Source organism: Tenrec ecaudatus, chromosome 1 (assembly GCF_050624435.1).
Source record: "Tenrec ecaudatus isolate mTenEca1 chromosome 1, mTenEca1.hap1, whole genome shotgun sequence".
Taxonomy (NCBI): domain Eukaryota; kingdom Metazoa; phylum Chordata; class Mammalia; order Afrosoricida; family Tenrecidae; genus Tenrec; species Tenrec ecaudatus.
In genome coordinates this window covers 152,159,885-152,441,198 of record NC_134530.1, presented here as the reverse complement: position 1 = coordinate 152,441,198, position 281,314 = coordinate 152,159,885, and the positions used below count along the sequence as shown (strand labels likewise).

The 281,314-nt window shown below is 50.1% G+C and overlaps 2 protein-coding genes, 1 long non-coding RNA gene and 1 pseudogene across 4 annotated transcripts; 2 read left to right on the top strand and 2 right to left on the bottom strand.

The window, feature by feature from the left end:
* Nucleotides 1–41,624: 41,624 nt before the first annotated feature.
* Nucleotides 41,625–161,433, top strand: IGSF3 (immunoglobulin superfamily member 3). Of its 2 annotated transcripts, XM_075559927.1 has the most exons (12): nucleotides 41,625–41,757; nucleotides 42,417–43,064; nucleotides 112,227–112,604; nucleotides 114,438–114,848; nucleotides 120,251–120,640; nucleotides 121,914–121,973; nucleotides 124,454–124,855; nucleotides 129,277–129,681; nucleotides 145,512–145,922; nucleotides 151,258–151,665; nucleotides 156,351–156,827; nucleotides 158,524–161,433. In XM_075559927.1, the coding sequence occupies exons 2-12, from the start codon at nucleotides 43,022–43,024 to the stop codon at nucleotides 158,772–158,774; spliced, it is 3,636 nt and encodes a 1,211-aa protein (XP_075416042.1). In that variant the 5' UTR covers nucleotides 41,625–41,757; nucleotides 42,417–43,021; the 3' UTR covers nucleotides 158,775–161,433. The 2 variants fall into 2 exon arrangements, with proteins under 2 accessions (XP_075416042.1, XP_075416051.1); XM_075559936.1 differs by lacking the exon at nucleotides 121,914–121,973.
* A 12,991-nt stretch (nucleotides 161,434–174,424) lies between these two features.
* On the top strand, nucleotides 174,425–245,263 carry CD58 (CD58 molecule). The gene is made up of 6 exons (XM_075559903.1): nucleotides 174,425–174,559; nucleotides 216,650–216,943; nucleotides 226,485–226,745; nucleotides 239,480–239,560; nucleotides 241,606–241,642; nucleotides 243,645–245,263. The coding sequence occupies exons 1-6, from the start codon at nucleotides 174,454–174,456 to the stop codon at nucleotides 243,652–243,654; spliced, it is 789 nt and encodes a 262-aa protein (XP_075416018.1). The 5' UTR covers nucleotides 174,425–174,453; the 3' UTR covers nucleotides 243,655–245,263.
* Nucleotides 195,545–196,067, bottom strand: LOC142437012 (dynein light chain 1, cytoplasmic pseudogene; annotated as a pseudogene).
* On the bottom strand, nucleotides 224,920–279,320 carry LOC142458917 (uncharacterized). Its single transcript, XR_012786426.1, has 5 exons — nucleotides 279,185–279,320; nucleotides 246,269–246,434; nucleotides 245,288–245,525; nucleotides 241,272–241,621; nucleotides 224,920–240,143 (listed from the first exon to the last, which is right to left on the bottom strand). It is a non-coding gene; the product is annotated as an uncharacterized LOC142458917 (long non-coding RNA).
* Between the last annotated feature and the right edge of the window lie 1,994 nt (nucleotides 279,321–281,314).

The window sequence follows — 281,314 nt, the reverse complement described above, 5'->3', positions numbered from 1 at the left end:
CGGCTGTGGTCATAGAGCTATTAGATGCCCCAAGTCTTCTAATAAATATGAGGGAACTTCAAAAAGTTGGTTTAAAAAGTTCCATTCGACTTTTCCATGAACTTTTGAAGCCCCCTTGAACAACCATCTAAGTGTGCTTAGACGCCTGTGGGGAGTGCAAACAGTAACATACTCAGGTGTTCCCCAAAAGGCTGGAGTTCAGAGTCCTCTGGAGGGAACTCAGAAGAAAGGCCTGGCAATCTACAGTCCCAAACACTGAGCTCCTTAAACGTCACTGGAGCACAGTTCTGTTCTGACACACATAGGGTAGCTATGAGTCAGAATCCGCACAGTGGCTTTACGTTTGTTTAAACCTAATTGAGATACATATAAATAGGGCTACTCCTAGAAATCAGGATAAACACACATGTGTCTATATATGTGTATATATTATCTTTTATTGTATAGTATGGGTTATATTTAAAATTTATTATATAATACCTATCAGATTTTATTTATACATATTTCTTTCGTTGCATATTATATAATGTTTTATATACTGTGTGCACATTAATTTAGTATATATAACAGACAAACATATGTATGTGTACTTATTTTCAGGGATGGCCCGATTAATATACCATGGAGTCGATCTAAAATGAGACACTAACACTAATCTAATTCTATGAATAGGTATTGATCTCCTATATGTGTGAGAAGAAATCGAGAAAGGTGACATTTGCTCCCGAGGCAAATCAAACCGGCCACTCAGGGTTTAGGCCCGCTCACAGACTAGGTGAGGGTGAGGGCGAGGAGGCTACAAGAGCAGGTGCTCCTGGCTAAGGGGACATCTCTGAGACACAGAGGACAGGCTGGAGACATGTGTGTCACTGGGCCAATGCCTCCACCTCTCCAGGCCCCTGTTTTCTCACCTGCAGAACGAAGCAATTGACCTTAAAGATCTCCCAGTGCCCTTCATACTAACACTTTAGAGCTATGTGGTGGCCTCTTCTCTTCCCACCTCCAGACACCAGCGGGACCACATGTTCACGGAGACTAGAAATCTCAGAAGCCCACTGTGCCTTCCGCAAACATGCCTGGTGCCAGCAGAACTTGAGACAGGGAGTGGAGGGAACCTTCAAGATGGAGGACCAAAGCCAAATGTGGAGCACCGAAGAGAAGAGCCATCCTGAAAGAGAAAGGATTCTCCCCAACTCAGCCACTCAGTTCCAAGTCAGAGGGAAGCTTCGACCCTGGATCTAGGGCAATGACCTCTACTGCAGCCAGACACCCTGGCGGCTAGCTTTCCAACCACTCCTGCCATGGGCCTACAGGGACCCTTGCACGCTGCCTACAGTCAAGGAAGGTCACGCCGTTTGCAGACGTGGGGCCAGGGAGACATTCCCAGGGGCCTTCAGAGGACTGCAGAAGGAGAAAAGCAAGGTTGGCGTCTTGGAGCAGTGAGGGAGATACGGAGAGGGTTCTGATGTGAATATCACCAAATCCGGGCATCCCATGGAGACAAGAAGGACCGAGTGGGGTGGCTGCATCCTGGAAGAGGAAGCCCCATGAGGGGAGGCTGAGGGGAGTGCTGACAGCACCAGGAGGGCCCCCATGCTTTGGCCTGGAAAACAGGGGTGGGCGGGAAGGGAGAAGGACTTTCACTGTGGGCAAGGGGAGGGAAGAAGGGGAACTACTAGTCCCTGAAATGGGAGGAAAAGCTGTGGGGATTGTTCGGAATTTCATTGTGTATCTCCGAGAAGGTATGTTGAAATCATAACCCCTGATGCCTATGCGTTTTTTTGTAAATAGGGTCTTTGTGTATGCTATCAGTTGAAACGAGATCATACTGGAGTAGGCTTGGTTCTAACCCCATCTAAGCATCTAATAATCCTTATTCAAAAGAGTACACATTGAGAGGCACACAGAGAAAGGACAGCCACCTGAAGATGCATCTACACGTTAGGGAATTCCTGGGGCTATCCAAAACTGGAAGGTGTTTTTTTAAAAAGCACCTTCTGCTAGAGTTTCTGCTGACAACTAGAATTCAGGCACCTGGCATCCAGAATTGTGAGACAATAAATGTCTTTTCTGATAAGCAGCTCACTCCATCAATCAATTCCCATGCCCACCCAGAAATGAGACTGCCAAAAGGTGGTAGAGATTACTGCCACAAGAATCCAGAGCATCAGTCCCTCCCTGTCTCCTCTGATCCTGATGCTACCTCACAGCTGTACCATTGTCCTGCTGCCTGATGATCTAGGAGCAGCTGAGACCACCCTACCACAACAGGAAAGCTGGGGGCCAAATAAAACATGGGAGCAAGACTTATCAACATACTTTAAAAAAGTAGTTCCCAGTGACACGATGATTCGTTCCATTCGCCTGGAGCAACACAGGAAGTAGGAGCATCAGGAACAGAAGGAGGATGTAGAACATGTTGATAATCTCCTCCACAAACAACTGCCTCTTTTACTACGAGACCAGAAAAACTAGGCAGTGCCCAGCCACCATTACTGGACATGTTGATCAAAGATTCCCTAGACAAATCCTGATCAAAAGGAGGGAAATGTAGAAAAGCATTTAAAATCGTCATGGACTCCAGATTCCCTGGTGCTATGAAGGCTGGATGAACCCCTGAAACGATTGCCCTGAGATCATCTTTAAAGTTTAAACTCAAAATATTCCCTGGCGACTTCTGAAAATCAAACTACAGTTTCATTGAATTGGTTAAAAAGAAAAATCTGCCCTGAGTATTAAACTCTTTTAAGAACTATGTCTATGGGCTCAAATTGACTGCATCCACTTGGAGCTTAGATAGGAAATTAGGGGGCAGTGAGATTATGTCAATGGGGAAGGAACAACTCAGGAAAGGGGGATGGGAACCGTTGCACTCAAAGAACGTCATCCAGGTCACTGACGGGCACATGTAGGAATCATTGATTCGGTTCATGTTTTGCTCTGTATATTCTCGACAACCACAAATAAGTAAAATGTAAGGAAGCTGTTCCTTCCTTACCTGGCACCTGTCTTTGGAGGGCTCCAGACAGACACGGCTGAGGAAGGCTCTACTACACAAATGGGGCCGTGTCCAAAGAAGTCGGTGACTGTTCAAAACCACGGTGTTTTTCCACGCCTCCCCGGGCTGAGCCCATTGCCCTGTGGCTTGTGGGGCCGTGCCTCTGACCCGGGAGGAGCTGCAAGTCTAGGCACGAGAGGCTCCAGGAAGCTAGAGTCTGTGCCGATGATGTTTCCAGCCCGAGGCACGAGCTGGGCTGGACGCCAGGAGCAACTTTTGATCAGTCATTAGGAACAGAGTCCTTCCAACCACAAAGCCACCTCATTCCTGCCTCGGGGCCTTTGCACTTGCCATTCCCTCCACCTGAAATACTCTTCCTCCTGATCTTCACCTCCCTCCCTTCCTCCACTGAAAGTCACCCTGTCCGCCTTCTGTGACCATCCCAGCGGATGTAACCCCTGCTCACTCTGTCACGCACCTTGTCTGTTTCTTTTTTGCAACATGCAATCATCTAGCGTTATCTAGTGACATGGTATACATATTCACGGTCTTTTTACCCATTAGAATTCTCTAAAAAGTGGGGTGGGGGTGAAGGTGGAGGCCTGTTTCTTGTCTACTTTGTTCATCGCTGTCCACAGATTCAGGATGGTAACCACTGAGACGTCTGTTGAACGAAGGGCGGAAGTCATGAATAAGTGCACATGGAAGCAAGCTACGGGCCTGCTTCTCCAAGATAACAGAATGCTTCTCTTCTGCTAACAGAACCCCATTGTCCTCGACGGCTGTGTGTGTTCATGGAGTCGCTCCTGGCCCTGGTGGCAGAAAGGACAAGCGACATAACTCTGGGTAGAGGTATTCACGCTGGGTGAAGTGGAAGGGTTTAGAGAGGTTTGCCCAGGCATGAACAGAGACACAGGCACTGCCACTGGTTCCGGATAGGCTGCTCAGAGCACACAGAGGAAGGATTGTCATGTGAAGGTGCGTCCCCAGACCACCTCTGTCACCCAGACCACCTCTGTCTGTCCAACTCCCAATACTTGGGAAAGTGCTCCTGGGGTGGGGGGGTAGGAGGGTGGGGGAGGAGGATCCCACAGGATGGAGATAGTGGAGATAGCTAGGCCGGAAATCTGAAGAAAACATTGTGAAAGGACTGAATTACCCATCCCTGGAGACTCCCTGCCTCTGAACATGCCTTGTCATGGCGCATGACATCGTTCCTTATTACGAAGGCCCTGTCTTTTTTCTGGAGCAGCCGAAGGCATGGGAACTACGGAGCATCTCCCTCAGTCCCAGGGGCTGCCCGTGGCCTTTGGCTGGGATGCTGACTTTGATCTGCTGGCCATCATGTCAGGTAAGCGTAAATAAGTGAACTCAATCTTTCCCTCCTCCATCTACTCATCCAGCAGACTCATTCAATAAACATCCATGTGCACTGAGCTCGGTGCTAGAGAAACGGAAGAAGGGAGGACCCTGCCCGGAAGGCGCCCAGACCGCTGTGGGAGCAAAGGACATGAGCTGAGATTCACAGTCCAGATGGACATGGTACAATAAAGGAGCCAGGGCTGGCGAGGAAATCATGGGTCCCTGGCCAAACTGGCCGCACAAAGGGCCAGTATCCGAGCTGAGCCTTCAAAGCAAAGCTGGAATTGCCCCGGAGGACAAGGCAGCTCTGCACCTCTTTGTCATAAAGACGAATAAGCAAGAGAGTAAGCAGAGGTGATGGGACAAATCTAATCTAGAAATAGATAATGATGGTGGCTTCACAGCCTAAAACCAAAACCCAGTGGCTGTCTGGTTGGGTTGATGCCAACTCCTGGCCACCCCACGTGCCTCAGAGTAGCACTGCACTCCAGAGTATTCCCAATGCCTGTGATTGTTCAGGTGTTTGTCAGGCCTTTCTTCTGAGGCACCTCTGAGTGGATTTGAACCTCCAACCCCTCCGTAAGTAGCTGAGAGCTTACCCCTATGTACCACCCAGACGAAGATACCAAACTCCCCGTCATTGAGTCAATGACAATCATAGCAACCCTGTGGGGCAGGGTGAAACTGCCCCTGAGAGTTTCCAAGGCTATAACTGCTCATGGGGCTAGGAAGCCCCGTCTTTCTCCTGCACAGGGGCTGGTTGGTTTCAAACTGCTGACCTTTCAGATCTCAGCCCAATGCGTAACCACTACACTACCAAGGCTCCTCTACGTACTGTCCAAGGACTCCAAATTTAATTAATGTCACTATGATTGAGTAGCAAATATAAATTGTGTTATTGATCTTTCACCATGCCAAAAACCAAACCCAAACCTGCTAGTGTTCCGTCAATTCCGATGACTTCTAGGACAGAGTAGCACGGCCCCATAGGGCTTCTGAGGATGTAAAGTTTTGATGGAAGCTGGCTCCATCTCATCTTTCTCCGTGAACATATTTCACCACAATTGTTTTCATTAAAGGGACATGGGGTTAAGCAGGGCCACTTTTAAGCATGTATGAAAAGTCAGTCACTATGTTAAGTGATTTGACAACCTTTTTTTTCTCCAATCCTTATAATACCTGCATAAGATCGATAGTGATATTCCCGTTATCTCAAACATGAGGATTGTGGGGATGGTACAGGGCAGGATAAGGCTTTGTCCCATGGTGCGTGGGGGGTCTCTCTGAGTTGGAGTCCATCTCCCGGCACCTGGCAACAACATTCCCATATGTAACCTAGAAACCGAAGCTCTACTTGGTTGGGTAACAACCATCCAAGGTTATGGGAACTCGCCACACCTGGCTCCAGAGTCCATTCCTTGTCCCGCAGGGGTCGCTGTTTGGGAACCCACACTTGTAGACAGACCAGCAGCTCCAGACCCCTGCCCTGTGAACAGGGGCCAGAAGATGGAAGTGAGCAGGCAGGTAGGAGAAGGCGCGCTCTGAGAAGAGGGTGTGGTGGAAGCGGTGGGTTACAGGGTCAGTGGGCAGAAAGGAGAGAATGGAAATGGCTTGAACACCCTGTCTTCCATCTACTGAGTTAATCTTAAAGTGAATTAGTAATCTCCTAACCCTTTCTGTTCACACCCCACTTACAGCTAAGTATAAGCAGCCCTGGTCACATAGTGGTTACACATCGAGCTGCAAACCGCAAAGTCAGCAGTTCAAAACTACCGGAGTGATGCGCTTTCTCTACTCCTGTAAAGAGTTCTTCTTGGAGTCCCCCAGGGGACAGACAGTTCTATCCTGACCTACAGAGTCATTGAGTCAGAATAGACCCAATGACAGTGAGAATTACAGTTAAGTATTCCACTAAACACCAGCCCACAAATTTGTGTTCACCAACCTACCATGAAAATACACAGATGCAAAAATAACCCATTCATTGTGGAGGCTGGCCTCCTTAAAATGGTGACTAGCCTAGAGCTATGGAGACCGGGCTTTGAGAAGCCAAGCGGCAGCTCTGAGCAGGCGCGGCTGCAAGTTGACCCCCGGATCCTGCGACACCCTCCGAGGGCCCGCTCTGTCTTTTCAGGAAACAAGGAGTGTGTCCGCCACTCGTCATCGTAACAACATAACAGCACCAGCTAATTTCTCCAGGCTTCAATCTCAGCGGGGAAGGGTAGAATATTGCAAGCTAGCAGAAGCCAACCAAGTGGTGATACAGTGGTTCTGATTTACATTACATTAAATGTTACTATTTCTGAAAGGAATATCTGTGGAGCGCTGGTGTAACCTATAGCAACCAGCTAATAAATTGTAACTTATACTGCCTCGGCTTATTGGAGGGGTGGGGAATGGCAGGGGGGTGGTACCCAAATAAGGCAAATACTGGACAAAAAAGAGCCCCATTTTCCCCCTCTTCCTAATTTCCTTCTGACAACACACACACACACACACACACAGGCTGCATCAGCATTCTGTAACAAAATTATTTATGGTGAAGTCGGGGACAATTAGCAGCCCAAGTTGTAGAATTCTTGGCCTGTGTGTTAGTCTGGACAGGTGAGGCCCCCTTCCAAAGCACAGAGGTTGAACTTTAAACGTTTCAGACTCGAGCCCTGCCCTCTACAAGGATGCCCACCCCGCATCATGTCACAGCCTCAATGGAGGGTGACAGTCCACAGCATCCAGCTGACGCATGGAACTGGGCCACTGAGCTCACCTTTCCTCTTCTATCTACAAATAGCTCAGGCCTAATTGCCCCATACTTCAAATTCACAGCAGGCTGGTGAGCTCTGCTCTTTGCTACGCTGAGCCTACTCTTTGGCCTCAGCTCCAATAAATTCCTCCCATCCATTAACTCCCGGTCCCTGAGTCCTGCAGCCTGATACACCTTTAACCAGGCCCTCTCACACTTGGCCACTGGATCGGTATTTATAGAGAATTATTATTCATGGGGCACGGTGGCCTTCGGACAGTATGTGCATCTGTCCTCGCTGGTTGGCGAGCCACGCCTGCCCTCTGCCCATGTACTCAGTATTGAACTTAATGAATGTGCCCCCCATCCCCGTGCTGAAGTGTGAATGCCCATCATCGGGTGCCTGCGGGAGTGACCATCAGGGACCCGCATCGGGGTGCTCTTGGAGCCAGAGCATGCCCCTGGGCTCAGACTAGAGCCTCCCTGCCTCCTCCTCTAGGCGCCCGCTACAGAGTGGGGAGACAAGCAACAGACGTACAGTCGGCCACCCAGGACAAGCACCACGCCGGCTGAGTGTCACCTGGAAACCTAATTTGACTTCCGGGGTCTTGGTGTGCAATGCGAGGACAGAGGGGGCGTGGCAGAATTCTGGCTTCCCCTCCTCGCCAGGGTCCCTCTGTGCGCAGCCCCTCAGCTGTCAGCGGAGGCCAGAGCTGGGACTGTGATGCCGGAGGTGAAGCCTCCACGGGGAGACTGACTAACAGGAAAGGCTAGGAATCAGCCCAGTGGGAACCCTGGGGGCGCCAGCAGCGTCCTGGAAAGCTCGGTTGGGTGTGGACTGAAGCTGTCGCCCCCAGCCTGCTCCGCAGGAGTTAACTGCACCCCCACAGCACAGAGGAACTCGGAGCATCTGTTAGGGAGTCATCCGGCAGCAGGTGACAGAAAACTCAACTTGCGGCGCTTTCAAAAAGGCAGGGCTGTAATTTGTCGTCCCCCTTTGGTCCCAGAAGCTAAGCGCACGGCTGCTAGGCACCGAAGTGCCTCGGAGGAAAGACTTGGTGATCCGCCTCCGAAACATCCGCCAGTGAAAAACCCCAGGAAACACAGTTCTGCGCGGACACCCACGGCCCCACCCTGAGTCAGAAGGAACTTCCCAGGGGTCATTTGTTGTGGTCCTTGTCGTTGTCTTCATTGTCCTTAGCACTGTACTTTCCCACTGGACAGCGGGCTGGACAGCCCGCAGGCTCGGCTTCCACTCCTCTGAGAGGTTCTTGTGGACGTACCTTTCACCCCATGGTCTCCACAGCTCCGCTGCGCTGTGTTGATTGTCAGCATTGGGGGTCTCACCTGGATTACATCCTCTCTGAAAGCCCCGCCCCCAGCTCGGGGCCTGGCGTGACAGGCGGAGGTGGGGGCGGGCGAGGGCGCATTGAGTAGTGTTTCCAAGCAAGCTCACTTCTTCTAGAATGAATCCCACACTTGAGGGAGAACCCCAAGCAGTGGAAGGTGTGAAAATGCCCTGTAAACTGTAAGATGCTATAAAAACAATAGGAAATGTTGGGACTGTTGACTGTGATGAATCTGAAGCTATACGCTACGGGATCTGCCCCTCCGGATGCTGTTGGGAGCATGCAGGGACACTGGCAGTAGGGGTTGGTCTGGGCCACTGGGGCCTTTTATGGGCCAATGGGAGCCAGTTGTGTTTCTCAGGAAAAGTAAATGACGTTGTCCTCCTGGAAAAAGATGGCAGCACTCCCAGTGTGTTTTCATAATGCAGAGATCTAACGGACACCACTGTAACCAAATCATGAAATTCATGTCCCCCAAATGAGGGAGATTGTCATCGTGAGGTGCTGTTGAGCTGAGACGAGATGCCAGGTGACGGAGTAGCGCTACCTCACTGAGTCTCCTTGCATCAGGCTGGGTTGATCAGTGGAACAAATCCAGTGACACTCATATATGTGCAATGAAGAGCTTTGTATCAAGAAGTAGCTGTATATTAGGAAAACATCCCAGCCCAGTCCCACTCAAGTCCATGAGTCTGGAACTAGTTCATTTATGATAAATCCCTCTTCAGACTCACAGCCACATTCAATGATGCAGAATCCTGGAAGATCACAGGCTGACGGGTGCAAAGTTCATGGATCCAATGGCAGTGGAGGCATCTCCAGGGCTTTGGCAGCAGCTAGCAGCAGCCAGCAGGAAGCTGAAGGCAGGGAGAGAGGAGGGGAGGTTCCCAGGCCCCTCCTTATGAGAAGGCCGCACCCACCAGGAGGCACCATCAGGCTGTGATCTGATTGACAGGCTAGACTCCACCCTTATTCTTTTAAGTGTCTTTAAGCTGACATGAAAATATGTAACTACTACACTTCTGATCTGTGGTGCTTACAGGAATAGATCACCTGGTTTTTCCCCCTGGGAGGCTCTGGATGGGTTCAAACTACCAAGCTTTGGATTAGCGTGGGTCTCCTGATACATGCAGAAGAGGGTAGCAGTTCCTCCTGTGTAATGCTCTCCCCTCAGACACGGCCTGGGTCTCATCATAAAAAAGCACTCAGCAAAACCCAGATTGTGGGCCATTCAGCAAGACAGCTAACTAAACTCTAAAGATGCCAGCATCGTATAAGACAAAAAGAGAGGGAGGAGTGGGTGTGGGCAAGGGGAAGCTCCTGGATTCAAAGAGACTAAACACACAGCCTCCAAATTGCAATTCATGAACTTGCTGAGATTCTGAGTTTAAAACAAAACAAATGCAGTACCATCAAATTGGTTCCAATGCATAATGACCCTATAGGACAGGGTAGAACTACCCCTGTGGGTCTCTGATATTGATAAGTAGAAAGCCTCAGCTTGTTCCCATGGAGCAGCTGGTGGTTTTGAACTGCTGACCTTGTGGGTAGCAGCCCAACATATAATCACTATGCCACTATAAAGGACATATTTTAATATTTGCACTATATATTGGATAGTACTATTATATCAATGTTATATCTCTTGAATACAGCAGTCATATTACGAGACAATATTCTTTTTCTTACAAGTTACACAATGTCATGATGTTGGTAAAGAACTTGAAAGGGTTCAAGGAAAAAGGGTGTGTGTGAGTTATGTAATATACACATTTGCACAGAGTAAAAGCATATGAAGCAAAATGTCAACTAGTGAGTTGGGGAAAAACGCAAACCTAACTGCCAACCGTGGAGACTGCAGCCCAACGGGTAACCAGCAGGGCTCCCTTTTGAGTTGCGGGGAGGAGTGCCTATCTAGCCCACGTATAGTCTTTCAAGTTTTCTGTAACTTAGAATTATTTTCAATATTAAAAGTGGGAGAGAAAAGACCTTAACAGAGAACATAATAGATAGATGTGTGCATTTAGAAGCTAGTCCATTCTGAGTTCATTCTGTCCATTCTGATTCTCCCCATTTTTATTGGCCTGCATTTAGCTTTCATTTCCAATTACCTAAGCTAATCTGAGGGGACCAGCACAACCTCTCAGAACACCACTGACCCTCATATGGTATTCTTTCAAAACCTAGCTGGACTCTCCCTTGAACTTTCTCTCCCACAGAGCAGCTGGTGGCTTTGAACTGCTGACCTCTCAGTTAGCAGCCCACCTTACCCTGAAGTCTTCTCACAGGCCAGGCTCAGGAAAGACCTTCTCTCTGCATCCTGTAGGACCCTGCCCTGGGTTTGCCCTCAATGATACTTCTCATTGTCTTCTTGTTCCCGTGTCCCCATCTCTCCCTCCTGCTAGCCAGCCAGGCCTTACTCTTTCCTATCTCCTCCATTTCCACGGCGCCTGGCACCTGGTGGCCACTCGATCAATCTTCTTAGAGTGAATGTAGAAATATAGTAATTCCCAGAAAAATTAAGTTAATGGATTGAATTTCTTCTGCTTTTCGCCCACCCCAACCCCCAACCCCACCCTCCTGTCTGTTTACACTTTTATTAAATCTTCAGCTTGTCTACTGGCCAGTACTAGCAGATGACGGAAAAGAATTAGCAAGTACCAGATGAATATTAATGGACCCACACACAGCCAACTGTGCTTGTTTGGACAGCTTGGTTTTGGGGGTGGGTTTTGTTGTTGTGGGGGGGCGGGTTACTAGACAGGTGTTGGCGTGGATGGTTGTGTTTTTTTATAATGTATTTTAGTGTCTGCAAATTTAATTAAATTTAACATTTCTAAGCAACTTAAGCACAGAGTAGCTAAATCTATCATTCTGTGCTACAGCATAGGCTGTATTTTGGACGGAAATGCACCCATATTTCATGGTGTTCTGCAAAGGGTAACAGCACTGGCAGGAGCTCCCATGTAGGTAGCTGTCTTAGATGGCAGGGTATGAAATCAGGGGCAGATTTGGGCTCTGGGGGACAGATTTTGAGTGGTGCGGCACTCTCGGGGCTCCACGAGGACATGAGACAGGGCGAAAAGGATAGGAGAGGATTGTGTCAGATCAAGGCAAATGCCTTTCTCTGCTGCTTCCTCCCATCGCTTGGGTCTGAGAAGGGCGTTCTTTCTTGTTTATTCTTGTTGAGGCTTTAGGTGTATCTATATTAAACGTCTGTGTACGTTCGGGGTGTGGTAGATGACTACAACAATGGGCTGTTATTGGATAAAAGAGAAATGCCTGGGGTTCCTTTGGGAAGATAAATCTTCCCACGTTCGGCTCTGCTCATGTTATTTGACCATATCCAATGTAAGCAAACCTCAATTTCTTCACCTGCTAGTGAAGGTCACGCCAGTGCTGCCTGATGTAACTTTCCAGGGATTCCAATCCCTCCTCTTCATACACTCTCTACTCCAGCTGCAAGACCTCCCCCCCCCCCCTCACATCAGCCCTCTTTGTTCCGCCTCTGCTGCCTTCTTTATTATCCCTACCTGTTTCCTGGCCTTGGGCCATCCTTCACTTCATCCCTAGCTCCAAAAATCTTACCTACTTTCCAAGACCCTGTTTACATTGTATTTCCTTCATGAAGACAATCAGTTTCCCAAATGTATGTTATTACCCTCTTCCTTGCTCTCACGTGTCTTTATCAAGGTGTATATACGATAAAGGGAATTGTACTGGTCGGAGCAGAGCTTTGGATGTTAGCATTTTCCCCCCACTAGATGAGCATCCAGCAACTTGCTCTGAGTTAGTGCACCCAGTGGTGTCGCCTAGGAAGGTTCTCTCGGGTCACGGTGAATTTTTTTGTAAAAGCAGTTTCACTCAAGCCTCCTTTTTTGTGATGGCCAATTTAAGAGAACAGTGTGCAAATGTGAAATTTGGTTTCCTGCTCAGGAAAAATGCCACAGAAACGGTTGTGATGTTGATCACAGCTGACAAGGACAGTGCTGTGGGAAAACTCAAGGGCACGAGTGATTTTCTCATTTCACAAAAGGTGAGATTGATGACAAGCCTTGCTCTCTTGCCCCCCGCACCTTACTCACCTGACCTCACGCTATGCGACTTCTTTCTGTTTCCTCAAATGAAGAGGACATGAAAGGACAGCAATTTGATTATGTGAAAGAGGTGAAGAGAAAAATGAGGGGGGTGGTGTCAGCCATCCAAACAGGTGAGTATGAAAAATGTTTCCAAGAAAGGAATCGAAGATGTTTCCAAGAATGGAATCACAAATGTATTAAGTGTAATGGAGAGCATTGAAAGTGTGTGTGTATAATACATATTATAGTTATGTATATATTCTGATTTCTGGAAGGGTAATTTCTGCATTTTATTTTATTATTGCCAGCCTGCAATGCAGGCACACCTATATTTATTATAAGCTATTCCTGGTAAGTGAGTTTTGTTCAGCTGTGTCTAATGCCACACCTGGCACCTTGTTGTCGCTTTATCTATGGTGCTCTGGACTGAATTTGTGTCCTCAATAAGGCCATGCTGAATTCCCCAACTAGTTTACTGATGTTCTGGGCAGCAGAACTCCTCTAATTGCAAGTCACGCATGAACCAACCCAAAGAGACATAGTCAATAAGGAAATAAATATACATCTCACATACTAAGAAGTCTGCAGGCAGAGACTTCTGGCATAGAATCCAGTGGTCCATGCTGTCTTTGAAAGCCTGCCCCCCTCAGCACCTTGGCTGCCCTTAGCGTTGGCCACAAGGCAGTTGCTGTAGCTACTACGAGCAGACCCCACCGTGGGGAGCAAAGAAACGAAATCACATCCTTCGAGGATTCCCTTTTTCTAAGAAAAGGAACATCTTTCCTTGAACACTCAGCAGACCTCATCTCACACCTGATTGGGCAGAATTACAAGGAAAGTACATGCCTAAAGGTATCATTGGAAGAGAGAACAGAATTACCTTAATTAACTCAAACTAATCAAGATTCACTGCCCTTGCTCGTCAGAGGAAAGAGCCAGACTGTCCTGAAGCACATGGCCACCACATGTCCCAACACTGGGCTCTGTCTGCAGAAGGAAGGATGGGTTTAGTCTAGGCTCAAGGCCGCTGGCCAGTGTCTGGCTGTATTACCAGCTGCCAGAGAACCAAGCAGACTCATGGCAACCCAGGTGTGGCACAGTAGAGCTGTTGTGCTCCATGGAGATCTCAGGGGCTGAATCATCAGAGTAGCCCCACATCTTTGGTCAGCAGCGAGCATATGAACTGCTCACACCATTCAGCCACTGCCTAGACTGTCTGTGTGAGAAAGCCTGGGCTCGTCAGGACAGCAGTCAAGAGTCCTTGGCTAGTAATGTATATGATGTGGACCCTCCCTTCCAATAAAACCCATCGTCATCAGGTCTATCCTCACTCATAGTGACCCCATAGGACAGGGTAGAACTGTCCCATAGGGTTTCCAAAATTGTCGATCTTTTCAGAAATAGACTGCCAGGCCTTTCCCTGCCAAGTGGCTGAGGAAGTGGAGCCATCAACCTTTCCCTTAGCAGTCAAGTGCTCACCAGCAGTGCCACCAAGCCTTCTTCACGTCCAATAGGGAGGCAGTAACGACGACTGCCATTCATTTCTAGACGCAAATTTCCTGTCCCTTTTCTCCACAAGCACAGCTTTTCCTTGCTGTAAAAAACATAAGCAAAGAAATTCCATATTGTTCTACCTGTTCCCAAGAGTGCCATGTCTTCCACCTTTCCTCTTGTGTTATGTGTGTGACCCCCTGGCATCCCGCTAAGGTCAATGTTCCTTCATGCCCCACGTCCCATTCCCACCCACCTACTCCAGGGCATCACCAGGTAAAACGTTCTCTCCTCTGCTTCATTCATAGTTCCTCTGTCTACTCGATCATGCCCACCCATAAATATGATCCCAACTTTATAAAGCACTTTCTCGGGACTCCACCTCACTGCTATCCCATTTCTCTATTTCCTTTTTAATCTTTACTCCTCAAAGGAGTTATCTACAGTGACGAGTCCAATTCCTTTCCACCTACTTCCTCTCCCGTTCCCTCCAGGTGGGTTTCCAGACTTCTAACGACATCCAAGGCCCCAGTGACGTCCACGGGCTAAATCCAGTGACGAAATTCTCAGTCCCCACCTCATTTGATCAGTTACTCAGAAACAAACTCTGTACCTGATTTCCGGGACATCACACATGCCTTGTTTCTCTCTTACTGTTGCACAGGCGGCTCCTCTGAAGAGTCTTCGTCCTCCCAGTCTTAGGACAACCCAGGTCTCACTACTCGGAATTCTTCTCTCTACCCACTCCCACCTCCTGCGTGCTTTTCTCCACTTAAAGGCTTGAACTGACATCTGTAAACTACTGATGCCCAATAGGAGTTTTCAGCCTGACCAGCTCTGGTTTCCAGACTCAGATATACAGCTGCCTACTTGATAAACTACTGATAGCTGACATTTCACATGGTTGTACCAGTTGTCTATTGCTGCATAACAAACTCTAAAAGTTAGTGGTTTAAAACACATATTAACACACTTGCAATTCTGCAAATTGGGCTTGGCTCAGCTAGGTGGTTCTTCTGTTCCGCTTGCCTAGGCTCACTTAGGCAACTGCAGTTTTCCAGAGACCTCACTGGAGCTGGATGGTCTGGCCTTGACTTATGTTATTGACCAGGACACCTTGGTTGTCCTTCACGGGCCTCTCCAGGAGAATAGTCTGAGTTTTATATGTTACCCCACAGCAGCATTCTAAGAGAGCACATCCTAATGTCCAAGTTCAGCTCATTAAAGTTATAATCGCATAAATAAACAAATAAATAAATGAAGTTATAATCTCCCACAATGTCCCAAACAGAATTTATAACACACACACACACACACACACACACACACACACACACACACACACACACACACTGGTTCCAACTCCAGTGTTTCCCATCTCGACATATAAGAGGGAGCGCCCCTCAAAAATGGAATTTTTTCCCAAGCTATGTATTTAAATTAAAAAAAAAACACAACCTTATCACCTTCAAAGTATTCTCCATTACACTTAATACATTTGTCAAATCTGCGATTCCATCCTTGGAAACATTTTTCAAACTCATTTGTTTGGATGGCTGACAGCACCTCTCTCATTTTTTAATCTTGGCCTCTTTTATGTCCCCAAATTGCTGTCCTTTCATGTCCCTCTTTATTCATGGAAACAAGAAGAAATTTCACAGAGCAAGGTTAGATGAGTTAGGTGCGTGGGGCAAGAGAGGCATGCTGGGTTTTTGCCAAAAACTGATGCACTGAGCTAGCTGCTTGAGCAGGTGCATTGTCATGGTGGCAAAAACAGTCTCCTGTCTGCCACAGATCAGGCCTTTTTTGGTGGTACACTGTTATGCTATCTTTTCAGAACCTCTAAATAGAAAGCTCAATTAACTGTCTGCCCTGGTGGAACAAATTCCAAATGCACTATGAGTCAACATTTTGGCCTGTTTGGGAAGTTGAAGGACATCGAGAAAGGGGTTTGTCATCAATCAACATTTTACTTTTTTTGAAATGAGAAAACCACTCATACACTTGAGTTTTTCCCATTGCGCTGCCCTTGTAAGCTGTGTTCAATACCACAACAGTTTCTGTGGCATTTTTCCTGAGCAGGAAACAAAATTTCACATTTGTACACCGTTCTCTTAAGTTGACCATCACAAAAAATGAGGTTCGAGTGAAATTGCTTTTACAAAAAAATTCACTGTGACCAGAGAGAACCTTCCCAGGCAACATCACTAACTTGGAGAAAGTTGCTGGATGCTCAGCTAGTGGGAAAATGGGTACTATGAAAGCTCTTCTCTGCCCAGTGCAATTCTGTTTATTTTGGGGGGTACCCCCTCATATGACCATTTAATTTCTGCCAGCCCCAAACCCCAGACTCATTAAACTCCTCTCTTGTTTTCACACTCACTTTCAATTCCTCATCAAATTCTAGCAGCTTCTCTTTCAAAACAGATGCTGAATGCAACCACTCCCTTCCTATTGCTGCGATTTGCACCAAGTCCTCCTTATCGCTCACCGGCATCAGAAGACCAGCCTTTGACCTGGTCTCCCTGCTGCCACTCTTGACCCCCACAATCTATTCTCAGCACAGCAGTCCGGGCAAGCCTGATAAAATGCTCATCAGATCAGATCGGATCACTCTTCTAGAAAACTCTGCAAAGATCTAACAATGGCCAACAAGTTCCCACTTGACAGTCCGCTCTGCTGCCTCCCTCTCCCTCCCTCGTGATACATCATTACCTCACTGACCTCATTTCCACTGCTCTCCCTCCCCCACTTAGATCAGACGATGCCCGCCTCCTAGATGTTTCCCAAGGCTACCTCGCAAGCTCCTGGCCCAGGTTCTTTGCACTGTCAATTCCCTCCGCTCAGAACGCTCTTCCCTCAAATGTCTGCGTGCTTGGCTCCTCCAGCTCCTTGCCATTGTCCTAGGGCTGCGGTAGAAACATACCGCAAGGTGGGTGGCTCGAAACCACAGAGATGAATAAATACCACCAGTGTAAAGGGTATTTGTTCAAGTTTAGGATGTTGGAAAGGCCAGGCTCTCTCCAAAGACTCTGGAGGAACATCCTGTCTTATCTCCCCCAGATGCTGGTAGTCGAGAGAGCCGTAGCTTTCCACAGCCGTCTTTCCTCCCTGAGTGTCTGTCTCGTTGTCTCCTCCTCCTCTATGAAGACACCGCTCAGACTGGACTGGGAGCCATTCCACTCCAGCAGGCCCTGGTGTAACTTAGCTGCTAACATCCTCAAGGACCAGCACATCCAGCATGTTCACAGGCTAGGGCTCCAGTAGATCTTCTAGCTGGGGGACATATTTCAAACCATGACAACCTTAGGACTTCAGGTCTTCATGCAAATGCCACTTTCTCAGTGAGTCTCTAGCAGCCTATGCAAAATTTTGATCCCCCGTTACCCTCCTCCATCCCCCAAAAACACACTGTCCGTTTGATAGCAGCACATAGCAATACTATAAGACAGAGCAGAACTGTCCCTGTGAGTTTCTGAGAATATAAGCCTTTACAGGTGTAGAGAGTCCTGTCTTCCTCCCACAGAGCAGCTGGTGGTTTTTACCTGCTGGCCTTTCAGCTGGCAGCCCAACTCACAACCATTACCCCATGAGGGCTCCCTCCCACCACCCAGTGCTCACTTAGCCCCCTTTCCAGGCTTTGTTTCTGTCATAGCTCTTTTCATATTTGGAAATGCTGTTTATTTTACTGACTTATTTGCTTGTTTCCCCCTATTAGAATGCTACATCCTACAGCCAGGAGTGTAGGGATTCTGTTGGTGCTGGGTTTTGTTTGTTTTTTCTGGTGGCATAGTGGGTTACACATTGGGCTGTTAACCTCAAGGTCAGCAGTTCAAATCCACCAGCTTCGCCATGATAGAAGAGGCTGCCTGCTTTTATAAGGAGGTCGCCTCAGAGACCCTAAGGAGCAGTTCTCTGCCCTGTAGGGTTGCTATGAGTCAGAACTGCCTGGAGAGCTGTGGGTGGAGTTGGGTTTGTTTACCGGGCTTCTGGCACAGAGCTTGACTTTGGTTAATGTTTCATAAATACTTGTCAGATACATGAAGTCTTTGAATCCTTACTATGTGCTAGGTACTTTAGACAGATGGACAAATACGGCCAGAAATGCTTCTTAGCATCACGGATGGCGAGTCTTTGTCTTGTGCACCTGGACATGTTATCGGGGAGACGCATCCCTGGAGAAGGGCATCATGCTGGGTAAAACAGAAGGTCAAGGAAAAGAGGAAGGTCCTCAGGGAGATGGATCGGCACCGTGGCGCCAACAGTGGGCTCCAACCAACCATTGTGAGGCTGGCCAAGGCCCGGTGCTTTGTTCAGAGCCCTCTGGAAGCCACCTAACAGCAGCAACAGATCGTTTGCCAGATGTCGTAGCTCTGCACGCTCAGGACATCCTCACAGAAAGGCGTTGGGTACCAGCGAGCTGGTTTTAACCGATCGTGACCTCACGTGCACGATGCCTCAAACCAGTGAGAGAAGCAGGGCAGGATTTGAGCTCTTAAGTAGCAAGCTAAGGAGCCCTGCTGGCACAGTGCTTTCCGTGGTGGGCCGCCACCCAGAAAAGGTGGCAGTTCTTAACTGCCAGAAAGAGGAGAATTTCTACTGCTGTAAAGACTTAGAGTCTCCGAAACCCACAGGGACAACTCGACCCTGTGCTACAGGGTCGCGATGAGTGGGCATCGAGTTGATGGCAGCGAGGTTTTTGGTGTTTTGGAAGCAGCAAGCTGAACTATCATTTGATCTCCTTGTGTTTTCCCCTGCCGAGAGGCCAGCAACTGTGTGCTGCGTGCCTTCTGAGTGGAGTGGCTTGGCTCCAGTCTGTTAGCTGTGAACAGGAGAGAAAAGGGGAAGGAAGAACGGGTGGAAGGGAAGACGGATTGATGACCTGAAAGAGGAGGTGGAGCAGTGTTAATTGTGGTGGAGGCCAAGCAATGCTTCAAACCCATCTAGCTGCCTCCTGCTCGCTTTCCAGAATCACACAAAGCACTCCAGGGCGGAGGACTCAGCAGTCCCTCCCCCCCCACCCCGCACCATGCTCCCTTCAGACCTCCTATTACGCCCGCTCTCCTCCCAGCTCTCAGGGGAAAGCTCGCCTTGTCACACGAGCAGTTGTGGAACTTGTGGAACAAATGGAACCCCACCACTCCCTCTGCCAGGCGTTTCTCAGCCCTCTCCCCACAGCTGGCCTAGGGCAAAACTAGGCCTCTCAGATCTGGGGTGGGGCTCCGAAACTGCTGGAAACCCCCAAATCTGCTGCCAAGGTGGCAGCGGGACTCTGCGGTGGGTGAAAATGAGGGGAACCAGGGTCACCCGACATCTGGCCGCCAGGAGCGAGCTGGGGGGTCACTGCCAGCAGTCACCCACTCTTGAAGTGGAGGCTGCTTTGGGTCTCTCTCTCTCTCTCTCTCTCTCTCACTCACACACACACACACACACACACACACACACGGCATTTTAAACACACACACAACAATTTAACAGCAACCAAGACAGATGTCTGCGGTTGCTGGTGTCTGGCAAAAAGAACAGCAACTCCTGTGTTTGCGTTATCATATGATAGCCGACAAAGAAAGGGGGCTTTGTCCTGTGGTTGGTTTCTCTTGTGAAGCAAATGCTTAATAGCTGCCAGCAAGTCCCTGCTGTTTAGACATACTTCAGATGTGTTTCATGGACGAGATGCACTCGTGTGTGTGCGTGCGCGCGCGCGCGCGCGTGTTCATCTGGTTTAGGGTTCTCTTTTTTGTTGCTCCTTCTCGCTCTTTCTTCCCCTTCCTCCCATAGTTCATCTTTCCTTTTGCTTTGGCTCCTCCCTCCTGTCCTTCCCCTTCCCAATTTTCCATTTGACTCATTGTCTTTTCCTAGCTCTTCCATATCTGCAACCCCCGGTCAATTCACTGTTCCATAAATGGGAAATTATAAGCGAGGAGACCAAAAGTGGAACATGAAGGAGACACAGAGTTGTCGATATTACGCACATGACAAGTCAATGTGCAAGAAGCTTGCCGGCATCCATAGAGGGTCACGTGTGGTGTGCGCTTACAGGAACTGGCGTGGCCCCGAAATGCCATCGGTCACCGTCTGCCCCAGTGGAGATGCTGTCCCTGGTGAAGTTGTCAAGGGCCTGAGGTCTGGGATAGGGTGTGCACCCCAGACCAGGCCCCTGGAAGAAGGTAGATAGCCCTAGCCACAGGCTTTTGTGGATGAAACTGCGGAGGGTGGTGAGAAGTTACACTCTGGGACCTAGGTGGTTGACGTTATTGTTGGGGCTGTGGGGTCTATTCCAATGTGACCCCATGAACAACAGGGCAGAGCCCTGCCCGCCCCTGCGCCATCCTCCCAATTGCTATGTCCGCGCTGCATGGTGCAGCCATGTCTCGGTGGAGGGCTTCCTCTACTTTCCCAAATAAGGTGTCTTTTTCCAGGGCCTGGTCTCTGCTGAAAACATGTCCAAATAACGTGACATCAAGTTTCGCCATCTACAATCTTAAGGTGCATGCTGAGGGTGCTTGTTGCAGACAGGTTTGTCTGTTCCTGTGGCCGTCCACGGTACTTCCCTGTGCTGCGCCAGCCCCATGGTTCACATGCATCGATTCTTCCGCCGTCTTCCTCATTCATTGTCCAACTTCTGCGTGCGTGCGATACGATTGAAGAGACCACGGCGTCGGGCGGGCGGGCGGGCCTCAGTGTGATGCCATGCTCTTCCACACCTCGTGGGGTCTGACGCGGTCGATTTTCCAGTGCAGGGTGTGTTTTTACCCCTTGACTGCCACTTCCCTGAATGTTGATCCAGGTGCAATGAAATCCTTGACAGCGGCCAGCTTGTCTCCATTTGCCACGCTGTTCCTTAGGGACCCAGTGATAGGGGATTTTTTTTTCCCTTTACATTGAGTCGCAATCCATAATGGTGGCTGCAGTCTTTGAGCTTAATCAGTCAGTGCTCCAAATCCTCCTCGCTCGCAGCAAATAAGACGGTGTCTCCTGCATATTGCAGGCTGCTCACGAGCCCTCTTCCGATGCTGCCACCACATTCTTCTTCCCACAGGCCAGCTTCTGGGATGACTTGCTCAGCATACAGACTGCATGCACCTGATGAGAGGACACAACCTGGGGCACACTTCTCCCCATTTCCAAACCTCCCAGCGTTCCCTCGTTCTGTTCTGAACCACTGCCTCCTGGTCCGTCTGCACAGGTTCCCCGGGAGCACATGCTCTAGGTAGAAGCAGCAACAACAAAACCGCGTTCTCCTCCAAGAATCGACTCTCCACCTTCTGTGCTAGAGACCCTGGTTCAAGTCTTGGCCAATGCGCTTCTTGCACAGGCACCGCCCATTGTGTCGAGGAGAGCTTGCGTGTTGTTGCGATGACGAAGAGGTGTCAGGTAAGATGAGCTGGGAAGAAGGCCTGGGGATTGACTGCTGCCAACCAGGCCAGGGAACCCTGTGGATCACCATGGTGGGATCCCTAACCGATCATGGGGATGGCTCAGGACTGGGCAGCCCTGGGCTCCTTTGTGCCTGGGGCCACCGTGAGTTGTGGGCAGACGTAGTAGCTCCTCACCACAGCCGCACTTGTGTGAACCATGCATCCAGAGCAGGCGGGGAGAGGCAGATGCTGGGGACAAAATGACCCAGTGAACTGCCTTCAATGCCGTGGGCAGCAGGAACATTCTATGCACTCTCTGGGGGTCCACTCGGTGGGCTTCACGGGATTACGCAGAGTAGTCATCCACCGAAGCATCCCTTCAGCCACTCCATGAGCCTTTCGTGGAGAGCCTGCGGAGTACCAGGCACAGTTCCGGGATGGAAGACATAGTTAGCAATCTGAAGTCGTGTTTGACCTCAAGGAGACCACTCCCGGAAATAAACCATCTACATCCGGGACAGCCAGCTCTGCCCTAGAGGTTGATAGTAACGATAAGGTATCACAGCTGGGTAATTCTATCCTTGAGGCAGAGGAGCAGAATAAAGGGGTATTTTCACCGAGGTGCAAGGCGAGTCTTCTCAAGATTGAGTGCCCACTATGCACCAGACACAGCCGAAGCACGAGGGTGAGTGTTTACCAAATCAGCCTGTCTACAGGCACATCTTGGAAGTCGCGGTCACTGGCTAAGACCAGATCACTGGAAATTAAAAACAACAACAACATGGGAACAATGGAGAGCTAGCAAAGCTGGAGAAAGAGCAGGGCCAACTGGGAGGTATTCGCAACCTATTCTAAAGTACTGGAACCTTCTGCAAGCAAGTGGCAGCCCCAGAAGGTTCACAGGTGCGCTTTAGAAGCATGGATGGGCAAGGAACGAGACCATCGCCCGGGAAACCAGGAGAGAGAGACCATGACGATAGTCTGGAAACACGATGAAGGCCAGAACCAGGGCAGAAGTCATCGAAACAGACCGAAACAGACCGCTTTGAAAGACGTTAAGGAGATGGCACTGGCAGTCCCTTCTTATCAAGGGGAAGCAGGGAGTGAACGGCTAAAATTCATCCAAAGGGACTGATAATGTGATTGAGCGAAAAGTAGTATTATTGGGTGAGATAGGGAATTAAGGAGAACGTTTAGAGGGAAAAAGTAATGAGCTGAAGTTTGGCTGTGCGCAGTTTAAGGGCTGGTGACCTCCAGGCAGCGTATCTCAGACGGCGGTTAGCTCTATAGACGGGCGCGAGAGGGCACAGGCCGGGCTGAGCATGTAGACGAAGGCGCTGTCTACCGAGAGAGGTAGAGACCATGCAGGGACGGTTCTCAACCTGTGGGTCGTGACCCCTTTGGGGGTCGAATGACCCTTTCACAGGGGTCACCTGATTCATAACAGTATCACAGTTACAGTGGTGAAGTAACAACAACAATAATTTTGTGACTGGGGGGTCACCACCACCTGAGGAACTGTATGAAAGGGTCGTGGCATGAGGAAGGTAGAGACCCACTGCTGTGGAGAGTACATTGTGGAGTAGGGCTTGTTCTGACCATTCTCCTCACACTCCGTGACGACTAATTTAGAAGCAAAAGAGGTCATCTCTCCCTTCAAATTATATCCAGACTACACTTCCCACGGCTCCATCACCCACCATCATCCCTCCCCCGGACCTTAGAGGAGTCCCCTAACTGGTCCCCTCGCTTCTGCTTTTACTTCCTTTCCTACCCCACCCCCACCGCTATCACGGCCTTTTTGATGGGTCAAGCACGTCATACCACTCCACTGCTCTGGACCATCGTGAGACCGAGAGCAACACGCTAACTCCACAAGACGCGCCTGGTCTTATCCTTGCCTTGTTCTCTGAACCCACCTTCCACGCCCCCTCGTCCCTCTGCTCCCGCCAAGCCGGGGCTCTCTGTCAAACGCACGCACGAAGCCTGCTCTGTCACGGGCTTGACCTTGTCCTCCCTCCACTCTTTCAACGTTCGGAGCTCTCTGAGGGCTCCTATTGGCCTTTTATGTCTCTGAGCATAGTGGGCACCACTGTTCCATGGCTCGTATGGATAAGTCCTATAGCTCAAGGTTCTGCGAGCCTCTTCCAGCTGTCTATTGGTCTTGCTGATTCTCCCGCATGCTGTCTTATTTTTCTGGTTACATCTGATGGTACCCTAGAAATTGCCTTTGAAAAGGTGCTTTGGAATCAATGGAGCCCCAGCATGACAACCCCTTCCTCCAGAGAGGAGTTTCGTTTGCTTCTGCAAGGCACGTGATGCTGCTCCTAGTCTGAAAACACTTATCCAAGGCTGACATCCCAGGTCTCCCGAATCACCCAGATAATGAAGTCCGGGTGCAGGTCCGAATAAAGGCTGGTTTTACTTCCAGGTCAAGGTTTCACGGAAGAGGTATTTCTTGGGGGGATCCCAGCTTCCATGGTGGGGGTGGTATCTCAGAGGATTCATCTTATTTCTGAAATTTATCTTTGTCCCCTTGTCTGATGGGGCCACCTCAAAGCCAGCTCAATTTAGCAGCTGTGAGTCCATATCCTGCAGCTTCCACGCGCACAGATGTGCTCAGCACAGCAGTGGCTTCAAGTGATGGTTCCCCTCTGAGGGCTTGCCTGGCCGTTTCCTACCACCATAATGATATTATTTAAATTTTGCCCAGGCATCTCAGTTGACCTTCAAATGTTCCTGGTGTGACATTATCGAAAGCAGCAGTCCCTCTGCCCCCAGATGTCCCATGGCTTATTTCATTCAGGTTGCTGTGCAAATGCCGTTTCTTTAGAGAAGCCTTCTCTGGCCATCACAAACGGCCGCCCCACCCTGTGCTCACCAGCCCCGTTTTATTCTTCTTCACACCACGAGTTACCACCTGACATTGCATTACATGTTTGTTTACTTGTTTATCACCTGCACTATTTATTTGTGCCAGGCATGGTTCTAGGCTTCAGAAACACAAGAGAGAGTGAGGCCAACAAGAGTCCAGGTCGCAGGGTGTTTAAAATTCCGACGGCTAGCAAACAGCAGACAGCTACGCCAATACAGAATGGTGACTTTACTCGGATCTGAACCAGCAGGCCAAAGAGTTGCCGTCACGTCTACTTGAACTCACAGCCACCCGTGGGTGTCAGAGGGGCACTTTACTCCCTAGCTGGTGGGTTATTTTCAGAGGTGGATCACCAGGCCTTTTTCCTGAGCCACCTCGGGTGGACTCAATCCACAGACCTCTTGGCTAGCAGTCTAGCACACTAAACTGTGTGACCCAGAGACACTGAAGGGAGGAAAGGTGCTTGCTTTATTCGCCCTCTCAGAGGGTAGAGCTATGCTTTTTGTTAACTGAATGTTAAAGTAATTCCTTTTTAAACTAATTTTATTGGCATATACTTCGCATATCATACGATCTAACCATTCGATCATATTAAGAAGAGTTGGGAAATCACCCCCACAATTAATTTCAGAATATTTTCTTCTTTCTCTTACTCATTGTTGTCAGCTCTCCATTGCCCCGCATCCTCCCCTGTCATACCCCTGGGCAATTATTAATCCAGTTATTGTCTCTATAGATCTCCCTAGCCTGGATTTCATTTACAGGAAACCATATAAAAAACAAACAGGAAGCAAACAAACAAAGCAATAACTACAAAAAAACAGGAAAACCTCAATCCAAAAGAAAGCAGAAAATATTAAAAACTGAAACAACTTGGAAATAGGTCTAAAGGGAGATCAAATGATAAAGCATTACATTTTTCCCCAACCACACCTGTCATCGTTGGCTTTACAGTGCTCTCAGTCTGCTAGCCATGCTGTTCACACTCCTTGACAATGGTCAGAGCCCCCCCCCCACCCAGGGTTCATCCACGTGGGGCCCTGCAAATGGAGTTTGGGCTTCCACTGTTATCTGCAATCCAGGTGTTCATGCTTTAAGCTCTGATATTATTCTCAACTTCAGGTTAGGATTATATTGTTTACAATCCTTTGCTCACACAGGCTGGTGTGTTTCTTCCATGCGGACTTAGTTGATGCCTCACTTAGATAGTGGTTTGTTTTAAGACAAGCCTTTAAGACACCAGATGCTATTTTTTCTGATAGTCGGGCACCATGTAGTTTCTTCACTACACTTTGTACTCATATCAGTGTTCTCTTCAGGAGGGTGACTATCAAGCAGGGCCCTGCCATACAAATAAAATATTCTTATATTAGGGCTAGAAGTAAGTGTGAGCCCCAAATGTATTCATTTATCTATGGTTCACTATAAAGACATCATTACCATTATATGATAGAGAATATTATCAGTCACCCCTTTGGGGTAAAAGTTAGATTGTGTCATTTATTTAGCCAATGATATAGAATTTAAAACACTGTGGAGAAAATGAAATTATACAAATATAGGCTGGCTTCAGACAGCAATATGTAAATCGTTGACTTGTACAGATTAAACTCTTTAGTGACTGTACACTATTTACACAATAGTGTCAATGAGAGTCAGTAATAGGGAAAAACTTTCAATAACGTTCACGAAGGCAGAACCATGCCCACCAGATTAATACATGTCATAATAAAGTAAGGAGTGAATTAAAATAGCAAATATGGTAGTTTGGGGTGACCATTCTTTGGGCACCCTCAAAACCATAGATTCGAACCAAAGTCCAATGATATAATTCCATAACCTTGGAGTAGCAGTCATCTGCTTCTTCTCACACGAGGGTGTTTCTGTGTTACGTCCAAGGGAGTAGGTCAGCTCATTAAATCAGCTACAGATGAGTTTGAGGTAAACCCCAGTTCAGTTACTGGGGTTTCCACATAAAATCCTTAGGTGTACTCTATAAAGGATGCTGTATGCCTTGGAAGGATAGAGCTAAAGTCCCAGTAGTCTAAAGCACACAAAGTCTGGGGCACCAAGAGCTGGACAGAAACTAGGTCAAAGGTGTCCTATTAGGAACATAGTACCAGGCATATACTCATATTCTCCCCCTTGGGGTCTATGTCAGGGTTGTTGAGCATTTTACCCCGTGGGAGGTTGCTTCTCCAACTTTCCCACCAGCAGGAGTGTCACTGCCTTCCTGGAGACAAACGTGTTCCTCTCCCCCAGGCTTGACTTGAGTTTCCAGTAAGGTTTGTTTATCACTCTGGTCAGGGTGTGCTGATCTGCGGTGACCTTAGCAAAACGCTGTACGGCAGCAACTGACTGGTCTTCTCCCTCTCCTCGCATCTTGAAAACTGACTCAGATGAGGTATGGTCTGCTCTGCCAAGGTGGTTATTACGATAGACATATAACATTTAAAGGGACTGGTATATGGTACCTGGGCGGTAGGCAGACCCTCTACCTCGTTGTTTGCAAGAACAGATCAGATGACCTGAGAGCAGAAGCCTGCCTTCATCTCGGCGTTTACCCCATAGTAGTGCACGCATACAATATTGCCCTTTGGTGGTTGACTAACTTCACTCAGCATAATGGTTTCTAAGTTCCTCCATGTCATGAGGTGCTTCATTATTGTTTTTTAAAATGATGACCTGAAATGTAACCCTGCCAACCTAATTCACAATAAAAGGGTTTTTTTTTAAGATTCACATAGATTGAGAAAAAAATTAATTTCTGCCTCCTAAATAAAAGATGAAACATTATTGTGTTTTAGGGATGCTTAGTATTCCATTGTGTGCATGTACCAAAGTTTCAGAGTTTCCACCCATTCTTCTACTGTTGGCGCACGGGCTGCTTCCAGCTTCTTGCTTAGGAGCTGTGCTGCAATAGAAATGGGATAGCACACATCTGTTCATGTTGTTTCTTTCTTCTTTGGGGTACGTGCTCAGCAAAGTTATTGCTGGAGCTTGTGGTATTTCTATTGCCAGTTGTTTCAGGTGTCGCCATATCACTTTCCACGAGAGCTGTACATAGTCACAAGCCCACCAGCAGTGGATAAGAACAGACCTTGAACTATTTATAGGCTTTTCTTTCTTTTTTATTTAATCTTTTTATTGGGGGCTCATATGCTTCATATCACAATCCATACATACATCAATTTTATAATGCATTCATTACCCTCACCATTCTCAAAATATTTGCTCTCCACTGGTACTGTAAGACATAAAAAATAACAATAATTTATAAATTATCAAGGGTTCATGATGGAGGGAAGGTGGGGGAGGGAAGGGAAAAAATGAGAAGCTGATACCAAAGGCTCATGAAGAAAGAAAATGTTTTGAAACTGATGAGAAATTGATGTTTTGAAATTGAGACAAAACTAAGTTTGTCTCAATTTTCTCATGGATGATTCTTATAACTCTGGGACTTACATTTAGGTCTCTAGTCCACCTTGAGTGCAATTTTGTGCATAAGGCAAGGTATGGGTCCTCTTTTATCCTTCCGAAGATGTATATTTAATTTTTCTAGCACCGTTTGTTGAAGAGGGTGCCCCTTCTCTGTTCATTTTTTTGTTATTGAAATCAGTTGCCTGTCAAAAATAAATTGCCTTTAAGTGGATGCGTTTATTTCTGGGCTTTCTATTCTGTTCCATTGGCCTATGTACCTATCATTGTACCATAACCAGGCTGTTTTGACTTCTGATCAGGTAGTTCAAAGCCTCCTACTTTGTTCTTCTGTTTGAGAAGTTCTTTGTTTTTGTTGGGCTTCTTCCCTCTCCATACAAAGTTGGTAGTAAGTTTTTCCATTTCTTTAAAGAATGATATTGAAATTTAGATTGGAATTACATTGTATATATAGATTGCTTTACGTAGTATTGACATGTTTGCAATATTAAATCTTCCTATCCATGAACACAGGGCATCATTCCATTTATGTAGGACTCTTTTGTTCCTTCTAGTAAGGTCTTTTGTTTCTTTGGCCAGGTTTATTCCTAGGTATTTCATCTTTTCTGTGGCAATTGTAATTGGTATTGTTTTCCTGATGTCTTTTAGGAGCTCTCTTTGCTAGTATATAAAAATCTGATTGATTTCTGCTTGTTCATCTCATTTCCTGCTATGTTACCAAATCCCTCGATTGTTTCCAGCAGTCTGTTTGTGGAGTCCTTGGGGCTCTCTCTGTAAACTCATATCATCTGCAAACAGTGAGAGCTTCATTTCTTTTTAGCCCAGTTGTATTCCCTTGCTTTCCCTGTAATGTCTAAGCCTTAGACTCTAGGATTCTAAGACTTCCAGCACAGTGTTGAATAAGAGAAGTGATAAGGGGCATCCTTGTCTAATTCCTGTTTTCAAGGGCAATGTTTTCAGTTTTTTTCCCCATTGAGTGTGCAATTGTCTTTTGGATTTTCATATATGTTCTTTATTATATTGAGGGATTTCCCTTCTATTCTTGTTTTATTGGATTTTTTATTAGAAATGGGTGTTGGATATTGTCAACTTCTTTTTCTGCATCTATTGATATGATCATGTGGTTCTTATTCTTTGTCCTGTTTATGTGGTGGATTATTGCATCACTTGATTTTTTGAATGTTGAAGCATCCTGGCATCCCTGGTATGAATCCTACTTGGTCATGATGGATCATTTTTTGGATACATTATTAGATTATATTGTCCAGAATTGTTACGTCTATGTTCATGAAGGATACTGATCTATAGTTCTCTGTCTTTGTGGGGGTCTGTCTGGTTTTGGAATCAGGGTTATGCTTACTTTATAAAATGAGTCTGAGAGTTTGCTGTCCCTTGCTACATAATGGAATAGTGTTTATATTATTGGTGACAGCTGTTCCCTGAACATGGGGTAGAATTCCCCTGTGAAGCCATCTGATCTTGGACTTTTTGTGGTTGGAAGTTTTTTGGCAGCTTTCTGCAAGCCCCGCCCCCCCAAAAAAGTTCTATTTTTTCTTTTGTTATGGGTCTTTTGATATTTTCTACATCTGTTTACTTTGATATGGGTAGATGGTGTATTTCTAAGTATTTGCCCATTTCTTCTAGATTTTCAAACTTGCTGGAGTACAGTCTTTCAAGGTACTGCATTGTTAGTTTTTATTTCATTTAGATCTGTTATGACCTAAATTGTTGTGTTCATCTCTAACCGTAGATATGTGCATGCTCCCTTTCTTTTCCTGTGTTAAGTTTGCACTGGTTTGTCAATTTTTCTAATCCTTTTAAAAATCCATCTCCTTATTGTGTTGTTTTTCCCCCCACTGTTTTGCTGTTTTCCAGTTTGTTTATTTCCTCTCCAATCATTATGATTTTTCTTCTTCTGTTGCAGGGTTTATGGTGTTGGTTTTGTTCTAGTTGTTGGAGGTGTTAAGGTGTTGATTTTAGATTTCTCCTCTCTTTGTTTCTTGTATGTATTGATTGCTATAAATTGCCCTCTGATATCTGCCTTTGCTGTGCCCAAAGGTTCTGGTATGATGTGTTATCTTTCTCTTTGCTTCAAGGAATTTCTTAATTTCTTCTCCTACTCGATGTGCCACCCACTTTTTTAGTAGCACATTGCTCAGTCTCCATGCGCTTCTCTTTATAGTCCTGTTTTCTCTGTTGCTGATTTGCATTTTATACCATTGTGTCCTGGGAGAATGAATTGTAGGATCTCAATGCGTTTTGATTTGTTAAGGCTTGTTTTGTGGTCCAACGTGTGTTCTATTCTAGCGCATGTACCGTGTGTGCTGGAGAAGGACCCAGTCTGTGTCGCTGGGTGGAGTGCCCTGGATACGTCCAAAAGGTGAACTTGTTGACTGTATCGTTTACTCTTCTGTGTGCTTATTGAGTTTCATTCTGATGATGTCTTTCCTTGATAGTGTGTGGTGAAGTCTCCTACTATTATTGTTGAGTTGTTTATTTCTGTTTTCAACTCTGTGAGAATTTGATTTATCTATTTCAAGGGCATTTCATTATGTGTTTATTTATGCTATATGCTCCTGGTGTACTGTTCCTTTAATTACTATGTAAGGTCTGTTCTTGTCTCAGGAACCCTGGTAGTGTAGCGGTTACATGTTGGGCTGTGATCCTCACGGCTAGCAGTTCAAAACCACCAGGAAATCTCCAAGGGAGAACGACTGTAGACAGTTACCATCTCGGAAACCCACAGGGCATCCCTACGAGACAGCATTGACTCAATGACAGTGATTCTGGTTTTGGTATTCTTGATTCTCATTATGTTATTAATCTTGGTGTTTATTTTTAACAGTTTTATTGGCATATAATTCACATATCATACAATTCAATAATGAAATCATATCAAGAAGAGTTGAATAGACCATTTTCTTCATTCTTATACTCATGGTTTTTAGCTTTCCCTATCCCCCAACCTCCTCTGAATACTCCCAAGGAACCATTAATCCAGTTACTGGATCTATTGATTGACCCATCCTGGATTTTATATACAGAAAAACATTTTAAAGAAAACTAACAACAATAACAACTAAGTAAAACAGATGAAAGTCTCAATTTAAAAGCAGAAAATACTGAAAGCTTAAACAAATTTAAATGAATCATGAGGGATATCAAGGGATACAGTGCTACATTTTAACCCAAAGGCATTTGCAATAATCCATCTTCCGATGCATTCTGCATGAGAGCAAGACTATTCACACCCCTGGTCCATGGTCAGAGGGGATTCACCAGGAGCTTAATCCACATGCAATTCCCCTTCCTTAAACAAACAAACAAACTGAAACAGCTTTAAAATGGGTCAAAGGAGGGATCAAATGATATTACATTCTGACCTACCTATTTCTGCCATAATTGACTTACAATGCTTTCTGCCTCATGACATCCCTGAACTATGATCAAAGGGACTTGACCAGAGGCTTAATTCATAGGGGAACCCTGCAAATAGATTTTGGACTTCCACTGTCAGCCACAGCCTTCTGAAAGCCAAGTGTTATACAATTTAAGTTTTTACACCATTCCCTCCTTTAGATTTAGATTATATTATTTTTCACAATCCTTGGATCACACAGGCTGGAGTGCTTCTTCCACACGGACTTAGTTAATGCCTCACTTAGAAGTTTGCTGGTCTTAAGACAAGATTTTAAGACACCAGATGCTATATTTTCCTGACAGCTAGGCACGATTTACTTTCTTCACCATACCTTTTCTATAGCACCAATGTCTTCAGTGACCTCTTTATGAGGGTGAGCATCTAGCAGGGTCATGTCATACGAACTAATTGTTCTTAGATTGAGACTAGAATTAAATGCAAGCCCAAAATCCATTCAGGCATCTATGCTGAAGTCTATTTTATCAGGGATTAATTTGCCACTCCACCTTTCTCTGGTTGCTATATACTTGGTAGGGTATCTATATTCTTTGATTTTTATTCTATTTTTGTCTTTGAGTTTGAGGTGTGTTCCTTATAGACAGCCTATATGTGGGTCTTATCTTCTAATCCAGTCTGCTGCTCCCTCTCTTTTGATTGGTGCATTTAATCTATTGACATTCGATGTCATTTTTAATATATGCCGGTTTGTTGCATTCATTCTGTTGTTCGTCTTTGGTTTCTTTCCCCCTTCCTTTTGTGTGGTTTTATGGGCACCTTTGTTTCTCCTCTATCTCTGTGTCATTTTGAATGTTGCTTTCATTACATGGCTTTCCGAAAGGCATTGGCCTGTCTGAAGCCCTCAGGCTTGTCTGCAGTTATCGAGTCTGTCCATCGTGATCTGGCTTCTTTTTCTCTTTCTGTCACGCTGGTCATGTTTTAATGGATTCCTTTCGCTTTTCCTTCCCTGTAAACACCTTGATTTCTTCCTCGTATTTGAGGGATAATTTTGTTAGATCAAGGACTCTTGGTTGGCAAGGGTTTTTTTCTTTCTGAATTCTATGTGTGTCACTCCATTGTCTTTTTGCCGGCATGATTTCTGCGGAGAGTCTGGCGTATGTGCATCAGTCTTCCTTCGTAGCTTTCCTCTCTGGGTAGTGCTCCACATGATGCTCCGACTTTCTTCCCTCGACTTTCTTCCCTCCCGTGGCTTTTTGTTGACTGTTTTTCCCATCAGTTTTAGTCAGAGTGATTGTCTTTGAGCTCACTGATCAATTTTCCTTCCCTTCCATTCGATTCCTCCAGTCTTTTACTATTTGCCTACTTTTGTTATTTCATTGTTTATCTTCTAGGATTCCTTCTGGCTTATGCATTTTACTTTTTCAATTTCTTCTATTGTTCTCATGAAAGAGCATCATTCTTCTGAATTCCATTTCTCATAGTTCTAAGGTCTCTTCTTCGGAGTACTTCGGTTATTTTCAGTGGCTTGTGTGTGTTTTTCTTGATTTTTTGAGTTAACTGTGGTTGAGGCTATCTCCTTGGCGCTGTGGTACAGCTATTATGGCCGGGTGTGCTGCTGGGGCATGTAGAAGTAGTTGCTTCTGTATCTTGATATGGGAGAAGTCTCATAGGAGCTAGAAAAAGTGCGGTGCTGAAATAGAGGAAAAAATGAGAACAAGGTAAGTAGGAGAAATTGCAGGGGAAGAAGAGACAGAATAAAATAATAGTAATGATAGTAATAATAAGAAGCTATCTCAATAAGCCAACAAATTTGTGAGAAAAAAGGGGGTGTGTATTTTAAGAGGAGTAATCAGCATTAAGCACCATGGACTGCCAAAAGAACCAACAAATCTGTCATGGAAAAGTACAGACAGAATGTTCCCGAAAGGCAGGCATAGGGAGACGTCGTCTCACACACTTTAGACATGTGGTCAGGAGAGACCAGTCCTTGGCGAAGGACAATGAGCAAGAGGAGGACCTTCAATGTGATGCATTGCCACAGTGGCTGAACCAATGGGTTCAAACTTAAGAACAATTGTGAGGATGGCCTAGGACTGGGCGATGCTCTTTCTGTTCTGTTATACACAGGTTCCCTATCAGTCGGAACCAACTTGATAGCACTTCGGGGCAGCAGCCTCCACAGCTGAATGGGCTCAAGGGCAGCTGTGTAATTGGAGAGTAAAGTAAAGAAACATCAGACAAGGCATGCAAAGGCTCCCCTCTTTTGTGCTGACTAGAAAGAAAGTGTGTGCGTGTGAATGTATTCTCTCACAAGTTTATATAATCTCAGGCATGCAAACCACATCATACACATGTGTAACAGTAAGGGGTTGACCTAGAGACATACATATAACAGGCTATGTACAGGAAGGTAACCTTCAGGTGTCTATAGTAGCAGCATGTGTTTGCAAATGGCACCTGAACATTGGCATTATTACGGGGGAACCTTGTGGGGAATAGCTTTTATGGGAGAGCATGTGAGTGGGACACATCTCTAGCTCACAAGCACGAAGACCTCCTGCCACAAGCGTCTTGGCCTCCCAGACGCCTTAAAATATGAGTGTAGAGAATTTGTCTGCATGCACTCTCTTCCTGGGTCTCAGTTTCCCACATGGTACCTAACAAGAGCAACAATGATCAGAATTCATAAGTTTCATTGAAATCTATTTCATGAGGAAAAATGGAACAGAAAGAGATCTTGAGTGGATGTGGTATAGGAGGGACAAAAGAGACAAAAAACCTCGGGTGTGGCTTGGGTGTAAGTGCCTAAGTTCTGTTGCTATGGCAATGTGAATACGGGCGTAGCTGCGCCCTCAAAAAGCACACGTCCTTGTTTGGGTGGGTGTGCTGGCATCTGCAGGACTGCCTGTTTTGCCTGGAGAAAATGTGTATTCTCAGGAGGGTGGGGTCACATTGCAATAGGACTCCACATAAGGAAGCAGGGGGAGAACTAGGGGGATGGAAATAAAATCGAGGGAAAAATACCTAAATAAATAGGGTAAAAAGGAAAACTTCCATGTGGGTGAGGATGCCTGCTCTTTTGGTAGTGTCATTATGTGCACAAGTGTAATTTGTGTGGTTTGGGGACACATGATGGGGAAGGGCGTGGGTAACACAGACAAAAAGGAAGAAGGGGGAACATAGAGAAAAGTGAAGCTTGGGTCGTAATTACATCTGCACCGAGCTGCCCATGCAATCTGCTGTCCATCAGAGCCCCCGAAGATCAGAGGGCTGGTTGGCTGGCTGGGCTGCCTTGGGAAAAACCACCAGCGCGGTTTATGTCACTGGTCGTCGGTAGTGGGGCATCTGTCAGCAGATGTTGCTGCTGTCCGACTTTAAGAAACGTGGGTCTACTTGGCCTTTAAGTGGAAGTTCTCACTGCCAGGAAGCCCAGGGTATTTCTCCTAGGGGAACTTCTCCAGGAGCTGTTGAGGAGATTCCCCTCATCTCTTATCTGGCGGCCATAGTCCCCTGGGTAGTCTAAGGAGTTTTATTTTAAGAGAATCAATTTTTGTCTCACTATAATTTTTAGTATTATTTAATCACTGGTATTACAACTGCCTTCCTGGATTGCTGTTTCCCACGCCCACCCCCGACGCCCACCCGTGCTCTTAACTAGGTAGCATTCCAAGCACATGAAGGGTTAAGTAAACATGCATATCAGCCTGGAATCATAATCACCATCTATGTGTTTTACCGTTTTTGGAAAATATGTTTTGAGGTCCAAATAATTAACTTCCACATGAATTTTTGGAAACGGTCAGCTGGGCTCATACATATTTGAGTGACATTTGCCAGTCTCTGCACTTTTCCTCAGAGCGAGGCGCAATGCCAGCCCGAGGCCTGGCTGCTCCTCCGTCAGAGGGTGACAGATGTCGCTGGTAGAGCACCCAGAAGGCAGCCAGCTTGACTCCGGGCTGCCCTCAGGAATCCGTGGATTCATAGAGCTCATGGCTCCGTTGGCCTCGCCTCCTTTGCAGGGCAGCACTCTGTGCACGCTTTCACCAGGGAGGCCAAGCCAAGCTTCAAGGAGTCCTCCACCTGGACCCCAACATGGTGGACAGGGGCAGCCCGTCCTGGCCACCAGACCAGCTGCTCTGGGATATAGAGCGAGAGAGATTTTGAGTCAGCTAACCTAACTCAGAGAAGGCACACCAGTGTGACCAATGCCATGGCACGCAGCCTGGGTTTCAAGTCATGGCTTATCCCAAGACTCAGAGTTATTTCAATTCTTTAGCAAAGCGACAGAGCTCACAGAGCAAAGAATAGGCCATGAACCAGAACTGGCTGCAAGAAGCAGATCCTTGCCTGTTGGATTTGTAATCTCGGTTATTTCACTTAATGTAGGTGGAGGGGAGCGGGGCGGATTCCCCTTACTAACTGCAGTCATCCTGAAGTACCTTATGCAATCTCTATGGAATTTTTATAAATGGCTGACAGACAAACAGGTTGGATGTGGATGTCACCTAGAGTGACCAGATAATGCTGAGAATCTTTTATTTACCTGTTAGCGGTTAAAAGCTAGGCCCTGCTGTCTAGTCAACAAAGACATCCTGAGAGCGGCCTAAGGCTTTCTTACTGCTGTTTGTTTGCTCATGATCAATATTGTTTCTCATGGTTACTCTGAAGCCCGAGTTAATGTAAAACATCTGTAGGTGACTCCAAAGAGTGTAAATTTCAAAGTAAAAGTTCTATGTTCTCTGTGTATTTGGATTTCAAAAAGGCACCACAAAGTCAGCCTGCATGGCCGTCAGTCTCCTCCCTGATGGTCGCCTTCTAATGAGAGTGCTAGCTCTCCCCAGAGTGGAAGGAGTCAATCGGCTGTTCTGCTCCAGAGTAAAATACCTGCATTTCACGTGACAGGTGGAGGGTGGGTGGTGAGGAGGAGCCATTAGGAAATGAAAATTATACCCAAAAAGACATACAACGTCACACCACTAGTTGGCTTTCATTAAAAATAGATAAGTAAAGAATGGAAAATGCCAAACGTTGGCAAGGGTGTAGAGAAGCAGGAATGAGTCCTGGTGTGTTGCAGGTAGGATGAGGAGCCACATGGCCACAGTGGAAAGCTATTTGGCAGTTCCTCAAAAGGCTAACCACAGAACTGCCATAACCAATGAACAAGCTCACTGCCGTTGAGTTGGCTTCTGCTCCTAGACACTCTCCATTGGGTTTCCAAGGCACAGGGGCAGAGAGCCTTGTCTTTCTCCCTAGGAGTGGACGGTGGATTTAAACTACTGACCTTATTGTTAACAGTGGAACTCATAAGCCACTGTCACCAGGCATCCTTGTAGAATTACCCTCCAAAACAAATCAACGACAACAACAACAAACCCCTCGGACTCGCTGCCACTGAGTAGATTCCAACTCTCAGCAGCTCTATGGGACAGAGCAGTAGTGGCCTGTGGGTCTCTAAGACGGGGAATCCTTGCAGAGGCAGAAAACCTCATCTCTCTCCTGAGCAGCGGCTGGTGTCTTCGAATGTTTGATCTTGCCGTTAGCAGCCCAGTGCATAACCAGCACACTCAGAGACTTACCCTATGAGCCAAACTCCACTTCTAGATAGTTACACAAGCGAAATGAAAGCAGATGTCTACACAGCAACTCGTACAGAAATTTCCATGTCAATAGGAGCATTACTCATAGTTGCCAAGAGGTAGAAGCAGCCCAAGTACCCATTATCAAATGAATGGACAAAGTTTGTTTCTCTGCACACAATGCGATGCTATTCAGCCATAAGAAGGAATCGCCTACTGACACATGTTACGGCGAGGATGAGTCTCCAAGTCAGCATGCGGACTGAAAGAGGCCAGACGCAAAGGTCACAAGTTGAACTCTTCTCTTGACAGGACAGGTCTACAATATTAAGTCCACAGGGACAGACGGCAGATGACTGGCTTCTGGAGTAGGGAGTAGGGAGGGACATGGGGAGAGGGTGTGCTTCTGGGGCGCACAACCTTGCGAGTGTACCCAGTGGGACGGGAGTGTACGCTGTATCGTGGTTCATTGTTTGCTCTATGAGTTTCTCCCCAAAAGAAATAATAGCGGGAGCAGCAGAAGCCATCCAGGGTTTGGAACGAGGAGCAGGGAGAGCAATGAAATATGCAAGGCCTGGGACTGCTGGGCAGGATGGGAGTCTCTGGATGGTCCTCAGGGCTCCGCTGAGCCTGGGAAAGCCGACCTATTCTGCTTTTCATCGCAGCGACAAGCTGCACCATCGAGGGCCTTTATAATCAAAGGCAGAAATGGCTAGAGGAGATGGGATGACAGATCTGTGAAAATTCATGGGGAGCTTTTTATCTGGAAGGGCCGTTACCAATCATCTAGCCCCATCTCCCACAGATGAGGTGAACTCGAATCTCTCCGGATGGGGCCTGAGAATCTGGTATTTCCAAAAGGCTTGTTGAGTCATGCACAGCCAGTCTGGTACCTTCTGTGTAGGCCAACCAACCCCCTGCGGCCGAAGCGGCGGCAGGTCCAGAGAGATCAAAACGTAGTGTGAGCAGCTGAGGTTCTGGAGGTGAGAATCTCTGACCAAGAAGGGTCCTAGTGCGGACCCTCCTTGATCGCTAGATGGCGTTCTGAGCACCCACCTGTGGAAAGCCTTTGGGGACTACCCACACACCGCCTAGTTCCAAGATATCACAGTCAACTCTCTCTTTAAAGACAGATGGTATCCTGCGCAAGCTATTCCCAGTCTTCAGCTCTGGGGATCCTTGCCTGTGTAGGAGGGCAATCACCAAGGAGAAGATTTGCTGTGGGGAGAGTTGTTTAAATGCCCCGCTTTTAGCTCTGACGTGGCTGTTTGGTGAGAGAAGGAGACTTTGCTCTTTTCACTTGGCACTTCCAAATGCTTTAAGAATGAACAATGGTGGTTTGTGATGGAGGGAGCCAGGCTATCTTTAGACAAAACGACTTGCTCTCAACCAACTTGCTTTCAGCTAACAAAGGACTTGGGTGACTCCCTTATTCTCTCTCTCTTAAAAAAAAAGGGACTTGTATCCCACTTTGGGTTTTACATTTGCCTTTTGATTACCTCTACTGTCTAGGGATCTCACACAGCGGACCTATTTTGACAAAGCCTGTTCACAACCACATTTTGTTGTTGTTGCATCCACAGGGTTTCTTTTCTTTTAAATTAAAATTCTTAATGGATTTTTTAATTAATGCTTATGAAATTATTTTTAGATTTTATTAAATCATTCCATTCATGATTTTAAATGTGACTTAATTTTTAATGTTACTTTAACTCATCTTTATATATTTTATAATACTTTATTAAATTATTTTGAAGCATTATCAAATTCAATTTATTTTGCCACGCTAGTTTCCGGTGAGTGCATTTGGGAAGAATGCAGACAAAAATCAGGATTCTCTGCTTTTCTTGGAAAGCAAGAGAAAAGCAGGCGATTTTCTCAGCATCGGCAGCTCCCCTCTCTAGGCCACCCTGGGTCCCAAGCCCTACTGCTGTGCTTCAGCTTGGCTTTCGTAGGCTTCTGAGTTGAACTTACTGATGGAGAAGATTCCGGAGACCAGGCAGTGCCCTGGTGAAACTCTTGTCTGCTTTGCAGCAGAGCCACGTGGCAGTGTGCTTCTGTGACCGGTCCAGTCTTGGAAACCCCATGGGGTAGCTCTTCTCAGCCCTCTCGAGGGGCTCTGTGAGTCAGAACTGACTCACTGGGGAATGAGGAAGATTAAAGTATTTTCCAGAAAATAGCCTCCTGATGCCAGGCCTATCCGGGAGAAGCTTTGAGATCCAAATGTTGTTTTGAAGCAAGCTGCTAATGTTCAGCCTGGGCTGCAGATGTGTATGGTGATGGGGACTTCCTTTTAGCCTTCCCTTCGATGCATTTCCTTCCTTGTCCCACACCTCTCTCCTATTCTGTTCTCTCTGCTGAGGGTCTACTTTGGGGGCCACCGTAATGACTACTCTTTAGCACTTCCTTCATGGAGTCAGTTTTATGTCTGGAGGGCAAGGCGTTTCTCTTCATTGCCTTTCCTCTCCCATCCCAACAGTCAGCACAGGCCTTTGCATATGTTAGATGTTTCCTAAGTGTGGAAATGATATGAAACTGGGACTCATCCGTGACATAGTTTGGGATGATGATGATGGGTTGAAAGATCATCTTGAAAGATGCAAAGAGTCTTGGTGGCGGGGGGTGGGGGTCAATTGAGGAGAGACAGGGAGGAAACAATGGACAGGAGGGGCCCAAGGATGGAGGATGTGGTACAGGCAGGGGCTAAATAAATAAATGAGCCTCGTGAGCAGGGAGAAGGGCAAGATGCCAGAGCCAGGCTTGCCCTTGGGAGAAAAAGTTAGTATTTAAGACACAAGAAGAGATTTTTGCAATGCAGTAATTTGCATATGTGCCAAATATTTCCTATAATTGAATTCAGTGGAAGTGTAGGCCAACTCAGAAGCCCTGGACTGACAGGCTTAGGAGGTCTATCGAGGGCCGCTGTGTGTGGGGATTGAGTCGAAGGTGGTGGGTACGGTATGCAGGTCACTAGGTCGAGTGCTGTTTGGGATAGATGATGATTAAATCTCACACCTGTCCTCAAGGAACTTACAGTCGAATAGCTGGAGTGAGGTCAAATGCGTTCCGTTCTCTGCATTTCCCACAGGATTGCTCGGCACGCTCGGAGGCATTCTCTTCACATTTTTGGATAAGCAGGTTACCTGGGTATTGTCTCTAAATCTTCTCACCATCACACCGTCCCAGAGGGGGAAAATATCTCCTCTCTGAGTTCTGAACCCAAACCCTCTGATTACATCTGATTACCCATGGATGCTTCACGGGGTCTCAGGTCCTCCAGCCTTATCCACCAGATCCTGGTCTCAGGAGTTGAGGAAGAAACCGGTTCTTCGGCTCCCTCCCTTCCTTCCTTCGCCTCAGTCCAGCATTCCACAGAGACCCACTGCACCAAGAAGATCCCCACTCCTCTCCCTTCCAGATGCTACTTACCGCGCCACCGTTTTCTCTCCACTGCATTTTCTGCTACACTCTGGAGCCTCCTGTAGAACTCCCCTGCCAGCCATCTTCCGCCCATGCCAGAGTGCACGTCTTCAACTGCACATCTGAGAGCCATGCTCCCTGACTCAGACCCGACTGGGCTACGCCAGGTGAAGAGCCCAGGTCCTGGCTCTGGTTTTCTTCTCTGGGCTCATTTCTGGGCACGTCATTCTAACAGCCTACTCTGGGCCCAGTAGAGATTTCAGTAGTCCGAATGGAACCACCATTTCTCTGCCCTCTGGGCCATCACAGGGGCTGCTTGCTTCCTTCAAATTCCACCCACGTCCCTTCCACTGAGAAGCCTTTCCTGACTGAGCCTGACCTTTTTGTCTCCCCACTGCTCCCTGCCCCATAACACAGGGTTAGAGCCCTCACAGGCAGTTCTTGGACCCTCAATACTTTTCCTATCTTACTTGGTTTGGCGTCTGTTTCCCACTAGCCTTGCAAGCTTCATGAGGGCAGGACCTCTTATCTGTCTTGGTCTCTCTGTATCCCTGGGGCCTGACAGCGTGTCTACCTAGCACACTGCCAGTTCAATAATATCGAACGAAAAGAAATAAGATCGAGCGAGTTAAAATGCACTGTTTGCAGAGGAAGGATCTTATGCAAGTGGCTCAGTGGCCAAGCGCTTGGCTGCAATCTGGAACGCACCAATCCCTCCAGAGAAGACGTGGCAGGGAAGATGTGGACATCCGCTTCCCTAAAGACCACAGCCTTAGAATCAATCCTATGGGATGGGTCTACTCCGACCAGCGAGGGTTCTCTGAATCAGAACGGTGAACGGGCTAGCGTATAGTCGGGTGAGATCTCATAAATTAACACTTAGCTCCCTTACACGGACAGCTGTCAGGCCTCATTCTGCATGTATACCATGGTCATCTCACAGACCACATGAAGCATCGTTGATTTCCCCACGTGAAACATGGAGACCCCGAGGCACGGAGCGCTGAGTAACTCAGCCGAGGCCCACAGCTACAAACTGGGAAAGAGGGGGTTAGATCCAGGCCGCTTCCAGGGAAGCCATGCTCTCAACTTCTGGAGAATTCGATCCTAGAGCGATGCGCTCGGTGGGGTTCCACCGTGTGACCGGAGCCGAGTCTCCAGCAGAGGGCTTTGTGTGCGTTTCGCGAGCTAGGACGCGCTCCGGTGCCACCCTCTAGATGGCTGGGGTGCGGGGTCCTGGGCCGGGCTTTGGGAAGGGGCTTCGCGGCTGCGGCCCCCGGATCAAGTTCCAGGGTTGCCCAGCTCACACGCCAGCGCTGTCCGAGCGGCTCCAGCGACGCCGCAGCCACGAGCAGGTGCGCGCTGGGCGCGGAGGGGCTGCCCCGCGGGGCCCCCGCCTGGCCCCGGCTGGCGGCGGTGGCCGCGGGCGGCGGGAGGGGAGGGGCGGGGCCGGGGCCGGGGCGGGGCCGCTCGGCGTGACCACCGCCCTCGCCGGCGCTCGGCGGGCTCGGGCTCGGGCTCGGGCGCCGCGGGCCGGGCTGGGGCGGCAGGGGGCGGGGCCTGGGAGGGGCCGGAGCGTGGCTGCTGGAGCCGCTGCGGGAGCGGAGGGAGGAAGCGGCGCGGCCCCGGAGGCGTGCGCCCGGACCGGCCGACGGACCCACGGACGCGCCGAGCGAGAGGGCCGGGGCCGAGGTCTGTGGGCGGCGGGGCCGCGGGCGGCGCCGCGGAGGGGGGGCGGCGAGGGGGCTGGGAGCCCCGGGAAGGGGAGCCGGGAGCGCGGCTGCGGGCCCGGCGCCGGCTCCGCTCCGGGTCGGGCCCGAGACCCCTCCCCTGCTCGGTCGGGAGCGCGGCGATCGCGCCTCGGCGCCGTAAAGCGGAGCCCCCGGCTCCCTTTCTCGCCCGGGTTCCTTTCTTCCCAGTCAGCGAAAAATAAACACTCGGGAAGGTACAACAATAGCGGGGCCACCTGGGACGCGGCGCGCGCAGAGCACCCACGGTGGGGCGGGGGCGGGGTGGACCCCGGGGGTCCCGGCCTCCGCCCGGAGCCCCCTTTCCGATTTGCCTCCTGGAGGGTGGGGCTCCCCGGGGCTCCGGGACTCGGCAGGAGGCGTCGGGAATTCCCAGGAGTGAAGCATTTAGCGAAAGTATTCCAGGAACCACCGGGCTTCCCACAGCGTCCCTGCTCTGGGCAGGGGATTGCAACGACTTGTCCAAGGTCAGAAAGCGAAGGTTGCTGCTCAGGGGGACTGGTCCAGGTTACGAGAGCCAGGTGCCCGCACGGCCTTCAGACCCGACCCCTCGGTTTCGCAGCGGTTGTCTTGGCCTTGGCTACATCTGTGTATTTATTTTAGGAATCTGCTGGCGCTGTGGGGCTTGCTTCAAGGCTGCTGAGCCCCCGACTTGGCTTCGGTGCCCTGGGCAGGTCTGGAGAAGGTGACAACGCCGTGGATGGAGACGCACTTCTTTGATGAAGAAACTCACACCTCCCCGAGCCAGCCTGGTCGCCCTGGCTGTCAGAGGTTGTGACAAAACCTGCCCTGTTCGCTCTGGGTAATCTGAGTGAGGGAGATTACGAACACCTTCACTGGGAAGCCAAGGACGTTTCTGTATAATCAGGGGATGAAAGGATTTTCCCAGACTCTTTTCCCCTTTTTTCTTTGAGGATTAAGCCTCTGCAGATCTACAATCCCAGTGGAATCGCGAGGCGCACGACGACGTGGCAGAAGCCTAGAGCACCTTCAGAATTGGTGTGGCCCCTCCACTTAGCATAGGGGAGGGTGGCCCATGCTGCCCCCCCCCTCCTGCTGAGCTCTTCCCTTTAACCTACCCTGCTTTCCGGAGTGCAACTATCTCCAAAACCTCTCCCTGGAGCGGTTAATGGATTGCCCGAAATGAGAGATTAAAGTGCTGGGAGAAGAGGAAGCGCCCTGTGCTGTGTCTCCTCTCGGCTGCTGACATGAAGTGCTTTCTCCCAGTGCTGGGCTGTCTGGCGGTGCTGGGTAAGTGGCTCAGCTTATCAGTGCGATCGATGTGAAAGTTTAACCTGCTGTTAGTTCCTGTAATTCCTTGTGGTTCTTTCCCATCAACACTAGGCTTTGGGGGACAGCAGGAGGATGCGGGTGTGTGTCGCCCGATGGAAGCGAGCACTTGGGTCCATTTCTGATCCGGCAGGCAGGGTGCAATGCTGCTTGTTGTCCGCAAGAAGGAAGGATGGCTGGTCTGAAAGTGGCAGCCTGGTGCACTGGGGGAGGTCTCCCAGCTGCAGGGCTGCGGTGTAGGGAGCCCAGGTGGGTTTGGGTTCATCTTGTAATGTAATATGACAGGCAATGTAGAATTTACAAGCATGAAATCACTCCTGTATCTTCGGCCCACTTCATTCCTAATAGAAAGTGGCAAGATTATTCCTTCTGTGTTGGGAAAGTTGTCTTGGTGATTGTGATTTTTTTTTTAATAGGGAAGTGGGAGTGGCAGAAGGAGCCTTGGTTGTGTAGTGGTTAGTTGTTGGGCTGCGATCTGAAAGGTCAGTAGTTCTAAACCACCAGCCGCTCTCCATGAGAAAGACTGGCTTTCTACTCCTGTAAAGAGTTACAGTCTTGGAAACTCACACAGGGGCAGTTCTGTCCTGCCCTGGAGGATTGTTATGAGTTGGCCTGCACTCGGTGGCAGAGTTTTGTTAGATTTTTGTTTTTCCTTCTATTTTTTGAATGGCTGGAATAGGGGTCTGAAGGAATGCTTTGCCATACTTAAGTGGCCTGAAGGCTACAAATGAGGACACTAGTCCGATGTACACAAACACGCACAGCTGAGCCACTATCCCGGAAAGGAGAGATTGCATTTCGAAGGTTTGTTTCAGTTGCATGTGTGTTTAGATACTTAGAGTAGTAAGAGGACTCTGTGGCCCCAGGAGATGCACCCTTGTCCCTTCTCTTAGCAATCCCTTTCCCATCAGAGAGCTCCAGCATTCACCCATTCTCAAATTCCAGGATACGTTTAGTATCATTGAGGACAACCCTGAGTGTGGTAGCTTAGAACACATCTCATGGCTAAGATCAACTCCTTAGCTCGGAAGAGATGAGTTCTATGCCCTAGCTCCCTAAACCTCACTCCTGAGCACTCCCAGGAAGCCTTGGTCCCCTGAATTCAGAAGGTGTGTCCACTGCTGCCAGTGGCTTTGACGCCCGCAGATCGAGGTGTCTTGCATTTATGGAGTTTATCTGTGCCCCCCTAACTGGATGTTGCTTTTATGCATGGCCTACACTCTTGCAAGAGGTACTAAGTGTGTGGAAAGAGAATGGACTTTGGAGTTAAAGGACCTGGTTCAACCCTCAGCTTCACCTTGGCTGACGTCTGAGTCACAGCTAAATGGGATGATACTGCCAAGAGCCGAGAGACAAGGGGATAGAATGTGTTCATTCCATCTCACCCGCCCAGAATAATGTTTGCAACACATAGTAAATGTGTTAATATTCTAGTTCCCAAACCTCCGGTTCACGTCAGGATCATGGAGAATCTTTAAAAATTCTCTTTTCTAAGCAACACCCCAGGCCAATTAAGTCCTATTCGTTTTGGCCCCCCTTTTGAGGAGCCCAGGTGGCACTCTCTGCTGACCTCAATGCCGGGGGTTCACACCCACCAGCCCTGCCTTGGGAAAAAGAAGGCTCTCTGCTCCCATAAAGCTTTTCTGTCTCAGACACCCTGTGTAGGGCTGCTCTGTGTGGGGATCAGCTTCATGATGGTGGGTTTGGGGTGATTCTAATGAATTTGAGAGTCGGTGTGAGTTCATTAGTGCAACTGTCGCCCCCCCCCCCAAAACACACACACACACACATATACACACAGTGTGGTACTGAGTGTAGTCAGTCTTCTGCCTGGATGTGGGTTATATAGACAATTGTCTCCAGGCCTGCTATGTTCAGGGTGAAGAAGACTAGTAGAACCTCCATCACCGATCCCCAACTGCTGTATTGGCCACTGGTTAGCCTGTGTTTGCTATTCGCTCTGTGTCTGGGTTCAGTCAGCCCTGAGTGATTCATGTGCACTGTGAGGAAGCAAACAAGGAAAGCCCTGGGGGGCAGGGGTGTGTGGGTGTGCTGGATAAGGCATGGGGTGTGTGGCTGAGGCGGGAAGAGGGCCGGCTGAGGGGAAGGGTGGGAGGACTGCCCGTGGGAAAGCCAGGATGTGTGGTATTTGTGCTTTTAGCTTCTTCTGGCTGCTCACAAATGGAAGTCCCGCTGATGGTCCCCAGCGGCTCCCCCCCGGACCACTCTGGGAGAAGAGCTCAGGCCCCGGCCCAGGTGTTCGCACCCTTCTCCCATCCCTCATTTGGAGACAGGTGCTATGGAGAGAGATAGGGACCAAAGTGGCCTGAAAGGGAAACAGGCAAATGTCCAGAAGTGGCGGACAGGGGAAGGTTTGGGATCATGCATGTGTATTATTAATCCCCGCTTGATTTAGGGGCCCTCTTGTGGAACCTCTATTTTTCTCCACCTGAAGGGCCGTGGTCCGGAGGGAGAGCTTGCAGCCTCTTTGTGCACCAGGGAGAAGTAGAAGTTGCTTGGGGTAGGAGCGGCACCCCTGTTGGGGTCCTTGTTTCCTGCTTGCTGCACTCTGGGGGGCTGGCATCTCATGCCTCGTACATTCAGGTGTGATGTGAACACACAATAGCAAAGGATCCCGAGGTGTTATGTCCAAGTGGCTCATATGCCTGTGGAATGAAAGTTAGTTTGTAAAAAGTAGGAGGCGGCTGGGTGCTCCGCAAAGTAGGGGTGATAGGGGCACCTGCCTCCAGAGCCGGCAAGTGGAGTTCGGAAATACTGTGACAGTCCGGGAGGGGGTGAGCCTGAGGTGCCTGCAACTCTTGTGACATCGCTTGAACTCAGTGCCACGGAGCCCGTTCCAACTCAGGGAGACCCTATAGGACTGGGTAGCCCTTTCCCTGTGGACTTCTGAGATGGTCCCTCTTTACAGGAGTGGAAAGCCTCATCTTTCTCCCAGGGGACACTGCTAAAGATAGACTTGTCTGCCTACTTCCTTTGCTAGTGTCGAGGATTTGGCTCGGATATCTTTATTGCCTGTCTGGATAGTGAACCTGTACCTACCCACGTTTGACTCACTCGCTCATTTGCTTGCTCACTTGCTGCCGTTGAGTCACTGCTGACTCAGTGACCCTACAAGACAGTGTAGAACTGATCTTGTGGGTTTTCCAAGACTGTAACTCTTTGTGGGAGTAGAAAGCCCCATCTTTCTCCCGAGGAGTGGCTGGTGGTTTTGAACTGCTGACCTTGCAGTTAGCAGCCCAACGCGTAACCCTGTCTTATTTCCGTGTGGGGTGCCCCAGGTACCTCACCTCACCCAGGAGCCCATTGATCAATTCCAAAGCCATACTACTACCCTGGGCTTGGGTTTGGCTACGCCTTGCTGATAGTACAGTCTCTGCTCTGAGAATGTGGGGGGACCAGAGGAACGGGAGATGGGAGGCAGAGGGGGCTGGGCCTTTGTGGATGTGGAATGAGTGTGTGGGCAAAAAGGGATGGACTGCTGCGGCTGTACCTGGGAGAAGCTCCCGTGAGTGACAGCAGCCTGGGAGACGCAGAACAGGACATGTGTCTTCAAGAACAGAAAGGATGAGACCAGGGAAGAGGAACACAGGCCTTAGACACATACAGTGAGTTTCGATTTTGCGCAGTCCAAGGAGAGTTTTGCCTCCCAGGCCGGTGCTGATGTTGCTGAGAGGATGAGAGGGGCTCATGGGTGTTTGCAGCGGCCAGCAGAGGCGATTGGGACACCTCTGGACCCTCTGCAAGCTCATCCACCGGAGAGAAGCTCATTTGTGGAGTGTTTAGGAAGCCTCTTGGCTGGGGCATCGAGGGGGGTGTCTGAGGAGCCAGTCCTTACTCCCTTAGTTAGGGGAGCTTCTGAGGGAGCGGGGGAAAGTGCTTTCAAAAGCCACGGGAGGAGGTTTTGATGTAGTGATGGAGGAGAGCGCAGCTAGGACTAGGACGGTCAAAGGCAGCAGAGAGGAATAGGCAGAGGAGGGTAGTGCAGTGGTTTGGGGCCCGTCATGAGGACAGTTCTGAAGGGACAGCATGAGGCTTGTGCGTCCTGGATGCACAGGTACCAGTGCCCCAGCAGCTGACACAGAGGGCGTGTTCTTCCCTTCCTGGGACCCCCTGACACGGGAATTCCTGCTGGGAGTATGCCTTCCAGTTCAAATCATTGTGCCATCCCTGGGCACTGGAGGCGATCTTCAAATGCCTCCATCTCCTACGTTTTTCATGGCACCAAGAGACCAATAACGGTTGGTATTGAATACCAGTTCTTTTCACTGCAACCCTTCCTGGAAAGCAAGCCCTGTGCCATTCAGGCCCCTAAACCCACTGTTGTCGACTCATGGTGACCCTACAGGACATGAGAGAACTGGCCCTCGCGCTTCCGAGGCCGTAAATCTTGATGGAAGGAGAGGACCTGGGAGTGGCTGGTGAGTTCACACCGCTGGCCTTGGGCTCAGTAGCCAAGTGCTTAACTACTGCACCACCAGGCCTCCTTCTGTCCACAGCTCCCCCCTGAAAACTAGGTAACTTTACTTTAGGGACTTTTTCTGATGGAAACCGAGGCCCAGGGAGGGTAGATAACTTGCCTTAGGTAGATCACACTGTCAGCTGCATGTGGTTCTCCACTGGGCTCTTCCCATGTGTGTCCACTCCGACTCCAGGGTCATCTCATCAGGAAGGAGGGAATGGGGTAACCCAGGGCAGGCCCTTATCAGCTAAGGCCACTTCCCGTAAGTTATACACAGTCATTTTGCTTACACCCTAAGTGGTGACAGCTGGGCCACTTGACAAGACTTAACTGCAAGGGAGGCTGGGAAGTGTGAGCCGTATCCCAATGACCGCACATGCAGCTAGGAGCTGGGTATTCTGTTATTGTCGGGGAAAGAGAACAGACCTCGGAGGAGGACACTTGGTCCCATTGGTAGTGACAATGGTAGTCAGCGTCAGAGCAGGCTTTGCAAGCCAGCACCTCTGGCTCCAGATCCTCCCTCTCTGAGCCTGAGCCACCGCTCCTGGCCTCTGAGAAGCCTTGCTGGGAAGGCCTGAGCGACAGAAACCAACAGTTGTTCCGAGGGAAGCAACATAAATCAGCATACAGATAAACACTCAATGCTGCGGTCCTCGCAGTAAATACTGCAATGTTTATCGTGCTCGCTGTGTGCCAGGCCCTGTGTTAAGTCCCGTTCGGAGCACGATCTTCTCCCTGAGTGTTCCGATCCGGCTTCTCTGTGCTGACGACCGCAGCCCCTGAAGTCAGCGTGCACTTGTGACGCAATGGTTGTTCAGTACGGTTTCTGATGAATGGATGGCTTCCAGAGGTCCATGTTCTTTCTTGGTTTCCTGGCTCACAATGAGGAAACTGAAGGCTGGGGGATATGAAAGTAGCATTGTTCAAAGGAAAAGAGCAAGGAACTGGCAGCACCGACGTCTGAACCCCCCTTTGTCCACGCTCGGTGTTCACGTCACCAAGGAGGGCTTCTTAACCTCATTGTGTGCCGCATTGCGTCGCCAAATGCCTACAACGATATCCTAGAACGACAAAGAAAATCCGTTATATCGACACAGCATCAAAGTGGTTTATTTTTTTAAAGAGATACGTATATGTTTATTCTTTTTCTTAAAGTTTTTTTTTAATGTTGGGATGTAGCGATGTCTTTCTATCATAACATGAATACCAAGAAAGGGCTGGAGGATGAGCCAAAAGGCTGGAAGTTGGAAGCCGCCTTCCATGTACCTCTGAAGACAGGGCTGGCAGTCTGTGACCAAAGGTCTCAGCTCGGCAACCCTTGGAGCTCCCCGGCTGCTCACACAGGGACCCCTGTCAGGTGGAAGCAGCCATTGTGGGAACTTTGAAGCAGGGAAGAGTGTAAGCAGTAGTTTTAGGTACTCGTCCTGACTGTGATTCGATATGAACAGATGCAGGACTTCTTTTGTGACATACACCCAGGTACTGGAAATGCTACGGTGTTGTGGTTACCGGAATGCACAATCGAAGGAATGGTTCCAATGCAGGCAGAGCAGTGGTTCTCAACCAGTGAGCCTTGACCCCTCTGGGGGTCGAACGACCCTTTCACAGGGGTCGCCGGATTCATCACAGTAGCAAAATGACAGTGATGAAGTGGCTCCAGGGGTTACTGCAACATGAGGAACTGTATGAAAGGGTAACAGTATTAGGAAGGTTGAGAACCACTGAGTTAGAGGTGAAAATTAAGATGTAATTGACTTTTTTCCAGTCTAGATTCAACCTCAAATGGAACTCACTGCCACTGAGCCAATTCTGACTCACAGTGACCCTACAGGACAGAGTAGAACTGCCCCGTGGTTTTCTGAGAGTCTAAATGCCGACGCTAGTAGAAAGCCTCATCTTTCGCCAGGGGATCTGCTCTTGGGTTCAAACTGCTGGCCTTGGCATTTGCAGCTCAGCTGCACGTCACCCAGGCTCCTATGTACATTCAAGACTTCCTGCATTCCGTTCCAGGTCCCTGCGGAATTCTAAGTAAAGTTCCCTGTAGTCGGTGGTTGCTGGGGAGGTGCTCTTCCGGGGAGGACGCTGGCTGGGCTTTCAGGAAAGAACTGGGGTTGGGTGGGAAGACATTCCATTCCCATGAGGATCCTGAGAATGCAGAGAGGAATTAACATTCATAATGGCAGTAGTGTAGCCATTAAGAGATTGAGAAGGGAAAAAAAAAAGACTATTAATGACTTTAAGGGCCAATTCATGGGGATAGTGTTGGACAAAGAGAATCGCCTTAGTTTATAATGAGTCTGTGGCCTGGGCTTAGAGGCTAAGCCTAGGACTGGCCTCTAGTACCCAGTGTGACGACTTGCACTGACCTAGACCCAGGACCTGGTGGAGGCTCCAGTTACTGACTTCCCGTCGACAGTCTCTGTCCTCCGGTGCAATGTGCATCCTGAGCGATGGCCTTTCGATGAATTGTTTTATGTTCCTGTGTGGGGAGAGGGGTGTCCTCAGTTGCCATGATTGGGCACCTGTATCTTTGCTGCTTCAGAGTGAATTCCGCTATTCCTTGTAAAGAATGTTGTTTTGTTTTTTGGTTTAATTTAAGAAAATTTAAGACACCTGTGTGTGAATACCCCCCTGATTTTCAAAGAAATGGGTGGTTGCATCAAAATCAAGCTTATATTTGTAGAAAATCACATGTTGCCAAATTCCCTCATCAAGAACCCTTTATTAAGTGACTAATTGTGGACCACAGTGGCAAGCACTTAACAAAGACCATGGCAATGAACCTCCCTTAACTGGAATCCTCAATTAAGTGGGATTTTGTTTTCAGTTTTCTGAACTCCACTTTCAGAAGGGCAGTAGGAAGAGAGAGAGAGAGAGAGGGAGAGAGAGAGAGAGAGAGAGAGAGAGAGAGAGAGAGAGAGAGAGAGAGAGAGAGAGAGAGATCACAAGCTATAGTAGCAGGGATTTAGTTGAGAAATTAGCAGCTCGCAAGCAGTCGTTAGCCTAGTCTCTACATCTTCTGCTTCTCTAATTATAGTAGCAGCCGAGAATGATGAGCCCGAGGCGCTATCAGATCCCAAATGAAAGATTAAATCATATTAACTCTCTCCAGGCTGGAAAGTGGTCAGATGTATTTTAAAGAGCTACACAATGCCCTCTATAACAAGCAGAGTTGAAGTGAAGTTTCTACCTTGCCCTCAATTAACCTTCTAATTAAATTTACTGGAGTGCCCTCCTCCCAGTCCATCCAGGTGACCAAGGCCTGGCTGAGAGTGACCCTAGACCCTGCCCTCTAAGAGTTGGTCATCTAAGGCTAAGGAAACGGTAAACCTGTTGGCAGTTGGACAGAAAGCCACTGCCATGTGCTGGCTGAGGGTGTGTGTGTCTGTCCGTCCGGGGAGGAGAGGCAAGCCATGTTTGTTCTGGCCCTTGGGGTAGTAGTACGGCAGGAGGGCAGCGTCTGCCCAGGAGAGGGATGAAGACTGTTAGACTGTGAAGTCAGCCTGGAAGGCTTCCTGGAAGAGCGGGGCTCTGGGGGACTCTCTAAGTCATAGGGATGGGGTGTCCTGGCACAGTTGTGGGTTGGAGGACACCCTCTGCATGTGGAGCTGCTTCAAGAAGACTTCTGGAGGGTTGGTCTTGTCTTGGGGGACTGGAAGGTGCTGGTTTATGGAATGGAGCAGTTGAGTTGGCCTGAGTGAGGACGGTGGGTTTGGGCCAGTGACAGATGGAAGATACCAGAGAGCTAGGTGCATGTGCTTGAGTGCCAGTGGGTGCTGGGATGCCAGAAACAGGATCATTGGACAGCAAGGCTGCTGGGAGAAGTGGCCAGGAAAGGCAGGGGTGTTCCTAGAGGTGGGAGTCTGGAAAGTGAAGGGGGGGCCTGTTCCTCTTCCAATGGAGGAGCTTTTGTGTATCCTTGGAAACAGCATAACTAGGGCAGACACATTCTAACAAAACTGGATGCAAAGAATTAGGGTTCAGTGGCACTGTCGGGTAAGCGTCGGGCTGCTCACCACAAGAGCAGCAATTCAAGTCCCTCAGTCTCCCTGAGGGAGAAAGATGAGGCTCCTATAAAGATTGACAGTCTTAGAAACCCTGTAAAGAGTCACTGTGAGTTGGAGTCTAATTGATGACTGTTGACTCGGATGATCAACTAGCTGAGGAGCCCTGGTGAAGCACTGTGCTGCTAACCCCAAGGTCAGTAGTTTGAATCCACCAGTTACTCTCTGGGAGAGAGGTGTGACAGTCCACTTCTGTAAAGACGGTGGCCTTGGGAAGGCTGTGCGACAGCTCTCTGTACTGACCCTCTAAGGGGCTAAGGGTTGGAACTGATGACATAGTGATGAGTTTCCCATCCCGGGGTGCTCTTCAGCGTGTAGGCCTCAGGCCTTCCCTCTGTTAGAAGTGTCAGGGGGCGGGGAGCGTGTAAAAATCTGATGCCAGTTGTGTGTTCTTCCTCATGATGATTCTGTGATGTGGCAGTGTTTGCCCAGGCTTGCCCGTGAGATGGTGTTCTTGTTGTGTGTGTCATTTGTTATCACCTGTAGCACCGTTGTGTGATCTCCAGAGTGCAGTCCAGCCCCTGCTGGCTTTCCAGGCCCACCTCTGAGCACCCAGCCTCCGCTCCCTGCCGCGCCTGAAAGCCGGCCTGCATCCTGGCTGCTCCCCGCACAGTGCACGGAGCTCAGGGTGCGCTTCTACATCCGCTTCTGAAGGACCCGCTTTCTGAGCCCTCTGCCCCCAGGAGCGCCATGTGTTGAAACTTTTGTTTCCCAGATGGACAGCCTTTGTTACGTAGCAGTTGGTCTGTTTCCCTTCTACTGTAACCAGGATGACCCCCTCAGAGCTGAAATCCTCCAACTCTAGGACCAGATTACTTGGGGACTATGCCTTGCCTCTGGCCAAGCAAAGCACACACTTCACTTAGAAACCTTAGCTGTGCTCTTTGGGAAAGTGGTGTCATTAGGTGCCTTGGAAATCTGTTTTCAGACCCCAAGTGCCACCCCGGGAGCCTTAGGGACTTTGGGTACCCCAAGTGGGATTTTCCCATTGTTGTTAGCTGCTGTCAAGTGGGCACCCCACTCATGGCAACCCCACATGCGGATGGCGAGGGTCTGGGCAGCGTTAGGTTCATTTGTCCGTCTTAGAGCTTTTGCTGGCCGGTTTTCAGGGGGAGCGCTCCATGCCTTGCTTCCTAGTTTGTCTTGGTCCAGAGGCTGTACCGCAGGCTCCAGCATAGCAGCGTAGCGTGGCTCTGCAGGAGGGGCATTGGCAGGGAATCGAACCTGGGCCTTCAGCATGGAGGGTGAGAAATCTATTGAGCCACCACTGCCCTCTTACTGGCCCGTTGGTTGGTTGCCTTGGCGACCTTGACTGATGGACTTAGCCTGGAAAGGCTTTGAGCAGGAAGAGGCACAGAAGGGCTGGCATTGAGCAATCTGCTCTTGCTGCAGGTCAATCCGCACCGACTCATATGGCAGCCAGGTCCAATGTATTCCTTTGTAGATTTTAGTTCTTCTAGGGGATGATGTTTCACAACCTCTTGAAAGCAGCACCTCCATCAGGACATCTTGATTTCCACTGAAGATCTGATTTGAATTAGTAATTATTTAAATCAACAAATAAAACCCCTAGGGTAGATGTTATATACAGGTGGGGTGGTAATAATTTCAACTTTAGAGGGTATCTAGAGTTGTTTTAGGAACCCTGGTGGGTAGTCGGTATGTGCTGGCCTGCTATCCTCAAGGTCAGCAGTTTAAAGCCACCAGCCAGCGCTGTAGGAGAAGGATGGTAGGGACAGTGTCAGAAACACAGGAGCAGTTCTATCCTGTCCGATGGGGCTGCTGTGAGTCGGCGTCTGCTGGATGGCAGAGAGAGAGAGAGAGAGAGAGAGAGAGAGAGAGAGAGAGAGAGAGAGAGAGAGAGAGGTTTGTTTGCTTTATTTTTTTTAATTTCGGTATGTTGGGAGCTAACAATAGGATTCAGTCCTATTGTGAAAAACCCTAACAGTACAGAAATACAGGGAGCAAACTGTGAATAACGTATTTGATGTATATTTTGTACACTTGGATCTATATTCTTCTAAACGGTTTTCTAAAGATTTCTATGTCTAGTTCCACACAGGGAGATCTTTTCTTCTTTACATAAATGGAGCTACACAGCATATTGTTCAACAACTTGATTTTTAAAGGGGCGATTGCACTTTTTTCTTTAAAGGCTTAATTTTATGGCCCTATCAGAACTGATTTGGTTACTTTATAGCTAGTTGAGGCTGTAATTTGTGAAACCACTGGGGAGTAGTACGACTCGTTCAGTGGTTATAGATCAGAATAATTTCATTTTTCAGTATCAGGAGAGCAAGAGTCACAATAAAAACACTACTCCCTTAAATATTAATATATTTAAAGAGGATAATGGACTTGTTTATTCTGGGTATTTTCTCTCCATTGGAAAAAAGCACACAGAAATATTTAGTAAGTTAAGCACACACACGTTTTATCTACTCTTTCCGTTTTCATTTTGAAATGATTTTGACTTAAAAAGAGGCTCATTTCAAGTCTGTTGAGTGGACCGCCGTGGGTCTGGTGTCTCATTTCTTCTGCTGCTCCTGTTTGTTCTCTAGAAATCAGCAGACGGTTTCCTGCATTTTCAGTTCCCCAGGACCCCGCCATGTCAAACAAACTGGGCTAGAACAACCTGTAAGGCTGCTTGTTATCAGCTCCGTATTTAAGACTCGGATCCAGCAGTTCTCAACCTGTGGGTTGCGACTTAGGAACGGAGACACCGCTCCTCCATCTGTCTCCAGGCAGGTCCACCCACATGCAGATACGCTCACCCATGAGTACCCGGCGTGGAGACTGTTACCCATGCTACACCATGCTTCAAGACAGAATTTCATTGATTTGTCGTTAGAAATAAATATTTCATAATGTATAATTACATACTGTTTTTGTGATTCATCACTATAATTATGTTCAATTTGTAACAATGAAGATATATCCTGCCTATCAGATATTTACATCATGATTCATGACAGCAAAATGACGGTGATGAAGTAGCAACGAAAACAATTTTATGGTTGGGGGTCACCACAGCATAAGGAACTGTATGAAGGGACCGCAGCATTAGGAAGGTTGAGAACCATTGCTCTACCTCCAAAGGAACATTTCTGTCTTGCTCTCTAGCCCTGTAAAATCAGCAATGGCAGAACACCAGGGGTGGGGACAAGTAAATCAATCTTATCACAATAACCAATTCTCACACACCCCAGACAGAAGGGGCCTTCCATGGAAAATCTGTGATTTCTCTCTCTCTCTCTCTCTCTCTCATCCTGGCTTCCCAGATATTCGGAGCTAAGTATGAAACTCCAAAGTCCTGTCGACAAACTGTATCTATCCCAGCTGTTAATAAGACCTTCTGCATATCCAGGCCTCAGGCTTAGTTTCAAGAAAGAGCAGTTTCCCTTATCTTATTACCAACTCCCTTTACCTCCTCAGCCGCCCCCTCTCATTGACATTCCTCACCTCACTCCTAGAGGCCCTTCATCTGGACCAACCACAGCATTGACAACCTCAGCAACTGAAGGAGAAATGAGAACTAAACAAGGAGAAGTTAAGCTCGCTGCCCCTTAGGTCAACTTGGACTCCGTCCTCATAGGGACCCTATCAGACAGCGAAGGGCTGCCCTTTTGGGTTTCTGAGACTTGAAATCTTTACAGGCCTAGATAACCTCTTCTTCCTCCTGTGGATTGGCTGGTGAATTTGAACCAGCGACCTTGTGATTAGCAGCTGAATGTGTCACCTACTGCATCAACACAGCTCCCTACGGGGAAGTTGTTGGCAGCAAAAACAGAGCACCTTAAGGATAAAATAAAGTTCCTGAATATCATCATAGTTTCAATTCACCTTTCTACTTATTAAAGACTGAAAAGTACAGGCTGGATAACTATTTAACGTGGTTGTAATGTTTAATTCTGGGCTCCATGAGATAATGGGTGCTGGTAGTAAACACCCCAGTAGGAGTTGTAAGCCTAAATGGAAATCATTTTAGGAGGAGTTCTAATTAGACACCAACAGGACAAACCCTACCTCCAGTGGTCTCACGGTAAAGGGTGGGGACGAGGAGGCATGAAATACGTCAGACCTGGACATTAAATAAGGGTTGACTATGGTTTAGGGTCGCAATCAACTCCACGGTGCCGAGTTTGTCTTTTGGGATGATGCACTGACACTCGACAGTGGTTTCACTGTGAAGCTCCTAAGTAAAAGGTTGTTAGTTCAAACCCACTCCAAGGGAGAAAGATAAAGCAGTCCGTCTCCTCAAAAACACCGCAGAGCAGTTCCACTCTGTCCTACTGGGTCATTCTGAATCAGAATGGACTCAGAGCCTTGTGGCTTTTATTCCTGGGTGTTTCTCGTTTTTGTTTGGTTTGGGTCTTTTTATTCCAACAGCCATTCCTGCAAGAGAGCTACTATTTAAACACCAGGTCTAAAGGTAAACCGCTCTCTAGCCCTTGCCAGGCCTTTATCCCGAGGCAACTCGGAGGGATTTGAACTACCAACCTTTTGGTTAGCGAGAGTATAACCCTTAACAACACTTAGGGACTCCCTATGATTCCCAGCAAAGTCCACACCATGATTCCCCAGGAAACCAAGGGAAAGGAGGCAGTGGAGGGATAGCTCAGGCGCCTAGCAGTGTGGGGAGTGTCTTCTAGAAGCTGCTGACCAGGTCAGAGCGGCCCAGGCACCTCCTCATCCGTTTGGCTTGGCAGGGGTTTTGTGTTGACTTGGAGATGGACGTCTGCTGGGGCGTGCACTTCTTAGATGGTCCTACTTGTCAGGAATGGCTGTGCAGATGTCTGAGGCTCCCTCCCAAACGCGACACCTTTAAGAAATAATTTGTTGAACAGTGTGATGTCTTCCGGTTTCCATACCCAAAACGCCCGTTAGCAGAGCATCTTTTTAGATCTGTCCTTTGGCATAATGTTACAAGGCTCACAGTCTGAGCATCTCTACTCAGCTCTTCTTCCTTCCCTTGGTCAGAATGGGTGCTTGCTCCTAGCTGGGGATTTCTGGAGGAGCCCTGCTGCTGTGGTGGTTACAAGTCGGGCTGCTACTCACAAGGTCAGTAGTTCAAAACCACTAGCCACTCTGTGGGAGAAAGATGAGACTTTCTAACTCCATAAAGAGTTACAGTCATAAAAAAATGTTTTGGAAATGACAGTGGAGGCATATGTACAAATGTTCTTGACACAATGAATGGATGGATGGATTGTGATAAGAGCTGTACAAGGCTCCCAGTAAAATGATATGTGTAAAAAGAGTTACCGTCTCAGAAACCCATGGGTGCAGTTCTACCCTGTCCTGTAGGGCTGCTCCGAGTGGGCATCTATTAGATGGCAGGGAGTTTGTTTGGAATTTGGGGGATTTCTGCACATCTTCAGCTCAGAGGGAGCCCTGGTAGCTGGGTGGGTAAATACGCGGTTCTTAACCCATAGGTTGGTGGTTTGAAAACACCAGCCACTCAACAGGAGAATAATGAGACATTTTACTTCCATAAAGATCGACGCCCTTGGAAAGCTTATGGGGCAGTTCTGCCATGTCCTGTAGGGTCGCTGTGCGTCACAGTCAACTCAGCCATGGGTTTGGGGTTTGAGTTGATAGAAAGGAATGGTATTTATAACTCGTTTGGCACTTGGATTAAGAATCTAGCTCTTTTAATCACCTGCCCTAACTACGGGCTTCTAAACAAGGAAAAGTAGATCTGGAACCAATGCAGCAGGTAGGAGGTTTGAACCTTCACAGAGGCACCTTGGAAGAAAGATCTGGCAATCTACTCCTCTCCCCACTCCACACAGAAGCCCAGTTTTTAAAAATCTTTCAGAGCACACTTCCACTCTGATCACACCTGGGGCCACCATGGTCCCACAGACTCCTGAGCAACTGGTTTTCTGACTAAACTTGAATGTATTGCAGAAGAATTATTGCAGGTGTCCTGTTTAATCCTGTTGTTTTGAAGATGAATGATTCCACTGGTGAGGACATTATGGGCGGGGCAGGGGATAGAGTGCAAGGAGGGCTGGAACCTGTCCTGAACCAGAAGATGAGAGAGTGGGGTACTGCTCGCTGCCTCTGCTTTAATTGAAACGTTATGCAATGAAAGCATTTTCCTCTCGTCTCACCCCCACCGCTGAACAACTGTACTTTCCCATATTTGGAATCCAGGGAGAGTCAGGCCAGATGCAATCTCTGCTTTGGGGGAACGTCCATAAACAGGAGCTTTTGAGGGCTGCGGTCTTTCTGGTGAATCTATGGTTACTGCTTGTGCCTCCTAGTCATCATTTCTTCAGCAACCCCTGGCGTCCTGGAGCTGGGCCCGGGCCCATCAGTAATCTGACTCTTGTTTGCTTCTGCATATTTGTCTGTTTGCAAATGTATGGGCATTCCACTTTTATCCAGTAGGCTTTTTCCTCTCTGATCTGGACAGGGGCTGGCTGAAGTCATGTGGAGGATTTTAAATAACTAATCCCTTAAGACTTCAGAGCCTAAGCTCCCCAAGGCGCTGATCATCCTGCCTGCATCCCAGAGATTTGCGAGGGTCTACAGTGGTGGGGGCAGGACGGGGACACTTGGCATCCTTCCGCAGAGACCGGGTGCCCTCTTTGCTGGCAGTGGGCTTTTGTTTGCTTCCTGGCAAGAGGACAGAGCCTGCTGATCCTCCGCGTGTCGAGGGCTCAAGACGCTAGGTGAAAGTGCCTAGTCCTCTGCTGGTGCGGAGAACAATGGGAAGCCCGGTGTGCACGCAGGGATCCTGCCCCAGCTCAGTGGCGGCTCCCTGTGTGTGTCCAGGGATGGCTTCTAGGAAGACTTGTCAGAACAGAGAAGAGGCCTGCTGGCCCCTGGCCCATGCCAGCCTTTCCCTTTAAATGACGTCAGATTTATCAAATGAACAGGTCCCAGGATCTCAAGCCCTCGTGTGCTTTTTAAAAAATTTACTAATTTTTTTTTTATTGTGCATTGGGTGAAGGTGTATGTATGGAGCCAGGCAGTTTCCCCTTTAACAGTGCATGCACATTTTGTTCATCTCACTGATTGTAGCCCCATGATGGAACATTGCTCAGCCTACTTCCTGCCTTTTCTGTCCCCAGTCTTTTTTCTTTCCGTAATCCTTTTGAACTTTGTCCTTGGGTAAATACTGCCCTTTTAATCTCAAGTGGTTGATTATGCTGAGGTGTTCAGTGCCTCACTGGGGTTATTGTTCTCCTTACAGACCTGTTTATTTGGCTGAAAATCGAGCCTGGGTAGGGGTTGGTGGTGGGTGTGTAGGGTGGGGGCTGTGAGTCCCATTGCAGAGCTGAAGGGTGACTAAGGGACGCAATCTTGGAGGTTCGCCTGCCTCTACTATCTCTATCTGACCAGTCAACCAGATCTAGTGTATGATTTTGAGTTTTGTTCCACAGTCTTTTCCCATCCCACTCTATCCAGGACCTTGACCGTGATTCCTTTTAGAGCAGTTGGTTGTGGTAGTGGGGCACCATCTAGCTCTGTTGATCTCAGAGACATGCATAATGGTGATATTCATGCAGTTTGTTAGCCCATTGGACTAATTGTTTCCATATATCTTCAGTTATCTTCACTCCTCTCTCTTCTGGACAGGGAGAGACCAATAGTTGTACCTTAGATGGCCACTCACAAGCTTTTAAGACCCCAGGCATTACTCACCGAAGTAGACTGTAGAACAGTGGTTCTCAGTCTTCCTTATGCCGCGACCCTTTAATGCAGTTCCTCATGTTGTGGTGACCCCCCCAACCATAACATTATTTTTGTTACTACTTCATCACTGTAATTTTGCTACCGTTATGAATCAGGTGACTCCTGTGAAAGGGTCGTTTGACCCCCCCCCCAAGGGGTCACGACCCACAGGTTGAGAACCGCTGCTATAGAGCATTATCGTTATAGACTGTGTTATGTCAAGTGACCTTGGTGTCCCTTGAGACTATGGTCTTAGTCATTCTTTCCTTCGAAGTGTTCGTTTGTGTCTAAGAAGTTTGTATAACTTTGCCCCTGTATGCTCCACCACATCAACCGATATATTTGTGTCATAGGTAAATATGCATGTACGAATATCCTCTGTCAAACTTAGACATCATGGCTATACTCTGAGTATACTTTTAATTTGGATGTGATTCATATATGTGTCCTCTATTGAACTAAATTGGATTACAGTTACCCTTCAAGCTGTTATTTCTTCATTTTCTGTTCCCACCCACCTTTTGATGTTAATTCAGGTTCGGTCTTGCTATCAAAATGTCCTGCAAAAGAATTTGGAGAATATTTTTCCAAGTGCAGCCGTTGATACTTTTTCTTTATGTCATGGTAAAATCGCTAACAATGTAGACTAACGAGAAGATTATTTTGAATTAGTCAAGTGTCAGAATTGCCAAATATTTTCCACCCATTTCACTGTTATTACTTTTAAATAAATACTATAACTCAAACTAGGCTAATGGAGTGCCTGGTAAAGATCCTTGGGGAATCTTGCTTTCATGGAGAAATAAGAATGATTTGCAATTATGGGTTCCAATTGTTTATGTAAATGGGGCTGCTGAAAGACTAGATTGAGCTTGAAAGCAGTTTGTTGTCCTAAGTATTTTAAATAGGCCCCATGAAACCCTGTGTGTGCTGGTTGTGTGTATGTTTATGCAAAGACCCTTTTTGTGAAGACCTAAGTGGACCTTACTAGCAGTATCTTCTACCTGCAGAGCACACAAATTTAGATTAGCAAAGTGCCCGGTCCCCACCTCCTAAGGCTCCATTAGCTCCTGTTGTCAGTGCCCTCGTGGCACCTGCATTCTAACGTGAATTAACACATTTCACAGTTATTTAACATGTGCCTACTCGGTGCTCTGGCACAGCCTTGCCCGTGTGTAGCACAGACGACGTCAGACAGTGAACGAGCAGTTACATCGATAGTTAGTTACACTAGTGAAACCACACACTAGGAATCCTTCCACACACTTTTATGAAGCTCCCTTGGACATTGTGAAGGGCCTTCAAGAAGTTCTCGGAAAATAATTATTATGAAAAAAATTCACACAGATTATAATTTTTTTCCTTTGCACGGAAATAAACTTGTTATAGAGTGTCTGAATGGGATTCCGTTTATGGCATTAAGAAGGATAAGACACGAACCCCCATTAGAGCAACATGAATTTGGCTACCATGGAAGCAAAAACAAACAACAGATTTATGATGAAGCTTGGGTAGAAGCATGATGAAATTATTGTTGATTTTATGAAAAGTTTACGGGAATAAAGCTGCAGCTGTTTATAAAGGGATTACTTGTTTTAAAAAAGGACAAGATGAGATTGAAGATGAAGCTCACAGTGGTAGACCATCCACATTAATTCGCAAAGAAACAGTGAATTTTGTTCCCGCCCTAACTGAAGAGGACAGACAATTAACAGCAGAAACAGTAGCACCACGGACATCTCAGTTGGGTCAGCTACCACAATTCTGATCGATAAATTAAAGTTGAGCAAACTTCCTACTGAATGGGTGTCAAAACGCTTGTGCTCAGATCACCTGCAGCTAAGAGCATTTCAACGGAGCGTTTTAAGCAGCGGGGTCAAGCTATTGACGAGAATTGTAGGAGGAGATGAAACATCCTAAAGACAAAGCACAGTCATGAGGTGGACCAAAGCACAAGCAGCAGACCAGTCAAGAGCCAAGGTCATGGCAATGTGGATGCTCAAGGCATTTTGCCTGTTGCCCTTCTGAAGGCCCGCAGAGCGATGACATCTAGTTAGCCAAAGCTTTGGGAGAGAGCACTTGGAAAAGCCTCACCAGAGAGCCCTTTCTATCCCAGCGAAAGCTCTCGTTCAGTCCTCTCATCAAACAGGGACCGTTTCAGTGGGAAATTGCTAGGTGTCCACCCACAGTCCTGATTGGGCTCCTCCTGTTTGGAGTTTGTTTCCTACCCTTAAAACAACAACAACATCATTAAAAAAAATTATCTCTTCCATTTTTTTTTCCTGAGCTTTTTGAAGTTCTCTAGCATTTTTGTCATCGAAGATTTCATATAATCGACTATTTGAAAAGTATTTCTGAAACTTCAAGTCGCTAAGTAAGTAGACCTGGGATATAGACCAGAGGCATCAGTGGGATTTAAGAGCCTGGCATCCAATATGCTTTCTGTTCAGTAGGTGTTGCGTTTCCCAGCTCAGCCCGAGACACGAATGTGGTCTGGCGTGCTTTTAGGTGCAGAGAATCTGAGGCAGCGTGCTGAAAAGCTGAGGGGGAGAGGGGACACAGATAAGAGCAGGGCGGCCTGAGGACAGAGAGAGGCCTCTGTGTAGTGACAGGTGATGAGTGAAGAGAAGTCGTTTCCAGCCCAGAGCTCACGAGCGCATGTATGCGCCCATGGCGTGCCCTGGCCCTGTACTTGCTTGGCACCGATGGTCCTGATCGTGAGCCTCCATTGTGACCAGAGCTTTTGCCTGGTGGGTTGTGGATGGACTGTGGACTACTCGCCCATGGGAGGCCAGGGTGAACTGAGGAGAAGGCCCCAGCTGGGTCCTGCTGGGAGAAGACCAACTCACTAGTTGGCTTGGGGCCTGCCCCTCGCCTGTGGAACTGGGAGTTGAGCCCAGGCGGGGCCTTGGACCACAGCTCCTAGACCTTCTCTACAGGGAATGCTTTTGCATCTGTTTGGTTGTTCTGCCTTCTTTCCAGAATCTGGGCATAAATGCCCCATTGTGCCACCTGATTGTAATGTTCACTATTTTCTCACACCCACAGGATAATTTTGCGCGCAGCTCAGTTCCACAGCTATTTGCTGAATCTCCCATGTGCCAGCACAGGAGAGAGACGCCAAGTGAGGGGAAACACAAAGAGGGGTCGCGGGTCTCTGCCTGTGATGGCCACAGTTGGTTGCCTGCCTAGGCAACAGCCCTTCCTTCTCCTTTCTGTTGGCAGAGCCTCCATTTGGTAGGGTCCCACCTCTCCCCAGTGAGACTCAAGGAAGGGGACCCTGACCACGGCTCGGTGGTAAATGCTCCCTGATCTACTCATGGAGGCCCATGCCAGTGAGTAGTGGAGACCTGAACATGTGACATAGTTGTGACCAGTGGGAGAGGTCTACGTGAGGTGGGAAGGAATTCTGGGAAAGTCTCCACTAGAAATAGATGAAGGAATGGCTTTTTAGTAGATTCTTGGAAGTGATGGAGCCATTAACAACTAGCCAGTTTGGCCTCAATCCTTTATTCCCCGTTGTTTAGATGAGTCGAGTGGGTGTTTTCTACTCCTGGCGGCCTCCTCCATTATACAGTCACATGCTATCTGCTCAGACAGCCTAAAATGGGATTGATGCTTAGAAAACAGTATCATTCAATAATAGTAAAATAATAATAATAAAAAGAAGTATTCAAATACCATCAAAACTCAGCACCATGGCATAAACACAGGAGAGAGGTAGGTAGACTGATAGGAAAAGCTTGAATGAGGAGCTTGCATTTGGAATGGGTCCTGAAGTAGGATTAGGATTTAAGCAGGAAGAACAGGAGGGCATTCCAAGGAGAGGGCCTGGCATGAGCCAACCTGTGGAGACAGGAGTGGACGTGGGCACTGCCCGAGAACAGGGAGGTTATGTCCTGACTAATTCTAAGGGCAAAGTCTCCAGCACCTCCAGTCACAGGCTTAGCTCTTGACGTCTGCTCGATGCCCTGGGGGATCCCTGTAGGTCCTGGAGCAGCAGAGGAGCTGCGGAAGGCAGAGGCCGGGAGGAAGGGCGAGCCCTGTGTCAGGTCCGCCAGCGTGGGAAGAGTGGGACAGCGGAATGATTGGAATGATGCAGTAATGGGGCAGGAAGGGTTTTTATTTCAGTTGATAGTAAGTAGCAGACGTGGGAAAAGACAGGTGTTGTAAGAGACAGCGTAAAGGGTGGAAATTAATCATGGGCGGAAGAAGGGTAGATTGCTTGCCAAGGAAGAGGGGAGGCTAGAAAGAGGCTCCAAGAGTTTTTGAGCCTGGGGACTTGGGCGATGGTACAGACTGGGAATTTGGAAGATGGAAGATACCGTTGGTTTTTGCCACTGGCGTTTTGAGGTAACGATGGAAGTAAATGAACGTAGTGAGACTGCGGATGGGCTAGAGCAGTGGTTCTCAACCTTCCTCAGGCCGCGAGCCTTTCCTACCGTTCCTCATGGTGTGGTGACCCCAACCATCACATCATTTCCATTGCTACTTCATCACTGTCATTTGGCTACTGTTATGAATCAGGCAACCCCTGTGAAAGGGTTGTTCGACCCCAAAGGGATCGAGCCCACCAGGTTGAGAACCGCTGGGCTAGACGCTGGCAATAAGAGGTCAGGGTTGAAGATGGCGAGACAGAGGCAACAGTTGCTCAGGGATCACTACACAGCTCTAAGTTCTCCAGCCTCCCTTGCAGGTCATGGGGAGTGTGAGCTGATGAAGTGGGGGTGGTGTGATGCATGGGGGCTAACCGCCATGCATCTGCTTCAGCTCTGCTTCCCATGCCAGAGCAGCCTTGCGCCAGCGCCCCAGATGGTGTGCTCCAGCCAAGGAGGAATGCTTGACTGGTCCACCCTTAGCAGGGAAAACCTCCTGGGCGTGAGGTCGGAAGCCATCAGATGGGCGGCTCTGCTAACTGCTATTTGCCCTGTGATCCAGGTGGGCTGTTGTCTGCAGGGTAAAGCTTTCTTCTCCTCCTGACTGGATTTTCTCAGGGGTCGGCCATGGTGGGCTGGAGCTTGCTGGCTAGCTTCCTTTCTACCTCTGGGGTTCTTGATCTTTTTGGAAGGCAGGCACTAACTTCTTGGTGCCCGCATGAGTTCAGTAGTGCTTCTGTAATAAAGTATTTTAGAAAACAGGAATTTATTTTCTTACCGTTTCGGAGGCTCAAAGTCCAAATCTGGGTGTCGGCTGTGTGGATCGATGCCTTTTGTGGGCTGTCCTCCTCCTCGTTTCTGGTGTCTGTTAGTGGTACTCACTCATCAATGCCAAGGAACTTGGAAGACAGCTACTTAAGAGATCCATCTTTGTGCCCGTTCCAAAAGAAGGTGACCAAGGCAGATGCAGAAACTGTCTGACAAGTCATTTTAATAATCACATGCAAGTAAGCTATTGTTGAAGATAATTAAAAAAACAGCTGCAGCAGTACGTCAACAAGGCATTTCCAGAAATTCAAGCTAGATTCAGAAGAGGTTGTGGAATAGGAATATCATTGTGGATGTCAGAGGGATCTGGGCTGGGATCAGAGAGTACCACAAACTGTTTCCTTGTGTTTTAACGACTGCAAAGGCCTTCAACTGTCTGGATCATAGCCAACTATGGATAACCTGGAGAAGAATGGGCATTCTAGAACCCCTTCATTGTGCTCCTCAGGAACCTGTAAAATGGACCAAGAGGCAGTCGTTCCAGCAGAACAGGGAACTGCTGTGTGGTTTAGAATCAGGAAAAGTGTGCGTTCGAGTTGTATCCTTTCACTATTACGGATTTATTACGGATTCAGTCTGTTTGCTGAACACATAATCAGAGAAGCTGGACTACATAAAAAGAGTTTGGCATCAGGACTGGCGGATAGCTTATTAACAACCTGTGATATGCAGATGACCCCATTTTGCTTGCTGAAGCATTTGTTGATGAAAGAAAAAAATCAAAGACTGCAGCCTTTGGTATGGATTGCAACTCATTAGAAAGGAAACCAAACTCTGCATAGCTGGACCAATAAGCAGCATCATGATGAATGGAGAGGAGACTGAAATTGTCAAGGGTTTCTGGTGGTGTAGTGGGTTGAGTATTGAGTTGCTCACCACACGGTCAGCAGTTTAAACCCACCAGCTGCTGCTCAGGAGAAAGATGAGGTTGCCTGTCCTGTAAAGACTTAAATCTTGGAAATCCAAGGGGGGGGGGGAAGTTCTGCTCTCTCCTATAGGTCAACCCATGAGTCGGAATAGAGGACTTGACTTGATGGGAGTGAGTTTTGTGTGTCTGTTTTCTGTTGGGCCCCCCAGTCCGTGCTCATGGAAGCTACAGTCAGGGAATCAGATGACATATTGATGTCTGATGTCTTGAGGGTGTTGATGAGCATGGGCGTCACTGTGAAGTCTAAGGTGCTACACCCGGTCAAGTTGGGGTCTTTTCCATGGCCTCATATGCGTGTGAAAGCTGGCCAGTGAGTAAGGGAGTTAGAAGAAGACTCGATCCCTTTGAACGATGGTGTCGGGGAAGATGATGGAAGGTGCCGTGGGCGACTGCCAGAAGACCAAGCTGATCTGTTTGGGAGGAGGCACGGCCAGCGGGCAGCTCGGATCGAGGGTGGCTAGACCTCATCTCCTGCACTTTGGACATGGTATCAGGAGAGACCAGTCCTTGGAAAAGAACGTCATTCTTGGTAGTTATCGGACAGGTAGAATGAGGAAGACCATCAAGGAGATGGATGACACAGGCTGTGACATAACAATGGTATGTCGCAGAATGGGGCGGAGTTTCCTTGTGTTGTGTGTAGGTCACTATGCATCGGTAGTGACCCGACAGCATCTATATAGCAATGACAGTTGGCCATCTTTGGCATTCCTTGACTGGACGGCAGGTCCTCACTTGGTGCCTACCTTTCACCCATGCGGGTGTCTATTCTCGTTATACCATATATACTCGCGTGTAAGCCGACCTGAATATCAGCTGAGGCACCTAATTTTACCACAAAAAACACATTAAAAATGTGCTGGAAAACTCGGCTTATACATGAGCTTGTACGGTCAGACCCCAGGAGAAGTGGTTTGCTTTAAGACCTGTCCTGTGCTGGTGTGCCTCGTGAACCTAACACAAGGAACCCCGATTTCCAACCAGGGCGGTGTTTGCAGACACAGAGGTTCAACACATATTCTCAGAGGACACGGGTCAGCCCACCTCTGTGTCCCGAGGAGGGAGGGGGGCTGCCTGCTCCTGAGCAGTGAGGACGAGCCGGCTGTTGGTGCCGAAGGGCTGCCACATGTTTAAGTGGGTCACGGAGGGGCCGGTCTCCATTGGTGACCAGATTGAGCATCTCCATTGTCTCGCTGCAAGTGGAGCCTTAGGAAGCAGCCGCAGTCTTCCAGACTAGACTGGAAAATGAGGAGCAAAGCCCATCTTTTTCATCTTCCCAAAAGATTCTTCGAGGACGGGGAGTCAGGAGCCGGGCCCTTCACGTCTGCAGGCTCTTTGCTGCACCCTCGTCTGTCTGTTGCCTGGCTGATTTGTTCTCCTCAGGGCAGAGGGGCCCTCTGCAGCGTAGGGAGGCTGCTGGCATCTGGCTTTTGTCAGGCAGAGCGTAAAGTGCAGACGCTGAAATGTGCTCCTCCCTTAAACAAAACCGAGGGAGGCGCCAGGGAGAGCCCCCTCCCCTTCCCCCCTTTATGTGTCGGCTTTGGTGTGCACTGTTTCTCATCCAGCTGAGCTCGGTGCCTTAAATAGCCAGAAGAAAGCCCTCGAAAGGAAACAGTCAGCCCTGGCCTCCTGGGGCCTCCTCTCTCGGAGGCTGAAGCTGTAAAGGCCGTGATGGGCCTGTCTCTCTGTATAAGGGAGAAGTGGCCCTCTGGCATTTCTCCCCACCTCACTGTCCACAGGATGCTTGCAGACTCGGCTCAAGGTGACCATGCACATTGGGATCTGGCTGCTGGGAGTTACAGGGTTTTCACTGGGAGAATGTGCAGAGGTGGATGCCCATGCCTTTTTCCCTAGTCTGGAAGAGCCACTGAAAACGGACCGTGGTTTTCATAACACGCAAGCCTGCACTGTTAAGGGGCTGCCCGCGAGGTGTGTCGGCCAACGATTGAACCTGGGTCTCTCATGGAAGGCGAGAATTCTGAGCCGCCACGATCCCCTTCCACACCCCGAGGGGTGCCACAGGTCGTGGTTGACGGCTTTCTGATTATAGCCAGCCACTCACTTTACCCGTTGCCCTGCCTGCTTCTGACAGCCCCACAAAGTCTAAACTTCCTTCCAGAAGGAGGAGGGTGCTGCCGACGTCTGTCTGCTCAGCCTTTCATTTGTCTGACTGTCCGCTCAGTCATTGGTCTACCTAGCCAACTTGCAGAAAATATGTACTATTAAGCCAGTAACTTCCTCAGCTTCTCCCATTTCTCTATTGATAGACTACGAGGAGCTACTCATCCCGGTTACTGTGAGAATTAAGTAGGGCCTTCCCCTTCAAAAGTACATAATCCAGTGCCCAGCACAGAGCGATGATGATCATTAGCTAGTGCCAGGGCTGTTACGCTGGTCAGCTGACTGACTGTGAGAGACCTCAGGTACAGGGTGGCCATCTGGAGATTGGACTTAGGTCCAAGTACGTACATAGTTGTTGAGTCATAAAGGCATGGAATCTGGGACATGCCGCCACCTTCCTTGGAAAACCTTGCCATTCCTGTTTCGGTCTTGGCGGAACTGTTGTTTCTGGGTTCCAGAACTCTCAGAGCCACTGCCCACGCACACTGAACCTGCCATGGAGTCCCCGGATGCTGGGTGCATTGGCAGCTTCAAGGGTTCCGCACTACTGTGTTATCTCCTGAGTCTCACTTGTCACCCACTGCCCCATGGTGCCGCCTGCATAATCCTTATGAATATATCCTTCACATCGGAAGGACCCACCTACGTCTGAGAATTAGTATTTAAACACGCTTACTCCTGTTCTGCTCCGTCTTCTCCAGCACCTACTGCAGTCAGTACCGCTCTGCTGCTCTCCTGCCAGTCCCTAGTCGCTCCTGGTGGTGATCACTTCACGGGATACTTTCAGAGAGTGATCTTGCAGTTGCCTCGGGCGCTACACTCTGTTTGAGGCAAAGATCCTGCACCAGCCACTTCAATGCCAGGTACTGGGAGAGCTTCTAGCTAGTCTCCTAGGGAAAGAGGGGTTTGGCTCCCAAGGACCAGCCACGAAGAGGGCTGGGGGAGTGTCAGGGGAAGCCAGCCCCTAGCACATCATTATGTGTCTGGTAGGTGCAATTGTACAGTGATAATAAGTAAAGATCACAGTAAAGTTATAGAGAGTATGAGAGATAGAAGTGAAGTATAGAAATAAATGGAGTCATATACGATTCATGGTAGCATGCTCACCTCTGCCCCACACGATGGTCCACGTGGAGGGAGAGAGAGAGATTTAATGCTAGCCCAGGCCTTTTATATTCTCTGAGGATGTGCAAGCCTCCTAATTACAGGTGAGGACATACATCACAGGAAGGGGCTGTCCTATGTGTAATACAGTAATGAGAGGGGGGTGGTCTAGGGACATACACGCAATAGGAAGGGGAGGGATTGGGGTTATACAAGGGACAAGATGGGCATCTTAGGTTTAGGATGGCTGCTTAACTTTGACCTATTCCCTAGATCTCCATAGGAACCATTATCAGTAGGGTGTAAACCCCACCTTCTGGAACTAAATAGATGTCTGCAGGCATCCATTGTCTTTAACAGCAGGGAGTGGGGCCTGCCATATAGTCTGGCAATTGATCGGCTCTGGGAGGACATCTGAGCATCTGACTGCCCCCCACAGGGGAGATACCCGCCTCACCGGAGTGGGTGCCACTTGGAGACCCTGTGCGGGATCACATTGTCTAGGCTCAGTCTAATCCACTCACTTGACTAGCCATCTTCCTTTGAGCAGGGCACTGAACCTCTCTCTGCCTCAGTTTCCTCTTCTGAAAAATACACCTGTCTAATGTGGTTTTCATGGGAGCCTCAGGTGGCTCAAAAGCAGTTATCGTGGATATCGGCTAGCTGGAAGGTTGGAGGTTCGCTCACGCTCAGAGGTGACGCTGAAGAAAGGCCTGACAGTCTGTACTTAGGAAGTCAGCCAGTGACACCCCCATGGAGCAGTTCCGTTCCTCCACACGGTCGGTGGCCATGCTTGGGAGTCAGGTTGGTGGCTACTGGGGTGGTGTGAAAACACAGGCATCCGGTAGGCAAGCAGCAAACGACAGTCCGCTGCCAAGCTCCCCTCATGGTGACAGTGGCCCAAGGACAGGCCTGGAGGGACCCGGGCATTGTCTCCGAGGCTTCCTTTCCCAGCCTTTAGCTTTCCCCCTTACAGTCCCCTGGGCTGTTACCTGTGAGCACTCTGCCCCGCTCCAGCTCTAGTCTTGTGAATCTAGGGAACTCTTTCTTTCAGTAGCTCTAAGCCCAAACTAAAAAGCACGGAAGCGTCTTGGCTGGTAACTGTATTGTGCCAAGAGGAGTCAAACTTAGACAATCGGCGCCATTCATTTCCAAGCCTCTCCGAGTTCCTAGAAGTCTTGCAGAGCCGAACTCTTTTCAACTCCTGCCCCCACAAGCCTCTCTCGCCCTCCTAAAAATAGTGAGACTAGCGTGTTAGCAGAAGGCAGGCAGAGCGGTGCTGTGTAATGACAGAGGATGCCAAGACCTGTGTTCGTGTCACAGTGTGCTGTAAAGGGGACTTGGTCTCAGGGAAGCTGGGCTCTCTCTGTTTAGGCTTCTGCTGCGGGGTGTGGGGAGCTGCGGCAGGGTGGAAAGCTGACCCCTAGTTCAGCGAGAGGAAAGGGGAGGCCTGGGGGCCGCAGCAGGCCGGCCTTGAGCAAAATGATCAAGTCAGCAGCAGTCCGGCTGCATGGCCCCCTTTTGTGCTCCGTCCTAACATCCGGACCACCCTGTCCATCAGCCTTCCCTGCAGGTCGGCCACGCACTGCTCTGTCCCTTGGTTCCCTCGTGGTTTTCAGTGCACAGTGTCCTCCAACTCATCACCTGACTTGCACGGTTGAAAGGTTTTTGGATCATCACGTAGTGTCACTTTGCTGCCACGAAGAAGGAGGGGGACACTGACATTTATTGAATTCCCACAGCAGCCCCGCTGTGTGCGTTGCCTGCGTTACATGACTCCATGCTTCCAGTTACCTAGCGAGGGGACGCCACGTGGCCCCTTTTAGAGGTGAGCCACAGCTACACAGTCCCTCTAAGTCACTTCTCCCAGCTCTAGCTCAAGAAAAGAAGCCCAGTGTGGCGGGTTTCCCATCTGCTTGATTGCAGGATCATGTACATACGGCAAAATTAATTAGTCAAGTCCGGTGGGTTTTGACAAATGTACACCGTCCTGTAAGCACTATCACAATGAAATATAGAACGTGTCCATCACCCCAAGGAGTCTCCATGGGCCTCCTGCAGTCAGTCTCCTCCCCCTGCCTCCTGGCCGCCACAGATCAGTATCGCATGTTCCCGAATGTGATAAACGCGGAGTCAGCCAGAATGCAGCCTTTGGAATCTGGCTTCTCTCCTCCCTGCACAGTGCTTCTGAGATTCATCTAGGTTGTGGTGGGTGCATCTCCTGGTCATTTTGTTGATGACTAGTATTCCCTTGTATGGCTACTCATTGCCAGAAGGCCAGTGCTGAGTCGTCCCTCAGCATTTCAGAGCGCGACTGTGCTTCGTAATGCGATCCTCTGATTGCCAGCCTAAAGGCTGGCGGTTTGAACCCGTCCACCCGCTCTGTGAAAGAGCAACCCGCTACTCCATCAGCTGCCTCTGCAGCTGCGCTTTCTCGGCAGCTGCTTCTCCCTGCCTCCAGGGTTACATCGGTCTCCTGGGTCTGGAAGATTCCCAGCGCCAGGGCCCTGGGTCCAAGGGACTTACTCCACCCTCACCTCGATCCTTGATGGCAACCACTTCTTCCTGCTTCTAGGGTGGCTCATGTTAAGCCCAGAGGAATGACAGAACCCCTCTTTAGGGTTCTGTATACCTCATTTGCATGCCCCCCCACAAATGTGTGTGCTCCTTATTTCCACAAGTACCTTATTTGCATAGTCCTCCCCAGTCATCTTGGTGGGAGTTCAAAGCCGGTGGTGAGAAAAGCCCTATGAAAAGTGATCCCTTGTGAGGCTGGACTTGCATGCTTCTCCCATGGAGTCCCTAGGAGTGGTGGGACACCCTCTTGGCACTGTCTAAGGGGCCAGGTCTGTGCTGCCGGGGAATGATCTAGCATAGCCCTGGAGCTCACTGCTCCGGGTTCTCCTTAACAAGCAGTCCCCCAGCTGTCGTTTCCTGCATTGCTTTCCTGTTATGTCCCTGAGGGTCTGAAAGAGCCAAACCCAGGCAGGATGTAATCAGATTGCCGATCCGCACTGGTGCAGTGGAAAGATTTGTGAAACACGTAGTTGGCTTTACAAGGGGCCTTGAAAAAATCATGGAACCATCCATTATCTTAAAAGAAAAAAATTTTTTCATTGAGGTATAATTAACATATCCTACAATTCAATAATTCAGTCTTCTTGAGAAGGCTGTGCAGTCATCACCAGTCATCTCTGTAACATTTTCTTCATTCTTGGACCCATTGCTGTTGACTCCCCACTGCCTCTCAACCCTCCGGGTCCCCAGGTCATTATTTAAGACAGTTCTTGTCTTCACAGATCCACACAACCTGACTTCCCTATACAGAAAAGCACACAAAACAAAGAGCAATAAAAAAAAGATCCAGCAAATAAAACAGAAAAACCACAGTCGAAACGAAAGCAGACAATATTAAAAACAGAACAAATTCAGAATGGGTCAGAAGGGAAATCTAACGACAAGGTGTTACGCTCCAGCCTAGCTACAGCAGCGAAACTCTACATTACAATGTTCTTTGTCTGCTAGTAAGGCTGTTCCCATTCCCAGACTGTCAGTCGGGATTCTCCAGAGACATGGGGACCCTGCAAATGGATTGTGGGCTTCCGCTCTCATCCGTGATGTTCTTCAAAGTGAGCGTTACAATTTAGGCTCCGGTTTGGTTCCCTGCTTGGTTCGCCCCGGCTGGTGTGCTTCTTCCGTGTGGATTTGGCTGACCCCTTCATTTAGATGGCGGTTTGTTTTGAGACAAGCCTTTAAGACACCCCCCCTCCCAGGGGCTATTTTTACTAATAGCCATGCACCATCTGAAAATCCATGCTCTCGGAATCCCGTTTTTCCCACCAGCTTTCTGAAGCCCCCCTCGTACTTGTTTCTCATTTGCAGCAGCGCTTTCTGAGTCAGGGGCAGCTGCTGCTTAGGTAGCACGGCCGCCGCATGGTGTAAGTGCTTTACACGTGACTACTCGTCGGTGAGCATGTTAGGCTCTACCCACAAGGTCAGCAGTTCAAAACCACCAGCCGCTCCTCAGGAGAAAGATGAAACTTTCTACTCCCATAAAACCTGACAGTCTCAGAAACCCACAGGGGTGGTCCTATGGCCCTGCCCTGTCAGGGTTGCTAAGAGTCGGAATCCACTCGATGGCGGTAAGTTGGGTTGGGTTAGTGGTGCAGTGGAAGACCCCGTGCGGCCGTGCTACTCTGTCACACAAAGACAGGGTCGTCGGGAGTCGGGGCGGACTGGACGGCATTAGGTTTGGAGTGGGTGTGCGGGTGAGGGGCATACGTGAGAGGAAACACGGGCCCCTGTTCCTAAAGGCCTGGCGCAGCGTGAGCTCTGAGCACCGAGGGACTGCTGGAGCATTGGGCTGAGGAGCGGCCTCCTAATCAGTGCCACATGTCGGGCGCTCAGGCGCTGTGCTGACGAGAGTCCTGCACTTGGACTCTGGAGCCCTCGGCAGTACCCTTTGTCTGCCTGCTCACTTGAAGATCCTTCCTGGTTTGAGTTCCCCACCCCTCAGCACCCGCAACTACCCGGCGTGCTCCGGCTTCCCTCCCCTGTGCTGTGGGCAGAGAGGCGGCACGAACCCCAGGAAGCTGCCCCCTCTTCCTTTCCTGTGCCACCCGGCTTTTTGCAGACCCTCCTAGGTCCCTGGGTGACCTCAGGCCCTGGTGTTCCAATACCAGCCCAAAGGTGAGGGATGCCCACTCGCCGATGCACCCGGGGAGAAAGGCCTGACTGTCTGCTTCCATAAAGACATGCCCAAGATGACCCTGTGTCATAGTGGGGCCCTGTGAGGCAGAATCCACTCCATGTCGGTGGCTGGTTGCTTTTTCATGCACGTCTGCATTGGGGGGGGGGGGGAGGGGTTGCTCCTAGGTGTAGATGGGAGTAACCGAGACAGGCTGACCTCCACAAATGACTGGGCACTGGGCGGGGAGGGAAGCAGGCACTTTGGTGGTCACTGGATGAGTGTCCAGCCTAAATGGGTCATTCGGTGACCCAGAGGCGCGCATCAGGAACGGCCGGATCCCAACACAGAGGCGTTTTCCACCGATAGGCCTTTTGAAGAGGGAGGTACTGGGAGGGATAAGAGAACTGATTTGGAGTTCAGAGACCTGGGGTCTAAGTCACTGATGAGGAACTAGCGGGGTGACCTGGGATGGGCTGACCTCTCTGGCCGTCAGTTTCCTTGGCTGTCAGATGAGGGAATTGGACCCGGGTATCCACCCCGGGGCCTCCATCAGCAGTCTGTGGAGGAGGACAGGGCCCCGCAGATGGAGCCTGCGTTCAGATCCTCACCTCCTGTGCCTCTTGGAGCAAGATGGTGGGCACAGATCGTTCCTGCAGCCTCGTGTGTGGCTGGGTGACAGGTCCCTGTGGTTAATGAATAATTGCTTTCAGGGCAGAAGCAGGGGGTGGTGAAGACAGCGAGTCAAGATGGGTGGGACCAGTGGGTTCAATTGCAGAGAGGCGATTTGGCGCAACAGTATGTGAAGGAACCTGAAAATGACTGCTAAGCAGTTTTTGTCATGGGTTCACTGCCAAGGGGCCCTCGTGGCCCCCTGCTGTCTGCCACCCTGAGCAGGCAAGCCCAGTGTATAGTGGTGATTGATGAGGCTGCAAGCTGACCTCTCTGCCCCAGAGCGTCTTGGCGATGCCTCCTGGCCATGCCCTTTGCTTCCAACACTGCCTTCCACTGGCAGCCTGCATCCAGCCTCCAAACCCTCAGCCTCTCTCCTGGCAGACTCTTGATGAAACCTGCTTCTGGCTGCTAGTGCAACAGCGAGCTTTTAACTCCATCCTTAGTCAAATGTTGCTGCCCCACCTGTACCCCCTCCTCTCAAGTAAGGATAGAATGTCTTCGTAGTCTCTGCCTCTCAATGTACTGTCCAGCGCCTGATATCCATTGCAATGGCTGCACAGAACTCACAGGCAAAATTCATGATGAAAGGATTCACTAAGGATGTTAACAAGCTATAATGTCAGAGAGAAATGCTCAGAGGAGTTGTTTCCCAAGACATGTTACACAGTTCCAGGTCTGCTAATACATGCCCAAAGGGGCATACCACTCTGCTGGAAACTCAACCCCAAGGCATTCAGCTCCAGCTCCAGCTCTGTGGGTCTGCAAGCCCAGCTTCCTGAATACAATGCCCAGAGGCACTCCTCTACCATAAACCTAAGCCCAAAGGCACAGTGGCTCCACTTCTGTGGGTCAGCAAGTCCAGCTTCCCCAGTGAAGTGTCCAGAGGCTCCCCCCTCTGCCAGCCAGCCTCCTGCACAGAAATACTCAACTGGACCTGCTCTGTGGGTTGGGAAGTCCGTTTCTTTCCCCCATGCTCAGGCTCCTGGTTCTGCTGCTGTCCCTCTCTGATGGCCTCTCTCTCTTCTGGATCAGGAGGTTCCCTGCACAGAGACCTCGGGTCCAGAAGATGTGCTCCACTCCTGGCGTTTGCCGGTCATGAGATCCCCCTCCTCTTGCTTCCCAGAGGGCTCATTTTATGTACAGCAGGATGGCACTCCAGGGAATCCTGGTCGGTCACAATGACTCACAGGTGAATCCTGTTAGAATCTTTCCCACCTCCTTAGCAGACGCAGACAGGGAGAGGTGGTGATTTTGGGGGTGTTAAGAGATTTGGGCTGGAAGAGCCACGTTAAATAACCCACTGCCTTTGCAAAGGGGAGGACTCCCCTCTGCTCGATTTAGTACATCGTTATGTGATTGGCCATAACTTCAGGTATGCTAGAAAGCATAGACTTATGATCTTTACTGTACTCCACCCAGACAAAAAAAATAACAACTAAAAACTGAAGACCCAACTTTTTAATTAAAATGAGGTTTAGTTTTTAATCTTGTTGTAATTTGGCACAGACTACCAAATACATTTTTAAGCTTTGGAGAACCAATGACATGTTCTACAAATACAAAACAAAACAAACACACCGCCATGAGTCCATTCTTACTCCCAAGGACCCTCTGTAGGGATCGTGCGGCTGTAACTCTTCATGGGAGCAGACAGCCTCGTCTCTCTCTTGAGGAGCAGCTGATGGGTGTAAACTGCTGATCTCCCAGGTAGCAGTCCTTTGCTTCCTGCCATCGAGTCAATGTTCTAAGACAGGAGAGACCTGCCCCGTGGGTTTCCGAGGTTGAAAATGGCTATGGGAGCAGAAAGCTCATCTTTCTCCCTAGGAGCTCGGAGTGGATTCTAACTGCTGACCTTTGGAACCGCCCTCTGCCACCAGGCTGTAGGATAAGAGGGCTTCAAAACGTATAAGGAGAAATGGAAGAATGACAATGGGTTGTTTTTGCGTGAGCTTTTTGAAGCACCCTCATATTTTAAAGAACAAGTTTTCAGTGAGTTTAATGATGACCATTATATCAATACCAACACAACTTGTGTCTTGTGTCATACCGACTCGTAGCAACCCAACACGAACAGGATTGGAAACCCCTGATGCCCTTGTATTAAGTGCTACTGCTCTTGATTTCCTGATCGTTGGAAAAACATCTTTGTTGTTGTCAGCTGCCAGTGGGTCGACTGGCTCATGGCAGCCTTGTGTGTGACAGAATGAGATGTTGCCTGGGCTGTGTCTTCCTCTCCATCGCTGGCGTGCTTGAGCCTGTCACCGAGGTGACTCTGCCAGCCCATCTCATCTGGGGGTGGGGGCCCCTGCCTTACCCACATGACATCCTCCTCTAGCGCTCCCTCCCTCCAGGTGATGTGGCCAGAGTAAGTGAGCCGGACCATGTTCTGTCGTGGTCCATAGGCTTTCCAGAGGTCAGTTTCGGCAGTAGACAGCCAGACCTTTCTTCTTAATCTTCCTTCATCTGGAAGCTCCACTGAAACCCATCCTCCGTGAGTGACCTTGTTGGAACATGAAATACCAGTGGCAGAACTTCCAGCAACACACAACCCACCACAACACAACACACTGACGGATGGGTGGTGCAAACGGCGTTTCTCTCACTGCCATGGGGTTGATTCCAACCCATGGTGACCCCACAGGACAGGGTAGAACTGGCCCCGTGGGTTTCGGAGATTGTAAATCTGTGTGGGGTAGAAAGCGTCATCTGCTTCCCGTGTAGTGCCTGGTGTTTTGAACTGCTGAGACTGTGCTTGGCAGCCCATCTCATTGCCACTGTGCCACCAGGGCCCTGGGAAAGGGTGTTAAGGCCCACTAATTTGCTAAGTGCTCCCTGCCGTCGAGTTGATTCTGACTCACAGCGACCCTGTACGACAGGGCAGAACTGCTCCCATGGGTTTCCGAGACTGTACATCTGTGTGGGGATAGGAAGCCTCATCTTTCTCCCTCGGAGTAGCTGATGGTTCCAAACTGCCAATTCTGTGGTTGGCAGCCCATCCCATCACCACCGTGCCAGCAGGGCAGTGTTTGGTGCTGCTGTTCCCAGGGTCGCCCTGAGTCAGAACCAGTAGACTCCAAGGCCCCTAATAACAGTTTACTAAATAACACACCAGCCATTGTGGTTGTAAAGGGCGAAACAGCTGGATGGCTTCGCTGCTTCCTTTCCCTTTGTTGCCATTGCCTCCCCGCTCCAGCCCCCACCCTCCACCCACCCCTCCGCTTATCAGTCCTTTTTTATTTCAGTCTTTGTTTCAGAAGTAGTCGCTCTTGCCACAGCTCTCCCTCCTTTCAATTTTTTATTACGGAAAATTTCCAGCACACTAAAGTGGAGCGAATAGGCTAATGAACCCCCATGCACTCATGACCCTGTTTCGACAGCTCTTACGTTCAGGGCCCGCCTTGTTTTATTGAGACCTTGACTCGCTCATCCTTCCGGTGTTATTGTTTGAAGGCAGTCCAGGGAACTCTGTCGCTGTATTACAAGTGATTTTGCAAACCTTTGCCTACTAAACTGCACTTGCTAGTCATTTATTTTCCAGTTTAGGACTCATCCTCATGATAATGAGGAGGGAGCGTTTTATCGTCGCTAGACGGGCAAGGGTGGGATAGACTATCAGGGGCCGACAGAGACAGAGACAGCAGCAGCATGTAGACACCACCCTGGCAAGTAGAAAGCAGCGCATTCATTGTGTAGGGCAATTTGGATGACACCTGGGAGGGTGGAGGCAGGCAGTGGTGGGTCAGAGGTTAGGAGTCGCGCCTTTCATGTGGGAGGCCAGGGTTCTATGCTTAGCCAGTCCGCCTCTTGGACAGCCAACACCACCACCACTCCACCACCCCCCGCCTGTGAGTGGAACTGGTTTGTGGCCATGATGTAAAACAGGTTTCCATCGAGCTTCCACCTTGAGCTTGACCATGAAGAGAAGCTGGAGATCTACTCCCAAAACATGCACCATTGAAATGTGGGGCTCCCAGGCCAAGAGCAGGGAAATTCTCTGCCCCAGCCTTGCTCTCCCGTGTCTCTGGCTGAGTCAGACTGTTGTGGGTGTCTGTCCTTGGCCTTTCTCCTTGCTCTGAATGCCTTTGGGGAAGGTAGAGGCCGTGTTCATCACCACCATGGGGTGTCGTCTTGCTGCTGTGAACTGTCCAGGAGGCCCCTAGTGATGGCAAGCCCCCATACAACAAAGTGCAGTCCACCTATAGGGGTGAGGCTGTTGTGACCCACAGGCCTTTCATTCAGCGAATCTTGGAAGTCTTCATAGTCTGTCTTAGTCTAGAAGCTCCACAGACACCCGCTCAGCAGCACACGGCTGCCCCTGACAGAACAGTGCCGGCGGTGCTTGAGGTGCGTCGGCCCAGAGCAGTCTCGAGGTCACCTGCATGGAAGGCGAGAACTGTCCCTCTGAGCCACCGCTGCCTTCTCCGTGGCGCCTTGCGAAGAAGGGACTACAGTTATGTCAGTTGACAAGTAAGATAAGAATTGATCTTGACAGGTAGGGCGACAGCTGCCTTGATCCTAACAGGTGAAATGGAGTGGGGAATAAATGCAAGGCCCTGTGTTTTCCTCCTAAAGGAGCCCTGGTGGCATGGTGGTTAAGTGCCCAGCTGGTAATGGTCAGGTCGGTTGTTCAAACCCACCAGCAGCTCCAGGAGGCAACGATGTGGCAGTCTGCTTCTGTAATATTAAAAATGCAAATAAAAACCAGACCCACTGCCAGCGAGTCAATCTCCACTCACAGTGACTCTATTAGAGGGTTTCCGCGTGGTTGTGTGTTGGGCTGCTATGAGAAAGGCCGGCCGTTCGAAACCACCAGGCGCTCTGCAGGAGAAAGACAGGGCTTTCTACTCCTGTAAATAGTTACAGCCTTGGAAACTCCTGGGCAGCCCCACCCTGTCCTATAAGGTCGCTATGAGTTGGCATCAACTCCATGGCAGTGAGAAGTTTTTGCTGAAACAGAAAGCCGCATCTTTCTCCCGGGAAGTGGCTGGTAGCTTTGATACCCTGCCGTGGTGGTTAGCAGCCTAATTGATGGCATCAGCCCACAACCTTGGGAACTCTGGGGAGAGTTGCTGCGAGTTGGGTGGCTCCATGGCTGTAGGTTTGTGTTTCTCTCTAGAATCCAGCTGTGTAGGAGGGGGTGCAGAGGCGAGGGTTTAGGGTCCCAGCTGGCAGGAGCCCTCTGCCATGTGATGTGGCCCCCAAACAAAGCAGTTCTTGTCCTCACTCACAGAAGGTTAGTGTCTAGAATCAAGGAGACGATGGGAGACCACACGGTAGGAATGGGCAAGCACGCTTTGAGGGGCAGACACAGCTGGAGCCTGTTTGTCAGGAGTGGGGCAGGAACTGTCTCCGTGTCACAGGAACCTCCACGAAAGGCCTGGAGCTGTGAAGCCCAGAGAGGAGCTGCTGAAGCGGGAGAGGCTTGCAGACGTCTCTGGTTCCCTTCCTGCAGAGAAGTTCCTTGAGGGTAGAGGTTGTTGTGGTGCATCTCTTTCGGGTACTCCGGGTCCCGAGCCAGCGTCTGTTGCCCAGGGCGTGCCACACTCGTCTGCCAAGTGGATACGTGAGAGATGGGCCCAGAACCCCTGTGCCCAAGTTCAAAGTAAAGCAGAACCTCCAAAGAGAGCTTTGCCCTGGGGGATGCTGGGGGGACTCTGCCCTGTAGGTGCGGGGGCTTCAAGCTGGGGTAGATGGTCAGTGCCAAGGGCCCTGGGAATCTCTCATCCCGTGCAGTCAGGACTTAAAGGTGGAGGGAGAGTATGGAAGAATGGATTAGAGAAATAACAGCCATCAACACCCGCCATCAATGAGGGTGTGCAGAGCATATAGATATATAAATGAACCTCCAGCAGGCTTATTTACTAGTGACATGCTCTCCTTGTCCCTGCCTCCACCCCCAACACACACACACACACACACACACACACACACACACACGGCTTTTTATAATTTCTAGATAAAATGCCCTAATTTGAAGCAGCATCAAATAGAATTAAGTTAATAGTGTGAATTGCAGCTCCATCTGCTCCTCTCCACGGCCAGTAGCTCTGTGGAGCCATTTGTCACAGTGTGCTTTAAAGCCAGGACGAAAAATCCTCCTGGATGCTAGCCAGGACTTCTGGTGGCGATGCTGTCTGTGGATGAGGAAGGGGTGGGTGGGGAGAATGCCAGCACTGGGCAGGAGGCCAGGGGTCCGGGGTCCCCTCACTGGCTAGCTCTTCGTCCTGGGCACATCATGCAACCCTGAGGGTCTCGGCTGCTGGGTAGAGTTATGTGTTCAACTGCTAGCCAGGAGTTGGCAGTTCACACCCACCCACATGTGATTCGGAAGAAAAGCCTGGTGATTGCTGCCCTAAGATCCCAGCCCCAAAAGCCCTAAGGAGCTCAGTTCTGCTCGCCCTTGTGGGTCTCCGTGTCCCACCAGGAGAGGAGGTGATGGTGCTGGGAGGCAGAAGCTGGCTCCCCTAGGGCATTTTTTCATTCGCTCGGCTGACAGGCTTGAGCTGCTGCTTGCCGGAGGGAGCCGGAGTCCCATGGTGCCCCTGTGTTTTCTAGGCTTAAGACCTAGGAAGCTGAGAACACCACCGTCTTTCTGAAAGGTTGTCAGAGACTCCTTTCTCCCACACTCGAGAACCATGCGCCTGGCGCTTGTCCTGAGCGCGGTGGGGGGAAGGAGTCAGCAGCTTCCGGCTCAATGCGGGGAGGCCTCAGAAGGCAGCTAGGGCTGCTGAGAAGTGTGTGGGACCGAAGCCTGAAGAGCTGAGCAGCTACTAAAAAACACTGCCATCGCATGGATGTTGACTCCTAGCCGCCCGAGAGGACAGGGTAGAACTGCAACTCTTTATGGGAGTAGGATGTCTTTCTCCCTTGGCTCCCCTTGGAGTGGCTGGTGGTTTCGAACTGCTGACCTTGCCGTTAGCAGCCCAACTCGCAGCCACTGTGCCCAGGACTCCGAGGGGAAGGAATTGTAAGAACTGGTATAGGAGTGGATCCCAGGGAAGTAATTGTCCAGTGGGGCTACAGGAGGGCCTCGTGAGATGAGAGACTGTGGGAGGCCTAGCAGCGAGAAGAAGCGTGTTTCAGAACAGAAATGGAAAATGGGGATCCAAGAAAATAACCAATTTGTTCACTCCACAAGCATTTATTAGTTATGAGTTGAACCCACGTGAGGGCACTGGGTTTGGTAGGTTGTCACTTTTTGTTTAGTTTGCTGGCACCGTTTGAAGAGGAATCTTGGAGTGGAACAAGTGGTTAAGTGCTCAACTACTCACCAAAAGGCTGGTGGCTCTAATCCCCCCAGAGATACCAGGGAAGAAAGGCCAGGTGACCCTCTGCCTGAAGACCACACCCTTGAGAACTCCAGGGAACAGTTCTCCTGGAATACAATAGGAACTGGGAGAGCATCAGCGGCAACTGGCTTGGGTTTCATTTTTATTGTCTGAAAACAGAGCAGCATACAATGATGGGTTAAGATAGGGTTCTGGCCTCCAATCCCCTAAGGCTCCTGAGGCTGATGTGGAGATAATTTTTGGCTCAGTGCAGGCACACAAAGGGGTGACTAACTGCCTGAGGAGGAGGAGGAGATTTCCCAGAAGCGATGACAAATGCACTGGGACTTAGAGTGTGAACAGGAGCTGGCTGGGTGTGGGGTAGAGCGAAGACCATTCCAGGTGAAGGGGCCTGGCATGCTTTATGAATTTGCCTTCATACTGTGGATGCAGGCTGGAGACCTCCTAGCCAGGAGTGACCCTCGAAATGATGGGGGACGAATTTCAGCGTCCAGGAATGAGGGTGGTCACGACAGTGTCGGAGGCTGAGAGTCAGAACCCTGATGGTTTAGTGGGTTATGCATCAGTCTGCTAACCCCAGGGTCAGCAGTTCGATAATGCTTTCTGCTGCCCCCAAAGAGTTACAGTCTTGGTAAAGGAGCACAGGGGCAGATCTCCTCTGCCCTGCAGGGTCGCTAAGAGTCAGAATGGACTCAATGAGACTGAGTGAGGCTTTTGAGGCTGAGAGTGCTTTGTGCTGAAGCTGCCTTGAGCCTATTCTGGAGCAACGTGGGTGCAAGACATAAAACAGTCCTTTCTGCTGTGTGGGGGGATTTGGAGAGGGCGGTGGGCTGGGAGGTGGCGGCAGCAACTCCAGGTGTGGCAGTCGGGGAGGTGGATGCTGGTGAGGAAGGGGGTGGGGTGGGGGATCTATTAGGGATGAGCATAACTGAGGGGCAGTCCAGGGAGTGAGAGTAAAGTTAAGAAAGGTGAAAAGGAGTGAATGCCCCACTCTATGGCATGGGAAAGTTGGGGCAGGCAGACAACAGTGGGGCTTGCTTGGGGGTGGTTGGAACTTGGATTCTGAGCACTGGGTTTCCAAGGGCTGTGCTCTACAGTGTTGACATGCTTTGAAGTGCTGAGAAGCAAGGATGTTACTGTGAGGACTAAGGTACGGCTGACCCAAACCATGGTATTTTCAGTCGCCTCATATGCATGTGAACACTGGACCCTGACTAAGGAAGAGCCAAGAAGAAGATTGGGTGCTTTTGAACAGTGGTGCTGGGGAAGAATATGGAGCGTACCAGGGACTGCCCGAAGAACAGACTAGTCTGACTAGGGAGAAGTTCAGCCAGAAGACGGTGAGACTTTGTCTCCCATACTTGGCACGTGTTGTTAGGGGAGACCAGGACCTCGTGCTTGGTAGAGGGACAGCGAAAAAGAGAAAGAGCTTTGACAAGACGGACTGAGACAGTAGCTCTAGCACCGGGCTCATACATAAGAAAAGTGGGGAGGATGGTACACGACTGGGCACTGTTTCCCTACATTATACATGGGGCCACTGTGAGTTGGAATGACTGACAGCACCTAACAACAGCATGACGTACAGTGGAAGGTTTCACTCCATAGTGGCCTCTCCATCGGAGCGCGTTCTGACCATTGACTGGCGGCATCAGAAGGGTATTGCCCCCAGGTAAATTGTTTGCTATGGCTCCCCGGGGCAGGGCAGGAGAATCGTCTGGCCCTCAGAACCTTGCCTGCAAGTTCCCTGGATGGGAATTAGAGTACTGGGGTCCCACGGGTCAGGAACCATTCCCTGACCAGGCTGACTAGCCGAGATGGCCAGAGGCCCTCGGAACCAGTGCAGTGAACTACTTTTCTAATCGATCATAGTATGCATATTCGATCATGGTATGCATATTCGATCATAGTATGCATATTCGTGTCGTGCCCCTCCATAGCCCGTGTCTGTGGTGGACTCGTCTGCCACCAGTCATGCTTTGTTTTTCTTTGTGTTCACGCCCTGTTTAAGCAGCTGCGTGGTTGTGGATCCTTGGGCGCCATTGTAACCTCATGCCGATGGTCTCCGTCATCCAGATTGCACTGTTTTCCTCTTTGGTCTGTTTAAGACTTCATAGAAGGGTCTCTGTAAAACACTTTAGCCTTTGGACTCCCTTCCATTCCCCCCTGCAAAACACACACACACACGAAGTATCGGCAGCATGACAGACAAAATGAATTCATTTAGATAAATATCTGGAATTGGTGACTTGAGGACTTGGTCAAGTTCAGTGTCTGTACAGTCATACCTCAGTTGGCAAATGGTTCTCCAAGCTCGAACTTTGCACTCCTTGGATATTTCAAAATTTGAAAGAAAAAAAAATCCCAGTTTTCGTAACGTTGCTCACTCGTCAAACTAAAAACCGCATTTGAAAAAACCTGTACTGGCCCAGAGCGAGTCAAGCATCCCGCCTCGCCGCTGTAAGCGCCGCCTCGCTCAGCCACCGCCTTGTGCTTGTGCCAGTGCATGCAAACAGTGGTCACTGCCCGGAACCGTGGCTCTAAAGAGAGCGCATGGCTCCCACAGTCAAACTAAGGAAAGCGATGAGACCCACAACAGCGTTAGCAAAAGGCATCACTGTGAAATGTGAATCAGGCCACCACTTCCCTGATTTGGAGGCCGGATACAGCATGGCCACGTCGACATTAGCATTTTTGGAGGGGGAAATGTGATTATTCAGGTAATGTAGCGAAAGGTGTGGAATCGTTCACCATGAAACAAAGAACCCAGGCCATGGACGAGGTTGAAAAGTGACCGTTAATTTGGGTAAGTCAGAAACAACTCAGTGGTGATGGCTTCTGAGCCGTGTGGAGGCTAGAAAACCTGCGCAGTGACCTAGAGTCCTGGAAAAGTGAAGTTTTAAGTGTAATTTAAACCAATGATTTGATTTTCTATTATTATGGGGAAAATATCCTCAGTTCTCGAACTTTTCAGTGTTCAAACGTGAATTTGGAACACACGGAGTTTGGCACCTGAGGGCTCAGTGGATTGGTTCACTAAACCAACCCCACGTGGGCCCCAGTAGCGCTGTGCTCCAAAGGGGTTTCATGGGCTAGCTTTTTACAAGTAGACATTCAGACCTTTCTTCCAAGGAGCAGACGGGCCTTTTAACCCTTCTCTCCACCCAGACACTGCTGCCTTCCTTTCCAGGACAGCTGTAAGGCAGTCCCACACAGTGTGTGCCTTTTCAAGGACAGACTTCAGATGGGATGAAGAGGCTAGTGTGACCTCAGGTGAACTTAGTCGATGACATCTTCAAAGAGCGCCAAGGTGACAATCACAGACAAGAAAGGGTTAAGACGTCAGCATCTCTCTTTGGAGGACGCAGTTCGGTCCATAAAAGAGGCCAACAAGCGTGGGAAGGTGAAGTGAATGTGGGATGGGCAGTGTGCCCTTGGGATTCTCTTGTTCAGAGGCGGGGATTCTATTTACCTGGTGCTGTCTGGTGGCGTAGTGATTAGGTGTTGGGCTGCAAACCACAACATCAGCAGTTCAAAACCACTAGCCGCTCTTTGGGAGAAAGGCCAGTCTTTCTATTCCTGTAAAGAGTTATAGTCTCAGAAACACACAGGGGCAGTTCTGTCTTATCCTGTAGGGTTGCTATCAGCCAGAATTGACTTCATGGCAATGCGTTTTTTGTTTTTTTCAATGAAAAAACAAAACGTTTTAGGGCAAAACATGGGCTCCGACATAAAAACGATTGTGAGGCTGGTGTGGGGCGGGGCAGTGCTTCATTCTGTTGTACACAGAGTTGCTATGAGTCAGAATCAACTGGGCACCTCACAACAGCACGGCTAAAGGGGAGCGCTGGTGTCATAGTGGTTCTGGGTTGGGCTGTGAATTACAAGGTCAGCAGTTCAAAACCACCAGCATCTCTGAGGGAGGAAGATGAGGCTTTCTACTTCTGAAAAGGTATCTAATCTTAGAAACGCACAGGGGCAGTTCTAGTCTGTCCAATCTGTAGACCAGGAATGCAGGAGTGACAAGGCCAGACAGTTCTGACTTAGACTCTTTCTTGAGATGGTAGTCTGAAGATGGCTGGAGGAGTAGGAGGTGGCTGGGTATCCCATCCTCTCCAGAGACCTCGGGCCTCTCTTTCCACAGTGATTCCCGTGAGTTAGTTGGGCTTCCTCAAAGGATGGAGGCCGCAGAGCAGTCAGGCTGCTTACCTGTCTCGTGCCTTGGTCAGAAGGCTGCCAAGACATCTCAAGGAGAAGCAACGTGGGTCTGAGTCCTCAGTGGGAGGGGCAGCGAAGCCACGTTGTCGGAAGGATACAGGGGAGGAGAGGTTAGCCATCTTTGGCACAGGTGCAGAAACGTCTGAAACCGATAAACTCCCGGATAGTATGAGCAGAGTGGGAGGGGAGGAGGAGGCACCACCTGGGGGTTAGTAGGCAACCCAGTTAATGGACAAGAAGCGGAGTTGCCGTGGGCTGTTGAGTAGATGCTGACTCACGGCAAACTGCCCCATTGGGTTTTCCTGGCTGCAGTCTTTACAGGAGTCGTTGGACAGGTCTGTTCTCCTGTGAAAGCCCTGATGGGTCCAAACCGCCAACCTTCTGGTTAGCGGCCAAGTGCTCAAGCATTGTGCCACTGGGACTCCTGGAAACCAGGCCCGCTGCTGTCAAGTGGGTTCTGAGTCACGGCAAGTCCAGGGGTGCATTGGAGACCTGTGCTTGCTGGGCCTTTCCAAGCTGTGTGACCTTTGGAAGCAGGTCCCCAACATCCGAGGTGAGGTGCCTCTGAGTAGGTTTGAACTGCCAGCCCTCTGGTTCGTAGTCAAGGGCTTCTGTGTGTGCACCACCCAAGGCGTTGACTGAGGAGAAGGGGCAGGGAGGAGGAGGAAGGCCAGAGATGCTCTGGACTGGAAGCCAAGCTTGCCGTGGGTGCTCGAAGGCAGGTGTGAGCGAGCGAGTGAGCGAGTGAGCGAGGGCAGAAAGAGGTGGGTTAGGTAGAACCACGTGGATCTTTGTGATTGCATTTGTTTTCTCCATTACTGTGACAGCCTTACACATGCACACAGATTTCCCCCTCCTCTGGATGTTTAAGCTAAATTTTCTGGGCAGAATGTTTAATTACTGTTTTTTAAACTGTCCCCACATTTTACCTTGGCCTGACGTGTATCTTCGTTCAATATTTTTGAATAGGTAATATGCACACATGTGTTTAATTAGAGGGGATACCAAGGTAAACATCAGTGAAAATTAAGTCTGTTTTCACCACCCCCACCCCTGAGAGGCTTCTGCTGTGACTAGTTCTGGTGTGTCCTTCTGGAAACATTTTCCACTGCCAATGCTAACTGCCCAGCAGCAGCGGGCATGCCACGCCTGCTCCAGGGCCTGCGGTTCAGCCCTTGGGGCCTGCGCCTCCCCTCCACACTGACTCCACCCCTGGGTGCAAAGGCAGGGCCTGCAGGCGAGGGCACAGCTCGGCCCGGATGGGCTTCGTTCCAGTCTTTTCTGAACCTGCATTTCTGCATGGTGCTTCTGATTCCACGTTTGGGGCCTCTGTGGGCTTCTGTGTTTTCCAAGTGTTCTGTTTCTCCCAGGATCATGAGAGGATTTCTTGTCTTCCACTCCCTTCTGTGTCTATTCCCCGCAGAGGGGAATGTGTGCAGCTAGGGGAGGCCCTGGGCCTTTGGATACACCCAGCCGGGAAGGTGGAAAGGGACTCTGAGAATGAGCACGGGGCAGTGGTGGCTCACGGGGAGCGCTCTGGCCCTCTGTTCCTCAGACTGAGGTTTGGTTCCAGGGCAGGGCGTCCCGTGGGCAGCCACTGCCCGTGTCTCATGGGGCTTGCATGTTGCTACGACACTGAGCGGGTTTCAGTGGCGCTTCTAGACAAAGACGGATTGGGAAGGGAGGACAACCGGTCCTGGGCATGGTGGCGCACCAGGCAGCGTTCTGTTCCGTTGTGTACTAGGTCACCGTGAGGCTGGCCGACTGGACAGCAGCTAACACCAGCAAGGGTTGTCCAGGTGTCCTCTCTCAGCTTTTATTTACTTATTCTCTCTCGCTCCTCCTCCGTCTTGTATGCCACACAGGGAGCACATCCTTAGGGAGGAGAGTCCAAGATCGTCTAAGTCTCTGGATCGCAACCCCTCCTCCCCCCCCTGCAGATACCTCATTTATACTTCCGGGATAAAATGACTCCCTCCTGAGATGTCCTGGTTCCCTGGAGCAGACGCAGAAAGTGCCTGGTCCAGCCCACGGACAGGAGTGCTTTAATCCCACATATTCCAAATGGTGTGCATGTGGGGACACTGGCCCTGTGCCCAGACCTGCCTGGGACTGACTTCTCCTTAGCTGGTCATCCAAGGGACAGATTGCAGCTGAGCTCGGCGTGAAGCCCGAGGCCTCGTGGCTCTGCAGTGCGTAGCATCGACCCATACTGCTTATAGCTATTTTTTCTCTCTGAGTGTCCACAACATTCATTCCTCTACAATGAGCCTGGTGAAACAGCCTCACCTCAGGCCCAGTGTCTCTTGTTCCCAGCCTTGCCTTCAGGAGTGAACACAGCATTCCGTCAACACACTAGTGTCGCCACCCAACCCCGTGGGGATTGTCAGCCGTTGTCCCAGTCCCTTTCTCTCTGGAAGGAGCCCTGGTGGCAGGATGGAGTATGTGTGGGTCGGCATTCAGGACCCACCAGCAGCTCCAAGGGAGAAAGAGGAGGCTTTCGGCTCCCATAAAGACTTGTTCCCCAGAAACCCACAGGGAGGGGTAGCTCTACTCTGTCCTGTGGGGTTCCTGTGAGCCAGAATCGACTCTCAGTAAAGCGGTGCTGGTGGTGCAGTGGGTTCAGTGTTAAGCTGTTTGCCCGCAAAGTTGCCGCTTCAATCCCACCAGCTGCTCCTCAGGAGAAAGACGAGGCCGCCTCTTCCCGAAAGGGTTTCCATATGAGCAGTCCTGCTCTGCCCTGTAGCGTCGCTGTGAGTCAGAATCGGCGCAAGAACAGTGGATCTTTTTTTGTGTGTTGTTCTGTTGCCTCACTCACTCCCCATGGGAGAAAAAAAGAGCATTTGCCTCTAAAAATGGGATTTAGGCAGCAGCCCTCCTGCCGTTCTGTCGGCTATACAGGTATGGTGAGTTAGTCCTGTCAGACAAGGTCAGCTGCAAGTTAATGAGCACAGTCTCTGTCCTCCGCTCCCACCCCCCTGGAGCTGGGCTTGCCTTTAATATCCTTCCTAAATTTGGGGAGCCAGAAATATCTGGCTGCAAAAGACTGGGCGGGCAGGATTAGAAAGGCAGCCTCCATCCTCCCCGCTGCGGCTGGTTGCCGGGCTGCCCTGTTTCCCCCTCGCCCTCTGGTCTCCACACTCAGTATGCAGTGCGGCTGCTCACACGACAGTTATCTGGGTGGGTGTCTGAAGTCCTGCTGAGATCCTGGAGAATATGTCACCAGCTGATGACAGGCTCCTGCTGAGAGGCACCCCCACCCCCAGCCCAACACACACACACACTGATCCCAATCTCCTCTGACTGCTGATAACTCCAGCTATCAGCAGTGCAGGGCATGGAGACCTTCGGGAATGGTCGGCGTTTCCTGGTTGTGAGCACGGCGTCTCGGTACTTTGGTCTTTTCAATGTGTGACGCTACCAGTGTGATAACCTTTCAGGGCTGTGTCAGTGGGGTGTCCCGGGATGGCTGGGGGCCTGGCCTGCCTTCTCTTTTCTCAGTAAAGCCAGTACCTGCCCCAGCCCTCCATTGGTGACACTGTCTAAGGTTGGACTGCTCTCCAGGAACAGGCTTGGCACTGGCTGACTTTTGCTCTTCGTTGACCTCTGTGGCGAGTGGTGCCCACTGGGGAGCTGTGGGGTCCACAGTGGACAGAGACTCTGAGGAGGGCCCAGTGCCAGGGGCTCTAATGCGGCCCGCAATGGACTGTCTTGGCATCTTGCTCGGCTTGATCGATGGGCCATTGTGCTACAGTGGTTCCTCTGTCTGCCTGCCTTCCATCGGCAGCCGCTGGCTCTGGCTCCTGCCCCTTCTGGTCTGCAGAGGGGCGGCGGAGTATGCCGGCCCCCAGCTACATGTGGTGGTGGGCCAGTTAGATGATTGCTGTTGTTGTTGTTAGGTGCCGCCAAGTTGAATCCAATTCACAATGACCCATGTCGTGGAGAACTGTCCCATAGGGTTTTCTAGGAGGTGGTGGTGGTGGTGTCAAGGTGGTGGAGGTGTTGATTGTGATGGTGGAGGTGGAGGTGGAAATGATGGAGCTTGGAGTCAGAGGCTTTGGAGTGTAGTGCTGCCTTTATTTACGTTCCACCATGCCACTTAATTCTTCTAAACCTCAGTGCGCTCCTCTGTAAATGGGGCCTTGGTTCTTCCCACTAGGATCCCAGTGGCAAAAAGGTGCTCTCTCTGGGATTAAGATTTGACAGGCTGCTTCTCTAAAAAGTACAGCCAGGAATGCCCATCTCGCAGTGCTGTCCCATCGCAAGGAGTCACAGGGACTCAGGAATGCCCACCTCCCAGGACTGTCCCATCGCAAGGAGTCACAGGGACTCAGGAATTCCCACCTTCCAGGGCTGTCCTGTCACAGGGAATTAGGAATTCCCACCTCACACTGCTGTCCTGTCACAGGGAGGCACAGGGACTCAGGAATGCCCACCTCGCATGCTGTCCAGTCACAGGGAATCAGGAATTCCCACCTCCCAGTGCTGTCCTGTCACAGGGAGTCACAGGGACTCAGGAATTCCCACCTCCCAGGGCTGTCCTGTCACAGGGAGTCAGTCACAGGGACTCAGGAATTCCCACCTCACACTGCTGTCCTGTCACAGGGAGTCACAGGGACTCAGGAATGCCCACCTCGCATTGTGGTCCCGTCACAGTACTGCTAGGGGCGTTGGGGGTGGGTGTCAGGGTAGATCACAGGCCTATGAGAATGGAGGTGTAGTGCTGGTTCAGAATTTCGAGACTGTAGTCGGCACTCAGTCTGATTTCCTGTTGTCGATGGATGCTAGGGGAAATGCCTCAATTTCAGGATAATGGATTTCATTAATGCCTTTCTCTAGTGCCTCCTTCCAAGTGGCCTTCCAGCCCGACCCCTGATTTGCTGTGTGTCTGGGCAGCACCCCAAGCGTCTAGGCTGGGTTTTGTGCCGAGGAGAGACGGTGGAGAGGGTTTGAACCTGGCTGCTTTGTCAGACCATACAGCGACGGCGTGGCCCCACCCACTCTCGGAGCTCACTGCCATCAAGTCCACACGGAGGGTAGACATGCCCCTGTGGGTTTCTGTGACCAGAACTCCTTACAGAGTGGAGAGCCAGGCCTTTCTTCCACGGAGCAGCTGGTGGACTTCACTCCACGTCCTGTCTCGACCTGAGTAAGTCCGGTGGCTGCAGGCCACTTTGGGGACTTGTGCTTTCTCAGGACTCGCCAGGCTACCTGTCACTGGGTCGAGGGCTCTGCCCCCTGGGAGGACGGCTCCCCCCTGGGCTCATGGTATCTGTTAATACCTCACAGGAGCGCCGGCTGGACGCAGTAAGAAAATGGTTACATTAGAAAAATCAAGGGGATCTCCATGTGGTTGAAAGTTTCATCACTCAGAAGTAAGTGCTTTTTAAGGAAGCAACTAAATAGCTGGGGGAGAAACAGAAAAGAAAGCAGCTTGAGGTACAACCTGTCCAAGCGAGCCCATGAGCAGAGCGAAGCTCCGCAGGAGAGCAGCTGACGGAGCTGGAGGCCCCTCGGCGGTGTGGAGGTTCAGTCCTGGCCCCGACCCAGGGGTCCGGGCCTTTAGTCCACCAGCTGCCCCACAGGAGAAAGGTGTGGTCATGTGCGTCCACCAACATGACAGCCGATGCGTCTACTCCCTCCTGGGGCTTGCTGTGGGTCGGAATCCACTCTGTGAGGTTGACCATCTGATGATTTTCACACCTGCACGGGTCCCCTGGCCAGTCAGTCCCTGTCGTCTTTTGCTATTGTCCTTTCTCCCCTTCTTCCCTACTTCTCCCCACCGTCCCCTCTACCCCCCTCCCCCTCCCCCACCTGCCTCAACTGCTGCAGCTCCACTCCCATCAGCCAGCACCCCCCACCACTGACACAGCCTTGCATGCTTCTGCACCAACACACCCTCCCTCTTCGACTCCTTGCTGTCTGTTCGGGGGGCGGGTGGTAAGAAGGAAGTTTTTTTGAGAGATTGTGCACTCCCCCCGCCCCCACCCCCCAATTATAAAAGTTACCCACGCAGAAATGAAATACTTCATGAAAAACAAAAAGTACAGAGGGGAAACCCAACCACTCTGTAGCCAGCTGCTACTGTCAAGTCAATCCCATAGTGGCCCCCAAGGACAGAGGAGAGCCCCCCCCCCAGAATTTCAGAGGCTATACCTCTTTACAGGAGCAGACAGCTCCACCTTCCCAAGACCTGACTCAGACCGTATGTGTCCTCTACCCGCTCGCTCGTCCAGTCCCTTCTGACGCGGGGCAGACCCCTGCACTGTAGACTAGAACTGGGCTCCATAGGGTTTCAGTGGCGGGTTTTGCAGAAGTAGTTTGCCAGGCCTTTGTTCCGAGGCACCTCTGTGTGGACTCAACTCTCCGCCCTTTCCCCACCCCTGTAATGTGTGGCTCATTCTTCTCCCTCCCTTTGGAAGCATGCTTAGTGAGGCCCTGCACCTCTCTGATAGGCCGTCAGATGACTGCCCCCCTCTCTGGGCTCCGCTGAACTGACTCTCTGCCTCCCGCACTCGGTTTCATTCCTCTGTGATGCTTTTTATGTCTGCTTCCCAGGGCCTCGCTGCTCTCTGCCGGCTCACAGGTATTCCTAAGCATGTTCCGTGGGTGGAAAAATGGGCAGCCAGTGTCTGCCCACAGGTGAGGACCAGGCACCAGGACTGAGCCACCGGTAGAGGACGTCCAAGCGGGGAGCGAAGGGACCGTAGGGATTGCTGTTATAATTCCCAGCCCTCCGGGTACTTGGGAACCTCCCAGAGCGGCGCAGTGCTCTAGGCTATTGCTACTCGAGGAGGGATATTGTTGCTTCATGGGTGTATTAAGTATATTTTAGGGAGCCTGCCCACCCATGCTCACAACAAGAGGAGGCCCACCCACAGACTCGGTGCCCCAAATGGCTGTTAGGGCTTGAAGTGTGTCCACCCAAATATAGTGAATTCACACCCTCATACATGGGGTTATAATCCCATGTGGGAGTGGCTGCTATATTACCAAGACCAGATTAGTATGGGGTGTCTGAAACCAATCTCTTTTGAGATATGACAGCGCAGATTAAGCAAGAAGCAATCATAAGGAAGGGGGAGAGAAACATGCACAGCATCGCCAAGGAACCCAGGAGGGGTAGAAAAGGAGAAGGGACGAGGCCTTTCCGCTGCTTGGACAGAGGGAGCGCCTTTCCCGAGCCAGCTGCCTGGCCTCCTCCGCTGAGAACACACCGTTCTACCGGTTCAAGCCGCACTCCTTGCAGCAGCACTGGAGGACTGGAGGAAGTGCTTGCATGCTGAGTCACAGAGCACACATAAGTCTGGCTGGTCCTGGGGGGCAGGGGGGTGCTTCTCATAAATGGTGCCTGACTGATTGAAAGCAAAACACAAGAAAAAGAATTCCAGCCAGCGAGGCTGCTGGGTGGGGATTTTCACCATGGGCCATGATGGTTGCTGGTGAGTACAGCAGCTCTGTGGGAGCTGAAGGGTGGAGAGTGCAGGGTGTTTGGACCACTTTGAGTGCAGAGCTCAGCTGCCCCAAGGGGAGCGACCGACCAGCTCCAGAAGGCGCACCTGCTCTGCTCCTTCTGCTGCTTAGTGCCGTGTGATTGTGACCACCATGCTGCTCTGCAGTTCTACTGTGCGTCGCTCACGCCCATTCGCCATGCTGTTCCAGCACACGCACACACACACACCCAGGCACGGACAGCCCCCCACACATACATACATACACCACAGACACACAAACACGACAGAGACACATCCATACACCTTACACACACACACAAACACTCATATACACCACACACACTCACACACACACACCACATACACGCCCACACATGAGAGCAAACTGAATGGCTCTCGGCTGCTGTGATGGTTCAGGAAGAAGTCGGGTCGAGTGAGTAGAGACAGAGCAGGGTGCCGTCTTCTGCCTGCCTTCTGCACTTGGGACCCCGGGACCAACTGCGGATCTGTGAGAAGGCCTTGCCCCACTCCCTCTACAGTGCCAAGACTGAGCAGGGCTCTGGATGGAGACACAGTTGTTATGGTGACGGGGCCGATGAGTGCGGCACAGCACTGCCTCCTGGTGCCCAAAGGAGCGTCGTGGAGAAGCTCTGCGTGGACGGGTTGGGGCATCAGGGATTGCCTTCAGTGGGTGCCTGACAGTGGGTGACAGGAGGAGCTGGCTCTCGGCCTGGAAGATGGTTCTGAAGTTCCTCTGAAGGCCACCTAGTTCCTCGGTGTCCAGGCAGCTCCCTCTTGTAACTCTGCGTCTCCATGGCCTGGGTGTTGAGAGGCAGAGGAGGGGGACTATTGTGCCAAGGGACAAGAGACACCTCCAGAGCTTCCTGAAGCCTCGCGGGGTACCCCTTTGCCTCTGGGTCTTGTTCCTGATACCACTGAGAGGCTGCCTCGTGGTCTTCTCCAGCCCCCAGCTGCCCTGGATGGCTGCTATTTGGATGTTGTGGGAAGGAGTCTTGAGCATTTTTCAGGCAGAACCTGCACCCATCGTCAGAGCACTGAGGGGGACACAGGTGGAGCCTGCCAGCTCCAGGAGGAAGAGGAGGCAGGACGGAGTGTGACAGCGGCTCATGGCAGGAGTTACTCGGGTTCTCCAGGGGAGGGTGGTGGCGGCCAGCAGGGACTGCCTTCACACCAGCTGACTTCTCGTGATCCGACTGCGAATCTCGACACGTCAGGGTCTCCGGCCCAGAGGGAAATTCTGAAACAACAGCAGGGGAATCTCTCTCTCCGTAGTGTGAACGGTGAATGTGCTTGGCTTCTAACCAGGCTGGAGACTTGAGGACACAGCCGCAGAGGTGCCTCAGAAGAAAGGCCTGGAGATCTGTGTGGAAGCTGTGGAGCACAGTTGGACTCAGACACACGAGGGCATCGCCCGGAGTCGGGATGGAGCCCGTGTGTGCCAGTGGTTATGGTGACGCGTGTGGTAGTGGAAAGGAACAAGCCGTTTGCTGGGTCTGAGCGGTGGTCCCGCTACTGGTGCTCGCTCTGAGCGTGTGGTTGACTAGTCCCTGGATGTAGTGGGTGGGGGCGGGGTGGGGGAAGGGCCATGAGGCTGGCCTCTATAAAGACACGAATCAGCCTGACCCTCAGCCCACATCCGTTATCTTAGCAGCCGGATGGAAAGAAACAGTGGTCAGTTGATCTTGGGTAATTACAGGGAGAGAGAGAGCATTTACAGGCAAGTAATATGATCCTGTCTTTATTCTCCCCTCCAGAAAGTAGAGGGGAAATACCAGGACTTATATTCATCTGTAAGCCTTTTCTGCTGGATTGGTGGCCTTGGATCCAGGCTTGGCCCGAGAGACCGGTTACCGTGGCTGGTGGCATGGGTTAAGGCATGGTACGGGGCTTCTCCTTTGCTGCTGCTCCGTTTAGATGTTCCGTCCTGGCCATGGTTGGGACCAGGGGCTTGTAGAGCCCCCTGTGAGAGGAGAAGGTGGGCAGGACTTGGGGGAGGTGTGGAGAGTGGTGCTAAGAGCTGAGTGACAGGGCATTAGAGGCAGAGAGGGGAAGAGGATGGTGCAGTCTCTGGGCCCATCCAAGCGGTGGCACACATGGTTAACACAAACCAAACTCACTGCCATCGAGTCAATGCCAACACATGGTGGCCCTATAGGACACGGTAGACCTGCCCCTGTGGGTTTCTGAGACTGACACTGTTTACAAGGGTAGAAAATCTCGTCTTTGACCTGCAGAGCGGCTGGTAGTTTCGAATTGCTGACCTTGCAGTTAGCAACCCGACTACACCAGCAGGGCTCGGAGGGTTAACATGCTTCGTGGCAAACCAAACAATGGAACATTTAAATCCACCCAAAGGCGCCTCAGAAGAAAGGCCTGGTGATCTGCCATGAAAAGATGAGCTGCCGAAAAGCACTAGGGAGGACAGTTCTGCTCCAGCACACTGGGGACCACCATGAGTCGGGCACGTGGGGAGCGGCAGCGCTGACAGCTCGGTGGGACTGAAGAGTTGGGGCCACTGTGGAAGTGACAAGGTATAGAAGGGAAGCACAAGACTTCTCTGTGTTCAGGCAAGCAGAGGGCCAGAGGCAGGAGCTTTGTGAAAAGTAATAACTTATTGGGAGGAAATGTAGAAACAGCGTAAGTACCCATCAGTGTGAGGAGAAATAAAGCAAAGCAAACAAGCTGTTGAGTCACTGCCGACTCAGAGCGACCCTGTCAGGCACGGTAGTCCCGAGACGAAGCGTTCATGGAAGTAGCAAGCCCGTCTTTCTTCCGAGGAGCAGCGGATGGTCCCGACCCTCGAGCTTGAGGATTGCAGCCCGTCGCGTAGCCACTACACCCCTGGGTTTCTCCCAAGAAAGGAGAAAGCACCGCCGTGCCCGCTTTTTAGTTCTCTGACACCAGCTGTGCAGATCGGGCCCCTCTGTCCCACTCAGTCGCAGCTGTACACACAGTCCTTCCCCCGCCCGCCCAAGGGCAGCAGTCCTCCGCTGCAGGTCTGCCTCAGACCGCTCACACCCTTCACAAGCGATGACACCACGTCCCCTTCCGACCCGCTGCTTACACATTGGGCTTTCCCCAACTATCCCTTTGGAATGGCAGCCCCAAGCTTGGGGGTTCCCATGGGTCCCCATTCTTCTGACCTGCTGGCTATCAACTTAGGTTCTCTCCAGGCCTTTGCTGTTAACCTACTGGCTCCCACAATGCCGCCCTTGGGACACTAATTTGCTGGCATGACTTGAAAAACTCAGGAAAAGCATTCTACTTTCAATTAAAGTTTTATTATAGGAAAAGGGATACAAATGAAGAGACACAGAGGGTGAGGTCTGGGAGAGTTCCTGAGGAAATGACGGTGTGTGTGTGTGTGTGTGTGTGTGTGTGTGTGTGTGTGTGTGTGTGTGTGTGTGTGTGTGGTGTGTGTGTGCGTGCGTGTGTGTGTGTGTGTATGTGTGTGTGTATCTCTGACCTTCAACTCTACTTCTGCCCCCGGATGATTCCTGTGAGGCAGGGGTCAGATGTGCCTCTCCCCTCCAACTCCCTCACCTTTATCTGACACCAACAGCCCCACCTTGACAACACTGTTTCTCTGCTGGGTTCAACGGCCCATTGAAATGGTCACCAGAACTTGAAGACAGTATTCACAATTATGGGACTTTATTCACATAGTTAACAGAGGACCACAAGTCAGGATCAGAAAACACGAAGGATCCACTCCTCTCGTTCCACAGCATCACCTTTTCTCAGCCATGCTGGCAGCCACATCTCTTGGTGGTCCTTAGCCTCCTGACTGTGAGACCCTTTAGCCTTGGCCCAGCTCAGACAACTTCCATAAAGCTTCCTTAGCCATGAGAAATGCCCGGAGAGCACCCCATCAAACGAGCCAGCCTCCTGCCCAAAATCTCTCAGCTTTCCACACTCTGTAGGCAGGAAGTCCACTGGTCTGCCACACATTGTTGGTGCCACTGCTCCTTTGTCCTGCCTCTTGGTGGCAGCGCGGCACCTCTGCTTTGCCCAGTGCTCTCAGTGCTGCGGTCTTGGCTGCCTCCACCACTTCCCATGGGGATCTTGTACACTGGTAGCTCTTGGTGGTCCAAGATTCTCTCTGTTCCTGCTTCTGAGATGGCGCCCTCTTATTCCCAGTGGATAAGGCAAAACCGACCAATCCCCAAGTTAGAGTCCTCTGCACTTGAGTGGAAGTTTAAAAGACTAACAGTAGAAGAAACAGACCAAGTAATCTCACTGCACCGCAGTCCCCAACTCCTAGCTTCCATGTTCCAAAAAGGGGCAAACTCCCTTCCCACAAAGGAGTCCTTGCGGTGCAGTGGGTTGGATGACGAGCTGCTCGCTTCAGGTTCGGTGGTTCAAGCCCACCAGTGGCTCCGAGTGAGGAAGGTGGCGCAGTCTGCTCCTGTAAGGGTCCACAGCCCGTCTCTGTAGTGTTGCTGAGCCAAATTGGAGCCAGTGGCTCTGGCTTGGGGTTGGGTTTGGGGATGCTCCCAGGTGTGGAGCATTCCTCGAGCCAGGAAACCCGTGGAACTTTCTAGCCTAATTTCATAGTCCTGCTTGACTGCACAGGTCTGCTCTCCTGGGCCTTTCCAGCCTCATCAACCTCCCCCCGAGTCACCTCGTTAACATAGCTTGTTCAGATCATGATTGTCTTCAGTTACTCAGAAAACCCCAAGGTTTTAGAAAGTGTGTCTGGGGAAATAAGGGCCAACACCAAACTGGTAGTAATAGTTGCCCCCACTGTGCCGTGAGCCTGTGCGGGGCTCTTCTGTGCTGTCATGAGTGCCCATGGTATCTGGACTCAACAGTGACCCCCAAGTCCAACAGAATGAAGCGCCGCCCAGTCCTGTGCCACCCTCCCCGTGTGCGGCTGTTTGAGCCCATGGTGACAGCTACTGTGCTGATCATCATGTCCAGGGCCTTCCTCTTTCTCACTGCCCCTCGGCTTTAGCAAGCATGGTATCCCTTCCCAGGGACCGGCCTCTCCTGACAGCATGCCAAACCAGCGAGGCAGAAGACAAAGAAGCCCAAGTCTTTGTGTATGGGATTTTTATGTGGGGGGAAAATATGCCGAGCAGAGCTGTTTAATGTCAGCGGTTACATGGGCCTGTATGTAAATGTACTAAAGAGAAAGGAGTCTGGAGTGATGCCTTCCTAAGTCATGGCCACGTCAGCCCCTGGGGAAATGAGGAGGAAGTGGGACGGGAGCGGTAGAGAGGAAGAGCTGGAAGGTGTGTGCCACTCTGGTCCTTTTGAAAAGGGTACGTGTGCTGCTGTCAGTACGGTTGTTCTAAAAGGTCTTCGAGTCCGCGTTTGCTCCCGCGGTTCAGCAGGCCTCTCGGAGGGTAGCTTCAGAACCCAGGGATGAGTCCGTGAGGCCGCAGCTGGGAAGCAGCCCCAGCCCCGGGCGCAGGGAGCTGGATGTCTGCAACGGGACTCATCAGACCGTCTGGTGACTCAGCAGAGCCCGTGCCAGGCAGATCAGAGTTGGGCTGGAGAAGTAAGCCCTTGGGTCTGAAGCCCTCCTCGGTGCTGGTTCTGAGGCCGAGCATCACGCCCTCTTTTAGAAGTGCGGCATCAATAATTTAACATTGATTAATCATTGTCTTTAGCCCAGCTCTATTTTTGACACCATGAGGGATTTGGGAAAGAAAGAATGGACGCTCTCGCTGTGCCCTTGAGGAGGCCAGGCTCGCATCTTGTCTTGTTGGAATGTTAATTTGGGCTCCTTGCTTCCATCCTTGCCCTCCGGACCGTCCTCCTCCGGCTGCCGGAGAGATGAGTCAGAAACTCAAGTTGGATCCCTTTCTCAAGCTGCTGTGTCCCAGAGGAGGTACTTGCCCAACCCGAGTACCTTTTCGGGCCGTCGCCTCTGCCTCTGATGTGCCCCCCACTCCCCTCCACACCCAGCCCTAGGCCAGACAGACTCAGCAATTCTCGGTGAGCCTGGAGCAGACTGCGGTGTTTCTACGTGGCGTGAATTCCCCCTCCTTCCAGACCCAGCTCAGAGGCTACGGGGAAGCTGGCTGAGATGCCCCGTCCCCTTCCCAGAGGCCTCCTTCAGCTTGCACCGCACACCTGCCTGCCCTCTGGTCCGGTCCGACCCCGCATAAGCCTGCTGCGGTCCGTGACTGTCAAGTCTGCCCCCACTCACAGCGTTACCGAGAAGGGACTGGGCACTCGAGGGCCTTCTGGGCTGGAATCCCAACACCCTCACCAACCCCTTCCTTCCCCCGGCGCGGGCAGCTGGGTTCGAAATGCCAGCCTGTGGGTTAGCAGTGAAGCACAAATGATTGGAGCCACGTAGAGACCTTGGCCTGTGTTCCTTTCGAAGAGTGTCCGCTTAGAGTTACAGGATGTCTTATTCGTCTCTCCTTCGCCGTGCCTGCCTCGGCACCCTTCATGGCATTCTGGTTAGGTGCCGCCGCAGGGGTTCCGACTCAGAGCACCCCTGTGTACGAAAGAGCAAGACACCTCCGGGTCCCGCACCACCCTCACTGCTGTCCTGTTCGAGTCCCTGGCTAGCAGCCGCGGCGTCAGCCCCTCTTGTGGAGCTGAGGGTCTTCCTCTCGTTCAGTGCCCCTCTGTTATCAAGCCTTTTTCAGAGACCGCTCCTGAGAACATGAGTTGATTGGCGGTTTAGTGTACATTTCAGTTGTTTTTCCTGCATGACCAACGACGAGAAAGCCATTTGAATGTGTTGATGGAATCCGTGGGCTGGTGCCGTTGGCAGGGCAGGACAGTCTGGCTCCCCTGCTCCTCAGTGTCCGGGCAGCCGCCGTTTCTCACTCCCGCGGCTGGGAACGGGGCTTCTGGAATAGAGCCTCTCCCCCACTTCCCCACGGACCTGGATCTTCTTCATAGGACAGCCCCATTCGCTAAGGAGAAGCTGCCGGATGTCGGATGGACCCAGCCTCGGCGTGGCGTTAAGTCTGCCCACATTCGGAAGGAATGGAGTTACAATCCTCCTCTTGGTGGAGAGCCGCAGGGTCCGTCACACTGCAGAAAATGAGGGGGCACTGGAGAAAGTTACTGCTGTGGCTGGAAGACATCACTTCCTGTTGCTGCTTGGGGTCACTGGCAGCACACAGTGACAGGTTCAGCCACCAGCCGGGAAGGAAGGTGGCTCAGACCCTCCCAGTGGCCCGCAGGAGAAAGGCCTGGCGATCAGCTCCCGACAACAGCGAGTTGTCCTTCCGCAGTTGGTGGCTTGGCGTATGTGAAGTGCTCATTATGTGCCAGGGGTCAAGTGTGTCAACACAGGAACATGTAATCCTTTCTTCCTATGACCTATTTATCATATTAGACTCTGTGGACTATCAAAGCTACATCAAAAACCCTCCCAGCTAGAAATGAGGCACCTGAGGCATAGAAAGGTAGAGAGGGACCAGCCCAGGATCTCTGAACTACTGCCTGGGTGATAGTTGGATACGACATCAACTAGACACTCCTGCCTAGGGGTGGAGTTCAACCTGTCAGTCAAGTGGTAGCTTTGATGACACCTTGAGGACACCTCCTTGGGAGTGTCACCTTGTGTACAAGAGCAAGAATAAATGGAGATTTCTCTGTGTGGCCCCCTGGGTCGTGGTGGGGTTAAAATCTGTTGGTGTGTGTAAAGCCTGGGCGCGGCCAGTGCTCAGGAAGTGCTGCAGCTGGTGGTGCTTGTGTCTGTGTGGTAGTTACCGAATCTAGTGTCATCTTGTAGAGGGGTGGAGGCTAGCCTGTCAATCAGCTCACAGCTTGATGACCTCATTTGGAGGTGCTAAGGAGATCAGTAGCTCGCTGGAGGTGGGACACACTCACTCCCTGTGAGACATTTCTGTTGACAAGACACATGGAGCTACGCTAGAGCCCTGGAGCTAGAGAAGCCATGTGGAGACCCATGCCAGCACTGAGATTCCTCTACCACCACTGTATTACCAAGACTTTCCACCCATTGGCCTGTGATCTGCCTGCATTCGGCATCATTGCCTGTGTTTTGTGAGTCTGAAGAGGACTTGATAGATTGGTGTCAGACTTATGGGCTAATCTTGGACTTATGGACTTGATCTGGACTGGGCTGGGATTTTTCTCAACATTCAATTGGTCTTGTATATAAAGCTCTTTCTTACACACATGAGTCTCCCTAGATTTGTTTCTCTAGTCTACCCAGACTAACACAGTCTTCCCGGTGTGTGGCCCTAAAAGGGGAGCCACAAAGGATCATCGCTTCTTGCCCTCCCTCGGCTGAAGTCTAAAGAGTGACAGTCCCCAGACACCGTCCCTTGATGTGCAGTGGAAGTGGCATTCCCAACTACTGTCTCAAGAGGCTTTAAGTTTTATGGTCTCCACCTGTCCCACCCCTCAGCTCTCCACCCCTTAGCACTCTGGATGGCATTTCCATCTGAGCCTGTACAGATGCCGCCTCGTCTTCTAAGTCCAGGTGGGCACGAAAGTCCAGCCCTGCTTCATGGTTAATGGTTCCACATCATTGATAGCACTGAGCACATGCCGTGCGAGCCTTGGGCCACAGCACTATCAGTTTCGTGTGTTGTGGAGAAAGGTACTTAACCTCGAAGACCATTTCCGCTTCTGGCGCATGTGGCTGTAATGAACTTGACCTTGTTCCTTGTTGTGAGGATTGGGTGAGATGATGGATGGAGAGCAGGTAGGACAGTGCCTGGCTCACCAAAGTACTCATCATTAAGGTTGTTGATCTCCTCACTTAGACGTCCATGCAGGCTTGTTGATTTAATGAATGAAACAGAAGGGAGAGAGATTCCAAAGGTTGGACCCTATCTGCTCCTTGTGTCGTGTGGAGGCTGTTCTAGGTGCAGGTGGCTCCGCGTTAGCGTATCTTCACTGTGTGTGTGGTTTGAGCGTGTGGAGCCGGAAGTTGAACATCCGTACAAAGATCTTTCCTGCGTGTAGGACTGTCCTTCCCACTGGTTAAAAGAGAGAAGGGAGTTTTTACATCTGCATTTGGTGGTTTTCACAGCATTATTGGATCTCTAGTGAGCCATCAGGTTGATCAATGGTGGGTGACGTCATTCCCATTTTAGAGATAAGAGAGAAACTGACTGACCTAGGGTAGCCCTGGTGGGGTAGTGGTTACGCACTGGGCTGCAATCCGTATGGTGGGCAGTTCAAAACCACCCGCAGCGCTGCACCCGTCAGCAGTTCCAGTCTTGGAAACCCATAGTAAGTCGCTGTGCGTCAGCATTGACTAGATGGGAGCGAGAGAGACCACGTCTGGCAGAGGAGCTGTGATGCGTGGACATGCTCAGTCAGCCAACTTGTGCATCTACCTTGAGTCTTGGGTCTGAGATTGTGTTGCCGAGCCCAGGCCTGTTCCACAAAATGCGTGGGAAACTGGCCAACCCAGGCCCCTCAGCCCCTCCCCGCCCCCTCACTCCTGACTCATGCCGCTCTTGCCAGGCTCCTCGAGGGCTGGACCAGGGGAGAGATTCCCAGACAAGCTGTGCGCTGAGAAACGACTTCCGGGATCATGTGCCTCTGTCTGTGTGATATGCCAGGGACTTTTACCACTAACTCTCAAAGGACATGCCTTCACCCAGCGGCCATTTATTATGTGATGATCCTTCATTTGGGGTGGAGAGTGGGGGCGACTAGGGGTGTACGTAAATCCTTTTGAGAGTCTTTTGAAATGCATAGGCGCTTCTCCCAGAGAGACTCACACGTGCATGTGTAAAGCGCTGTGCTTTCATTCCCTCTTAAGGCACCCACGTGACTATTATCTAGTTCACTTGGTGCAAAGCAAGCGACCTCAAACCATAATGACCTGTAACCCCAGTAAGCATTTATTACTTCACGGTATCTGTGGTCAGTCATCAAAGGGACCCCAAGTGTGGCTTCTGCACAGGAAGGTGTGAGACCCACCCGTCCAAGGAGTTAGAAGGAGAGGGGTTACGAATCTACCAGCACTTCCCAGACTGATGCCAAGAGAGATGGATTTAAGAGATGTCACCGAGCCTAAGGGAAAATTTTCAGAAGCCCTGATGGCGTAGCAGTCACGCATGGACTGCTAATCACAAGGTCAGCAGTTCAAAACCACCAGCCACTCTGTGGGAGAAAAATGAGACTTTCTACTTCCGTGAAGAGTTACCATCTTAGAAAGCCACCGGGGCAGTTCTCCCCTTTGCAAGAAGGTGACCTTGAGTCAGGATCGACTCGAAGGCAGTGAGAAGGAAACATGCTCACCTGCAGATGTGTTTGCTGATGCCTTAAACAGAGTCAATGGGCTTCTTCCTTACACTTGCCCTCTTGGAGGCTTTGTTTGTGGATCTCCAAAACTAGCCTAGAAACTCTCTTCCAGATGAACACAGCCAGCGGCCGTGGACTGCTTGCCCAGAGATAGTTCAGAGAATAACGCGGACTTGAAGCCAGAGTGGGCCAGACCCTGGGAAGGTAGAGCAGCACAGGCAGAAGCGAAGCTGGGAACGGGGCCTGAGAGCAGAGGGGGGACCGGCATCGGCCCGCACGGTGGAAAATGTGGCTGGCAGAATGCTGGGAAAGGCGGATGTTCAATGAAGCACATGGAGCTCTTACGTTGAGGGGACCAGGAGGGAGGCAGTTGGCTGAATTAAGGGACTGCATGGCAGGCGTGAGCAAAGCGCTATGGCCCCCGAGCCACATGTGACCAGCCTGTTATTTTCGTGATGTCTTCAGGAGCTGAGAATGGCTTTCACAATTGTTTAATGGTTGGGAGGGGCGGGCAATACATAATCAGATTTGTATGTCTCTTAATCAAGCCCTATTGGGGCTCAGCCAGGTTCCTCCGTGAAGGGCTGTCCATGTCTGCGTTTGCACAGCAGTGGCGGCTGGGACAGAGATTGTGTGACTTGCAACGCCTAGCGTATTTATGTTAGAACCCTTCCTAGAAATGTTTGCCAAGCCCTGCTCGGTAGTAAATGACCTCATAGAGTACCTAGTCACATGAATTAAACATCTAGTACATGGGGGGGGGGGAAATCAAGTTATGGAACATGATTATATATGTAGCATTATCTTATTTCTACAAATCAAACTAAACAGCTAATAGGTGCCTGAAGGGAACAGAGACCAGATCAAGAAAAACCAAAATACTAATGGTTATCAATAGGTAATGGATTATATGTAGCTTTGATCAATTTATTTGTTTTGCCTTTCTGTAGTTTTTACTTTTTTTTCTTTTTTAGTTTTTACATTTTTGAAAGTAGACTTATTATTTTTATTTTGGGTTATTTCCCCCCTCCCTCACCCTCCCGATTATGAAACTACTGTATCATCATTAGGAGTCCTTGCAGCGTAGTGGGTTATGCATTGGGCTGCGAGGGCAGAGTCAGCAGTTCAAAACCACCAGCAGCTTCTTGGGAGAAAGATGAGGCTTTCTGGTCCCATAAAGGGTTACACTCTAAGAAGCCCACAAGGGCGGTTCTACCCTGCTCTGTAGGGTTGCTATGAGTCAGAATCGACTTGGTGGCATGGGTTTGGTTTGCATGTGGTTATGTTGTCAGTTTGATTTGGTTCTGTTTCTTTTCTGTTTTTGAGTTTGGGGATGTCCTCGGTGTAGAGGACTGAGGAGGGAGGCAGCGTAAAATATAAAGGAGAGAATAAAGACTTCCTGCATTGCTGTCACCCACTGTTTGTGTCCAGCCCTTTCAGGACGATAGACAGTAACCAGTACATACCCGTTGGTTGATCCCGACTCCCGGAGCCCTTGCTTGTTGCTCCCTAGCCCTGAGGCTGATTTTTCAGCCGTAGATCACCACACCTTTCCTCCGAGGCACCTCTGGCTACACTCAGACCTCTAACCACGTGTGTCTTCCGGAGTAAGAGCTGGCATGGAGTTGAGGGAACGTGATAGTATATGCTACATGCATTTAAAATGTTTTCTTCTTCAGTTACGTAAGTGATACGTACTGCAGAGTCATCCAAGAGTCCAGGGATGTCTAAAATATAAAAGAATCACTTACAAAGACGTACCTCTGCCCAAGGAGCCCTGGTGGTGTAGTGGCTTACACATCGGCTGCTAACCACAAGGTCAGCAGTTCGAGCTTACCAGTAGCCCTGCGGGAGAAAGACGAGGCTTTCTGCCCTCAAAAATGTGCAGTCTTGGGACGCCTGGGCGCAGTTGTATCCTGTCTCGTAGGGTTACTGTGAGTCTGAATGGCCCCAGGGCAGTGGGTTTGGTGTGTGGGTTGCATTCCCGCCTGGGGCAGCCACCAGCACTTTTAGGAATCCTGGTCATCTCGGACCCCCAAAGACCTCGAGAATTAGGCGTTCTGGAGTGTGGAGCAGGGATCTGTGTAGGAAGGACCTCAGGTCCTGCTGCTGCACAGCGAGGTTTGAGGCCCACTGGGCCGCGGGGTGATAGGAGAGGGACTACCCTCAGCCTGGGAGGAAGCAGGGAGCGCCATGGGGCAGGGTCCTCTGCCTGGGATGGGCACGGGGAGAGCAAAATGAGGAGGGTGGCAGCGTGGTGGGGGCGTCACCTGCTCAGAAGAAAAGGTGAACTTACTGCTGTGATTAGACCTCTGGGGCAGGGGAGGACATGGCAGTGAATGTTAACAGGTGCAGTGGAGCGTGCTCATGGGCCAGCAGTGTTTATGGGAACCCTGTTCATGACATTTTTCCGGCTTGAGCAGGTTTTTGGCTCTGGGGCCCCAGTTCAAAGGACCCTGGTGGTGCGCTGGTTAGGGGCTCAGCAGTTAACTGGAAGGTCGAGCTTCAAACCCACCCTCCACTCTGCAGGAGAAAGACAGGGTCGTTGGCTTCCATACGGACTGCAGCCTTGGAAACCTAATGGGGCAGTTCCCCTCTGTCCTGGCTTGGACTTGAAGTCACGGGTTTGGCTCAAGCTATGGAGCGCTGTTGACTGGTCAGCGGGGTTGGCTGTGCTGCGCAAGGGTCAGATACTTGCTGGACCCGCTCGTGGGCTGCTCCCTTGTCAAGCGTGTGATCGCACCGCGGCAGCTCCTGTCTGCCGGGTCTCCGCTGCTTGCATCCTCCCGCCAGGAGACTGGAGGGGAGCGTGACGCCCTGGAGCCCAGTGCAGGTAGCCTTTGCAGACGGGAGTGGCTTCTGCAATCCAGGAGCTGGAGGCTGAAGGGAGGGTGCTCTTGGTAGGGCCCCTCCAGTCTATTTCAACTCACAGCGGCCCCATGTAACGGAGCTGCCCATGGGTGTTCTCGGCCGTCATGGTTTTGAAGCAGATTGCTGCATCAGCCTCCCCCTGTAGAGCCGCTGGGTCAGTTCAGAACCCCCACCTGTTTGCCGCCGAGCGCTGGACTGTTGTGTCATGGGTTCTGTGATGTGAGCATCTGCCCGGCACCTTGTATGTAGAGGCACCCCCCCCCCCCCGCCTTCCTCTAGGGCGGTCTTTTAGCCACCCTGAAGGTCCAGGCTTGAAAACCTCATGGGAAGTAGTTCTACTCTGCCACTCATGGGGTCGCCAGGAGTCAGAATGGCTCCGCAGCAACCTGTAATGTGCAATGTGGGGTGGGCCGGGCCTCAGGCCCATGAGCTTGTAAAGTCCGGGTGACTCCAGTGTGTTCCAAGGTGAGCAGTACCACCGCCCAGCGGAAGGCCCAGGCTCCACGGTGTCCACCCTGCACCAGCCACTGGGCACTGCCATGCAGCTACATCTTACACATTCAGTTAAGCGTTTGTTTGGCTTGGTTTTTAAACATTGTATTGCGTGTCTTAGGTGTGAGTTTTTACCGCCCCTTCATTTCCCCGTTTCACCTTTCATGCACAAATTGGTCCCTGAAGTTGGTTGACCCCACCCTCCCAGGGAGTAGGCACTGGGCCTTTTTCCACGCCACCTGCCCCGTTTCTACGCCTCCTGTTCCCCGGCCCTCCCGGTGCCTTGGGGCTCTCATTCCACTACACCCCCAGGGCACACACAAATGCCCACAGCTACACCAGTGTGTGCATGCATGTGTAAGCCTAGGCGCTCTTCCGTCCATACCTGTGTGGCATGTTGGATCATTCATGCGTATTTGCTTGTTTCACGATTGTTGTGGAGTCGTTGATGTGACAGCATTTGCTCTTGCTGGGCTTTCTTCGTGCGTACCTCGCAGGTTCTTTGTGGACTTGGACTACCTGCCTCTGAGTGCCCTCAGATTGTGCTTTGCCTCGCCCTTCAGCACAGTCAACACATGGCTTCCATCTGGTCAGTGAGGCCCCTCCATCTCCCAATCCCGGTCACCCTCAAAGGACGGTACTTTCTGTGTGTGAACTTCTTCTTGACGTCTGATAATGGTGGCATCACATACTATCTGCCCGTTTGTGGTTGCCTTAGTTCACTCTGTAATGTCCATGGATGTGTCATTGTGGGGTATTCCGTTATATGAGGGGGTACCCCCCAACAACAAAAAATATATATATATATATATATATACATATATATATTTCCCCAAAAGCTGTGTATTTAAATTGTTTTTTACAAAACAACCTTACCACTTTCAAAGTACTCTCCATTACACTTAATACATCTGTCAAATCTGCAGTTAGACTGCCGCTCTAAATGTTGCTACTGTTACGAATCGGGCGACCCCTGTGAAAGGGTCGTTCAACTCCCAAAGGGGTCACCACCCACAGGCTGAGAACCGCTGCTCTCAAGAGAAATTCTTGGAAACTTTTCGAATTCATCTGTTTGGATGGCTGACAACACCTCCTTCGTTTTTTTCCTTCACCTCTTCTATGCCATCAGATCGCTGTCCTTTCCTGACCCTCTGCATTCGTGGAAACAAGAGTTCCACAGAGTGAAGTCAGGTGAGTAAGGAGTGTGGACAAGAGAGGCTTGCTGATTTTTGCCAAACACTGGCGTACTGAGATGGCTGCACGAGCAGGTGCATTGTCATGGTGGGAAAACCAGTCCCCAACTGCCACAAATCAGGCCTGTGTTGTCGCACACTATTACACAATCTTTTCAAAACCCCTAAATCGGTGGTTCTCAACCTTCCTAACGCCTGGACCCTTCATACAGTTCCTCATGTTGTGATGACCCCCCAGGCATAAAATTATTGTTGGGCTTCATCACTGTAATTTTGCTACTGTAATGAATGGGGCGACCCCTGCGAAAGGGTCGTTCCACCCCAAAGGGGTCTCGACCCACAGGTTGAGAACTGCTGCTCTAAATAGAAAGCTTGACTAACAATCTGACCTGGTGGAATGAACTCCAAATGCGCTATCCCCCTCACATCACAAAACAAATGAGCATCGTCCTGATCTTTGATTTCACTTGATGAGCTTTTGCCGGGTGAGGTGAAGGTGACATCTTCTACTGGCTTGATAGATGTTTGCTTCCTGGGTTGTAGGAATAGCACCATGTCTCATCATCAATAATGACCTTGGGGAAAGCGTCAGGGTCGCTTAAGAGCTGTTCTTTCAAAGCACAGCATGTTTCCACTGGACATTCTTTTGTCCTGGTCAGTCAGAACCCGAGGCACAAATTTTTCAGTGACCCTTCTGAGTCCAGATAACTTCCTTATCTCTTCAATCGTCTGCTGTTGTGGGTCTTTGAGCACAAGTGCCTGAATTTGGTCAACATTTTTGTCCGTTCGAGAATTTGATGGACATCCAGAACAAGGTTTGTCATCAATTGCCCGGTCACCTTTTTTGAAATGAGGAAACCACTCCTGCACTTGCATTTTTCCCACAGCACTGTCCTTGTAAGCTGTGTTCAACATCACAGCCGTTTCTGCGGCATTTTTCCTGAGCAGGAAACAAAATTTCACAGCCACACGCTGTTCTCTTAAATCAACCATCACAAAAAATGAGGTTCGAACGAAATTGCTTTTACGAGAAAGTTCATAGTAACCAGCAAGAACCTTCCCAGGTGACGCCACTGGGTGCACTTAAGAGTGTGTTGCTGGAGGCTTCCCTCATGGGAAACATGCGTGCTATGAAAGCTCCCAGCGGAGCCTTTTCCAATTTTGGGGCCAGAGGGATCCCGCGTATGTGTGTACCACGTTTTGCATATTCATTCATCTGTTGATGGACACTTCGGCTGCCTGTGTCCTTTTGCTGTTGTGACTCATGCTGAGCATGAGTTCAGGGGTGGATTCACGTTACTGCTTTTGTTTCTCTAGGATAAGATAGCTAGCAGTTAGAGTACAGGATCAGATGGCATTTTCATTTCTCGCTTTCAGAGGAAGCACCCCGCTGTTTTCTAAAGTGGTCGCACCATGCTACAATCTGGTGAGCAGGGTCTGAGAGCCCCCATCCTCCCCAATTTCTTTTTATATCGGTGGCGCCATTTTGTGGGGAGGGTGTGTGGGAGTAGCTCGTTGTGGTTTAGTCAGATGACTAAATGTTGCGAGCTTCTCGGTGTGCTTGTTAATGGCCTTCGTGTCTTCCTGGTGATGCGTCTGCTTACATCCTGTGCTCATTTTTTTGTTTGGATTACCTGTATTTTTGGTGTCGACGTCTTGAGGCTTTCTATATACATTAGAGAGTAGACCTCTGTCAGACACGCCTTTGCCAGTCCCCACACCCCCGTCTGTAGGTTCTTTCCACCATTGGTAGGATCTTCCTGATGAGCGTATTTCATTTTTAGCAGGCCCCAGTTACCCAGCATATTTTCTCTTGTCTGCATGCTTAATTAAGTCTGATGGCATATTTATGCCATAATTTAGGGACCTCTAGCTTTCTAACCACGTTAGGTACCAGGAACTGTTAGGTCTTGGGTTTATTCTGAGTGTGTTTTGTGTCTGGTGTGAGATAGGGGCCCTAGTTTGTTCTTCTGCAAATGAGTCTATAGTTCTGCCAGCACCAGTTGTTAAAGATACCATTTCTTCCCCGTTGAGTGGATTTCGATCCTTCGTTGAACATCAGCTGTCTGTAGCTGGATGGATGAACTTCTGGGTTCTCAGTTTTGTCCCATTGGTCTGTGTCTGTCGTTGTGCCAGGAGAAGGCTGTCCTGACTACTCTGTGTAATGAGACTGGGAATGGGGAGCGTGAGGCCTCCTGCTTTGTTGGTCTGTAATGTTGCTTAATTAATTAATTTGGGAGCTCTTTATTTTTCCATTTCATTAAAGACTGTTGCTGGGATTGGGATTGCATTGTATCTATCGATCACTTTGGGAAGTGCGGACACCTTCCCTAGGCTGTCTTCCTATTTATGAGCATGGTTTGTTTTTCCACTTACGTCGGTCTTTGGGTTTCTCGCAAGCAGCGGTGTGTTCTTTTTCTTATATAAGTGCTTTGCACCGCCCCTGGTTAGATTTATTCCTAGGCTGAGTTAAATTGTTTGGAAGCTGTTCTGCTTTTCAGGAGTTCTGCAAACACTCCATTCAAATGTCACCATATCTTTGTGTATTATATTTAAATTGTCGTAACTAGGGCACACAGAATGAAAATGCCGCACGCCGATTTTCAGCAGACTGCAAATTACTTAACGAGCCGTCTTCTCCCTGTTGGTTAGTCTCTGCTTTCTGGGACTAGATCCTGCTGTAGCCAGGATGGGGGCCCAGGTCGGACGTTTTTGTCTTGGAGAGATGGTTCTGCGTGTGCACAAGTCTGTAAGCGGTGGCTTTTCTCTGTAAAGCCCATTGTGAGTCCCTCACCCTGCAGATCAGGTCAGCTGGCTCTGAGGCCCTGCCACCACCCAGCTGAGCGGAGAGTGGCGTGCCACCAGGGTTGGAGTGGTCCCGGCTGTTCACCAGCTGGAGCCACTTCAGATAGGTTTATGCCGGAGGCAGCTGCAATTCCCTTTTTCCGGAAAGAGGGAGCTTCCAGGAGGTGGGCTGCAGCTGTGAGCGTGAGAGAGCTGGTGTCACTGTCATGAGGCCATTGAAAGGTCCTTGACTGATCTCTCACCAGCCAAGCCCTGTCCTCTGTGGCTGCAGAGTCACAGAAGGTTCCAGCCACAAGGGGTCTTAGCTAGCAGCCCTCTTTATTGAGGTCTGCTCGTGGGCCGGCCCCACATTCGCGGCTTTACAGAAGTTGCTCAGCTGTTACGGTAACTCCGTGGGCTCCCCGTTATTATCTCCATCTTAAGAGCGCAGGCAGCTGAGGTGCATGGAGCGGCAAAGTTACTTGTCCAGAGCCACGGTTAATCAATGGCAGGACCGGCATTGGAACACATGCCAGGTGGTCCCCAAGCCGCCGTAAACACCAGCAGCAAAAATGACCAGTCGGACTGAGGCCCTGGTGTGAGTCAGCACAGAGCTGTGCTCCCTGGCTGTGGTCTGTCAGAAGCAGAGTGCCAGGCGTCCGTTCCTTCCCCGGCGCCTTTGGTGCCTAGCTGGGAGCTTACCCATTTATATGCACGGGAGATCGGAGAGGAAGAACAACTTGCCCGAGACGACACCGCCAACTCTGATCGTGGCAGAGCTGCATCAGGAGTTCCCCTGGGCTTGCTCTCAGGCGTTAGTCGCCCCTCGCTGGGAGGAAGACAAAGGGGAGAAGGTCCCCAGCCACCGTTTAGGTAGGTTAGGCACGATCTGTGGCTGATTTGGAATGAGAAACAAGTTCCCCTTACTGTTGTCCCTTCGCCTTGCTCCTCATGTTGGGAAGAACAGGGAGAAGATGGGTCGATGCCTCCAATGGGATGACATGTCCCTGACAGAAGGGGTGAGCTTGAGACCCTTATTGGGGCGTGCCTTTGTGGGGTGTGCGTGTGTGCGTAGGGTCACCAGGGACCTGCCCCAGTTCTCACGTCACGTGCTGCGTGCTTGGCCCGCAGGCACTCAGCTCTGCCATTGGGATGGCATGGATGGAGGGATGGGGCATTCGGGCATTTGGAAAGGAAGGGTGCAGTACCAGACACGGGACCCCAGGCCCCCCTAGTCCTCGGCCAATGACAGGAAGCATCGTTTCAAACAGCTCAGACCACAGATGTTTTTGTTTGTTTCTGTGTGAAATTTTGCCAAGGATCCCACTTCTCCTGTTCGTTTTATTAAAAAAGTTACAAACAGCATTAATAAATAGATATAAAACTGCCACCTAAATGACAGAGGGGATAAATGGTTTTCCCCAAGGGTCAGCCACTGGAGACGTAAGGGAAGCGTGTCCCCGTGCCATCCAGTCCCCATGTATGTAAATTCAGGACGCGGCTTCACCGCTGGGTGTTTTAATTAAAATTTATAAATCACAGAGCGCCTCTGAAAGGGGTAGTAAGCCATTTCTACCACTTCTAAGTCACACAGGTTGCTGCCCGCTGCGAGGTTAACAGGTGTGTCTCTCTGCCTGCAGGTGTGGTGTCGGCACAGCGGCAGGTGGCCGTCCAAGAAGGACCCCTGTACCGCACGGAGGGCTCCCACATCACCATCTGGTGCAACGTGAGTGGCTTCCAGGGGCCTGCCGAGCAAGACTTCCAGTGGTCCATTTACCTGCCCTCGGCCCCAGAGCGCGAGGTACAGATCGTCAGCACCTTCGACTCCTCCTTCCCTTACGCCATCTACACCCAGCGCGTGCGCAGCGGGAAGATCTACGTGGAGAGGGTCCAGGGGCACTCGGCCTTGCTGCACATCACAGAGCTGCAGGCCCGCGACGTGGGCGAGTACGAGTGCCACACGCCCAACACCGATGAGCGCTACTTCGGGAGCTACAGTGCCAAGATGAACCTCGTGGGTAAGGAGACACTGCGCTCACCTGGCGGGCCCCGCCTGTGCCTCTCCTCCAGGCGGGCACCTTTGTTCCATGTCATGTGTTTGACTGACACATACGCTCTTCCCAGATCCTGTCGAGGTCAGCAGCACAGCGGAAGGCGAGCACGAAGTGTGTGCTCACTCTTATAAAAAGCGAACGATGGAGGCTGACTCATGCAGGGGGTTGGGTTGCAGATGCTAAGAAGCTCGGGATGGCCAGCCCCCTGGCTGGTGGAGTTTCAGGCTGGAGCCATGTGTGGAAGATGAGCTGAGGATGTGACAAGAGAGATGGAGGCCCAGGCTCTAACATAGATGGGCACTTGTGTTTGCAAGTCCTTGCCCACACCGGGGCTGCCTCAGTGGGCCCGTTAGCACCATGGCTAGGGAATTGTGAGCTAGTGATTTCCCTTGACCATGGTGCTCCCCTCAGGAAGAAGGGACCATGAGGACAAGGCGGTGTGTGTGTGTGGGGGGGGGGGGTTACCACAAATATCAAGGCTGTTCTGTATTTCTGAGCAAGTCTTAACTCCCAGGTTTCCGTTGTCCCAAGTGGGTGTGCATTGGGTGGGGTGTGGGCAGTTGGCAGCTCTTTTCTGATCACAGGCACTGTCTTCGGTCCTTTCCCTGGACAGCTTGGCATCCCAAGAGGAGGCTTTCAAGCCCATCCTGACAGGAGGCCTTTACGGACCCAAAAGTTCTTCCTGTCACCGGGTCCTGATGTGAATCCAGGAGAAAGCACACTCTGGGCGTGCTTGCGTTGCCCCCTGCCGTCAGGGAGGGGAGGCCCCGGAGAGAAGTGAGGTCACACTGAGAGACCCCAGGGAGTCTCGCCGTCACCCGGCTCCTCGCGGCTCTGTTTGGAAGCATCCGTCGCCTCCGGGCCACCTTGCCAGAAGAAGTGTATGCAACTCCATCTTACTTAAACTGGAGGATGACCATCCTTCTCTCTACCATACCTAGGTTTAAAACAGGGAGGGGCAGCTAGAGAGGGGGAGAGAGGCTTCCCAGCACTTCACACTGCTTGCAAGAGTGGCAGACAGGTGCAGGGAAAGGGAGGAGGTGAGCAAGTTGTAGACACGGAAAGCGACAGGCTCCAGGAGCCATTTCCATTTAGTTGTCAACCAGAAGTTGGCCTGGTGTCACTAGAAAAACCGCAGGCAGGTGACAGTAGAGAAGTCCAAACTCCGAGCACGGGCTCGGGGCAAGGCTCTGAGCCGGCCTTGCGGGAAGGTTCCTCAACCTCTGTAGCCCAGCATTCCTCCGTTCCTTGGCCCTCTTCCGATGGAATCCCCTGACCTACCCTCCACACGTATGGCTCCACTAATGTAGTGCGCAAAACCTAGTTTCAGACACGATCACATCCTGGTATTGCAGAGTTGAGGATTTCGACACACATCTGGGGAGGGGAGGAGTAGAGGGATCCAAGTCCATCAGTAACAGAACAATTAAGTGTTTTAAAATTATATCAAAGTAGTAAACTATTTGATCAGAAAGGAAATTCTTTTTACCTAGTATTTTGGGGAAATCATTTATCAGGTAGCATGACGTACAGCCTGTATTGGCCTGGTACTAAAATATCAAACAAGGTAAGTGTCCAAAAGTATATTCTGAAATCAGTTAAAAAGTCCTCTGGGTGCCTGTGCCCTCTGGGGTGATCTGTGGCCTGAGCCATGTGGTAAAGGCTGACCTGGAGAGCTGGGAAAGCAGGGGGCGGGGGGCGGTGGTGCAGGACACGAGCCTGCCTGGAGTGGGAGCTCCACCCCCGGGAGTCTAAGCGGCGGTGCATTGTGGGGACGTTTCTGTGTTGTTTTTGCAGTGATCCCCGACACGCTGCAGGTGAGCGCCGTGCCGCAGACCCTGCACAAAGTGGAGCAGGAGCCGCTGGAGCTGAGCTGTGAGGTTGCCACTGAGACCGTGCAGCACAGCCACTTGTCTGTGGCCTGGCTCCGGCAGAGAGGCAGCGAGAAGCCCGTGGAGGTCATCTCCCTGAGCAGGGACTTTGTGCTGCACTCCAGCCTCGACTACGTCCAGAGACACAGCCTCGGGGAGGTGCGGCTGGACAAGCTGGGCAGGACCACCTACCGCCTCACCGTCTTCCACCTGCAGCCCTCCGACCAGGGCGAGTTCTTCTGCGAGGCTGCCGAGTGGATCCAGGATCCCGATGGGTCGTGGTTTGCCATGACGCGGAAGCGTTCCGAGGGAACTGTGGTCAACGTCCAGCCCACGGGTCAGTCTCTCTGAGCCTCTTGCTCCTGCGTACGGGATGGGGAGGATGGCCAGTCACTGGGAGAGTGAGGGGCCTCTTCTTTGGGGGACTCCTAACAATACAGTAGGTTTTCATATGAGGTTTCAGGGCCATTGGAAGCTAAGAGGCATAGAGGACGCAGGCGTCCTGAAACCTGGCCTTCTAGTGCGTCCCTGAGAGCCACCACTAGGTGAATGCGCGCTCTCACGCATGCGTGCTTGGACGTGCAGGGTGTGTGCATTCTCTGGAGTCCATTACCCAGCTGACAGCCAGCACAGTGGCGCCCCCTGGTGGCGGGGTCTCCGTGCTTCAGGCACCAAACTTGCTCCGTGGTACAGGACACTTGGGACGACGAGCCCCCGGTCCCCTGCCTCCCCTCACGCAGATAGAAAACGATGAAGTAGACAGTTGATGGCTTCAGTGAACATGGCATACATTAATGTCTGTAGCGTTTAATGCTTTCCAAAAGGAGCCTTGTTGGCACAACAGTTAGACCTTTGCTTGCCAACCAACAGGTGGGCAGTTCAAACCCTCCCAGTGGGAAGGGAGAAGACTCAGAAAACCACTCCCATAAAGACGACAGCCTAGGAGACCCCATGGGGCAGCTCTGCTCTGTCGAGTTAGGGCCCCTGAGAGTCGGAATCGGCTCGACTGCCCCTAACAACGTAGTTTCCAAAAAGCTTTTGTCACGTAGGATGGCACCCATCCATTCAGAAGCTCCCGGGGGTAAGTAGAGGCGTGTTCCATTTTCTGGGTGAGAATGGTGCCTGCTGGTGAGGACAGCCAGGCCCCAATGTACATGTGTGCTCCGGGGGCAGCTGGAAAGGGCTCCCTGAAGACATTGAGTCGCTTGTCTAGAGCCGTAACAGAGCCCTGGCAGCCCCAGGCCCTCTGACCCCCTCACATTATTCTCCCGCAGCCTCAGAGCCCCCTCTCCAGACCCCCGAGGCCAGCCATGCTCCCGGTCGGAGCAAACAGTGCTTGTTGGGCGGGGGACTGTTTCGCGCACGAGTCTCTGCTTTTCCCGTTTGTTTGGAGGCTGGTGGCTGGTGCTGTGGTGTTCAGAGCATTCATGGCTGCAGAGGCCTTGCCTGTGTGGATGCGCATCTCCCAGGAGGCTGGAGTGTGGCTTATGGGAGCCTCTTCCTCAGCACCTCCTTATTGGCCCTCTCACCCTCTCCCCACTTGCTCCAATCGGTTGGGCTTCACCTCACCGCTCTTGTGGAGCCGTGCATCAGACTCCCCGGCAGTGCAGATCCCTGACCTTCATCCCAGATGGCCTGAACCAGCTGCGCCGGGGGTCGGGCCTGGGAAGTCCCTGTGTGCTCCCCAGGTTGACTCTCAGGCTGCTGTGTTTTATCCAGCACCCTGGAAGGCGAGGCTGCTGGCTCTGCGGACACCCTTTCTTTGACAGGAAGGCTTAGGTTCCTGAAGAGGCACTATATTTTCTTCAGGGTCCAGTGTGTTTAGAAGCTTCTAGATTTTCAAGAACTAGGAAACCTGCAAAAGGGACTCTATTTCACAGGTTTTCCCACTTCGGGGGTGGTTTTAAGATCACCTTCAAATCTCCAGTCCACATTATTGAGTCTTAATGCTTTAGAATCAGGTTGTGTCCGTGTGCTTTCTTTATTTTAATCTTACCCGTTGGGTGCCAAGTAAGCCGGCAGAGGTTCTGGGGAAATAAACAGAGTTGAGGACTTCAGCCCAGGACCGTGCTTTTCTGGGGGAGGCAGGTAAGCCAGCGCCTGCATTCCGATGTTGCCCTCCTCTGAGTTTGTTCCCGTCGACACACAGTGAGCGTGTGCAGCGTGGCCGGCAGGTGTGGAAGCACTCAAATATGGACAATGCTTGGCCCCTCCACATGGGAAATGTGAAGCCAGGAAAGCCGGCGGCTCCGTGGAGTGACTCCGGGCCGTGGTAGCATTGTGATGGCGCGCTCCGGGAGTGCCGTCCGTGCGGAGTGCCCTGGCGGGCGCCCACAGTCCTTGGATGGGGCAGTTAGAGCAAATCCAGAGCAGCCCAGCCAACCACGTTTGGTGGCTTGAATTAGTAAGTCGTGCAGCCTAATGATTCACCAGGGGGACTGTAAGGGAGACGGGGGTTGGGCCGCCAGTGGTGAGAGCGTGTCTGGGTTGATGTTGAGCTCCTGGTGAGCCCAATGCCACACATGCTGTGACCTGGAGCTTGGATCTGGCGCCTCTTTGGACTGAGGGTTTCAGACTATGGTTTCAGATCTCCAGTCCTAATATTGTCTTAATGCTTTACAATTTGGTCACGTCCATTAATTTTCTTATTTTAATCTTACCCGTTGGGAATTAGGGGAGTTCTCCTCTTTCATGCAGATGGGTGCGATTTTTTAAACAGGAGATGAAAAAGTGGGGAACCACGGAGGTTGGTTGAACGGGCCCACGTCCAGAGCAGAAGCAAGATGGGACACGGTGCTATTGTTAAGTCGGTCCCAACTCCTAGTGGCTCCCTCCACGTGACAGAGTCTAACTGCCCCATGGGTTTTTCGGGTCTGTAATCCTTACGGGAGGCAGATCACCACGTCGTTCTCCACAAAGCCGCGGTCAGATCCGATCTGTCATCGCTTCTGAGAGCAGCCGCGTGCTTCAGCGTTGTACCCCCAGGACGCCCACGGCGTTATGGTCCAGGACCACGCCAGTGCCAGTGAGCGGTCTAGAAGGAGGGCGGGCAGGAGATGCTAGAGGAGGAAATGTGGAAAGCCAAGTCGCAGAAGCAGGAGTCCCCCGGGCCCTGAGCCTGAGGCGGGGCTCGGGCGGGGGTGGCGGTGGGGCACAGGAGGAAGTGCCAAGCCCCCGGAGTAATGGTGATGTGTTTTACCTGACGTGTCAGGGAGCCCTCCCTCCAGGGCAACGGTAAAGAGCATGATGGTGTGTGCGGGCAGTGAGGCCGAGGGGTGGGTCTGGCGCTCAGGGAGAGGCTGGACTTGAGGGTAATCAAGAGCCCATTGAGCAGCAGCAGTGGGAGTGGGGAGAGAGAGAGAGAAGAGTGTGAGTGTGTGTGTGTGTGTGTGTGTGTGTGTGTGTGTGTTTAGGCCCCTGTGAGAAGCCCGAATACTGTGTCCTGGACGCCGAGGACAAGTGGGGCGCCGAGGCAGGCGGAAGCCCTGACTGAAGCCTGGGGCTGGGGCTGGGGCTGGGTGTGGTGGGGCTGAGGAAGGCTCACAGGTGACCTTTGCTAGTTCAATAGGGTGTGAGGAAAGGGCCAGAAACCAGGTTTCAATGAGCTGAGGCGGGGTGGGATTGGTATTTGAAAAAGTGTGGATCAGTCTCCAGAGATTTCATTGACTGGGTTTAATCGAGGTTTAATTGACCACGGAGCACGTCGCTATGCAGAGAAGGGGGTGGTAAATTATAACTTTCTCTTCTACCTGGGAACCTGAGGGGCTCTCCCGGCTGGGAGCGGGGATAGGAGCACCCGTGAAGTAAGCACAGTCTTTGGCTGCCACAGGAGATAGATGGCCACAGCCTGCCAGACTCTCAGGCAGTGGGCAGCTTTGCAGTCTACCCCCCGCCCCGCCCCTCCCCTCCCACTGGTCTGCAGCAGGCTGCACAGGGAAGAAGTGCTTCCAGTGCCTGCGCTAGAAATGACTGTGATTGGGTTGACCAGAGAGCCAGTATCCAGCAGGCAGACGAGTGGGTTTGTTCGCCCAGGCCAAACCGGTTGTCACCATGTCAGTTCGGCGTCCTGGCAGACTGCCTGTGTGTCACAGTAGGACTGGACTCCATAGGATTTTCAGTGGCTGATTTTTCCCAAGGTGCCCTTGGATGGACTTGAACCCCCAATCGTCCAGTTAGCAGCCGAGCTTCTCAGCTGTTGGCCCCACCCACTGGCTCCGTGCCATCATCCAGGCAGAGGGTGGAGATGTACAGCCCGCGTCTGCTGGCCCCGGGTCTCCCAGAGCTGTCTCATCTTAGGAAGGCACGCTGAGGCAGCAGCGAGGACGGTGGAGCGGAGTCCTGATGAGCTGTCAGGAAGTTGGGATACAGGAAAGAGCTGGGTCACTTTGGAGACAAGGGCCGCCTGCAAGATGGTAGACCATGTGGGAGAAGAGAAGGTTTGGAGGGAGGAGGGCAGGTGGGTGGGAAGCCGTGCTCGGGCTGGTGAGGATGAGGACGGAAGCGCTCACCTGGGATGCCTGTAGGATTCTCAAGCGCTCGGGCAGCAGATTGGGGTGGAGGTGGTAAACTGAAACAGGAGCAGTGAAAACAAAACCCCCGTGCCATCAAGTGGGTTCCGACTCGAAGCAGCCCTGTCGGTCAGAATGGAGCTGCCCTGGTGGGTTTCCAAGACGGTAGCTCTCTGGGAGCAGAGAGCCTAGCCCAACGTGTAACATGCTATGCCAGCCTGGCTGGGTCGGAGGGGGAAATGGGGCAGGGGTCTTGAATATCACGGGGAAGGATTAGTAATGCCCAAATAAGGGCAACAACCAAGGTGGGGGACCTGGCTAAGTGCCCTTCTTTTTGAAGGCTGCTTGGATTTCTGGACCATTGGAAGGTCACCTACCTTTCAGCTAAGGAAATACCCTCCCAGCCTATCTGCCTAATGACTTGGTCTGATAGGTTTGAGACCAATGAAAGAATATTGGTTTTCGTGGGGTTTTTGTTTTTCCGGAGTGGTTTTTGCGAGCATCGGTCTTGCCTTTACCTTCTTTTTAATATTCACAGGGGGTTGAGGAGCGTTACTGGTATTTTTGTTTGGCGTATTTGGACAATTCCAATGTGCATATGAAAATGGGGGGTCACTTACCTGAGACTTTTTCCCCCAGAGAACTAGAGGTCCAGGGGCACCTCTAGGGGCTCGACATTCGTGGTGTACAATTTCCGTGATGGCAGACCACCATAAGGAGCCTGGGGGCACGGAAAGGTCTCCCTGCGAGCCAGTCCCACCCAGTGGCCCCACGGGAGAAAGACAGACCTAGCAATTGCCCCCATAGAAGTCACAGCCTACGGCGCCCCATCAGGTTCTCCCACTGTAGCACAAGGCATCGCTCTGAGCCACATGGACTCAGCAGCATGTCACGACAGCAAAAGGAGTCCCTTGACCTCTGGCTGCCTAACATAAGCCTGCTTAAAATGGCTCCATTGCTCGTGGTAAGCAGGGAGCAGGCTCCTGAGACTGTGTGGCTTTAGCTCCCTGGGTCAGCCTGTCTTGGGATTCTCCCTTTGTCCCGTCCCCCCCCTCTCTTTGAGGGTCACGGGGTTCTCTGGGCCTCCGCTGACCTGGGGCCCTCTTGAGACAAGGGCTCTGATGCCTGGCCTATTGGTAGCATTGTGACGAAGGGTGTGGGCTGTGGGGGTCAGTGCCGTCTAGCCAGCCGGGACACCATTCACCCAGAATGCATCCGTTTTTGTCCTCAGACAAAGAGTTCACCGTCCGGCTGGAAACGGAGAAGCGCCTGTACACTGTAGGGGAGCCGGTGGAGTTCAGGTGCATCCTGGAGGCTCAGAGCATCCCTGACCGCTACTTTGCCGTCTCCTGGGCCTTCAATAGCTCTCTCATCGCCAGCATGGGGTCCAACGCTGTGCCGGTCCTCAACAGTGAATTTGCCCACCGGGAAGCCAGGGGTCAGCTGAAAGTGGCCAAGGAGAGCGACGGCGTCTTTGTGCTGAAGATCTACCACCTCCGCCAGGAGGACACTGGGAAATACAACTGCCGCGTGACGGAGAGGGAGAGAACGGTCACTGGGGAATTCATCGACAAGGAGAGCAAGCGTCCCAAGAACATCCCGATCATAGTCCTCCCCCTCAGTAAGTACAGGCACCCCCACTGCCTTACCACCCTGGCGGCTCAGCGGCTAGCCACACACAGAGAAGGCAGCGGTGAGAGAGAGGGGGGCACTGAGACTGAGGGTGGGGCTGGGGTGCAGGAGGAGCCCAAAGGTTCAGGCAGCGCCCCCCCTCCCTTCCCCAGTTAGCTAAACTGCAGGGCCGTGTTTGCAGGGTTGAATTGACCCTTGGCAGATCCCGGGTCCAGCTCCGCTTGGAGGCAAACCAGGAATCCAGGAAAGCTGTTTGTTCCAGGGTGGGCGTTCAACCCCAGAAGGAGGGGGTAGAGACCTATCTAGGAATCTCCCCAAAGGAGAGTTGGTCTCTTATGGGATGGTTTATAAATCACAAAGTATAAGATCCGGAAGGATTTTGCTGCCTATGGCTTTTGGTGGGGGTAAAGATTGACATCTCCCTCGTAGTCTCTTCCCTGTTAAAATCTGCTTTTAGAAGTCAGTGCATGGCATTTTGTAAGTCTTCCTGACGCACAGACATTTGGAGCTTAGCCAATTTCTGGGGCTGCTTTGTTGGTCCCCCAGTAGTGGCAGGCAGGTGGGGGCAGGTAACTTCATTGCCGGTGGGGGGGGCGCTCCAGGGAGGCCACCCACGTTGGGTCGTCCTGTGTTTAATTGTCCGTAGTATCAGGATGCTCATGCAATTTCTCATTTCTCTCAAGGCTCGGTGTTTAGTAGAAAGAGTTTTTAAAAAGCTTATCTGAAACAAGCTGATGAACTAACCTTTAACTTGTTTTTCTCCCCTCCTCAAACTGCTTTCTCTTATGATGATTCCCTCGTACATGTTTCATCTACACACTTTCTGTTTCAAAAAATAATTCTCTCCAATTATGGGTAATAATGATTAAACACATAAAAAAAGACTTAGGGCCCCTTTCTTCTTGTCTCCTGAATTAGAGGATTTCACTTCCTGCTTTGGAATACACGAAACAGAACGCAGGCGTCGTAACTCCCTCCGAATCTTTTCCATGCTCAGCCCCTGTGCCTGCGTTGCCCAGCATGGTGCTCTGCGCGGAGTAGGTGCCTGCCCGCTCTCCTGGTTCTGTTCCTGCCCGTCCGTGCTTGCCTTAACCAAGACCTCTCTCCTTTAAACCTGCAACTAACCCCTCCTTGTCTTGCAAGCAACAGTGAAGGGCAGCCAGTCACACTACTTGTATCTCACGCCTTTTGTATTAAGCGATTTCCCCACCCCCTTCCATGAACTCGTTGATGATCTGTGGCCTGCTATATTGCTTTTCCAGCAGATAACTGGGTAGTTAAAGTCCCCCAGCACCACCAGATCCTGCCCCAAGGCCACTTGGGTAAGTCTACAAGAACAACCGGATCACATCGGGAATGGTGACTAAGACCTTGGATGTTGATGGCGCTCTTCCTCCTGAGGAGCCTCAAGTGCTGTGGCATATCTCACCCCCCCCCATCCTTATCAAGGCCAGTGTTGATTCTCCCCTCTGCTGCCCGCCCCCCAGCCCTCCCTCTGGACGAGGAAGCCAGAGCACTGTACAGGGAAGTGCTGGCAGGAGAGGGGGAGCCATGCGTGCAGGTAGCGATTCGGCTTGCCTTGCGTTTGAAACGTTTGCTTCTAACTCCAAAGCCATTGCTCCGCGCTTAGCCTCTGCCACAGCGTTGGTCTCCTGGTTTGAGAAGCCGCTCGTGAACAGGCGCTCCGGTTCTCATTCGTTCTGTCCTAGTTTCCACTTAATCCAGATGGTTTCATGGCGTCAGCTGCCTGTTAGGCCTGGGAGCGCTTCAAAGAGTGGTCCCTTATCAGTAGTACTCAATGCCGGGCCGGTCTGAGGTTGCCCTGGCCCTGGTGCCAGGACGGCTTATCTGCCAAGAAAAACTTTCACTCCTAAGTTTTCCCAGGCTTGCTCAAGCAGCTGAGCCCCAAACACCAGCCCTGACAGCACACAAGCCAGGGCTTACGTAAGAGTCATTTAGGGTGACAGGAGGGAGTGGGGATGATGTCCCTTATGTCATGCTCTGCTTAAGGCAAGCAAAGGGATTGTCTCGAAGCTGGAGTTGCCACATTTAATCCCATCCTCTGAATTGATAAACATGGGGGTGAGCTGTGACTGAAAGGCAAATCTCAGTCTCATTGGTGATGGTAATGAAAAATAATTGCTTCAGCTGATCCTGTCAATGATTAGGATCTCCATTTTGCCCAAGAGAAATTGGACTGGGCAAGGTAAGTACGAGTCCCCGATTCCGGGGTTAGGAAGGAGCCCTGGGCCTGCAGCCAGCTCTGCCGAACTCCAGGTTCCTGCGCTGAGCCATTGTGCTGCTCAGGTAGTAATGAGGGCCTCAGCATCGCCCCACTTGTTTTGCACCAGCCCCGGGTGGTGGTCCTCCTGGGAAAATGCTCTTCACCACTGTGTCCAGACGTTTCCTCACTTGATGCCAGCAAACCCAGAGTGAGGAGCGGGCATGCTCCCTTAACGAGCTAAAGACGGAGGCAGAGTGTCTATCACTCGCTGTTGCCGCCTGTGGCAGAAATCCAGGGGGCGAAGAGGTTGATTCAGATATGTATATATGTGGATGTGTGTGTGTGTGCCCCTCCTCAACAGAGCCTTGACTGGATTGATTGGTTTTATTTTTGGTTGTTGTTTTTGATTGATTGGTTTTAGATGAGCGCAGTGCCCCAGCTGGGTGGTTCCTTCAGATTCAGTGCCCTGTTGGTTAAGGCTCCTTGTGTTCTGCGAGACATGGGGGCCTCTTGAACTTTATATGGGTAACTACAAAATGATAGGTACAGGGTTCAAATAGATCGGAGTGTCTATTCTATAAAAGCAGAGTTGCTGGGAATGGTAAAATTAATTAATGGTAATGGAGGCTGAGTGGTTTCTTTTTTAATTGTAATGTGTAGGCCAGGGTGCCTCTGTACATTGGCTCACATTTTTAATCTTTCCAAAACTTTCCAAATCAGCCCTCTCCTCTGTTTGTAGAACAAATTGAGGCCCATGGAGAGTTTAAGTAATTACCTTGAGTGAGTTCTGCTAGCTAGCGAGTGGTAAAGACTGAGACCCAGGCACTGAGGGGAGGGAACTCTAACCCCATCCTTTGATGGGCAGAAGGATTCAACCTAACCCCATCCTTTGATGGGTAGAGACCAAGGGCACCGGGGCTGAGTGGACACACAGCCAGATGGGGAAGGGATGCTCTGGCCTTTGCGTAGTCTGCTGTGCTAGTGGAAGTTTGAAAGTTCCCGTCCCCACACCAGGCACTCCGAGAAACCAGACCATCTGGGCCCCATTATTCTCCAGACTCAAGGGCACTTGATCTTCCAAACGCCTCCCATCATTTGCTGCTGCTTCCTGACGTTTGCCTAAAGGAGCCACGTGACACGTTCCCATGGCAGCACTGATTTGACCGCTGTCACACTGAGGGGTGGGAAGGGGGAGGTCGGCTTGGATTTGGGTATTAACTTAATTTGAAATTGGAAGTTGAAAGGGGCCTTCCCTGCACACCCGCTTAATCGGTTCAAGAGATGGTTTTAGGTCCCACCTGCCTTGTCCTGGTGCTAATGCTTCTTTGGTTCTGATCCAGCCTCAAGTCTTAGAACCTTTATATCCTAGCCCTTTTCCCCTAGGTAGAGCATTCCGAACCATCAGACCCAAATCCCAGGACCCTCTAGGTTGAAGGTCCCAAGTGTCAGAAGGCTTGTTACTCTCCGAGGCTCCTGGTACCCGAGTGAGAATGATTGTGCCCCTCCTCCTTTGGTTCCTGTGGGAGGGCGCGGTGGAGACCATAAGCCCCTGCCCTGTCGCCCTCTCCCTCTTCCCAGAGAGCAGCATTTCCGTGGAGGTGGCCAGCAACTCCAGCATCCTCCTGGAGGGCGAGAACTTGCACTTCTCCTGCAGCATCCGCACGGCAGGCAGGCAGCAGGGCCGTTTCTCCGTCACCTGGCAGCTGGTGGACAGGCAGAACCGCCGCAGCAACATCATGAGGCTGGACCGGGACGGCACCATGCAGCCAGGCGCCTCCTACTGGGAACGCAGCAGCTTCGGGGGCGTCCAGATGGAGCAGGTGCAGCCCACCTTGTTCAGCCTGGCCATCTTCAACAGCAGGAAGGAGGACGAGGGCCAGTACGAGTGCCACGTGACCGAGTGGGTGCGGGCGGTGGACGGCGAGTGGCAGATTGTCGGGGAGCGGCGGGCCAGCACCCCCATCTCTATCACCGCTCTCGGTAAGCCGTCTGTTGGCGAGACCATGGTGGAGACCACCTCACTCAAGGACTTGACCCTGACGTTGAGGAGTCGCAGTCCTGGTAGGAAAAGGGTTCCACTGAAGGGACAAGGCTCAGGCAAACAATGCTGGATGGTGGAGCCCCGGGGTCCAGCACCACTGGAAGCCGTTACTCCTCGCAGGCCTGGGTGGGCTAGGAGCTGCATTTAAAGCACTGTAGCCAGAGGAGCAGAGTCCCTGGGTGGAGCAGTCAGTGTGCGGCTGTTAAGGGGTAGGTTAGACGTTCTGATTGACCCCTGAGGTGCCTCAGAAGAAAGGTCTGGTGATCTGCCCCCAAACCAGCCCCTGAGCACCCTCTCAAGTTCAGTTCTGCTCTGACACATGGCGTCACCCTGAGTCGGAATCAGCTCTCGACTGACGTGGGGGGTGGGGCGCAGGGGAGGAATTCCACACTTCCACACAGCAGGAACTGTGGCCACAGGAAGAGGCACAAAGTCATTGCCAATATGGGCCTGGAAGGGAGGGAACCCAGGAACCTAAGCATTGCCACTTCTCCCCTTGCTCCCCATGTCTCTGCCCAGAAGCCCAAGCCACCTAAAGCTGGCCAGAAAATCACAGCTGCTATTTATGTGGGGCTAAGTGGGAGCCCTGGCCGTGCAGGGGCCAGCGTTGGGCAGTGAACTGCAAGGTCCGCAGTTCGAAACTGCCAGCTGCTCCCTGGGAGAAAGATGAGGTGATCTACTCCCAGAAAGAGTTGTTAGTCTCAGAAACTCACAGGGTCAATTCTACCCCCGTCCTATAGATCGGCTCCCTGGCTGCAAGTTTGGTTTGGGGCTTTAGGTAGGAGCCTCCCATATTTTGCAGGGAAACGGGCACTGAGAGAGGTTTAACTCATTCTCCCAAGGCTACTGATTTTAAAAGACAATCCCGCAATCTGAGTCCGGGAAATGAGCAATCTGTCTTAATTTGGGGGAAAGCCTCTGTTGTTGTTTTCTTTGTTTGTTTGCTTGTTTATCTATTCCTCTCTAGAGCCCATGCTGAAGGAAGTCATTTCCTCATGACTGTGAAATTGAAAGAGGCCTTGAGAGTTGCTAAAACCAAAGAAAATTAGATTTGCTTCTCAGGAGTAGTTAAAGAAGCCTCTCTCGGCATTTATCTGTCTGATTCCATCGGCATATTAAATTTAAAGACCAGTCCGTTACTTGTCTGTGAAGTTAGTGTTAGGTCTCCATGTCTGTCAGGGTCGGTGGCTTCCAGGGCCTGTGTGACTCCCCCTCCTCCTCCCAGTAAGACGCTAGCTCGGGTGGATTTGCCCTACACCCAGTCAGCCCTTGGCCTTCTTCCCCTCTGAGATTAGACTTACATGTGCTTCCTAAAAGCTCAGCCCCGAAGGCTGAACTGCGTTCTGCAGGAACCACGCAGCTCTGATTTCAGTCTCTACAAACTAGCTTCATCCCGTGATTAAATTTCCTGGTCAGCTCAGCCTCTGTCCCTCTGCTCAGCACTGGGGTGGGCCTGTGGAAAGGGAACTGGCCATGAGTGCCCAGGGGGTCTGGTGGCAGGGTTTTTACATTCTGTGAGGCTGGGAAGAGTCTGCCGGGCTTATTTCTCAGGAAGGAATTGTCCTGGGTTACATCACCCCTGATTGTTTCCCACTCACCCTGTGTTTGGAGCGCCCACAGGCAGGGGGCTTGGCTATCTATGCCCATCTGGTTGCCACCCCTGGGGTGCTCCTGACCAGAGCCCATGTCAGGGTGGCTTAAGGGGATGGAGGAAGGTAAGGAAGGGGAGGGAAGCCCAGAGGAAGGCTGCTTTTTCATTTTAACCAAACACACGCCCCATTAGGTGTGGGGTGACCAGGTATCAAGGTGACCGGCTGACATACTAGGCGTGCTCAGTCAGTCGCACTGGACCACCTGTGTGTGTGCTGTGCTCTGCGATCTTGGCTCGGGTCTGGACGTAGCCATGCGCTCTGAGAAGCTCTCTGGCCCGTGTTCAGCATGGTGACCAGGAGCTCCAGGGACGGGGTGTCCCCTTACCCCAGGTGCCTGCTGTGCTGCTGCAGCCGCAGCATGGGACCCACACCCTTAACAGAAAGCACAGGTTCCCAAACTTATGTGGCCTGCCGACGCCTCCTTTCCAGAAAGAAAAAATTAATCAGCACCCCCTCTCCTACTTTGTACCCCAATCCAAGATCAAGTGTAGGGATCTGTTTAGAAATCCCCTTGGATCATGCGAGCACCCCACTTCCCCCGGGGGCATTATTGCCTACATTGGGAAACATTTGATGTAAAAGTGGGCCTTTGAAACTTTAAAAATTATATATATATTTTTAGATACGTAGTTTATGAAACCCGTGTGGATGTCAGATGCAGTATTTTCAGTAGATGATGCCTACTCGGTGCTCTGTGTACTTCCTGACAGAAATCTCAGCCTTGTACTGAAAGGAGTTAAATGCTTTCCTTTAAGTCTAGTTCCTCAAAGTATATGTTTAACAGGATAGAAAGGGAGTTCACAAAGGTCAGAGAAAAATCCCATTATCTTTTCATTCCACTCCCCCACCCCCACGGGCTTTTTGGAGCCCCCTCAATCGCATCTGCTGTGTGCTAGTTCTTAGTCTGTCTTCTAGACCGAGACTTCATCAGAGCCCGTTGAGCAGGTAGGCAACCTGAGGCCTAGGGCAGTCGCTTGCTCCGTGTCTCACGGCCAGTAAGTGTTGAAGTTGGGCAGCTGCTTCCACTGTCTCTGCTCTCTTAGCCCCTGCCTCCAGGGCCTGGTGTCCAGCACAGCCTGAGGCAGCCACTGCCGTTGGGTCAGCTCTGACACAGAGCAAGCCTATAGGACAGGGTGGAACTGCTGGTTCCTGAGGGGGTAAGTCCCCATGGATGCAGACTGCCCCGACTTTTCCCCTCAGAGCCACTGGTGGGCTCCAAGCGCCAGCCTCGTGCTTTGCAGGCCAGCTCTTCACCACCGAGCCCCCCCCCCCCCCCCCGGCTCTTCACCTAGTCAAGTCCCTGGGTACGAGTGCACTCTGTCTGCAGTGAGTCACACAGGAGCCTGAGGTTTCTAAATGGCAGCATTTTCTAGCGGCTGGACATTGGGCAGTTTCTTCAGCTGCTCTGTGCTTCTGATTCCTCATCTGTTCAGAAAGAGGGTGGGGTCGTGAGCTCATCGCGCCCGCCTGCCAGGTCAGTCTGAAGCCCACCAGGTAACCCACTCCACCACCAGGCCTCCCTAACTCCAACTCCCTGCCAGTGAGTCGATGCACAGCGACCCCATAGGACCCACTGCCCCGGTGGATTTCTGAGGCTGCAACTCTTTACAGGAGTCAAATTCCCATCTTCGTCCCACAGAGCGGCTGTTGGTTTCAAACTGCCCACCTTACAGTTAGCAGCACAACTTGTAACGACTATTGGCTGCAATTGTAAGGTATAGAGATAATACTGCAAGGCTGGAGGCATGCTGTGAGCCCAAGGATAGGGGGGTGGCTTGGTTTTCAGGGTTTGTGCAGCCACTTGTTACATAGGGACATGGGAGGCTCACAGCCCCCAGAGACTAGAATTTGGGGTTTGTGGATCATTAGTTTCACAGGGGGTCTCCGAGTGTTGGAAGGGTTCTGCCACCTCACCTCAGACCATCCTTCCTACTTGGGTCCCTCGTCCTGGCTCTGTCTGGGTCTCCCGGGGGAGGGGGAGGGGACATGGAAAGCAAGCCAGCACCGCCTAACCCTGAGGCCCAGGAGTGGCCTTCCTCAGTGCCTCCCTGTCCTTGGCCACTGATGCCCTCAGTGGTCCAGGAAAGGCAAGTGGGTTTGGGGGGACTCTTTGGCTCCCTCCTGCATTAGCCTGGAGCCCTAAAATTTCTAATAATGACCCTGTTTCTGGGGGCCAGCCCCTGAGGCACCTCTGCTGTCTATTCCAGGAGGGACTTGGGCTCAAACCTGCACAGTTAGAAAACCTCTCCCCCTGTCTCAGCTGGAAGAGTGATGCTAGACTGCCTCAGAGGGAGTTGGTCACTGAGGCCTCTCTCCACAGGGTCTTCTAACAGTCGATTCCTGCGACAACATGATACCTGACCATATTGGCCCGAGTGTCAAATATATGCCACCCCACCAGCTGTTGAGCTGATTCCTGCTCAGGGGTGTAGAGGAGAACTCTGTGGTCTCAAGGCTGGGACTTTCCCGAAGGGGGCACCAGGCCTTCTGTCCCTAGGGTCCATTGAAACCACCTACCTTGGGGAAGGTAGTCAGACATGTAACCTGTTGCACCAGCCAGGGGACTGTGTATCAGAAGAGAAAACTCAGACCCCCGGGCAATTGTCCTGTTTCCCTTGCTGTTGGGAGCAGCCCCTCACAGACATCCCTGCCCTGAGAAGGCCGAATGGGTGTCCGCTCTGGTGTGAGCCCCTGTCTCCTCTCTCCAGAAACGGGCTTCGCAGTCACGGCTATCTCTCGGACGCCGGGGGTGACCTACAGCGACTCCTTCGACTTGCAGTGCATCATCAAACTGCATTACTTGGCCCGGGTCCCCGTGTCGGTGACCTGGCGCTTCCAACCAGTGGGCACCCTTGAGTTCCACGACCTGGTGACCTTTACCCGAGACGGAGGGGTCCAGTGGGGGGACCGGTCCTCCAGCTTCCGGACCCGGACTGCCATTGAGAAGGCTGAATCCAGCCACAACGTGCGGCTGAGCATCAGCCGAGCCAGCGACACGGAGGCGGGCAAGTACCAGTGTGTGGCAGAGCTGTGGCGCAGGGACTACAACAACACCTGGACAAGGCTGGCCGAGAGGACCTCCAACCTGCTGGAGATCCGGGTCCTGCAGCCAGGTGAGTGCTGCATGGCAGAGCTTGGGGAGGGAGGGGACGTGTGGATCCAGCTTCCGGAGCAGCCCCTGCTTTTTCGAGAGTCCAGGTCTGTGGGAAGCGATGAGCAGCGAGTGGTTCACATTTGTTCCCTCCCTGTTGCTGTTGGGCCTTTGGAGGAGAAGGCGCAGGCATCAGTGTCCCACCACTCACGGCCCTCAAGGCGATCTCAACTCACAGCAGATTAGAACTGCCCCACAGGGTTTATAAGCCTGTCAATCTTTACGGAAGCCAACTGCCACCTTGTTCCCCCATGGAGCCCCTGGTGGGCTCGAACTACAGGCCTTGAGTTAGCAGCCCAGTGCTCAGCCATTGCACCACCAGGGGCCTGCTATCAGTGACGCTTCCTCCTAAGCATTTCAGCCTGTAGCTAGCTCATAAAAAGAATCCCCCAGTGCAGCAGTGCTTAAGCGCATGGCTGGCAATGGAAAGGCCGATGGTTCAAATCTCCCAGCTGCTCTGCAGGAGAAAGACAAGGCCGTCTGCTTCCATAAAGACTTGCAGCTTAGCAAGCGTACGGGGCAGGGTCGCTGTGAGTTGGAGTCCACGCTGCGGCAGCGGGTTAGTAGCTTCTAAGAACAAGGGCGGTCTCTCCTCTGAGCACTCTGTTCTCGTACTGTGGGCCTTTCACATGACTGTAGCATGAGCCTCTGGGAGCTGAGAAGGGTTGAATGGAGCATCTTCGAGGCAGGAAGTATCAAGTGCTTAGATACCAGCAGAAAGATTGCCACTTTGAATCCACCCAGAGATACCTTGGGAGACACACCTGCCGGTCTGCTCCTCAAGGTCACAGCCTTGGAACCTCAGTGAAAGTGGGGTCACCGTGCATCTGACTCTGGACTACAGAGAAGCTCTATTTACCCAATTGTCGCAGTACGGTTCTTTATAAGTTTGGGGATTTTTTTTTTAATGCCCCTTCCTTCCAAATCATGATCCAGTCAGGGATTACGCATTGCCTGCAGTTGTCGTATCTCTTGGAGACTTGCTTACCCCAGGGCGTCCGCAGCCTGTACATGGATGGTGCGTGCACCTGTGTGTGGATGTTCCTGGAAAGATGTGGCTTGTAGTTGTACAGTGTGCGGGCCCCTTTCTATTGACTCAGCCTCATCTTCCACAATCTCCTTAATGATTAGGCGATAGAGCTCTATTGTTGCCCATTTACCGACCAGGAAACTTGGACAGGAGAGGGAGGATCATAGGCACTTAGGAGCATCCATTCTGCGCTCGAGCCTGCTGGATAGGAATTTCATAATAGCCCTGGGAGAGATTAAGCAGACTGACCAAGGTCAAGTGCCCAGTCAATGGGATAGATAGCCCTTGTCTTTCTCCAGTGCTATTTTCTTGGCCTAGGCCATGCCCAGGTGTTTCCGTTTCCTAGGGAGGCCGAGTAATCTCTCTTCCAGCAGCTGATAATGCCTCCTTAGTCTAGATTCCAAACACAGATAAGAATACACTGGGGTGAGCCATCACCAGGCCCCGCCCCTAACAAAGGTGAGCTGTACGGGCTGCCCTTCTGTCCTCTACTGTCTGTCCTGTGTCTCCACCAGGGTGGAGGCTGGTGCTGGGTGGGGCCCAGGCCGCAGGCTTCGGAGTCCTTCCTGGTGCCCAGCCCATGCACAGTGGAGAGGAGGCACACCAAGGTGAATGGTGAGGGCCGAGCGCGAGGTGACTTTGCAGCCCGGCCACTTTGTAAAGATGGTCTGAATGCTTTGCCAAAAGGATTTCTGCCCACGGACAGCAATGGTTAGTGCCCACGCTTGTCTCCTTGACCGCTCCTGTGGTTGCCACGTTGTTTTCAGTAGTGGAGGTTAAGTCGCAATGACTGCTGCGTTCAGCCTTCACCTCCCACCCTAGCAGAGTCCTACCCAGGACCAGGGTGGGGAGTCGGCAAGCTGTGGATGTGAGCCATGAAGCTGCCCCTTGGCCACTTAGAGCCCAAGCCGGGCGGGCAGCATGCCCAGCGAGGAGAGTGTTCTTCTCCAGTGCTTCAGGTTCATGGAGGGTCAAGCAGACACCCCATTGTGTGGGAGCTCTGGATGTGGCTTTGCTGCGGAGCTCGTCCCTGTCTTACTGAGTGGAACATCATTGCCTCAGCTGGCCCAGAGTTCAGCATTCTGAGCCACAGTGCCATCATGGGGGCTTCGGGCTGGAGAAGGCAGAGGAGGTGCTGACCCCAAAGCTCTGCCCGGCATTTCCTTCTTCAGTATAACCTTACTCTTTGCTTGTTTCTGTTGCTGGAAAATCTAGTGGGTGGGTAAGGAATTACTTCGTTGAAAATGCTCCCCAAATGCAACATACAACTTCCCTCTAGTTCTTTAATGCTTCCCCCTCCCCCACAAACAGGACCCCAATTCTACCTTACAAATCCAGCTAGACCAGAGCATGTACACAGGTACAGATCAGAGCTGGAAGCACAGGGCATCCAGGACAGATAAACCCCTCAGGACCATTAATGAGAGGAGCCATAGCAGGAGGGGAAGGGAAAGGTGGAGGAGAAAGAGGGAGTCAATCACAACTCCCTCCCTAGGGGATGGACAACAGAAAAGTGGGTGAAGGGAGACATTGGACAGTGTAAGGCATGTAATAAAAAAATTATAAATTATCAAGGGTTCATGAGGGAGGGAGGATTGAGGAGGGAGGGGAAAAATGAGCTCAAGTAGAAAGCAAATGTTTTGAAAATGATGATGGTAACAAATGTACAAATGTGCTTGACACAATAGATGGATGTATGGATTGTGATAAGAGCTGTACTAGCCCTCAATAAAATGATTTTTAAAAAAAGAAAATGCTCTCCCAAACTCCCAACTCACTGCCACCAAGCTGATGCCAAGGCAGGTGACCCTGAGGACAGGGTAGGCCACCCCTTTCGGCCGTCAGGAGGCCTCAAGGGAAAGGTGGGCATCAGGCAGCTCCACAGCTCCCCAAGTGGCGCCCAGGGAGTGGCTGGAGCCTGGGCCGAGTGCACCCCTGAAGTGTTCTTGCCGCCTCCTAATGAAACATTTATGTATTCAGCACTTAATATTATCGAAGAGCTTCCTGCTTGTTCTCACTCTTGCTCATACACACCCCGGTTGGAACTGGGGCTCTTATGCAGGGGAAGGAGAAATAGACAATACATCTGCTGGGGATGACTGTGCCTGAGGCTGGCCTGGGGACAAGAGGGGCCGCCCCCAATGGTCTAAGTGGTGCTCTAACATACCGAAGTAAAAAAAAATAATAATAACCACCGTGGAGTGAGGAGGTTGGAACATGAGCCAGGCCTGTTTGATAAAAAAGTCAGTGGCATGAACAAAAGGGAGGTTTGGGCCTTTTTAAAGGCCTCGTAGCCCAGGCCTTGCAAGGGTGGTGGGGGGGGGGATTGGGGGTTCCTACTCCCATCAAGAGTTGCAGTCTCAGAAACCCACAGGGCTGCTATGGGTTGGAATCAACTTTATGGCAGTGAGTTGAGCCAGAAATTCTTTCTGCATCTGATTCCTGGCCTTGCCTAAAACTCTCTGCCATCCTGTCAGTGCTGACTCATCGTGACCCCCTGGGGGTTTCCCAGACTGTAGTGTGGGAAGCCCAGTGTTTCCCCCACAGAGCTGCTGGCGGGTTCTAAACTGCCGACCACGAGGCTTGGAGCCCAACGGGTCACCGCGAGGCCACCGTGACTCTCTGGCCTCCCTTGGAGAAGACGTTTCTTTGCAGATGGCTGACTTGGAGGGCTCTCAACAGCGTCTCCTCTCACCGCTGGCAGTGGTAGTAACCAGAGCCGAAACACAGGACAAACCCATTGCTAGCCACTAGCACTGAGCACTTTCTGTGGCCCGTCCCCACCCAGAGTGCTTTAAAAAGGAGAGCACAGGGGGTAAGCTCCTGGGGAGAGAGCTGTGGCAGCCCGCCTCCGCAAAGACCGCTGTCCGGACATCTGCAGGCACGTGTACTCTTGCTCTACAAGGTCACTGTGGGTCTGAATCAAGTGGCCACCAACAGGCTTGGTTTGGGGGTCCAAAAAAAGCTCTCTGCCATCAGGTCGATTCCAACGCCTAGCCGCGCTCTAGGACAAAGCAGCGCTGCCCCTGTGGGTTTCCTAGGCTGTGATCCTTTCCCGGAGAAGAAAGCCTCTCTTTCTCCTGCCCAGCTGTTGGTGGGTTCAAACTGCAGACCTGGTGATTAGCAACTAGGAGTGTAGTCCGCTCCGCCACCAGGGCTCCAGGGTTTGGGCTGTTCTGGTTGTCAGGTACCATCGAGTCCATTCTGGCCCATGTCGACTGTGTGCACCCGGTCCTGCGCCGTCCTCACCATTCTCAAGTGAGAGCCCATCGTGGCAGCCACCGTGCCCGTCCGTCTCACCGAGGGCCCTCCTCTGTTTCTCTGCCCCATACTTTGCCGAGCATGATGTCCTTCTCCGGGCACTGGTCTGACCTGGCGTGACACCGTCTCGCCGTCATTGCCTCTAAGGAGCATTGTGGCTGTACTTCTTCCGAGACAGATTAGTTTGTTCTTTTGGCGGTCCGTGGTTAGGGTTTACCTAATTCTTAATCTGTGAGACACCATAAAGGGACCCGATCTGTCACCCACCTGACAGGTCAGGACTCAGAGATGGAAGTGGAGTTAATGAATTACCCCAAGATCTGTGCTTCCTCGTGGCACCACGTTGCACTCCCGGCAGGCAGCCTGGCTCCAATGGCCCAGCTCCTCCTTATCCCACTGTCACCTTCTCTCCGTAAATACGTGTTTCTGCTCCGGACGCCCCTGTGGTGCGTGTACTTTTACTTCTCCGCCCCCCTCTCTGATATCCCATCCCTTTTAGCGAATCTCCGATGCGTGTTTGGAAGTGGAGGGTCACGCATGGTGGATCCTTGAGACGCAGTTTGCTAGGTCGGGCGATTTAATTTGTGCCTCTCTACCTCCTCTGTTTCTTCTAACTTCTGCCACAAGACGGCTCTAAGACTTGGGGGCAGAACTCCAGGCCAGAGCCTGCATGTGTGCTCCTTACCCCTCCAAGGAATAGCCCCCTGCACTGCCCCCGCCTGATTTTTTAAGACTAGACTTATTCTAACAGAATCAGGCAGAACCACAGGCTCACGCTGGCCCATTTATCATCAGCCTTTCATTGCGATGATGTCATGTGTGGTCTGTGTCCCAAACCAGCCCCTGCTGGGAACACTTGCTGACCCTGACCACTTGAGTCAGACCCAGGCTCTGGTTGGTGTGCTCGCTGGACTTGCTTCAGCTCCCCTGTTGACCGTTCGTCTGTGTGCACGCTCCCTATCTAGTCTCTGCGCACTCCCGGAGGAAATCTCCCAGGAATGCCACGGCTCCACCGTGTGCTTGGTTTTACTCAGTCTCACGCCCATGGATTGATGGTGCCACTTACCCACCCCAACCCCCCAGGGGGCATTCAGGCCAGACTCTCAGCCAGTCCCACACAGTCCAATTACAGCTTGCAGTCAGTCATGTTTTCCCACTCTTAATTTTACTTCCTTTCTACATTTTGAAACATTGTTTTGATTCCTTCTGATTTTATTGAGCACCAGACCAGAAGAAGAAAAAAAAGCCCTCCAATTACATTTCCCTAAATACAGAAGCAATAAGGGAAATGTCAACCCTCATTTTCCAAATGTTTACAACCCTATCTTGGTCTGGCTATTAAATATTGCACATTAAAATCGACAAAGCAATAAACAAGCTTCCAGGAGGACAGCCTCCGGGGCTGGAAAGCAGACTTGTCAGAGGTTGGATTCTGCTGGGATTTCACTGATGGGTAGTCTGGATGAATATTTAATTCCCTCTGGATGCTGCCAAATCTGGTTCTTCTAATTCTTCCTGCTGACCTGGCAGATTGGGGGAGCCCAGGGCTGCCTTGGGGATAGCCTCCAGTCCCAGGCGTGTAGACACCGACCCTGCTTGTGCTAGACCCGCTGGTGGCCTGGCCGCCCTGCCCCTTCTGCTAGCTTTCAGGAGAGCCCAGGATCCCCTTCCTCCCTCCGCTGCAGCTTCCGCCTGCTCTCTGCACAGCATGAACACCAAGGGCCCAGCCCTCCCTTGCTGTGTGGACTGAGCTGGCACGGCACCAGCAGGCATGCTGTTATGGAGGCAGTGGCCAAAGAGCACTGCCAGGCCTGCAGATAGGTAAGGCAGGGCAAGTCCACCTTTCCCCAACTGATTTCCGCCCCATCCCTGGTGCAGAGCTATTGGTGCCTCTTGTGTGCAGGTGACTGTGGGCTTCAGAGGCTGCACAGGTGGTGGTGCCGCAGAGAGGGCCCTGACTCGGGCTCTGGAGAGGGAGGCCGGGCTGGGCACAGGGTGTGCCCAAGGGTGGCAGGGTGGTGCGGATCAAGCACAGGGCAGGGTCACAGGTGTGGGGATGGTGGCACACCTGTCAGCCACAGGAGAGTATGAGTAATGGCAGCAGGAGGCGGAGGGAGGGGCATGCTCACACCCAGGAGGTGGGCCGGACACTGTAGACTGAAGCCAGGAAAGCCGCAGTGCGACAGAGGCAGCTCCACTCCCGGGGCCTCACGTGGTGTCTGTCGCAGGGTGAGTAGCTGCCTGACGCGATGAGTCGTCCTCGGGCCCCTGGGTGTGTATGAGTCCATCTCAGGGTGCCCCTCGCTTTCCCAGGCCCTCCACTTTCCCACACAGGAAGCCTTTATTTCTATCACCGCCCCTTCCTGATGACGTTTCCCAAGCACGTGAGCTGAAGTCTCCTCGCCTCCCTCACTTCTCAGGGACATTCTGGGTGGCTTTTCATCCTGGACACTACTGTTCCAGTGCGTCATTTCTTCTGTCTTTAGTGCTCTATTGTCCAGAGTCTGCATGCATATAAAAGAACTCTTTGTCTTCAGCGGTTGTCTCGGGAAGGTGAGCATCACAGAATGCCAGTTTAATAGAAGAAAGTATTTGTGCATTGAGGGAGTACTTGAGTGGAGGCCAAATATCCTTCTGCTACCTTAATAGTAACCTTATAAATATATGCACATTGATCTATTTCCCCATCCTCATATATAAATATATTTGCATATGTACATGCCTTTATTTAGACCTCTATAAATGCCCTTTGCCTCCTAGCTCTTTCCTCTATTTCCTTTGACTTTCCTCTGTCCCCACCATCATGCTCAGTCCTCATTTGGGTTTCAGTAATTCCTCTTGGTTATATTACCCTTGGTCATGCCCTGTCAGGCCTCCTACACCCTCCTCACCACCGATTTGGATCACTTGTTGTACCCTTGTCCCTGGGTTTGTTAACACCACTATCTTTCCCCCCACTTCCCCCCTCCCATGTCCCCCCAGAACTGTCAGTCCCGTTGTTTCCTCCTCCAGATTGTTCATCCAGCCTACCTTATTTAGCCAGACCTGCAGAGATAATAACATGCACAAAAACAAGACAGAGCAAAACCAAGCAAAAATATACAACAAAACAATGACAAAAAAAAAAACACCCCAAAACACAACAAGAAGAAAAGCTTGTAGTTAGTTCAAGGACTGTTAGTTAGCCTTTAGGAGTATTTTCCAGTTCAGTCTGTTGGGGCACTACGCCCTGGCCCCAAAGTCCACCTTCAGCATTCCCAGCAATAACAATAAAGCCCACGTGGAAGAAGCACACCAGTTTGTGCAATCACAATGTGTCGAAGTGATGAGGTATCAGGCATCATCAGAACAAAAGATCTTATCATAGTGAATGAGAGGGGAGTGTGGAGTGGAGACCCAAAGCCCATTTGTAGGCCACTGGACATCCCCTTACAGAAGGGTCTCGGGGGAAGAGATGAGCCAGTCAGGGTGCGATGTAGCAACAATGAAACATACAACTTTCCTCTAGTTCCTAAATGCTTCCTCTTACCCCTCCCCTCCCCACTATCATGATCCCAATTCTACCTTGCAAGTCTGGCTAGACCAGAGGATGGACACTGTTACAGATAGGAACTGGAAACATAGGGAATCCAGGGCGGATGATCCCTTCAGGACCAATGGTGTGAGGGGCGATACTGGGAGGGTAGAGGGAGGGTGGGTTGGAAAGGAGGCACCGATTTCAAGGATCTACATGTGACCTCCTCCCTGGGGGACAGACAGCAGAAAAGTGGGTGAAGGGAAATGTCGGACAGGGGAAGATATGATAAAATTATAATTTATAAATTATCAAGGGTTCATTTGGGAAGGGGGAGTGGAGAGGGAGGGGGAAAATGAGGAGCTGATGCCAGGGGCTTAGGTGGAGAGCAAATGTTTTGAGAATGATGAGGGCAATGAATGTACAAATGTGCTTTACACAATTGATGTATGTATGAATGGTGATAAGAGTTGTATGAGCCTCTAACAAAACGATTTAAAAAAAAAGCCAGAGCTCTCGAGCCTTACAACCTGGGTCTGAATCCCAGCTCACCGACACATTTACACACTTAGCTGTGAGACGGTGGGCTTGCCTGGGTTAGCTGTGAAATCGGGGGTAATAGTAGCAGTATTTCTTTAGTAGAGTTGGTGTGGGCCAAATAGTATAACTTTGCAAAGTGCTTGTTAGAATAGTGCTTAATGTATAGAAAACACAGTATAAAAACTTGTTAAATACAAATTCCCAAGCTGAGAAACTAGAGTTCGTTTTTCTTTTCTATAGACCATTAGATCACATACTTCTTTCCTAAAACAGTTTTTAATATTCCCCTTACTACTACGAAATGAAATTCATAGACATTATCATGTACCCACTCACCTAATTTTCAGAAATTGATACAATGCCCTAATTGTCAAGGAGGAGTTTCCAGAAGGTAGTTCATAAAAAGATCACGCATTGCAACTGGAAATGGAAACAAGGTAACAGCAGAGCCCGAGGCAGAGCTGCTGTGGGCACGGCCTGGACCAGCTGACTCATAACCGTGTGCAGCTGTACGGGGACTCCAGGAGCCACAAGCCGTCAGAGGTCCGGCTCTCTCGGCTCCTGAACAACTCTTGTTACGGTCCCTGAAGGAAGCAGAGGAACTTGGCACATATGGAAACGTTTTTTAAAAAATCTGTTTATAGTAAAATGAAATATGAAATTACGTTCTCGGCTTGGATCATTAGAAATAGATTTTTCTCCCCAGTGGCTGTCACGTTTGAGAGCCGTGTGGAATGCAAGGCGGTGTCTTGCAAAGAAATGCCCCAGATAGGACTCCCCAGCCCTCCTGAGCCCCAGCCTCACATACGGCCCTCTTTCCAACTCGGGAATCCTTGGGGGTGCAAACGGTGACTGTGCTGGGCCCTGTACAGAAAGCTGGGGGGTTGGAGCCCACCCAGGGAATTGCGGACACAAAACAAAAGTGCCCTGCTGGAAGAACCAGCAGGTCTCCGTGAGTCGAAATCCACTTCGTGGCACCTGGCTCACTGGATTCCCCTCTCGCCGGGCAGTCGGAGAGCTGCCCTGGAGTTTCCAACCCTCGACGTTGAAGCAGCTCAGTCTCTGCAGCTGCGGCTGGGGCTGCGGCTGGAGGTAGGGAGACTTGTACAGAGGGTGGTGGTAACAGCCTGAGAAAGAGAATTTGGGGCTAGGATGGGGTGTGACTGAGGGGAGAGAGGCAAGCAGGGGACCCAGGAGTGCTAAGGGTGCGCACTACGCGAAGTGGGGGCTGAGTGACTGGCCTGCTCCATCCTAACATGACTGCCATGTGCCATGAGTCCTGTGAGAGCCAGGCTCCCAGGCCTACCTGGGGTTTTGGGGGTCTTGCGGGTTTTCCTCCTTGAACAGGGTACAGTCTTCCCGCTTTTCCATCACTGATAGAGGGGTGGATTTGAGTTTTCCTTCTCTGGCAGGCGTCTGCATGACACAGATTCCAGCTGTCGCAGGTTTGAGTGTATCTTTCAGTGATGTCCACGGGGAAAGCCTTGGTGTAGTGGGTTGCGTGTTGGGGGGGCTGCTAACCGGAAGGTCAGTTGTGCAGAACCACCAGGCTTTCTGGGAGAAGGAGGAGACCTTCTGCTCCTGTATGATCTGCAGCCTTGGGAACCCAAAGGGGCAGCTCTACACTCTCCTCTGGCATCACTGTGAGTCGGAATCGACTCATGGCAGTGAGAGTCATCGGCTCCTGGTTAGTAAATCTTGGCTGTGTACCTCCCAAACACCAGCCATTGAAACCCTGGACGGAGCCCAATCCTCATCTGACACGAGACCGCCTGGGAAATGACGTCACAGCAGATGGTTCACAAGATGAATCTCTCCCCCACTGCCCCTCCCGCCTCACCACTACCTTACTCGGCCTTCAGTCTGCCTGCCCCACTGCCTGCCCCACAGCAGTGTCTTCTCCTCTAAGCCTGTGCCTCAGGAAAGGCAAGCTCCTGCTCCATTCCCCCCCCCCCCCAGTCCCCCAGTGCTGCTGCTGCTGCTGCAGACCCCGGATTGGATCGCACCCTGAGAGCCGCTTTGATTGGGATTGAGCGCAACCCCCCCGCGCCCTTTGCCCCTGCAAAGCTTACCATTCTTTTTCCACACAGAGCGCGGCTCCCCCTCTACCTGGGGTCCCATTGAACACCCTGGAGGTGCATTGGTGAGACCCTCGGCTTCTAACCAAATGTCGGCTGCTTGAACCCGCCAGCCACTCCACGGGAGAGAGATGTGACGTCTGCGTGCGTGCAGCTATGACACCCTTGGAAGCCTCTGGGACAATTCAGCTCCACCCTTACAGGGTACCTGCGAGTCTAAGTCTCCTACATGCCAAAGGGAGGAGTAATGCCTTGATCACAGGCTCTTGCCAGATGTTCACAGCCTCCATTCAGGATCAGAACAGATAGCCTCTCCTGTATGCGGTTGTACTCCCAGGGAAAGGCTAACCCGTCGCTGCGGAGTCATTTCCAACTCTTGGGCAGCTTGTGTGTGCTTGCATAGCATGGGTTCCACAGGGCTTCCGATGGCTGTGATCTTACAGAGCCGGATTGCCAGGCCTTTCTCCTGAGGCACTTCTGGGTAGACTCCAACCACCAAACCTTTCAGCTAACGTCCAGTTGCAAACCCAGGGACCGAATCACATGTATACAATCATCCATTTATTTAATTTTTTCAGGGTTTCATATTGGTAACAAGCAGTTCAGTCATTACCAACAAAACAAAATTGGAGCAGACCTGGATTTTTGAAACTTGGAGGCTTTAGAACACTAATCACGTTGGGGAAAATCCTTGTCTCCCTGCAGTGGGAGAGTGAGTGACACACATTCAGAATTTAATCATCAGATGAAGCATTCTTTCTCTTAAGGTCCTAGCAGTTTAGTGGGAAAGGCAAGACCCCTAAAACGTTAACTGTGGCAAAAGGCAACATGAAACAAAACTATAGCAGAATTTAAGGGAATTGTTTATTGGTGAAACAAATTAGTTTTGAGAGAGAAAAACACTCAAAAGGCTGCTTCTCAGACCTTGAGCTGAAACTAGCCAGAAGTCACCTTGTCATTAAATAACAAATCAGCTATAAAAATAAAGTCTCTGAGAATTGGGTTCCTGTGTTAGGCTGGGGTGACTAGAGAAATAGATCCAGTGATAATCGTTTATGTATAAGAAAGAGCTTCATATCAAGAAGTAACTGTCTATCAAGAAGGCATCCTCGCCCAGTCTGACTCAATTCCTTAAGTCCAATCCTGGTCTATCGGCCCCTCTTCAGACTCATACAGCCACATGCAATGATGCAGAATGCAGGAACATCCCTGGCTGGTGGGTGCAGAGTCTGTGGATCCAGTGGCAGTGGACGCATCTCCAGACCTCGTGCAGTCTCCACATGGCATCAACAGGAAGGTGAAGGCAGAGAAAGGAGGAGGTTCCCGGGACCCTCCTTATGAGGAGGTCATGCCCACAAGGAGGTGCTATCATGCTGTGACCTGGTTGATAGACTAGACTCCACGCCTACCCTGAAAGTTGACACGCAATTTAAGTAACTCTCACATTTGCCGAAAACAAAAACACCTATGTGAGACCAAACTAGTTTACCTTGAAACAAAGATGAAAATGTAACCCCACCAAACCCACTGCTGCTGGTCTAATCTGACCCACAGCAACCCTATAGGACTGGCTAGAATGGCTCCACGGGGTTTCCCAGAACGTAAGTCTTCTTGCAAGCCGATGGTCTTGCAGTTCTCCCACAGAGCTGCGGGTGGCTTTGAAACTGTGACCTGGTGGTTTAGCAGTCCATCTCCTACCCGACTGTGCCACCAGGGCTCCTTGAGGAGATGAGGGAGCAGGGAGACTAAGTTAGTGGGCATGACGCAGCCAGAGAAAAAGAATGAGACGGGCAACCCTTGTGAAGAATGCGACCACTCCCCTGACCGCTCTGTGCAGACGCTGCTTGTGGGGAGCCTGTGATGCTGTGTGTATCTGTCTTCACTGGACAACACATATGACTCAAAACAGCCACAGCCGAAAGCCACCTCCACACGCCACGTTTTGATCCAAAGCCCAGGAATGAGACCCTTGAGATGTTGACGGTAGGGGGCAGGGGGCGGAGCCCACACCCTCGGAAGGAGTGCACCTGGAATTAGGCTGACCCAGGTGCACTCAGGCTCGGGAGCTACATGCTGGCCTGAGTCCTGGCTGAAAGCCTCTCTGACCTTTCCTCCTGCCTCTCCCTCCTAACGATTCCTGCTTAGAGCTGGAGTAACCCAGGTGCAGCCTCTCACTCGCCGCCGGAGATGCCCGTCCTTAGTCAAGCCCAGGTCACATCCGGCTTGAGCATCCTTGGACATCCCTGGGGAGCTCATTAAAGGGCCTGAGGTGGGATCTGAGAGCCTACCCTTCCAGCAAGTCCCAGGTGCTGGCTGGCTGCTGGCCCCAGATGCCACGAAGGGTCATCAACTGATGACTTTCAATCCATCCATCCATCCATCCACCCACCCATCCACCCATCCATCCTTGTGCCTTGACTTGGAACCAGGCACAGCAACCAAGAGGGAATGGGAATGGCGAGACTATCGTGTGTGTGTGTGTGTGTGTGTGTGTGTGTGTATGTGTGTTGTAAGCTGGGCTCTGTGCTAAACTCTCTAGAGGTTTGGACAGTGACCACACTCCGGTAGGTAGGTAACTTCCTCCCTTGACAGGTGACAACACATATCACTGCAGGGGCTGGGGCTGGGCGCCCACCGCCCAGGGCATTATTGTGGCGGAAGCGCAAGAGTTCTTCCTAATTAGGTGTGCAGCCTTCGCCCGGCCTCCCACAAGCTTCCGGAAAGGTCGTCCCAGCCCTTGAGACGTGAGCAGAAATACAGAGCTTCCAGCAGGAGGTGACCCCTTGCCCACCTGTCAGACACGCTCCTCATTTCAAAAATGCCTTCATTCAAGCGCCTCAGCACTTCACAATATTTTGACGTGGGAAGAGAGAAGGGTGGGGGGGAGGGACAGGAAAAAGAAGGAGCTGGCGTTGAGATGTTTCTCTTTCTTGGATGCCTACTCTGGAACCACGTGACCGAACCGAAGTTCAGTCACAGGATTCCAGCTAGCTCAACATATGCGGTTACTATAGCAATTGAGGTTTCCTTAGTAACAGTTGCAAAAAATAATCTGCTCCCAATTAATAATACATTTTAAATCTCTTTCTACTACTCTACACCCGACCCAGTTTGGGGGGTGCTTGCTTTTTTTTTTTCTTGCCAAGAACCAGCTCCTTCGGGGGGCGTCCGCACTGATACCCTTTGCATGGAGTAAATCAGGTTGGAAAGCAATGAAACGGGAACTGCTTGTTTTCAGGTGTCCCGGGGACTCTGATCCGGAAATGTCCATGGGCAAGCTAACGTGAGTGCCGTCTCCAGAGCCTGGGAGCTTAAGGCTAACGCTGCCCTGGATCCTCCGTGAGCCCCAAGTGGCTTTCGGCGTGTGAAGAAAGGAGGCAGCAGACACCAAGCTTGTCCTTGGAAAAGAGAGAGCCGGGAGGGTGGGGCGTGGGGTGCATGCCTGTGGCTTGCGAAGGTCCACGGGCACGCGCAGCAGCTCGGTGGTGCCGGGGACTAGGACTGGGCCTGTGGGGGTCTCCCTCCATAAAGATCGTGAGACTGTCTTCTCAAGGGACCCTCTGGGGCAGTTCTGCCCTGTCGGGTAATGTCCCTATGCTCACAAGGGTTTGTAAGCGGGAGGGAATTCGGCCGTCGTGGAGAAAGAGAATATGGCCCGACGACTCGCCTGGAGAGGTACCCTCGGCAAGCTGCTTTTACTGTGGTGGAGTCAGACGTCTGCAGCTGCCCCACCTTAGGATTCTAAACTCTCACATTGAGTCTTGTGTTGTCAGGGGGCCACGTGGCAGTGTTTGGTGCCCGAGATTCAATGCTGCATGCTGTCCGTCCACACCGGGCTCAGTCAACTGCCAGGCCTGCCAGGAGAGGCCCAGGCTCTGTGAAGCTCCTGGTCCTGAAGCCGAGCTCCAGCCTTGAGTGGGGGCAGGTCTGCCAGCTGCTCACCCGGGTCTGGTCTGTCATGTGCAGTTTGTTCCTTGACCTGTGCTGCTTTCACCCTGTGTGTGAAAGGGTGGGGAGAAAATGACCATTTGCTCCCCGTTCCCACTAGAGGGGAGGAGGGTGGGGCGGGGAAAGCGGAACCACGTTTGATGGTGATGGAGTGAGTGGGCTCAGATGACCTCCATAGATAGATTTCATAAGTCCATGGCTTCTTGCCACCTTCCGGGTGAACGGAGACCTTCATAGCAGGCAGGAGGCAGAGGTGAGTGGAGTTGGCCCCGTTCTGTCCCATTGCTTGTCACCTTCTCAGCCTTATCCCTCTTTCTCCATCCAGCACCCTCTTAGTTACCTGCTGGAGCCTGGAGACTAAGACAGACTAGGAAAAACGACCCGCCGATCTAGTTCCCCAAACCAGCCAGGGAAACCTGGGAAAGTCAACTGTCTGATCCACAGCCTGTGGCGAGTCTGACATGGGGCTGGCCGAGCAGCGAGTGGCTCATGGTGGAGCTGGGCCCCATGAGTCAGGGACTGGCCCCGAGGCAGCCAACCAGGACTAGCAACCCCACCTCAGCATTCTCTCAGACCCTCACAAATATCGACTGACACTTTCCCAAGTCCAGGGCCGCCTGCCCCATGCTTGGGGGTGTAGTAACGAATGTGCCCGCTGGGCTGGACACTCCACCGGGGCTGGGCTGGGGCTACTATCTTGACAATACCCCTTGCATGCAGTGCTGTGCAGAGCACAGAGTGGGCACTCTGTAAATATTGGCGGATTGAGTGCGGGAGAGAGGGTGCTCTGTACCCTCAGGGAGCTTACTGGGAGACTAGAGGGGAAGAGCGAGAGAGAAGGGTGGGGAACAGCCTGGCGGACAGAGCCTGATGAGAGAGTGGGTGCCGAGGAAAGCACAGGAGGGGCATCGAGCCAATTGGGGACCAGAGGATGAGTGGTGGCCAGGCAGAAAGGACGGCATGGTGAGACCAGAGGTCTGAGGCTGAGAGAGAACATCACGGGGCTGCGGGGAGGTGATTGTCCACAGCTGCCTAAGACCAGGTTTGCCAGAAGCACTCGCCTTCTCTCTCTTCTGCAGGCAAAGGTGGGGTCAGGTTTGTGTTTCAGCCTCCTTACCCTGCCAGCCACCGCATGGCGGTGGACCATGGCAGGAATTTTGCAGGCGGGAAGTGAGCGCCGGCACCAGCCAGGGGTGCCACCGCACACACACACGGCAAGAGACAGGAGGGCTACTAGGGCGAAATGGCTCCTGGCAGCTCTCCTCTGGCCCCACCTGTTTGGGAGGCCAGCCATCGATGCTTGGCCCTCTCCGATTGCCCTGGCCAAAACCGAGCCGGGAGCCTGGCCCGGAAGAGGCCTGGGGAGGGGTACGGGTCCAGGAGTGTGGGCTTCTCGGGCTCATGGCCCCTCTCCTCCACAGTGACGAAGCTGCAGGTGAGCAAGTCCAAGCGGACCCTCACGCTGGTGGAGAACAGGCCCATTCAGCTCAACTGCTCGGTCAAGGCGCAGACCAGCCAGAACTCCCACTTCGCCGTGCTCTGGTACGTGCACAAGCCCTCCGACGCCGACGGCAAGCTCATCCTCAAGACCACCCACAACTCAGCCTTCGAGTATGGCACCTACGCCGAGGAGGAGGGCCTGCGTGGGCGCCTCCAGTTCGAGAGGCACGCGTCGGGCGGCCTGTTCAGCCTCACCGTCCAGAGGGCCGAGGTCAGTGACAGCGGCAGCTACTACTGCCACGTGGAGGAGTGGCTGCTGAGCCCCAACTACGCCTGGTACAAGCTGGCTGAGGAGGTTTCGGGGCGCACAGAAGTCACCGTGAAGCAGCCAGGTAAGAACAGAGGGCCCTGTGTGGGGGCACGGGGCAGGGTGGGAGGGCTCAAGTGGGGTCTGTCCATTGAGACCTTCAAGGAGGTGGACCCTGGGTGTGGCTTCCGGCACAAACGCCATCATCCTGGTGCCTGTGGGCTTCCCACTTTGCCTACAGGCTCAGGCCCGATGCTGATGCCAAGCTCGGAAGCATCCTTGGCTCTGCTTCAGCGTCCAGCATGGTCTCCAGGGAGGAGGCCTGAGAGGCAGCACAGGTTAGCAAGATACAGCCAGTGTGTTAGATCAGGTTGACTAGAGAAACTAATTCATTGACACTCATACATGTGTAAGAGGCTATTTTATATCAAGAAGTACTTCTGCATCAATAAAACCTCCCAACCCAGTACAGATCAAGTCCAGAAGTTCGATATTACCCCATACGTCAATATCAGTCTACGAATGCCTCTTCAGACGCACACAGCACATGCAGGAAGATCACAGGTCAGTGGGTGGAAATCCTCTGGGTCCAATGGCTGTGGACACATCTCAACGGCTCTGGCTGCCATTAGCGTGGCTCCATGTGGCTTGTCAACACGAATGTGTAGCAGAGAGAGGGAGTTCCCAGAATCCTCATGAGAAGGCCATGCACACAAGGAGGATGGTCAAGTTGTGATCTGATTGACAGACTAGACTCCGCCCCTTTCTTCTGCTCTCTAGTTGACATGAACTTGTGTAACCTCCACAGCAAGGCAGGCTGAGGGCAGCTCCTCAGTCTCACCCTCAGGGTGTGCAGCTGGTTCCCTGGGCCTCTGGTGGGCACCAGCTCAGCCCCACACCCCTTATGCTTCAGTTTCCCGTGTCTGCTTTCCCCTTCTGCCCTAGTTCCCACCCTCTGCCTGGGCAAACCCTGCCTATCTCCCCAAATGGAATCAGCCCCAGAGCCCCTGATGTCCAGCTTTGCTGTCCAGCTCATCCCTTCCTCTGTTCCCTGACAGACAGGTGAACACACCACCCCTGCACATGATCCGCAGGCCTCGCTGTGGGCCCCCTCATTGTGAAGGAGGCTCCCTTCCCTGCAGTCTCTCTCTGGGCTGTGGAGTGTGCCCCTGCAGCCACTCTGGCGAAGCTGGGGTCACCTCCTTTCTGCTCTGTGGAGGGTGCCGTTGTGGGCCTCTACCTCCCTGCTCCTGTGCCACCAGCTCCAGTTCTTTCCGCTGCCCCTCGCAGAACCCCAGAACCACACTCAGCCTCACGGGGGCCTCACAGGACAGGGTGGAACCACCCTGTGCGTTTCCAAGACTGTTAACTCTTGGCGGGAGTAGAACGTCCTGTCTTTCTCCCACGGCGCGGCTGGCGCTTTCAAACTGCTGGCCTGGCATTTAGCAGCCCAGCACACTACCACTCTGCCACCAGGGCGCCTCGCTCTTGATAGACTGCCACCTTAAATGCTCTCCCCGCCCCTCACTTCCATAGGCCCTGCAGCTTTCCCCTGCCTGCCCTTCCTGTGGGCCGGGCCCATTCCTTTTGCTTGCACTGCCCACTCTACCTCTCCTGCTGCCTCTCCCCTACCTGGCTCACCTGTCTTCACCCCCTTCCCCACATCTGGGCGCACCTCAGAGACAGCATGGGTTCTCAGTTAAAGGCTACTTCAGGAAAGCGAATTTCTCAATCAAATGAGTCGTACGCATTTTCGTTTATTTGTTTCCCAGCGCACGCAAAAAAGTTAGGTGCACACAATATCGCAGTCTATTATTAGGCCCCGGCCTGGTCTGCTAGAGAAAGATGAAGCTTCCCGCTGCCGTAAAGACGGGCCTTTCCCAGAACCTCTCTAGGATTACTGTCGGTCTGAATGGGGCTTGTGGCAGTGGGGTCGGATGCTCGGTTAAGTAGGCAGTTGGTGGCACTACGGGAAAGTTCTAAATATTGTGAAAATGACCCCCCCCCACCATATAACACAGACACAAAGCAATCACATGCTTCTGGGGAAATGGGGCCGGTAGACCTGCTCATCCCGGGGCTGCCCCAGCCCTCCCTCCTGAAGAGAACGTGGTATTGCCACGTGCCAGAACGCGGAGCCTAGGGAGCCACGTCGCTGGGTGCCCATCAGCCTCGCTGCCAAGACGCCCCCCCTGACTTCCTCCAGGTCACAGGTGCCCTTACAAGAGCCACCTGTTTGTGCGAGTTCTATCTCCACGCACAGTGACGCTGTCAGCACTTGGAGAACAGAGCTTTGTCTTTGTGTGGCTGCCACCGCGTGGCTCCCTGGATAGCCCACGGCTCGGTGAGCGGACAGAGGCTTGCCTGTCTCGAACACAGCCAGGCCTTAGTACTGGCGGCTGCCCTCAGCCTGGCACACGTCGCGCAGAAATACTCCTTCCTCTGGCAGCGCTTGGTCACCGTACCCAGCAGAGCGCCTGAGCAGCCCTGGCAGGGGGTAGGAAGACTTGGGCTGCTAGCAGAGGGGCGAGTGGGCCTGCTGGTCTGCGCCCCGCACCCCGGGCTGTTTGTTCTCCTGTTTACGGGTCACTGTAACTGGGAACCCGCTCGGCAGCACACGATCATGCCCTGCACCTCCTTTTCCCGTCTGCCTTTCGCCAGCGGGCGGGCTGCCTTGGTGCCGAGTGGTTGGTTTCTCTCGTCCTCCCCGAGTGGAGCTCTTCTCCTCATTGCTCTCTGGGCAGCATGGGCACTTTCCTTCCGGGGGCCGGGCTGCCCGACCCAGTACTTCAGGCCATGTGGGCCCGCTCCCCGCATTTTCCTAAGCCCACCCCAGAGCAGGCCTTCTCAGTGCTGGAGTGGCTCTCGTGCCCCCCACCCCCTACCCCCCGCCCCCGGTGACCAGGCCTGGCTTCAGGCCAGTTCTCACAGCGTCAGGAAACTCGGGCTCCTCCTTAGCCGGCAGGCGGCCTTTGGGGTTCCTGCTCTTCCTCTCTGTTTCCAGTTTTGCATCTTCTCTCTCTCAGGAGAAGCAATAGTCTCCATTCCCCACCGCCTCTTTTGTCGCGGTGTGAACGCTCCCTTTCCTCCTCTGTAGTCACACCGAGATTCCGACGACAGCCACAGAGAAGCTGCGTGCTGTCCAGTCCCGGCTGACGCAGGACGACCCCATGCGTTACAGAGCAGAAGTGCTCCGGGCTGTTCTGGGCTGGCCGCCTTATGGAAGGAGCCCACCGCCAGGCCTTTCTCCCGCGGTGCCACTGAGAGGGACCCCGAGGTTCATAACGGAGACCATGTGTGCCGCCCAGGGACTGTGATGAATTCTTACCCACTGCTCTTCCTCGATGCTGACTTGGAGCAGCCCTGTAGGACGGCGTGCACCTGCTGTCTGTCACTCCCAGCGCAGACAGCCCCGCCTCTCCCACCAAGTGGCTTGCAGTTCGAGGCCCAGTGCTTAATCCATTGCACCACCAGGGCTCCCTCAGTAGCTTCTTTTAAAAGAAACAGTGCCCACAGAGTCAGTGGTTCTCAACCTTCCTAATGCCTCAACCCTTTCATGTGGTGGCGATCCCCCCAACCATAAAATTGTTTTTGTTGCTACTTCCTCACTGTAATTTTGCTACTGTTACAAATCAGACGACCCCTGTGAAAGGGTCATTTGACCCTCAAAGGGGTTGCGACCCACAGGTTGAGAACCGCTGCCTTATGGGGTTTCCAAGGCTGTAAAAGTCTTTCCTGGAGCAGCCAGTGATGTCTTTTTCCCTCAGAGTGAGGGGTGGGTTTGAACTGCCGACCTCGTGGTAGCAGCCCCTGCTTACCCAACAGCGCCACCAGGACGTCCGTGTGGATCACAAGTTAATGGAGGGTATTTCCCATCTACAGGCTTTCTCGAAGTTAAGGGAGACAACACAAAAGATCTGTTCAAAAAAAATCCCTGTCAAAACACACGTAGTGAAATCTGTTTGTGGTGAATGTTAACACTATCGACAGAAAACTCACAGGTCACTGATTTAAGCAACACATTTCTCCTTTTCTGTGAAGAGTTTCAGTTAAAAAAATTCTTTTGCATGTTTTCTACTGCTTTTCATTCCCACACCTACCCCACCCTTTTATTTTTCCTAATAAGAAAGCATTTTCTTAGAGAGTTTTTGAAAAGTGGCAAAATTGCGCAGAGAAGAAAATAGTCTTTCATCGCAGAGATAATCAGATTCCATACCATCCCTCCCCCTCCTGCATCCCTCTCCCCTCCACTCACCCCTGTGTGTAAACAGAGACTGCAAAACATTCATAGGAAAATTCCATTATGTTCCCATTTCATTTTCCTACACACTTTCTGAAGGCCTCTCGTATGTATGTGTGTGGACAGGTATAGATCGATCGATTGATCAGTAACATAGTTGAACAAGTTTGGTTATTGAAAATGTACCTTCTGCCATTTTTCACTTTTGGGCCTTTTAATTTTGACCCGTGTGGGTTGTGAAGCCTACAGGTAGCAGTGAAGTGTGGGCAGTACGAGTGTTGAGGGGACATTCAAGGCAGTGTCATTCCAGAGCTGCCTGGAGCATCGTCAGCTCTGTGGCTTGTCCTTCTCTGTGGGGCAGGCAGTCTCGTGCGGGTTTTCATGGCAGGACCAGCATGCCATCCCGAAGGACACTTGTTAGCCGAGGAGAATCCATTTGGCTGAGTTTTCCAACCACCCCTCTCTTCCGTGTGAGCCTTTCTCACTTAAAGTCAGCTTTGTTCCACCGCTTGACAGGGAGGAAGAGGTGCAGCCGCGGCCAGGCAGGTGAAACTGGGTGTCTGTCCTCTGCATTTCTGGGATCCACGAGAGCCCACTGTATGCCAACCGTCTGGTCAGTTGCAGAAGTTAACTCTTGTTTGGAGAATGGTTTTTACCATGCACCTCCAGCCTCACATTCACCCCAGTGCTTCAAGGCCAACCCCACCGGTCATGGCTATCCCCTCTCCCCTTACAGCTGCTCTGAGTCCCCCACATGTTGTTCACATCTACAACAACCCCTCACATCCACCCCCATCCTCACAGCTACCCAGACCCCCACGTCCACCCTGCACCCCACATCCACCATCCTCACATCCTCCCTCCCCTTGCCCCCGCCTCCACCAGTCAGCCCCGGGCTCCAGGGTCGGTCGCCCTAGGGGTGCGCAGGCCAGCACACAGGCCCAGCTTGTTCTCCACGAGTGTCTGAACGGAGATGGCTTGGGGCCTGGGGACAGTACCCTACCTAACATTGACCTCCTTAAAAGCTGCACATTCCGGAAGTGGTCCTGGGACTGGGAGTGGTTAGGCTGCAGCGTCTGAGTGAGTCTGGGCTGCGGTCGGTCCCTTGGGGTCAGAAGGGCTGGGCAGGCGTGTGCGTGCAGGGCGTGTTGTGACTGACCCTTTGCTCTTCCCTGTTCAGACAGCCGCCTGAAGCTCAGCCAGGCCCAGGGCAACCTGTCGGTGCTGGAGACCCAGCAGGTGCAGCTCGAGTGCTCAGTCCTGAACCGCACCAGCGCGGCCTCCCAGCTCCTGGTGGAGTGGTTTGTGTGGAAGCCCAACCACCCCGAGCGGGAGACGGTGGCGCGCCTGGGCCGGGAGGCCACCTTCCACTATGGGGAGCAGGCCGCCAAGAACAACCTGAAGGGGCGGCTGCATTTGGAGAGCCCGTCCGCCGGCGTGTACCGGCTCTCCATCCAGAACGTGGCTGTGCAGGACAGCGGGACATACAGCTGCCGCGTGGAGGAGTGGCTGCCCAGCCCCAGCGGCCTGTGGTATAAACGGGCCGAGGACACTTCGGGACAGACGGCCGTCACTGTCGTGCGACCAGGTGAGGACTGTGGTCCCCGAGTATTTCCACATTTGGGGTCATATTGTGTACCCCGGGCAAAAATGACAGGGTGTGCATTCAGAGTCTCGTCTCTGGGCATGGGGGCATTGCCAGTGGCACGGGGCTAAGTGCTAGGCTGCTAACCGAGAGGAGGCAGGCAGCCTGCTTCTGGAAGGATGGCCGCCTAGAAGGTAGCTCCTTGGGGGCAGTTCTACTCTGTCCTGTAGGGTCGCTATGAAGCGGAGTCAATAGGCTGTGTGGTCCAAACCCGCCCACTGACCGCGAGTTTGGAAGTTGGAGTCTGCACGGAGGCACCTCAGAGGAAACCCCTGGGGACCTGAAAGCCAGCCCCGGAAGCCCGAGGGGCTCAGCGCTCTCTGAGCCACCGGACTGACGCCGTGGGCAGCAGCAACTCCACAGCAAGTTAGCCTTTAAAGAACCAGTAACTTCTATGCGCTGAATTCTATATCGTGAGCAGGGACGTTGACGTTCGACATCTGTATTCAACATGGGCTCCATCCCCAGCCTCTTTGTGAATGAAGAGGAGGAGCCCTGGTCACGTGGTGGTTACACGCTGAGCTGCCAAACTCACGGGAAGCCATTTGAAGTCACTCGCCACGCCACGGGCTGCTCCCAAGAAGAGCCACAGTCTCAGAAACCCACCAGGGCAGCTCTGCCCTGACCTAGGAGTCGGCATCGACTCGATGGCAGTCAGTGGGAGTCATAATGAACAGGAAAATGCACATCCAGCTTTGGCCTAAGGAGATTCTGTTTCTTGACACGAATAAAATTGGACGGAGGATTATCACACACACGCACATGCATGCGCACGAAACCTACTGTTGTTTCCTCGATCCTAACTCGTAGGGAGCCTACTGGGCAGAGCAGAACAGCTTCAGGTGTCTGAGGCTGCAACCGTGTGGAATCACATGGCCTCATCTTTTCCCCCACTGAGCAGCTGGTCGGTTTGAACCACCAACCTGTCAGCTCAAGCTTAGCACTTTAAACCCCTGCACCACCTGGCGCCTTATTCCTTCCAGAGCATGGAACAGGTTCTCTTTTCAACTGCATCCTGATGTGGACATGTGACGTTTACAGCAGCAGGACACTTTGGTTCTAAAAATAGAACTTGCTTCAGTGTGACTTGAGTGGGAAAGAATTGATTCGCATGCTCTCAATAAAGAGAAGAGAGAGAGGAGACAAGATGTACCTGAAGCTTCGCTCCCTCATGCCTCTGCACAGTTTTAGGGGTGCTGGTGACCGGGTGACCCTTGCTTGTCCTTATTGTTGTGTTCCACATGCTTGAAATGACTGGCGGCCACTCCGCAGGCAGACGTATGATTCAAAGCGAGGCTGGGGGAGTCCGGTGTCCTTCATTCCCAGCTTGGCCACACTGGTGGCTCGTCCTTCTTTGAGCCGAAAAGTTTCACTCGGGACACAGCATGGATGAATCTGTGGCCTACGTCACCGTGGACTTTTTCTCCCCTCCCCTGAGCATCCTGAAGTTCAACGTGATGCTGCACATTTGAGCGGTTGAAACTCTGCCATCTCCCCCCCGCCATGCAGCCTCAATGAGGAGGAAAATGCACCAAATGCACCGTTGGGGACAGGAAAGGGGCATTACCTCGGTCCGGGGTCCCACTTCAGCTGGAGGGAAAATCACCTCTACTCCAGTTACAGCTCCTCGTCTTTCTCCACAAAGAGCTCAACAAAACCTTAAGACCTCCAGGGCCTTGGTGCATTTGTCTTTCTTTTTTTCCACCTTGTCTACAAACTGCTTCCCCCCACCCCCCTATCCTAAAGGTAAATGGTAGAGATGTGGCCCGTGAGCCTCTTCTCAGCTTCCACCCATTGTGAAGCTCACTGGACAGAGTTGGGAGCCCTGTCCTCCATTCTCACAGCAACCTGGTGGGTAGTGAAACTCAAAGAGGGAGTGGCATGCAGCTGGTGCCGCAGGCTGGGTTCTCGAGAGAGAAATTTCTCTCAGGACAGTGACTCACACAGCGGCAGTCATGGGCAAGTTCCAAATCAGTGGGTAGGATGTTAGGCTTCTCCTGACTTAAGTAGCTGTTGGGACTAATGAACTCAAGATTGGCAGGAAGACCACAGGCTGGTGGCTGTAGAAGTGAATGAATCTGAGATCAACATGTCAGGTAGAGGCTGCTGACAACTCCCAGGATCCACGGGCAGTGTGGCAGGCATTGGTTCAAGTCCAAAGAACCAGAGGTCAGTGAGCCAGATGCAGGGTCTAGACCAAGTGAACAGCAAGCAAGCTTCCCCACAGCATCCACTTCTATGGGCAGCAGGCCAGGAAACTTAACTTTGAATTGAATGGATCAGTACTGTGATCTCAGTAAGGATGTCTTATCACACCCTAATCGTCTTACAACTGATTGGAGGTTCAGAGCATTAGGGAGGTGATTACACTGTGTTGGAACACATCTTGGGGGATGACTAGGCTTTAACTGCCTAACAACCATGAGTTCTGGCCTAACCAAGTTACACAGAAGCTAACTATCACAGCCAGTGAGTAATGATGGGCACAGTCTCCCACCGTGGCCCTTAAACCAGTGTGTCTGACCGTCTTTTGCAGCCACATGAGCTAGGCTGGATATGTCTCTCTCTGAGCCCTGCCTTGTGTATTTTTGGATTGTGTGAGTTGATCATGTTGATGACCAAGCATTTGGAAAACAGAAAAGTGTATTGAAAAGAACTTTTATACATAATCTCAAGTCCACAAATATACGCCATTAGTAATTGCATGGTTCCATGGCCTCTGCAGTACGTATCCGTATTCTCTGTGTGCATATGTGTAAGTGGTTAAAAATCAAACCACCAAGCACACGGCCATTGAGTCCATTCCAACGCATTGCAACCTCCACAGGGTTTCCTGGACCATACATCGTTATAGGAGCAGACTGCCTCATATTTCTCCTGTGGAGCAGGGGCTGGGTTTGAACCACTGACCTCAAGATTGGCAGATCCACACGTACTTTACATGATCTCTCCCCACCCCCACTCGCCGTTGTGTAAGCATGTTCCCATGTCATTCAAAGCATGTCATCACCAACCTTTTTCCCAGGGAAGCAGTCCTGGTGGTGCAGTGGTTAAGCGCTGGCCCACTGGCTAATGGTAGGGTGGTGGCCTATGCCCACCAGCGACTTCCCTCTGTGTGATCCATAAAATGACAGCTCCGGGAGCCTACGTACCCTTTACTCTGCCCCGTGGGGTTGCTGTCGGTCAGGACGGACTCGTCTGGCAGCATGCTTTGTTTCTTTCCCTTGCGTGCTGTGCACTGTCAGCATGCACTGTCAAAGAGTCCCTGAGGTGGGTTTGGGAAGAAGACTTGCAGTAACACAGCTCCAAGAATTCTGTTAGGAAGATGATGACGTCCTGTGGAGTCGGGCGCAGAGCATGTGGGACGCAGTGAGACTGCGTAGACTAGCGGCTGAGAGAGGAGCCGCCCTGGGGTCACCTCAGACCCTGAAGCAGCGGTGGTGGAGGCAGGAGAGGTGGGCAGAAGCATTCTTGTGGCTCACACCCAGGGAAGGGAAAGGTGTTTGCCTCCGGACAGGAGGACAGCTGTCCCTTCCAGGAGGAGGAAAATACCCTTGGATTTGAAAGGAATGCAGACAGGGTCGTGGGAAGTGGATGGAGGAGAGAAAGCCAGGGCGAGGCTTGTCCAGGGGACGGTGTCTGGTGCGGTGCCTCACCATCGTACCAACTCACCATGACGGGGCCCATCTGATCACCAGACTCAGATCCGCCTTCGCCGGCACCTCAGCTCATTCCCAGGAGCTCTGGGACACTGCTTTAGACGGCCGGACAGAAAGCATCCTACAACCCACCAGTCTGCTGTACGGCTTCTGGTGCCTTGGGAGGGGGGGTTGGATAAGTGGTGAGGGATGAGAGGGGGCATTAGACTCACCTGCCCTTCTCTGCCCCCCAGCATAGTTGCTCCCCTGCCCCACACTGTCCCACCCACCTTTCAATTAGCCAGTGGGTGAGCGCTTAACCACTGCACCACCAGAGCAGCTTCCCTGGTAAAAAGGTTGGAAATGACATGCTTTGAATGACTTGGGAACATGCTTACACAATGTTGAGTGGGGGTGGGGAGAAATTACATACGCGGGTGCAGTTAGACCCTCTCCCACAGGGTTTGCACTGGCTGATTTTGAGAAGTAGCCCGCCAGGCTTTCTCAGTCTGGGAGCTCCGCTGAAACCTGCACGGCATCCCAGGCACACCCACACCGCATGCACAGACACGGAATGACCATGCAGGTAGTGTCTTGGCCGGGAATCAAACCTGGGCCTCGTGCACGGAAGATACGAATTCTACCACTGAGCCACCGATGCCCCATGTTCTTTCCATGAGTACACAACAGTCCACTGTGTGGGTATTGCTATAATGTTAAGGGTGTTGGGCTGCTAACCACAAGGCCAGAGCTCTCAACCCCCAGCCTCTCCTTGGGAGAACGATGAGCCTTTCTACTTCTGTTCCAGTCTTGGAAACCCACACGGGGGCAACTCTACCCCGTCCTGTTGGGTTGGAATTAAGTCGACGGCAGTGAGTTTGCTTTTGAGTATTTTGGGTTTGCTTGGGGTTTTTTAATGAGCATTTCTGTTATCTTAAGGAAGGAAATTAATCAGCCTTTCCACCCTCCTGCGTCCCTCATCCTCTCCAGATGCCGCCCTGCAGGTGGACACGGTAGTACCCAACGCCACAGTGACCGAGAAGGCTGCCTTCCAGCTAGACTGCAGCATTGTGTCTCGCTCCAGCCAGGACTCCCGCTTCGCTGTGGTCTGGTACTCCCTGAGGACTAAAGTTGGAGGGAAAAGGGACAGCCCGGACCTGGGAGAGGAGGAAGATGAGGACGAGGAGGACGAGGAGGAGGAGGAAGAGGACCTAATGGAGCGGACGCCCCTGCTGAGCGTGGGCCAAGACGCCGTCTTTGGCCCTGAGGGCAGCCCCTGGGAAGGCAGGCTTCGCTTCCAGAGGCTGTCCCCACTGCTGTACCGGCTGACGGTGCTGCAGGCAAGCCCCCGAGACACGGGCAACTACTCCTGCCGAGTGGAGGAGTGGCTGCCCAGCCCGCAGAGAGAGTGGTACCGACTGACCGAGGAGGAATCTGCCCCCATCGGCATCCGCGTCCTGGATACCAGTGAGTGTCCCCATGTAGGGAGAAAGGGTGCCCTGTCCATCCCGGGTGTGTGTGGGAGATCGGCCCAGAACCTGACTCTGGGCTGATGAGCGGTGTGTTAGCTGTGCCAGGCAGTTAACAGGAGGGTTGGATACCCGTTCCGTTCAGATCATCGACCCTGGTCGCCCACACCAAGATTGGGAGGGGAATGCTGATGGGCTGTCACCTTGATCATCAGTGAGGTGCTGGTACAGTCTTCTGCAGTCAGACTTTGTTCTGGAAGCACTTGGCTCCTCCCTGGCTGGGGAAGCGACACTAGACCATCCTTAGGCAATCAGTACCTGTTCCAGACTCATGCAAAGGAAGGCGGGGAACGGAAATCCGACTGCCCCGCCCGCACAGCACTCCTCCAAGACCTGGCTCGCCACGCCCTGTGCTTATTTGGGAGTGTGACTTTTGGGGTGTCAGTGGGGTGTGCATGGCCAGTGGTGGACCATCGCAGGAGAGCACCCATATTATAGGGGTGGCTGTAACCCAGCTGGCCATCCACTTCTGCCACCTGAAGTGCCTAGAACTCAGCATTTCCATTGGAGAGTCTCGGGGGCTTTGGCTCGGAGCAGGGGCTGCTGGGAATACTCGCTGGCCTGGAGAACCTGTTTTAACCAGGCACCTTCGGGGCTGGCTTTCCACGGCGTGCACCTTTGTCAGGCTCAGGGGCGCTTCTTATAGAATGAGTCCATGATGCCAAAACAAAATACCCGTGTTTGTTAAGGGCTAGAACTCTGCCCTTCTTTGGGCCCAGACATTGTAGAACCTGTGTAGAGAGCCTCCATAGAGTAAGCAGAGCGTGCCCTACGGGTGAGGGGCGGCAGCTGCCACAGCAGCAAGGGAGAGATAGCCAAGCCCAGCGATGGGGACACATGCTCCCTAATGACCTGCTGAATGGCCGAACCTAAAACAAAGTCAGAGGGAAGGTGTCCGGACTGCAGGCTCTCTGCTCATGTGAGGCTCCAGTCTTTCTGAGCGAGAGAGAGCCCCGAGACCCCGTGGCCTTGAAGTCCAGAGATGAAGTCTGTTGTTGCTCCCCCAGGCCGGGTCTCCAGCAGGCCATCCGCAGATGCTGGGGCTCTCTCCTCTCCTCCTCTGGGTACACAGAGCACCAGGGGCGGGCAGGCTCGCTGTAGCTCCCAGACACTGGTCACCAGTGACATCTTATGGACACCATCAGTCATAACACTGCCACTTCAGGATGACTGCTCTGAGACGCTGGGGCCTGGGTGGAGAACAGGGGCAGAGGGAAGGGGGTACATGCCATTTTCCCAAAGGGGGCCATCTGTAGGGAGGCTGGGTGCCGAGGGGAGACCCAAATCTCACTTTGTGGAGCAGGAGGTCCAGGCTAACCTGTCCTCGGCTTCTTTGGAGTGTGACACGCTACGTGTCATTCTGTGCCTGTCCCTGTGGCCCAGTGGCTCCCCGCGGGAAATGGAGACCTGGCCTTGTCTGTTGGCCTTCGGGTGTGTGTGAATGGGTAGGGGGCGGGGGTGAGGATGGGAAGCCTGCTCACTGGTAGCATTAGGACCCCCCTCCCAGACAGGGTGGGTGCAGGGGTCTGCACGTGGCCGCCATTGGGTTAGGTGAGGTCTGCAGGGACCAGTGGTTTCTTTGGCCTCATTGTCTTCTCTGCCCCCCCCCCGCCCACGCCCCCGGCCTTTTGCAGGCTCCAGCCTCCAGTCTGTCATTTGCTCCAACGACGCCCTCTTCTACTTCATCTTCTTCTACCCCTTCCCCATCTTCGGCATCCTCATCATCACCATCCTGCTGGTGCGCTTCAAGAGCCGGAACTCCAGCAAGAACTCGGAAGGGAAGAACGGGGTGCCCCTGCTGTGGATCAAAGAGCCGCACCTCAACTACTCCCCCACCTGCCTGGAGCCCCCAGTGCTGAGCATCCACCCCGGGGCCATAGACTAAGCTGGAAGCGCCCACGACGTTTGGCCCCGAGGAGCTGGGACGCGTCCTCGCCACCTCTCTCTGTGTGATCGGACAGCACCCAAACTTGGGGATGCCCTAACAAGACGGCCAGACTCAGACGAGGGGTGCTAGACCTTCCCGCTGAGTCACAGATGGCTGCGGTGGCCATCGGCTGTCAGCCTGGGCTGGTTGGTTCCTGGTGCCCAGCTGCGAAGCTGGCGACCATCCGTTTCTCGTTCCTGTCGTCCGGGTCCTGTAGTGAGTAGCTCCAGGTGCCGTGCGTCCACTCACGGAGTTCTGTAGTCTTCTCCGCTAGATGTCACAGGGGTTCTTGTTCTTTCTCACGCACTCTTTAAGGCTCCAGGTCGCTCCCCTTGGATGCCGCCGGATTCAATGGTGACCAGGAAGCGCTGCCCAGACCTTTGCAGTTTGACTACTTCGAAATGCCACCGCCGGAGCCAAACACACCCCAACGTGGTTTCTTTTTAATCTTTTCCTTTTTTGTTTTAAACTTACTTTTCCTAACGGGACTTTAAAAACTCTGGTGTGTCCTGTGGGCCCCATCTGTATCTTACCGGTGGCCCCGGCCGGAGTTGTGGGGTCCGCTCTGAAGAAAGCAGGGACAGGACGGGAGGAGTTCTGCGCGACCCCACGCGGGCCCAGGAGGCAGAAGCAGCTGCACCTCCCACCCCACCTTGCCAAAACAATAAGAAAAACATTCTCCAGGAGCAGGCTGGGAGCTCCAGACCACCCGCCCTCGACATGCTCCTGTGGGCGATCCATCCTCAAAGCCCGGGGCTTCCGGACGGAGAGAAAGGAATGGCGGGTTGATTGGACTGGTTCTTGGGGAGGGGCTTGGGCTTCTGGTGCTTTGGCTAACTCTTGGGGCGGGGGCGTGTGCACTGAGCCAGACGGGGGCAGTGCTGAGCTGACCACACCGTACGGGGCAGAAGTGATGACCCGGGACACCCGCCACTCCCCGTGGAGCATCGGGTGCTTATGAGCGAGCGAGCGAGGGTGTGCAGGCCCTCTGGGGAGCGTAGGGGGGAGCACTTCCTCCTTCCGGCTACAAAGACTAGGCTTTGCTTTCTCCTCCCAGTTAGAGTCTCCCAGAAACGTCCTCATCCCCCCACCCCGCCCCATCTCACTGCCATCTCTGCCATCGCAGTGGACTCGGAGGCCCAGACACGGCCCTGCGGTCGTCCTTCCCACCGAGTCCCTCGCCACACAAAGTGGCCGCATCGGTGGGCCTTCCCCCCTCCCTCTTGCAACTTCCACATGGTTCCGGGTATGAGGTTCTCCGTTCCTGTGGGGATGGCATTTCATTTTTGTGGCCCTGGAGCCCAGCGGGGGCCAGTGCCACCAGCCTGCCCCCCGGGCATTTCACGCTGGAGGACGAGGCGCAGCTGCCCAGCCACGTGGGCTGTTGGCCCGGCGATGCGGCTCCACGCCCTCTCGCCCACGTGCATCTGCGTGGAGCCAGGGAGCGGCCGTCTCCTCGGTCTGGTGGGCCCTGGCGCTGTTCAGTGTGACCGTGGAATTCCAAGTTCCATCGATCATTGGGCGAGGAGCCACTGAGTGGGCCCGAACCTGTAGCCTTTCCGTTAGCAGCCCCACACACCACTGCTGGTGCCAACAGGAGCCCCACCGTGGAGGGGAAGCTGGCTGGTTACCTGACCACCCATGTCTGACAGGCTCCCGCAGCCTGGCCTCTCTGCCTTCTTTTCCGAGACAGCTGCTGCAAGGCCAGCACACTGCAGCTGCAAGGGGGAGGGGGGGACGCAGCCCTGAGAGAGGGGAGCAGTCTTGTGTCCCCTCTCTGCCTCGCAGGCTTCCAGGGAGGACGAGCTGGCCCTTCCTTTTCGGAGGGAGTCTGTCTGAGGGGCAGGGTGGGTGCCCGAGGGCCAGACGGGGCTGGGCTGTGGGAGCTTGTCTGTGTCAGCCTTCAGATGCACAAAAGGGAGCCGCCCCCCCCCCCCCAGGGAAACATACTACACAGGGGCTGCAGGCTTTAGGAAGGGAGGAAAAAAGAAGAAACTGAAGCCAGTATTTTAATAATTGTTGTTTTGTTTTTCTGTGTATTTTCTATCGGACTGGGGAATACCACATCAAAGGCATCCCCTTTTTCCAGCTTGCCGTGAAAAAAATCCCAGGACCACCTTCCTTTGGCCTTGTGAATGGCTAGGGTGTCAGATGAATGGCAATGGTGCCGTCCGGTGGCTGCAGGATCTCATTGCAACTGCCCACAGAGCTCCATTCCTCTGGGGCCAAGGGAGGAGAAGCGGAGAATGACCGACCTTCTCCCTCCACTTAATGACGTCTACGCTGTGTTGCATTTATAAAACCCACACTGTGCTCGGCCCATTCCAAGACACGGATCTGACTCCGGCACCCGCTTTCACCAGGGTGTGTCTGTACAAAGTCCGTGTTCTTTTCCAGCAATGGTTTCTCTGCGTTAGTGGTTCAAGAGGAAAAAGGCAAGCGAGGTGGGAGGAGACGGCGATGCCATGCATGATGTAGAGAGCTGTTGTGTTGGCTTTGTTTCTAGGTTGTTGTTTTTTTTAAAAAAAAAAAAAAAAAAGGAAAACTATTTGTAAGATGTTGCACTAAAATGTTTTATATACACTTCAGAGACCTGTAGTAAATTATGTTGAAAATACGGCTGTGACCCACTGGAGTCTGCTTTCCCCTCGCTCAGGCAACACTGCCCTCTTGTGGGCGACGTGCCCTGGGACGTGTGGTGGGCTACGCATTGGGCCATCGCTGCAAGGTCAGCAGTTTGAACCCAGCAGCCATTCAGGGAGAAGTGGGGCAGGCAGGGGGGGTGAGTGGGGGTGGGGGGAGGCCTGTCATGACTTGGTCTCAGAAACACCCCAGGGCAGTTCTACTCTGTTGTATAGGGATCACTGAGTAGAAATTGACCTGATGGCAGTGGTTTGGGGTTGCGTTTTGGTCCTTGTCCGAGCTAAGCCCTGGGAACCTTGAGTCGTGGCCTTGGCCTTGACTTATGGGCCTGAAGGTTTATGAACCTCGGGCCTTATTATCACACCCTAGCCCCAGCGTAAATGGCATCTTTGTACGGAGTTTACAGAGTTAACCAACCCTCATGACATGGTCTTGTCATCTGATAGCGTATCAGAAGAACTGCATAGCTGTCCTGGGGGACCCCCCCAGCCATCTCATCGCGGAGAATGGTACAGGACCAGGCACCGCCTCCCTCTGTTAACGTCTCCAGGAGCCAGAGCGGATGCGAAGGCAGCTCACAGCACCATTCTGGATGTGATGGCCATGTGCCCTTTCTGCTGCTGTCCACTGTTGCCAAACTGCTGCCGGCTGAGGGTCACCCCGTGTGTGTAGAATGGACTGGACCCCCCAGCCTCTCAGCTCAGGCACCTCTGGAAGGTTCAGACCACTGCTCCCCATTGCACAACACACCTGGAGCCCTAGTGGGCAGCTTCAGACCGAAAAATTAAAACCCACCACCAAACCTCTTGGGCATGAGTGGCTTTCTGATTCATCCCTATGGAGCCAAGGAGAGCGGCTCACTTGGGTTCCTGAGACCAAATCCTATGGGAGCAGAGAGCCCCATGTTTCTCAGTAGCTGGTGGATTCCAACTGCCTCTGGGTAGGGTCAGTGTCGGGGAACCAACCTCTTAGGGAGGTTGTGTGAGTGATGGGTAAATTAAGAAACATTACACAAGGCCTGCAAGTGCTCCTCTCTTCCGCGGCGGGATCAAGGGGAAGGGGGTGGTGGTGAATGCATTCTCTCACAGGCTTAATATAATCTCAGGCACGCCGGCCATGTCACCCACATGTGTTAGAGCAGGGGTCCTCAAACGTTTTAAACGGGGGGCCAGTTCACTGTCCCTCAGACCGTTGGAGGGCCGGACTATAGTTTAAAAAAAACTATGAACAAAATCCTACGCACACTGCACAGATCTTATTTTGAAGTAAAAAATTAAGTAGACAAAAACACCCTGTGGGCCAGATAAATGTCCTTCACGGGCCACATGTGGCCCCTGTGTTAGAGGCACACACAGCAGGAAGGGGACATGCTAGGGGCATTCATGTAGCAGAAAAGGGAGGTGATAGACGCATACGCGTGACAGGAAGGCACATAGTAACAAGGTGGGCAGAACCTAGAATTAAGATGGCGGTTCTAACCTTAGCCGTCCCCGAGCTGACTTGACTTCAGGGTCCCTGAGCCCTTCTCCAGGGGAACAATCTAAGGTCTATCAGAAGGGCCGGCAGTGCTCAGGATGGGGTGATGTGATGGCATCTGTTGACAGGCAGCCTTCCGCCTGAGGCAGTTAACCTCGGGGCGCACACAGCAGCAGCTTAAAGTTGGCCTTATTATGGGAACTTTGTGGGCAACAACTTTTAGTTAGGAGTCTGTGCCCGGGATGCACCTCCAACTGCCTGCCTCCACAAGAGTCTGCCTCCCAGGCTGCTGAAATAGGAGCGCAGAGGATTTGCACACACTCTCTTCCTGGTTCTGTTTCCCACAGCGCAGAAAGTAAACTTTATAATCCTGATGGTCTGGTGTGTTTTTTCCCCCAACCAACTGGTGTTTACTGAGCTCCTGCCAGAGGTAGCTCGGAGAGGTAGGTCCCGGCCCTAGAGGGAGAGGAGACGGGCCGAGTTCCAAAGTCATACCAGCCGTTGGCTCCGGTCTTTTCTTCCGAAGCCTCAGAAAGGAGAGCGCAGAAAGGGATGTGGCTGCGCAGGCCGCACCTGGACAGGCCCGCGGGAAGCGCGCACACACACACACACACACACACACACACACACACACACGGGGCATGCATAACAACCCAAGGTGCGTGCGTGTTGCACATGGACAGGATGCATGCGCAGAGCCTTTGCAATACCTACACAGACCGAGTGAGTGAGCAGAGTGCTAGAACTCCACCTGCCGCGCCAGGCTGAGTGGTGCACGGGCCTAGATGTGGGGAGGGCTCCAGGCCACTAGCCCAGCCCATCAAGGGGGGGCTGGAACCGGCTCTCCGTGGTGTGAGGCAAGTCTCCAGCACAATGCACAGGTGGTCAAGGTGGGCCGATGGTCCGGGCGCCCCTTCTAGCTCAGCATCATGAGGTCGTACGGCTTCTTGGGATGGTTATCACATTGCTCCAGGTTCTCAGTCACCTTGGGATTCACACCCCTGGGTAGGGGATCCAGCCATGGGGGACGAGCTCAGGATCCCAAAAGACCATACATCTGATTCGATGGCAAATGTCCTCTTGGTATGGTGCGCGTGCTGCCCACTCGATGGGAGACTAGGTGCCCTCCCTGGCTGTGTAGTCCTCGGTGAGACGTCTGAGGCCAAAGGCTGCAGTCCTACAGTTCAGGGTGTCAGACACCGGGGCTCCTGGGGATGGCAGGGGTGGGTCCCCTCTGGATCCCCGCACCAAAGCATTGGTGTTCCAGGCAGACCAATTCATGAAGGCTGGCGAAATGATGGTGGCGGGTGGGCTTGTCGAAACCACCGTCTTCCAGGCACAGACCTGGCAGTTTCACCGCCTCTCCTGGGTCTTGGTCAACGTCGCAGTGAAGACGGTCCCACGCTGCTCTCGCTCCGGGACCGCAGCGCTTGCTGCTTGGCGTCCATGCCCACCAGGTTCTTGGAAAACCAGTTTGGGCCCCAGCCTGTTTTGCTTTGGAAGTTGAAGGGACGAAGCCTTCCCAGCTTGTGGTCAGGGACTGCACTTTTCCATCACTCACCATTTAGCTCCAACATGTGGAGCTGTGGGTCCTTCTAGAAGCCCAGATCTGCCTCCTGAGAGGGCTCATAGTGGTGCAGGGCAGGAACCAGGGGATCAGCAGGAGGGAGCTCTCCTAGGTGGCCAGTGGGTCCCACTCCTCAGAGCTATGTTGGATGTGCAGCATGGCTTCGCGCCATCTGGTGGGACTATGGGACAATGGCAGCTGTTACACACCGATGTCCTCCATCCCATCACCTTCCGGTTGGCGCTGCAGCTATAGCCCATGGTCCCCTTCCTGATCACCCCTGGGTATGTTCTGCCTCCTGGGCCTGGAAAATGTCTCCCCATATGTGTTTCTCCTGACATGGGTGGTTTTCCCAGGGGCCTGGGGTGGGACAAGAGAGGAGCTGATGGAGAGCTGGAACATGGGAGAACCTTCTCCTTGGTGCCCAGGGGCCTCTGCACCAAGCCGGCACCGTCGTTCTGAACCCCTGTGAGATTGCTCTGACCGGAACATTCAACAAGCCGTCAGGGCAAAGAGGTTGGAGCAGGCAGGAGCTGTGCGTTCCTCCCCAAGAGTCCGCACAGCTTACCAGTCTCTGGATGTGAGGTGTCGAGTTGTAGCAGTGCTCTGGGACTGGCCAGAAAGCCCCCAGCAACTCTACCATTCAGGGACGAGTCTGCAAAAGACACCGGAGGTGCTTCCTTGTCTGTCTAAACCCCAAGCCGCTCAGAAGCTTCAAGCATGTGCACCCTCTGTTCCTGTCCCCATCTGCCGCGTCCCCTTATCAAACTTCTGCAGCTGCTGACTTGGCCCGGGCTTGAAATGTGGCTGTTTATCCCTCTGGTTCCCAGAACGAGTCCACATTAAATCGAATGCACTGATTTTGCCTCCCCCCACCTTCAAATGCTCCTTTCTGGCAGAGAACATTTTAAAAAGGAAATAAGAGTATCTGGGAGCAAGATTACCCTTCTGTGCCCTTGAGCAAAGCTGCCCAGCATTTATGGGAATGACGTGACTCTCCGGCTGAGGCGGCAGGGACAGCGCTCAGACAGGCAGCATCAGGAGTAGGGTTTTGCTTACTCTGTTCTGGCATTCCCAAGCTTTCTGAGGATGTTTCCAAGAGTTTGGCGGAACGAGAGCGTGAGTTTGTGAGAATGGCATGCTGGGAAGAGTGGCAGCCCCTAGCATGTGAGTCGGCCGAGTGGGCCTTTATTCCTACCTTCCAGTCCATCAAAGGAGTCCATAGATTGTGCAAAATTGGTAACATACTCAGCAGCTAACCTAAAGGTTGGAGGTCAAGTCCACAGCAAGGTACCTTGGAAGAAAACCTTGGCAATCTACTCCCGCTCTCCTCCCCTTCTCTTTAGAAAAAAATCCTAAAAAGCCCAGTTCTACCATAACACACACGGGGTCACCATGAGTTGACATTGGAAGTAGTTGGTTAGCCCATCATATTTATGAAGATCAGAAAATAAAATTGAAAAGAACAACGGGCAGCATTATTCCCCGCACACAGACACTGACAAAATAAACTTACCCAGAGCTACAAAAGGCATGTACAAAGACACGTACAAAACTCTACGGCAAGAAACCCACAAAGACCTGTGTATATGGAAAAACACTCTGCTCATAGATAGTAAGACTTAAAGTGTGGAAGTGTCAATACTACCCAGAGTGACCTGCAGATAGAAGAGAATCCCAATTCAGATTCTGTCAACATGATTTATCCAGATAGGAAGCCTAATCAACTTTCTTTGGAAAGGAAAGAGACCTGTATAAACAAAGCGCTGCTAAAGAACAAAAGAAGGCGGCCTCACATTTCCCACTCTCAAAACCTGCTATCCAGCCATGGTGGCCCAAACAGTCTGGTATAACAGACAGCATAAAGCAATGAAACAGAATTGAGAACTCAGACACAAACCCACTTAACTATAGACAGTTGATTTTTGACAGAAAGCCAAAATCCATTGAATTAAGAAGAGATTGTCTCTTTAATAAATGTTGCTGGTAAAACGATATTCATTTGCCAAAAAAAGCAAAAAAAAAACCAAGTGAAACAGGATTCATACACTGTGGTAGTTCCATAATTTCATGTCAACTTGATAAACAGAGTGAAGGGGTGGAGTCTAACCTGTCAGTCAGGTCACAGCCTAAAAATGCCTCCTTGTGGGTGTGGCCTTCTCATGAGGGTTCAAGGAACTTTCTCTCTTCCTCCCTGGAGGTGGGAAGCACTTTCTCTCTGCTTCACCTTCTATTGAGGAGTCGCATAGAGACCCTCACCAGCGCTGAGATGCTTCCACTGCCACTGGATCCACAAGACTTTCCACCCACTGGCCTGTGGTCTTCCTGCATTCAGCATCATTGTGAGTGGCTAGAGTCTGCAGAGAAATTTATGGACTAGTCTTGGACTTATAGGCTAATAGCAGACTTGTGGACTTGATCTGGACGGGGCTGGGATGCTTTCTTAATATCCAATTGCTCTTTGATATAAAGCTCGCTCTTATACATATATGAATGTCCCTGAATTTGTTCCTCTAGTCCACGCGGACTAACACACACACACGCACCATATACAAAAACTAATTCAAGATGGAGAAAGACCTAAATGTAAAATCTAGAACTATACAGAACATCAAATAAAAGGGGCAATCTTAGGGGTCCTGATTTATAGTCCATCAAACATAACTAAAAATGCACAAGCAGTAGAAGATTAGCTAGCTAAAAGGAACATCCTAAAAATTAAACACTTATGCACATCAGAAGACCACACGAGTACAAAGAGAACTCAGAATTATGGGGGCGGAGGGGGGCATTGACAACAGTGTACCTGATGAGACGTAATCTCCAAAATGGATATTTTATACTTTAATACCATACCAACAAAATGACAATTCATTGTTTAAATGGACAAAGGATCTGAGCAGTCTACCTAAACAATGCATTCAGGGAGCCAACAAATATGTGAACAAATGTAAATCCGAACAATGAGACATCGATCACCTCACTCCATCAATAGAAACGTTCTGAAAAACAGAAAATAAGAAATGCTGGTGAGTGTGTGTGGATTGATCTCTGAGACACGGCTGGTGGGATGATAAAATGGTGCCGCTCCTGTGGAACGGCCTCAAAAAGCTGGAAATAGAAGTAACATGACCCAGCAATTCCTCTGCTCAGCATACGAGGGGCACTCCCAGAAAAACGGAACTTTTTTCCCCACAAAACTATGTACTTAATTTTTTTTTTACAAAACAACCTTATCACCTTCCAAGTACTCTCCATTCCACTTAATACATTTGTCAAATCCGCGATTCCACTCTTGGAAGCATTTTTCAACCTCATCTGTTTGGATGGCTGACAGCACCTCCCTTGTTTTTCTCTTCACCTCTTCTACATTGTCAAATCACTGTCCTTTCAGGTCCCTTTTCATTCGTGGAAACAAAAAGAAGTCACATGGAGTGAGGTCAGGTCAATAAGGTGCATGGGGCAAGAGAGGCATGTGTTTTCTTGCCCAAAACTGGCACAATGAGATGGCTGCATGAGCGGGTGCATTGTCGTGGTGGCAAAACCAGTCCCCCATCTGCCACAGATCAGGCCTTTGTTTGTCACACACTGTTACTGCAATCGCCTCAGAACCTCTAAAGTTTGATTAACAGTCTGACCTGGTGGAACATACTCCAAATGCACTACAAGTTGACATTTTTGTCCATTCAAGAAGTTGATGGATGTCCAGAACAAGGTTTGTCATCAATCGACATTTCACCTTTTTTGAAATGAGAAAACCACTCACACTTGAGTTTTCCCCATAGCACCGTCCTTGTAAGCTGTGTTCAACATCACAAAAGTTTCTACAGCATTTTCCCCAAGCAGAACACAAAATTCACAGCTGCATGCTGTTCTTTTAAATAAGCCATGATGAAAAAGAGGTTCAAGTGAAACTACTTTTATGAAAAAATTCACTGTGACCAGAGAGAACCTTCCCAGGCGACGCCACTGGGTGCACTAACTCAGAGCAAGTTGCTGGATGCTCGCCTAGTGGGAAAAATTTGCACTATGAGAGCTCCAACCAGCAAAGCTTTATCCGTTTTGTTTTGGTTTTTGGTGCCCCCTCGCACATATCCTAGAGAAAGATAGTCATGACGGGAATAGATATACATGCACCCATGTTTATCACAAAACTATTCACAATAGCAAAGAGCTGGAAACGACCTAGCTGCTCATCAACGGGCGAGTGGATAAACCATTACCAGTGGTACAGGCCCACAAGGGAATGTTCCGCAGTATAAAGAATAATGACTTGCCTGTGAAACGCCTCTTGCATGAATGAATGAAACAAGTCCATCACAAAAGGACAAATCTTGACCACCATTATTAAAGTCAAGAAAAGGTTTTCCTGCAAAAGGAACCTCCGTTGATGGTTACTCAGCGGGGAAAGGGAAGAGTAAAATCACTCACTGGAGCAGTGGTTCTCAACCTTCCTAAGGCTGCAACCCTTGGATACAGGTCCTCATGTTGTGGTGACCCCTCAACTATAACATTATTTTAGCTGTTACTGTTATGAATCGGGCAACCCCTGTGAAAGGGTCATTCGACCTCAAAGGGTCACGGCCCACAGGTTGAGAACTGCTGTACTCCAGGGTAGACACCCTAACTGGGTGAAGGCTGAGGAATATTTAATAAAAGATTTAGGCCAGGCAACACGCTGGGAGGAACACAAGAGCCAACGGCAGCAGAGGTAAATATCCTTTTATGCCTCACCTGGCAGTAACAACGATCTGTGAGCGGAATTGACTCGACAGCTGTAGGTTTGGTTGTTGGTGTGGGTGCATAGACAGGCATGCAAACTGAGCAGGTGTGGGAAGGAGAAAGGGACTCTGTACATAGTCTAGAAAGTTCATGGGCAAATGGAGCTCATATGATGGGGCAACTAGACCCGTAAATATAGAAGAGCATATTCAGCGGGCAGTGTTATGAAAACTTCTTAGATATAAATAACCAAGTGCCTTGAGGAACTAAGACTGGGCCCGGGGGAACAGCACCGATTGGCCAACAGAGTCCGCCAAGACAATGCTCCACGCGGGTCCTTGAGGCGTAGTGACTGCAGTCTGAAGAAGCTGTGAGCAGCCGTCTAAGGTGCAACTGTTCTCCCCCAGTCTGGAACAAAGAAGAATGAAGATGGTTAAATATGCATGGAAAGAACTGGTTCAATAGACTCATGGGCCTTGTGAATCCCAGCCTGGAGAGCAGAACTGGATGGAGCCGGCAACCTGCGGCCACCTACTGCCTGGTACTTGGAAAGGAACCACCATAGAAGGTCCTGCACAGAGTGAGAGGAAAAGATGGACGGAATCTCCAAATCAGTAAAAAAGACAAGGCTTATTGATCTGTCAGAGGGAGGATTCCCCAGACTGTGGTCCTTCGTCACCCCGCAGGCCTGGAGCCGAACTCGCGTCCATGGGTCAGCTTTCAGCCAAACAATACAAGGTTATCGGTAACACTGAAGGATGCACTAGGATGGACTGGAAGGCAGGAAGGATGGGATGGAAGGAGACATGGAAGCAGGAAGGGCAGGGAGAATGTGAGATGTAAGATGTTACATTGTAGCGATGGCAACCGTGTCACAAAACACAATGTGTTTGAATTGTTGGAATGGAAAACGGATTTGCTCTAGAATTGTTCACCCAAATACCTCTCTCTCTCTCTCTCTCTCTCTCTCTCTCTCTCTCTTCTTTGGGTAGCAAATTCTCAGCGTTTGGAAGCAGGTCTGTGTTCGTTTGGGTTGACTACAGAAACAAATTCATGGACACTCCTATGTGTGTAAGAGAAAATTTCTATCAAAGAGCAATTGTACATTGAGAAAACATTCCAGCCCAGACCAGATCAAGTCCTTAAGTCCAATATTACCCCAAATGTCGATACTAGTCCATAAATTCCTCTTTAGACTCACGCAGCCATGCAATGACGCCTAATGCAGGAAGATCATAGGCTAGTGGGGGGAAAATCCTGTGGATCCAGTGGTGATCAAAGCATCTCAGCACTGGCATGGGTCTCCACGTGGCTCCTCCAGCTCCAGGGCTCTGGGTCTATCAGTGTCGCTTCATGTGGCTTGTCAATGGGAATGTGTCACAGGGAGTGTGTGTCTGGCCTCCGGTGAGCTATTTATCTCCTTCGCACCTTCAAATCAAGCTGCCACCTGATTGACAGGCTAGACTCTATGTGATTATGTAACTGCCACACAGTCTTTGTAGCCTTCTGTGTAGTCCTTGCTGCTCAGCCTCTCGGGGTCACTTATGATTTATTAAGCTGGCTAGACCAGGCACATCCACCACCCACTGCTGTCAAGTCAATTCTGACACAGCAGCCCCTCCAGGTCAGAGCCCAAGTGTTTCATTGGGTTTCTGAGACTGTGACTCTTTATGGGAGCAGACAGCCCTGCGTTGCTCCCGAGGAATGACAGGTGGGCTGGAACCACCAGTTTGGTTAGCAGCCAAATGCTTAACCCGCTGTGCTACCAGTACTATAAACCAAACTCAGACTCACTGCCATGGAGTTGATTCTCTGTAGGAGAGAGTAGAGCAGCCCCTGTAGGTTTCTGAGACTGTCAAACTTTATGAAGATAGAAAGCCTCCTCTTCCTCCAGATGATGTTGGTGGTTTTGAACTTCTGACCTTGTGGTTAGCAGTCTAACACGCCACCAGGGCTCTATTAGGGCTCCAGGCGCTCCTAAAAAGGCTTGATGGAAGCCCAGCATCATGTGGCTGAATGGGCTGGCACGGCGTGTTTATCGGAGCAGAGGCCTTCCAAGGCGGGCCAAGTGAATGCCTTCTCGTCCATCCCTGCAGACCCTGGACTAGATGGTCACTTCCCCACCTCCAGGATAGGGGAGTGCTTCCCTCCACTGGCCCTTGGGAGGGTCGACAGCGCCTGCTGGCCAGTTCAAGCCACAGCATGCCGGACAGCCTCAATCACAGAATACAATCTGCTGCTGCTGAGTCCAGGCCGACTACTGGGCACCCTTTGTGTAACAGGGCAGTGCTGCTCCGTGGGGTTCTCATAATTGACATCTTTACAGAAGCAGATCACCAGGCCTTTCTTCTGAGGCACCAGTGGGTGGATTCGAACCACCAGCCAGGGATTGTCTGACCCCTCTGTTGCATCCTGTGTAAGAAAGGGTGCTGGGGGTGGGGGTAGAGTCTGGGCTTGGCCTGGTTTGTGATCTCAGTTCTTCCCAGAGCACTCTCCTTAAGGCTTAAAGTCTAAGGCAGAGTCCTCATCTGTATTAGGTCCCTCCCCACTGGGTCCAACCAAACTCAGTGCCATCAAGTTGGTGCTGACTCATAGCGACTGTATTGACAGGGTAAAATAGCCCTTGTGAATGTCCAAGGCTCCAACTCTTCATGGGTGTAGAAAACCCCATTGTTGTCTCGAGGAGTGGCTGGTGGTTTTGAACTTCAGACCTTGAGGATCACCGCCCAAAACATAACCGATATACATTAGGGCTTCTCCCACAGGATAACCCTTCCGTCTTCAAAAACATCAACCCACTGCCATGGAGTCCCTCTGACCCACAGCGACCCTAGACAGGGTTTCTGAGTCTGTAAACAGAAGCAAACAACCTCATCTTTTCCCCACAGAGCAGCTGGGGGCTGTTGAACTGCCAACACTGGGGTGTACCGCCAGTGCCTAGCTGATACTACCACCAGGAACCCAGAGGAGAAGGAGCGATGAGTTTAGGAAATGTGCCAGACCTGGCCTGAAGTAACTGCTCAGGAAATGTTTACTGTTTATTACAGGACTTCCCAGCTCAAGAGCATTCATTCACTGGCTTCCCCGTATCTGACCCCACCCAGGCCTTTCCAAGTTGGCCTGAGGTCCTGCCAACCCAGGACAGGGGAGAAAGAATGTCCTCCTATTTTGTACTCCACACTGCCCTGCTCTGGGTACCCAGTGATTCTTATTGGCAGGGAATGTCATAAGACAGCAGGCTTCATGATGTAAGTGGTTAAACACAGAAAGTTCATGCATTAAAAGATCTCTTGTGATCTTATGGCTAATTTAAGAAACAATCCATGAGTGTTGGTAATCTAGTTCAAGTGGCTCGAGTTGAGTGGTCTGGGGGTGGGGGGGCTGGGGCTTTAGGAAGGAGGAACCCTGGGGTGCCGTTGTCAAGTGCTCATATGGGGGACGAGAGATCGCAGGTTCGAATCCTGCAGCTGCTCTGAGGGAGGACGGTGTGACAGTCTGCTTCCATGCAGATTAAAGCTGTTACCACTGAGTCCACGTGCATGAATTCCAACGCATAGTAACCCTAGAGGACAGAGGACAACTGCCCCATGTTCCTGTCCTTGTTGGGTGCCATCGGATTGTTTCCAGCTAATGTCGACTTCGTACAACAGAGCAAAACACCGCCCGGTCCTGCCCCCTCCTCACAACCACTGTTACGTTTGAACCCATGGTGGCTGCCATCTGGATTGTGAGCTGCCATCTTTTTTGCTGCCCTCTGCTTGACCAAGAATGACGCCCTGTAGGCTTTCTGTCACTTGTATGGCAGCAGAGAACCCCATCTTTCTAAGAAAGGTCAGGTGGGGTGGAACCCCCAACCTTTCAGTTAGCAGCTGGAGTACTTAACTAGTGTACCACCAGAATCCCTCTGTCAAGATGACAGGCCTGGAAAGCCTATGGGGCGGTTCTACTCTATCCCACAGGATCGCTGAGCCAGTATCTATCCCATGGCAGCAGAAGGAAGGCCCATCCCCAGCAATCACCGAAGGAATTGATTCTGACTCTTAAGGACATTAGAGAACAGAACGGGACTTCACAGGAGTGGACTGCCTCCTCCTTTCTCCCTCAGTTTGAACCTTGGACCTGGGAGTTAAGCAAGCTTGGGCATAAACTACCCGGTGAGCAGGACTCCTTGGGATAAAGATTAAAGTAACAATAAACTGCATCTCCACGGAGTTCCCATCCTGCAGGTGCCCTACTAGTGCAGCAGGGAAGTAGCCTTGCCCTTCCGTGACAGCCCACAAGGCTCTTTCCCTTCGCTTCCCGGGGCTGTGCGGGGCTCCCTGTGCTCCCCTCAAAAGAAAGGGAAGAGACAAAGGAGGCTAATGGGGGCATCTGTTCAGGAACAGAGAAATTTGACTTGGGATCTGAAGAACCTGAGGGGAGGGGCAGCCACTCGGAGGGGGCGTTCCAAATGCCCGTTTGGGTGAAATAGAAGTATGAGAGGCCCAATTAGGAGCAAAAAGGAGGTTGACACTCAAGATGGAGACCCCCCCCCCCACCCACACACAAGCACACACGGAGTCCTGTTGGCACAGTGAGTCTGCTAACCTCAAGGACAGTAGTTCAAAGCCACCAGCCGCTACTCGGGAGAAAGGCCTGGCATGCTACTCGGTTCAGTGTGACACTCAGATACTCCGAGGGGCATTTCTGCCCGGTCGCGGCAGTGGGAAAAGAGGGAGTGAAATCCCGGAGCCCGAGGGAAAGTTGAGGTGCAGGAAGAAACCAGGGAGTCACCAGGGTGAGGTTCCAGCTCCGGGTGAAGGGCGGCGGGCGCGGGCCCGCCCGAAGGAGGGGGCAGCGCACGGAACTAGGCGGTGAGCGGGCAGGCCAACAAGCGGCTGCGCCCGGGAGGAGGCACCGGAAAGGAGGCCACGCGGCCGCTGCCTCCGCCCCCGGCTCGCCAGGAGCCGAGTGCGACCCGAAAACGCCGGGGGGCGGGGGGGGGGGGGCGCGGATCAACTTGGTTTTTAAGACATACACGGAATTTTAAAGGAGACGTCTGGAGAGGGGACCGAGAGACGGGGAGAGGCGGAGGCAGCATGGACGCGCGCACGGCCGGGCCGGGCCGGGCACCCCCGAGCGGAAGAGGGGAGAGGCGTGCGCGCGGCTAGCGGGGCGGGGGCGGGGCGGGGGCGGGGCGGGCGCGCGGCTAGCGGGGCGGGCGGGGGCGGACCGAGCATTGAAAAGCGGATGCCCGCGGCACTTCTGCTCAGTGCCAGCCCTGTCATGGCTGCTGCCCGCGCCCCTGGGCACGCGTTGGCGGTCTTCTGGTTGGGGGTCTGCCCGCTGCTCTGGGGTAAGTGGAGGCCTTCCCCGCGCTCCCTGCGCTCCTCGCGCCGGGGTGTCCGGGACTGGGGGAGCGGGGCCGGGTGGGGCCGAGGTGACTGCCGGGCTGGGACGGAGAGAACCGCAGAGTTCTCAGGGAAAGAAAGTTGCCATTTCATCAAGCCCCCCCCCCCTTCTCTCGGCCCCCAGTATCGTAAGGAAGCAACTTTTGCCTGGAAGCGCCTGAGTTTTGTGTGCCCCGAAGTCAGTCCAGACCGCACCCAGGCGCCGCTGTCCCCCTGCGGGGCTCTCTCCTTCCTGCACGGAGCCTTCCTAAGCGCCCCACGGCCGCTCTGCCCGCTCCCCGCCCAGAGCACTCCGGAGGAGTGGGTGCTAAGGTTTCCGAAGTTGCTTCCCGGGCCCGGGTGAAGCCGTTTCCGGAGCCCGGAGCGGCGGACCTCCACCCATCCCCACCTACCGCGAACGAGACTCCACCCCCACCCCGACTGCCCCAGGAGAGCCGGGCATCCCGCCCGCGCCCACCTCTTTCTGTCCCCGCGGCGGGCACTGCCCTGTCCCTGCGCAGTTTCAGTGCTGTGTTCTAAGGAGCCCCGGTTGGTCAGCGGGCTGGGCAGGTAGCTGTTCGGCGTGAGAAAGATGAGGCTGTCTGCTATTTTGAAGATTTAGGGGCGTTCTGCTCGATCCTATGGGGGCATTGTAGGTCACACTGCGGAATGGCAGTTTGGACCGCTTTTCCCTTTAAAACAAAAGAACTAACTGGGAGTATCTAGTGTTCCTTCTTACCACACCTGGTCAGTAAAATCGTCACAACTTTCCCAAGAAATAGAACCCTCTAGCCCCCGTTTTTAACCTCCCCTCCTCCTCATGTCCACACACGGGCCTTTCCTTGAGGTCAGGGTCAGTCTTCTGTTCCCTGTGCCTGTGAGGGAGATACATCTATGGAGCACAATTTACCAGGGTGGGTGGGGGGTGTGTTCCGACAGGCTCAATGGCACCCACCTTTAAGTATAAAGAAAGTGCTAATGAGGAGAGAAGACAGCGATATCTTTTGGCTCTGTGGAAGGCAGCGTTTTTGAACCTGGCTGGTTAGCACAGGGCAAGAGCCCTGGTGTCATGCCATGGAGGTTACACTCTGGACTGCTAACTGCCAGGTGAGCAGTTCAAAACCACCAGGCACTTCCCAGGCTTTCTACGCCCTGAAGAGCTATAGCCTCCCAAGCCCACTGTGGCAGTTTTACCCTAGCCTGTAGAGCAGCGGTTCTCAACCTGTGGGCCGAGACCCTTTTCGGAGCCGAATAAAATAACCCTTTCACATGAGTCGCCAGATTCATCACAGTAGCAAAATTAAAGTGATGAAGTAGCAACGAAAATAATGTTCCAGTTGGGGGGGGGGCGGTTCACCACAACCTGAGGAACTGTCTGAAAGGGTGGAGGCATCGGGAAGGTTGAGACCCACTGTTGGAGTAGTCTCCATGAGTCCACGGCGACTGGATGGCAGTGAATTTGGTTTTCTGAGGACAGGCAGGATGTATCCAAGGGAGTCTCAGGCCCCGTGGGGGATGTTTACAGAGGAGACACATCTCTGCACTGAAAGGATTAGAACCAAGTACTTGGGGCAACTCGCAAATGCAGGCAGGAGAACTTGGTGGCCGCAAGGCCAGATTTGTGCTGCGTGGGAGCCGGGATGGCGATGTGGGAGCTCAGGAGGCAGGCAGCCGCGCAGCCCTCGAATGAACATGCTAAGTTTGCTCACCGGCGTAAGCTGTGGTTCTCCCGATGTCTCCTTTAGAGAGGTATCTTTTCCTCCTTGTAAGTAACACACGGAGATTGCGCCGCTCTCCTGTTTGTTCGCTAGTAGTCTTTTACCCAATGGCGTTAGCATCCGGTGGTGGGTCTTTCTAGCATCTGTATTCATAAATATTTTCAAAGGCTGTATTCTATTTTTTCTGTACACATTTATTCTTGGGCATTCTTTAGTAAAGAGCATTTAACCTATACCCTTTAATTAATTTATATTAGTATAGGCTCATCGCTATTCCTTTAAAATGTGTTTTACTCCATTCTTGTCATTACCCATTTTAATGCTCATTTATTCTCAGTGTACCTGCTCTGAACCCCTTCAAGCTGGCTGTGTGTACTTTTGACCTCTTCCCATCAGCTTTGGATTACTTCACTTTCTGCCATAAAAGAGATTCCCTGGACTCACGTATGTTTCATGCCTCAGTGTTAGAATCAGTAGATTCCCAGGCCCATTTTAGTGGGTCGAGTGTAAGTAAAATCCAGGCTACTGGAGCCACTGCTTCTAGGCCTGTCAGGTCCCTGAAATAGAATGTTTAGTCGAGAGCTCATCCTGACACCTCTAAACCCAGATTCTTCTATCCAAATTTAATCTCCCCCCCCCCCCCAGCATCAAAATACATTTATGGTAGCATCAGGGTTTGAAGGGGCTTCACAGAGCTCTTGGGAATATTCCATTATCTTATAATTCTCTTTTCCCACCAGTCTTTTGCAGCCTCTTCAAATTTTCCTAATCTCTCTTGGAATCTTCTTTCTTTAAACACGGAATAGTTTTATCAATGCCATACCAACACTACTGCCAAGTACACTTGCTAAGTAAAGATGAAAAGGATGTTTTTTGGTGCAATTTTTAAAATTAAAAGATCATTTTATTCGGGGCTCTTACAACTCTTATTACAATCCATACATTAGTTGTATGGGGCATATTTGTACATATGTTGACATTATTCTTTTCTAGACATTTACTTTCTATTAAGCCCTTGGTATCAGCTCCTCTTTTTTCCCTCCTGACCCCTTGATAGATTATAAATGATTATTTTTTTCATATCTCACACTGACCGCTGTCTCCCTTCCCCCCGGCTTCTGTTCTTTCCCTGGAGGGATGTGTGGTTATGTGTTGATCATCGTGATTGGTTTCCACTTCCTCCCCACCTTTCCCCTACCCTTCTGGTATGGCTATTCCCATTCCTTTTCCTGGATTCCGTGTGTTGTGGGTTCTTACCTCTTATCTGTACCTGCATGCATACTTGGGTCTAATCTGAAGTGAGAGGCAGCGCTGCGGTCCTGATAGTGGTGGGTGGGGGAATGAGGAAGTCTCAAGGAACCTGAGGAATATTGTGTGTTTCCTGCGTGCTATACAAGCACCCTGATTGACTCACTGGTTCCCCTCTGTGAGGGGATGTCCCATTGTCTACAGATGGACTTTGGGTCTCGATTTCGACCCCCCTCATTCTCAACAATGTTTTTGTTTGTTTGTTTGTTATGGGTCTTTTGATGGCTGTTACCTGACATCAGACAACACCACATGATTGCACAGGCTGGTGAGCTTCTGCCATGTGGGCTTGTTGCTTCTTTGATAGATGGCCACTTGTGTAACTTCAAGCCTTGAAGACCCCAGACACTTTATCTTTTAATAGCCAGGCACCATCCTCTTCACCACATTTACTTGTGTACCCACTTTGTCTTCTGCAATCATGCTGGGAGGGTGAGCATCACAGAATGCCAGTTTGTTAGAACAAAGTGTTTTTGTATTGAGGGCAGAGGTCTAAAGTCTGTCCACTATCTCAGTGTATTGCCATATAAATATATGTATATAGGCCAGTACCTCTGTTTTTGAATTCATGTATTTACATGTGTAGACACCTATGCTTATACCTCTATCCATAGCTTTGCTTGCTAGATTATTCCTCTTTCTTTTTTACCTTCCTCCTGCGCCCCCCATGCCATCAGCTCACTTTTGCCCCCCTCCCCTTTTCTCCCTCTCCCTTCCACCCTTTCCCCTTCTTTGGGTTAGATTAACACGTACCTCCTTGGGTTTGGTCTGACCTCTACCCAACTGCATGTACCTCAACCCATATATTGTGAGATAGGTGGCTTTTCTTCTCTACCTGCTGTGCTGATTGTACGTCCCTCAGGGACTCATGTTGTATTTTCCCTTTTGTGATTGGCCGACTGCTTAGCATACTTTCCTCCAACTCTTCTCATAAAACGACAGGCTTGATATAATCATCAGTGCTTTTTAGTGATGCGTAGTACTCCATTGTGTGTGTGTGCCAGAGTTTGCTAATCCACTCCTCTATTGATGGAAATTTAGGTAGTTTTCCATTCTTCCTGATTGTGAATTGAGCCGCAATAAACATTATAGTGCAAACGACTGGTCGTATTTTGTTTCTTTCCTCTTGGCTATATGCCCAGGAGAGGGATAGATGGGCCATAAGGTCAGTCAATTTCCACTTGTTAAAAATATCGCCAGATCTCTTTCTACAGAGGCTGGATCTATGTAAACACAACCACCAGCAGTGGAGGAGAGTTCTTATCTCACCACAACCCCTCCAACACATTTTTTCTCTCTGATTTTCTGATTTGGGTGAACCTCAAGTGTATTAGAAGGGTGTTAGATGGTATCTCATGGTTCTTTTCCTTGGCATTTCTCTGATGGCTAATGGTCCGGAGCATTTTCTCATGTTTATTGTCCGTTTGGGTCTCCTCCTTAGTGAAACTTCTTTCCGCTCTTTTGCCCACTTCCTCAGGGGGTTAACTGTTTTCCTCTTTTTTCAGGGCAGGAGGGTGCTGTAATTTTAGTAATAAGCCCTTTGTCTATGGTGTCATTGCTAACAATCCTTTCCCAGTCTGGGTTGTCTTGTTACCCTCTTGGGGAAGTCTTTCAACGCACACAGGCGTTTGATCCTTAGGTAATCCCACTTGTTAATTTCACATTCACCTGTGTGTGTACCCTTCCCTACTGCAGTTAGCCTATGTATTCCTTGGGCCAAGATGCTTAGATTTTTCCTGATTCCTTTATTGAGGGCCCTGATAGTTTGGGGTTTTACATCTAGTTCTGTGATCCACCTTGAGTTTGTTTTTGTGCATGAGGTGAGGTAAACATCTGGTTTCATTTTTCTATATGTGGATTTCCATTGTTTCCAGCGCCACTTGTTAAAGAGGGCATCTGTCTCCCACTTGATGCTTTTGGGGCCCTTGTCAAAGATCAGTTGTCTATATACTGATGGTTTTATTTCTGGGGTTTTTTGTTTTTTTCTGTTAGTCTGTACATGTCATTGTGCCGATACCACACTGTTTTGACCACTGTGTCTGTGTAGTAAGTGTTAAAGTCAGGTAAAGCGAGCCCTCCGGCTTTGTCCTTCTTGAAGAGTTCTCTGCTAATCGGGGCTTCCATCTGAAATTGGTGGTCAGGTTTTCTAATTCTTTGAAGAAGGTTGTTGGTATTTGATAGCGTTAAACTTATATAGTGCCTTAGGTAAGATTGACAGCTTTACTATATTGAGTCTTCCAATCCACAAGCATGGGATATTCTTCCATTTGTGGAGGTCGCTTTTGGTTTCCTGTAAAAGGGTCCAGCAGTTTTCCATGTATGAGTCTTTTGTTTTGGTGCTTAAATATATCCCTAGATATTTCTTGGCTATTGTGAAGGGTACTGCCTTCTTGATCTCCTCTTCTATGGTCTTGTCTGATGTATACAGCAAACCAATAGACATCTGTTTGTTGATCTTGTATCCTGCCACTGTTCCATATTCCTCTATCACTGTCAGTAGTCCTGCTGTGGAGCTTTTGGGATATAAATATAGCTGCAAATAGTGATAGTTTCACCTCCCCTTCTCCCAGTTGGATGCCTTGAAGTCCTTCCATTGTCTTATGTTGCTATCTAGGGCCTGCAATACGATGTTGAATAGAAATGGGGACAAAGAACATCCTTGTTAACTCCCCTTTTTCAGTGGGATTGGCCATTGGCTTTTCGTAGATAGCTTGTATTGAGGAATTTTCCTTCAATTCCTATCTTCTTGAGTGTCTTAATTAGGAATGGGTATTGGATGTTGTCAAATGCTTTTTCTGCATCTATCGATATTATCATTGAGTTTTATACTTTTTCTTATCAGTGTGGACTTTTTGGATGTTAAACCATCCTTGCATCCCTGGAATGCATCCTACCTGGTCAGGGTGGATGATATGTTTTATATACTTTTGTATTCTATTGGCCACTATCTTGTTAAGGATTTTTACATCTGAGATGTCAGTGTGTAGCTCTCTATTCCTGTGGGATCCTTGCCCTATTTGGATATAAAGTCATACTGGCTTCGGAAACTGAGTTCGGAAGTTTGCCATCCTTACTTTACGCTCTGGAACAATTTGTGGAGGATCGCTGTCAGCTCTTCCCTGAATGCTTGGTAGAATTCTCCTGTGAAGCCATCTGGTCCGGGAGCTTTTTTTTGTTGGTAGGTTCTTAATAACCATATCGATTTCTTCTTATGCTATGGGTTTGTTGAGGTTCTTGACCTCTATCTGGGATAATCTAGGGAGGGGTTGTTTTTCCAAGTATTTTTCCACGTCTTTCATGTTGTTGACTTCATGAGAATACAGACGCTCATAGTACTTTGTGATTACCCTTTTACTCTCCTTGAGGCCTTTTGTGACTTCCCCAGTCTCATCCCTCCACCTGGCTATTGATGTTTACTCCTTCCTTTCCTTGGTTAGGTTTGCCAATGGTCTGACAATTCTGTCAATCCTTTCAAAGAACCAGCTTTTTGCTGCATTGATTTTTTTTGCATCGTTCTCTTGTCTTCTGATTGGTTTAACTGCCCTGATATTTATTATTTCTTTTCTTTTGTTATTGGAGGGGTTGTTCTGCTGATTCTGTTGTGGTTGCTGGAGGTTTTGTGATAGCGGGCCAGTCTTAAGTCTCTCTTCCTTTTTCATATATGCACTTATTGCTATCAAGTTACCTCTGATAACTGCTTTCATAGTAACCCATGAGTTTTGACACGTTGTAGTCTCATTCTCATTAGTTTCTAGAAACTTCCTAAACTCCTCTCTAATCTGGGCCAGTACCCATTCATGTCTTGGAAGATCGTTATTCACCCTCCAATCGTATGTTCTTGTTTTTCTGGTCTTCCTATTATTATTTATCTCAAATTTTATGGTGTGATGATCCAGGAAGGACGTCTGAGTAATCTCTATGTGTCTGAATTTACTCAGGCTTGGCTCGTGTCCCAGTATTGCAATTGTTTTTATTTTCTAATGCATTCAGTGAAATACAGAATACTGTATTCAAATGTTACTGTATTCATCCCTCCCCCATTCTGTGTCATTCTGCCTCAGGAGAAAGACAAGACTGGCTACCCCTGTAAAGGGTTAGGGTCTTGGAAACCTACAGGGATGGTTCTACCCTTTCCTGTAGGGTCGCCGTGAGCTGGAATTGACTGGCAGTGACATTGGTTTTTGTGTAGTTAATGCTGTCAGCTTGATATGCAGTTGCATTGATTTGGTGTTGTTTCTACTTAATTGTAGGGTTTTATTTTTCCTTGATTTAATTTTGTAAACATAGAAATTAGTAACATGGCTCAATCAAAACTATATAAAAAGATAGGTTCAAGGAAGCTGTCTGCCCACCTTCTCCCCTTTCCTCTGGGTAACAGTATCCTTTGTTTCCCTTTTTAATACAATCTGCCCTTTGCCTCTTGAACAGGGTAACAGTTGGGCATAAACTGAAGGGAAGGGAGCAAGACATGCTGGGGAAGCAGTATCGGAGGCAGGATAGGGCAGCGTCCGGGAGAAAGGTGTCAAGCCCATATGAACTCCAGGAATCCGCCGTGAATCTGTGTGGACCCAGAGATTTAACAGCTCTCTTACGCTGAGTAAAATGGAAAGTCTTGGTGGGTTTCCAATGGGATCAAAGGAGGATGCCTGGAGCTTTAGAAAGAATGACTCTAGCTACTGGATGGAGAGTAGACTGTGAAGGGAACAAAAGCAGAAGCACAGGACCAGCTAGGAAGCGATTGGAACAATGCCAGTAAGACGTGCCTGTGGCCTGGCGGTGGTGGATGGGGCTTCTGCAAATATTTACACTCTCTGAAACCCTGTATCACCAGCACTGTAAGTTGAGTGGACTCAATGGCAGTGGGTTTGATTTGGGGCTGGGGCTGTGTGTGTGTGTGTGTGTGTGTATGCACCTTTAGCTGGCCAGGTTGTTAATGCTGGTGAAATATTAGCAACTGAATGCAAAAGTGACTTATGTGGTTTTAGTGAAATGGGATGAATTAAAGGATTAAATTTGTTTAGTGGATGCAGGATACTGACTTTTGCTATAAACTATAATATCTACCAAAAGTATATTCCACATACAAGTGAGCATCAAAGAATTAATGGAAACATGGAATTAAAGGATAATAGAATCATCCGATGAATTTTTGAAACCCCTTCATAATTCTACAACAAAGAAAATGAATGAATCTAGTTATTTCAACAGTCCATGTAAAATTCTGTCTATCCTCCAGAAAGGGAAAGAAAAATGTGTTTACCAATTTTGCTTTCAACAGCTATCTTGATGCTTGTTTTATAATAAATACCACAATTATAAATGAGAAAAGTGTCAAGAAAACTTAATGATCGGAAAACAAATTCTACAACAAAATCTTATGCCTTATGTTTAGACGGGTGTTTAATTTCTAACATGTTATAATGGAAAACATTACTTTCTCTTCCATGGACTTACCGATATAAAAATGATTTATCACAGCTAAGCTGCCAAACAATATCTACTTACATTCATATCTAAGAGAATTCATTCAGTCTTTCTGGAATTAGTGTTGTGCATGGAAACAGCGCTTGTGGTGCAGTGGGTTACAGTTCAAATCCAGCAGCTGCTCTAAGGGAGAAAGATGAGGCTGTCAGTTCCAGTAAAGGTGTATAACTTTGGAACCACAGAGGCACATTTACTTTGACTCTCGCCTATAGGATCACTATGAGTTGAAATTGATTAGATGGCAGTGAGTGAGTTTTTTTTTGTTTGGGAGAGCTTTTGAGTCTCTTTAGAGATGAAAACGAGTCTTCTGTTAAGCAGTTTGTGACCTAGTTAGGGAAATGCATAAAGCAGTATCGACATTGGGAAATACACATCCTATTTTATCTCTCTGATGGCCTCATATAAAGATTTACCTTTCCTGAACCTGTAAACTTTCCTCTATTGCAGGATTGACATTGTCATACTCCTCAGTCAAGATTTGTATTTAAGATTTGGTTTCATGTATTCTTCATCAGGCATGGCCACATTGTTTAAGAAGAAAATTCTATTTGAAAAAAACTTAGCCTTTTTTTTATTGCAAGAGTCAAGTGTACTAATGATGGTGTAGTAAATGTGCTTGACACAATAGATGTATGTATGGATTGTGATGAGTTGTATGAGCCCCCAATAAAATGATTTTAAAAAATGATGGTGTCATATGTGGTCACGTAAAATTGATTTCTGGCACTTAATACAAACAGAACAAGGACATCCTGTGTGGTTTAAACGCAAAGAAGGTTCATGTCAGGGTTACGTCTTTTCACCATACTTATGCTATATTCTAAGAAAATAATTAGAGAAACTAGACTATATAAAGACCACAGCATTAGGATTCCAGGAAGACTTGGCATCAACCTGCAATGAGCACCAGACACATCTTTGCCTGATAAAGTAAAGAGGACTTGAAGCACTTGCTCATAAAGATCATAGACTACAGCCTCCAGTGTGGATTACTCTCACATCAGCAGAAAGAAAACAAAAGCCCTCCTGGCTTGATCAATAAGAAACATCACGATAAATGGAGAAAGGGCTGAAATTTTCCAAGACATCATTTCACTTGGATTCACAATCAGGGCACATGGAAACAGCAGTAAGAAAGCTAAAAGATGTATTGGGCAAATCTGCAAAACAAACAAAAACTTCTTAAAGGATCAGGGGAGTGGGGGAAAAAGAGAGGAGCTGATACCAAGGGCTCAAGTACAAAGACATTGTTTTGGGCATGTTGATGGCAACGCGTGTATAAGTGTGCTCGATACCATTGAATGGTGGATTATTGTTACAGGATTTGTAAGAGTTTCCCCCCCCCCCCAATTAAATGATTTTTAAAAAGGGTTAAGGATCACAGATGTCACTTTGAGGGCTAAGCTGAGTCTGACCCAAGCCATGGTCTTTTTCAGTCACTGGTACACATACAAAAACAAGACAATGAGGAAGATGGAAGAGGAATTGATACCTGTAACTGTGGTGGGGTGGTGAAGAATATCGAATATGCCATGGACTTCCAGAAGAAAGAGCAAAGCTGGCACAGAGAAGCTGCGGCCAGGATGCTCCTGAGAAGCCAAGTTGGTGAGACTTCATAGCACGTCCTTGGGACAGCTTCTCAAGAGGGACTTGTCCCTGGAGAAGGACATGAAGTCGAAGGTCAGGGTAACAGAAGACCCTCGGGAGATGGACTGACCTACTGGCTGCAACAACGGGCTCAAGCACAGCAAAGACAGTGAGGGTGGTGCAGGACCCAGCAGGGTTTTGTTCTGTGGTACGTAGTGTCGCTGTGAATTGCAGGGGGCCTCATGGCACCTAACCAGCACACCACCAAACTATGTTGTAAAGTCGTTAAACAGATTCTCGCCAGCCATGTAAGTTCCTTGTATCTAAGAAGCAAGTGAACCAAGTCATATCTTTTTTAAAACAATCATTTTATATATGTATTGTACAGTGCAGATTTTAAAGCCTAGACTTTAGGTAATAAATTAAGCATGCCTCCATTTTTAACGCGAGAGTGGTGCGTGACCCTTGCTTGTGTGCTCTGCTTGTTTGCAGAAATCAAAGTTCAAATAGGCTGTGCATTTTCACTTCCAAAAGAGAATTTACCGTATATACTTGAATATAAGGCAACCCAAGTATAAACCTAGGTACCTAATTATTACCTGGGAAACCAGAAAAACTGATTGACTCGAGTATAAGCCTAGGGTAGAAAATGCAGAAGCTATTGGTGAGTTTCAATAATCAAAACAAATGAAAATAAAATTACTAAAAATTGAGACATCAATGGGGTAATGTATTTAAATATTTATTTTAAATAAAAGGACAAGTCATTTAACATTAGTAAACCAGCACAGTAAGTGGAAAATAGGTTCAACAAAAACAATAAGGTGTCAACAATGATTCCTTAAGAGTACTATTCCCTGAGCTCAATCAGCAACCAAGCTAAAATGTAGAGTTCAAATCCTTCAAAACTGGATTCCTCATCATCATCCGTATCCCAGTGCAGAGCTTCAGCTGGTGCGAGGTCATCATAGACGCCGCCCTCACTGAGATCACCGTCATCACCATCACTGCTGTCATTTTCATACAAAGCGCAGTCTTCACTCCCATTCATAGCATTACTAATACTACATTTCTGGAAGGCACATTGCACCATGTCTTCTGGAATGTCTTCCCATGCATCTCGAACCCACTTTGCTATTAACTCTATGTCAGGCTTCATGAGATTTCCTCCTTTGTTAGTCGGGCTTGACCAGATGACATCCAGTCATGCCACATCTTTCGCACACAGTCTTTAAAAGGTTTATTCAAAGATACACGTCGTAGGACGGCTCTGATTGGTTAGATGTGAGTAAACAAACATTCAAAGCCCTGCAGTGTCAGCAGGGCTTAGAATGAACAGCGGAGAAATGGCAATCACCCGCGAGATAATGGGGACTTGTCCCGTTACCTTGGGGGGTCTCAGTGAGGTACCACTGACCCGTGTATAAGCTGAATCCGTTTTTCAGCACATTGGGCTTATACACGAGTATATACGGTAAGTCAAAATTGTGTTACATATTCCTAAGGGAAAGTTAGCTTGTTTTATAATGTGGTGGGAATCAATAACAGCTGACATGAATTAAGGACTTGCTCTCTGCCAGCTGCTCTGTTTAATCGCTTTAGAGTTTTTAACCGTATAGTTATTATAACAACTTCAACAGATAACCCTCACCATCACGTTGATTCTGACTCATCTAGTGATTCTGTAGGACAGCATGGTTTTTTACGGGATTAGAAAGCCTCTTCTTTCTCCTGAGGGACCTCTGATGCCTTTGGATCATTCGCCTTGAGGTGAACTGTCCAGTGCTTAACCCACTGTGCCACCAGCACGATTTAATAAGATACAAATAAAACTCCCTGCCATCAAGTGGATGCTGACCTATAGTGACTCCATAGGGCAGGGTAGAATTGTCCCTGTAGTTTTCCAAGACTAACTCTTTATGGGAGTTCAAAGCCTGGTATTTCTCCCATGCAGTTAGGAAGACAAGGTGTAGACAGGTTAGTATCTTAACCGAGTTCACACAACAAATAGTAGAGAGTGAGTTTGTTTGAAGGCAGGTGTGTCTGACTCCTACCTGAACCACTCTACTGTGTTCCTGAGATCAGCTTTCTGTAGAAGGTGGCATAACTAAGTGACCTGTTTAAAAGACAAGTATATATCGCACAATGTAATTTTGTCAAAGCATGGGAGAATACATATATATAGAAATTATCTATCTATATCTATCTATCTATCTATCTATCTATCTATCTATCTATCTATCTATCTATCTATCTATCTATCTATCTATCTATCTATCTATCTATCGTTGCATGTGTTGGGAATTTCCAAGACTGAAATCTTTACGCAAGCAGGCTATCACAGTGCTCCCCTGCAGAGTGAATGGTGGATTTGAACCACCGACATGTCAAGAAGTAGCTGAGCACTTAGGCACTGTGCCACCGGGCTTCTTTTAGCCTATGGCAGAATGTTTAAAGAACAAGGAGATATTTATTTGTTTCATATTTCTGGTTTTTTTGGTCCGTAGAATTCAGAGTTTTGTTTTGTATTTTGTTCGCTGATATATTTATGCTTTAACATTTTGCCCTGTTTACATGGTACTCTTACTCACTTTTAAAAAAATCATTTTATTGGGGGCTCATATAACTTATCACAACCCATACATACATCAGTGTGTAAAGCACATTTGTACATTCATTACCCTCATCATTCTCAAAATGTTTGCTCTCCCCATAAGCCCCTGGCATCAGCTCCTCATTTTTCCCTTCCCTCCCTGCTCTCCTCTCCCTGATGAACCCTTGATAATTTATAAATTATTATTTTTTCATATCTTACACTGTCTGACATCTCCCTTCACCCACTTTCCTGTTTCCGTCCCCCAGGGAGGGGCTTATATGTAGATGCTTACAATCGATTCCCCCTTTCTACCCCACCCTCCCTCTACCCTCCCGGTATCGCCACTCCCACTATTGGTCCTGAAGGGATCATCTGTCCTGGATTCCCTGTGTCTCCAGTTCCTATCTGTACCATTGTACATCCTCTGGTCTAGCCGGATTTGTAAGAGAGAATTGGGATCATGATAGTGAGGGGGTTGGGGAGGAAGCATTTAGGAACTAGAGGAAAGTTGTATCTTTCATCATTGCTACATCACACCCTGACTGGCTGGTCTCTTCCACGCAACCAAGGGGATGTCCAGTTGCCTACAGATGGGCTTTGGGTCCCCACTCTGCACTCCCCCTCATTCACAATGATATGATTTTTTTGTTCTTTGATGCCTGATACCTCATCCCTTCGACACCTCGTGATCACACAGGCTGGGGTGCTTCTCCCATGTGGGCTTACTCTCACTCACATTTACAGAGTCCCAGTACTATCGTGATCTTTAAGAAAACCAACAGCAATTCCACACTCTCACTTAATTTTCATCCTTTCTCAAATGACCCCAAATCTGACATAAGTCTTTAATTTTTATTTTAAAATTAGGTCTGATTTGGTTTTTTTTGCTGTGTTTTAATTTAAACTTGATCTAAAATTCTCTGTATTGCCCTCATTTGTCACTCACGTTTCTGCCAGTAAATGTAGGCTTTGAGGGTAGGTATTCGTTTCTGCCAGATCTGCTTAAATCATTTCTCATTGGCGGGAGCTTTCTGTCTCTGGAGGTATTTTAAGATGTTTCTTTGCGAGTGCAAAAGGTGTTTGGGAGTTTTTGCTTCAGAAATGCTTTACTGGAGCCCCTTAGATTCTGGGATCCCACATCAGGATGACCTAGGACAGTCTCTTCCCTTCTCTCAGGTAAGTTTAGGTTTGCACATAAGGAGTCTAGCATTTTAACTGCTTTGAAGGCTTCACGTGCCTCTCCTTATAGCTTTTCCTTCCTGCCCTTTGGCTCCCAATTCAACTGGCCTTAACCTTAGTCCACAACAGTCGTGCATCCAATTGGAGGCCTTGATCTGGTCTCAACTACGTATCCATCTGAGGGAATCAGATGATTTTGCTAGGCTTATTCTCCAGGAGAATACCCCTGTTGGTTCCTACTGACTATTTCCTCTTCAGAATGCCGGTCTTTTGTGTGTCTAGAGATTAGTGGGTCGGACTTCAGAGTGTTTTTCCCATAACAATGAACGATCATTTAAAACACGGAAGTTTAAAGTGCACGCTCATAAAAGTAATAAATTTAGAGTCATAAGAAATCAGTCAGTCAGAAGCAACAAATCCCACATGGAAGAAGCACACCAGCCTCTATGATCATGGGGTGTTAAAGGGATCAGGTATCAGGCATCATTAGAACCAAAAATCTTACCATAGTGAATGAGGGGGGGAGTGCAGGGTGGAGACTCAAAGCCCATTTGTAGGCCACTGGACACCCCCTTATAGAGGGGTCTCGGGGAGGAGACGAGCCAGACAGGGTGTGATGTAGCAAAGATGAAAAGTACAACTTTCCTCTAGTTCCTAAATGTTTCCTCCCCCTCCCCCCACTATCATGATCCCAATTCTACCTTGCAAGACTGGTAAGACCAGAGGATGTACACTGGTACAGATAGAAACCAGAAACACAGGGAATCATGGGTGGATGATCCCTTCAGGACCAGTGGTGTGAGTGGCAATACTGGGAAGGTACAGGGAGGGTGGGTTGGGAAGGGGGAACCGATTACAAGGATCTACATGTGACCTCCTCCCTGGGGGACAGACAAGAGAAAAGTGGGTGAAGGGAGATGTTGGACAGGGTAAGATATTACAAAATAATAAATTATCAGTGGTTCATGAGGGAGTGGGGAGCAGGGAGAGGGGAAAAAAGAGCTGATGCCAGGGGCTTAAGTGGAGAGCAAATGTTTTGAGAATGATGAGGTTAACGAATGTACAAATGTGCTTTACACAATTGACGTATATATGGATTGTGATAAGAGTTTTATGAACCCCTAATAAGACGATTAAAAAAGGAAAAGAAATCGGTCAGGCTGTGTCATCATACATGTCTCAATGAAGAACTGAATAACTGGCAAATAACAGGGATTATGTGGGAATCTTAAAGCTTGTTTTTGAACATAGAGTAGCTATGCCAAAGGGAAGAAGTAATGAAGTCAAAGAACTGAGGGGACATTTTCAAAGGACCATTTGGAAAACAAAGTAAGGTATTTTTTTTTCTTTTTTAACAATTTATTGGGGCTGATACAATTCTTATCACAGTCCATACATATACATACATCAATTGTATAAAGCACCTGTACAGTCTTTGCCCTCATCATTTTTTTCTCCTCTTTTCTTTTTTTACATTTTATTAGGGACTCATACAACTCTTATCACCATCCATACATATACATACATCAGTTGTATAAAGCACATCCATACATTCCCCGCCCCAATCATTCTCAAAGCATTTGCTCTCCACTTAAGCCCCTTGCATCAGGTCCTCTTTTTTTTCCCCCTCCCTCCCCTTTCCCCCTCCCTCATGTGCCCTTGGTAATTTATACATCGTTATTTTGTCATATCTTGCTCTATCCGGAGTCTCCCTTCCCCCCCTTCTCTGCTGTCCCTCTCCCAGGGAGGAGGTCACATGTGGATCCTTGTAATCAGTTCCCCCTTTCCAACCCACTCACCCTCCACTCTCCCAGCATCGTCCCTCACTCCCTTGGTCCTGAAGGTATCATCCACCCTAGATTCCCTGTACCTCCAGCCCTCATATGTACCAGTGTAAAGCCTCTGCCCTATCCAGCCCTGCAAGGTAGAATTTGGATCATGGTAGTTGGGGGGAAGAAACATCCAGGATCTGGGGGAAAGCTGTGTTCTTCATCAGTACTACCTCGCACCCTAATTAACACATCTCCTCTCCTAAACCCCTCTATGAGGGGATCTCCATTGGCCGACACTTGGGCCTTGGGTCTCCACTCTGCACTTCCCCCTTCATTTAATATGGTATATATATACACATACATACACACACACACATATATACATACACACACTTATATATTTTTTTTTTTTGCATGATGCCTTATACCTGGTCCCTTGGCACCTCGTGATCACACTGGCCGGTGTGCTTCTTCCATGTGGGCTTTTTTGCTTCTGAACTAGATGGCCGCTTGTTCACCTTGAAGCCTTTAAGACCCCAGACACTATCTCTTTTGATAGCCGGGCACCATCAGCTTTCTTCACCACATTTGCTTATGCACCCATTTGTCTTCAGCGATCCTATCATGGAGGTGTGCAGTCAATGATATGATTTTTTGTTCTTTGATGCCTGGTAACTGATCCCTTCGAGACCACTCGATCACACAGGCTGGTGTGTTCTTCCATGTGGACTTTGTTGCTTCTAAGCTAGATGGCCGCTTGTTTATCTTCAAGCCTTTAAGACCCCAGTCACTATCTCTTTTGATAGCCGAGCACCATCAGCTTTCTTCACCACATTTACTTGTTCACCCACTTTGACTCCAGCAGTTATGTCGGGAGAGTGAGCATCATAGAGCTCCAATTTAATAAAAGAAGGTATTCATGCATTGAGGGAGTGTTTGAGTAGAGGCCCAAGGTCCTTCTGCCACCTTAATACTTAACCTATAAATATAGACACATAGATCTATTTCCCCATCCTCCTATATATATTTGCATATACATGTCTTTGTCTAGATCTCCATAAGTGCCCTTTGACTCCTAGCTCTTTCCTCCATCTCCCTTGACTTTCCTCCTGCCCTACTACCATGCTTCGTCGCCACCTGGGCTAGCATATACCTCTTCTCTAAGCAACCTTACCCTTGATCATTTCCCACCAGGCCTGCCACTCCCCCCTCTCTACCATTTGGGGTCCCTTGTTTTTCCCTTGTCCCTGTGTTTGTTAACACCACTTCCTTACCCCCCCTACCCCCCCACCCAAGTCCCCCCGGAACTGTCGGTCCCGTTGTTTTTCCTCCAGGTAGTTCATCCAGCCTGTCCTATTCAGACAGACCTGTGGAGACACTAACATGCACGAAAACAAGACAGAGGAAAACAAAACAACAGTATACAACCAGACAACAAAACAACAAAAACAAACCACTGACAAAGAACAGAACAAAACAGTTCACAAGAGAAAAGCTTGTAGTTAGTTCAGGGATCTTTGCTGGCCCTTAGGACTGTTTTCCAGTCCAGTCTGTTGGGGCACCACGCCCTGGCCCCAAAGTCCACTTTCAGCATTCCCTGGGGACCTTGCCACTCCATTCCCTTGCTGTTCTGCTGCACTCCCCCAGTGATTTGCCTCGGTGTGGTAGGATCAGGTCAGGTGCAATTCCCACACTGTGTCTCCGGTGCTGTCCCCTGTATCGCCCTTAGTCACTGATTGGCATCATTTCTCATAGTGGGGCCAGCCATGTTGTTCTCTCTGTGGACTGGCTGCTCTACTCAGGAACATCATCATCACGGCCTGGTGGGCCAGGCTGTGCTCTACTCTCTCCTCCTGCCCCTTCATCTGCTCCCGTGTGCTCTGATCAGATATATCCATCTCCCGGAGCTGCAGAGTCAATGTCGTCCTTTGGAACAAATTCTTTTTGGGGGAGGGGCAGGAATCCACTTAATTTATGGTGCTGGGGCCAGCCTCCCAGAAGTAAGGTATTTTTTTAAATTAAAAGATCATTTTCTTGGGAGCTCTTGCCCTCTTATAACAATCCGTACATCAGTTGCATCAGGCATATTTGTACATATGTTGCCATCATTCTTTTCTAGACATTTACTTTTCTATTGAGCCCTTGGTGTCAGCTCCTCTTTTTTCCCTTCCTTCCCCACCCTCGTGACCCCTTGATAGATTATAAATTATTATTCATATCTTACACTAACAGCTGTTTCCCTTCCCCATGGCTTCTGTTGTTAGTCCCCCAGGAGGGATGTGTGTGGTATGTGTCGATCATTGTGATCGGTTCCCCTTTTCTCTCCTCCTTTCCTCACTACCCCCTTCCCTTCTGGTATCACTATTCCCATTCCTGTTCTTGGATTCCATGTGTCGTGAGCTCTCTCTCTTATCTGTACCTGTGCACATGCTCTGGTCTAACCTGCAGTGAAAGCCAGTACTGGGGTCATGACAGTGGGGGGTCAGGAAACCTCAAGGAAAACCAGAGGAATATTGTGTGTTTCATCAGTGTTATACTGCGCCCTTCTCTGTGACTCCTCTGTGAGGGGATGTCCAATTGTCTACAGGCCTTTGGGTCTCTGCTTCAAACCCCTCATTCTCAATAATATGGTTTGTTTGTTTGTTTGTTCTGGGTCTTCTGATGCCTGTTACCCAGTCCCGACAACACCTCATGATCACACAGGCTGGTGTGCTTCTTCCATGTGGGCTTGTTGCTTCTCTGATAGATGGCCACTTGCTTAACCTCAAGCCTTTAAGGCCCCAGACACTTTATCTTTTGATAGCCAGGTATCATCCACTTTATTCATCACATTTGCTGTGCACCCATTTTGTCTTCAGTAATCGTGCTGGGACAGTGAGCATCACAGAATGCCAGTTTGTTAGAACAAAGTGTTCTTGCATTGAGGGAGGGAATGAGCAGAGGCCCAAAGTCCATCCTCTACCTCCGTGTATTGCCGTAGAAATATATGTACATAGGCCAATATCTCTATTTTTATGAATTAATGTATTAACATATATACACACCTATGCTTATACCTCTATTTATATAGCTGCGTCCTAAATCATTTCTGTTTCCTTTCACCTTCCTTCTGCCCCACCATCGCCCTGCTTCCGCCTCTTAGGAATTCTTCTCAGCTAGATTATTGTTGCTCCAATATCCCCAGGATCTCTACGCCCTCCTTGTTATTGATTTTAATTCCCTAGTTGTTCCCCTGTCTACGACGTTTGCTCACCGCTCCCTTCTCTCACCTCCTTCTCCCCCAGGTCCCTCCAGAGCCATTGGTCCTGTTGCTTTCTCCTCAAACTTGCTTCCCATGCCTGTCTCATATAAGTAGGCAAACTAACAATAACACAGACGAAACAAAAAGAAAACAAAGGATTGAAAGGAAAAAATGAGGGAAAATAAAAACATAATTCCAGGTCCATCTGCCAACCTTTGTGACTATCTCTCCACCAGTCCTGGGGGAATTCCAGGAGCTGCTCCTCCTAGCCTGAAGTCTATTTGGGGGGCTCCTCAGGGGCTTTGAGGGTTTTTGTGGGTTTTTATTTTTTTTCTTCTGTTGCTGATCTGTTGTGTTCTCTTCTTGGTTTGCCCTGCTTGCGGGGGAGGGGTGTTCAGACTGGACTCACTCCCTGCCGTGTGTCCCCAGTATTGTCCTCTGTCTCGGTATGCTCCAGTGAGGGGCAACATGTCTTGAGCTGTTGTCGGCTCTACGGTCCTCTCTGTGCCTTAGCAGCTCTGTGCAGGGACATCATCCTCCGGACTTGCTGTGCTGATATGGGGTCTAAACTGGTCCTCTCTCTTTTTCCTTCTTGGTTTGCTTCCATGTGGGCGTGGCAGCGTGGCTCCTCTCCCCAGCCTGTAGGGTTGGTGTTGTCTCTGTCTCACAGACTTCGGGGGGCAGGGCGGGGGGGCAGTGTGGCTCTGGTTGGGGCCGGCGCTGCAACCCAATCTTTTCATGCATGTCTCTACGTGGTTACGTTGCCCTCAGGTTTGGTGCAGCGTGCAAAATAAAGTATTATAATGAAATGTGTAAAGATCTAAAGTTAGCAAACCAAAAAAACCAGAATTCCTCTAGTGATCTTACACTGAAAACATGGAAGAAAAACATCCAAGCCTTGCATTGCAATCCTGGAAAATTCTGAGGGCTAAGTATTGAACCATGCAGGAAGCATCCAAAAAGATGGAAGGATTTCCGAGTCACTGGACCAAAAAGAGCTAGTCGACATTCATCCATTTCAGTGGGTAGCAGCAGATGATCCAGAACCCGTGGTACTGAAAGAAGTCCAAGCTGCACTGAAGGCATTAGTCAAAAACAAAGCTCCCAAAACTGACAGGCTACCAATTGAAGTGTCTCAATTCACTGATGGAAACATACACTAGTCTGTGCCAAGAAATTTGAAAGACAGTTGCCTGGCCCACCAACTGGAAGGGATCCCTTTTTGTACCTATTTCAAAGAAAGGTGCTCCAACAAAATGTTTGAATTATAGAACAGTATGTTTAATATCACAAGTAAGTAAAATATTGCTGAAGATCACGCAACAGTGGTCACAACAATGCATTGACAGCAGCCAGACATTCAACCAGATTCAGAAGAGGATATGGAACAAGGGACATCTTTAATTGATGTCACAAAGATCTTGGATTAAAGTGGGGAATACCAGAAAAATGACTACTTGCGTCTTATTGATTACACAAAAGCAGTCGACTGTGTGGCTCATAACTAAGGATAACATTGAGAAGAATGGGACTTCTGGAACACTTCATTGTGCTGACGCACAACCTGTACACGGAGCAAGAGGCAGCTGTGCAAACAGAACAGGGCAAAGTAGGAAAGGTGTGTGTCGGGGTTGTATCTTTTCAGTATCCTTATTCAATCTGCATGCTGAGAAAATAATTCAAGGAGGAACGTGGCATCAGAATGAGAGGGATGCTTATTAGCAACCTGCCACATGCAAGTGACCAAGTGAAGGGACTTCGCTCGTGGAAAGTGAGAGGGACTTGAAGCACTTGGTGTTGAAGATCAAGACTTGCAGTCTTCAGTATGGTTTGCAGCTCAATAAGAAGACCAAAATCCTCACTACACCGGACCAGTGGGTCACATCATGATAACGGATTAAAGGTTCAAGTTGTCAAGGATTTCATCTTGCTTGGATCCACAATCAGTGCTCCTGGAAGCAGCAGTCAGGAAATCAAACAACATATTACACGGAGTAAATCTGCTGCCCAAGATCTTCTCACGGTTTTCTTTTTTTTGCTAATTGCTTTATAACCACAGAGGAGTACAGAGGAGGTCCTGTACCAAACAACACAAAAAGGTTCAAAGGTGGAGGTGTTCCCTTAGCAAGGCTGAAGAGTCCAGTCTCTGGTATTTGGAATTTAGGCGACAGTCCTTGGTTTTGGATGGATCACTGGGTGTGTGGGCACAATCCATGCTTTAACCAGATTTGAACAGAAGGATGGCCACTTGGCCCAGGTAGAAGTAAATGAAGTGCTTAGTTTCATGTGTCACATAACTACCAAAGTTTCTGCCCACAATGCAGTGCCAAGTGGGATTGTACTTCTTGTCAAACTCCTTCTTGATGTGGGCCGCAATGTCCTTCTCTATGTTGTATTTCTCCAGCGCCTGAGTCGCGCACTCCACCGAGTCCTGTTGCATCTCCTCCGACATGTCGGCATTTTTGATCATGGCCTTTCGGTCGCACATGGTTACCGTGAAGCGCGGACTAGCCGACTGCGACGGTCCTGGGGGAGGGGGTTAGAGCGGCTCAAACACAGCGAGAGCCGTCGCTACCGAAGCCGTGGCGCATCTAACTTCTCACGGTTTTCACAAGCAAGGGTGCCCCTTTTAGGGCTAAGGTGCACCTGGTCCAGGCCTTGGTATTTTTGTTTGCCTCACATGCATGTGGCAGCTGGACATTGAGTGAGGAGGCCTGGAGGGAAATGAAAGCATTTGAATTTTGGTGCTCTTGAAGCCTGCTGAAGTTCCATGAACTGCGAAAGGGACAAACAGAGGTGTCTTGGCAGAAGTACAGCCAGAATGCTCTTTGGAACGGAAGATGGTGAGACTGACTCATGTACTTTGGAGATGATGTCAGGAGAGACCAGTCCCTGGAAACAGGCATCCAGCTTGGTGCAGTGGGGAGCCGGGGAGCCCAGTGGGCTCAAACGTAAGAACGATTGGAGGATGGGACAAGACCAGGCAGTGCTTTGTTCTATTGTACATAGGGTCACTGTGAGTCAGAACTGACCTACCTGCATCTAACAACAATATATAGAGCCTTAAAGGGGGGGGGGTGTAGTGGTACTGTGGGCTAGACATTGGTCCTGTAACCTCAGGATCGGTGGTTCAGCCCCACTAGCCATTCCTCTGGAGAAAGATGAGACTGTCCTCCTCTCCCATAAAGATGTGCAGTCTCAGAAACTTTATACAGGGTTGCTATGAGTCAGAAGTGACTCAGTGGCAGTGGGTTTGGGCTTGGCTTTTGTTTTGTTCTTTTTGGCACAGAACTTTGAATGAAATCCTCCATCGTGTACGGAGAGACCTTGAAGTGGACTCTGGAGAAGACATTTTGAAAGGCACAGAGACTCTCAAATGGTGTCAGTTAAAAATAAAAGAAAATAAAAAATTCTCTAGGTATGCTGTGAACTCTCACATATTTTAAAAATAGTGACAGCAAATGTGGCTTTGGGGCGTGCCTTCAAAGGTCAGTCTTCTGGAGTTCTGTCCATGAGCCACATATGTTAGCTTAGGGCTTTCTTTTGTCTTATTAAAAACCATGATGAATAAATGAAATGACTCTTAATATATTTTATCCAACCTAATAAGTCCATGACATTTTCATTTCAACATGTAAGCAATATAAAGCATTATTGAAATAGTCTACATTCTTTTCACGTTCCCTCTTCAAAATCCAATCTTATTTATACTCAGCCAATCAGAATTTGGACTGGCCACATTTCAAGTGCTTGCTGGCTACGTGCGTGTGGGAGCCACTCCTGTAGACTCACCTGTCGGCCTATTGTAGCCTGATAGCCAGTCTAGACTGTACAGATCTAGAGGGAGACATCTCCACCCCCCTTGTCACCAGCCCCCAAATATTCCCACACTCCGCTTACTTTATCTCAAGAGCACTTCCGATCACCCATGATGTAAGGTATTACTGTGTGCACCACCCCCAACCCCGCCCCCGCACGATCACACATGCTTTAAGAGGGCAGGGATTCTTTCCTACCTATGTCCCCAGTGCCCATTACCAGGTGTAGGCCATGGGCAAACCAAAATCCAACTCACTGCTGTCAAGGGAGTCCTGACTCATGGCAACCCAATAGAACAAGCTAGAACTGCTGCTGTGGGTTTCCAAGACTAAATCTATGCAGGAGCGGAAAGCCTCATCGTTTCAGTACAGCAGCGGGTGGTTTAGAATGGAAGTGCAGACCGTGCAGTTAACAGCCCAGTGCATAGCCACTACACCACCAGGACTCCCAGGACATAAGAACTCAGTATCTTTTAAATGAATTCAGTAACTTTTGATTGAAGCTTCCATTGTGGTTCAGAAATATATTTCATCTGATTTAAGAGAAAGAGAAAAATAGTACCAATACTTGTCTTTCTGCATCATACTGGGATTAATTTAAGATTATTGTGGAACCTGCAGTTTTCATTTTATTAGGCTTAGGCATGCTATCTCAGCATTAGAATTCATATTTCTTTTTTAACACCAGACTCAAAGCCAACAATTATCAGCTCTTCCAGGACACTGCCCGAAAACAAAATTAGTGTTGCGCGGTGGCCTTCAAAACAGCACCCCTTACAGCGACATGCGGTGCCGTGCTGCTCACGGGACCAGACAGACCATATCAGTTGAAGGCTGCTTCAAGGACACAATCAACACTTGAACAAATAAATGAGTAACAACCCCTACCTCCCAGAGTTGAAGGTTAAATGCGTTCATATCCATAAAGCCCCTGGAGCCTAAGACATGGTACCCAACACCCAGACAAACCCTGATGCCCTGCAATTGATTGTGGCCCGTAGTGACCTAGTATGATAGATTCGAACTACCCCATGGGGTTTCCCGGGCCGCCATCTTTACAAGGATGGGCTCAAAGAGAAGAACCCTTGTAAGGATGCTGGTGGATGAGGCGCTGTTCGTTTTGTTGTACGCAGGGTTGCTGTGGGTCAGAACTGACTCCCAGGCTCCCAACAGCCATCTTTACAGGCAGGGTCCTGGTGGTGTCCAGTATGGCTTGAAACCCGCCGCCCACTGCTCTTTAGGAGAGAGAGGACGCCATCTATCGGCCCAATGATTTTGAAGTCTTTTCAGGAAAGAATTGCTAGGCCGTTTCTCCCTTGGGACCACTAGTGGATTCCAACCACCAGCCTCTTCAGAGTGCTTAATCAGTGTGCCACCAGGGCTCCTTCAAACACGCTGTGATTGAGAGGGTTCCAGCTCACAGCTGCCCTGTAGGACAGGTTCGAGCTTCCCCTGGGGGTTGCTTAGCCTGTGACTCAGTCTCGTCTTTGGCACATTGTAAGAACACATAGCAAGCCCTCGGGGGACATTTGGACGGCTGCTGTTAGGGTCAGTGTTGCGACTTGGCAGGCTTAGGACTCATTGGGTGTTGATATTTCAAGAGCTTGGTCAAAGAAACCAGTGCACCAAGCTTGCATGAGTGAAAAGGCTGTATCTACCCTTCTTCATATGGTAAGTTCAAATGCATGGGAGCACATTTCCTCCTCGCCTAAGTGGGCCACGTGGGCTGATAGAAGATTTTCGGACTTTGTGGGATAAACTGGTTTCAGTATTGGTGTAGGCATCTTAGGAGAGTGGCTACCGTGTGTGTGTGTGTTTTCTCCCCAGATTGCTACATCTATTGGTGTAGGCATCTTAGGAGAGTGGCTACCGTGTGTGTGTGTGTGTGTGTGTGTGTGTGTTTTCTCCCCAGATCGCTACATTTTCTAACACTCCATCGGGCCCGTGTGTGTGTGTGTGTGTGTGTGTGTGTGTGTGTGTGTGTGTGTGTTCTCCCCAGATCGCTACATTTTCTAACACTCCATCGGGGTCCCAGTGGAACGTGCACTGTAATGGAGGCTATGTCTGGCAGAGGAACCCATCTGCTGACTGGGGCATCTGCTACCCCCTGACTTGAACACACTCAAGTCAAATTGCCGATTTTGAGGGCTCATACCTTCAAGCAGAAATCCACGAGTTATATATTTGAGTGTGGGCACTTTATGGGATTTCCCTTTTTCATGAAATGATTAGGGGGGGAAACCCTGCTACAATTTCCGGGTGTTATGGAGTCTTAAAAATACTTGAGAGAAAGAAAGGGTGTAGTATTTCAAAGGACATAAAGCCTTCAGAAAAGAATGCCTTCCCAAGCTGTAAGAGTGATGCCTGGTTAATGTTGAGTGGGGGCAGGTATCGTTGAGGGGTCCCAGCTGACCTGCCACCTGCGGGGGGGGGGGTGTCTTTCACCGCCCACAGCATGTGGTGGGAGAGACCTTGTTGAAGTGGAAGGAGGAAGCAGGAGACCTGGGGGCCATCTCTAAAAGGACTGGTGGGGGTGGTGGCTGGTGGAAGGGAGGGCCGGCAGATGTGGCAGTCTTGTTTTGATGGGTCCTGGCCGGTTGGATCATCCGTGTGTGTGTGTGTGTGTGTGTGTGTGTGTGTGTGTGTGTTTTTCCTGTTCCTGCTTCATCTCACCACCCTGCATTTTGAAGCTCTGTTGTGCAACACTGCTGGCCACAGCGCAGGGGTGGGGCCACCACCAGAGTTGATCAGTCCCTGGGGAATGACAACAGCTGACTTGTACAGGGGTCAGTCCCAACCATTCACCCCCCTCCCAGGATCTGTTGAGCATCCTCCCTTGGCCCGAGAACTGGGCTGCAGAACGAGATTGTCCTTAACCTCGTCCTGGGGGCCTACCTGGATCAGGGGCACCCTCAGCAGAGATTTGAAGTAGCTGCCCGCTTGTAAGAACGGAGCATCTGCGCAGGAGTTGGAAGACCCAGCCCTTCTCGGGCAGTTGGAAGGCGTGGCAGTACCAGGGTCACTGGAGCTGTCCTTCAGTTCTCGGGGCTTCTATGTGGTGCTGGGCGTTTGTTTCCTGTCCTGTGATTCCTGCGCCTCCAGGAGTGGTTTCTGGGTTTTGCTCTGCCTTTTCTCACCTCCAGCCCCCCACGTTAGAGAGCTCCCCTCGCCTTCCTTCCCCGCTCCCTATTTTAAATCTCACAATCCAGCCCCCAGGATGCCTGAAAAGAGCAAACCCTCTCTTGTTTGAAAGCTTTCCCTGGTGGGCTGGGTGGAGGCTGATGGAGCAGGCCATCCCTTTTCGACGCTGCGGTCCACACACACTGTGCTGGCTCCTTCTGGCAGCCCCTCCCTGCGTGCTCACAGGCCCCTCCCTCCTCCTGGACCTTGCCCTGGAGTGAATGCTGCCCTTTGCCTCCCCAGTGGCTGGTGACTCTAAAATCCCCTAATAGACCTGTCTGGGGTTTCACTGAACACTGCGTCAGGAGAGTGGGTTCGTGTCCACACCTGAAGGCCGAGTAAGGGCCATCGTCTCAGAGATCTTGTCTCTAGTCAGCAAGTAAGCTTGGTATCTTTTACAATTTTGAGGGTTTTGTCCTACATTTTTCTCTCATTTTATCGAGGACCTTCCACTGGGATCCTTTTCAGAGCAGTTGATAGTGGCAGCTGGGTACCGCCTAGCTCCTCGGGTCCCAGGGTTCTGGAGACCGCTGCCTCCATGTTCAGTTTGTCCAGAGTGTAATGGCTTCCACGTGTCCCATCACTCTTCTCTCGTACCTTTAGCGGCTGCTCACAAACTTCGAAGGCCTCAGTGACCCCTCAGCCACGTAGGAGGCAGAGCATGGTCTGTGTGGACTATGTCAATGCTCGTTGACCTTGGTGTCCCCAGACTGTTGTCCTGATCTCTCAGGCCCAGAGACCTATTCCCTCAAGGGATTTGGTTACGACTAAGCAGTTTCCATAACTTTGCCCCATATACATACCACTACTTTCATAGATACATTGGTGATAGAACTAAATACATGCAAATATGCTCTGTCAGACACAGCGTGCACACACTCACACACACACACACACACACACACACACACACACACACGGTAGATTCTCCCTCCCACACCTGTTCTGACAGTGTGCCTACCCAAGCAGCTGCTTGTAGATCACCGCTCTTGAAAAATTGTGGGCAGCAGTACTTCTGCTGCCTTTAAACTCGTGCAAACGTCCCAGTGCCTTGCCCTCCATGTTTTTTTGCCACGCTCCCTCTTCTTACATATTGCCACCCCCTTCACCCACAGTAGCGCCAGTCTACCCTCTAGCCAATGACTTCCTCCCGCTTGCCCTTCTACCTTTGTTCGCCATCAAAGCGCCTATCTTTTAGTGTGAAAAGCTTGCCTTGACTTTTTATAAAAGTGGTCTCCTACCATATTTGTCCTTGTGTGATTGCCTGGTTTCACTCAACGTATCTTTCAGATTCACCTGCGATAGAAAGTGTTCACAGATTCTTTGTAGCTCTTTCACGCTGTGCAGTAGTCCACTGTGTGTGCGTACCAGAGTCTGCTTACCTGCTCTTCCACACACAGACGTGCGTGCTGTGCCCATCTTGGGGAACAGTGCTGCAGTGAACACGGGAGTGTATGCATCATCCATTGGCTTCTTGGCTCCTAGTTCTCAAGGAGAGAGACTGCGCATACGATGGCTGGGTCATGTGAGATTTCTATTCCCAGTTTTCTAAGGAGGCCCTGCACTCCTTTCCACGATGGGTGTATCCTTCCCCGGTGCTGTCACGAGTATACGGGGGTCCCTGTCTCTGCAGCCCCTCACCAGTGTCTGATTTTTGGTTTTTGAGCTTTGTTATCAGTGCTGGGTGGTGATGGTATCTCATTGCTTGCATCTCTCTAGTAGCTTTTCTGTTTTAAATCATTGCTTCTTATGTTTGTTGGCTGCCTTCATGTCTTCTTGGTTGAAGTAGTTGTTCGTGTCCTCTGCCTACTATTTAACTGCATTATTTGCCCTTTTCTTGTTGAAGTATTAAACTTTTCTATAAATTTCAGAGAGGAGTCCCTTGTCCGATATATCATGGACCAAGAAAATCTCCCCAGTGTGTGTTTTATTTTCACTCTTTTGGAGTACACAAGAGTCTTATTTTTAGGAGGTCTGAAAAATACAATAAGTTAAGCCTACCTGTCAACTTAGTTAACTATGGTCTTTGGGTTTTTGTTTTTTCTTTCTTCTACATTTTAAAAATAGGCCTTTTTAAAATGGTCATTTTAAGTTAACAGAAAGTGGTGCAGGAAGTACAGAGTGACCCCTCAGTCCCCCCAGTCTCCCCCGGCACACAGGACCCCTATGAGTAGCATCCTGTGTTCTGTGGTGTGCTTCTGACTATTGTGAACCAGTTTTGATTTATTACTATAATCCAAGTTTCTCAGGTCTTAGGGAGGAGCTGGGGGGAGAGATGGGCACTGTACTTCTTGAACAATTTTTCTGTTGACTTAAAATTACTCTAAGAAATAAAATACATGAAAAACTGAAGAAGAAAGAAAAAATAAGCACTAAATGGAAAGCCAGGCCTTGTTGATAAAGATCAGGATTGCAGCCTTCAATGTGGATTACGATTCAATGTAAAGAAAACCAACATGCTCCAACCATAGGTAACCTCGTGATAAATGGAGAAGAGGTGGGAGTTGTCGAGGACTTCCTCCTGCTGGGACCCACAACCGATGCTCATGGAAGCAGCAGTCAGGAGATCTAGACACATTGCATTGGGTCAATCTGCTGCACAAGGCCTCTTGAAAGTGTTGAAAAGCAAGGAGCATACTTTAATGAGCACCTGCCCCAAGCCATGATATTTTCTTTTTTTTATAAATCATTTATTGGGGGCTTGTACAAGTCTTATCACAATCCATCCATCCATTGTGTCAAGCACATTTGTACATTTGTTGCCATCATCATTCTTAAAACATTTGCTTTCTACTTGAGCCCTTGATATCAGCTCCTCATCCCACCCCCCTCCTCGTACCTCCCATGCACCCTTGTTAATTTATAAATTATTATTATTTTGTCATGTCTTACACTGTCTGACATCGCCTTTCACCCAGGGAGGGGATTATATGTAGATCCTTGTAATCGATTCCCCCTTTCTACCCCACCTTCCCTCCACCAGTATTGCCACTCTCACCACTGGTCCTGAGGAGTTCATCTATCGATTCCCTGTGTTTCCAGTTCCTGCCTGTACCAGTGCCAGTGTACATCCTCTGGTCTAGCCAGATTTGTATGGTAGAATTGGGATCATGATAGTGGGGGAGAGAAAGCTTTAAAGAACTAGAGGAAAGTTGTATGTTTCATTGTTGCTACACTTCACTCTGACTAGCTCTTCTCCTCCCCTCGACCCTATGTAAGGGAGTGTCCAGTTGCCTATAGATGGGCTTTGGAGCCCCACTCTGCACTCTTTCTCATTCACAATGATATGATTTTTTGTTCTTTGATGCCTGATATCTGATCCCATTGACACCTTGTGATCACACAGGCTGGTGTGCTTCTTCCATGTGGGCTTTGTTGCTTCTCAGCTAGATAATCACTTGTTTACCTCAAGACTTTAAGATCCCATAATAAACTATATATCTTTTGATAGCAGGGTATCATCAGCTTCTTTACCACATTTGCTTGTGCACTCGCTTTGTCTTCAGTGATCGAGTCAGGAAGGTGAGCATCATGGAATACCAGGTTATTAAAACAAAGTGTTCTTGTGTTGAGGGAGTGCTTGAGTAGAAGACCAATGTTCATCTGCTACCTTAATACTAAAACTATATATATATGCACATATATCTATTTACCCATCATCATATATAAATATATTTACATATATACCTGTATTTAGACCTCTATAAGTGCCCTTTGCCTCCTAGTTCTTTCCTCTATTTCCTTTTACTTGCCTCTTGTCCCACTATCATACTCAGCCTTCATTTGGGTGTCAGTAATTCCTCTCAGTTATATTGCCCTTGATCAAGCCCTACCAGGTCTTCTACACCCTCCTCACCACCGGTTTTGGGTCACTTGTGGTTCTCTTATCCCTGGGTTTGTTAACACCACCTCCGTTCCCACCTCCCTGTCTCCCATGTCCCCCCGGAACTGTCGATCTGTTGGTTTCTCCTCCAGATTGTTTCTCCCGCCTATCTTATCTAGATAGACTGTATAGCTGATAATATGCACAAAGCCAAGACAGAGGAAAACAAAGCAACAAAAGAAAACAAAACAACAATAACAAAAAACCAATGATTAAAACAAAAGGAGAAGAAGAAGCCTGTAAATAGTCCAAGGTCTATTTGTTGACCTTTAGGAGCTGAGTCTGATTGGGTGCCACGCTCTGGCCTCAAAGTCTATTTTTGGTATTCCCTCAGGACTTCCTTGCTCTGCTCCTCCATAGTATTTTCAATCACCTCATGTGCATGTGAAAATCAGACTTTATTGAACTGTGAAGAATAATCTATATGCATTTGAATTACGGGAGTGGTGAAGAACATTGAAAGTGTCGTGGGTTGCCGAAAGAACAAACCAATCTCTCTTGGAAGAAGTGCAGCCAGAATGCTCCTTAGAAACAAGGATATTGAGAGTCCATCTTGCAGACTTTGGACATGTTGGCAGGAGAGAGCAGTCGCCGGAGAAGGATGCCCTGCGTGGTGAAGTACAGGGCAGCTTAAAGGAGACAGGCTCTGGACTAGATGAATAGACACAGTAGTGGCAACAGTGGGCACGGACATCTCGTGGTGAGAGTGGTGCAGGCCTGGGCAGCGTTTCCGTCTGTTGTGCTTAGGGGTACCACGAGGAGGAACCCATGTGATGGCACCTCACACCTCGACCAAGGTGGTGCAGTCCGGGAAGCACTTGGCTGCTAACTGAAAGGTTGGCATTTCCAACATGCACCGAAGAGCTTGGCAGACAGGCCTGGTGACCCGCTCCCAGGGCGCAGGCTGCTCTGCAGCACATGTGGTCTTCCTGGCTTAGAAATGGACTAGATGGCAGTTGACCACAACACACTAGCTTATATCAAGGGTGGCCCTGTGTTGTACAACCCGGGATCTGTGAGTGGTGCAAACCATTAAGTGCTCAGCTCCTGAGGGAAAGGTTGGTGTTTCGATCCCATGTAGAATCCCCTTGGGAAAAGGGCGAGGGACATGCTTCTGAAAGGTCACTGCCTTGAATGCCCTGTGGAGCAGATCTAGTCTGCACACACTGACCCAGGAGGACTAACTACTAGTACGGCCCTGTGTTTCCAGACAAATTCATCATGGAATCATTTTACCACCAGGAAAATACTCTGCCTAATCATCCCCCGGCCACCAATGACCTTTATCACTGTCTTGAAATCCCAGGACCCAAGTTCACAGCTGCGGAGACTCATGGCTGGGCCGAAGATTCCCTTTTCTTTCCCCATTGTGTGGAGACGAGATTTCCCAAATAAAAAATCAAGATGCCCGATCTGCATAAAATATTTTTAAAGTGACGTTTCTGTCTAGTGTCAGGAGAGAGAACTGTCATTATCAAGGTGGAGGAATGGCGTTCTGGGAGAGCGCAAGTGACACAGGGCATGAAGCACTCGGCTGCTACCCGAAGGCCCATCAGCTCCTCCACGGGGAAAGTCCTTTTCCCTGGGAGACTGCAGTCCAGGAAACCCTGGAAGGGCAATTGCACTCTGCCCTTTGGGTTGCTATGAGTCAGAATCCACTTGATGACACCCAATCACAACCACAACAGTTTGTAAGGAACCTGAAAGAGAATGTTTGAAATGAGAACTTTTTTTTTTTTCAGATGCATAATTCCTTTAGATGTGGTCTGGCTACCAAAACCAAACCAGTTGCCATCGGTGCCACTCTGACTCAGTGGCCCAGCGTGTGCCCGAGTTGGACCTGGGCTCTGTAGGGTTTTCATTGGCTGGTGTTTGCCAAGGCAGTCAGTCACTTAGGCCTATCTTCTAAGGGTTTTCTGAGGAGATTCAAAGGAGCCCTGGTGGTGGGCTGCTAACCACAGTCAGCAGTTCAAAGACACTGGCTTCTCGGTGGGAGAAAGATAAGACTTTCCACCTGCCTTAAGAGTTACCGTCTCAGAAACCCACAGGGCGGTTCTACCCTAGCCTGTAGCATCGCTGTGAGTGAGAATGAACTTGACGGCAGTGAGTGAGCTCCTGGTAGGCTGGAACCTCCGATCATTATTAGCTGCCGGGCACATTGGCTGTTGCCACCACCTAGGGGCTCTCATTTGGTGCTCCCCACCCATTGCCACGGAGTCTGCCCCACCTCAGTGACTCTCTAGGACAGCAGAACTGGCCCACGGGGTTTCCAAGGACACAATTCTTTATTTCCCCCAGAGTGGCTGTCAGCTTAAACTTCACGTCTTCTGGATAACAGTCAAGTGCTTTAGCCATGCACCACCCGTGGTACATTGATTCCGTATTCAACCCCCACCCCACCCCCTGCCATTGAATCGATTTTGACTTATAATGAGCCTATACAAGGAGCCCTGGTCGTGTCATGGCTATGCATGGGGCTGCCATGCACATGGAGGGCATTTTGAAGCCCCCAGCACCTCCTCAGGAGAAAGGCTGGGCTTTCTGTTCCTGTAATAGTTCACAGTCTCAGAAACTCACGGGGGTTTAAATGGGTCATCACTGACTTGATGGCAGTGTGTTTGGTTTTGAAGATGGACATAGGGTTAACTCTACTGGAACAGACAGCCTCATGTTTCTCCTATGTAGTACCAGGTGGATTTGAACCTCTAACCTTATGGTTAGCAGCCTAACACCTGACTCACAGCACCATCAAAACTAAAAAGCAAAAACAAACCAAACAAATCCATGCCATCAAGTCATTTCTGACTCTTGGGGACCCTGGAGGGCAGGGTTTCAGAGGGTGTAATTCTCCTGGGAGTAGAAAGCCTCATCTCCTCCAGGGCTGCTGGTGGCGTTGAGTGGCTAACTTCATGGTGTACAGCCCAGCCTGTAACTACCATGTCACCAGGGATCCCAGCCCCACTAGGGGGTCCCTTTATTAAGTGAGGAAAAAAAAAACCCAAAACCCAAAACCGTAACTCAACCGCTGTCGCGTCTGTGCTGACTCATAGTGACCCCCTGACTGTGTAACTGTCGACGGGAACAGAAAGACCACTGCCGACCTGGTGGAGTACAGCCTGGTCCATAGCCACTGCTCCACTAGGGCCCGCCCTTAGTAGCAGGTGCTTGTTTATCTTTAAAAAGGAAAAAGATCGTGCATGGTTCTTTGACATCTTCACTAGCGGGTTGGGTTGCGGGGACCATCTGGGAAATGTTCCGGCAGTCATTGGTACCATTCTCCCTCTCTCTTCTCTCCTCTCTGTGCCCCTTTTCGGACCACGTCTTCCCATTCTCTGCTTCTGCTGCTGCTGTGTTTCTGTCCACTCATCCAGGGACTACGCACACATCACTTTGAGACCCAGCACTGGAGACCACATTGTGCTACGCGGTAGAAACAGATGAATAGCAAGTTGTGGACATATTTAGCAGGCTTTGTGACAGGACCTTTGATGCAGAACTCCCCATTGTCCCTTTTCATTGGAAACTAGCATTTCACCAGCTTCTCTAGAGCCTGCCTGAGTCCAATAGAAAAGACTTTGCTGAAGAAGTAAGCTGGGTACCTAAGGAAAACCCACTTCCATTGAGTCGATCCTGATCTCAGATAGAGGAGCCCGGCTCCCTTGGCTTCCTGAGGTTGCAAAGCATCACAGGTGCAGACAGCCCATGGACAATCAAAAGAGACAAATGCTTTGGAGAAATTTTACATCAATTGCCCGTCTTGGATGAAGAATTCTGTATTTATTGCTCGCACTGACATCAAGTCGGTGCTGACTTTCAATGACCCCAGAGGACACAGTAGAACTGCCCTTGTAGGTTTCCAAGACTGTGTTTCTCTACAGGCCTGGACAGCCTCATCTTCCTCCCATGAAGCGGTTGATGGTGTCAGACTGCTGACCTGTGGGGAGCAGGCTAGTATGTGACCACTTTGCTATCAGGCTCCCTTATATGATATTTGTGTATAAAAGTAATTTCTGTAGAATATTTGCAGTTATTACAGCGGATAAATACAGTTGCCCATGTTGATTTGGTGGGCCTTGGATGGGTACTGATGGAAAAGCCAGATGGACAGAAGTGTGCATAAGCCCATTTTTGTTAAACACTGGCAAAGCGTTCACACACATGCATTGTATTTTATACATGTCGGTTTTTATCTGACTACGTTGGAGAGAAATATGAAGGGGCACATGGGGAGTAGTAACGTACCTTGTGGAGCTGGAGGTTGCCTTATTAGCTGGGTGTGCAGCAAGGGACAGTTTGTGGGAGCTTTGAATTAACTCTTAATCACAGCAGCCCCCTATAGAATATCGTAGAAGTGCCCCATAGGGGTCACCAAGCTGTCCTCTTGACAGGAGCCACCTGGCGAGGTAGGGCATGTGCGTCTGTTTCCTCTGGCCACCTCCAAACCAGAGGTCTGAAACCAACAGGCCTTGATTGGCTCCCACGTCTGCAGGCGAGGAGCTCGAGACCCAGGTGTTGGCAGGGTCTTCTTCCTGGGGGTTCTGGGGGTGGCTCTGCCCACGTGGCTCTCCTACCTCCTGGTGGCTGCCCACCATCCATGACACGCCATGGCTGTGGATGATCCCTTGAGCCCCGAATTCTTCCATGTCTGTCTTGTGTTCATAGTTCTCTCTAATAAGGGCACCAGCCACAATGGATTTAGGGCCCTTGCTAACCCAGTGGGGCATCATTCTAAGTGTGATTAGCAGCAAAGATCCCTGCTCCCATGTAAAACCACATGGCAGGTTCTGGCAGGGATGAACTTGGGAGCACTGTTCACCCCAGTATAATCTCCACACTCAAAAATATAGCCTCCAAACTATACCGCAAAGCATCAATCTACATTCATGTAGAACTGTATGTACTTGTTTCTTTGTAATTATCGCCTAGTGGTTGTGTGTTGGGCTGCTAACCCACAGTTCAGCAGTTCAAAACCACCAGCAGCTCTGCTGGAGAAAGACGAGGCTTTCTATTCTCATAAAGAGTTGCAATCTTGGAACCCCACAGGGGCAGTCCCACCATGTCCTCTAGGATTGTCATGTGTTTGAACCAACTCAATGACAGCGAGTTTAGTTTTTGATTTCTTTGTAAGTAAGAATTTAAAAACTTAAAAAAAAATCATTTTATTGGGGGCTCATACACAATACATACATACATGCATCCATTGTGTCAAACACATTTGTACCTATGTTGCCATCATCATTTTTAGAATATTTGCTTTCTCTTTGAGCCCTTGGTATCAGCTCCTCATTTTCCCCCCTCCCTCCCTTACAATAACTTATAAATCACTGTTTTTTCATGTCATACATTGACCAGTGTCTCTCTTCACCCACTTTTCTGTTGTCCATCCCTCTGGGAGGAGTTTATATGTAGATCATTGTGATCAGTTCCCCTTTTCTACCCCCACCTTCCCCTTCCCCTCCTGGTATTGCTACTCTCATTACTGGCCCTGAGGGGTTTATCTGCCCTGGGTTCCCTGTGTTTCCAGCTCTTATCTGTACCCATGTACATGCTCTGGTCAAGCCGGATTTGTAAGGTAGAATTGGGATCACAATAGTGTGTGTGTGTGTGGGGGGGAAGAACTAGAGGAAAGTTGTGTGTTTCATTGGTGTTATACTGCACCCTGACTGGCTCATCTTTTCCTTGTGACCCTTCTGTAAGGGGATGTCCATTTGTCTACAGATGGGCTTTAGGTCTCCACTCTGCACTTCCCGCTAAAAATCGATATGATATTTTTGTTCTTGGTCTTTGATGCTTGATACCCAATCCCACGGACACCTCATGATCACCCAGGCTGGTATGCTTCTTCCATGTGGACTTTGTTGCTTCTTAGCTAGATGGCTGCTTGTTTGTCTTCACGCCTTTAAGATCCCAAATGCTATATCTTTTGATAGCCGGCCACCATCAACTCTGTTTAGCACATTTGTGATGCACCCATTTTGTCTTTAGCAATCGTGTTGGGAAGGTGAGCATCATGGGATATCAGGTTATTAGAACAAAGTGTTCTTGTGTTGAAGGAGTATTTGAATAGAGACCCAGTGTCCGTCTGCTACCTTGATACTTAACATGTAAAACTATGTGCATAGATCTATTTCCCCATCATCATATATAAATATACTTACATATGTACATGCTTGTATTTCGACCTCTATAAATGCCCTTTATCTCTTGGTTCTTTCCCCTATTTCCTTTTATTTTCCGCTTGTCCCACTATCATGTTCGGTCTTCATTCGGGTTTCAGTAATTCCTCTTGGTTACCTTGCTCTTGGTCAAGCCCCACCAGGCATCCTATACCCTCCTTGCCATTGCTTTGAGATCACTTGTTGTTCCATATAATTTCTTTTTTTCAAAAAATTAATCTTATTTTGTCAACGTCTTGATTAAAGTCTTTCAGTGGCATCCTTATTTCAAAATAAAACCTGGAATTCTGTGTGTCTAAGGAGCCCTGGTGGCGTGGGTTAGGCAATTGGGCTGCTAACGTCAGGTCAGTAGTTCAAACCCACCAACTGCTCTTGCTGAGAAAAATGAGGCTGTGGGGTCCCATGAAGATTTATAGTCTCAGAACCCCTATAGGGGGCTGATGTGAGCTTGCTGGCAGTGGATTTGTGTTTAATAGGAGCCCTGGTGGCGCAGTGCTCAAGCACTTGGAAGTTAATGGAAAAGTTGATGGTTCTAACCCATCCAGAGGTTCGACAGTAGAAGACCTGGCCATCTCCTGTGCAGATCACAGCCTAGGGAACTCGATGGGTAGTCTGCTGCCACATGAGGTTGATACCAGTTGGCATCCATTCAGTGGCACCCCACCACGATGACAAGGCTCTGCCAGAGCTGCCCCGCCGGCCTCAGTGGCATGACTCCCCCTGCCCCCCGCCCCTCACCTGTGGCAGAACTGACTGCTCCTCATTCTCGAAAGCCAGGGGAGCCTTCCCTAACCCCCCCCCCCCATTGCTGCCCAAACGGGGTCTTATTGGGCCCTCTGACTTTACTTAGTAGCTCTTATCACATATCTTGCATTAAGATGTTTATCCTGCCGTTTGTATAAAGTCTGACCCCTGACAGGAAGGATAGATGCCCAGTGACCATTTCTTGAACGAATGATTAGTGTAGGACCGTGCTGGAGTCAGACAGCTCAGCGCCTGGGCCCTGTGCTGCCGTGAACAGTGGCTGAGTGAGCGAGCGAGCGAGTGAGTGAGCTCTCCTGCCTCTTGGAGCCTGTGAGCATGGATAACGGCACCTATGCACCTCAGGAAAGGCTGGCTGGTGGGGTGCAGGTAGGGCACCGACGAAACACACAACATTCCTCTAGTTCTTTAATGCTTCCTACACACACACACACACACACACACACACACCACTTTTATGACCCCAGTTCTACCTTAAAAATCCGGCTAGACCAGAGCATGTACACTGTTACAGATAAGAGCTCTGACACACAGAATCCAGGACAGATAAACCCTCAGGACCAATACTGAGAGAAGCGAAACCATGAGGGAAGTGGGGGGGGGGGGACCGATCACAAATGATTGATGCACACCCCCCCCACTGTCACCCTAGGGGGATGAGCAACAGAAACATGGGTGAAGGGAGGCAGTGGATGGTGTAAAATACAAAAATAAAAATGATTTATAAATTAGCAAGGGTTAATGAGGATGGGAGGATGGGGGAGGGAGGAAGCAGTAAAAAGAGTAGCTGATACAAAGGGCTTAAGTAGGAAAGAACATGCTTTGGAAATGATGATGGCAACATATGTATAAATGTCCTTGATACAATTGATGTATAGATTGTCTACGGCCATTCTACCCTGAACGCGCCGGATCTCGTCTGATCTCGGAAGCTAAGCAGGGTTGGGCCTGGTTAGTACTTGGATGGGAGATAATTGATGTATGGATTGTTATAGGAGCTGTAAGAACTCCCAATAAAATTATGATTAAAATGTTTTAAAAAGAAAAAGCTGACAGGAGTAGTTGAATGGGCAGAGGGATCAGAGAGTAGGCGCTCAATAATGTCTTCTCCTATTTTTCTCTGTGCCTGATCACTTGAAAATGGGAGCAATGTGACTAAAGGATTTTCAGAGGTTTTATTTTTCCAGCGGAAAACCACTAGGAGTCAAAGCCTATTTTCTTGTAAGTTGAAATCCCTCCTTCTTCCACTCTCACTTTTCTCCACCAGCTCTACATTCCTGACTTCTTTCTCCTGTGCTTCTCAAGCTCAGGGAACATGTCTCTCTGGACGGACAGACAGAGCCCTCTGTGTGCATCCAGAAAGTGGTAGCTCCTGTCGGTACCGCTTCTCCCTCCACCGCCTGTTTCCTGCCATGGTTCGCTCACAGGCCTGTTCAGTCCATCTGACATTCTCGGGTGTGCACAATCAACCAAGGTGTTTTCCTCTGCCTTCCCACGTGCCCACTTGCCTGCCAGCTTCTCATACGGCGGTGACTTGTGTGTTGCTGCGATGCTGGAAGCTATGTCACTGGTATTTCAAAGGCCAGCAAGCTCAACCAAAGTAGACAGTTTTCCGGGGAGCTTCCAGACTGAGAATAGACCATGAAGAAGGAGTCAGCCGTCTACTTCAGAGAACATAGCAACCGAAAACGTGATGCATAAAATTGAAGCCGTGTCAGATACGGAAGGCCCAATGAATGGTAACAGAACCCTGTCGGAGACAGTGCCAGAGGATGGGCCCCTCGAATCGGAAGGCACTGGAAATGTGGCTGAGGAGGGCTGCTTTCTCAGAGTTGAGGACACTGTGGTGACATGACTGGTGTACACTGTTGAATGGGAGAGGTGGCCCTCGTCAGCCAAGCAAGGACAAGACTAAGCAAAGCTCTCTGGTCCACGGCCAGCCCTCCAAAGGCCCATGGGAAATGCAAAGTGTGGAAACACTGTGTGAATTTCAAGAAAATGTTTGTACCACAATAAACTCATACTAACTTGTTGCAACATGGCTGAAGAGGATCTAGTTTGGAGCACCAAGAAGGGTCAGACCTCACTTTGAAAAGAGACCCCATCAGAGCCACTTGAATTCTGCTAGAACTGAAGTGAGAGCAACATGACCTTCACGATGCAGCTTGGGTGGAAGAATGGTGAACTCATTGATTGATGGCTTATAAAAATTATGGGGGCAGTGCCTCCAAGAAACCATTATTCAACAAATGGATGAGTGGTTTTCAGAGGAAGCCAACAGTGGCAGACCTCCTACATCAATCTGTGAGAAAAGAAGAATCTGTCTCTGCGCTCGTTGAAGAGGACGTGGATGATGAGCAGAAGTGGTAGCTCACACTAGACGTCCGGACGGGCTCCACTCACTCACAGTCGCCGTGTCTGCTGTTGTGTTAGGTTTGTAGAGACTCAGCACCACGGAGGAAGACTCCCCATGGGGTGGGTTGGCCCAGCAATGGGCTCAAACGTGGCAATGATGCGAGGATGAGTGGAAGCGCGGCATGTTTCCTTCCGTGGTGCGCGGGACTGGCGTGGACAGTGCTTCCCCACCACACAGTTCTGACCGCAAGATTAAAGTTGAGCAGACCTTCTGCTCGATGGGCCCAGAAACGGCTGCACCCACATCAGCCGCAGAGCAGAGCTTTCCCTGCCGGTTTTAAAGAAGGCTCAGATCCTAAAGCCTTTCTTGGGGCACTCATCACAGGAGATGAAACATGGCTTCCCCAGGACCATCCTGGAGACACAGCAGACATAGGCCAGGAGCAAAGGTCATGGCAACAGTTATTGGTTTGTTTTTTTGGGGGGGGGGTGACAAAACATCTTGCTTAAGGACTCTCTGTAAGGCCCAAGGATGCTCTCCTCTGCTTCCCAGGAATGTGAAGACAGCGCTTTAGCAGAAAACACCTGGCAAAGCCCTACCACTGTCCTCCTCCGACGACTCTCTCACCCATTCTGCTCACCAAGCCAGGGCTGTGGTGCCACTGTTGGGATCCACCTGTCTGTCCTGGCTGGGCCTGTTCTAATTTCTTTTGGTTTCCCAATACTGGAGAAAAACACTTACAGTGCACCCCTTTTTCTTCAGTTAAACATGTAAAAAAGAAAGAAAAACAAAAACCTTGCATTGATGCAATTAAATCCTCAGGACCTTGGGTTCTTTGGGGCTGAGCTATATATCTGAAATCATCGCTCCATGGCTTGGATGCAGCTTATGGTTGAGAAATAAAGTTCAGGTGTGGACGCAAACCCACCCTCCTGACGCAGTCTTTAGTGAAACCCCAGACAGGTCTTTTAGGGGAGCGCTAATACTGGGGAGGCACACACACTTTAGTCACCAGCCACTGGGGAGACAAAGGGCAGCATTCACTCCAGTGCAAGGTTCAGAGGGCAACCACAGGAGGAGGGAGGGAGAGCAGAGACCCAGGAAGCGGAGGGGCCTGTGAGCGCGCAGGGAGGGGCTGCCAGAATGAGCGAGCTCACAGTGTGTGGACCACCGCTGAGTAGGAACGGATGGCCTGCTCCATCAGCCTCCACCCAGCCCACCAGGGAAAGCTTTTAAACAAGAGGGGGTTTGCTCTTTTCAGGCATCCTGGGGGCTGGATTGTGAGATTTAAAATAGGGAACGGGAAGGAAGGCGAGGGGAGCTCTCGAATGTGGGGGGCGGGAGGTGAGAAAGGCAGAGCAAAACCCAGAAACCACTCCTGGAGGCGCAGGAATCAGACAAGGAACAAATGGATCCCATGGGTCTGTTTCATGTTTGTGTGGTTTGGGGTTGGGTGGGTGGGACCCCAGGTGAGAACTCTGTGTACAGGGCGCCTTAGACTGTGTCTCTGTAAGACCAGTAGGCCTCGGCTTCTGACTTTGAACTTGGTTGTACCGTTGGCTCCCTCCCTGTCTGGACCTCTGCGGGACGCTGAGCAGAGCTGTCCCTCGAGGCATGTTGTTTATTCTGGGATCAGGGTAGTGGGGAATGTGGCCCATGGGTCCCTTAGTCCATTGGACTCATTTGTTCCCTGGGTCTTTGACCTTCTTGGCTCCAGACAGGGAGAGACAGATAGTTGCATCTTGGATGGCCGCCCGCCAGCTTCAGGATCCTGGTAGCAGGATGTAGAGTATTGCCTTTGTTAGGTGGATTGGCTTTGATACCCCATGAAACTGTGGTCCTAAGTCCCCAAGCCCAGGTACTCATTTCCTTCCTGCTCATGACCGAGAAGTTTGCAGAATCAGCCATTTGGGTCCTTAATGTCCTTCTCTCAACCGTTTCTGTTCTCCGTTAATTAGAAAGCCAGTGGTGGGGATAAATGTCTAATGCTTGATCTGGGGGTGGGGTGATCTGGTTGGAGCCTATGCCTATACCTAAGTATTACCACCCAGCCTTCACAGAATTGAGTCAGGCAGAAGCACTAGCAGTCAGTTCAAGAGAGTCTATGGGACTTGGCTTCAACGCACCGCTGAGCCCAGCACCCGAATCCCTAAGCTTTATCACACCCTCGGCTGCTTCCCAACCATTGTTTCCCATAAGGGACATCTCAGAGTTAGCGTTAGCCACGATCGAGGCCTGCCTCACAGTCACCTCAAACTCTTCCCCTCGTCACCCCCCACATCCAGGCCCTACATCGTGTTCATTGGAACCCTCAAATGGCTTGGGACTCTGACTTGTTTCCAAGCCCCTGGGATGGCTTGTTCAGCCCACCACTCTGTTTGGGGCGATGGAAGTGACTTCCATTCTGGTTTCTGTGCCTCCATCCTCCAGCATGCCCCCATGCACCCACCCCTCCTCCACTCTGCAGACCGAGCCACCTGTGGAAGCAGAAGTTAGGCCGTGTCTGTCTGGTGCGGAAACCCTTTTTTTAGCTTCCCCCTGCAGTTAGAGCCGATGCCCAGCCCTTTCGGTGGCTGCCATGGAGTCAATACTGACTCATCACAAACCTGCCGGGCAGGGTAGAATAGCCCCTGGGCTTGCTGTCACCTCTCGCCCCAAGAACCTGGCACGTTGGTTTCTGTGCGCCCCAAACCCCCATGAGAGTGAGCTCTTGAGAGGAGGAGCATGAGAAGGGGAGAAACGTTCTCACGCTGAGTTCAGTGGTGATTGTACCACCCTTCCTGGCGGGATGCTATGCCGATAGATCCATGGGGGGAGGGTAAAATGGCGAGCAAGCCCTTTTCGTTACTGTCAGCCGTTGTCTCACTTTAGGACAAAAGTACGTGATGAATAATTCTGACCTCCACATAGGACCTACCCCGCCTCCCAAGAAACAGCAACTTGGAACATGCTTTTTGTTGACCATCTCCGTGACGGTTTGTTTGTCTCACTCCTAGATCTCACCCGCTGTGCTTCCGTAACGTGCTATGGCGTGGTGGGGGAGGAAGTGACTCTCAGTCCTTTGCTGGACGGTAAAGTATTCAAAGACATCACCTGGAAGAAGCAGAAAGATAAAGTCATAGAATGGTTCGAAGGCTTTAATGAGACGGATTTCCCACCGTTTACTGGCAGGGTTGTTCTAGACAGGATGTCGGGGAACCTCACCATCTTCAACTTGACGTCATCCGACGAAGATGTGTATGAGGTTGAACTCTCGGATCAGCGAACTACCATCACTCTTCTGGTGCTTGGTGAGTATTGCGTCGTTCTGCTTGTTTAAGAGACCCGCCCGTAGAAAAGGATCCTCTCCCCCTGGTACAAAGGAGCTGCTCTCCCCTCGCTGGCCTCCCCGGCGTCAGGAGAGGATCTGACTAGGGTGCATCTCGGCAGCCAGCCAGCAGCTCAGAACTCTTAGGGTCCCACTGATGGCTGTTGCTCGGGAGACCAAGCCCCTGGGGTTGACACAGTGAAGTGCGCATCATGAGTCCTATGGTGGGGTTGAACCCACCCAGTGACCCTTCAGGAGGCAGGCCTGGAGATCTGCTTATAAAGGGCTGTAGCCTTGGAAACGCTGTGGAGCAGGGTTTTCTACTCTGCACACGTGGGTTCTCTGGGCGTCAGACTCCGTGTGATGTTCTCTGACTTAAGAGTGAGAGGGCCTGCTTCCCCACGAGAGTTGTGAATGTGTTTCTTTTCTCCGCAAAAACAAAACACACTGCCATCGAGCCAATGCCCATTCACAGTGACCCTCAAGGTAGACATGCCCCTGTGGGTTTCTGAGACTGTAACTCTTAATGGGAATAGAAAGCCTCATCTTTCTCCCGAGGAGCAACTGGTGGATTTGAACTGCGGACCTTGTGATTAGCAGCCCAATGTGTACCAACTACGCCAGCAGGGCCCCTTGTTTCCTCTTACACATCTTCTAATCAGAACCTGGGTCTTCCTCGCATCTCCTTGATGCATCCAGGTTATTTCTCCTCCCTCGTTTAAGAAAGCGGAAGTCAGCGCTCCTCTCTGCTGCCCTGATGGTTTGCTTTGGCCCAATAGCACGTCTAGTTGTAGGACTAGTTCTCGTGGGCAAAGGCTGTTCTCCATGGGTTCCCCGTCGCACCAGAGGAAGGAGGAGTCCAGCCTGTGGAGGAGTGTCAGGAAGTCCAATCTGAGCAAGTCCTTGCAGGTCATCTCAGTGGAACTAGACGTGACCCCTGGGGTGACTGGTGATGGAGAAGCTGTTACTCACCAGCTTATTTCCCCAGAAACCTTGGGAGGTGGGGAGAGTTCCCATCCACCTCAATTCCCATTGTACTTCCGGAACCGACAGGTGATCGCCACTAAAGAAATACAGATGACGTTCATGGAAAGCAGTCAACCCAAGTGGCTGTGGGGTGGGTGGCACAGATGTCAGCAATGGGGCTGGCAGCTCAGACGGGGCAGTTGCTTTGTCTGGAACACAGTGAATCCCATCCGCACAACTAAAGCTGAAGATGTTACGGTGTCCTGTGGGAAGAGCCTGTCGACCCTGCTCCAGCAGCGGAAGCTCTTCCGCCCAGGAGTGGTTGTCTGGCTGTGTGTTGGACAAGTAAGCACAAAGATGGATTTAGAGGGTAGGACCCATGTTAGCAGTTCTTACTGGTTTTGAAAACCCGAGGGCAAAACCATCGATTAAAAAACAAAATCGGATGCAAAGTTTATACATAAGTTCGTTTTGTAAATTCTGTGGTAACTCAGGAAAGGTGCTTGATTTGGGGTCAGATCACCAGGTAGTCCTGGAGAAGCCTGGTGACAGCCTGCAGATGGGTGAAGCATGAGAGTCAGGACTGTATTTCGCCCGTGGCCATGGGGAGTGATGGTGTCTACTTTGGGAGCAGGAAGGGGCTTGATGAATGTGCATGTGGGGGATTAAGTTGATGGTGAATATTGACAGATGGGGCGGGGGTGTGTGTGTGTGTGTGGAGACAGTAGCTCAGAAGTCCCTGTGTCCCTTCAGGTAGACAGGTGTGGGTCTGCAGCAAATGTTCGGGAGGGAAAGAATCAAAAGATGCTTCCAAGAAGGAGGCAACGAACTTGAGATTGTGAAATGTCAAAAGACATAACGGCCAGGAAAGAGTCGCAGATGACGCAGTTTTACGCCTGAATGACAAGAAGATGGGTCTTTTCTAAGAAACGAGGAAGTCACGGTTCCTTGAGGGTATAAGCACATTCTTTATCGAAACTCCAGCACACTTGGGGTTGCCATCCAGGGGACAGACAAGCATGACACAAAATTTTAATCTTGTAAAGAGCCCAGATCTCAAGGGAGACTTTCAGCAGGGCTATTTTGACCTGGGGGTTTTCCTAGCACCTTGTACATGTAGGGCAACCAGTTCCCTCTGTATGTAAGGTGATGGGGGGGACTCCCTTTCCGTCCATTACACTTCCCTTCAGATGCCTACCCTTGGTGTTGGTTGCTTCTGTCCCACCCCCACATATACCTTTCTCACCATGAAGGTGGTGTTGTACTCATGGAAATGGAATGATCTGCTCTGTCTTTCCCTAAGGAACCATGGTGGTGTAGTGGGTTACAGGTTGGACTGCTAACCGTGAGGTCAGCCGTTCGAAACCACCAGCCATTCCAAGGGAGAGAGACAAGGCTTTCTACTCCTGTCAGGATTTACAGTCTCAGAACCCTACCCGGGCAGTGCTACCCTCTCCTTTAGGGTGCCTCTGAGTCAGAATGGACTCAGTAGCAGTGAGTTTGAGGGTTAAAAAAAATTTCTTCCTTGACAACAAACTCAGGGACAAGGGAACAACAAGCAATCTAAAATTGATGGCTAGGAGAGCATAGGATGCTGGATGGGGCTTGATCAAGGCACTGTAACTGAGAGGAATTGCTGAAACCCAAATGAAGGCTGAGCATGATAGTGGGACAAGAGAAAAGTAAAAGGAAATAGAGGAAAGAACTAGGAGGGAAAGGGCATTTATAGAGGTCTAAATACAGGCATGCACATATGTAAATGGATATATATATATATATGAGGATGGGGAAATACCGTATACACTCGAACATAAGCTGACCCGAGTATAAGCCGAGGTACCTAATTATTACCTGGGAAACCAGAAAAACTGATTTACTTGAGTATAAGCCATGGGTGGAAAATGCAGAAGCTATTGGCGAGTTTCAATATTCAAAACAAATAAAAATAAAATTACTAAAAATTGAGACATCAGTTGGGTAATATATTTAACTATTTATTTTAAATAACATAAATAAAAGGTCAACAAGTCATTTAACATTAGTAAACCAGCACAGTAAATGGAAAATAGGTTCAACAAAAACAAAGTATTATTCCCTGAGCTCAATCAGCAACCAAGCTAAAATGTAAAGAGTTAAAATCCTTCAAAACTGGATTCCTCTTCATCATCCATATCCCAATGCAGAGCTTCAGCTGGTGTGAGGTCATCATAGATGCTGTCCTCGCTGGGGTACCACTGACCCGTGTATAAGGTAGATCTATGTGCATATATATATAGGTTTAGTATTAAGGTAGCAGGTGGACATTGGGCCTCCACTCAAGTACTCTTTCAATGCAAGAGCACTTTGTTCTAATAACCTGGTATTCCATGATGCTCACCTGACATGATCACTGAAGACAAAATGGATGCATAAGCAAATGTGACGAAAACTGATGGTGCCCTACTATTAAAAATATGGCATCTGGGGTCTTAAAAGGCTTGAAGATAAATAAGTGGCCATCTAGCTGAGAAACAACAAAGCCCACATGGAAGAAGCACACCAGCCTGTGTGACCACGAGGTGTTATGGGATCAGGTATCAGACATCAAAGAACAAAAAATCATGTCGTTGTGAATGAGGGGAGTGCAGAGTGGGGACCCAAAGCCCATCTGCAGACAACTGGACATCCCCTTACCGAAGGGTCACAAGGAAGAGATCAGTCAGTGTGCAGTGTAGCACTGATGAAACTTACAACTTTCCTCTAGTTCTTTAATGTTTTCTCTTCCCCACCATCATGACCCCAATTCTACTTTACAAATCCAGCTAGACCAAAGGATGTACACTGGTACAGATAAGAACTGGAAACATGGAATCCAGGATAGCTAAGCCCCTCAGGACCAATAATAAGAGTAGCGATACCAGGAGGGGACGGACAAGGTGGGGGGAAAGAGGGGAAACCGATCACAATGGTCGACATATAACCCCCTCCCAGGGGGACAGACAACAAAAAGTGGGTGAAGGGAGACAGTGTGAGACATGAAAAAAAAAATCAAGGATTAATGAGAGTTGTGGGTAGGGGTGGGCGTGGGGGAGAATGAGCTGATACCAAGGGCTCAAGTAGAAAGAAAATGATTTGAGAGTGATGATGCCAACAAAAGTACAAAGGTGCTTGACATAGTGGCTGGATGTGTGGATTGTGATAAAAGCTGTAAGAGCCCCCACTAAAATAATTTTTTTAAAAAATCTTCCCACTAGTCTATGACCCTTTCATGATAATATGCATGCATTGTTGTAAATGATCATCAGGTGTATGTAACGAATTCTCATTTCTTTTTTTTTAAACATTTTATTAGGGGCTCATACAACTCTTATCACAATCCATGCATATACATACATCAGTTGTATAAAGCACATCTGTACATTATTTGCCCTAATCATTTTCTTTTTTTTCTTTTTTTACATTTTATTAGGGGCTCATACAACTCTTATCACAAACCATACATATACATACATCAATTGTATAAAGCACATCTGTACATTCTTTGCCCTAATCACTCTCAAAGCATTTGCTCTCCACTTAAGCCCTCTGCATCAGGTCCTCTTTTTTTTCCCCTCCCTCCCCGCTCCCCCTTCCCTCATGAGCCCTTGATAATCCACAGATTGTTATTTTGTCATATCGAATTCTCATTTCTTATACAGCACAGCGGCTGTATCTACAATTTCAAATGGACCCGTTGGCTAGGTACAAGTTTTCTTAGGGATGAAGTAGACACACATGCACACGCACCAGAGTTGACTGCAGCTTAGCAGACCAACAAAACAGGAGTTGTGGGAAACTCGGGGGCAGTGAGAAAATGGGGAGGATTTGTAGACAGAGGAAACCTTCTCTGGGCATGCGCTGCCCCCAATATCACAGAAAGGTTTGCATGGTTGCCGGGAGCTACATAGAACAGGAGGGGCACTTCGAGGTTGGGCCCCTGGCCACGACGGTGCAGGGAGACAGCAGCCTCTAGAGTTGGGAGTTTCTGACAGCACAGAACTTCGTAATGGTACCGCCTCTTCGATGTCTCCCCCCAAAGTGTGTTCATATTCCATCGAACTTTTCCAAGAACCTTCTAGAAAGCCTGTCATTCTCTTCTACAGATGAGTGGGCGGTGCGGATTTGAGAGTGGGTTTCTCCATCTGTAGAATAAAACGCCTGAGCCGAATGACTTCTTAAAAGTCCAGGGTTCTGGGACCAGTGCTAAAGCTCAGAGCTCCTGCTGGTGGGGGTTCTTGTCACCTCAACCACCTGCCTGTGGCTCCTTAGCCTCCGGAGCGAGTCCTGGGCGGCCCTCGCCGGGCCTCTCTCTCCAGTGCTTCCTCTGCCCTGTGCGGCATGTTAGTTCATGCATGGGTTCTTTCACACACGGGTAACTCGCTGCACCCTCACCGCAAGGCAGTGCTCATTTCTTCCTTTTGGGGACGGGGAAGAGTGGCACGACCGAATGGTCAGAGCAGTGGAGTTGGCACATGAGCCCCAGCAGCCAAGTTCCTAGGTCCAGGCTCCAGGTTCTCCCATCCCAGCGCATGTGGGGGCGGGGAATACTGACATTGCCCATGGAGATTGGGGATGGAGAGGGAGTTTCCCTGGGTGCACCCCTCGGCCCAGTGAGCCCCCCCCATCTGCTCAGCACCCTGTATAAAGGAAGCCTGCCTGTCCGTGACTTATGTTTCATTCTTCCGGGTCCTGGGGATGGGGAGGTAGCCAACGCCCAGTCGTTGTCTCGCAAGGCGCACAGTCTGTGGGGCGCTCGTGCGCCTCTGGTCTGTCGGAGACATATTCCGTGAGGGCTAGAACCGGCTGAACTAAACGGATGAACCTGTGGATGCAGTATGCTTCTCTGGGATGTTTCGACTGAAGCGCTTGCCCTGTGGATGGGGCAGGAGCCTGAGTTTTGAAAAGCATCATAGGTGATTCTTACTTATACACACAGATATTTGAGACTTGCGACAGAGCATCCAGAAGGAGGTAAAAAGCTGGGTTTTCAACCCCCGAGAAAACCCCTACGTACTCAGGGTACAAGGAAGAGTCATGTTCGAATGATTCTGGGGCCCTGCAAAGTGTGTTGGAAGTGCCTGGGCTGCCCATAAGGCCCGAGACAGCCACGGACCAGAGGGAGCTCGGGGGGAGGGGGGGGGCAGAGCACTCTGCTCTCTAGTTCTGAGTCAATGAGAACAACTTCACCTGTCATCATTCGCTGCCTTGGTTCAGTGCTCGTGAAAAATTTCCACTGCTTAAAAAAAGATTGGATTTTTTTTTTCCGTTAAAGAAAAACGTTAGTGCTGCAGTTCCGTTTGGTTTCATTTCGGTAGAGCTGTGCAAGCTAGCCGGTCCCTGAGAAGGACGGCATGCTCGGTGAAGTGTCAGGGGAAGCCAGCCCCTAACACATCATTACGGGTCCAGTAGGTGCAATTGTACAGTGATAATAAGTAAAGATCATAGTAAAGTCATAGAGAGCATGAGAGATGGAAGATAAGTATTGAAATAGATGGAGTCAGACACAATTCATGGTAGCATGCTCACCCCCGCTTGGTGGTCCACGTGGAGGGGGAGAGAGAAAGATTTTAATGCTAGCCCAGGCTTTTGTATTCTCTGAGTACATACAAGCCCCCTCATTGCAGGTGAGGACCCAGGTCACAGGAAGGGGTTATGCTATAGGTAATACAGTAACGGGAGGGGGTGGTCTAGAGATATCCATATAATAGGAAGAGGAGGGATTGGGGGTATACATGTGGCAAGATGGACGGATCCTAGATACAGGATGGCAGCCCAACTTTGGATGTCACAGAGCCGGTTTGGCCTGTTCCCTGGCTCAACTGATAGACACCATTATCAGTGGGGTGTGAACCCCACCTACAGGAACCAAGCTAATGGTCGCAGGCCCCCACCCTTGTGGTGTGGGGAGACAGCAGTCTGGCAGGGACTGCCTTTAGGGAAGATGCCTGTGAGCATCTGACCTCCCCCCACAGTGAAGCAGAGAAGCAAAAAAGGTGGGCACAGTGAGGTGACTGACACAGCGGCTGTCTCCATGGTCTCCACAGAACAGTCATGAGGACGCTGCAGGGCTGAGCGGTGTTTCCTTCTGTTGTGTGTAGGGTGGCTGTGGGTCGGACCCCACCCCACCGCAGCCAACGACAGCAGTGTGCCCACCAACCACGTAGAGAGGGGATTTAGTATGTGGCTCGGGCCTCTAGGAAGGCAGGCTGGGCATATCACTTAACTGAGAGGACGAATTCAGGAAGAAAAGATGGGGGCGGGGGCTGAGCATTCAGTTCTTATTTATTTAAATCATTTTATTGGAGGCTTTTAACTCATGACAATCCGTATATCAGATGTATCCATCGTATTTGTGCATACGTAGCCATCATCATTTTCTGAACATGGACTTTCTATTTGAGCCCTTGGTATCAGGTCCTCTTTTTTTTTCCTCCAACCCTAGTGAATGCTCGATAAATTCTAAATTACTCATGTTTCCATATCTTACACCAACCGCTGTCTCCTTTCACCCACATTTCTGTTGTTCATCCCCTCCCCACCACCATGGGGATTATGTGTTGATTGTTGTGATTGGTTCCCCCCCAACCCCCACACCTTACCCTTGCCCTCCTGGTATTGCTACTCCCTTTTCTGTTCCTGAGCTCTTACCTGTACCAGTGTGCATGCTACGGTCTAACCAGAACTGAAAGGCAGGACTGGGGTCTTGATAGTGGGGGGTGAGGAAGCCTCAAAGAACTGTGCTCAATTTTGAGATTGTAGGCATTCCTTGGGTTATAAACGAGATCCATTCCCAGGTCTCTCTTTAAGTCAGTTCAATATTTATCCTAGTATATAATGTATATTTTACCATTTAAAAATATTTTACCTTCTTATGCATATAAAAACTTAAAAACATTCCAAATACACTGAAACATAATTACATGGTACATCATAATACAGTAATAATAAAAGTAGCCACATTGCATACTGTGCTGGAGAAAGAATAGAATCTCTGTGTGTATAGCACCGTGACAAACATTAAAGAACCCGCCTGGAAGAAAATTCTCTAAAATTGATTGTGGTGATAATTGTACAACTCTTCTTGATATGATTGAAATATTAAATTGTGTGAAATGTGGATTAAGTGCAAATAGAACTTTTTAAAAGCCCAGCTCTTAAAATTGTTTAGAGAAAGGGAGAGAAGGGAAAGATATCGTGATTGTAAGTTAACACAGTTACTCCCCGTGACTAATGCTCTGCACAGTGGATGGGGCATTCGTGAGGTATCAGTAAGATAACAGAATCATTAGCTGATGGTGGAGAGATGGCTGCTGTGGGAGTTAAGGGACCTAGTGTTGGGAAGGGTGAGCCTGGTGCAAGAGAGTCAGAGTTTGATTCTGTTGCCAGAAAGGAGTGATTTGCTAGCGGAGGCAATTTCTTGACGTAACATAAAGGGAGGTGTGTACACAGCTTGCCTTGTAGCAGTAGCAGCTGAGGCCCTCGGTAACTGGCGGACATTGGACGCTCTAACTTTGCCAGGATCCAACCCCATTGTATCTTGCTCCACAATACCTTTTCCTAAACTCTTGGGTCAGGTGTGCTTGGTAATTGGCTTTTTTCTAGATGTTAGAAAGGCATGCAGATTTCCTGTGTATCCACTCGGGAACATCCCGAGGGGTGATGGGCAGTACTCCATAGTCCAGCCCATGGATAGTTTGGTAGCGAAGCATCCTAACTGATCCCTTAAGTTAAGCGAAAAAAACAAAATACAAATGCTCGTGTCAATTCGTGATTAAATAACTGCTACCAAGTTAGGGAAAATCTTCCAGTTTGAAGAGCCTTTTGGATTTTCAGTCAAGGGTGGGACTGGTGTATGTGTGTATCCTGCTGAATTTGAATAAGTCAGTCTGACCCAACAGAGAAAGCATTCTCTCTCACCGTTGATTCTGGGGATGGGCTGCTTGTCTTTTGAAGCTCAAGAGGAAGCAGGGGGTTCTTTGTAAACCTACTTTAATTCTCCCCCTCACCTCACTATCATGACCCCAATTCAACCTTACAAATTTTGCTAGACCAGAGCATGTACACTGGTACAGATAAGAGCTGGAAACCCAGGGAATGCAGGACAGATAAACCCCTCAGGACCAATAATGAGAGTACCGATACCAGGAGGGAAAGGGGAAGGTAGGGGGAGAAAGGGGGAACCGATCACAGTGATCCACCTATAACCCCCTCTCAGTGGATGGACAACAGAAAAGTGGGTGAACAGAGACATCGGTCAGCGTAAGAAATGAAAAAGATAATATTAATTTATAAATTATCGAGTTCATGAGAGAAGGGTGGAACGGGAAAAAATGAGGAGCTGATACCAAGGGCTCAAGTAGAAAAAAAATGTTTTGAGAATGATGATAGCAACAAATGTACAGATATGCTTGACATGATGGATGGATGTATGGATTGTGATAAAAGCTGTAAGAGCCCCCAATAAAATGATTTCAAACAAACAAACAGAAATAGTGGGGGGGTTTCTGTAATAATTTTCTGTAATACTTTTTATTTTTCAGAGTTGCTACCTCTTCCGTTAATAAATTGTACCGTGAATGAGGAAAGCATCAGAGTCCGATGTGTGATTCCGGAACATTACACCAGGCACCTGGACCTTATAAAGTACTCCTGGGCTTGCCCTTCAGCACAGTGTAATGACACCGTGGGGAACGAACTACATTTCAATACGAGTCATTTCCCAAAGGAAGTGCATTGTACTATCAGCAATCACGTATCCAAAAGGAGCCAACTAATTGCTTTGGAAACCTGTGTGCCAAAGGGTGAGTACAGAACTGAATGGTCGTGACAGAGGTGCTAGATACAAACGGGGGGGGGGGGTGCATGGACCAGTGGTGATGTGTGGGTTTCAGATCACCCTGGAGGCTGACACACTTCCATGAGGCGCAAGAGAAGCCGTAGCTTTCACAGAAAAGCCATTGCTATATGTCGCTTTTATCTTTTTTTTTTTTTAAGCATTCTCCGCCAAGCACAATTCTACAGGGCTCATCAGGCAGCCCTCTGGTTTGTGTATCAGGCGGCATCCCTATCTCAGTGGTTCTCAACTTGGGGGTCTCGACCCCTATGGGCGTCCAGCGACCCTTATAGGGGTCACCTGAGACCATTGGAAAACACATTTCCGATGGTCTTAGGAACCAAACACCGCTCCTCTATGGGTCTCCAGGCAGGTCCGCCCACATGCGGATAAGCCCACCTGTGATGAGTATCAACGTGGAGACTTACCCGTGCTACACCATGCTTCAAGACAAAATTTCATTGATTTTGTCATTAGATATAAATATTTCATAATACAGAAGGACATATTGTTTTGTGATTCATCACTGTGCTTTAATTATGTTCAATTTTTTACAATGAAAATACATCCTGCATATCAGATATTTGCATGATGATCCCTAACAGTAGCAAAATGACAGGAAGTAGCACTGAGAATAATTTTATGATTGGGGGTCACCACAACCTAAGGAACTGTCTGAAAGGGTCGCGGCTTCAGGAAGGTGGAGAACCGCCTGGGGAAAAGCACAGCACAGGGAGCCCAGCTTCCTTGTCGGAACCCCGTTGCTATGAAGTGGCAGGACCCGGGGTTGACTGCAGCCACTTGGGCTCCACAGTCTCACCCTGCTCTATTTGCAAGGGCACTTTAGGATAGCTTTAATTGTCATATCATTCCTCCAGGTGGCATGGCTAAGAACTCTTGACAGCACATCTGCAAGCAGGCTGAGGCGAATCCCTCCGTGGGTAGCGTGGCGGTGTGTCTGGGCCATGTACTTTTTATGCTCAGTATTGATTGTACTGGTTATGACCTGTTTCACATTCTCTCCCCAGTTTACAAACAAGCATCCGTTAGTTCACGGACACTGAAAAGAGATGAAAATAGTAAATATAATAATCCAGAATCATCTCCTCAGTGTAGCTAGTGAGCTTGGTTCCAGTGCAGATAGAACTGGGAGGGGCAAGTCTGTGGAGTAGAATGTGGTGCACAAGAAGCTGAAACGGAACAGGGAAATCAGTCCATCGCGTGTGTTTAGAAGGTCAGACCAAAGGTGGGGGTGGTGGGAGGTTCTGTTTCCCTTTGTTGGGACTTTCAAGAAGCAACATTTCATTTTCTAACAGGAGGCTAGAAAAACAAACTAGAAATCCCACTCGAGGGGGATGTCGTGGCCCCTGGATTCCATTTAGCTGGTCAGCCACTCTCCCCGAGTCCCCAGGACCACCGGTGTCCCAGACACGACTTTTCAGATGATGACATAAAGTCACTATTTCAAGCATAGCTGAACGAGGCGAGCAGATTTGTGCAGAACAAGTACAAAACGAGTCCCAACATGTAACTGGTGAGCTGGTCCCCAGAGACCGAGGAAAGACCCCGTCCACAGAGGGGCCACTCCGTGGTGGAACCTTTGTACTGGCCACAGGCACACTTGCCAAGAAGGTTAAAATGCCGGACACACAGGAAAGGACGGCTGTTAAGCTCCAAGGTTCAGCAGAACGAGGTCTGGGCAAAAATCCCTCCACGAAATACCATGAGTTGGGGGTTGCCCCAGTACCTGAGGTTGAGTAATCCCACCGCACAAACCACGGAGCTGCCGTTGGTCGCTCTGCCACGGGAAAACCCAGCAACGGCAAACCGAACGTACCTTTGGCTTTTGGCGTGTCTGTGGTGGTATTCGGTGCACAGAACCAGCACAGAACCACCAAAATGGGTTGCCACTTACCAGAAAGAACAAGCAAGCTGGGAGCTTGAAACGCTTCAGGTATTCCAAGAGGCAAAATAGCTGGATAACTTCTGAATCATATCCTTCCCTAGTGTGGCCCCCCCTCAAGGGTTATTATCTGGTATGGTCCAGGGGATGTTTCGAAGGTTCGACCCTGTGTCGTTTTCACCCCTCCATGAGCGTGCAGAGGGGATGCTCGTGTAAGGCTCCCTTCTCTAGCACCCTTGCTCAGAGGTGATCATTCCTGCCATTGAGAGGAATCAGTGCGACTGCTTTGGAAGTAAACCCTTTGGTCGTTAAATAATAGTGATTTACCTTTTAAACAATTTCCTCATAATCCATAGCTGCAAGTGTCTGAGAAACATCGCGTGGTCATCCTCAGGGCATTGAGAGCCTGAAGTCACGTTGACATGTGGGACAACCCTGAGATCCCATCTGTGGTTTCCACTAAACAAATATTGAAGAACTTTTTTCTTTCTGCAGAACCAGAGGCCTGAACATAATGATCTAACTGATAATGATCTAACTGAAGTACAATCCTCTTTCCCAAACTCACTGCCAGCAAGTAGATCCTAACTAACCCATAGTGGGCTGCTATCTGCAGGGTCAGCAGTTCAGAACCACCAGCTACTCTGAGGGACAAGATGAAACTGCCTGCACCAGGCAAAAGTTACTGTCTTGGAAACCACCGGGGCAGTTCTACCCTGTTCGAGAGGGTTGCTGTGAGTCCCATCCTAGGACCCTTTTGCTCTCTGTGGGGAGTTTTTGAGTTCATGGTGTGGTGCTTCAAATATCATACAAGCATTGCTGCTGAGTGGGTTCCCACAGGAGAGGGCTTGCCCAGGGTGGCCAAGGCCGACTTGGACACCTTTAGGAAATCAGGCCACCGCATCTTGACAGCTGCTGGGCCAGACCTTTCATTTCTCAGATGAGTGCTTCACTGCTGCACCACCAGGCCTCCTTGATGCCTCATCCAATCAGACCCCTGCCTCTGAGAACATCCCGACTCTCCGGGACCCTGTAGCACAGAGTAGACCTGCTCGCTGTGGCTGCTGAGACGGTGCATATTTCGGGGAGCAGACAGCCTCACCTTTCTCCTGCGTTGTAGCTGATGAGTCTGAATTGACACCCTTGTGGTTAGCAGCCTATGGCTTAACCTACCACCATCCCATCAGGGAGCCTCAAGCCACATAAACCCAAACTCAAACCCACGCCATCTCATCAATTCTGACTCACCTCAGAGGACACAGTAGGATTACCTCTTTGGGGTTTTGAGGCTGTGAGCCTGCCTTGCAGGTAGAAGCCCAGCTTGTTCACGTGCATCTCGGCAGATGGGAGGGCATCAGAGTGAAAGACTACTAACCCAGACTTCCCAGTGTTTTCCCGGCGAAGCCTAGTGTGACAGGGCGCACGCTGCTCTCCTTTGGACAAAACCCTGCCAAAACACCTGAGTCACCGGCTCCCTCTCGCCACCATTGGAGGTCGACTGCAGACCGGTGGTGTCAGTGGGCTAATGAAGAGTGGGGAGACAGGCTCAGCCAGGTGTGAGGATTTCCTAAGATTACTAGTAGCCTCAAAGTAATAAAGTCATTAAGTAATGGAGATAGAATTAAAATATGGATTTTTAAATTCCAGTCTCTGGGCTGATTTTTATTTTTTAATAACAGTATTATAAATGTTTATAAATAAAATAAACTAAGGGAGAAGAAGTCGATTTCTTCATCAGGGTCAGATAGTAAATGCCATACTCTGATTAGATAACTTTGAATAGATACCAGTCCGATTTAACTTTTAAAAACCACATTGTTTCATGGTTTTTGCAACCTTTTTTCTTTCGGGGTCCTTTTTGTGGACTGGGGTCATTTTAGCCACGCCAAATGGTCACCGAATAGCAAACAACCTCCACATCCCAGAAATGAGAAGGAGTCTTCACTCCATTACCCAAACAACTCACTACCATTGAGTTGATGCCAATGCATTGTGACTTTATAGGACAGAGAAGAACCACTCCTTGGACTGAGCAGACAACCTCATTTTCTCCCACGGAGGTGCTGGTGGATTCGAACCCCTGGTTTTGTGGTTAGCAGCTGACTGCATAACCCCACAATATCACCCAAGCTCCCTGTTCAAAACCTTAAGTTGATAAACATTCCCCAGTGAAGCAGGCACGAGAGACTGGAGACAGGGTTCTTTGCCAGCTTCCTAAATGCTTTGTACGTCCCGCGGAATCCACACAACAACCCAAGAAGCAGGAATTCTTTTCCTCAATTTGCAAAAGAAATCCAAGACATGGGAAGGTTAGTCACTTGCCCAAAGGTACCAGCTTATTTAAAGGCAGCCACAGTTTGGCATTCAGCTTTATCTGGCTACAAAACACCCATCTCTTCCCTGGCCGATCAGTGCAGGGAGCACTGTGGGGGTGTGGTTAACACCCCATTGTAGCTGCAGCCACGTGTCCATCTGTCTTGCCCAGGGTCCTCCAGACCCTCAGTTGTACCCTGTTTCACAGAGTGGCTATTGTTGGAGTCCACTCGTGACAAGCTTACTAAGAGTCGTACAACCATGGCCCCAAACTTGGAGTTTACTTCCACTGATAAACATTAGAAAGTCCCAAAGCGTGGTGGGGGGTGGGAGGAAAGCCTGGGAGTGAGGATTCCTTGTATTTAGATGATGTCCTATAATGTCCACTTTCTTCTCTACCTCGAGCGCGTAGAGCCTGAGCGTTTCTGCCCGCGCTGCAGATGTGTGTTATGGGTGCCCGTGCTGATAGGTGTTTCAGTTACAGCAGCACCGGAACATGGACAATCCTGAAAAAGCACTTCCACGAGGACTCCAACTCCCCCTGACCCTCTTACAAATGCCAACTGCCTCCTCTTCCTCCTACAGAGCGGCTGGTGGGTTAGAACTTCTGACCTTGGGGTTATTAGCCCAACTCTTCACCATTACACCACAAGGGCTCCTTTGAGTATAGACAGACCTACACAAGTCTGAAAACAGAGATGTCCGCGGCAGGAGAGACCCCTGGGAAGAGAACAGGCTCCCTAGACCTGATCTGATTGCCTCTCGGCAGTGATGTGCTAGGTCCGTCTCCGCTTCCTGACCCAAGCCTGCCCTGGGGAATTAAGTGACATGACGAATGGAGGTGGGCAAGGATGATGGGGCGTCTCCCCAGAATAATTACTGTTCAGGATCCAGGAAGCTTTGGAGCAAAGCCTCACGAGAGGATGCTGAAGATGGCATCAAATGCGGCAAAGGGGTCCGAGAGAGGAACATAGGAGAGGCCTGTGCATTGGGCCCTCGGGACACTGATAACCAGGGGAGGAGGGCCGCAATAGGCATTGGTGTCCAAGGAGCCATTTGGTAGAGCGCTTCCTCTTTGTATGCTGGGCTGTGACAGGAAGAAGGTGGAAACATGAAGGCTGCAAAGTCAAAGGTTCTTTCCAGGCAGAGGTGCAGGGGTCTTTGTCGTCCTGTTTAGGAAGCTTGCTGGGTGGAGCGTGGCGTCAGTCCTGCCGCACTAGCACGGGCCGCTGTGGAGCGTCCAGGACCAGGGCAAAGTGGGCAAGGTGAGGAATTGATACACACTTCCCAAGGGGGTGGAGAGAGGGATGTCCTCTAGAGCATCTATGTTCTGAAGCATCATCCACATTTCATGGACCAGGACGGTGAAGAAGACCTTGTTCAGCCCTGACCTGAGTTTCTCAGAGTGAGCCAGATCTTGCCCGCCATAGCGGAGTCCCTGGTGGTACGGTGTCCTTCACAGTGCCCTCTGGTCATCCCCATGGAATGAGTGGGAGGAAAAAGGAACAGGTCACCTTTGTAACAAATACACGGGAACTAGGAAAGACGAGAGGAAGGAGGAAAATTACGGAATAGGATATTCTAATTATGAAGACAGGTAGTAAGAACGTGAAGGAGTTTTGGTTTTTTTCTGAGAAAATGTCAAACCCAATGCGCCATCAAAGGCAGAAACAGAACCTGCGGGTGGGGGGGGGGGGGCGGAGAGGGCGTTGAAGTGGTTTGGGTTTGTCTCCTGTGGCTTCTCTGACTTTCCACTGAGAGAGCTGGTGGTGAAGAGAGTGTGTGGGCTCTGGTTTCAAGAATCAAAAGAGAAGAGATTTGTGATATACGCAGAGAGTCACCCCACAGGGACTAGAGTGGGCTGTGCACCATATGAAAAGCGGCTGGGCCTTGCTCACAGGAAGACATGTAAATAAGGGCCTGCCGAGGTGCCAGCCTCAGCACACTCCGTTGGCTTGGCTGTGGGAGACAGGTCTTCTCAGACAAAGCTGGTAGGAGAACTGGTGCATTTTTTGTGGAGGGAAAGTCTCTGTCTCTAGTGAAACTACAGATGTGTGCGCTTTTTCAGTCAGCAATCCCATTCCAGGACTCTTCTAAAAATGCCCAAATGCAAATGCAGCAGACTCCTGGAAAGAGCTCTTGTCAGAGCAGAAACCTGGGGGAAGCCCCCCCAACATGATCGTCAGTAGAGTACCGGGGGGCGGGAGATAAGATGCAGTAAATGCACTCCGTGAGGTCTGTGCGACTGTGAACAAAAATAGGAACATCGCCACCGATGAGTAATGGAGTCTTCACCGAGGCATGTTCAGTGCCAGGGCCTGGTGGAGGAGCTCGTGCATGGCTTGCTGAAGTGTGCCTAAGAAAAGAAGGGCATAAATGCAGCATGTGTGCAGTGTGCACGTGCACTATATAAAACTACGCACAGACCTGCTGGCCTAGTGGTTACAAGTTGCACCACTAACTGCAAGGTCAGGAGTTCTAAACCACCAGTCGATCCTCAGGAGCCAGACTAAGCTTCCTACGCCCATAAAGAGTCACAGTCTTGGAAACACACTGACAGTTCTTCCCTGTCCTATAGGGGTGCTCTGCGTCAGCATTGACTCGATAGCATTGAGTTGGTTTCGGATATGAAAATACTTAACGTTTATATTGAAAATTCTAGTCTGAACAAGCTACCTACTGTAGATTCCAGAGCTACGAGATTCTAAAAGGGCAAAACTACAGAGAAGTGAGAAAGGTCCGTGGCTCCCGGGCGAGGAGAAGAGGGGTGAATGAGGGGCACGGAAACTGGTCCCGGCGACCCTGGAAGACTAGACACGTGACTGGATGTTTGCGTCAGAAACCACAGAGCTGTACAACACACAGTGAGCCCCTGATGGAAGCTGTGGGCCTTAGCCCATGATACTGTGTCACTGTTGGTTCATCACTGTCACCAATGTGGCCCCTGAATGCATGGTGTTACTGATAGAAAACAAGTGTGCAGAGGGCAGAGGTGGGTCTGTGGGAGCTCCATAATTTCTGCACATCTTTTCTGTAAGCCTAAAGCTTCTCTAAGACATAGCCTATAAAAATGTGAGAATACACCGTAACTAATATTCAGTGGTGAGCTGTCGTTTCGGGGGGGGGGTATTGGGATAGAGAGGCAAGAGTAGAAGCTCACCTTCTCTGAAAATGATCATTTATTCTAGATTTGACTTTGTAACTTTAAATTCCTAAAAATATAGAGACCAAGGAAGCAAATCAATTAAATCGTGAGTTAAGTTGGTAGAATAACCCCGAAAAAAGGAACTATTCCAAGTATTTTTAAAATGCCATTCGACTGGCTGTCCCAGTGGGCTACACCACGATGAAAAGAACTCCAAGGGGGAGTCCTGGCCTGGTCTCAGTGACCAGATGGTGAGTGGTGGTGGTGACATCCTGATACTATTGGGTGTGCAGTGAAGAGTGAACAGTCATAATGGTCCCGCTGTAAATTGGGAAGCTTGCCACTGAGGAAAGAAGCTTTTTTAGATGTTAAGATTGATTGGTTCCATAAAGCCACTGCTAGGAACTTACTTAGAAGCAGTAAATTGAATCAGATGAAATTTCTATTGCTAAAGTCAAAACCAGGTATGTCTTGGCAACTGAATAAAGTTCAACCAAATGTCAATAGGGAAGCATGGCGTGCTTGATCTGCTTTAAAAAGGAAATATTCCCTAGTTCTGTCTACCAAAAAGTTCCAGAAACAAGTACCCAACCAATAGCAATGGCCCCTTGTGCCAAGATTATGATGACACAACTAAGTCACCTGACTTCCTTGGTTTTAACTCTGAAACCCGAGGAAGCTCCTTAGTCCTAGGAAAACCACGATGGTTGGTCACCGTAGCCCTGCCTCGGAAACCAGTTCGCTCTGCCACACATGGTTTCTGGTTCCGGTCCCTACACGCTTCACCACAAGTGGGGAAGGAGGAGCACGGGCTTAACCCTAACCATTAAGAGCCAACCTAGTATCGCACATGTGAACTCCATGCACGTCTCCTTCGCCACCGCCGCGCTCACGGCCCTAGCTAGGCTCTTAGCTAGAAGTTAAGACACACAGTTTCTATTGCCAAAGGAAGATAGAAAAAATTCAAAGATTTATACACATAATAGATAGAAGTTAAGGCTCTGTTTTGTTGGGGTCCCCCCCACACACACACACCTGAATTGACCATTTGATGTGGTTCATGTTCTCTCTTTGGAAGCCTGTAGTCTTGTCTTGAGGAAGGGTGGGTTGCAGTACAGGTTGGGAAAAGTGGTTCTGTTCAGGAGGATCTGTGTTGAAGATACAGTGAAGAGAATGTCCTGGTTTGGATGGGGCAGCCCACTACTGTGCAGTCGATTCTGACTCATGGTGGTCCTAGGGGACCGAGCAAAACGCCCCATAGGGCTTCCAGGCTGCAGATCTTTGTGGAAGCAGATTGCTTGCTGTGTCTCTCTCTGAGGAGTGGTTGGGGGGTTCAAACCACTAACCTTTGGGTTACTAGCTGACCGTTCTGACCACTGCACCACCAGGGTTCGTTGGATGCGGCATGGAAGTGCCTAATGAGAAATACTAGATGGCCCCGAGGTTTGTGGCCCAAGCCACTGTATGAAGAGTGTTAGCCTTTATGGGAACTGGAGGAACAGTCTGTTTGAGTTGGAAATCCCAAGTCCAGCTGCAACACACAGTGCAACCTGTGAGAGCTGAGACTCGGCAGGAAGGCCTTCTCGTTCTAGGCCTTGCAGTTGTTCTGCTTTTGACTGTCCCGTTGCTCCTGTTAGTGAGAAATATTTTGAGTTTTCCTGTTTTCTTACTAGGTACCACCTTACACAGCTTCCAGCTTTCAGAGTTGACTGTACCAAGATGGACGTGCCAAGTAACGCACTCTGGCTTCTGAGTCGATCTCAAGGGCATCTTATACCCATTGTACAGAACAAGGGATGGAAGCAGCATCGGGTTCCCCTGTTTCCTGCAGTGGGCAATACCGCCCCCTGGGGGACACTGGGACGGTCCAAAGCAGATGCCTACACTTTATCCTGGATGATGGGCTACCGTACAACAGTTTTAAATTGCCAGGGGTGGGAGTCAGTGGGTGGGGAGAGGTGGAGGCTAAGTAATTGTTTTTCCTGAAAAGGAGGCAGGAGGCCAAATAAGTTTGAGAACCTTTGCTTGAGAGGGTGTTACGAGCATCAGGATTGAGTGAAAGAGATGGAAGTGGCCTGCTAAGGACGGGGAAGGAAACCCAGAATGGGACCGCTCCGAAGCCAAATGAAGAGAGGAGTGAGCCAGCAATGCAAGCGACAGGCCAAGAGGGACGAGCAGGACATTAAGGACTCAGCACGGTGATGTTGTCGTCATCTTCCTCAGATATCAGCTGCCCTAAGTGCCCATGGGAGAGGAGCTCTCAGAAGGGCCTGGATCCATTACAAAGGATCCCCGGTGGCCCCATGGGGTCATCGCTGGCCTGCTAACCACAAGGACAGCAGTTCGAACCCACAAGCTGTTCGACGGGCAGAAGATGAGTCTTTCTGCTCCTGTCAGGATGTGCCGTCTCAGGAGCCCTCTCTGCAGAGGGCTGCTGTGAGCGCGAACTGACTGGATGCCAGTGCGTGTGTACCAGTAGAACTCAGTTCTGCTGCAGAAAGGGAACATGGCTTTAAGTGTAGATTACTTCTTCCACATTAAAAGAGAGAGAGAGAGAGAGAGAAATCAGAGATAGTTCACCCAGGGGCATCGGGAGCCATGTGCAGCCAAGTTGCTGCGTCTCCGGCCTCCAGCCATGGAGCCAGCAGGGCGCCCATTGCCTTAAAAGGAGCCTGTTTGCATCTCCTTGTGCAACAGCCACATGGCCAACCCTCTGCAAGAAAGCGTTTGAGTTGAGGGTAGGCAGTATATCCCACTCGCATTCAGGATTGTGTTACTGATGGGGTGGGGCGGGGCGAGGGGAAAGGGGCAGCTGGAAGTTTCTGGCCAGGGTCCTGCCAACTCAAACCAGCCCACCTGTGTTTCTTCCTAGAGTAACGTGTGTGCGTCCAAGATTTTTCATTCACTCTGTTGTGCATTTCCTCCCAGTGTGTTGTGGGCATTACCCTTTGCCCTTAGCTGTTTTGTGAGCTGGGGGAGGCTGCCTCTCGGGCATACCGAGCCTGTTGATGAGGCCTCTTGGTTGGGTTTCGCTGTTCGGTGTTGGGAGTGAGGCTGCAGTCAATCTCTTTCTTAGTTCCCTGTTTTTTGTGGGGTGGCTCAGGGGAGAGTGCCAGGTTCTCAGGCTTTCCTAATAATACCTTATAAATGGAATTTCAGGATCAAAAGGTATAAATGTTGTGCGGGTCCACTGATTTACTTTCAGTTCATAACACCAGAGGAGAGCTGCCCCATGGGGCCTTCTTGGCTGTAATCTTAATGGAGAGAGACTCCTGGATGCGTTTAAACCACCAAACTTGTAGGGAGCAGCCAAGCACGTGGCCACAGGTAGTAACAGATACCAGTCTGTTTATACATTTGTGTTATCTCGTATTCTCTACTTGATCTTTAGGTTCTAATGTCTACTTCAGTGGCTTCATGGAACTCACAGACCAAACTCATGGTTAAAGGTGTGTTAGGCCAGGTTGACTAGAGAAACAAATCCAGCGACATTGATATATGTATAAGAAAGTTTTATATCAAGAAGTAATTACCTATCAGGGAAACATCCCAATTCAGTCTAACTCAAGTCCAGAAGTCTGATATTAGTGCATAAGCCCCTCTTCAGACTCAACAAAGTCACATGCAATGATGCAGAATGCAGGAAGATTACAGGCTGGTGGGTGCAAAGTCTAGTGGATCCGATGGTGTAGGAAGCATCGCAGGGCTCTGGCAGCAACCGGGGTCAGCCAGCAGGAAGGTGAAGGCACAGAGAGAGGAGTGGGGGAGGTTCCCGGGAGCCCTCCTTATGAGCAGGCCACACCCACGAGGAGGCACCATCAGGCTGTGAGCTGATTGACAGGTGGAATGCCACCCCTACACTTTTGCATATCTTCAAGTTGATATGAAATGATGTAACCACCACAAGAGGGTTTAGGAAGGAAGGTAACAAGTTGTAATGCCAGAGAGAAGTGCTCAGGGTAGTTATTTGTCAGGACATGTGACCAAGTTCTTTCAGGTGTGCTAAGGGGCATCTCATGATACTGGAGGCCTCAACCCCAAGTCACTCTGTTCAAGCAAACCCAGCGTCCTGAATTCAGTCCTCAGGCACCCACTCCAACAGCCAGCCTCCTGCACAAAAGCATGCAGCGTACTCACTCCGTGGCTTGGGAAGTCCATGTCTGTGCTGTGCTCCAGCTTCTGGGTCTGGCTGCTCCTCGGATGGTTTAGTTTTTTGGATCCAGAAGGCTCACTGCACAGGCATCTCCAGTCCAGTGGACATGCTCCCCTCCTGGCTCTTCCTAGTACCGAGATCCCTCCTCCTGCTCCTCAGAGGGCTCCTTTGATGCACAGGGGGGGCACTGCTGAGAAGCCTGCTCCCCATTACTCACAGGGGAATCCTATCAGCATCTTCCTGACCTCCCTACCAGACCCTTGCAGGGAAAAGTTGTCTTTTGGCAGGAGTTGGAGACTTTGGCTGGATGAGTCACCTGAAAGAATTCGCTGCCCCTGCACATGAATGACAGCAGTTGACAGCTCTCCTTAATGATCCGAATGCTCTGAACCGTCCAGCGACGGAGGTCCAATTATTAGTCCCATTCACAGTGAGCCCGGGAGGAAACTGAGGAACTGGGTAGTGACAGCACCTGCCCACCACTCTCGTAATGCCTCAATCTGACAGCGGACTGTAGGCACCTGCCCACCACTCCCATAGTGCCTCAATCTGACAGCGGACTGTAGGTACCATACTTAGCACAGTGTCTTGTTGTAACACCTGTGTGGTAACTTAGGTGGAGGCTTGAGGAGCAGACCATCAGTTTTACGTTTAAGGAGTCATCAGCCCCCGCCGCCCCAGCTCCAGCTTGTGATGGCCCCTGTCCTTCCTTCCCCTTCCACCCATGGTAGCCGTCAAAGACGTGTTTCTTGTAGTGTGAAAACCCTTCCTCGATTTTCTGGATCAATAGCTAGGGGCTGGCGTGAGGGACTCATTTCTTTCGTTTAAACGCTGGGAAGTACAACTGCTCAGTGGCTCTGCCCTGGCAGCATGCGATGGTCTGAAACTGTCTTCTCTTAAGGACCCGTCGCTTCTTTTAATAAGCAGCAAGGAGCACCGAGGGCTCTGTCGGGTGTGCAGGGGACTGCTAACTGCTAGGTTGCCCACTCGAATCCACCCGCCCCTGTGCCAGAGGAAGAAGAGGCTGTCCGCTCTTGTGAAGATTTCCAGCCTCAGAAGCCCTCTGTGCAGGTTACTCTGCGTAAGTCAACTCTGGGTTTGGTTCATAACACTGTGCCTCTGAGTTCATTTGGAAATATTTCTGTTTGGATCAGCCTAGCTAATTGTGTTTCTCTTCTCTTTCTACAGAGACATCAAGGAACCATTGGTGTGCTTTAGGAGCAGCCCTCGCTGTAGCAGTAGTAATAATTGTTATACGTTTTAGCACAGGTTTGTAAGCTTTCATACCTCTTGCTCTTCATGCTGATGCTGTGCAGAATACTGGCGGAACACACTGAGTCCAGTCTTTCTTTGAATACGGCCCTCTTTGTCCGAGTTGTTGCTCCCTCTTGAACCTGTGCGATCTTTGTGCAACCCGTTTTCTAACTGGAATCGGGCATTCAAGGGCCAGGAGATGTGTGCTTTGAAGACCGAGAACAAATTCCAGACACTTGTAAAGAGACCAGCACCCTGTCTGGGGCTGCTGAGTGTCCCACGTGCCTCCAAAGGTTCTGCGGCTCCTTACATTAGGATGGGGCCACAGAGCTCTGCAGGCCTGGGAACGCAGCAGCCAGCATGGCACGGGCCGTTCGGTGGCCCTCTTCAACAAATGGCTTGTACTTCTCCGAAGCAGATTTCTCAGGGTCCTTCCTTTCACCTGCCATCTCCGTAACACCCACATTTGCCAGCGGCAGGGCCAGGGGGCTGGTAGGGGGGCGTCCAGGAAGGAAAGGAGCTTTCATTGCGTTGAACGATGTGAAGGGGTCCCTCTCTCGGCTGCTGTTACCTGTGTGCGTCTCCGCAGTAAGGTCCCCTGGAAGGCAGCACATACGTCTGTGAGAGCTGGTGGCCTGCTCCCAGCCTGCTCTTTCCTGGCAACAAGGAGCCCCTTCTCAAATCCCAAACAAGTTTCTGAGCTGTGGAGTTAAAATATAGGTCTTCTTGGCGCCCCAACGATATCCAGATCAGCCCTCTCCCCGAGGAAATGTGCTGAACTAATTTGTCGCTCCCCCAGGCCTGTGGAGGCAGCTTCTTTCTACAAGATGCCTGGCACCTGAGGCCCGAGTCATTTCACACTAAGGCTTCCCATTCCAATTTGTAGACTAGATGCCAGCCTCCCAAGACCTGCTCTCCCTCTTTCTTTTTTTAAAATTAATCATTTTATTGAGGGGGGGGGCTCTTACAAATCTTAAGACAGTTCACCCAATTGTATTACGCACACTTGTACATATGTTGCTATCAACATTTACAAAACATTTTCTTCCTCCTTGAGCCCTGGGCGTCAGCTCCTGTCACCAGGATGCTCAACCAGAGGGAGGTGACGCCGAGCTCCATACAACCTCAGATGCACTGACCAGCTAGACTTACAAAACACACTTCAGTTGCGAAAGTTCCCCCAATCGTCATTACTCTCAGCCTTGTAGAACTTGCGCCGGGGGGGGGGGGGGGGTTGTCTCATGAAAATAATTACTTGAGGAAGCACCTCAGGCCTAAAGCCACTAATTGCGAAAGGAGGTGTTTGGCCTGAAGCCCTCAGATGGGGGCAGAGGAGAGCATAAACAACTCCCCCCGACTAGTTGCAATTGACAGCTCACTTCATCCACTACAGCCAGCCCTGCCTGGAGTGCAAGCGTAGCTCTGAGCTCTGGCAGGTACTTTTCGTGGGGAGAAAACAGACAGGCACCCATGGGCACGAAAAGAGCCCTACTGCCCAGACCTGGGCTTCCAAGATGGCACCCATGCTTAAACCGTGGGGAACCCAAACCGAGCTGTGTTGTTAAGGGTGGACACACGCACTGGATTTCAAAGGAATGTAGGGGGTGGGGGGTGGTATGGAAAATATCTCATTTGGTTTTTTCTTACATTGATTCATGTTGAAAGGGTAATATTATTATTATAGGTATATGGGGTTAAATGAAATATATCATGAAATTAATCTCACCTATTTTTTTTTACTTTTTGTGTCCATTGCATTTCAAATTCCCTTGTGTGGCTCACATAGGTATTTTGGGGCCAGTGCTTGTCTAAGCCACTGTAGCTGTCCTTCCGAGTGCCGGGCACTGTGAAATGAACCGCTTTGCCCTCGTTTTCGTAGTTGCTGTTTTTCTCATGACTTCTTCTAATCGCATTGAAGCCTGTAGGAGAGAAGGCAGCAGCAACTGGAGAGGGCTCTGCGTTTGCGTTCTCTCCAGTCGGGTCACCCGCAGGAGTGAAGGCAGAGGCTTCAACTTCTCTTTTCAGCTCATTAATTGAGACGAAAATGTCTTCTTTTGTAGGCCAACCAAAAACCTGCTGGAAAACAGAGCGCACTAAGTAAGTATTCTGTGAGACACTTGTGTCTACTGTGGGCGGGGGGGGGGGGAGGGAAGGAGGGACCGGATGGGCCCTGAGGGCAAGCCAGAGCTGGCACCCCTGCCGCACAGAGCCAGTCTGCTCCAGCGCAGAAACAGGAAGTGGCAGTAACCACAGGCTTTCTAGCTACGCGCTGCCAGCATTTCCCACAGCGTATGTCCCTGCAGCCTGCACATGGGAGGCGCAGAGGATTCAAGTCAGGGCCACTTGGCTCTAACTGCAGGGCCTTCAAAGTGGAGGGGAGGTGAAGAGAGCTGGCGGTGCCTGGCTGTGCGAAGTTAAAGCATCTGGGGTCTTAAAGGCCTGGCATTAAACATGCGGCCATCTAGCAGGGAAGCAACAAAGCCCACATGGAAGAAGCACACCAGCCTGTGTGATCATGAGGTGTCAACGGGATCAGGTATCAGGCATCAGAAAACCCCAAACAAACAGTCGTATCAATGTGAATGAAGGGGGTCAGAGTGGAGACCCAAAGCCCATCGGTAGACAATTGGCCATCCCCTCACAAAAGGGTCACAAGGAAGAGATGAGCCAGCCAGGGTGCAGTATAGCACTGACAAGACACATAACATTCCTCTAGTTCTTGAATGCTTCCTCCCCCGCCCCCCACTATCATGACCCCAGTTTACCTTCTAAACCCAGCTAGATGGAAGCATGTACAATGGTACAGATAAGAGCTCTCAACACACAGAATCCAGGACAGATAAACCCCTCAGGATCACTAATGGGAGTAGAGATACCATGAGGGTAAGGGGAGGTGGGTGGAGAGGGGGAACCGATCACAATGATAGAAGTATAACCCCACCCCCACCCATCCAAGGGGTGCAAACAACAGAAACATGGGTGAAGGGAGACAGCAAATGGTGTACGATATGAAAATAATAATGCATCAGTGGGTCGTGGGGGGTGGAGTGGCTGAGCTCAGGGCTCAAGCAGAAAGAAAATGTTTTGAAAATGATGGCAACATAGCTGCAACAATGTGCTTGAGACAACTGAAGTGTGGGTGGCTATACCAGCTGTAAGAGCCCCCAGTGAACTAATTTTTTAAAAAGAATAAGGGAAAAGTACACTTTCTGGCCATTCCCTGTTTCCATGACCATTTTGAAGCCCCCTCCTACTGACCGTCTTGACCTCAGTAGGAGCTCAAGCCGGGAGGCCTGCTCCCTGCCTTACATCTGACAGAGGGCAGCTCAGCACCAAATGCCCAAGAAGTAGGGCATTCATGGGCTCACCTGGGCTAGTTGATGAGTCTGTGGACAAGTTCACGTTTTTACACCACAGCGATGCTGCTGCAGGTGGGGCTGGCATCTCTGGCTCCCGACCCCACAGCACCGTACTACAGAATCAAAGCCTCTTTTCAAATTGACAGCCCCTCACAGGCGCAGTAAGCATGGGCTTACTTGTGCTTACTTATGGACTGATCTGTTGTGAATAGTTTCACATGTTTGTTTGTTTTTACCACGTCTGCACCCATGCTCATCTGCTGACTGGGTAATCCATCCCTGTACTCTAGAATCAAACCCCAAACCAAACCCACTGACCTCCAGTCCATTCTGATGAGTCACCCCATGTACAAGTGGCCCCATGTAAGGTTTCGTAAGCTGTAAATCTGTGTGGGACCAAATAGTCTCATTGTTCTCCCTTGAAGGGGCTGGTGGGTTTGAACCTCCCCATTGCTTCCAACTCACCGCGACCCTATGGACAACAGAACAAAGCTGAATCCTTCTTCATAGTCTTAGTCTGGAAGCTCTGCTCAAACCCATTCACTTTGGGTGACCCTCCTGCCATTGGAAATACGGGCCCCATGGCTTCCGGCATCACGGTGACACACAGCCACCCTAGCCTGAAAGGCTGACGGAGAAGTGGCGGCATGGTGTAGAACGGGAAATGAATAAAGACGTTGGTTCTGTAGCACAGATTGGCTACATTTTTCAAGTTATTAATATGAGAAATATTTTCACAGCTCCAGTTGATGGATGACAGAAGATGAAGTAGACGTGTCATAGCTCAATAACTCAGGGAAGGGCAGCAGGTCTCTAGGTCACCACTGGAGTACCACCGCGGCCTGTGGAAAGACGCTGCACCGTGTGAGAGACCAGCTGACAAACAACAAGCACCAGCCGCTCTTCTCACTGCACGGCTTCAGACTGTAGCATATGTCTGCAGTATGTGTGTGTGTGTGTGTGTGTGTGTGTGTGTGTAAATACTACTTTTGTATCTGCCCCCCAATTCTTTGTATTTTTAGTTTTTTGTTGTGAGTTAAGGGAGGGGATTACATGTCACACTATCAACTCTTCCTTCAAGAACAGGAACCACACCTCACTCATGCCCACCCCCTGCGTCCTGGCCTGAAGCATCCGGGCCCAGGAAGGAACTCTCCCCTCTGGGACTGAACAGTGCAGGGAGCCTACAGACAGTCTGCCAAGTTCGCTAGGGGGCTCAGTGAGTGGAAGTGGGGAAATGCAGCAGGGGAGCGTCTGATTGAGTCTGGCCCTGGACACCTGTGGTGGGCATGATCCAGAGTCTGCGGAGGAGAGGCCAGCGTAGGCTGGCTGGTCAGAAGTTTAAAGTGTTGTGTGGAACCAGGGCCGATGGCATGACCTAGCTCAAGAGGCTGAGCGCTGCTGAGAAAGCATAAGGCATTCAGTGGGCATATGGGGAACTCCCTAGCGTTCTACCAAGCTCCTTGACCTAGCTTGGAATGGCTAGGACCCTGCTGAATGAAGAGAAGATCTTTGGCCCTGTGAACTGGTGCTCACTGCCTACTGACTTGATGGATGGCCTGCCCTGATTGGACTTTGCAGACTCGCAAGGTTTCAAGTGGAGTGAAGACTCTTCACCTCAAAGAACATCCCTGTCTCTTCAGAGCATTGAGTTGCTAGAAAAAGGCAGTTCCGAAACTAGACACCCAAAATGGCATGAAGTGGCTGGCTTACAAATTCTCCTATGGGAGGAGTTACTGATAGGATTATAGGATTCAGATATAGGTGCTCCCAAATCTGTAATTGACGGGCATACAATATTTTTATTTCGTTCACATATAGAGCATATAACGTATGCATTTACAGTATTGTATCATATTAGGTGCCCATGTGAGTTTATTGCTTGCTTTGTTTTGCGATTATCTAAGTTAAATGTTGTGTAAAGGTGTCCGGTTGACAAGAGAATGGTCTTTGGTAGTTGAATGATGTTATGTCAATTAGACACTCCTGGCTAGGGATGGAGTCAAATCTGTCCATCAAGGGGTACCCGGATGACACTTCCTTGTGGGTGTGGCATCTTTCATTATAGGAGTGCTGGGCTTTATGCCTGCCTCCTGAGTTGCCCATCTAGCCTGCCAAACCCTGACAGCTATGGGTGTACTGCCATGTTTCTACAGACCTGGGATCCATGGGACTCAGAACTAACTCACTTAGGGTCTCCTTGCTTCCGGTGTCAGCTACATGAGTGTGAAGGGGGCCTGGCTAGCATGGGACCTATCGACCTGAGTTGGACTGAGCTGGGACACAGTCTTGGACACAGATGGGACACAGCTAGGACACAGCTGTTAAATTATTTCTTATTATAAATTTTTTTCTGGTACATAGATGGTGTCGCTGAACTTACTTCTGTAGTCTTCCCAGCCTAACACCTGCACATCACACACGGTAACAAAACCTAGCTCTCTCCAAGGCTCCTGCTTCCCACAGCGCTCTCCAGGAGTAGCTGTTTTCTCCTACACGCCTCAGACGCAGGGCTGCCGGGGAGTGAAGTCGTCTCCTTGCTCCTTCCCATTTCTGGACCATCGCTTCTCCTTCAGCTTTGATGTTTAGCAGCAGCTTATTACCAGCTGTGTTAGGGTTCTCTAGAGAGACAAAACCAGATTGCTAATAATTACAAATATATATATATGTATGTATATATATATACACACAGATAACACAAGAAATGAACAGTTAAATTATAAAGCAGTACAAATGGCTCAGTGCAACTGACTCCCGTGAGAGAGTTGTGAGACTCTGGCAGTCCGAGTTTTGAGGGCCTCCAGGTAGTCCTCTAGAGAGAATGCTGGCTATCCTGGCATAGGCAGCAAACAGCAAGGTAGGTCACCAACAGTCAGCCAGGTTACCAATAGGTCACCAACAGTCAGTCCCCAGCTCAAAGAGATGTAAATTCCAATTGTGTGGCGAAGCAGGTCTTGAAGGAACCTCAAAGTATAGCAGCAGAGTCCACAGATTAGGTGTCCCACAGGTAGTGTAGCTTGCAAGGCAGCCGCACACTGGTCCGATGATCAAAGAGCAAGAGACAAGAAAGGCGAGGCTTACAGAGCTATTTATTTCTCTGCCCTTCAATTAATTCCACATGTGTTTATCGGCCAGGCTGGCACAATAAACTACCACACCAGCATCCCTTTTCTGGTTAGCTTTGTTATTTCTGGTCCCTTAATTATTTTAGAGGACTCACTCAAAATTACACAAATGCCACTCCATGGTTTTTGCGTGTTCTCCAAATCTACAAAACCAGTAATCTGGCATGGACTCTGTTAGGGATTAAATGCCCTCCCCCTGTGAAAAATTAAAAAAAAATTTTGAGTCTTAACGCCTGTACCTGTAAACATGACTTTGTTTGACAATAGGATCTTTGAAGATGTGGTCAGTACAGTACGCCCAAAATATCTGCCGAAGTCTGGGAACAGGACCTTGGTTGCACGTAGGGGCTTTGAAGATCCTATCAGTTCAGAATACCTGGGTCCTAATCCACTCGGAGTGGTGCCCTATTAAAAAAAGACATGCCGAAGTAAGGGACTTGCCTGGCAGCTATACCGCCCAGGAATGTCCGGAGCCAGGAGAAACAGAGACAAGGATCTTCCCATAGAACCTTCAGAGAACACAGCCCTGCCCATAGCGTCAGTTCATACTGTGGGACCATTTCTTTTCCTCTGCACTACGCAGTGTGAAGTATTGCGGTGCCGCACATGGAAGTGGATACAGTCTCCAAGGACAGCATCTCCCTTTCGTAGATAAGTTCCTCCCTTGATCCACCTGCTGACCTTTCCATCACCAGCATCTGCTGCCCCTCCAGAGTCTCATTTACAAGCATCCTCTTTTCCAGCCTTCATTCTTTAGCTTCATAGCTGTGGTGGTTGCATAATCTGTTGTCAATCTGAGACTTAAGAGTGAAGGGGTGGGGTTTAGCTTGTCAATTTCAGGTTGCAGGTTGACCTCATTTGGAGGTGCTAAGGAGATAAATAGCTCACTGGAGGTGGGACACACATTCACTCTCCCTGGGAGACATTGCTTTTGACAAGACACATAGAGCTACGCTTGTGTCCTGGAGCTAGAGGACCCACGTGGAGACCCCTGCCAGTGCTGAGATACTTCCACTATCAGTGGCTCCACAAGACTTTCCGCCCACTGCCCTGTGATCTTCCTGCATTCAACATCACTGCATGTGTTTCGTGTGTCTGAGGAGGACTTTGTAGATTGGTATTGGACATATGGGCTACTATCAGACTTATGGACTTGATCTGAACTGGGATAGGATGTTTTCTTAATGTACAATTGCTCTTTATATGAAGCTCTTATACACATATGAGTGTCCATGAATTTGTTTCTCTAGTTAACCCGGATTAACACAATAGCCCTCCTTTCAGGGCCCCAACTCCAAAAAGTGTTCAACCCCACCAGAAATTTCAAACTAAGTGATTTCTGCCACCTTTTCACCAGCCCTCAACCCCTTCAAGTTCTCCGTTAACGTGGTTTAGAGTCCGTCCTTCATCATCATCAGTCTTACACCTACATTCTCTTACCTTCTCAATTGGTCATTCTTACTTGGTCCAATCTCAACCGAAGTTATTGGTCAACTCTGCCATTCTCATTCCCTCCCTGCCCTGGACATAACTGCTGAACATGCATGCAGGAAAAGATACCACCAGGCTGACAGGTACTTATGAGCGAGAACAAACCTTTGTTGAATCCTTAGTGTTTCACTCTCTCACTCTCGTGGGCAAGTATTTCCCACCTGCTTCCTCCTCGAGCACTAATCCGTGCCATTGATACGCTTCCTGAAACCCTGCTCTCCATTTGCACTCAGGATCCCACCTCCTCTCACCTAGTCAAGGGCATTGCTCCTGCATCATCCATTTTCACCTTTCTGCCAGATAATACAGACATGCTGTCACTCCTATCCTCAAAGGAAAAGCAAGAGAAAAGTCGGGTCCATGCCTCACTCCCCTCATTCAGCACCAGATATTTACTGAACTCTCCCACACGCCTAAGGGTGGAGTGTTTCTAAAGAGGTCTCTTTGGGTGAGAAAAGTTGGGCATAGAGTGTAACCAGGTCAAAGTCACATAGCTTATTCCGAAGCTCGACCAGGGCAGGAACCCCACTGCCTTGGCCTCCAGCCCCATGCCCATTCCCCGGCACTAGGCTGCCTCTCAACAGACACCCTTAGTGTTTAAAACCACCCACTAAATGTGAGATACATGCGCCGGAGGAAGCACGGCATGATCTGAGCCATACAGTAGGAGGCTGACTGTAGCGTGTAGTGCTGGCAATGGAGTCACGATGCCCTCAAGCCAGGGGGTGTGGTCACCTGCCAGAAAGAACCCAAACCGGGGCTCTTGGTGTTAAAGTCCGACTCCTGGGGAGAAAGTGCTTCCTCATGCCGGTGCTCCCCCGCTGGCGGCCTAAGCATGTGGTAGCATTGCTGGCCTTGGAGCTGCATCTTCCTCTTTACACGGACCTCTTACTCATCCCAGCTTCCTCCGCTTCGTCTGTTTTCAGAAGGTCAGGACTCAGATGGGACTCACACGACCTCATATAACCTGCAAACAACTTGAAGACCCTTTTTCCAAACCAGGTCATGTTCACCGATACCAGAGTAAGGCTTCAGCCTATCTTTTGAAGGATAATGGAATCTAAATTATTCCTCTGCCATCTCAAGAGCCTTCCATGCAAAGGCAAACGAGTTTTCCAGGGGAGGAGCCCTGTGCACCTTGACCTTGGAAATGCTTCCTAATGAAAGACTCCCCTTCACTAGCCTCCCGTTGGACCCACGCAACTCAGGTATGCAAGTTACAAAATCTCTGTAGGAAGAGGCAGGGCTCCTGAAATTAATTACTTAATTATTATGTAGTTACTGGACCCCATTAGAGCTGCAACAAAAGCAAAACCGCCTGTCCCTATCTATAGACATAGCTTTAAGTCTTAAAAGGTTATCCCCCTCCCCTGCTGAAAATTAAAGCAGCTGGAAAAAATGACACCACATCCTTTTAAGTTTAGGTATTCCACTTGTACCTATTATAAGGGAGGATACCTCAAATTCAAACATATTCTGTAGTGACCCCTTCATTAAGCCTCAGGACAAATGATGAAGGCGTCATGGCGACAAGGGAAACCAGCTCTCAGCCAAGGTGTGCTTCTGCACATGAACTCCTGGCCATGGGCTGATGCTGGATGATGGACAACAAAAAAAAATGGCCCTAAAATGACGGGTGGTGGCCGATCAATTCATCACTGCCACGGGCGCTACTACGGACCCAGGAACAGATTGGGATTGGGGTACACAGGCAATGAAACATTAGCAAAGATAACTTGAACCACATGGTTACATGGGGGTTAAGGTGTGACTCCTGCCTCTGCAGCCCTGGGTCATGATTCATGAGTTATGCTCCCTGACGTTTGGAAAATATTAGTTTCAATGTGACACCACACCCTGAGGACACAGTGGCTGCGTTACTAGTTAATGATCGAAAGAACTCCTAGGAAATCTGGACTTCTTAGGTCAAGGTGCAGAGTGGAGTTTAAGTACAGCCTTCCACAAACCAAATGCTGTAGGATTTAAGGTCTGATCCAACCCAAACCAGAAAGCGCAGTGAAAAAAACTATGCATCTAAACTTGTTTTAATCAAGAGCATTGCTATGTTTGACAATCCCCCTCGACCTGATGAAGATCTGAAATCATTTTTTCCCAAACTTCAGCTCCCTAAAACATCCTTTGAGTCATTTAAATTTTTAATATTTCATACATCACACACTTCCATGTTCATTTTCAGTACCCTTATTTTTATCTTAAAATCTTGCCTTGAAATATTATTTATCAGCCAGACATTCTTCACAGAGCTGCCTTGGCCTCCTGCCTCCACACTGCTTGAATGGAAGCCGGCGCCTCCAGCCGCCCCACTCCCCCAGCTGGCGCCCCAACCAGCCCTCCCTCAGCACCTCTGATGCCCCAGGCCACTGCTGCCATGACTACCGCATCCCTCCAGCAGATGCTCCAGAACCACGACCCCCAGAGCAGCCTGGAGCTCTACGCCTCCTGCATCCATCTACCTGCCCGTCATATCTTACTTTGACCGGGATGACGGGGCTCTGAAGAATTTTGCTGAATGCTTTCTGTACCAGTCTCATGAGGAGAGCGCATGTGGAGACACCGGTGAAACTGCAGAACCGATTAGAAGAGGGCTGGAGCTTCCTCCAGGATATCCAGATACCAGACTGGGAGAGATGGATCAACGCTGTGGAGTGTGCACTGCACATGGAGAAGAGCGTCCACCAGTCCCTACAGGAACGGCGCCACCTGGCCCCGGACAAGAACAACCCCCATCTGGGTGACTCCATTGAAATGAAATAGCTGGGTGAGCCGGTGAAATCCATCCAAGAACTGGACGACTGCGTAACCAACCTGCACGAGGTGGGCCCCCAATTCCGGCCTGGCTGAACCTCTCTGTGATGAGCACACCCTGGGAGACAGGGGCGGAGAGAGCTGAGCTGAGTCTTCCCCAAGTCACCAAGGCAGCACCTGCTTGCTGGGAGGACCTGACCCTTTTCTAGAAATTGGACCCAAGCATCCACTTGCGTTCTTTCATGTGTGCCATTCCTTCAGATGGAGCCGTTTGATAGCCAACACGAAGCAAACTTACTTATCGGGATCGCAGAGCTTGCTGTTGTCTCCAAACGCTGCGTCCCACATCCCCCCGCTCCTGCCGGGAATCGTCCGTGAGTGCAGGTGCTACCCGAAGGGGAGAGGGGAAGCGAGCTCATTTAGTCCACAATGGGGTCTCGCTCGTTTATCAGGCAACAGACATTCACCGAGTGCCTATCCAGTGCCAAGGAGCCCTGGTGACGTAGTGGGCCATGTGTTGGGCTGCTAACTACCAGGCCAGCAGTTCGAAACCCCCAGCTTCCTCAGAGGGAAAACGCTGGGGCTTTCTACTCCTGGAAAGAGTCACAGTCTCAGAGCCCCATGGGGAGTGGACTTGATAGCAGTGAGCTGGGGTTTGGGAGGCACTGGTCTGGACATTCGGGAAATCAGAACGAGTGAAACAGACCCAAGAGTCTGCCTCCCGGGGGCTGACATGCTAGTGGGAAAGGAAAGGCATGAAAGAAGTAAATAAGGGGGAAATGCATTGGGGAAAGGATTGGAGAGGCCTGGACCAAGCCAGGAAGCCCTCACTGAAGGGACTGCCTGCAGAGCTGAGGGTGTGGCACACTGAGGTGATTCCCACACTGGCCGCAGGGTGACCGCAGGCCCGAAGGACTCTCCGGGTGGGAAGGAAGCCCCGTTCAGTGTTGCCATCTGGTTGATACTGACTCATAGCAACCCAATGAAAAACAAACAAGCAAACTAACCCAACCCACTGGCGTGGGGCGGATGCCAATTGACAGAAGCTCATAGGGCACAGAAGAGTTGCCCCTTTTGGGTTTCCAACACTGTAAGCCTTTACGAACAGGCAGATTCATCTTTCCTTTTGGAACCCCTGGTGGGTTTGAACTGCTGACAAGTAACCACCAGGGTGCCTTGCCAGCCCAAAGGGCCGTTCATTGGACTTGTGTGGCGTTTCAAAACACTCCATTTCATCTGAATGCGCTCGAATGGGCTTCTCCTTCTAGTTCACCATAGCCCCCACTCCTCCTGTTGTTCCCGCTCATTCATTTACCTGGCCCTGCACCTCACAGAGATATGCGGTGTTCCGATATGTCCTGGAAGCATATTGGACAGATGGACAAGGCAACGGACAGCCCAGCATCCACCTAAGTGGAGGGGCTGGGGGCAAACGCTCCCCCTCCAGGTTTTGGTTTCCATGATATAGTCCACAACACCAGGGCCCTGCCTAGGAGGGCCTGGGTTTATTTTTCCCACCCACAAAGTGACACGAGAACGCTGAGTCCTTGAATTAAAGATGTTACTTATCCTTCAGCTCTTGGCGTGTGGACCGAGAGTCATCCCCTGAAAACAACATCTATCGTGCCACACCTGTGTTCCACCCACCATCAGTTCTTCAACGCTGATGGTGCTGTGGGCTAGGTGTTGGGATGCGAACCACAAGACAAGCGGTTCAAATCCAGGAGCTGTGCAGTGGGAGAACGACGAGACGATCTGCTCTGTATAGCTTCTATGGGGTCCATATGAGTTGGAATGCCCTCAATGGCAGTGGGTTGGGCTTCAGATTGTATAAATGCTCCAGGGAGCTATTAACCCTAACCAGCTGCCATGGACTCAGCCCCAACTCGTGGAACTGCCTCTGTGGGGTACAGAGAGCTGTGCTCCACCGGGCTTTCAGGGGCTACCTCTGCATGGGGTAGATTCTCAGGGCTTCTTCCAAACGTGGACTTGCCCGAGCTGCTTCTGCCTGAACTTGAACCATTCACCTTCGGTGAGCAGTCAGCCGTGCTGTTTGCATCACACTGGGACTCCCAGGTTAGATATGAGAGACTAGCTAGCTATTGACCTCAAGCCAGACCCACGGCCTTCGAGTCAGTTCCAGCTCACAGCAGCCCCACAGGAAAGAGCACAACTTCTCTGGGAGCTTTCCAGGCTGCAAATCTTTCCGAGATCAGAGAGCCTCGCCTGGTTTTTACAGACTGACTGGTGGATTTGAACTGCTGATCTTGCAGTGAACAGCCCAACCCCTAACTCCTCTGCCTCCGGGGCCCTTCAGCTACCCATTCATTGCCCATTATGCTTCCCCATTTCCCAGATGGCAAAATTGAATCTCAGAAACACGAAGTAACTTTTCCAAGGATGCACGGTGGATTGGTGGGGCTGGTACCCAGGTCCCTGTCTGCTGCTCCAGTGCACACGCTCATCCTGGGACCTTTGTTGCTTGCTATGGAGATAGGGATGGGTCCCTCCCCCTGTGACTGCAAAGGTTATGCAGGAGATAGACATCATACAAGTCTAAATAGATCCCAGAATGGACCTGCCATTCGGGCAAACGCTTTGTGAGCCTCAGAACAATTCTGTGGATTGCACCCTGCGAGCATATTTTTCAAATAAGGGAACAGTGTGGCATAATATGTAATCCTCTGAGTCTCCCAATCCTCACCTCTGGGATCCCTGGATGATGGAATCCCAGAGTCACCGCACGGTGACATAATCAGAGAGCCAGGGTTAGCGCCACAAGCCAGGCAACCGGTCACTGACTCACAGATGACGGCCTTGTTCATGTCGTTCCAGCCGTCTCTTCTCTAGTACAGCTGCAGACGATGCCATGGTCTGCCCCACTCTCTTCCACATTCCCCACCAGGAGGGCATGGGCTTGGGTTCTGGGTTTTATTTGTTTCCCACCACACACGATGACCCTTTATACGTCCTTGGGCACACAGCCACACACTCGGATATTTTTATTTCTGTAAGGCTCATTCTCAGGAGTGCACCTGTGAAGAGGGAAATAATGGATTCATCAGGTTCCCTGTCCCCCGTCCATTCTCTCAGTGAAAACACTGGTCGATGCTCCCGGTGCCCTGGAGGCTGAGGCCACGAGGGTGCTCAGATCTCCCAGCATGCCCTCAATGCCTCCTCACCCCAGGTCCTGCCTGTGGCTGTAAATGGTGCCTATTGTGAGATGGTTGTCCCATCCACCCCCACCCCAAACGTTTCCTGCAACTGGGCTTGTGTAAATGTCATGCAAACAGATGAATTATTGTTTCTGCAATATCCAAGTTGACAGTTTGGGCAAGACTTCATAAAAGGGAGATGCTCAAGTGAGATTGCTGTGGAAGTGGGGGTCAGGAAGATGCTGACCGGACGAGACAAAGAAGTATGGCATCTAAAATGGTCCTGCTGGGGAGGGAGGGGGAAAGAGGAGCTGAGACCCAGGGCTCAAGTAGAAAGACAATATGTTGGAAATTGTTGATGACAATATAGGTACAAGGGTGCTTAACACAACTGAATGATGGGTTTTCTATTTGTGTGAAGATTGACCATCTGGAAGCTCACAGAAGCAATTCTAGTCTGTTCTGTAAGGCCACTGTGAGTTCACAGTCACTTGATGTCAGTGAGAATGTCTTTCTTTCCCTTTAGGACACCATTGGGAATCAGAAAGAAATTAATTTTTATTCACGTTGTGGAACTTCTGTACTCCTTTTTCTCACATTTAAAAGATTCGAGAGGATTGCGATGGATAAATGGAAACAGAATGTTCAAGAACTGTTGAGTGTAAAACTAGTATCTGCTCCGTTAGCCTTCGCTTCATTTACAGTGAAAGGTTAAAAAGCAAGCCCCTCGCCCCAAACAAACAACAGTCCTGATCGCAAAGACCCCTGGGAAGGACCACATACAGGAAGGGGGCCAGACAAACAAACAAAACCCAATACAGCAAATACCTAACTTCATGATAACGTCACTCAACGTTCATTGTGAAGCGCTCAAACAACCCCATTGATCACTGATTAGACTCCCCTGGGTGTGGGCTCTTTGGAAGGAAGCATTGGATGGCACCATATATAAACACGCATCCTCACTATTGGGCAATAGCCTTGACTTGGGTGGGTCTTGGTGTCTTGCCGTCTGTCACGAAATTTCTGTTCCTGATTTCTGTATGCAAGGCCCCTAATAAAGCGTTGTCTGATAAAAATATATATTTGTAAGAGTTTCCCACTAAAATGATTTTAAAAAGGAAGAAATAAAACAGTCCTGCCCTCCAGTCTACAGACACTGAAGTGGGAATCTGCAGAGGGTGGACGGAGGGGGTGAGACTGTACAAGAGACTGGCTGGAGCAGGGGGCTCGTTTTCTTCTCTTTTTTGGGGGGATCATTTTCTGGAGTGGTTATTTATATTTTTCTTATAAGTGTTATCGGTTTTTAAAGATGTTCGAAATGATCCATTTATCCATTTATATGATATATCATTGCCAAACATTTTTGTCCCAGTCTGTGGATCCTCACCTTAATAAGAAAAACATAAACAACTTGCAATCATTCTTTTTTTTACCAACATGGCACCTGTAAGAAGATATGGGTGGAGTTTAGCCTGTCAATCAGGTCACAGCCTGATGGCTTCCTTTGGAGGTGGGACTGAAATAAGTAGCTCTCTGGGGGCCAGCCCTTCTCTCTCTCTCCCTGGTGATTGGACCAGCATGCTGCCTGATCTAGCTGTCATGTCTCTACACACGTGCTGTGCTCCCCGTGGCCCACCTCCGCTGTGCCTCCTATTCCATGTCGGGGCACCTCCCACCTTGTGGTGGCTGCTGCCTGTGGGCCAATTCGCTTGTCTTGCCACCACTCCAGACACCGAACTTCCTGTCGGTCACTTCACGTCGCTATATCATGAGGCAGCGCTGTGATCTGCTTCACTGCCCCGTGCTATGGTACCCCCTGCTACACCTTGCCACTGCATCTTACCATGTGAGTTGGAAGGATCTTCCGTATATTAACTGTCCCATGAAAGTGAGTTGGACTGAGCTCTCGACACTGCTGTGTGGACTAACATGCTATTATATTCCTGTGTGTGTGTGTGTGTGTTTGTGTGTAATATTGAGTGTACTGGATTTGTTTCTCTAGAGAACCCTGCTTAACACACAACCCAATCAAAAATGGGCACAAGGAATGAGTGGATAGTTTACTAAAGATGAGACCCAAGTGGCCGATTATCATATGAAGAAGTCATATGATTGATAAGCCTTGGTTAGCAATGAATCGCTCTCTCTCCTGCCCTCCCATCTCCCACGCACACATGGATGACCAAGCGGGGCTGAGTATTTACCACCTTTGATTCTGTGGCTCCTGTGGGGTTGCCATTGGTTTCCATTGCTATTCTACCCATGCAACTTTTACCGCCTGAGAGGTCACTTATGATTTTCCAATGACAAAATGGCACGCTAGCTCTTAAAAGCAAAAGCCATAGTAAATGCCTCTCAGGTGGATATTCCCAATGTGCCCCTCACAGAAACGACTGCAGCGCTGAAGGAGGAGACTCTGCAGACACACACTCGCTTCCATTCACGAGTGAAGATTCTGGAGGAAGCAGTACTTGACGAGTCCAAGGCAGGAAACTGAGCCGGAAGCAGGGCTTGCGTACAAGCTTCAGGCTTCAGTGTGATCGTTCACAGCTAGTGCCGCTTGGTCTTTCTCAGGAGTGGTTGGCTGCAAGCATGGGGGTGGGGCACACAGGTTGTTATTTGCCTCTAAGCTGATTTTCCAAAAGATTTGTGAAGCTGTTTATAGATGGTGAGAAACTAAGGAGCGTTTTACTAGGGTTTTGTAGCGGTTTGCCGTAACATATTTTAGCTTCTCATCAGATTGCTCATATTTATTTCTATAAACATGTCTGACTCCAACCTTAGAGACTAGAATGCAACATTCCACCTGTGCTATAATCTAGAGATTGACAGTTGGTCTGAAAAGAGTTGAATTTATTATTGGCTACCATTATCCCACATACAGCAATTGTGTAATGAATACTGATAAATCATTTTTCAATGTAAAAGCAAGTACACATATATTCTGCAGGTAATAATCAATGATTGGTTAATAAAACAATTTATCTCTTTAAAAAAGTAATATGATTAGATACCACCTCACACTGATGCTCTTAGTAAATGTTTTTACAAAACACAAAATCATAAATGCTGGAGAGGATGAGGAGAGATTGGAATGCGCACACATTGCAAAAGTGTATGGCCATTATGGAAAACAGTATGGTGGGTCCTTAAAGAACTGCAAATACAAACACAATCTCTCTACGGGGTAGCTACCCTAAAGAAATAAAGAGTCCAAGGAATAAGAAAATGTTCTAGAGTCGAATGGGGTGATAATTGTACAAGTCTTCCTGATGTGATTGAATTGTTGAATTCCATGACACGTGGATGAAGTGCTAATAAAACTGTCTTAAACAAGAAATGAAGAACAAAATGGGAACAGATATGTGAACATTGGGTTTATCACAACAACTTATACAGGAGCAAAAAGACGGAAGCCACTAACCTGTCAGTCTGTGAAGGAATGGATAGATGAACTCCGCTACACTCACACACACTGGAATCATCGGTATCCTTACAAGGCCATGATGAGCCCGTCAAGCCCCTCCCAGTGTGGTCAAACACGGGGGCAGCAAGCTCAGCAAAGTCAGTCGGTCTCATACAGCGAAGTGTTTCATGACCCCATTGTGAGAAAAGAAAAAAATAAACGAAAAAGAAAAAAAATGGTTTTCACCCCAAAGGAAAAGACTTTGAAGACTATGACAAGCCCAGGGGTGGGGGAGGGGAGTGGAGAAGGACCAGATGGGCGGGGCTAGGAAAGGAGGGGGAGAGTGGGTGGGAAGAAAAAAAAGAAAGAAGCCTGTGAGGTGGGGGTGGGGAGCTGATGCTTACCGGGATACTGACACTATTCTGAGCTGGATGAGCTGGATGACTACGCATGGTATGTTTTGCATTGTATTTTGCATGTATTGTTGTATCCCACAAATAAAAGGGAAAATGATAAACGCATAAATTTAGAATTAGAATAAATACATAAATTTAGAATTTTAAATGTAAATATTTTCAAAGAGAAGGGGCACAGTTTTCTTACCTGTCAATGCAAACACTGGTCTGCGGGGTTACAGAAGGGAGAAAAGTCAGACCTCGTAGTTAAACCCCAGACTGTTAGGACCATCAAGAAAGGAACAGGGACAAACCTGAGAACCTTGGCACAGGGAATACATAAGCTAACCACAATAGGGACACACACACCCCACAAAGCTGAAATTGAAAAGTGGGATATCCTAAGGATAAACACCTGTGTGCATTGAAAGACTTCACCAAGAGAGTAGTAAAAGAGACCACAGACTGGGAGAAGCTCTTTAGCAGTGACACAACAGACAAAGGACTTAGTACTGAAAGAAGAGCTTGCAACAAGAAAAATGCAGAGAGCCCTCTGAAGAGGTGGGCAAAGGAACTGAACAGAAGTTTCACCAGGGAGGAAACTCAAATGGCCAATAAACATATGAGAAAATGTTCACAATCATTAGCCATCGGAGAAATGCAAATTAAAACAACTATGAGATAGCACCTAACATCCCTGATGACTGCCCAGTTCTAAAAATCAGAGAGCAACAAATGTTGGAGGGGATGTGGCCAGATAGGAACGCTACTCCATTGCTGGTGGTCTTGTAGATATGTACAGCCACTGTGAAAAGTGACCTGGCGATATCTAAAGCAAATGGAAACTGAGTTACCTTACAACCCAGCAAGCCCCCTATTGGTCATTTACCCAGAGGAAGTAAGAAATAAACCACGACCAGTCCACCCCAATGTTTATTATGGTGCAATTCACAATCACAAAGATCTGGAAACAAGCAAAATTTTCATCAATAGATGAGTGGATTAGAAAACTCTGGCACATACCCACAATGGAGTACTACGCATCCCTAAAAAACAGTGAACACCTGAAGCACATTATCTCATGGGGAAAATTGGAGGAAATTATGCTAAGCGAAGTGAGCCACACGCAAAAGGACAAGTACAAGATGAGTCCACTGAGGTAGGTCCAATCAACGCAGCGGGAACAGAAGAAAAACGATTTAGTACATAATTTATGGGTTGAAGGACAGACACACAGGCAGAGGACAAACCAAGCCCAATAATGCATACAGCATACCAACATAAAGAAGGGGGAAACAGGGGCGGGGGATGAGGGGTGAGAAAAATTAAAAGAGAGGGAAACATGAACACTAATGGGGAACAGGGCACTAATCCACCATGGGGAGGGTACTATTATTTCTTCACAGGAAAGGGAGAGAGGGACCAGACCTGAACCTGGTACACCAAGCCTTAAGGGAAACGTACCTGCATGAAGCAGTGAACTAACAGAGAGGTCTGCAGGGCGGGGCTGGTCCCTATTCCAGCTACATGGATCGCCACCCCCCCACACCGCCCCGCCCCCATCCAGAAGAATGCACTACAGAGGACAACATTGAAGATACAGGGAGAGTGACAGGTCTGCCCAGACCCCACGGGAGCAAACTAAGAGAGGAAGAAAAAGAGAGTGAGTGGACAGCATCCTAGCCCACGAAGCTTCAAGGATGACATTCCTACTCAGAGTAGCCAATGCACGGAGAGGACCGTAAGGTTGGCCCCACCACAAAGCACAATGTCCCCTTACTGACCCACAATGCTCCGGTGAGCAGCACTGGAGACGCAGTGCGGACACTGTGCTCAGTCTTACCCTCCACACCGTAACACAAAGGAACAACACAGCAACAAGGGGAGCAAAACAATAAAGTCCCTGAGGAATTCTGGAAATAGACCAGACTCGGGGGGTGAGGGGTGGGGGCAGGGCTTGGCACTACATCTGACCCGATCAGAAAACAAAGCATAAGGGTCAACAGACAGACTCGGAACTATTCATAGGCTTTTCCTCATGTCTATCTAGATAAGATAAGAAGGACACACAATCCCAAAGAGAAACACATGGCTGGAGCAGGGTGTGGGGGGACAGGGGAGAGGAGGAGGTGGGGGAAAAGGAGGAGGGAGCAAAAAAAACCCAAAAAAACCCAGGGACAAGGAAACACCAAGAGACCTAAAATCAATGGCAAGTAAGGTGTAGAATGCCTGGTGGGGTTTGGTCAAGTGCAATGTAGCTGAGAGGAAGTACAGAGAGCCGAATGAAGGTCAAACATGATAGCGGGACAGGGGTAAAATAAAAGGAAATAGAGTCATGAACTAGGAGGCAAAAGACATTTATAGAGGTATAAACATAGGCATGTACATATGTAAATATGTTCATATTTAACAATAGGGATACAGGTCTATGTACATATATTTATAGGTTAACTATTAAGGTAGCAGATGAACATTGGGCCTCACGTAAGGGGTGGATGGGATCAGGTATCAGGCATCAGAAGACCCTAAACAAAGAACCACTTTGATGCAAATGAGAGGGGTCAGAATAGAGACCCAAAGCTCATGTGTAGACCATTGGACATCCCCTTATAGAAGGGTCACAAGGAATTGATGAGCCAGTCCGGGTGTGGTATAACACCAATGAAACATACAGCTTTTCTCTATTTCTTTAATGCTTCCTCCCCACACTACCATGACCCCAATCCTCTAGTTCTTTAATGCCTCCCCCCACACACATCATGACCCCTATTCTACCTTACAAATCTGGCTAGACCAGAGCATGTACACTGGTACAGATAAGAGCTCTCGACACACAGAATCCAGGGAAGATAAGTCCCTCAGAACCAACAATCAGAGTACGATGCCATATTACCATGAGGGTAGGGAGGGGATAAAGGGAGAACCGATCACAATGATCAATGTACAACATCCCTTCCCAGGGGAACGAACAACAGAAATGTGGGTATGTTAGTCTGGGGACTTAGGGAAACAAATCCACAGAAACTCATGTATAAGAGAAAGCCTTATATAAAGGTTAATTGTGCATCAAGATAACATCCCAAACCAGTGCTGCCCAAGCCCACAAGCCCAACATTATCCGATATGTCCAACACCAATCCACAAAGTCCTCCTCCATCTCACAAAACAGACGCAATTATGTGGAGTTCAGAGGAAAGCTGAGTCAGTGAACCTGTAAGCATCTCAGGGGTGGCAGGGGGCTCCACATGGCTTCTCCAGCACCCAGGGCTGCATCGGGGTAGGTCCATGCGGCTTCTCCTCAGGGATGTCTTGCAGGAAGTAAGCCTTGCCGGCTAAAGCAGGGAACTGGCTAAGGCAGCTGCACCCTGGTCCAACCATTAGAAAGCAAGAGACCCAAGAACTAGAAAGGCAAGGCTCACTGAGCCATTAATCCCTCTGCCTTTCAATTAACCCCACATGTGTTTATCGGCCAGGTTGGCAAAATAAATTAATTATCTCAGTGGGTGAAGGGAGACAGTGGATGGTGTAAAATATAAAAATAAAAATAATTTATACTTTATCAAGGGTTCATGGGAAGGGGGAGGGAAAAAAGAGGAAAGAAAATGTGTTGGAAATGGTGATAGAAATATATGTACAAATGTGCTTGACATAATTGATGTATGGATTGTTATAAGAGCTGTAAGAGCCCCCAACATAATGATTTATTAAAATTTTACAATAAATAAAAATTTTGAAATTAAAAAGAGGGGAGAAAAGTAACATTGAAACTGACTTCAATTCTTTTGCGACCCACGAGCTAATTTCAAAGGGAAAAAAAAGAAAGCAAAAATAAAACAGCAAATCCAAATGTGAAACTATTATTTCTCAGCAAGCCCTTCATCGAGGTCTGCACACTTACCAAGGCTGTGTTTCCAACAAACTGCCCCTTCGAGACAGAAATGTGGGCATCCTTGAGTGACTCAAATTGTGCTCCTTGTAAATGCTGTCTGAATCTTGGGTGCAAAATAAGTGTGAAGGGGCAAAGCCAGGCCCGCAGGCCCGCAGGGTGGATGAGGTGAGGTTTTCCCAATGAAATTCTCATGGGGGGCAGCCCTTGCTATCCCCAGAGAATAAGCAGATAGATTGTCATGAGGGATAAAGATTCACTGACACAATTTTCCTTGCCTTTTTCCTCACCAATGTGGATTTCCATTTCCTTAAAACATCTTCATGATAATCCCTGGGATTGTCCTGTGTTTTTCCAGAAAAATCGATCAAGATTATTCCTCTGGAATCCCCCCCACCCCAAAGAGTCATTATCATCTCTGGGCTCTCCTCTCTCCCTTGAACTGAACTGGCCCAGCAGAGCCCCCTGGAGACTCTGGTTTGAGGGGACTTCTTTGCGGAAGAGCTAATGAGGCCAGGCAAGCGCATGCTGAGAGAACCTGGCGGCAGCCACTCACAGATTGCAGACATGTGTGAACACGTTTTGTTTGGAATAAACTCGTGACTATATGGACTATAACCACAATAACAATACTTTTTTTGATTTATGCTAGTATATTTTTACTTTTAATTTCAATAGCTGTTTCCAGATTGCTGTGCAAAATGGTCACCGCATCCGTGAGCAAAGATTAAGGCAATCTTTTCTCTGCATCCCTGCCAGCTACATGTATTATACATCTATTTTAATTTTGAAGAGGGGTCTCAATGCTGCTTTATATTTAGATTTCCCTGATTCCTGGAGTCTGAACACCTTTTGCATGTTCTTACTGTCTGGACTTGTTCTGTGCATTGTCTATCTGCAGCATCCTTTGCTCATTTTTCTTCTTTCTAGTTTCAAAATAATTGATTGCTTTAGTTAATGTTTACATTTAACCCATCAGCTTCCATTTTCTTTTCTGTGGGGTAAAATGTTGAGGTAACTCAAACTCTCTGCTATGGAGTTGGTTCAGATGCATAGCAACCCTGCGGGTTTCAGAGAGTGTAGTTATTTATTTATTTTTAATTTTATGTTTGTTATTTGCTGCTGATTTCTTTTCTCTTTTGATTGAATCTTTTCATTTTTATAATTTTATTGGGGCCTCTTACAGCTTTTATCACAATCCATACATCTATCCATTGTGTCAAACACATTTGTACATATGTTACCATCATCATTTTCAAAACATTTTCTTTCTACCTGAGCCCTTGGTATCATCTCATTCCCCCCTTCCTCCTTCCCTCATGAATACTTGATAATTTATCATTTTTTTCAAGTCCGACACCAACTGCTTTCTCCCTTCACCCACGTTTCTGCTGTCTGTCCCCTTGGAGGGAGTTATATGTAGATCATTGTGATTAATTACCCCTTGTTCCCCTCACCTTCCCCTTCCCCTCCTGCTATCACTACTCTCATTACTGGTCCTGAGGGGTTGGTTGGTTCTGGACGTCCCGTGTTTCCAGCTCTTGTCTGTACCCATGTAACATACTCTGGTCTACATGGATTGGTAAAGTAGAATTGGGGTCACAATAATGGGGGGGCAGGGGGTAAGGAAACATGAAAGAACTAGAGGAAAGTTGTCTGTTTCATCGGGACTGTAATCCTTCATGGAAGTAGGTAAATGGTCTTTCTCCCAAGGAGCAGTGGGTGGTTTTGAAGTGCTGACTTTGCCTACTATGCCACCAAAACTCACGCCCACTGAGTTGATGCCAACTCAGAGCCGCCCTATGGGATAGGGTAGAACTGCCGCCTGTGGGTTTCCAAGACTGTAACTCTTTACAGGAGTAGAAAACCCCATCTTTGTCCTATGGAGCAGCTGATGGGTTTCAGACCGCTGACCTTGTAGTTATCAGCCCAGCATATAATCACTATGCCACCAGGGATCCCTAAATATTGATGTTGTGGTGTCATAAACCTTTGAAGTGAACAAGAGCAATAAAAGCTGCAAAAGGTTCTGAGAAAACTAGCTCAGAAGAACAGTTTAGAAAACCAAGATCAAAGGAGAATGAAGCAAGAAATGTGATTGTTTCAGAAAATAGACATGGACGAGGAAGGGGAAAATGGTGACCAGGTAGGTAACTCACACTTGGAGCACCTTGAAGATCAGTGAGTGGGGAGATTTGGGGGTCAGGTAGGGGTGTCAAGGCTGTCAGTCTATCCCTGAGACAGCCCTGAACCAGAAGCTGACTTCAATCCCATTGCCTGTACTCCCTGTGGACTATAAGGTCTCAGGCCCACCAGCTGTCTCTTTTGTGGTGCTCTGGGTGACTGGCACCACAGACAAGCCAGGTGTATGGCAGAGGCTTCTTCCCTGCTTCTGCACTCTGCATAGACCCACCAGCAAGCCTCCCGCCCCCCGAGGTTCCCATACCGCCATGATGCCCCAGCCTTCCAGAAGCTTGTGCTGCTGTAGCTTAGGGACCCAAGCCTGTGGGGCTCTCCCACTGCACTCTCCCTTCTACCTTCTCCCTCCACAATCCCCCATTCTCTGAACTCCAAGCAGTGGATCTGCTACTAACAGAAGTAGTCGGCCCCTCCATCCCACCTACTACCTGTTGGAAGTTCCCCTAGACAGAAGAGATCACCCAATCCCAAACTCATCCGTGAACTACTCTCCCCTACACTTGGGCCAACACTTTCCTTCATACTGCACCCTGCACAGTGGCAAAAAAGCCCCTATGGGGGCCTTGGGGTGGCTGGAACACAAATCATAGGCCAAGGTGAGAGGGAAACTCCAGCAGGACAAAGGTGAACCACAACACCTCAAGGCAGTTGGCTATAGGGAGCTGGAAGAAACACCAACACCAACCTCCCAATGAGAGAGCCCAGGGCTCTGGGACACCCGGGAAAAAGGCACCTAATTCCAATAAATTGACAAAAAAAAGCAGCAAACTCCTTCCTCAACTCTAACAAGAAAAGATAAATAAAATCCAATGTCAGAGAATGACCTGGTCCTAATGGCAGTCATAGAAAAGACAGCTGTTGACATCCCACAGAAAGAAATCTTCAGAATGCTACTTAGAGTCATACAGGATCTGAGGGCAGCATTACAGAAAAAGGATGAAATAATAGAGGAGATAAAGGGCAAAGGGTAATACAAGACTTAAGGGGCAAGATAACAAAAACCAATAGCAAACTCACAGACTTTGCTCAGCGAATGGAGGAGGCAGAGAACTGCACCAGTGACCTAGAGGATTCCCAAGCAGAAATTAATAAATGTGAAGAAGCTGAAGAAAACCTCAGAGCTATGTCTGATGTTATGAGAAGGTACAGCATTAGAATAATTGGATTAACCAAGGAAAACACATCAAGGAAATCAACATCAAAAATAGTGATGAAATTCTTGGAGGAAAGCTTACCTACCTTAATGAATGAAAACCAGGCAACCACCCAGGATGTGAAAGAACACCAGCTAGACGGAATTCCAAGAAGTCACCAAGACATATAGTTGTTAAACTATCCAACTTAGAGGAAAAGGAGAAAATGATGGGAGCAGCTAGGGAAAAACAAGCAGTCAAATGTGAAGGCAAGCAGATAAGAATATGCTTATCTCTCCCCACAGGCTCAACTCTACAGGCCTGCAGGGACCTGGGAGGGCTTGCTGATCTGAAGAACATTTTCCCCTCACATATCCCGGCTCCGGAGCCCAGATCAGCACCACGTCCCATGGCAGCGAGGCCTTGCCCACCTCTGCCTTCTCTTAGGCATCGCTAGAACTTGGAGGGAAAAGAAGGGGGAAACCAGCACGAGATAAAAGATGTGTATATATATATACACACACACATCTTTTATCTCATGCTGGTTTTTCTCTTTTCTTTCTGTATTTTATTTTCTCTCTTCTTTCTTCCTCCTTTGTACTTATTGCTATTATTTCTCTTCTGTCCCTTTTCTACAGGTTTTTGTTCTAGCTCTTCTTTTTCCACTTCCACTATTATCACTTCTTTTTTCTCCTCTTTTATAGATTCTCCTTCTTCCTCTCTCCATTTTTTCTTTTCCTCCCAACATTTTGTTATACATTATTTTTAAATTTCTAATCTTTTAAATTCTTCTTTTTTATTACTAAACAAAAAAAGGGCTGCTTAGGGTACCTTGACAGACCAGGTCAAAGCAGCCTGGGGGCACTCACTGAGGCTCCAGCCCCCACTCCAGTCACTGAAACATCTCACCACTGCAGGTCACTAAGCCTTCGGGGAACTCTGCCTACGCATCAGTCAGACCCATCCTTATAGTAGGTCATAGTCAGTCGCCTGAAAGAATCCTTAACAGTAACACAGATAAGGTTCCCCTGGCCTCCCAGAAACATGGGGCCTATGAAAGGATGGAGGAAAAATCAAGAGACCACATCACTCCCAACAAAAAAACACACAGAGAGATGAAACATAGTTGCAGAGCTAACATCTCTCATAGAAGAAACAGATACAGATCTGCCACAGAAGTAAATCTTCAGAAGTCTGCTAGCAGTAATACAGGAGCTGAGGAAAGCAACCCAGAATAAGATTGCAATGATAGAGGAGATGAAGTCCACAATAGAGGGGATGAAGTCCACAATAGACGGGATGAAGTCAACCCACCAAAGGGAACTGCAGGAGCTAACAGAGGAGGTAGCAGAAGCCACACACAAGGTCACAGAATTTATGATTAGGCTTGAGGAGGCAGAGAACTGTATCAGTGATCTTGAGGACACTCAAACAGACCTTAACAAGCAAGAAAGACAGTCAGATAGGAAAATTAAAGAAACAGAAGACAGCCTGAGATCAATGACAGATGCTATGAAGAGGAATAATATTCGAATAATCAGTCTACTGGAGGACAACACAACACACAAGTCGACAGCCAAAATAGCAAAGGAATTTCTGGAAGAAAACTTTCCCACTCTAACAAGGGAGAAGCAGGCAATCATACAGGAAGCAGAAAGGACTCCAGCTCGATTAGACCCCAAGAAGAACACGCCAAGACATATAATAGTAAAAATATCTAACTCAGAGGAAAAAGAGAAAATTTTAGAACAGCAAGAGAAAGGAAGACAGCCACATACAAAGGAGCACAAGTAAGAATATGCTCAGACCTATCAGCAGATACCATGAAGAGGAGTAGAGAATGGAGACACATCTTCCAAAAGCTGAAAGAGAGAAATGCCTCCCCCAAAATTCTGTACCCTGCCAAGTTACTCATTAAGAGAGATGAGTAAAGGGTCTTTCAGGACAAGAATGTGCTGCAACAGACACCCAACCTTGTGGAAGATACTGGCTGACTCACTATGGCCAGAGGATCAACTTCCACCAAGAACAAAGAGGAGACCATCATAAAGTCCATCACCATCTAGAAGCCAAGATGCCAGCAACAATTACCAGGACAACAGGGTCAGATGGAAAAGAAGGCAAGATAGACTCTCTCCACTCAAACACAGCACACTGATATGAAGTGAGATAGGGAAAGACCCAAAACATAAAGCAGGGTATGACAACTATGAATCCACAGATAGTGATAACTCTGAATTCCTATGGACTGAATCCATACATTAAAAGAAAACACAATCCATCAATCTGTTGCCTGCAAGAGACACATCTTAAGCGCACAGACAAGAATATGCTAAGAATAAAGGGTTGGCAGAAAGTTTACCAATCAAATTGTAACTAAAAAAAGGCAGGGTGACTATCTTAATCTCCAACAAAATGGACCTCAAGACTTGCTTACTCGACTTTAGCACCAACTATATAGCCACAGTGGTCAAAGCAGTGTGGTATTGGTATTATGACAGATACTCAGACCAGTGGAAAAGGATTGAAAACCCAGAAATAAAATCATCAGCATACAGACAACTGATCTTTGAGAAGGGCCCCAAAATATCAAGTGGGAAGCGGATGCCCTCTTCAAAAAGTGGTGCTGGACAAAATGGATATATATCTGCAGAAAAATGAAACAAGACACTTACCTCACTCAATGCAGAAGAATCAACTCAAGCTGGATCACAGACCTAGAGGTAAAACCCCAAACTATTAGGACCATCAATGAGGGAATTGGAACACTTCTGAGAACCTTGACTCGGGGAATACATAGGCTATCAGAAATAGAAAAGGACACAAAAACAGAGGAGGCACAAATTGACAAGTAAGATATACTAAAGATAAAACACGTGTGAACATTAAAAGAATTTGTCGGGTGGGTCTGGCAATCTACAAACCTCACCCTCACCCCTCACCCCAGCTACCATAACCCGGACACCTCAGTGTGAACTAGAAGGGGGGGACCACCAGCCCCCGTAATTTTTTGCCAATCTGATTTTTAAAAGAATAAAGTAAAAGGAGGGGGCGAAATATCAAGCAGGGAAAATTAAAAACCTGGAACCCCCCCCCCCAAAAAAAGAATTCGTCAAGAGAGTAATAAGAGAGACCACAGAATGGGAAAACACCTTTAGCAATGATGCTCAAGACAAAGGCCTTATTACTAAAATCTACAATAATCTGCTAATGTACAAGAAAAAAAAACCCAATTGTCCACTGAGGAGGTGGGCAAAGGACCTGAACAGAATTTTCTCAAGGGCAGAAACCCAAATGGCCAATAGACACGAGAAAATGTTCTAGATCTCTAGTCATAAGAGAAATGCAAATTAAAACTACCATGAGATACCACCTAACACCCTCAAATGTAGCCCAATCCAAAAAATCAGAAAGTAACAATTGTTGGAGGGCCTGTGGAGAGACAGGAACGCTTATCCACTCTGGACCTGTAGGGATGTACAGCCATTATGGAAATCGATATGGCGATATCTAAAACAGATGGAAATTGAGTTACCATATGACCCAGTAATCCCCCTACTGGGCATATACCCAGAAGAGAAAAGAAACAAACCATGGCCAGACATCTGTGCTCCAATGTTCCTCACGGTGTGGTTCACAATTGCAAGGAGTTGGAAACCACCCAAATTTTCATCAGCAGATGAATGGATTAAAAAACTGTGGTCCATACATACAATGGAGTACTACGCACCCCTAAAAAGCAGTGATGAACACATGAAGCACATCGCTGCATGGGAAGAACTGGAGGGAATTATGCTAACCAAAGTAAGCCAAGCACAAACGGGCAAGTACAGCATGAGTCCACTGAGGTAAGCTTAAAAATGTAAAAGGAGCACAGGAAAAAAACTACTGTATACATGCATTCCTGGGGTGAAGTTCAGGTAATATGGCAGGGTCCAGACTAAACCCAGGGATATATGATAGCCAACTTAAAAGGAGGGGGGGCAAGACATGGGTAACCGGGGAACAGGGCACTAACCCACCCAAGGGGAGGGTATTATTTATAACTCCGTAGGGCAAGAGGGACCACACTTCAACCTGGGGCTCTAAGATGAGAATGCAACACACCAGTACGAAGCAGGGAACCAATAGAGAGGCCAGAGGGGCCGGCCCCAATCCCAACTAAGTGAACAGCCATACCTCCCTCCAAGATAATTCACTTCAGAGGACAGTAATGAAGCTATAGCCCAGGGAGAGGGACATGTCTGATCAGAGCACACAGGAGTAAACGAAGGGGGAGGGAAAGAGAGTGAATCACAACCTGGCCCACCAATCCTTGAGGATGATATTTCTGCTCAGAGCAGTCAATGCACAGAGAAGACCATAGGGCCAGCCCCACCACAAGACACGACATCCACACTGACCCATAGCACTACGGGGGAACAATACTGGAGACACACTGTGGGAATTGTGCCTGATGTGACCCCACCATACCAAGGCAAAACACTAAGGGTGTGCAACAGAACGGCAAGGGGAGCAGAAGTTCCCAGGGAATACCAAAAATAGACTGTGGGGACAGGGCAGGGCACACCATCAGACTTGACTGGAAAACACTCCTAAAGGTCAACAAACAGACCTTGAACTATTTATAGGCTTTTCTTTTTCTTTTTTGTTGTTGGCTTTTTGTTCTTGTTATTTTTGTTATATTTTATTTTGTTGTTTTGCTTTGCTTTGTCTTGTTTTTGTGCATATTATTATCTCTGCAGGTCTATCTAGATAAGAAAGACAGGATAAATAAGCCAGAGGAGAAAACAACGGGATGACAATTCTTGTGGGGAGATGGGAGAGCGGGAGGCAGGAGAAAGGAAATGGGTGTTAACAAACCCAGGGACAAGGGAACAACAAGTGACCAAAAATAGATGGCATGGAGGGTACACGAGGTCTGGAAGGGCTTGATCAAGGACAATGTAACCAAGAGGAATTACTGAAACCCAAATGAAGGCTGAACATGATAGTAGGACAAGAGGAAAGTAAAAGGAAATAGAGGAAAGAACTAGGAGGCAAAGGGTATTTATAGAGATCTAAATACAGGCATGAACATATGTAAATATATGTATATATAACAATGGGGAAATAGATCTATGTACATATATTTATAGGTTTAGTATTAAGGTAGTAGATGGACATTGGGTCTCTACTCAAGTACTTCCTCAACACAAGAACACTGTGTTTTAAGAATCCAGCCTTCTGAGATGCTCACCTTCCCAACATGATCGCTGAAGACAAAGCAGGTACATAGCAAATGTGGCAAAGAAAGGTGATGGTGCCTGGCTATCAAAACAGATAGTGTCTGGGGTCTTAAAGGTCTGAAGATAAAGAAGAGGCCATCCAGCTGAGAAGCAACAAAGTCCACATGGATGAAGCACACCAGCCCGTGTAACCATGAGGGGTCGATGGGACCAGGTATCAGGCATCAAAGACCCAGAACAAAAAATCATGTCAATGTTAATTGGAGTGGGGGGAGGGAAGAGGGGAGTGCAGAGTAGCAACCCTAAGCCAATCTGTAGGCAACTGGACTTCCCCTTACAGGCGGGCCTCGGGGAGGAGACGGGCCAGTCAGGGTGCAGTATAGCACGGATGAAACATACAGCTTTCCTCTAGTTCTTTAATGCTTCCTCCCCTCCACCCCCCACTATCACGATCCCAAATTCTACCAAATCTGGCTAGATGAGAGCATGCACATAAGTATAGATAGATCAGAGCTAGAAACACAGGGAATCCAGGACAGATAAACCCCTCAGGACCAATATTGAGAGTAGCCACACCAGGAGGGGAAGGGAAAGGTGGGGTGAGAAAGGGGGAACCAATCATAATGATCTACCTATAACTCTCTCTCAGGGAGATAAACAACAGAAAAGTGGGTGAAGGGAGACATTGGACAGTGCAAGAAATGAAAAAATAATAATTTGTAAATTATCAAGGTTTCATGAGGCAGGGAGGGGAAAAATTGAGAAGCTGATACCAAGGGCTCAAGTAGAAAGAAATGTTTTGAAAATGATGATGGCGACAAATGTAAAACAGTGCTTGGCACAATGGATGGATATAATAAAAGTTGTAGGAGCCCCCAATAAAATGATTTATTAAAAAGAAAGCAGACATGATATGTATCCTGTGGTGTATGACTTGGTGTGCAGTGAGAACACGCTGAGAAAGAAGTCATGTGCTCAGAAGCGATGTGAAACACACACAGATGTGTGGCCCGCATGGCCGCTCACTGAGCATTGCCTCTCCTCCAGGCACCGGGCGAAGTGCGTGCTGTGTCATGGCCTTCGTTTGGAGGTGAGTTGGACTCTCATTTGGAGGCCAGGTAGTGGTGTGTAGTGGTTACTTTTGGGGCTGCTTCACCAGCAAGGTCAGCGGTTTGAAAGCAGGAGAGAGATGAGGGTTTCTTTCTTTATTTTTTAGCTCTCATAAAAAGTTACAATCTCAGGAACCCACAGGGGCGGTTGTACTGTGTTCTGTAGCATGGCTCTCAGTTGGAATGGATGCGGTGGCCGTGGGTTTGGTTCCATTCTTCTCTGCCCATTGCACAGATGAGAAAGCAGTTCACAGAGGCCACAGACCTTGGGGGCGGCTGCTTAGCTAAGGGAGGGTAGATGTCACACCTGGCCTGCCTGACTCTGAGCCCTTGGCTGGGAAGGGACTCTGGACCCGAGGACCAAAGCGTGGGGAGAAGCATGTTGACTGGCATTGAAAGGACTCTGGCTTAGACTAGGGTTTTAGGCTAGGCCTGGGGGAGGCTAAAAGGGAAGTGAGGGGACATCAGCCTGTCTTGGCGGTTTCCTGGGGAACAGGGGTGGTCAGGAGAATCTTCGGGAAACTTCCTGTCAGGCTGTTCAGGACTGAGACAGGCAGGGAGGGTACAGTTGCCTCAGACACCGTCCTGGAAATAAACTCCTACTTGATGAAGTGACTCATGCACCTGATGTCACCCTCCACGCTCAGCTGCTCAGCTTAGTCCAGTGAGTACCATGGCAAGTTTAGGGAAGTGTGCAGTTAAGGAACTGTCACCCTTCCTGGCTGAGTCCCTGGAGAGAGAGTATGAACAGGCTGGCTTTCACTGAACGCTTCAGCTCTGGGGCCCATCAGCCAGGGTGACAAGAGACCCTGAGACAGAGCCTTCAATGGCCAAGGGGCCTCTCCGGCTGCGGTAGAAGGGAGGAGACCTCTGCAGATCTCTCTCAATTATCCAGGACGGCTACAGCAGAAGTACCTTAAGTGTGTGGCTGTCATGAACAGAAGATCATTTCCTCACCATTTAGGAGACAGAGGGGCAGGCTCTCTCTGGAGGCGGGAGAGGAAGACCCTATCTTTTTCAACTTCTGTTCCTTGGAGAGCTCCCTGGGGCTTGGCTGCTCCTCAACTCCCCCCACCCCCTGACTGCCCCATTTCTGCTTCCTGATTTAATCTCGTTTAGTTTGATCTCCAAAGAGATTGACTCAAGCGCATACTACACTGACCCCGGCGCCCTCAAATAGCAACGACAACCAAATGCATGGCATTCCCACGGGCAAAGGGGTCCCTGGCCCCCGCTGAGCTTGTCCCAGGTGGCAAAGTGAAGATGATACTGCCAGATGCGTTTGCATTGTGGTGCTTCCACATTGTGAGCTGCCATCCATCCAGCTCTGACCCACAGCGAACCCGGGCACAACGGAACGAGACCCTGCCCAGCCCTGCACCATGCTCACAATGGTTCCCACGCCGGAGGCCCACTGTTGCTACCACGGGGTCCATCCATCTCCTTGAGGGCCTTCCTCTGCTTCACCACCCCTCCACTTTACCGTGGAAGAGGTCCTTCAGGGACGGGTCTCCCTGGACAGATGTCCGTTTTCCCAAGAACTTGCAGACCAGATATGCTTCCAACCCAATCGCACCATGTCTGTCGTCACCCACTGAATCACCCGCCGGCCACCAGTGCTCCCATTCTCGGCTCAGCGCCCTTTCCTCTCTGGGTCAGATTAGAAGAAGATGAAACATCCAGGGCACGAGGTCCTAAGAGGCCACTGGGTCCCACGCCTTCATCGACAGGTGAGAAACAGTGCCCAGAGCATTAGGTGGCCTCGGTTAGAGGCTGACCCCTAGTGGTGACCCCTTGGCCTCTCCTCTCAGCCTGGCCACCTCCTTGGGCAACACAGGGTTTCCCAGGCCCCTTCATCTGCTCCTCCCTGAGAAGCCAGAATCAGAGATGCCACACTGAAAACTGGGGTGGCCATGACTCTGGGATGGGGAGAATGGTAGAGGACCCTGGATAAAGTGGGAGGAGAAAACGGTGTGAAACACAATTCAGAATCACAGGAAAAGAGCAGGCTCACTGGATGGAGAGAAATCCCTAATTTCTTAGTCACTCTTCAGGTCTGGCAGTGAGTTCACCTCCAGGCACATGGCAGGCAGGTCTGTAAGGGGGCCTGTAACACTCGGCAGGTCCACACACCTTAGAGTAACTGCCCTCAAAGGGCAGTGGCTACCTGAGCGGCTACAGTGACGGTCAGAGGGGTGGGCATGAAGGGGGCGTGGAGACCGGAGACCCAGGGGTGGGGAGTGGGAACAGTGGTTCCATCAATGGGATGAAACAGAATGTGTGCGAGTTATTGGATGAAAGCTGATGATTTGACCTGTAAACCGTCTCCTCAACTCATAATCAAAAAAAAAAAAGAAAAAGAAAAGGAAAAAATGTGAGTGACAGCAGGGAAGAAGGAAGGGAGGAAGACAAAGGCGCCGGCAGCATCTCCGCCTTGCCCGTGGACCTGTCTATCCGGCTCGTGCACGAGACCCCACGTTTCTCTCTCAGATGGAGGGCGTCTGCTTGCTCAGCATAAAGTTCCATAGAAGAAATGGGGGTAATAGAGCCTTTTACCAAGAAGCCCTGGTATAAAAAATGACCAGGCTTACTGGCTGGACCCCTTCCTGGGGCACCCAGAGAATGAAGAAGGGGCATTGAAACTGCGTAGCCTTTTAAGCTTCTAGGTGTGGTCCTGCCCTGCCCAGACCCCAGCACTTCCCACAGGCCTGACTCAGCCAGCGGCTTCTGCATTCTGTTAGGGCACCAACCTTCCTGCTCCAAGCCAGCCTCCCCCCATAGCGCTTACTGCTTATCCCCCCTTCCCTCCTGTTCTGCCTTTCTTCTGCCGCGCCCTGTCTCAGTCTTGGGTGTTCCATACTTGATCCAAGGTCTCGAGCACTCTGCTCCGATTCAAGGCTGTGCTGCCTGCCTGGGGGGTGGGGGTGGGGAATCCAAGCCCCTTTAGGAGTCAGATGCCCTGGATTGGAACAAACCCATCCGGTCACTGACAAGCTGTGTGGTTCTCAAATTCCGTTTGGGGCTTCAGCTTCCTCATCTGTAAAATGGGGAAGATCCTTTTTCTCGGTCAGGTTTCTTGTCAGAAGTAATGAAATTGTGGTTTCCATGCGGGAAGGGCCCAGCACTAGGAAGCGATCCTGCTTTTAGCAGAGAGATGATTCCAATCTCCCTGCTCCTGCTGAGCTCCTCTCTCACCCCCTCGGCAGTATGTTTGGGTGACTGCGGTAGTTAGATAATCATTTGTCAATTTGAAGATTAAGAATGTAGGGGTGGAGTCTAGCCTATCAATCAGATCATAGCCAAAGGAGGCTTCTGTGTGGGCATGGCCTTCTCCTGGGAATTGCAGTATTTCCTCCTTGGAGGTTGGACACTCACTGCTCACACCCTGGGAGACATAGGAGCTGACAAGACACCCTGCTACAGCCCTGGGTGCTGGAGAAGCCATGCGGAGACCCCTGCCAGCACTGAGATGTTTCCAATGCCACTGGGTCCAAAGACTGTCTACCCGCTGGCCTGTGATTTTTTTATTTAAATAGCATTTTATTGAGGGCTCTTACCATCCAGACATCCGTCCAGTGTGTCGAGCACAATTGTACAAATGCTGTCATCATCATTTTCAAAACATTGTCTTTCTGCTTGAGTCTTTGGTATTAACTCATGCCCCCCCTCCCTCATGATCTCTTGATAATTTATAAATTATTTTTTAAACGTTTCATTAGGGGCTCATACAACTCTTATCACAATCCATACATTCGGCGTCATTGCATGTGTTTCGTGAGTCTGAAGAGGACTTTATAGATTGGTACCGGACATATGGGCTAATATTGGACCTAAGGACTTGATCTGGACTGGGCTGGGATGTTTTCTTAATGTGCAATTGCTCTTGTATAGAAACCTCTTACACACGTATGCGTGTCCATGGATTTCTCTAGTCTACCCGGACTAACACAGTGACCCACGTTGAAATCTTCTTCTTTTTAAAAAATCATTTGATTGGAGCCTCTAACAGCTCTTATGGCAATCCATATATCAATTGTATCCAGCATTCTTATACTACCTATGTTGCCATCATCATTTCCCAATCATTTTCTTTCTACTTGAGCCTTTGGTATTAGCTCCTTTGTTCCCCTTCCTCCTCCATCCTCCCAAGTTGAAGTCTTCTTTGTGAGACCCAGCGTTCTGCTCTGGTGCAGCCACGTGGAGGAGGAGGAGGTGTCTGGCCTTCCTCCTCTAACTCCCTAGGGTTGGGGGAGGAGGGTCACTGACCAGCCACCCAGGCTGACCACTCGGAGGCAGAGGTCAGGTCCATGCTCTCCAGCTTTGTGCCGGTTCTGATCCTTGGCCCTTTGGGCCTCTTGGGTCAACCTCATCTCTGCTCGGTAAGTGGTACAAAGTGTTTTCGCTCCTCTGGTCAGTGCTCAGAGGCTCCCATGTTGCCAGCAACCCTCCAAGACACCGAGCCCCCCTCACCCTGCGGGTTGGGACACCCATTGTAACCACCTCACTCTGGGCCCCGAAGCCCACTGGGCCAGCACCCACTGGTCTCCCGGTCTGCTGTCCTCCTCAATCATGGCTTCTGGCCTTCTTGGGCTACTTTGGGTGTTGTGCCCCCACCTCACCCCCAGATCTGAGAAGTCCTTCGCTAGGAAGCCAAGTCTAAAGGGCATGTTCCGCTCTCATTTCTCCTTCTTGGTGGTGGGCTGAGGCTCTCCCTGGCCACCTCTGGGGTCCCGGCGTATTGAGGCGTCAAACTCACTGCCCTTGAGTCAACCTCCACTTGGCAGCCGTGCGGGGCAGGGTAGCATGGCCCTGTGGGTTTCCCAGACCAGGTCTTTCAAGTGGACCGGGATCAACGTGGACCTACTGCACGTGCCGGTTCTGTCCACCTTATTCGCAGGGTCTCCCCCACAGGGGGCCATGCCTCCTAGATGCACGCCAGTCTCTTGTTTGGGTCGTCTTCCCGAGTCGTTCCACGGGAGCTCCAGCCCATGGTGAGAAAGGGCGCGTGGAAGCAATCCGCGCCACCCCCGCGCCTGCTTGGACCGGCCGTGCCTGTCTTTCAGCCTGCTGAGCGCCTTTACCCTGCACCCTGCCGCACCCCGCTGCCAGCCAGCCTGGGCGCGTCGCCAAAGCCTTAGGAATGTTCCGGGTGTGATGATACAGCACGGCCCAGGAGGGCTGGAGGATAGAGATGCACGGAAAAGCAACGGGTCTTGGTATCCTGGGCGCAGTGTTCTGTCCTGCCAGCTAGCTCGGGATCCTGGACACAGGAAGAGGGGCTCTCCATTTTAACTGGAGAACAGAAACCCCTCCCCCTTCCTTCCTGCCCTCCCATTCCTTCCAAATGTCCCCCCTCCTTCAGCAAGTATGGATTAAATGTCTTGGGATGAGGAAGGCCGAGGCGAGCAGGCCAGAGAAAACTTTCCATGGGCGTGTCTCGTGAATCAGAGAAAACGAAACCGCGCTCCCTGCTCTGGACTCAGTTCCGACCCGCAGCGGCCCTTTAGGGCAGGCCAGAGCGGGTCCGGGCATTCCCGGACTGTAACTCCTTACGGGAGTAGAAAGCCTCCTCTTTCTGCCGGGAAGCCAATCAATAGATGCAGCATGCCTGCTCTTCAACGTGCTCCTCTCCAGGGCCATGGGGCCAGGACAGGAGATGTCTTCTGTGGAAAAGCTATGGGCCTTGGATGACCGGCGGTGACCTGGGTTGGGCATGGACCAGCACAGGGCCCCGGGATGATTCAGCATGAAGCTGTGGCTGACAAGGTCGGAAGGACAGAGAGCCACCCAGGGGGCTCAGACGGGGTGCAAGAGACAGCAAGCAGAGGATGGGGTTGTGGTAGAGACCCAGGAATGGGCCGGGACCACATGCAGAAGGCATGTGGAACCATCTAGTGGGTTAACAGGGTGGGGAGCACTGCTGACCAGAGGGTGGAGGAGGTGGGGCAATCTCCTAGGAGCCAAGGAAAGTCCTGGACTCAGTTGACAATGCCGGGGAAGGATACTCGCCCCCCCCCCCTCCGTTGTCATTATCCAGTAACACCTTATCTCTTGAATGATTTATCAGATGTTGTCTGCCATTTAGTAAGGACTTAACAGGACGAGGCAAAGGACATGTTGGCAGGCCAAGTCAGGAAGGTCAATGTGCTGTCTTAAACTTGCAGCCCCGATGCTGGTCACTGTGGGGGATCCTGGGTCCGCTGTGGAGAGTTCTGGGATTCAAAGAGTTAAGAGCCTGTTCTGAGGAAGCTGGGGGGTGTGGGTGAGGGGTGGCATTCCAGAATGCCTTTAGCATCCCAGGGCCTCTGTCTACTTCAAAACTGGGCTCGGAGGCAGTCATGTGGAGAGAAACGCACATGAAGGGAAACGCCCTGTGGTTGTTCGGGGCCTCTGCTGAGCCTGCGGCCACCCCACCTGCACAAGAGAAGCCCCCCATCTGACAACATGCACACACGCCTAAGCTACACTGAAAGGTGGCTCGGCCCCAGACATTTCCCTCCATTGTCAGTTGACTTGCCACGGTCCCCTGGAGGGAGATCCAGGGGGAGCTCCCCGAGGTGACCACAGTGGGGACCCGTGGGACATTGGTACTTGGTGCTGACCACAGCTGCTAACATAGGGTCAATGTCTGACCAGAAACAAGCTGCTTAGGGCGACTGCCAAGCCCCCGTGTCTGTATCTGCAAACCGGGAATCGCCAGACCTCCCTCGCAGATGAAACGAGAGAACGAAAGGGGAGCTGCTAAAAGCCCGTAGGAGAATTCCATTCTCTTCTAACTCCCCTTCTTCCCCACCCCTTCAGAAGCCCCCCATCCATGCCGTACTGACACAGGGCCTGCTGCCCATGGCGGCAGCTCCTCTGGCGGCCAGTGTTCCTGATCTGCAGTGTGAGCAAACAGTCTAGCAAGTCACACAGGACGAGGGGGCCTGGGGGAGGCTGGCCAGCTGGGGATGCTTGCTCCCTGGGGGCAACACCCTCAGCCATTGACTGCTGAAGGGAGAAGCTTAAGCCAAGTGTTGCCAAAGAACTTTTCCAGAGAGGCTGCGAATCTTTATTTATATTCATTTTGACATCTCACTCAAATAAAAAATAATGGATGATAACAAACATCAAAACAAATGCCACTAGGTGCGTTAGTCTGGGTAGACCAGAGAAACAAATTCATAGCCACTCCGATGTGTATCAGAAAGCGCTTTATATAAAGAGCAATTGTAACATAAGAAAACATCCCAGCCTAGTCCAGAGCAGGTCCACAAGTGCGATATTAGCCCATATGTCTGATAGCAATCTATAAAGTCCTCTTTACACTCACGAAACACATGCAATGACACCGAATGCAGGAAGATCACAGGCCAATGCGTGGAAAGTCGAGTGGACCCAGTGGCAGTGGACGCATCCCATTGCTGGCGTGGGTCTCCACCTGGCTCTTCCAGCTCAGGGTACTAGCCTAGCTCCATGCGTCTCATGAGCTGCAATGTCTCCCAGGGAGTGAACATGTGTCCCTCCTCCAACAAGCTATTAACCTAATAAGGTCATCAAATTGCAACCTGATTGAAAGGCAAAACTCTACCCCTTCACCCTTAATCCTTTCAAATTGACAACAGGTTATGCACTAGAGGACTCACCAAACAAATCCCAGAGCAAAGATGGACCGAAGCCAACTAACAGGGGCTCCCCAAAGGGCAAGCTGGTTTGGGAGTCAGCCCTGCCCCACAAAAGAGGTGAGAGAGAGAGAGAGAGATATGGAAGTGTTAGGTAGCTAGCTTAGGGACAGCGGGGTGGACACTCCCATGCCTGCAAAGACCCCAAAGAGGAGGTTGGAAAGAAAGCAGGCACCCATTGCATACCTATTAGGAGGCCACAACTGAGCATGCACAGACACAAGCCCCCTAGGCCAAGGTAAAAACAATATTTGGGACACGCCCTCCTTAGGTACCAGCAAATGATGTCTGTCACAGGTGGGCCTAACTGCCAATGGGGTCAACCAAAACCCTTAAGCACACCACCCCAGCCAGAGGTTTGAAATATCCTGGCTGTTGGGAAGGGCCCCTCTCTCTTACCCTACTTCTGGCCAGAGACACGTGCGCCTGATCCAGGCCTGCTCAGGACCCACAGGCTCTTAGCCTAGAGGGCTTCTGTCCTCTTGGGATGCCCCCCTCCCCCCACAGTTCCACATGTGTGGTGTTCTTTTCCACTTGGTGTTCGTGCCCAGTTGTGAATCCCAGCGAGATTTCCGCCTGGCCTGGCCCGCTTCCCAGAAAAGGCGTGTACTCTTTAGACTAAAACCTGAAACTTGTCCTGTCCTTCTTAAGAACTCACTTGGATTATAAAACGTGCTTTGGCATGAATTCTTTGTGTGCGAAGCCAAGAGCCGAGGTACAAACCTGTCTGGAAACCAATCAGAAGCTCTCCAACTTGGTAGCACCCTCATGACACCTTCAGAGAGGATTTCTCACTCTCCGGTCTGCGGAAGTAACTCAGAAACAATAGCCTGATGCACCACTCCCAGCCCCGGAAGTGGGGCGCCTGGGAGCCTGAGGGTGTTTCCGGAGCTGCTCTTAGAGGAAGCAATACCATCAATGTCCACCGGGGGTCTCTCGCACACAAGTGATGGCACAGTTGACCGTGAGGCTAGAGCTGGCGCCTGCCCTGGGACGAGTTCTACAAGCGTAGTTCAGGACCTGGAGGCAAAGTGATTCTCATAGTCAGCGGTTTGAAACCACCATCAGCTCCTTGGGAGAAGGACTGGGTTTTTATTCCTATAAATGATGGCAGTGGCCGTGGGTTGGGTTTGGAGTTCAGGCTCTGGTGCGAGTACACAGTAGCTGACGATAGGGCAGGAATTGTCTGTTAAAAGCTTACAGACTGCAAAGTTAGATTTTAGGAGACAACCAAGCGGCCTATCGAAGTAATCTCTCCTGGGGGCTGAAAGCCTTGGACACGTTCTCTGCACACTCGGGTTTCTGTACTAGGTCAACCTGGGCGCTTTCCATGTCCAGTGTCTGTCTCTGACACTACTGCCCAGGACCTGCTGCCGCCTGCCTTGATGGGCCAAGCAAGGAAGACAGTCCAATGTTCACAGAGCGCCCGGTTTGGGGAACAGCTTCTACTGCCAAAAGCCTTCTCTTAACCAGAAACCAAAAATGACCTTGAACTCTTCTGAAACCCAGTCCGAGTTTGAGTGGGTTCAACTATTGGGCTGGGCTGCTAATTGCAAGGCCAGCTGATCGAAACCAGCAGCTGCTCTGAAGAAAAAAGATGAGTCTGTCTATTGCCCTAAAGAGCTACAGCCTCAGAAACCCACAGGGGGAGTTCTACCCAGTCCTGAAGGATCTCCCTGAATCAGTGAGGGCTTGTTCTTTTAAATGAAGAATATCTGCCTGGAGCATTGTACTCTTTTTAAAAAAAACTATTGGGGGCTCGTACAACTCTTATCACAATCCATCCATCCCTCCATTGTGTCAAACATGTTTGTGCATTTTTTTGCCATCATCATTCCCAAAACATTTGCTTTCTACTTGAGCCCTTGGTATCAGCTCCTCATTTTTTCCCCTCTCTCCCTGCCCCCTGAGCATTATACTCTTTTAAGATCTGTTTCAATAAAACAAAAAACCTAAGCTCAAAGTTATTGAGTCATTGCCAACTCATAGCCACCCTGTAGGGTGGGTTAAAACTACCCTTGTGAGAAAGCCGTCTTTCTCCTGCAGAGTGGTGGTGGTTTCGAATGGCTGACCTTGCCAATCAAAGTCCAACTCATAACCACTATACCACCAGGGCTCCTTAAGATCCGGTTGTATGGGGTTAACATGACATCAGCCAGTTGACAAGAACTTCAGGGATGGTGCGTTTATGTTACAGGGAGGAACTACTCGAAAAAGGAGCCTGAGATGACCCAATGCTTCAAAGATCGTCATCAGTGTGAGTGATCGGGCAGGGACTACCAAGACATGGCGTGGGGTGAGGGGTGGGGGTGTCTGACTCTAGTCCCACCTCTTCTGTGCCCATGCCCAGGCTTCCCCTGGCTGACCCAAGAAAAGATGCTGTAGGTGAGGGTGGTGCTGGGTCCCCAGGAAGGCACTGGTGATTCCTCGTGGCATTGTATGGGCTCTGAGACATGAGGCCAGACTGGATGGCCCTCAGGCCCAGCCAGGCTCAGGGCAGCGCTGTCGCTCCATGTTCTGAAGTCCTTCTGCAGTGGCTCCGTGTCCACCAAAGAAGGGTCCTGGAGGACAGACCCAGATACGCGCATTTTATCCACAGAGAAGCGGTTCTCTACCTTCCTGACACCGCCATCCTTTCACACAGGGCCTCATGCGGTGGGGACTCCCAACCATAACATTATTCTCCTTGCTTCTTCGTAACTGTAATTTTGCTACTGTTATGAATAATCATGTAAATATCTGATATGCAGGATATATTTTCATTGTTACAAATTGAACATCATGAAAGCATAGTGATGAATCACAAAAACAATATGCAATTCTATATTGTGAAATATTTATTTCTAATGACAA

Coding starts and splice junctions, on each gene's coding strand:
- IGSF3 (XM_075559927.1), top strand. CDS start 43,022: ATGAAGTGCTTTCTCCCAGTGCTGGGCTGTCTGGCGGTGCTGG. Junction 43,065..112,226: donor GGGCTGTCTGGCGGTGCTGG/GTAAGTGGCTCA, acceptor CTCTGCCTGCAG/GTGTGGTGTCGGCACAGCGG. Junction 112,605..114,437: donor TGCCAAGATGAACCTCGTGG/GTAAGGAGACAC, acceptor TTGTTTTTGCAG/TGATCCCCGACACGCTGCAG.
- CD58 (XM_075559903.1), top strand. CDS start 174,454: ATGCCCGCGGCACTTCTGCTCAGTGCCAGCCCTGTCATGGCTGCTGCC. Junction 226,746..239,479: donor GGAAACCTGTGTGCCAAAGG/GTGAGTACAGAA, acceptor CTCTTTCTACAG/AGACATCAAGGAACCATTGG. Junction 239,561..241,605: donor TGTTATACGTTTTAGCACAG/GTTTGTAAGCTT, acceptor CTTCTTTTGTAG/GCCAACCAAAAACCTGCTGG.